The 288,358-nt window shown below is 42.3% G+C and overlaps 12 protein-coding genes and 1 non-coding gene across 22 annotated transcripts; 4 read left to right on the forward strand and 9 right to left on the reverse strand.

The window, feature by feature from the left end:
• Positions 1–15,664: 15,664 nt before the first annotated feature.
• On the reverse strand, positions 15,665–18,265 carry irf2bp2a (interferon regulatory factor 2 binding protein 2a). The gene is made up of 2 exons (XM_041049757.1): positions 17,121–18,265; positions 15,665–16,786 (listed from the first exon to the last, which is right to left on the reverse strand). The coding sequence occupies exons 1-2, from the start codon at positions 17,953–17,955 to the stop codon at positions 16,068–16,070; spliced, it is 1,554 nt and encodes a 517-aa protein (XP_040905691.1). The 5' UTR covers positions 17,956–18,265; the 3' UTR covers positions 15,665–16,067.
• Positions 18,266–43,111: 24,846 nt separating this feature from the next.
• Positions 43,112–45,058, reverse strand: tomm20a (translocase of outer mitochondrial membrane 20). The gene is made up of 5 exons (XM_041049184.1): positions 44,858–45,058; positions 44,482–44,528; positions 44,307–44,388; positions 44,054–44,196; positions 43,112–43,750 (listed from the first exon to the last, which is right to left on the reverse strand). The coding sequence occupies exons 1-5, from the start codon at positions 44,979–44,981 to the stop codon at positions 43,706–43,708; spliced, it is 441 nt and encodes a 146-aa protein (XP_040905118.1). The 5' UTR covers positions 44,982–45,058; the 3' UTR covers positions 43,112–43,705.
• Positions 43,864–43,998, reverse strand: LOC121190157. The gene has a single exon (XR_005894952.1). It is a non-coding gene; the product is annotated as a small nucleolar RNA SNORA14 (small nucleolar RNA).
• Positions 45,059–45,423: 365 nt separating the features above from the next.
• Positions 45,424–83,078, reverse strand: arid4b (AT-rich interaction domain 4B). 3 transcript variants are annotated; one of them, XM_041049182.1, is made up of 24 exons: positions 82,907–83,078; positions 80,503–80,551; positions 71,702–71,812; positions 68,087–68,152; positions 67,607–67,697; positions 66,242–66,321; positions 65,834–65,925; positions 63,205–63,346; positions 61,870–61,949; positions 58,540–58,616; positions 57,306–57,454; positions 57,122–57,194; positions 56,371–56,465; positions 56,153–56,250; positions 55,687–55,885; positions 55,353–55,555; positions 52,182–52,364; positions 51,054–51,138; positions 50,829–50,964; positions 49,390–50,619; positions 49,132–49,242; positions 48,700–48,924; positions 48,246–48,392; positions 45,424–47,822 (listed from the first exon to the last, which is right to left on the reverse strand). In XM_041049182.1, exons 2-24 carry the CDS (start codon positions 80,506–80,508, stop codon positions 47,665–47,667), a joined length of 3,837 nt encoding a protein of 1,278 aa, XP_040905116.1. In that variant the 5' UTR covers positions 80,509–80,551; positions 82,907–83,078; the 3' UTR covers positions 45,424–47,664. The 3 variants fall into 3 exon arrangements, with proteins under 3 accessions (XP_040905116.1, XP_040905115.1, XP_040905117.1); XM_041049181.1 differs by having other exon boundaries at positions 50,757–50,964; XM_041049183.1 differs by lacking the exon at positions 52,182–52,364 and having other exon boundaries at positions 45,425–47,822; positions 50,757–50,964.
• A 493-nt stretch (positions 83,079–83,571) lies between these two features.
• Positions 83,572–98,347, forward strand: ggps1 (geranylgeranyl diphosphate synthase 1). The gene is made up of 4 exons (XM_041050654.1): positions 83,572–83,858; positions 85,906–85,998; positions 87,156–87,226; positions 95,413–98,347. The coding sequence occupies exons 2-4, from the start codon at positions 85,926–85,928 to the stop codon at positions 96,214–96,216; spliced, it is 948 nt and encodes a 315-aa protein (XP_040906588.1). The 5' UTR covers positions 83,572–83,858; positions 85,906–85,925; the 3' UTR covers positions 96,217–98,347.
• A 4,556-nt stretch (positions 98,348–102,903) lies between these two features.
• Positions 102,904–111,458, reverse strand: b3galnt2 (beta-1,3-N-acetylgalactosaminyltransferase 2). The gene is made up of 12 exons (XM_041050036.1): positions 111,220–111,458; positions 110,337–110,463; positions 109,860–109,960; positions 107,615–107,814; positions 107,246–107,341; positions 106,643–106,753; positions 106,435–106,513; positions 105,658–105,841; positions 105,187–105,312; positions 104,852–105,011; positions 104,702–104,758; positions 102,904–103,924 (listed from the first exon to the last, which is right to left on the reverse strand). The coding sequence occupies exons 1-12, from the start codon at positions 111,326–111,328 to the stop codon at positions 103,787–103,789; spliced, it is 1,488 nt and encodes a 495-aa protein (XP_040905970.1). The 5' UTR covers positions 111,329–111,458; the 3' UTR covers positions 102,904–103,786.
• Positions 111,459–116,094: 4,636 nt separating this feature from the next.
• LOC121189652 (guanine nucleotide-binding protein G(I)/G(S)/G(O) subunit gamma-4) lies at positions 116,095–126,939 on the reverse strand. Its single transcript, XM_041049998.1, has 3 exons — positions 126,826–126,939; positions 125,340–125,445; positions 116,095–116,394 (listed from the first exon to the last, which is right to left on the reverse strand). Exons 1-3 carry the CDS (start codon positions 126,885–126,887, stop codon positions 116,266–116,268), a joined length of 297 nt encoding a protein of 98 aa, XP_040905932.1. The 5' UTR covers positions 126,888–126,939; the 3' UTR covers positions 116,095–116,265.
• A 757-nt stretch (positions 126,940–127,696) lies between these two features.
• Positions 127,697–187,168, reverse strand: lyst (lysosomal trafficking regulator). Of its 8 annotated transcripts, none has more exons than XM_041049510.1 (54): positions 186,369–186,432; positions 186,000–186,280; positions 176,923–177,014; positions 172,312–172,510; positions 169,092–169,182; positions 166,043–168,149; positions 161,909–162,857; positions 161,641–161,802; positions 158,906–159,062; positions 156,782–156,996; positions 156,613–156,679; positions 155,997–156,106; positions 154,830–155,199; positions 154,586–154,739; positions 154,297–154,470; positions 154,042–154,202; positions 152,992–153,182; positions 152,158–152,403; positions 151,223–151,396; positions 150,220–150,369; positions 149,273–149,410; positions 148,990–149,188; positions 148,770–148,898; positions 143,285–143,909; positions 142,278–142,458; positions 141,694–141,863; positions 141,339–141,569; positions 140,986–141,152; positions 139,823–139,975; positions 138,964–139,155; positions 138,625–138,836; positions 138,316–138,525; positions 137,747–137,923; positions 137,488–137,564; positions 137,177–137,365; positions 136,044–136,189; positions 135,866–135,962; positions 135,614–135,675; positions 135,350–135,405; positions 135,088–135,240; positions 134,208–134,452; positions 134,003–134,069; positions 133,762–133,918; positions 133,047–133,187; positions 132,694–132,911; positions 132,360–132,590; positions 132,046–132,235; positions 131,809–131,945; positions 131,560–131,658; positions 130,938–131,077; positions 130,696–130,793; positions 130,412–130,568; positions 130,251–130,322; positions 127,697–130,158 (listed from the first exon to the last, which is right to left on the reverse strand). In XM_041049510.1, the coding sequence occupies exons 2-54, from the start codon at positions 186,078–186,080 to the stop codon at positions 130,020–130,022; spliced, it is 11,505 nt and encodes a 3,834-aa protein (XP_040905444.1). In that variant the 5' UTR covers positions 186,081–186,280; positions 186,369–186,432; the 3' UTR covers positions 127,697–130,019. The 8 variants fall into 8 exon arrangements, with proteins under 8 accessions (XP_040905444.1, XP_040905443.1, XP_040905437.1 ...); XM_041049509.1 differs by having other exon boundaries at positions 161,617–161,802; XM_041049503.1 differs by lacking the exon at positions 186,369–186,432 and adding an exon at positions 187,108–187,168 and having other exon boundaries at positions 154,586–155,199; positions 161,617–161,802.
• Positions 187,169–188,349: 1,181 nt separating this feature from the next.
• On the reverse strand, positions 188,350–202,184 carry nid1a (nidogen 1a). The gene is made up of 20 exons (XM_041050154.1): positions 201,871–202,184; positions 200,045–200,347; positions 199,741–199,967; positions 199,357–199,661; positions 199,064–199,204; positions 198,113–198,364; positions 197,609–197,809; positions 197,235–197,468; positions 196,893–197,030; positions 196,220–196,348; positions 195,694–195,837; positions 193,934–194,053; positions 193,242–193,463; positions 192,941–193,113; positions 192,019–192,145; positions 191,722–191,893; positions 191,068–191,225; positions 190,855–190,978; positions 189,998–190,110; positions 188,350–189,330 (listed from the first exon to the last, which is right to left on the reverse strand). The coding sequence occupies exons 1-20, from the start codon at positions 202,072–202,074 to the stop codon at positions 189,200–189,202; spliced, it is 3,618 nt and encodes a 1,205-aa protein (XP_040906088.1). The 5' UTR covers positions 202,075–202,184; the 3' UTR covers positions 188,350–189,199.
• Positions 202,185–206,390: 4,206 nt separating this feature from the next.
• On the forward strand, positions 206,391–211,145 carry gpr137ba (G protein-coupled receptor 137Ba). Its single transcript, XM_041050702.1, has 7 exons — positions 206,391–207,103; positions 208,760–208,809; positions 208,968–209,190; positions 209,595–209,741; positions 209,868–209,996; positions 210,341–210,462; positions 210,585–211,145. The coding sequence occupies exons 1-7, from the start codon at positions 206,723–206,725 to the stop codon at positions 210,697–210,699; spliced, it is 1,167 nt and encodes a 388-aa protein (XP_040906636.1). The 5' UTR covers positions 206,391–206,722; the 3' UTR covers positions 210,700–211,145.
• A 420-nt stretch (positions 211,146–211,565) lies between these two features.
• egln1a (egl-9 family hypoxia-inducible factor 1a) lies at positions 211,566–233,455 on the reverse strand. The gene is made up of 5 exons (XM_041049484.1): positions 232,453–233,455; positions 218,752–218,871; positions 213,340–213,476; positions 213,185–213,252; positions 211,566–213,083 (listed from the first exon to the last, which is right to left on the reverse strand). The coding sequence occupies exons 1-5, from the start codon at positions 233,155–233,157 to the stop codon at positions 213,028–213,030; spliced, it is 1,086 nt and encodes a 361-aa protein (XP_040905418.1). The 5' UTR covers positions 233,158–233,455; the 3' UTR covers positions 211,566–213,027.
• A 1,773-nt stretch (positions 233,456–235,228) lies between these two features.
• On the forward strand, positions 235,229–242,407 carry tsnax (translin-associated factor X). The gene is made up of 6 exons (XM_041049485.1): positions 235,229–235,543; positions 236,474–236,563; positions 236,675–236,789; positions 237,080–237,210; positions 240,925–241,034; positions 241,774–242,407. The coding sequence occupies exons 1-6, from the start codon at positions 235,528–235,530 to the stop codon at positions 242,149–242,151; spliced, it is 840 nt and encodes a 279-aa protein (XP_040905419.1). The 5' UTR covers positions 235,229–235,527; the 3' UTR covers positions 242,152–242,407.
• Positions 242,408–244,538: 2,131 nt separating this feature from the next.
• Positions 244,539–285,449, forward strand: disc1 (DISC1 scaffold protein). Its single transcript, XM_041050257.1, has 14 exons — positions 244,539–245,128; positions 249,154–250,091; positions 251,823–251,892; positions 253,463–253,619; positions 254,575–254,671; positions 255,031–255,263; positions 258,667–258,721; positions 260,397–260,499; positions 260,675–260,863; positions 267,651–267,711; positions 274,583–274,829; positions 277,254–277,298; positions 282,202–282,325; positions 284,358–285,449. The coding sequence occupies exons 1-14, from the start codon at positions 245,047–245,049 to the stop codon at positions 284,552–284,554; spliced, it is 2,598 nt and encodes an 865-aa protein (XP_040906191.1). The 5' UTR covers positions 244,539–245,046; the 3' UTR covers positions 284,555–285,449.
• Positions 285,450–288,358: the final 2,909 nt, after the last annotated feature.

The raw sequence follows: 288,358 nt of genomic DNA on the forward strand, positions 1-288,358 counted from the left end.
AGGACACCCAGAACTCATCGCACACACACACACATTCACCGAGAAAAAGTCTTTATGAACTGTGGCAAAAAAAAGTACACATTTTGCGACAGGAGCCTTAGAGTCCGTCAATGTAATATTTGCTGTTATCTATGGGCAGCCGGCACTAAATGGGGCATTCAGTGACTCTTCAAAGACCCCGTTTCTGCAGGGCAACTCAGGCTGCATTGTTACTGTTTTAATTAGAACTGCTTCTTGCCTGCTCCCTGAGATCCACCCAGCCTCAACATCAAAGCGCTGCTCTGAATAATGATGTACCCCTCCATGCCTCAGGTACAGCCTGAATCTCACAGACCCCCCCCCCCCCACCTCCTTCTCCTCACCTCCCTCCAACCCTCCCTCCACACCTCTTTGTACCTCTCTGCTTCCCAATTTACTGCTGCTTCTCTGTGTGCTGACATAACACAATTTCGTCGTGTTCAGGGCAGCAAGATGGGGGTAAGCTTTCTGTGTTTATACTCGATGTGGCTGCACTAGCACGGTGGTCACAACAGTCTCAAAAGGACAAGTTCTTTACATTTTGTTCTGTATATATATCCTGTAGTTTATTATCACTGCTACTGACATTTAAACGCAATGTCAACATGTGCCTTTTTTTATTCTTTTCTCCAATTTCAACTAAATATTATTAGCAGTACCTACAAAATCAATGACAGAGATTAGAAAAGACATACTTTTGCATATATAGTCTATTATGATTATTCAATTGATGACTCCCAATATTTAGAATATTCATGATCCTACACTTTAATGAGAGAAAACCCATAATATTTCGGTAAGTGTCAGAAATTCATAGGTGTAGGAGTATACTGCAAACTATTCAAGAATAAATATAGAATGATATAATTCCCAATTCTTGGTTGGAGGAATCTAACAAAAATAAAATAAGACATCCATGTCAGCTTTATGTGTAGCTCAAGGTATCAAACCCTCAGTAATAGCACAACTGGATTTTATCCTGATGACCACTGCTGCTCTTTTATGTTCTTCAATTTTGACCTTGATCTCCTCTACCAAGACATCAGATCAAATTAATGCTGCATAGCTCAAGATTAGCATTACAAGGGACCATCCCACTTGTGGGTATCAGGCTGCTTGTGCTGACATTTTCAGGCTCTCTTGACACCTATTAATATGAAAGTTATAATTTCTTACCTGTGTACAATTTGTTAACAGCACACAAGGTTAAATATAGCAAATCAACACAGATGACAAGAGAACAAAGCTACATAATAAGGGTGAACAGGCCTCATAAAAGGTTTCAACTGAACTGACTTGAGTTATGCTTTGGGAATTCATCAGAACATACTGGACTGATGACGTTAACTCTATCTTTCACACATCACCTTGTATAATCCGACCTCTGCTGCATCTCGACTTTCGCTGCCATTCCACTGTGCTGACTCACAGCTGCATTCCTCATACGCTCCTTCTGTAAACAGACACAAGAATGAGGCAACACAAACGAACTCTCATGAAATATAAAGGTTATGCAATCTCTTGAATCATGGTGTACTCAGCTGATTATGCGCTAGACGTGGCGCCCATTACAACAAATCACATTTTAATGAATCCAAAGCTTAGTATGAATCTAGGAAACAATGCACAATTATGTAATTCTTAACCCCCCTTGCACTGCGTTGTATTGTATTCAAAGCAGGTCATGGACCATCCTCCAGTCAGAAGGCAACTCATTGTGAGAGCTAATTTAAAAATCTGATTTACATAAAACTGGAAGGGTTACTTAAAATGACCCAGCCTACTTCACTAAATGTGACTTTTCAAAGTCATGCAATGCTTCAGCTGACGTGACTCGACTTTGCCAGACACAGACTGAAGATATATTTTAGCACATGTCAGATACACCTGCCACTGTCATCCATAAAGGTCTGGCTCTTTGGCTGCCATTCCTGGTCATCAGCTTTTGTGTCAAATAGAATTTTTTTTTATTTTAACCAAACCCCATTACAGTATTTCTACTTATTTCCTTTTTACTTGGAAGACTGTAGGTTCATATTTAACAAACTCGAGTGAGTATTGATCTTCTCATCTAACTCTCTGCAATAAGCAAATATATTTTTTTCCAAAATGTCTTACTATTCCCTTAACAGAAGGAATGTCAGTTTTATTCCCAGAACGAGATGTTACAACCATTTTTTCTCAGTGTCGTGGATTAAAACTGACTAGCATGGTAATAAGGTCAACTAAAAAAAAAACATCTTCTCAAGTATAAATCACATTAACAAGCACTGAAGAAGCAGGTGAATAGAATTTTTTTTCCCAGTGTTCATATTCCACCTCTTCTTTTGTTACAGCAAGCTTAGCAGTGTAATCCCTCTTTGATCACTCTGCATTTGAATTTTTAATCTCAGGTATAGGCGGTGTGCAACCTCACTTATTAGGATAATAACTACAGAGGCACAGCCAAATTAACGCCTGGCCCCCGCCATCACCATCAGGCAGTAAAGCGCCCTTTTTGTTTGTTGTTCGGATAAAGGCCTGTCACCTTGTTACAAGGCCAAGATTAATTGCAGCAGTTGAGGTGATCCAGAGTGTTGCTTGGTTGTGTATTGATGAGGTCGGCTTTGGCCCGTTTAGCCTCCCGGGCCTTATGGGAGTAGAACATTCAGATCAGCCCAAGGCCAAAGCCTGATGCATCTATCATGAGGATTACATCTTCTCTTCCATCGTCAAAGGTCGGCTGCATTAGGAGTTCTCAGTTTGCTGTGTGAAAGAGCCGTTGCAGTCTTGCAGGCATGCTGTGATTTAAAGAGTTAACTGTAAAAGGCCAAAGTTCTTTCTTGCATTATAATCTGTTTGATGTCTCTCAGCTTCTCCTCTGCCTCAGATAATGATGGCACTCAGACAATATAGCACAGATCATAGAGTTTTGTGCAGCTCCACCAAGCAGAGAGTCACACAGCTTCCCACCGGGGAAAAAAGACCAGATTCACACAATGAAAACACAGTGAACTCACTGATCTATTTTTGTGATATTAGATGAATACACGCATGTTTGTGTTTGTGGGCCGCGATAAAGCTATTTGAAAATCATCAACCCAGAGGTCACAGAGAGGATGAACCATGACGATGACATCACAGCCCAGAGCGCAACAACAAACGTCGTCTTGTTTTGGCTAAAACAAAGGATGTTTGTTTGCAGCCCTTTTTTCTCTTTCAAGACTCGTCCTGTGAGTTGAAAATGTGACGACACAGTACACTGACCTTTGTTTCTCTGGTAACAGACTCTCTCTGTGTCGGTCTGCAGAGGACTGGAAGGTGTGTGTGTGTGTGGGGGGGGGGGGGGGGGGGGGGCGGGGGGTGAGACTGAGAGTGGCCCTTTGGTGTTGAGTGCTGATCACATGAGCGGCTAAAATAACAAAGCAGTCTGATTCAGGCCTTTGTCTACATACAGTCACATGATTCAGATCGAACTGAATCAAGATTAACACATAATATAATAAGAAATGCTGTAACCAAAGCTTTGTCATCTGATTGAAGGAGAAAATTTGCCTTTATCCTCCAGTGCTGAAATCACAATGCAATAATGCGCTTAATGCACACACATACCCACACATGTGGGTCTTATTGCGCTCAAACAGTCGCATATACATGGACAGACATCGATTAAGGAGGCTCTATAAAAACAGAGAAATGTATTGTCTCTCAAAGTCACTATATATTATATGTTCAAAACACTTATTAATACAGAAATTAAAACTGATAAATGCATCCGATACTGGCCATGGAAATTATGTCAAGTGACAGGTAGAAATGTGCATCATCACTTTCATTTTCTGTCCAGCACAGCTGCCTCTTTAATGATATCACGGAGAACAACATCAGTGAGTTAGCAGAGATATCCATCCTTCTAAGGTTATCGTCAAACTCCTTCGAGGATAACATGACAATGAAGACTTCTCAAGTCTTCTGCCTTTTCACTGTTATGAGGGGAACAAGATGCAAATTGCTAATGTTAGACCAAGCATGAAAATGTGAGCAAAAATGATTTATGGAGCAACCTGTGAGTATCCCTCTTAATTAATATAGTGTCATATTGTACATGGATGAGGCTTTTCTGATGAAGTGTGGAACGAGAAGACGCCGGGAATCCTGGACAATTTTCAGCAAGTGGCAACCAAATAAATCAAGTAGTTTTCGAGGTGTGAGCCATGGGGGATGTGTAATTAAGTAAATGACATGGCATCTTTCTCTCACACACTAAGCCAAACAGGCTGTAATATTACCACAACATGTGAGGTGAATGGAAATGGGAGCGTAATGTCTGTGCAAAGATCCATGGTAACATTTACAGCCAGCAGAGAGTGTTAATGGTGGTATGATGTTTGACATTAACATTTCAGGCATGTAGCAGCTGCTTCTAACAGATGCAGAGTAGGTTAGACAGAGCAGAATGAGTTAGAAAGTCATGTATCACCAACGTTACAAGTCAATGTGACAGACTGTCACAGCGATGGGACTGTCTGCACAATAGCCTGCGAGAAATTTGTGTGTTCCTCAGATATTCGTACATCATCGGTCAGTGAGAGATGTAAGGAAAAAAACAAGATTGATTTTTATTGACAACAAGTTGAGGAACCAGTTGGTAGTGTTTGTTAAAAACCAACAGGTCAGGTTTTAGTTTAGAGTAAGAGATAAAACTAATAAGAGAAAAGTGGACCAATCAAGTACATGCTGTATAATTTTACAAAGAATGTCAATACTACCAACATTAATGATACTAAGTGGAAAAAAGCTGCTAAACTGCTAATTAAGCTTCATATTGTCTATTTATATTTCCAGTATTAGCACTGGAAATACAGTTATTTTTATACTGTTGTTTTGTATATTTTGGTAGTTACAGTTTATATTGTTATTTTCATGTCTCTGAATGACTCAGCATACAGTGATACTAAAGCTCTTCTGAATCTCTTAAATCTTGAATAATTATAATATCAGTTGTATTTATTCAAATACTAGTATAAAGTCACAGTAATATTGATAGCAGTGCTTGTGAACTATTACAAGGTTGTATAAGATTCTGCTGCTCCTCCATCTTGACATAAAAGTTCAGTTTTCAAAGTTCAAACTCCATCTGCTGATGATGACTATTTCCTAAATGGATTACCAATTGACTCTGAGGTTAATCACTTTTCTTTTCAGTGTCAAGAATCTGTTTCGAAACTCGAGATAAAGAGTAGGCAGGATCAAACAATGAGTAAAACCTATCCTCCGAGCATGACAGGCCATCAGCAACCCTTCCAGTCAAGTGCAAAAGACAGCCAAAAATACCAACAATCATCAGAGACAGAGAGCACGTCCAGTCTTTGTGCTCATGTCTGTGCCCATCTCTCAGCCTGGTGCTGTCAGCAATTCCACAGCCCCTCAGGATTCCCACAGCGCCATGTGGCAATGAGGGTCACATTGCATTCTGGGAGAGACTCTCGGCTAAGATCCCCTCTGGGCACGGCCCCACCCCCCCAACAGTCATGCCCGGTCTCCTCCAAAAATTCCTTGGCCCCCAGGGCACCTCACAACCCAAAATAACAGGACACATCAGCACTTTCATCTGCATCCCCAAGCAAGCTCAAACACTGCAGCAGCTGTTAGACCACTCACAGGCACAGATAGAGTTCTAAAAAGTACTAAGGTGCTATAGTTGGCACACCCCCTTTCCCCTCCAGTGATACGAGCACAGACGGAGCCAGACCTGGATAAGAGCGCAAGGCTAGGTGTGGCTGACAGTTATCCTTTAGCTGTCCTTCTGCTGCACTGTAGTACTGTATGTGCGGATTAGGCTACCATCAAATTATCTGATTGTAAATGAATAAGTGGCATGTAAGGGTTAGGGTTAGGGTTTTGTTCAAACACATACACGTGTTTACACGTGTATGTGTATGTGGAAGGTTACATTTATTTTGTATTCATTCATTTATTGGTAAATCATGGCCTATTAATAAAAAGCAGATAGAGCCGAGAACAAGTCGAGAGATAAAGAGCAAGCAATTTGTTGTTTAGATCACTTTAGACAGCTTGTGTTGCAAAGCAATTGCTTTACACATAGTACAACACAGGCAGTTCAAGAGAGACAGATTGTATCATAACACGAAGCTAACAGTGAAATACATATTTTGAACTTTATCGCTGTTAAATGAGAAAAAGTATTATTGATAGAGAGGGTAGCTGCGATCAAGGTCATATCTTGAGACAGACTTATTAGGTTGCTGTGTCACTTTGTGGCTCAACAGACTAAAACACATGACTTATGTTGCAAGTAGTGACTTTGCAACAGAGCTGCCACGCTGCCTGATGTATCTGAGGTCATTCTTTCACAATGCCTGACGGAGGAGTATAGACCTGCCAGTAATAACTCACAGCCAAGCTGTTTGCTGCAGGGTACAATCACCAGCCTGATAACAAGTGCAGTGAGGACACAGATATTCACACCCTGCAAAGTCCATGAAGGACATATTTTGATGATAAAAAAGGCTTGTGCTTGAATAAGAAAATATATATTCTGTCTTCTGAATTTTATTTTTAAAACAATGTAACTTCTGTTTGCTCCAAGAGGCCACTTTTTTGGAGTATTTTCAAAACTCCTACGTGGCTGAAAATCCAGCACCTGTAAGTGTGGATTCATCCAAATTAAGGGCTGAAACCTTTCAGGTCATCACTGCAAAGACTCAAAATCAGTTGCCTGATAGTAAGACTTTCAGGCTTCAATGAACTCAACTGGCTATGTTCATAGGTGGGAACCTGGTGAGGGATCATGACCATGTCGTTGCTCTACCAGCGACTTCTACTGGTTAGCTATGCCCCTGTGCAAAGTACAGGGCGGGGCGGTGATTACCATGAGCACAGTTTGTATCATGCCCCCCCTGATGACACTCTTGGCTGGACAGGAGAGGAATACAATTTTATAGAGCATTTTAAATTCAAAGGAAAAGGGAAAAAAAAAGTGTAATGATAAGAGTGTAATGATAAGGCTGTGTTGCTGTGTGTGCTCTCTCTGTTTCCCTGGCAACGCACATATTGACATGCTGCAGTGCTGCTGCTGGAAGTTGGCAGGCAGCCAGGAAGTACCCTGCCTGCACACAATCTCACATTCTGTCTTTTGCCAGCATTATCACTCCAGCTTCGCCCAATTCCCATCTCATTTTTTCCTTCTCCATCTTGGTTGGTTTCTTAGACCAGCTGAACGCCAATCTGAAGACTAATGACTTGGGTGGATTGTGTAGTGTGTGTGTGTGTGTGTGTGTCAGGGGTGTTGGGCAGAGAGAGGGAAAGAAAGACAGTGCGACGGGGAAGGAGAGCGAGTAAGAGCCCGAGAAAAACATGGAGGAGGGAGGGGCGAAGTCTGTGCCATGCAGTGCTTGCATGTTAAGATGAATAGAGGGAAAGGCGAGCCTTGTGTTATGTTACAAGAACATAGTAGTGGCTGGGGGGTTGGGCTCTACATCAACAGATGGATAAACCCGGGAGAAGAATGCGTGCCAAGCGCCAAATGTATCAGCGGCTTGCTGGGGCATGAAAATGTCAGGTGTCAGCGACGAGCCACGCGGTCGCTGCTATTTATACAATCCACCATGTGCTGGATGTACACATAAGGCCTTGTGAACGAGGATGACGGGGGGGGTTAAGGCTAAGAGTATTGCCAGGCAGTGGAGGAGGAGAGCAGGATAGATGAGCGGGTGACTCACCTCTTTATCAGCCATGGATACAGACAGCCCGAGAGGAGCCTCCATGGCCCTATGTGTTCAGACAGGTTGGGCAGGGAAATGTCAACACCAGGGAGGGCTGTGCATGGCTAACAACCTCATGGACGGATAAGGGCTAGCATTATCTCATCTGCAGAGCAACACTCACGCACTGCTGGTAAGGCTGTACTTAGACCCGGGGCAAGTGTTGACTGATCATGTTAGAAACATAGCAACACATACCAGTTAGTACGTGCCTTTTCAAGTGCCGGCTTTGTTTTGCCGCCGCTGTCTTCGCATGAGGGTATAAATGACACATGCAGCTCGGAAAGGAAATTTGCAAAAGCTCCATGCTGACTGAGAGCAATTTAGTGGGTTCTTACTCTCCAATTAGTGACTGGCTGGTGAGCAAGTAACCCCATCAAAACACATCAGTTGGCATTTTGTTACACAGCCTTTTCCAAAGCCCTCAGGGTCTGTGTCAACTGCGTCCTTGTCCAGACAAAGCCTTCTAAACCCGGGATTTCATTTCCACATTGTGCCCCGGTGTCCCCTTCATTGTTGACTTTTCCACTATGTGCAAGACCAGGGCATTTGTACCAGTCTGTTAGGCCCACGTCAAAAGAAAAAGTATCCGCTGTTGACGGCTAGGCCATTCTTGTTATTCATGTCATGCCTGGTGGTTTAGTAGGGCAGGGTGCAGAATTTTCCAGAAGCAGCTGTGTGCTAGTGAAGCTGACAGTGCGCCAGCCCGAAAGGGTTTCTATCTCTCTCCTTTCTCTCTCCAAAACCCTCCCGCCCCTCCCTTCCCCTCCATCGGCATGCTTGGCCTGGTGCCCGGACTTACTCAAACTCACACTCAACCAGAAATATCCGCCCCCCCCCTCCTCCCCTGAACATATCCCTCTGGCTGAACAGAGAAGCTTCCATCACTCCGGATGACACTGGATCATTTTTCTCCCCCTGCACATTCCAGCCAAAGAGAAGGACAAGGGAGGGGAGCGGCTGCTGTTTCTGCTCTGTGATTATATCATTACAGAGCAGCAGACATGTATACAGTATATCAAGCACAACCTGTCATTAGCATACTTTATTTGATGATGGCTAAATACAAGTGTGCTTTTGTTGGATCCAACCAACTGGATCGCCTTTGTGCCAGTACCGCAGAATTAAATCCGGGAATGCTCTCTCCAAGCACTCCAAATGTGCGATCAACCTTGAGCTATAAAAATCCTTCTCTTATTTACTGTACCATTATCCACCCACCCCCGACCCCCCAACACCTGTTGTGACATGCTCTGCCTCAGTTATCAGATACTCTGAAAGCTCTGCTAGAGGTCTAAATAAACCTGTCCGAGCAAAACAATTGTGTAATGCACTCGAAGTCACCGGTTCCAATAATAGCACACACCTGTCAAACACAGTCCCTGCTTGTTCTCTCTATTGACCTGACCTCCTTTCACTCCTTAACTCCAACTCAAATGTTCCATTGCTGGAAGACGACGTAAACACTTCTCGAGAAAATTATTTCCAAAAATCGCAGACACAAAGAGAGGGAGGAACAAGAGGTGGAGGTAAAAGCTGGAGAATAGAACATTTTGACTGGCAAGGGAGAGTGAACAAAGGCGATAAAAGCTTTATTCTGCCTCTGTAGAGATTGTGCAGTGGCTGCCACTATAAAGCCTTGATTGACAACAACATTAGCACTCAGAGGAGAAATAGCTCCCACACACAGTTATGTAACACACAAAGAAACTGCAGCGAGTTTGTGGATGGGTATTAGTGTGTGTGTGTGTGTGTGTGTGTGTGTGTGTGTGGCATGTACGCACGACATATTCCCAGATAAAAACAAAAGTGACAGAATATCTAAGTGTTGTTCTTATCTTCTGACAACTGTATGCCTTCAAGGAGATGAAAGGCTATGCATAACACAATGAGGATCTCGATGGAATCCTGGATTCATGCAGAATATAAAAGTTGTCTCAGGCATTTTTTTTGTGGCGCTTTGTTGTTTGGCAACGTGATGGTGAAAGTTTAATTGTGCGGTTGCGGTGGAGGCAGCTGATTTCGTTGCATGCAGACACTGAGCGCTGTGTCCCAGCTTGAACTGACGATAATTGTCCGTGGCTGAGGCCCGACGGAGGAGCGAGCGGAGAACAGACAGGGACAGGAGGAAATGAGCATCCCATAATACATCACCACAGATTTGCTGACACACCCCAGAAACCGAGCCATTCATCAGCCCACCAGCCCGTCCCCTCATCAGGCCCTTTGCAGCAAAGCAAAGACAGTTGGCATTCAGATGGTCAGCTAAAACATTTTTACTGCATCATATCACTGTGTGGCTGGTTTGTCTCCTTTTTATCTTAACATGAGTCTCTGTACCAGCCCATTATTTTAAACGATCTGCTTAACTCCTGTATCGTGACGTCAGGCACATTCTGTATTTTTCGACGCAGGCTTTGTGTCATTATTCAGCTTAAAAGGCTGCGCCCAGATGGCCCTCACGAACCATCACATCCATTTGAATCCAGGCTCTCAGCTGACTAAACAAGCACCTCGGGGGTGCAGAGGGACAGACAGTCACCTGCTACCCTTCCATGCCTTTACACACATACACTACACACACCACAATCAACACAAAGCTGGCAGCTCAGCCAAAAGCTCATTCACCAGCCATACAAAGGAAGATTACATCTCTGAGCAACACTCCAGCAGACAGTCGATCACTAAGACTGTATCAGTGTTTTTCAAAAGGTCTGTCTCACTGTCTTTTCAGAATACGCACTGCATGCTGATGAACTGTAGTTCATTTGTAATTTGCCAAAGCGCTGAAAGTCTACAGCAGAGCAGCTGGCTGAGGATCCTTCCAGAGCAAAGCAGTGCTAGCTGCTCGCGTGTTTACTTTTAGCACAGCTCATACTGACAGCTAGATCTAACTTTAGCTCGTGTCAGAGGTGGCAACAAGCATCTTACTACTGTGACTGGCATGCCCCTCCCAGAGGCCAAAAATATATGTCTGGAAGGAGTTCAGACAGAGAAAAGGGGAAGTCGTGACTATTATTTAACACTATTGTTGGATCTCTATGTATTTGTACAATGGAATAAATTTAGAGGCCCTCATAGGCTACATTCTACAGCCATATTCTGTATCTGAAAGTCCTCAATCGCAGCAGATAATACTCCTCTCTCTCTCACCTCCTATTTTTCATTTAGTCTAGTAGCAGCACGCCATCTTATCAGCTGATCCTGAGCCAGAAGCTAGGAGTAGTTGCTCAGCAGAAAAAGGAGGGATTGTGCTGGGCTCGGCTATAATATGAAAAAAAAAAAAAAAAAAAAGCCCAAATGCTCTTGGATCAGTCCCATGCTTTGTCCTCATCTCTCACATTGCCTCTTTCCCTCGTTCATTTTTCATCCCCTCTCCTTTCATCTTTTTGTCCTGCGCCCCCTCTCCTTCCTCTGCATTCTGCTTGCTCTCTCCTTCCTCCTCCTCCCTTCTATCTCTCTCTCTTTTTCTCTCTCTCTGCTCCACTTATAAGATTTGGCAGCACTCCAAGATCTGAGAAAAACATTGGAGGCATAGCCTCGTTTTGATGTCTGGAAAGAGAGGGAGGCTGAGAGTGAGAGAGAGCGAGAGAGTCCTCATTTCCATTTCACAGACTTGATTCACAGCAACACCACAGCAGAGAGGAAGAACACAGGAATATCGAGAGATTGAGCGTAACCGCCAGTCAGAGAGAAAAGGAAGGATGGAAAGACAAGGCAGACAAATCTTCGATCGCAAGAAAAAATGGAAAATTAGGTTTACAAATTGAGAGGGTCACACTTATAAAGACATTCCGAGCCAAACAAAGTAATGGAAAAAATGTCTCTAAAATATCCTAAATATTGATTGTGTTACTGTGACCTTTTAAGGACAGTGATCTGTGCTGTTTCTGTTCAGTGGTCTAAATAGAAAATAGCTAAAGTGCAATACAAAAACGATTCGAACTCATTGAACTCCAGCAGAGAAAACACGAAACAGTTCACAGGCCTTTTGCAGTAATTGGGTCTCATACCAGTCTGAGAGAAAGCAAATTTGGCACGCAGCATTGTAATCATCTTAACTTTGCAGGCCTTCATGGTAAACAGGCCAGACCAGTCAGATGTAAACCCCCCTCTCTGGACCGAGCCAAGAATCAGAAGGGAAATTTTACACATCCTGCGGATTCAGCTGTGCTCCTCCTAATTGCTGGTTGGAGCTCCAGCTTCTCCCCCAGTGCTGAGAAGAGAAACCGTCATTACTAGTCTCACAGGAGCCCGAGCCCAACTCCAAAGGGAAACTTTGATTGATGAAAAGAAAAAGAGGCAGATCCGAGCGTGTCCTCGATACAACATTTGCTGTGACCTTGTTTTCCCTGACAGGTCTAAAATTAACCAAGCGGATCAGTTATACTGGGAGCGGAGAAATGTGGACCAGATTCTCCTTTTGGCGCGTCCCTGTCTCCGCTTGCTTTCAGGGGATTACAGCAGCACGAGCATGCCTTTTGATTTATTGTGCTAAACATAGATTCATTAGTGAAACAGCTGGCTACACTGAGTGCTTCACTGTCTCCCACACAGGCCTTCCCTCCCTCCACCCACCCACTGGACCATATTCAACATTTTAATGTAAAATAAATGCCTAAGGATTAGAATTCGGAGCTCTTCGGTTTGGATGTTGTCGGTGAAATGCTCTTGCTATGTCAAAATTAATGTCTACAAATGCGATTATCATTTGTAGAAAGTAATTTTGGAGCACCATATTTCTTCACACTATCAATATTAAGGTAGCGCAACTGAACCAGAAACATCAAACCCATGTTTACTGAGCAGGCACGTGCCAGTTAAAAAAAAAAAAAAAAAAAATGCACCTCATGTTCCAAAGACAACAAAGATGAACTTTGACCAACACAGTTATGGCTTTACTATCACATCAACATCTTTGTGTAACACTGGATACCAGCCTACAGTTGAGTTAACCATTACGGGGGAGAGACAGGGAGAGAACACACTTTCTTCTTCACCTATCTGTTAATGCCTTTCACTTAGCTTGATTAACAGGATTGTGTCAAGTAAATCAATCAAACAGTCAATGAGGGATTTTATGACCATTGATTGGGCAATGTGTTGCAGCAGCCTGATAAAGAATGTCTGGGCTGGAGAGATATTTCACAGCTGGAGCATCAAATACTTGGATTTAATCCTGCTACCTACATGAGAGTAAGATCAACTGTACTGTAGCCTTAGACAAAAACTATGATCATAAAGCATCGGAAGGGGGAGGAACCTAAATTAATCTTTGCCCAAGGTGATATCAGTTTCACCTGGACTTCACCTGGCTGAGCCTCAGACGACATGTCTTACAAGGTTTCCTATAAAACAGTTCCAGGGTAAGAGCACATCAAAGTCAAACTTCTGTCTCATAAGCAGGAGCTTAATCATTAAAAATCCCTGAAGGTTCTCATAAGTAAACAAAATGAAAGCCTGTGAGTCATTAACCGCAAATGGCTCTTGCATGGTTACACTGAAAACAGAGGAGATGTTTCACTCAAGTTGTAGTATAAACAAAAAATATATAATCAGAAAAATTAAAACTGAACTTTATGCCATCAACTCTTTCTGACCTTGTCTACACACGATGGTTGTTTACTGAAATCTCTCAGAGATATTCCCTCCTGCATATGAATCGACAAGGCTGCACCGGAGCATCTGCTGTGCACCGATTTCACTGGTAGCTATGCAACACCAGAGCATTGTGTTATGACAGAGCCACTTCCAGGGACACATTATCACTGTATTAAATAAGGTGCAGGCTATTTTAGTCGGCACTGAACAAACAGATATTGGCTGTGCTGCGATAAATCTTGATGAGTGGAGAGAGAGAGAGAGAGAGAGACAGAGAGAGAGAGAGAGAGAAATGTTCTTTTGTGTCTAAGTGCATCATACTTTGTGCCAGGTTACGAAAACCTGGCTCTCAGCTCTGATATTCTCAGATGTGGCAATTTCAATTTGGTTCCCAGTACACCGTCAGAAGGAACAAGTAGGTCAAAGTGCCGACTAATAAAAAAAAAATAAAAAAAATCTCTGAGAACAGTATGTAATATGAAATATGGAGTGGGTGTGTTGCAGATGAGCACAGTAAAGTGTTAACCTTTATCAAACTGGACCGCGTTTCTGGTTTTAAAGTCCAACTGATAAGATAACTTTCCACTGAACGGAAAACGACTATAAACAAACAGCTGTCCTTAAAATGCGCACTCATGAAAAACAGGTTTCTGACGGTCAAAAGCTGACGAGTCTCAGATCCCTTTGGAAAAGCTCTTATTTGCTCTCAGTGTTTTGTTGAGAGTCAATTTTGTCCATGACTCACTTTTAGTCATCTCAGTAATTGGGGGGACAATAATTATCCATGCCTTTCTGAGTTGGCTCAGTGGGGTGCAAAGGCTATGTTTTCATTCAACATTATGAATCAATCAGCTAATCAGGACACCACACAGCTTATTAGAAAACGGGTAATCCCTGTCAAGACTTTGAGGTGCCTGCAAAAATACATTAGAAACACGTCTGTCAGTGCAGTGAGGTCAATAAATCCCAAGGTGATGAACAGATTCATAGGCACCAAGTGAACTGCTAAAGAAACCACGTAGGAGCTGCATGTGGGGCCTTTTAGTTACAAACAAAAAAAAACCCTGCTTTTGGATGGCGAGCTCTTGCTGCATTTTGGGGGCTGCACTGACAGCTTGATAAAAAATATGGGCAGGAAGCAGATTGTGCCTCAAATAATTACGCAACTGCCGACTACACCAAGTCCCCCTCTTCACGAGATATTATCCTCCACTTGGTGCAGTGTCAGCTACAGGGGAGTGAGAGTTCTTTGTCTGAGAGGAGCAAAAACAGTCTCTTTTGCTTCTTCTCTCAGACACAGTAACTGCAATTTGTCACATAACGACCCCATGAGCCGCTCATCGCTCGTGGGGATGAGTCTGGCTGCCTGCTGGCCATTACGGAGACAGAATTGCTGTTTTTATGGCTGTGCTGCCATGAATCTGCAACAATTACATTTGCATCTGAAGAGACACAGACCGAGGTTTGGTATTTAAGGCAGCAACAGTGTTATTGTTTACTCTGAAGGAGCACACACATCATGCTGAGGCAGAAATCTGGTCTTAGCATGTGGAAGAATGTTGCAGGATCAGCGATAGTGTGGCACAAATGTAACACACAAACACACAAAGTAAAGGGGTGTTGCTGCAGTGCTTATGCACCTAAATCATGCTTAGAGGTAGTTTGTAATGCTGACTTTATTCATAAATTGTGATTTGTCAACTGCTTAGCGAATCAAAAGTACGATTATTAGAAAATAACAGGTTTGCCTAAAATCAAAACCTGCACACCTTGATAACGCCGTAACACAATTTGCATACAAGCTTGAAAATATGTGGCGCCAGCACGAACACTAAGATTGTTATTCAGAGTGGTTAATTTCAGCAAAAGTCCTAATTTGTGGTTACACAACATGGTTACACCATGGTATCATGTTGACAATCGTGCACTTTCTCAGATTACTGACTCAACAGATTCCAGCTGACTGAACATGACTTGGCACCTATTTCTGTTACGCTGCAATCAGTTACAGTGATGCACAAACTGGAGCAAATTTGGAACAATGTGTTTGTTTTTTTTCTCCAACCATGCCTTTTCCATGAATCACGAAAAAGGCTTGTGTGCAGAAAAAAGCCGCCGTCCTGCAGCCTGAAACAGTAGCCTACTTATGTTGTGCAGAGCGTAAATCAAGTCTCCTGAGCCGTCACAACAAGCCTGCGTATCAGAGCACAGAGCCCTATCTCATCATCTGTCCACAGTCCTCGTGTAACTTAATCACTCAAATGAAGCAAGCTCAGACAATATGTTCATACAAGATCAGAAATTGTATTTGGCAATTTTTAAACAAGTGCATACAAGTACAGCTAAAAGCATTTCAGTTTTGCCAAGTGCTCGTAGAGTAGCATTAGTCACATTCTACGTTAAACAGGAACTGCCACCAGACCTAGAAGTACATCAAGAGTTTTGTTAAACATCAACAAAGAGGAACGTAGTCCATTATAATGAGTACATACCTTTATCTTCAAAAATATAGAAACACAATGTATTCAAAAATCAAAAATTATACAACCATGTTTACGAAGTATACTCTTCCCTTGGGTCCAATATGTACAAGTCCGTTAGTTTGTTTGAATGGTATGTATGTGATATTTATATATTTATACTCATATTTTTGCTTCCCCTCCCCAAAGAAGTGTTCAAACAAAATCAAGGGTCCCTCTCCTTTTTTACTTTGACATCTCCTGCAAGGATGGTGGCGATTTCTCCTTGCATGAAAGCCCACGGTACGTTCGAGCCAACCAGGGGACATTTCTCTCCACTTGGACAGTACACTTCACCCGTGGCACCTTGCTGCTTTATGCTTTCTCTCGAGCACGGGAAGCAGAACTTGTGAGAGGGCACAGACGGGCACTGAACAAAGTGTGTGTCCTCCAAACGCTCGTGGCACAGCGTGCAGCACAGGGGTATGCTGCCTGGTACCGAGGAGTCCGGAATGCTTTGGGGGTGCACTTGGTCCATGCCTGGCACGTGGGGGGTACCTGCACCAGATGCATCTCTCTGCGCCAGCCTCCTCTGATTCATGGAGGACGGCGACAGGGGACTGCTGCTGTTCCTCCGGGTGGTGGAGTGGACTTGGTTGGCGTCCTTGGGGGAGCTGTTCCCACCTGCATTGTCTGCCGCCATGATGAGCGCCGCCATGGGGGACTGGCCATTCTGGGCCGCCTCAGGTGGGGTGGTGCGGGAGTGGGGGGATATTGTGGAGGGGGGAGAGGCGAAGCTTGGCGGGGGAACTGGAGGCATTTTCAGTCCGTCAGTAGGTGGTGGTAACCACTGCTGTCCTTCTCCATTGAGCTTGGCAGCTGTCGCCTCTCCCTCTGGTTCAGGCGACGGTTTTCTCTTCATGTTCCGGGGGTGCTTTCCTCTGTCTGGAGGTGGGAAAGGGTTAAACAAAACAGTTGAGTTGCACAGCTCAGACAAGGATCAGCAATTACACTGGAAGAGAGACGTGCATTTTTGCTGCTCCCTGCTGCACCACAGGCTACAAAACAATGACAGCAAACAGCACAACATATAAGCTTACAAAAAAAAAAAAAAAAAAAAAAACACACTTATGCAACCTGAATTTTGCAGACATGATACCATGTGTACCATTTGTCCATTATTAACCCATTCCTGAGATTGAATGGGTTAATACAGATGATCTAAAAAAAAGAAAACTGCACAAAATCCTCGTGAATTTAAACACTGCTGGTTGCTTACCAGACTTGGAAGCCGTGGCGCTGGCCTCATAGCTCATAACCCTTTGTTGCATGGCCGCATGGTCTTTCTTGAACCTGTTGTCGAAAGTGTGCAGAGCCATCAGATCCCTCACCGTTTTGCCCTTGCCCATCCAGTCAGGGTCTGCCCTGTTTTTGTGGCTCTCAGAGATCTCCGGCGTAAGACTGTCCGGTCTGTGTTTCTCCTTCACCTCTCTGTCGTGCTCGGTGCTGGAGACCGAGGCGGGTCTCTTGCCCAGGTCGGCGGGACTACCGGCCGCCAGTGCGGAGGGAAGCCCCATCTGGCCCGGTCTGCCGTTGACGGCGTGCACCGGGGTCATGTTCCCGTTAACCAAAGGCACTAGATTCGGGGGGACCGTGCTATTCCTGCGCGGGTTCGGGCTCTGGCGGTTCAGCTCCGGCGGCTCGTCGGGCTTAGGAAATCCATTGGGGACGGGAATGCCGTTCGCCTGTCTGCCCGACTGATACTCAGGACCCAGCCTGGGCGGGCGGTCGGAGGAGAGCGGGTAGCGGTCCAGTGGCTGCGGCGGCCGGGAGCCGGGGTCTCCGGCCGCAGCGTGGTTGATCGCCTGGATCTCCTTCCCGGAAAGCTGCGACTTCCCCGGCCCGGGAGACCTGCCCTCCTGAAACCCGTGAGCCCTCTTGAGCTGCCGGGCCGTCTCGATGACAAACTCAATGCGGTCTGCTCCTTCGTAGTTGACACATCCCCTGCAGACGGGCTCGGTAAAATCCCAGATCATGGCCCACGGCATGCGGGGCAAGTCGCACAAATAACACGACTGCCTCCTGGAAGAGGCAGCGACCGCCGCGGACGACATAGCGCTCGTCGTCGACCCCCCGAAAAAAGAAACCCGAAATGTGTCTCTTCCTGCTCCCGCTTTCCTCCGGGCTCCCCCTTTAAAAAGCGAATAAAGAGCACAAGTTCCGTTCCGTCGAGAGAGATGGTGGGGAAAAAAAAAATAATAACAATAAAAAAAAAAAATTGGTTAAACTCGTCCTCTCCCGACTTTTAGAGCAACAACGTTGAAGTTTTAGAGGGAGAAGTTCATGTCAGTGTGTACTTTACTACGGCGCTCCTCTATCTATCTCCACTGACTCTCTACTACTGGCTCAATGTGGAGCAGTGACGTCACCACGGAGGAGCTCTAAACGCCTGCTTCCACTTCAGTTTCTATTGACTTGATTTCTTCGACAGACACCCCCCCCCCCCCCACACCCACCTCACCCCCCCACCTCCACCACCTTACACCACCACCACCACCACCCCCGAGTTTACTGCAGCCTCTGTCACTCACTGCTTTTATTTATTTTTGTTTTATTTATTTATTTTATTTATTTATTTTTTGTATTTTAATTTAATGACTTGAACCTCTGCCAAAACTGCACCCAGTTCAGCCTTACGACCGCCTCCGCCTTCGAAGGGAATAACCCACGGCTCTCGCTTGATTAACATCATCATCATCAAAAAAAAAAAAAAAAAAAAAAAACATCCTGTCGTTAACCAGCCTGTCTGCGACTAGTAAGAGATTTTTTTTAATTTAAATAAGTAGATAAATAAATGTGTGTGTGGCTGTAGGTTGGCGAAAGACCGACAGAAAAAAAAACAACAACCGAGAGACTCTCCAGCTCCTCCAGTTGACTGCTGCTTTGTCCTAAATTCAGAGCGTTATCCGGTTGAGGCTGAAAAACGCTCGCTGCAGCTTGTTTTTGTCAATGCACAGCGCCGCGACGCCATGAGCTGCTACTACTACTGCTGCTGTGCAATGAATGAGGTGGGTCGACCCTAGGAAAAACAACAAGGCTACTGTAATCCAATGGCAATGTGTAGGAATAGAATCTCAAAAATGTTGTGCAGCACTATTAGAAGACATTTGTTGTTGTTGCTGTTGTTGCTGTTGTTGTTATAGCACAAAATCACAGGGAATATTTTTGGATTAACAGAGAGATTTTACTGCCCACATTTTTTCTCTGCTGCTCTTTTTTTTTTTGTATGTGTGTGTGAGCTTTTACCAGCATGAAGTCAATGTGTAGGCTACTGACCAGGGATTTTTTATCACCGCTTAGATAATGTTTTCCCTGCAGTATTAATCTAAAAAAGAAAGAAAAAGGCACCTCCATTAGCCAGTAACCAGGAAGCTCTGTCATGAGGTGGGGATTTCCAGCCAGTGTGTTGTAAACTTGAATGGATCGGGGTCACAGCATGAATATAGCTCTGCCCACATTTTATTCTTGTGTGCTGAGCAGTCAGTCATCCAAATCTGCCACCACTAAATGAAATTACACTGGAATGAATCAGCCGCTCAGACTCAGACTTTTTTTTTTGTCTTGTGAGTAAGTTAACAATCAAACAGCACAAAGAATGAAAGAAGTTTTAGTCTGAGAGGTGTACTAAGATTAATGACTGCACTATCATGATGTGTGTTTTACATAATGGAAAAAAAAAATTACTAGAAACAGGTCATATACCAAAAACCCAGCCAAAATCCCCTGAGGTAAAAGTGTAGGTTTGAACTGGAGGAGTGTCCCACTAGTTCAGATTCCTCCCTCTCATCTGGTCTCATTCCAACTCATTGCAGCTTAGCCTCAGGCTTTGGGTGAGGCAATGCGTCTGAAACCTGCAGACACAAAGCAGGATATGTTTGTGCAAGTCCATGTGACGTTGGAAAGAGGAAGCAAGATGTTTAGTCACGTACCCTCATCCGCCTCACCCATCTAAGGGACATCAGGCCACTTGGCTCCCTGCCTGCAGCCATGATCACGCACTGTGGCATGAGGCTTTTCTTTAAAGGGTTTCTATAAACAAAATGAAGCAGTTGTGTTGCTCATCTGTTGCCACCAAGCGCATATAATTGTAGCGCAGTTGTCATATGATTTTACACGATTGTTGTTGTGAAACTCCTGACATATTCTGAGCACAAACAAACAATGCTAGACAATAAAGTTCCCTGAACATTTGCAGACGTCACAAGGTTTTAGTGCCCTCAGTGTTACTCTGACTGTAAACTACTGTATTTCCCATCACCGCTTTCTCTCAATCTCAGTCCTTGTTGGGTGAACAACACTAGGAAGTGTTGTTAGGCTTTATGACACAGTTAGGAAATGACTGTTGTGAGGGGCAAAATAAAGACTTTCCTTAAGATTGGTGGGAAACAGTTGCCTAATGCTTTGATCCTTCGGTTTCCACTCAGTCGATGTTTGTGCAAGCAAATAGCTACACACTATTATGCAAGACGGAGGCATGCTGTGATTCAATTAAATCCTAAATGACCTGATTCTATAATAAGAAGATCCATTGATTACAAATAGAAAAAAACAAAACAAAGCCACAGTAGCTTCAAAGCAAAGGCAGAGGTGTTCTGAACAGAGGCGACAAAGGTCTGAGAGGAAGCCAGACATGCACAGATGGCTCTGACTGGCAATATGAACCATGTATACAGTAAAATCACTACCGTGTGACCCGGCTGGTGGCCATCTCATTTGAGCCTTGCCACTAAACCAAATGGAGTAGCTGTATAATGCTGCTCTGAACTTTTTTTTTTTTTTTTTTTTTTTTTTTTGAGCAGTAAATTGAGACATGAAGTAGCTAAATAAAGAGTGAGAGGAAGGTGACGGCCAGGGGAATACCCAGCATGTGACAGCATCACAGGCCTGATCAGATGACGTTATTTTAGTTCTATCGCTTTCTGAACCTGTTAAATTTTATAGTGGCCATCTTTTATTGATGGGAGTGAACCATTACGAATTCTCTCTGATGTTTTGTGCCTAAGCGGAGTACACCGCTGGATGTTTTCTGTGTTTCTCCCCACCAACAATCACGTTATATAACCCTTTTAGAACAACTGCTGAGGCGCGCACTGAACTAAACTGTAACATGTTGCACCGACATAAAAGGAGGCTGTAACAGGACAGTGTGAGGACATATAACTGAAGTTAAGCATCTGCTGTACTGACCTACTTTGGAGCTTAATAGCTGAACAGAGTGGCAGAGGAGAGTGATTGTAAAGAATAATGTGCATGCCTTACAGACTTCCTGTATATGTAACAAGGAGAGGTAACCATGGAGATTATCACGGTACCCCCAACTACCATAAATATCCTGTTTGTGGTGCTATTAATAGCTACAGCTTTGCACTGCAAGGATTAGAGGACAGAAGAAATTTGGGGAGCTCTGAAAGATAATGTCGAAGCATCCATCTGTCATATTTGCTGGCTTCCTCTTTCTTTTTTTTTTCTTTTTTTCAAAATGAAACATTAGCCTCGATGTGATCTATTGATTTTCTGAATGGATTAATTCTGTTCTGTGGATGCATGTGTAGAGCGGGGAAACTGCGTGCAGCGTATGCTTGAAAACTCAAATGAAAACAGAAATTAGCATCGCGAGGAGTCAACTTTGATGTAGGTATAAAATGGTGGAATTCAAATAAAATGGAGGGTCGACGGCGAAAAAAGGGAAAAATGTGCTGGGCGGCTGGAATCTGGGGGCTGGAGGCTGCAGAGGTGATGTCATTGGGCCAGAGCAAGAGGCGAGTGAAAAACAAGTCTCTCTCTTTATTCTGATCCTCTTTGCAGTCCCAGCGGGGGGGTGGGGTAGGATGGGGTGCGGGGGGGTGAAGGGGGGGGGGTTGGCAGTCGGCCAAGGCAAGGGCTGCTGGGAAATGGCAAAGGATGCCAAGCAGGCCCCACCGCCAACATTAGAAGCTCACATCTTTGTTCTCAGAAACCTGGTGTGCTGCCAAAGGCCTCATTTCGGCTCCATGGCATGATTACACTGGATGTAGGCCAACTACTGAGAGCTTGCTCGTTCTCCCTCCCTCCCTCCCTCTCTCTCTTTATGTTCCCTCCCTTGGCTCTCTCTCTCTCTCTCTTTTTCCACTGCCTTCAAAAGCTTTCTGCCAAACATGCAGCAGTTGCCATGGCTGCAGAGAATGGAACATAAAAAAGTGAGTAATGAGTCAGGCTTGGACCCAGATGTGCCACATGTGTATCCATTTAGAAAAAAAACAAGATGGTAACATATCCCCTTAATCTGCCGGGCTTGTCAGGGGGACAGACGACTTAAGTAAATAGCAGAGGGCTGGGAGGGGAAAGTGGAGGAAAAAATCCCCGCAGAAAAATGTAAATGAATGCAATTGTTTTCACATCCATTTTTAAACAGAAGGTTGTTTCAGTGGCTTACAGCACAGGTTTATTTTGGCAAGCAGGAAGAGAAAGACCTGAACTTTGCCACTGTAATGCCGTGCTTAAGTGAGCTTGCATGCACTGTGAACTGCTGACATAATTTCCTATCCAGTGGAAACCCCCGTGTGTATATATATATGTGTGTGTGTGTGTATAGACGCAACCAGACGTTGATGTAAACAACCTTTCATTGGCCTTTTTCTTGTAGCAGCCCTACAGTGGTTTGAACTAACTGAAGGAGACTGCAGGTTTAGCATTTGTGTATTTGATGCTCATTAGAGTGAGTAACATGACCTGCACATATAAATGGCGTCTTAATTTATTGCCCATAAAAGGCCATTTCATGCCTGACTCATAGTTGTTGTGTTTAGCATGCTGAACTGAACTGTGCAGTCATTCCAGCTTTGTGACCGACTCAGATAAAATTTTCTAAATGTCATTCTGCTTCATTCTCTCTCTCACACATATTTTTAATTCCCAGAAGGACGGCACCATCCACAGCCACTCCTACAGCAGCACTGCACTTGTTTCTTCTTACACCTTGACTAATCCTCATGCAAAGTCCTAAGGGACTTGGCACATCATAAGGCTCTTCATAGTATACATTCATAGTGTGAATGTATACTATGAAGAGCATAGTGTATGTATATGTATGTACAGTAAGTATTTGAAAGTGTATGTTTTACACATGCTTATATTTGGACACAGCATTTTTTCCAGCATCTCTATTCGACAAAGCTTTCTTTTTTTTTTTTCTAGTTGAACCGAAAAGAATGAGGAGTATTTCATGTGTTATGTAACCTCTTCCTCTGAGCCAAAATAAAAACCTTCCCAAAGTAGGCTTATTTATTACCGGAGCTCCTGTTTATTTTTGAGCTGCCTCGCTAGAAAATGGACTCTGACATCTCCGGCACAGCAGCTAACGCAGCATTCAGGCTCGGTTTGCAGGTGCAGAGCACGTTGTATATTCAAGTGCGGGCATCATTTTCACATTTCCGCTGTCCTTTCCTGTCATTAGCTCGAGAGTGATTTGTATTTTCTCCTTTGCATAAATGAATGCTTTCAGCCAAACAGTTGCATAAAAGCCTGGTAAATAATACACACAAATATGTGTGAACATGCATATTTATTACGCCTTTATCTAGAAGATATTTAAGGGTTACTGCTGGAAGGAGATCAAAGCTACTCCTTTTCTAGTAACATTTGCCTTGAAAGCAAAAGGATGTACAGAGAGATTTCTGTGATGTATAGAATACAAAATAATATGACTGTGAGGAGAAGAAAAACCAAGAATGGCAAACACTGACCTAATTGGAAAACCTAATTTTGGGGGAAAAAAAACGTTCTTAGATAGCATGTGGCTTATTCAGATCAGGAAAGTACGGATGATCACGGATAAAAGCAACCGTAATGCATCATGTACAGATGTTGCGGTTACATTTGGAAAGTGATATTTCTGCTGTTTTCCCGCAATTAAGCTCAGAAACATTTACTTGGAAACATCCCCTTTTTTGGTAGTGGTCATAAATCAGCCGAGGTTTCCGTCACAGATTCCACAGATGCTTCACTGCCCTCTCTTTGATTGTCTGGTTTATGGAGGATGTTTCATCGTTCACTGCGAGCGTCTGTGCCAGAGATGTCCTTCCTCCCCTTTCCATAAAAGTGCAAGTTGTCACAATGGTGTGGCATTCATTATGCGCCTGTGGTTTTGCCCACCTGGACCACGAGCAGCTGGGGTGCACGGGTTGTCACATTCAGCCTTCTGCCGAGGTGAAAGATGGGAAGGCAGGAGATGAGTGCTGTCCTCCTGTCTGTGCGATGAAGTCCCCTTAACCACTGTGTCTGCACATCTGGGCACATGATGCCTCACCTCCCTCATCCACTTCAAAGCCTCCTCTCAGAAAACAGCTTGATGTGAAGAGCTGAAATAGAAAATAGAGCTGGAGTCACAAGTACAACTTTGGGTATGTGAATTCAGGGACAGTTGAGAGAAGTCAATAAAGGATAATCAGTTTTTTACAACTCATGTCTTATTTTCATAGCTTTGGACATTCAGCTAGCCTGGGGATTCGTTTAACTTTGGTAATTGGGGCTTTAACTTTATTATAAACTCCTTTTTGAACATTAAAAAAAGAGAGATTAAATCTGTAACAAACCATTCAAATTCAAAATTCTCAGTGTATAATTTAAGCACAGCCAGCTGTGTCCTGTAAGTCCAACACTTCTGATGTATACTGTCCATCACAACTCTTACATTTCCTGTTGCTCTATAAGGAATTGAAGGCTATTGTTGTCTATGCTAAAGCAAAATGGGGAAAACTAGCGAGTCACGCTGAATGTGTACACAAGACAACAAACCATCTGAGGACTAATGTAACCATAGATGGAAAAACTAAGTATATTTGCAGTCTTTGTCAAACACAGTTACCTACTTTAAAGGTAATGTTAGCTTGACACTGGAATGAGCCGAGACACCACAAATAAAGAGAACAACATTAAATCTACAACTTAGTTTATGAGTGAGCTGCGTTTGAATTAGTTCAAACAAGTTGTTCCTTAGTTTAACTTCGTTCAAACTAGACAAAGTGATAGCTTTTGTGAGTAAAATGTTATTATTAGCTTATAGGAATGAGGGCCAGAGCTACAGACAAATACCCAAGTTAACATAAACTGGTATATTCCATTGATTGAAAAGTATCCCAGTGTTTCTATGCATTAAAGAGCTTATGTTGTTTAGACAAATGAAAGTGATGACAGCCTTTATTTAGGAATTTAAGATCACATTGCCTCACGCCGGTTTTGCAACAAAGCAAATGATAGATGTTGTCATACATACAGTCATTATGCCTAACAGACACATAGCGGGTAGTTTAGTCATAGCCACCACAACAAGCTCTGCTGAAGTGGTACGGTAATACTGTGGGAAGTACATGAGATGAATAGGCGAGGTTTGACGCAACAGTAAGGTCCCAAAGGGATACAAAAGGACTGAGCGGAGGGAGCGCTGTGGGAAAGTTCAGCGCCCTTGAAGAAGCCTGATAAGCCCGAGGTGATATGAACCCGTGTGTTTGTATTGTGCAAATTTGTAACGACTATGAGCACGCCACTGATAGAAAGCCGTCTTACAGCATGTGTTTGCAGAAAACTTGTCTGGCCAAAGGGCACGTTGAGGTGGGTGTGGTGAACGATATCTGTGTGATTTCAGTTTGTGATGATAACGTAACAGGGTGTTTATTGGGGCTGTTTTACTAAAGTCAACATACAGGTCTGGGCAGAGGCTGTTTCCAAGTTGTTTTAACATATGAAAGGTTGTGATTACTCCTCCCCCTCCCTCTGCTAGGTGATGGGACACACATTGTTCAGCAGGCACACAGATGTGTAACTTGACCTTGCTCTGTGCTCATTTGAATGTGCTTTCTCTCAACAAAGAGGGATAAAGTTCACCTATATACCGTGTTGCCACACAAAGGGAAGGAGGAGCCAGATGGCCTTGAAGCGGAAATGGTTTCACTCTGACTGACAAATCAGGCTACACCCTGGGTTGCCCTGAACACATTGCCTTCCCCTGTTTCCACACTTTTATTTTCATATGTACATTATCTACATTGCTCATCAAGAAACATCTTTGCAGAGAGCTCATTTGTGTCCTCTTTCCCGCCCTGTGTGGCATGCCCTGCATTCTCTGTTTCTCCCCCAACATGATAAAATCGCTCTGATCAAAAATGCTGTTGCCTAACAACAGGATGAGCAAAGTTCACCTCCCATGTAACTGCAAGGAAAAAAAAAAAAAAAAGAAGAAAGCTCTCCAGCTCTCACATGATCTTTGCCAAGTTAACCATTTACAGCAGAGAGGAAGAGCAGGGAGGGAGGCTCATTCTGGGTAAACAGGGGGCTGTGTTTGCTGTTTAAAGTAGTTAACCCAGCTATTCACCACTTCACCTTTCTGCTCATTAACACACAACACGCAGGAACATGAAACTCGTCAGACGACAAGTCATCCTACACCAACACACAAAGCTCCTGCCACGAAACAATGCGTGCGGGCAGTCGGAGCTGTGCTCCCATTATGAAACTGCTCTGTCACAAGACAAGCGCCTCACAGGAATGCTGTTGTGACACATGCGAGCTGTTGACACAAGGGTTAAACATTGAACCACTCACTCACACACACACACATACACATACAAACACACACACTTCAGCTGCCAAAAGGGCGGGAGCTTTAGCCGCTCCAACACCGGTTGGTCACCAGTTTGTATTTATCTTTCCACTTTGTCTGGCTGTGTCCTCCACGGCCTCCCAACAGTCGTCAGGTTTATCAAAGGAGAAGTGCTCTGTTTAACTGCAGCCAGGTGCAGTACAGTGTAATGATTCACACAGCAGACACAATACTCCGCAGCAGATTGCCTCGCATGTTTGGAGCTTTGCAGAGGTCACTGGGTGCGTGTGTGTGTGTTGGATGTCATGTGGTGCTGATCTCTGGCTCGGTGCTGGTGCAGAGGGTTCAGCAGGAGTTCAGCACAGATTCATTATTCATGCATTTCTGTGTTCCAAATAATGGTATAGGGGAGCCTCTTTTCTCTGAAAAGGTCCAAGCGCTTCCATTTTCTTCCACTATTATCATTCTGTTTTCACTCTGTTGTATTTTTATCTTTTCTAGCTGTGGAGTAACATAATTTGAGGAGGTTTATTCGTTTAATGCGCTCTGTGGGCTGGATTTTAAAAAAGAGTTATGTGTTTGTTTCTTGGATTCAGGCATTGCCATGTGCGATAAGAACAGGAAACGTATCTGTGTAATTCTTTACAGAAGGGTGTCCTCAGTTTAATGTGTGTTGGCAACGCTTTGAAAAATCCCTGCTTAACAATTCTAGGAAAGCCAAGCCACCTGGAAATCTCATGACTTCCAGAATCTAATTCCAGGCCGAGCTATCAGACTGTCTGACTAGCAGCTTTCATTGAGGGGTGTAAACACTGAATGTCAGGCATGTTTGCCAGAGCCAGTGTTGAATCAGGCATTAGTACTCATGTAATGCCTGCAGTGAACTCAAATGCCCCAGCAAAGCCCTGATTATATTTTCTCCCTGTCTAACAGATTTATGGTGCTCTGTGAACTCAGAGAGAGCTGGCACTGGCTGGACACATGAACAGGCCTGTGCACACTCCGCATAGTCTATTCTTGTTGTTTTGAAATGCAGTCTCCACTATACTCCAGCCGTATAATAAGTGAGCTAAGGCTGGCAGTTTTGATAACCTGCAATTGTAATCTGAAATGCGCACAGAGCAAAACAAGGCAACAGAAAAACAGAGCAAAGGTATGACACCTCCAAGGGAGAATCCAGAACAAAATCCCCTCTCATGTCGCAGCACGCTGTGTTGGCGGACCGTGACCTCATCCAAAGTTTACACGCCGCCGCCTCATGCTGCTTTGTTATCTTCAAAACTTGCAAACCAGCACATTCCAGCCCTCAGCGGCAACAAAAAAGTGTCAGCATGCAGAGCCTGCTGCACTGCGAGAAACATGCAAAGCAAATAAATGAATACTTCATACAAGTGAGAGGCGGCACTCTTCTGGAAGTTAAAAACACACAGCCACATACGCACACTTTCATGAGCAGAAGGGGAGAGATGTATATAGGTCAGTTGTGGGCTCTGATTGGAGCTTTGCATGTCTGCTTACTCAGCAGCCTGCACCAAACTTAGCTCGTTTTCAGTCTTTTTTTAAACGGACCACAGGGTAGTAAATAGCTACGAGGAGGATCACAGCCTTCACAGCTGATTGGCTTGATGCTCGCCTGACATAAACAGGAAGCCAGCCGTGCAAGTCAGAGAGGGGAGCGAACAAAGACGGAAGGACCAGAGACAAGCAGAATGTGGTGGCAAGACAAAGAGAGAATGTGTAAAAGCCTGAGGGATTTAGGTTTGAGAGGGAAAAAAAAAAAAAGGTCTCTCTGTTTGTAGCATGCCATGTGACTCATGGAGGCATTCAGCTTGTGATTCAGTTCCCTGCATTGTCAGCAGGCCGTGTGCAACGATAATGGTGATGATGTGTAAACTTTGGTGTGTCCAGCGGGGGCAGGAGGCCACAAAATTATGCCAATCAGAAACTATAATCACATTATAATATTCATTCTGTACCTGCAGTGGTTTTATATTTTCACACAAACATAAACATAAACTAGATTTCCTTTTAAAAAAAATCTTTATTTTTGTATCGAGTTTAACTGTTTTAGTGCGAATGAGATCATGGGGCATCTTGAAATATTAGCCTGCTGCTGTGAGTTTAGAAACCAAGCTCCTGCATTCATTTACACCTTTCAGCTGAATCAGTCGCAGAGGATGACTGCACCTCTAATTATACACTTCTGTTTCAAGCGTAATATGTGAGACTTCAGTTAAAGCGATTTAAATTAAGTCCCTGTTTTTATTTTTATCACCTTGCACAACTTACGTAGTTGTGAAGCATACGGTGAATAGGATGACTTCACTTCCTGTAATTCACCATTTTGTGTAAATACTATGCAAGTTCCCTTTTTGCATCTGCTTCTCTATTTGTGTATTTTTTTGCTCATGTCAATAAGATATGAAATATTTAAGAGACTCTCAATCAGCTGTTAGTTTATAGCCACTACTACCAAGAATTTATAAAACGATGACGACAGATTACATTCTTTCATCTCTGCTGATAACTGACCGTGGTGAGGCCTCTGCCCACTCTGCGTGTGAGGCACCGAGTTGTTGCATGCTTCTGAGAAGGCCATGACAGGGCAAAAGTACAGAGTGGAAATAATGAGTGACATATCAGCCCTGCTGCCCAAAGAGCTTTTAGAACAACACCCCTCCTCCCTTCCTCCCTTCCTCCCCCTGTCAACCTACTGTCCCCCATGCCTGGCTTTGAAGGTCAGATGAGAAACAAGAGAGAGCACCGCCACCGCCACCGCCACCTCCGACGGACTGGTTCAAACAGGCCCTGGGAGGAAGGGTGTGTGGGGCGTGGCCCACTGAGCATGCCCAGTGAGGAGGAATGCTGTGTGATGGCAACACAGTGGGCTCTCCCATCTGCTGATGCAGTGTGCACTTCTCGCCCCGGGCCCTTTTCCATCCAGTCTAGTGAGCAGCCAGATCAATTTACTGTGGAATGAACACAAAGTCAGCGGCTGACGCACACACACACACACACACACACACACAGTCACACATTTCTTCATGTACAGCAGCGGCGCAGAGCCCTGCACTGCAGCAGGCAGCCGCACAGACAAGCACGCATAGGAATTTACTCATGCATGCAGAAAAATAGTAAGACAGGGGTTGAATCAAAGGGCTGATATATTATTCAGGGAAACTCCCCTCTCTAGTCCAGCTGAAGTTTACAACTCCCCATCTTCTAACCTCGCTGCACGCAACACTTAAAAACACAAGCGCTGATATTCTGGTTGCTCCCCTCCATCCGAATTCCTGTAACATAGTGCTGACTCTGTCTGAGGTGCTTTCGCTTATCGTGAAGGCATTTTTAGGATGAAGGGCGCTGACTGACATTTTCATTGTTGAACCGCGTGACAGTTCGTCACCCTCGTTTCACTAAAAAGCCAAAACCTGAAACATCATTTCTGGGGGAAATGAGATCATCCGTCTCCAAACAGACACACGTACACATGCTAAGTGAGACCACATGTGCGTGTTTTCCCTCTTATGAATAATTGAGGAGCCCTGCCTTGTGTAGTTGGGCAGGAGCTGACTAGGCACCCAGGGTGGCACACTTAACTACTGTGACAAAACGGTGTAGCGTGAAAAGTGACATTTAAGGCACACTGATGCTGAGGCGTGTTGTCAGGCTGCTTAATCGTCTGCGTGCGACAATGCTGACGGACACACTCACACCACCGGCTCGAGTAAAATTTCCAAAATGCGAGTGAGAGCTCAAAAAATGTTAATTTCCTCGGCTGGATGCAAATCAAGGTGTGACGCAGTTCTATCTGCTCACTCTTACACTATATGAATAATTGAAACATATTGTGGTGGTGGTGGTTGGGTGTGGGGGGGGGGGGGGGTTCTAATGTGTTCTTTTATTTGCAGAGTCACGCCTGTGCTTTCTGATATGCTAATAAGTCTCCCCTTGAGTAATTGAGCTGTGCTTTAGAGAATCAGTCCAGGCCTAATGGCACATTGTCTGGAGGATGATCAAAAAGCAGCTGAGATGAGGATGAGATGTTTTCCAGTGATCCACAGATGACACTGATAATGAGGCACTTGAAGGAGTTTTCAGGCGTGACGGACACTGAGGCCGTTTCAGTCACGAACCCGCCAAGAAAGGCAATCGAATTTCATTTCCAGATTCGTCTCTCAACCCTCAATCAGATGCAGATTTTTTTTTTTTTTTTTTTTTTTTTTTACTGAGCGAGATGTCCTTTGCAGCTTTGTCCTTCATCTCCCTCCCTCTTTGACCCTCAACCTCAAACCATTACAGCCCACTCCAGACTGAGCACGGCAGCCTCTTTGCCACCCCACCCCTCCTCGTCCCTCGCTGCTTCTTGCTTGAGGGTGTCTAAATCAGGAACATCGGACGTACTCGCCACCTACTCATGTGTCTCTCTGCAACGCCCCGTGACCTCGATCCACCCTCTTACATTTGAATCTTCCTGTAATACTTTATAGCAATCCCATGTTCAAACACAACTCGTGACCACATGTACACACAAATAATGCCAACAAAAGACAGACAGCTGCAGTTCAAAGCTTAGCAACAGCTGTGTTCCATTGTCTAACCGGGAGCTGACTGACATTTGAAGCCGGCGATGGCTGCCTTTAAACGCTTCTATTCTTTCTCTTGCCTTCCCTCTTATTTGCTCCCTCCATCCGTCCCTCTTTGTCCTCCACCGCCAAACACTTCTCATTCCTGTGATGTTTTGGGTATCGCTGAGGTCTGCCTGGATACCGCAGTGTCTCAGATTCTCACACAGTAACCGGGGAAGCGCAGAATATGCTCCTTATTTGCCTCCCACAGAAGGCAGACACTCAATCCAACCTCTCCAGCGGAGATATACTTGGCAAGCTGTGTTTTGCATCTCCCCCCCACCACCACCACCACCAACACCACCACCACCTCTCCCTTCCCAGTGTGTGTATGTATGTGTCTTTCAAGCCCTTCATTTCCCAGAAAGGAGCCCAGGATTTATGAGTGCATGAGCTGCCGCGAGCGACATCTCCAGAGAAGGATGAGTGTTTCCTGCAAACAGTTGGGAGGGGAGGGGAAGGAGGCACTGCTCTGTGTGTATGTGTGTGTGTGGGTGGACAGCTCCCATAGAAACACTATCCAGTAACACTTGAAGAGCGTCATCAAGGGGAGGTGTGCTGTGTGTGTTTGGATGGAGGGGGCGTCTTTCTGAGAAAAAGCCCATGGGGCCTGCAGACCTGTGATTGACAGTTACCTCTGCTGATTACTGTCCCTCAGGGACAGACTCTCGACGACAGCTGCTGCTTCAAACTCACCCTGAACTGTTGCTAACTTCAGGTTCACTAAATATGTCCAAACCTGAGTTGTCAGCTTAAGCATAGTATCCAAATCCCTCTTTCCGTCCTTGTTTTTCGAGGAAGACTTGGTTGAAATCTGACACACGAGGACAACACGTTGCCTAAGAGTCCTGCTGAACTGATGCGTATTTGCAAAGAAACCGAGCCCGTCATCATCACTCTCTCTTTATCCTCCACCATCGGGTGTGAATGTGAGGAGTAACAGTGACTTCATGGTGAGTTGTGTAAGAGTGTGGGGCGAGGCTTGAAAACCAAGCCATGTGAGACAAACGAAAGTGCTGATGCGCCGAAAAGAGAGCCTGTGTTCCTGGAGGCATGCAGATACAAAAACCCCCGGCAGAAGTCAGATGTCAGAGAGGACAGACAGGGTCCGGACACACTGGAGCTGTGTGGACAGTGTGTGGTAACGGGCCAGATATGGAGGGGGGCGTTAGGTTTAGAGGGGGGGGGGGGTCTATTCCAGTGGAGAGAGAAAGGTCACAGTGTAAGCTGATAAAGGCAGGAGGCAGAGCTTGGGGCTGCTTCCAGGCCAGCTAGTCAGCTGACGCCTGCAGCTGTGTTTGGAACATCAATATGAGCCTTGTTCAGCCCCCCCCCCCCCCCCCCCCCCTTCCCTCGAAAAATCTCTTTCTCCCTCCCTCTCCTGCTCGCTCGGCATCCCCTCTCACCCCTCCTCCTCCTCCTCCTCTCTCCTCATGCTGTTTCCTTTTTTTTTTTTTTTTTTCCAGCTCTGATTTATGAAAGTAGGGCATGTGCCCATAACTGCTGCATCAAGGCACATGGCTGAGCCTCCAGAGGCACTAAGGCTCTGTTTACATCAGCCCAGACAACTGCACCGCATTGCACAATCGCCACAGGCAAGCTCTGTTATATAAAGCGTGGGGCCACGTTGGCTGCTTTGTTTTTGTTTTTCTGGTTCGCCCTGTCTCCACCTGTAATTCCCGAACTGCACAAATCAGGAAGGACACAGTGTCCTCTGATCTTCTGACATGTCACTTAACGCACCCATTAGCCGAGGACTGAATGTGTCAGTCATGCATCAAGTGTCGAATTTCACATTTCCCAGGCTGATGTGGTGGAAAATTCATCAAGCCTATTTGAAGCAAGCGGCTAGGGAACTGTTCCAGGAGCTTCAATGGCTGTTTTGTTTAGCCGGGTTTGTTGTTTTCAGCTATTTCACTCACTCTTGTGCAGGATTTCGGGGGGCTTTGTGGCAGAGGTTTATTGTTGAGAAGTACTGGAGCATGAGAATATTACAACAAAGAGAGCGACAAATGCTGCGATTTCAGCAGCGAGTGTGAGTCTGAGAGCATGCGTGTTTGTTTGGGAGATGACAATTAGTCCCAAATGAAGCACCGAGGCTCTTCATGATCAGTTTCCATGACAACAAATCAGACTGCTCAGCCAGTGGAAGACAGAAAAATGTGCTCTTAATGAGCACGAACAAAATAATTTGAGCCGGGAGCCTGAGACATTACTGATGTGACAGTAAAACTGCATAATCATGCTGTGAGTACGAGGAAGGAGCAGATTTAAGGCTGGGTCAAGATGATTCATGAGAGTAGATGGATAGTAAGAACACGCCGTCATCCTTTTGTTTTAATCATCTGACACACAGATGGGGTTTCGTGGGTGTAACCTGTCTTTGAAACAATCCTCACGGCGGCTGAAAAACACGGCCAGCTGCTGTTATCACAAACCATTAACCATTCACATGACTTAATGGATTACAGGCCATATTTCCACAGCACACAACCATGAAACTCAGTGAGTGAGTTCAGTGTAACCTTCCCTGTCTGTCTGTGTGTATGCTAAACCAGTGCTGACTCAACAACAGGCTGCAGCTCCATGCCTGAGTCTCCTGGACTGCAAAGGACGAGCGATCGTTTACAGCTAAGGGCTTTGGAGCTGGACTGTTTCCGATATTTCTGCCTGCTTGTGAGTCACTGCAGGCTACGTGCCCTCTGTGCAGTCATGTTAAAAGCAGGGTCAGTGCAGACAGGTGCAATACAACACATATGAAAGGAATCGGATGCTGTTTAGCATGGAGCACATCACTTATGTTGCTGGCATTGCTTAATTTGTCTGCGTGCCTTTTCCAAAGACTAGAGATGCTTTGCGATGCCCCTAAGTATTATTATTCTCTGGCAGGAAGGCACAGAGAGAGATGAAAAACATCTTATTTTTCATTCCAGAGCTCTAACCTAAATAAACAATTTTTTCCCCCTCTTTACTCTCAGAGATGTTTCCCCCCTCATGCTTCCAGTCTTTGTTGCTCGCTGCTGCTGTCTTTGTAGAAGTCCTCATATCCTCCTCGGCGATCCCTCCACCCACTCCCCCCCACCCCCCAACAATGCCCACGCTCCTCTCCTCCACTCTCATAACTCAGCTGTTACTTGGCAACACGGTCCCAGCTGGACCCAGCATCAGCCACGTTACCACGGCAACTGAACGCACACACGCAGACACGGTAAACATGTTGGTTTTTTAGAAGCCAGCGATACGTGCACAGTAAAACCCACATGTGTATTCATCTCCGACTCGGTGCTAAGACATCCATCAAAGCAGGAACGCCTCGATTAATCAACGAGGGGGTGATTGCCAATATAATCTCATGCACCTGCGGCATCTTTGCATGTGTGTGCATGGTAAAGAGAAAAAGCTGATTTGGAATTGTGTACCGTGATGTGATGTGGACTGCTGATTCTTCCACAGTAATTCGTCACTGGAGAATATCCATCTGGCCGCGTTAATCCACCTCTTAACATTTTCTGTTTTCACCTCCTTTATTAATCACATCCTGCCTCACCATACATTTAAAGCCAAGATCCACTCACAGCCTTGAGTGTATGGCTCTGGGAAACGAACCACTTCTCCATGCTCCGGGTAACAGTGCATCTGTCGTCATAGCAACCTGATCCATCATCTGCAGGGGGATCAATTGATTCATTATTGAGTGAGGCGCAGCCCCCTTCTCTGCTTCCAGTTCACGTCTACTTACTCTCCCTTCAAGCATCCATTATTGAAGTCTAAGCCTGCCCACTCACTGGGCTAAAGAACAGGGAGCTGTCAAGTCTCCCTCGTGGAAATATAATTCAGATTCTACATTCTCTCTGAAAAACAGCGTGTTTGTTGACCAGCGTGAAAGGCACCGGGCTGCGGCGTGCAGGCAGGTAGAACATGCAATTTGTACAAGATGTTCTCTTCATTGTCACACTTCTTAACACAATTAAAATCAGCTGGGATCACAATTTTCTGGGATAAATACAGATAGCTAACTTAGAATCACACAGAGGCCAGTCCCACATGTGTTAGGAATTGTAGAAGAGGTGGAGGAATGAGTATTGCAGGGCGTGAAGGTCTGTATTGTGCAGAATTAGCATCAGCTAAAAAAAAAAAAGGGAGGGATAAATGTAATGCGACACACATAGCCTGTTCAAAACACTGTTTTCTGGAGCAGGGCATCTATAGCTGCAGGGGAAGACACGGTTTGATGATATCCCCCCTTATGCCAGTCTGTCCTCCATCGTGTGGCTGCACACCTAAGTAGAGCCTGGAGGCACTGGCATGAGTGGGGAGCTCCAGTTTCTAAGAAGGAAAGCTGAGGGAAGGAAAAAGAGAAGACAAATGTATATTATTGGAAAATCTGTGCTAAATGGATGATGTCAGCTGCGGCACTTTGACATTTTAATGTCATCTCTCAGGGAATTACATCATTAGTCCTCTTTCCTGGCCTGGCTCAATGCTGGGAAACCTCCTAATGGATGTCAACAAGCCGTCCCTCTGGAAGAATGGAGCTGCGGGGGTGGAGAGGGTGCGGATGGTAGTGGTGGTGGTGGAGGGGTTGGTGTATGCTTTCACTGAGCCTTTCACTGACCTAAATGAGAGAGAGAGGCCTCACACTGAGCGTCATCTGGACTAAAAGCCTACAGTGCATTTCTCGCTACAAGATTAACTCAATCTGCGTTACCGTCCCTATCAGACAAAGTGCAATCATCTGCGAGCGCCGCTCTCCACCGGTCCCTTGCTGCCGACCCTAAATGACCTGACGTGTAAAGACCTCGCAGCGGAGTTGTTTGTTAATTATTTCATGCATTTATAATTACAGGAGAACATTAAGTTGGCAGCGGGCGACTCTCCACAATGATTATGCTTCTTTCAATTTGAAAAGCTGTCAGTGTTTCTGCCGCAACTGCCCAGAGATCAGATGCTGCATCCAATAATTGATTCATTAATCATCTACGAGTCCATTAAATTTAAATCAAGTTCAAGAATGCGGGCTTTCTGGGTGAAACTAAATGGTAAAGAACTTATCTGTCAGATTGACTCCCCTACCCTGTGAAATAATTTATGGAGAGAAACACCTCAAAGTAGATAAGGATATCAAAAAAGCCTTTTATATGCTAATGAGAGTAGTACTGCGGTTTGAAAACAAACATAACAAGTCGCTCATATTTTAGGCAGTAATATCAAATCATCACAGGAGCTACAAATAGACTCCAAACAAACATGGAGGGAGATCAAGGCTTTAGTTTAAAATAGGTCAGACAGAGGATATTTGATGTGGCTCAGTTGAATCTCTAAGCAAACTCTGGATCTGTTACTGTGAGCTGGCATGGCAAGATGGTGAAATAAATCAACAAAAATTAGTGCTGAGGACTAAAATGTAAAAAAAAAAGAAAAAAGAAAGGGGGAAAAAACTGTGAAATTGTGAGAACAGTCCGATTGATTTGCGTGTAAGGTGATCAAACAGAAAGAACGGAATAACAACTGGTTTCTTGCTCTCATCTTACATTGAGAGCGAATTGAGCTGCGTCGTGGATCAGCTCAGTCTTGAAGAGGATTTTCTGGCAGGGCTGAAGAATGGGAAAGAGTGGCGTGGCTCGGCAGCTTAAGTTCACCGAACAATTGCAAGGCCGACCGGTATTTCAAATGGATTGGGGGCAGAAGAAAATCATATTTCCAGATGGACAGAGAAAGAGCTTCAGCCGCAGCGTGAGAATCTGATGGTTGCGTATGGCGTGGCTCTATTCTCCGCAACATCCTCTTGAGGACTTTCATTTCAGAGTCAATACCCAACTCGCTGCTATTATCTCACTGACTGTGAGTCTGTAATCTCCCTCCCCAGTTCATTGAGAAAAGCAGATTTAATGTGACAAATCCAGGGCCCCAGATGACAAATAAGTCAGGAATTTGCTGTGATAAGTACCACTCACTTTATGGTTTCGACTGGAAATGGAGAGGGGGTGGGATATCTGTTTCACTCTATTTTCTGCATTCTGCTCTCCCTCATGTTGAGATGTGAATTAACATCAAAGCATGACCCAGAAAGACCCACAACTGGCCAGACTTGTGATCAGATGTTTTTCTTCCCCCGTGACAGCTTTTAACTTTCATGCAGAACATGGCTTTAATGTATCAAGGGGCCCCCCTCGCTTTTCATGCATCCTACAAAAGCAACCAGTGCTGTCTCTCATGTGAAGTTAGGAAGTTACTGTACTGTTTCTAAGCATGCACACACACACACACAGACATCCATATGCAGACTGAAGATGGTTACATAAACAACAAAAAATGTAAAATAGTTCTGCGTGCACAGCCTGTCATAAAAATAGTGTGCATGAATGAATAACATTAAACGAGTGGGGCAGATAAGCTACCCCCTTATGTGCTCGCCTCAGATTCAAATTTAGCTTTGCGTAGGGAATTGATGAGACACAGAGCTCAAAGCCAAAGTCTTCAAAGACCGTGGTTACACAAGATGCAAGGCGTCAAACCCACTTTGTAGTTCTCGGGTGAACGAGTGGGTTGTAGCTGCCGAGCTGCACAGGGTGATACGGCAACAGAGTTCTGCGAGCCAAAGAAAAGAAGATAAAATACAAAAGTTACACCAAGGTTACGTTACGTGTAAAGGAGAGCAAAAGTGATTTTTTTTTTTTTTTAATGATTGTAGTTGTGGGGGTTGGGGTTGCTCTATCATGTTTCAAGGTTGAGGTCCCCTTTATCGTTGCCATAAAACATAGCAGGTGTGGGAGAAAGAAAAGTGCTGGAACACCAAGGGAGAGCGAGAAGGTACCAACACAGAGAGATAAGGACAGAAATAAAGAGCTGATGGTATAATGGTGCAAGCCAACGGTTTCATCACACTTAAATTGAGGTGTGCTGAAAGGAGGGAAGCCTCAAAGGGATACTTTGACATTTTGGGAAATGCGATTATTTGCTGTCTTGATTGATGCCAGTCTCGTGCCTGTCCTCCTAATACAAAGCTACTGCCAGCAAAGCTGCACAAAGACTGCACATAGCTAGCCTGTCCAAAGCTAGCAGAATCCACCTACCAGGACCTGGGGTTAAAGTTGTGGATTTCGATGGGGAAGCAGACTTCAACAAAGCACGGGTCCAAACATAGTCCAGCACAGAACCCCTGCAAACTGTCATTTTCATGCTTCGGTTTTCAAAACAAAACAGTTAACAAACATGTTAAACCTGAGAGCTTAACCTTATGTTCAGAGGAAACACAAGGCGAACTTTAACGAGAGCACAACTGCATACAAAGTCAACGGGAAGACACAATTAGATGCAAATTTGCTGGGGGGCAACACAAACTGACGTGTCCTCAGAGGTTGCAAACTTGAGTGGAAATTATGTGTGTATGAATCAGCTTCATAAACACACTGACATGAAATGAAAAGGGGGGAGATTGGAGGGAAATAACAGAAAGAACTAGAGTTCAGTCAGAGGCTAAGCTGAAGGCAAACTGCCAAAAAGACATGGTTGCTGCGTGCATTGATAGCTAGTTTACAGCTAATGTCTATACACTTGGTACATTGACTGCTTGTTGAGCAAATAAACACAAATGATCAAGTGGTCAAATTTTCTCAAGACATGAGAGTGGTAACAATCTTCCCATCTAACTCTATGAAAATGAGCAAAATGTAGAAACTATTTGTGTAAGAACAATACTTTAGCCCAGATTACAGTGAGACAAGGTCTGGTCCTGTCCTTTAGCCTGAGGACTGGTTTCCACTTGGCTTTGCTCATCCCAAGAAACCGTTCAAATCCGTACTCCAGGCCTGTTGTAAAACAGCATTTCACATTACCACATTAGTATTAATATTGCATTATTAATGGCAATCTGCAGCAGGAAACTACTTGTCTTGGTAAAACTGTGTGAACAAAGCGGAAGTAGAGGATTGCTTCATTCTTGCAGAGGCTCCACATTCCCCAGAGCACCACGGCAGGGTTGTTGTAGCTCATACAGTTCCTCCTCTGCCACCCCCCGTCCCACCCCGCACACCCCCAACACCCCACCAGCCCCCAGTTTCCTGTGCAGCAGCATGGCCGCTCAACCCTTCCCCGCTCCAAGCTCGGTCAAGCTCCAGCTCCTTCTACCCCGCCGCTCCAAATACATTATTTACACTCTCCTCCCCTCCCCTCAGCTCAGCTCAAAAGAATCAGGGCAGAGGGAAATAACACCACTGTATAACACCCCACCTCAAGCCCCTCCACCCTCCCCCCGCACTGACACACACATTGCACACACAAGATGAACCCCCCCCCCCCTCCACCGCCACTACCACCACCCCACCTGCTCACTCTTTTCTCACTCTGCGGGATGAAAATACAGTGCAGGGCTGGGCTGCGACAATGGGAAACTCTGTGAGGCCCCAGCCTTCCCATTAATCCCCTCTGACATGCCTCCTGAGGGCAGGGATTTGCTACAAGTCAATGCAGGAGACCTACAGTATGCAAAACAAGCCTGTCTGACTCTCTCATGATTTTCAAAGCCACTGCACTGCACTGAGACAGGAAGGCAGATCAGAGAGAGAGAGAGAGAGAGAGAGAGGGGGAAAAAATAACTGTGCATGCAGTCTGCTTAGTTAACCCTTTCTTCGCCCTCCTGTTCACTTCCCTCTTCTAGTTTCACTCCTAGCCTAGACTGCACAGATAATGTTGATGACAGATGACAGGATGAGAACTGTTGCTGAGTGATATATTTTATCTCCCATGCAGCTCTGCTGCTATTATCCCCCCCACCCCCTCCAAAATATGAAAACCACCCAACGTAAACAGGAATTCACAGATCATGTGACGCACTTACTTCTCTCAGGCAGAGTAGTACTATTGAATTTCACCCTAATCAGGGATCTAGTGATGGGGAGATAGGTGGAGACTGGAGGCAGGGTGGGTGGGTGGGTGGGGGGGCAGGATGACAGAGTGAGGCAGTGTCAGGGTGGTTTGCGGGTGGGGGAGGTTTTGTCCACACCCTGCAGCTCAAACACACAGGGAATGTAAACAACAGGGCTGTGTAGCCTAGCAACAGGCTAGGCTACACATGAGGGAGGGAAGAAACCTGCATGGAGGAAGGGCAGCAATACAAGTTCAATTACCACAGAGAGAGCAGCAGAGAAATGGAAAAACAGACGACAGTAAGGCATTGCCCCACAGAGCATGAGAGAAATCCGCCAGGATGTGTAGCCTGCTTTAGATTCACGTGATTGGCTTCAGTGCTGCCTCCCCTCCCGCTTCACCGCCGCCCCTTCTCTCTTTTTTTTTTTCCACCCATCCTCAGACCCTTTGAGATGGAAAAATGGGTCATCTGTGTGGAAGTTAATACTCTGAGCACGTACAGTGCTGCATTATTTTTAGGACGTGCTTTGGAAATTTTTCTTCTTTCCCTCACTGGTGAATGACACAGAGAAGGCGCAGGGTAATTAATACACTGTGTTGCTGCTGTGCACACAAGTGGCAGTGAAGGGGAGAGCAGCAGTCTTTATTAAAGCTGCTGGCACAGCCTGGACATGTCTCATATTTCTCCCCAGCCTGCCCCCTCCATGACAACGTACAGTAGGCTGCAGACTCTGGTACCACAGCCATGACATCAGCAACAGGGCACAGACAGTGTGACTCTGAGCATCATCAGGCGGCGGGAAAACATGTTCTAAAAACACAGACGCCAGAGGACTCGCGGCCTCTGTCGACGCCTCCATCTGACAGTCAGTGATCAGACAGCAAATGCCTCCCTGTGAGGTAACTGCTCAGAGGTAACACTCAGAGGATCTCAAATGCAGACCGGTGCAGCAGAGAGCCTGCTGCTTTGCAGGGCTATGTGAAGCTACCATAGCAACCACATACAACAGAGTTATTTCTGGCCGCCTTAAACTCCCGAACACAGCTGCTCGTACATAACCAGACACCTCCACCGGTCAGATACAATCTGTGTGTGTATGGCACTCCGTTTACAGCTTTGACATTCACAACTCCCAAAACTGGAATAACACAGACGGCAATTAATGCTGTGGATCATTTGTTGACAAGGTTTCCAGTAATGAGTTGTGAGGCTCGACTGATAATAATATTCCCAATACAACATTTGACATATGATCAGAATCTGTGTAAACAAACTGCAATGGCAGTCAGACTGGTTTGGTCCTAACTGGTTAGAGCCCCCACTACATCCTTATCCTCAGATTTTAATGTTGCCTTCAATTTCCTCCACCTGTAATGAGTGAACAGGGTGGATCTGTCATCACGAGCACATTAGAAAAAAAGGATTACAAACTGTTAAAAAAAAAAAAAAAAAAAAAAAACCACATGGTCTCTGTGCTGCAGGCATAGCCATTGTTATTGCTGTCAACTGGAGCTGTTATGCTCTCAGCTCTCCCCATTCAGTTGTCCTTCAGTGGAAGACCATACAAGTCTGCAGAGGGGGGTGGGCACTGCTGCCTGGAGCAACAGTGCCCCCTACTGCACAAGAGGAAGGAGTTTCTTTATTTCCCCTCTTTCTTCCCCTGCCCGCTTCATCAGATATGAAGAGCTGACTCATAATCCATTCATACAGACTCAAATAAAACAGGAATGCACTTAAATGACTGACGTTGAGTCGAGAGATACAGAACAAGCACTTAATTGACATTTACATTAACGTTCAACTGAGCTTTGAGAGACAGAGAACAGGCTCTTTCTTAGATTAAAAACAAAAGATTTGCTGTGTCATGCTAATATCAAATATGTCACGGCCCTATGTCAAAGTCTGTTTCACTTTCTTTACTTTATGATGGCAGAGCAGGCGGCACTGATCTGGTATCCTTCACTGACCCCTCAGCTGTCTCCAGTCTGCAGGGGACGGAGTGCGTGTCCAGCAGCTGCGTGTTTATTTACAGGAGAAGCAGGCCAGTGGTACGCTCTGTGGAGGGGTCTGAACCTGTTCCTACCCCCAGTGCCAGCAGCAGACCACAGCTCCAGCCTGACCTCCAACACAGTCTGTTATTTTTCTCCTCTGCTTCCCCAAAGGAGAGATTAACAACGAGCCACTTCTTCTGCACGCACACGCACAAACACACACACACACACACACACACACACTTGGGGCCAGACATCTCTGCAGACCTCTTGACAGGCTTCTCCTTTTCCACCAAATGGCAAAATAGCAGGAGTGCTGAAGAAAAGACTTCACAGTGAACGCATGAGTTCATGGAAAATGGAACACTGTCTACCATTTAGTCTTCACTCAACATTTCTGGGCCGCTGTTCAATTTTAATTTTTCATTCCTAATGTAGAAAAACTATTTTTCCCCTGCTCTCGCTTCCTGGCAACCTCAGGGCCCGGGCAGCTCTGGCCAGAGCCCTTAGAAAAACAGCTGCAGACAGGGATAAAAATAATTACAGCTCTATTTGTCTTCCAAGAGACACACTTTCAACCAGACCTACTCCCTTCCCCTACGAGCTGCTCCACTTTCACTCTCCTGCAAACACAATAAAGCCATTCACAATAAAGACACTGTGGCTCAACGCACACACACATGCTTATATGTTCCAACTCCCTGGTTGAAAACAGAAATACCATACTCTCAGCTCAGGCAATTCAACCTTGCCCTGGCCAGGTCTGTATTTTATTAACCAGTGGCAAGGATTCATTAACATGTTGAAGGTCAAGACTCAAGGTTTTTTTTTTCTCCAACTTATTTAACATACATTTACAGGTTCTAGCACTAAAGTCTAATGAGATTGGTTTACACTCACTTCCTCCATGTTCTTTAACATCTTTCTAGTGTACACCCTTTTTTTCCTATGGCATTATTTAAAAACAAAAAAGTCTTGAGCATTATTTATCCTTGAATTACACACAGAACACTTTCCATTCAGCAAAATGACTCTCCAGCTCCCCAAGCAGATAAAAACTGCCTACACTCCATATTTCAAAACTGTAAATGCTTCAGTTTTTCCTGTGCATTGCTACTGCCATCTACTGGCCAATGGAAACTCAGAACCTCGAAGGGTGTTTTCATGTTTTATTGTAGAATTTTTAAAACACAAAAATATGTCCAGATATGAAAGACTGGGATATAAAAATAACATTTAACCGCCACTGCAAGAAGAATTTCCGAAAATCTAATATGATAGTATTCCACTGGAGAGGGTTCGGTTTAGTGTAGACACCTTTACACACATTTCACATGTAAGTCAACAGTGCAGCAACATGTAACAAATCATCTGCATATCTTGATTTTTATTTTGTACATACCATCATCACGCCCCACCCACAACCCTCCCCCACCCACCCACCCACCCCCCCCCCAAAGACAACATACAATGATTTTTAAATAGAAGGCAAGAAAACATGAAACCCGGTGGGAAACAAGAAAGATGGAATGTGTTTAGCATTTCCCAGAAACGTAACCTTGGCAAAGTTCTTTAACCACAGAGTGCTACGACAGAGGGGGATTGCCGACATCTGATGTCCAAAGATCAAACTCTGTGATAATCAGGCTCACAACTCGCACATAACCACAGTCACACACACCAAACAGTGCACAAATATCAGTGTCTGAAATCCCTTTACGGAACAGTAAAAGCATTCACTCACATTCATTCTACGTCATCTTCTGTTAAAGACTGAGAGCTGATGATCCGCTGAAAAACAGGAAAAAAAACTAAGACATTTTGCCAAAAAAAAGCAAATGGCAACAATTACAGAAGAGCAAAACTTCACAAGTCACTTTCTCAAATGACACAGGAAATTATATTTCTGTCTTAGAGGTGAAATAACCAAGAGCTACTGACACATGACTCTCAGCTTTGGATAATTCTAAGATTGATCTTGCACCCTTTCTTGTCCCAGAGACCACAAATGGCAACTGGGGGGTTTACTAAGGATGCTCCGCCACCAAACCATCACAGTGTAATGTTAGCTGGAGATGCAGGATATACCCTCACCTGGCTGATGCTGGGCAGTTTGGTGAGAAGCATTTGGAAGACTGGAGGCGGCAGCGTCTGCTGGAGCACCTGGAGCAGCTGCTGAGGCTGACCGCACACTGCAATCGCATTGGTCAGGTGGTCCACACCTTTCTCAAATTCACCTTGGTTAAAAAATTAAAAAAAAAAAAACGAGAAAAAACTTTAAACTTTAAACGAGAAATGTGGTTTGGGAATCATTAGAAGAACTTCAAGTTGGTCACGTGGGTCTAACCTTGTGATAGGAGCTCCTCGCCAAGTTGAATTTCCTCCAGGAAGAATTTCTGAACAGCTTCTGCATCCTTCAAGTCAGGCAGCTTCAAAGTCAACAGACAGCGTGACACATGCACATTTAGGCCTCAGCGAGAAACAAAAATCAGCTGAAATGAACGGTTTACCATTGGACATACCTTTGCCAGTCCAGACGTTGCACTCGAAGCCGTTTGCTTTCGTCTACCTGTGTGGAGAGAAAAAGGCGATTTTAAATGAGTTGGTATGTTTAGTTTGCTGTTGAGCAACACGACGAACACATGGTTAAAAGTTGAGCTGTTAGCTAAAGCATGCTACATCCACGACTTAGTTATCCTGCGACATAGCTTAAGGAAATTAAGTTACAGTACATATTAATACGCTGTGAATACTTAAAAATAATTATTCAATATAGTTTTCTGATGCAGGGTCCTTGATCTATGTTTGCCACATGGATGAAGCTAACTTGCTCCCGCTGCTGTGACTGGACTACGGAGCTAACACTTCCCCATGCTTCCTCCAGCTCAAGACACTTACGTTCACGTAGCTTTTCCTTGAAGCGAGGGTCACTCCGCCGCTTTCTGTCAAAGTAAACACAGTAAGCGATAAAAAGGACTCCGCACACCCCGGCAACAACCGCGCTCGTCCTACCGCTCATCATATCTGAATACTATTCATGGAGCACAGCACGCAGCAGAGCAGCTAGCTGACTAGCAGCTAGCACGCTGCTAAGGAACTACGTAAGTCATGACGCAGAACGTAATGTGGACGTTAAAAGCTCGAGTAACCATTGACAGCCATGTATGCTGAGAGAGCAGAGTCAACAGGATTTACAGAGCCCCAGTTGTACAATTTTGCCCCAGGGCAACTTATTCAGGGCATGCTTTAAGTTAAAAAAAAAAAAAAAAAAACAAAAAAAACTTCAAGCTCTGAATTTGAAAATGTACAGTACAAAAGTATCACCACCAAAATGCACTTACAGTTTAAAAAGAGAAAGTTATCCTGCTGAATGCTTTTGTCTGCATTTGTCAAATAAATGTAGTGGAGTCAAAGTACAATATTTTCCTGCTGTAAAAAGGTGTTTTAAAAAATCCCGGTGAAATGGAGTAGAAATATTTAAGTAAAGTACAAATACCTCAAAATTATACTCAAACATGCAAAAGTTACTTTCCCCCACTGATGGCAGCAGACACACTAAGTACTTCACAAACTATGGCATTTATTTCAAACAGAGGCTTCTGCTTTGCTTACATTTTTACAATAAATTACACAATGACCATCATCAGATGAGCCTAATAAATACTATTGAGCATTTTTCAATAAGCTCCATTACTTTCTCTTTATCTATTGATCCAGACCATTTTCCATATACAGGTTCATAGAGCTTTAGCTTCAGGCCATGTACAGTCCAGAAAATAGTTCAGCCGCATCCAAAACCACCATTCTCCTTTTCTAAGCACAAGCTACAGAAAAACAAAACAGAATATGAACTAAAGCAAAACATGAAATAAAAAAAAAAGAGGAAGAGAGAAAAAAAAAAGACTATTGAAACTGATGAAAGAGGCAGAACAGAACAACATAAACAAACTCATAAATCTGTTCCTACAAGAGAAAAGAACAAGGACAAAGGGGGAGAACAAACATGCTGTAACCCTCAGTATTTACACTCAAACTACAGTTAAAACCGTAAAACTGTCTGTACAGAAAAGTACATGTTATTAACAGTGCAAGATATTAAATAGCTTGACTCAAAACACTTCTCAATATACAAATGTATAACAAAAGCATACAATTACATACAAGTGCCAAACAAAACGCAACTTCAGGTTATCATACAGTAGGGGGTCTATACAAAGGAAACACTGGAGATGTCTTCAGAAATGTATACACATACGTCACTTTATGATATAAATGCACATTTACAATATCTTTACCTTTAATCTGGTCATAGTACAGGAAACAGAACCTAACATTTTTGGTAGGGGTGAGTATGAGAAGAAGCTGGCATGTCATTACTGATCATGAGTAAGATTAGAAAGAGATGCGTCACTTTACTAAGCAAAAATATGCTTAATTCAATAACTTCATGTTGCGAGAAACACAGCAAATGTGGAATTCAGCCTCGTTTGCGTGTTCTGCAGTACTGAAAACGTGCTGTAAATACCTCCTATGGCGGCCTTCAGGTTTACTTGATCCAGTTGCAGGTGTGCACCATCAAATCTTCTGTGAAGACGACGGGGACTGAAGGGGAGGGATTATATGGGTGATGAGAACATAATAAAATAAAGCAGATGGGCTTTTAAAAACGCTGATGAACTGAAGTCATGTAACCAACTCCATCATTGCACATTTTACACTGCCAGACTCAATAGTTGTACCCAAGCTGTATGAGTATTCAGTAGTAGATTACAGGTGATCCAGTATAGGAGTTCTGCTTTTACAATTCTTTAATGTTACCATAAGCTGATAAAAACCATCATTATCTGTCAGACTCAGCCCTTCACTGCCTGCTCACTCGCACAGTATTCTTCAGTCTTTTGTAAGGGACATATTATTCCAGCTTGACCCTCTGATTTGAGAGGAGGATCAGGGGAAAAAAAAGTGCTGTCCTTTCTCAAAGTGCCCCACGGAACAGAACAAAAAGGCACTACAGTATCATTCCATATTCATCCACTGAGGCTGTCAGTGGACCTATGATGGTCTGAAAGCCTCTCTATCTACACCTACTCAATGGACACGTGTACAGGACCACGAGCCTGTGCATGAGAGGAGCCTCGTCAGCCGCTTGAGGTTTAACCACACGAAGGCCTTTTTAATGAGGGTGGACAGAGAAAACGTGACAAAGTTACAGTTCGTACACCCTTAATGCCAATGTGGCAGTGTTTCTCTGAATTCCCCATAATAATAACATGGCAAGCACGGGCCGGACCATGCTGAGCTATGAGGACAGAGCACAGAGGGCTCTTCACTGGAAATCATCCCTTACCAGTACAACTTTATCAAATGGAAACAATTATTGCTTGCAAAAACAATTCTTATAAATGTTCAATTAATGAGAGCGCAAAAGACAATTTTGTATATTTTTTTTGACAAATTTCATCCCCCTACACAATCTTCATAAAAGTGCACTTAAGTGCCATTAGCTTGCCAAGGAAACAGTTGTCAATAGAAAATAGTGCTTGTTTCTTGTGGTTTTTTTTTTTTTTGTCTCTGGTCTGGTTTTTGTGCCCCAGTAGTTACAGTATGTAGGTTGAGTTGTCCTTCCTGTTGGAAGGGAATGGGGGCCGTGACCCCAGGGTGCTGGTTAAGTGCTTGGTGCGGTGGCTCCTTGCTGGTTCGTCCTGTCACCTGCACTCCACTGATACCCCAGAGTTCTGAGAAGAGGAGGATGAGGATGACACCGGAGGGTCAGCCAGTGTCAGCATGACTGCCGCAGTCAGTGAGCTGGAGGACGGTGAGGAGGAGGAGGAGGAGGACGATGAAGAGGAAGCAGCCACCGTGTCTGTGGAACAGAAACCAGGTTTTGGTTATAGTCAGTTTTGAGGCATGTAGATGGAGACGACATACGTCAGGAGTGGGAAGTATAATATTAGCCTTGTTAAAACGCAAGTGATTCTGAAGACATTATATCATCATTATATCAACAACCATAAATCTTAAAACTCTCAGAAAAAAAGATGCTCCTTGTAACTTGAACTTGCCTGAGAATCATCACATTTTAAAATTTTCTTCAGTATCATAGTAATCCACTGACAGTTGTCTGTACAGCCATGGTCACAATGCAAACGGGAACTGCTAATAGCTAAGTCAGCATAAGCTGAACAGTGCCAATTCAATTATTACATCATGGATTTAAGAAAAACTGTTGCAGCCCATCTCCGGTAATCCTGGTCAGCAATGCTGAAATAACAAAGAGCTGACTCACTTTCCCGTTCCTTCTTCTTCATGCGTTTTCGTCGTCTGTCAATAGAGGCCACCTCAGACTTGAGGGAGAGGTAGTGGTTCCTGATGTCCTGCAGCTTCTCCTGAAGAAACGAAATCCTCTCCAGACTGCTCATCTTCTCCAGGTCAGCTAAGTGGAAAGCATAATGTTTTGTTTTTTGTTGTTTTAGGAGTTTAGGGTCAACAGGGCACAGATACAGATACACACTGTTGACAGAAAAAAATAAAATTCGACTTCGGTGAACAGAATGAAAAGAAAAAGCTTAATTAAAGGAGCAGTTCACCCAAATCACAAGTAGAAAAAAAGCTGAGTTAGGCTTAAAATCTTTTTTAAATAGACTGAAAAGAAGACGCTGCTTTTGACTATTTCAATGGCTCCTGGTATGTCTGGTATCTTCTGAGGGGAATTCTAGATTATTTGGCCACATGACACTTACACATCTGGAAGCTCCACTTGTACACACGTGGCGATCTTCCGTGGTTGTCTCGGTGCTGGCCGTGGTCGGCGTCACTCTGCTTGTGGTACTTATGGCTCGAGGGGGGAGACCGTCCGTGACACTTGGGTGAAGTGGCAGCCTTCACGTCTGATGAGTTGCTCTTAGAGGCAGTGGATTTGGCAGTGCCCTCAACAACAGACTGGTCCTCACTGTCACTGCTGTTGGCTGGAGGAGAGTAGACAACAGAGGTGGGGGAAAAAAAAAAATAAAAATCAGACAATGATCGGGCAAAATCTCATTTCCTTTTCACCTGTAAATCTGTAATACAATGTCAGGAAAGGGACAAATACGAAACAGAAATTCTACAGCTGATAAAAGTACTGCTGGCATTGGAAATGGGAAGTCGGAAATTCTATCTATAGCTCTCTTTACCTGTTTTCCTATTCTTTTTGGGAGGCACACCTAGGCTCTTGCGGTTTGGCTTGTGTTTCTTTGTGGCTCCACCTGTCTGTGATTCTTTCTGCCGCTTCTGACTCACAGACGCTACAAAGAAAGAGAGAGAAACTGGTGAGGGAACAGGCAGACTGTGAAATGAGATGTCACTGTGTCTTTGCTGTTCCATCCTGAAGAAAAAGAGTGAATTCTGTCATTGAAAAATACGTGACATAGTACATTTGCTATTATTTGTACCTTTGGACTTCTGCTCGTTCTCCTGTTGGCTGCTGCTGCTCAGCTCTAAGCTGCAGGTGCTGCTGCTGTTGCAGGAGAGGCTGACGTCAAACACCTTTGAGGGGGAACCTGCCCCTTCGTCTTGAGGGAGGTCTTGCAGCTCCCCGCCCAGACTCTCCACTTCCACCGTGCTGCTGTCCGTCTCACTGCGCCCGCCTGCCACCTCTTCCTGTATGGGTACCGGGGGAAGAGCGTCAGAAACCGGCTCTGAAGGCAAGGCAGGGGGTGTGGACGGTGGCGGGGAGGAAGGCTGCGCTTGACCAGAGTCTTCCACAGCACTGCCTCCTCCTGAGGGGGACTCGGGCGTTGTTGGCGGTGTGTTGAGCACAGAGTTACTGCCACTGCTTGGAAACTCCTGTAGTTTGTCATTCTCCATCTGCTCCTCTGAGGCTTCGTCCTCAGGTCCAGCGTCCTGCTCGACGCTCAGCTCCTCCGGGCAGGGCACAGGTGGGGGAGGAGAATTGGCTGCTTCTGTGTCTGAGTCAGAGAACAACTCTTTGAGAGTCTTCTTCGGCCACTGGGCCTGGATGCTGGACCACACGTCCTTTTGTCCTTTGGAGCGGACAGCAGGCCTTTCCTCTGCATTCCCAGATGTTTTGGCCCTCTTTTCAGGAATCTCCCAGAACCCAGCTTGTCTGCCAGTTTTGCTCTTCTCCTTCATCCCGTTGTACTTCTTAGAAGGGGAAGCTTTGTTTTTTGGGCGGCCCCGCGGATTTCCCTCAGCCTGGGACTCGGCCAGCGCTGCGCCCTCATCATCTGAACTGCTGTTAGACGAGGCCCCCCTCTCCTCCCCGGGACCGGCCCCCCTCTCCTCCAGCTTCCTGGGAGAGCCTCCAGGTAACCAGTCAGCACTCCTGGTGTTCCTTGTCTTAGCTTTGGATTGGCCTTTCGGGGTCTTCTCTGCCGCACTGTCAGATTTCCTCTTCCTGGTGCTCGCCTCTCCCTCTAACTCAGGTTGACTTCTGCGCTTCCCAGCATCTGCGCTCTCTGCACTGACTAAATCCTGGTTCTTTGCTGAGACTGGAGAAGGTTTGGATCCTTCAGGTGGCGTCCCACTCTCCCAGCGCTCTGATGTTTGCGCCGGCTCTGGCGGGGCCTTTCTGAGGCTGCCTTTGCAACCAGGACGATCCTCTTCATTTTGCTCTCCCTCCTCCTCCTCATGCTCACTTTCATCTGTGGACATCTCAGAGGCTGAGGCAAACAAGACAGGACGTCTGTTAGTCTCAGCAGGATATCAACACAAATAAATAAACCACTTCAGAGTCAAACAGTCCTAATCTGCTTTAAGTAAGTGTGCATGAGGACTACAGGCTAATGAGTGGTGCTACCTTGCAGGCCATTGAGGATAGAGGTAATTTCTATAGACTTGACTGGAGACTGCTGAGTCCCTTTGTCCTCACCCTCGTCCATCTTGGAAAAGACATCCTGACTCAGGCCACATTTGGAGCGTGGGACGCGGTTAGCGTTGGATGAAGGGCCGAGGACTTCTCTGTCACTGAGCCTCTCCAGCCGGTCTCGCTCCCTCTCAGCTTTGTTCTGTCAGAATTTAACACGGTCAGTGATTCGCTTCACGACATGGAACCAAAGTTTAAGCTGAAAAGTCACAACTCTCACAAACTCCGTACCTTTATTTTTTTGCGGTGCTTTATTTTTGGTACATTCTTATTGGCGGGCCGCACGATCTTGTCTGCTTTGATCCATTCATCATATCTAAAATCAAGTACAAAGACAAGAGACAATTTCATCATTCAGATCTTTGAAAGGAGCTTTAAAAAAAAAAAAAAAAAAAAAAAAAAAAATCTCTCACACCACCCACCACACAGACACCTCTACTGTCTGACCCCAACATGTTGCTGTGACACAATAAGCCTCAACAGCAAAGGAAGAAATCCCATGGTGTTATGTGGAAAAAGACAAACCCTTACGATGAAGAAAGAAACAATATTAACACCGACCACCACACAAATCATATTCAACAAAGTTCCAACAGTACCAAGGGTGCTACTTGTGTCGTATGAGGAAAATGAAAAGTTTCACGACATCACACACGACAGACACGATGCAGAGAACATCCCACTGTCTTTTATAGAGTGCTAGAGGACCACACAACAACATTGAGACAATGAAATGCTGATTGCACTAGTTAACCTCTGTGTCATGGTACCCTAACACTCTACTTAACACTGCATTAACCCTGACCCACTGGGGAGGGGGGAGAGGGTTGAGAGGTAGAGGTGAGTGTAGCAGCACTTTGGTTGGCCTTTCAGAAAATTCAGAGAAGGGTAGCTCACGTTATGACACCATACTGTAGGATCTACAAATTGTTGAACCAGAACCAAACTGGTTGGCTATGTCCAGAGTTAAATAGGTAAAAGCTCAGCCTGTCTGCAGATTCATTTGAGAGACAGACAGCTGGGGGACAGACAGACAGGGGATTCAGTCAAAACTGAGTGAGGGAAGCTGAGGAGTGATCCACATCGACCCAAAACTCAATTCTGTTTCTGCCACTAGATGGCCCAGTGTTCTCCATAATCAGAGTACTGACCATGGGACTGGATTAGATGAAGCAGAATTGTGAGGAAGGGATGTGTTACTGCTGCGGGGATACCCATGTAGGGGTGATCCCGTGAGCTGAATTGAAGGTTAAGAAATGTCTTTTTCTTTTCTTTTTTTTTTTGTTGTTGTTGTTTTTCTTTTTTTCTCTTTAGGGTGAATATAGGCGTTAGGTGATTTCTCCCCAGGTCCTGTCTTACCTGACGTTCCAGCCACAGTAGTGCACCAGGTAGAGCACCTCTCCCCCCTCCACGTCTGCCTCTTTCACAGTGGCCTCGTACGTCTTCAGATTGCGGCCTCGCCCATACCTCACCTGCACCTTCATCCCCGGGGGGTAACACTCAAACTCCTCCCCCTCCTCCCCCTCCTGACTGCTGTCATCCCTGCAAGAAAAACAGTTCAGCACTTCCTGGCCCTAGGCTGCCCCATTGAACACCACAGAACCCCACCCACAGCCACCCACCCGACTCACTGCCTGCTGCTTGAAAGCCTGTTTTTCTAATTAATTTTGCTCCACCCTTGCCTGCCATGTCCCATTACAACACTAGGCCCTTATCTATAAAGAAGCATAAACTTTCCATTTTTGTCCTAGTCCAGAGTAACCTACAGCAAACTGCAGGATAAACAACTGAATCATTTACAGTAAGCCAGTCAAAGAACAGTACATGGAGTGATTCAGCAAATAAAACATCATTCTTTCATGGCAAAAATCAGTCATCTTGCATGGGAAATAACACTACTGTTAGACTATCTAACCCTATGTCCACACAACAACATACTCGGGATTCTCATTCACACACACACACACGCTGTAAGAAACAAAGCAGCCACAAGGAGGAGCTAGTGGGAAACAGTCAGGAGATGTCGAAGCTGGAGGGTGTACGGGCGGTGCAGGAGAGCCAGTAAGTGGTTTAGGCGCAGGGGCCACAGGGGCAGGTTAGCACGGCAAAGCACAACTTGGCAGGCAGGGGCGGCAACTTAAAGCGAGACCACAGCGCTGATAGGAAGCACGGCTGCGAGATCCAATTTGGTCTGCTGCCCGCGAAGAACAGCCACGACCACAGTGCTCCACACAATCCCTCTCATACCTAACTGCTCAGAGCAACGTGCTCTCTGCTGACAGCTCATTTTCAACGGGCCACAGTGAAGAAGACGCACTTGTTCGTGCGGCAGTCCGAGCGTGACTACTGAACAAACTGTGACCAACCTACGAACTGGGGACACACTGGACTTTAAATGGCAACTGATGTTGAAAACACACTGCACATGATCCGTTTCATAGACCATTTCCACCCCTCAGTGATAATATGGTCATGAAACACAAGTAAGCACAGATAGGTCATAACACACACACACACACACACACATACACAGATACAGCAAATTTAGAACTGCAACAACTAGTCAATCGACAGATCATAATCTGCTGGGGTTTTATTTTTTTCTCCAAATTTATTAATTATTTTCAATCAAAACATTTGTTGGTTCCAGGTTCTCGAACGTGCCAAAATGCTGACCTTACATAAATATTATATTTTGGAAGTTTGTACCGTTGGTTGGACATAACATGAGATTTGATGAAATCACCTTAGGCTCTCAGGTGTTTTATAGACCTAATTATTATTCGATTAATCAAAAAATAACCAGCAGATTAATCAATAATGAAAGTAATCATTAGTTGCAGCCCTAAAGGAATTATCCTAAAGCATCGCTTCATCACATCAAGATTTCTAAATTCCTCAAAACCTGAGCAATGAAACTTTAATCCGTTCATATCACTGCGAGTCTTTTCATCAGAGCTTCGTCAGGAGGAAAAGGTAAAAGGTAAATAGCACTCAGGCAGTAACTTAACAATTACTGTAGAACAAGAGTTTCACTTCATATAATTAATTACCATCATTAATACAAACTGAAACATAATTTTCTCATTAAGCTCACTGTAAACCAGCTCCCATTGGCTGCACACAGTGTCTGCTGCTGGAATGAATGCCAATGCGGCTGTAAAACACCAGGCAGGTTTGGTATCACCGTGATAAGCCTGCAGGTCGTCTGTCGTGTGAGTCCGTAAACCCTCACAGCACCACGCCAACTGTGAGGACCGCTGATCCTGTAAGAGCCAAAGGATCAGGGAACCTCCAGGACTGTGAGGAAGTCCACGTTTGATGGCGATCATACTGTCCTGTGCCCACAGCCATGGCTGACAGAAACTACACAAAGAGGGGAAACTTAAAGCAAGAGCGTATGATCAGGACATCATAAAGTTGGGAGAACTTTACGATCCTTCAATTGGACACAAAAAAAAAACAAAAAAACAAAGCAGTAAACTAAGTATGTGGACTGTTAACGTTTTCTCGCCGTGTTTTCTAGCTGGTCCCCAGTTGCCCAAACAACCTTAATACCAGTATCAAACTGGACAGCGAACAAACACAGGTCTAAACTAGATGCACAACAGTGACCTAGATGAAGACAATCTGTTACCAAGCCATTCAACTACCAAGAAGAAACATTTATCAACACTAAAAGTTCCTTCTTCCTCTAAAGGTTACTGCTCTCTGAAGCGCTGTCTTGCATCTAATGTGCTAATGCATCAGTGACAACACTCACACACATGGAACATTTAATAAAGCTGAACATCAAAAAGCCAAAAAATGACAGAGAGAGAGAGAGAAAGAGAGAGGGAGAGGACAGGAAGAGAGGGACCAGAGATAAGAATTTAGGAAAGGGGAGAAACCAAGGAGAGCACAGCCATGTTGTGTGCACTGAGTGGGCTGAGGCTGGTCACAGTCAAACAATCCCAGCCAGAGAGAGAGAGAAGGAGAGACAGAGAGAGAGAGAGAGAGAGAGAAAGAGAGAGACAGAGAGAGAGCACAGCATGACATGCCAGGTGAAAGGTAGCAGTCAGGCTTTGGTGCTCTGAGATGTCTCTGCCAGCTGATGCCGACTAAGCCACAAGAAATAATAATAGCACAGAGGGCAGTGGGTAAGAGCTTAGTTAGAAGAGAGAGAGAGAGAGGAGAGCTTTCCTCTCTCTGGTTAGCAGGTAGAGGTGGATTGTGGGTATACTGCGTATTAGTATCATTAAGGTCAGAAGGGTCACTGCTTCCCATCTGCTAATGGTCTTTTAGGTTTTTACTGCCACCAAGGAAAGTGAATGCCTCATGTCTCTTTGTCTGGAGAAACTTTAAAAATTTTTTAAATAATGAAGGTCAGACTGGATATTATCAACACAGTGTCACCATGCAGGAGCCCCGCACGGGGCCCTGCAAGGAGCTTGTGTTTGTGCCATGAGGATTTATTTTTTTATTTTTTTATTTATTTTTTTACTTTTTAAAATCACCCTGGTGGAGGGACCATCCTTTCAGACCACCTACCCAGAGTTGTCCTTGCTCTCCTGCTCCTCGTCACCCTCCTGTTTCATGTTCTCGGCTCCGAGGTGAGCCGTCGATGAGCCCTCATCTGCGTCTCCCTTGTTGGGAGCGTCCTCTTCGTCGTCGTCGTCGTTTGTGCTGTCCTTTCCGTCAGTTTTTGATGGTTCGGACTCCGTTTTGTTTCGGGTCACATCCGGTTTCTCCTCCTAAGGGAGAGGGAAGCTTTTAATATAAGCACATGTATGGCTTTTCTGCAGTGATTAAGTGAAAGGTTTGAAGAATATAACAAAGGAAAAAAAAAAACTTTTTTAATCGAACAGTATTAAGGAGAATGCACCTTGCAGACTACAGGCTGTGCGCTGCAGGGTTCTCCATCCACCTGGGCTTTCTGTTCTTCTGAGCTGGTGGGTGTGGGAGCCGCTCCTCCTGCCTCCCCCTCAGACTTCACCTCCCCCTTGGGACCCTGCTTCAAGGGGAGGTCCATCCTGAAGGTGATGGCGGTGGAAGTGCAGTATTCCTCAAATCCATACAAGTACCTGCATGATAACACATTCCTCATCAACATCCTCACGTGTAGTTTTACTTCTCTCAAACATGTACACATTCCAAACACAGCTGCACGGCTAAAAGTAAATCTGGCAAAGATATAAACTCAATTTATTTTTTAAGAGTTGGCTTAAAAAAAAAAAAAAAAAAAAAAAAAAAAAAGAAACACTTAAAATGATCTCAGTGAAAAATTACAAAAACAAAAGCTGCATCTGCCCAGCTGAGGTAAAGGCTGTGGAGGCAGCGCCTGTACGTACTTGCGGTAAGCACATTTGACATTGTAGCCAGCGGCTGAGTTAAGCACAGGGATTCCCAGGTCCTGATAGACTTGCTTCCAAACAGAGCCGCTTTCAATCTGCTCAAAAGTGGACACAGAACGAGACAGTTCCACCGTCAGTCAACATTAAACAAGACGACCAAGTGCGACCAAGTTCAAAGGACAACAAGAGGAATTTGCTGTCCAAGTGGCACTCACGTTATCAAAGCCTCCCAGTTTGTGCACCAGCCTGTAGAGCTTGAACAGGTTCAGGTTCCTGTAGCCCAGAACAGGCCGTTTGTTGATGGGAGTTCCTGGGGATGGTAAACACAAAGATACAATTAAACGGAGTAAGGTGGAGTAGTATGTGAATGGAAAAACAATTTTTTAAACTAGCAGCTAAAGGTATCAAATAAATTTAGCAGAAAAAACACCCAACACTCTGAATTGTAGTGGAATAAACGTATGAAATAGCTTGAAAAGGAAACACTCAAGTCAAGCAAAGGTACCTCAGATTTGTACTGAAGTACAGTATTTGTACTTTCCATCATTGCTCTTCTGAACATTTATGACCATTAATGACCACAGCATGTGAGAGAGCAGCCACACATATAGATACTTCTCGTGGTAAAAAGACAATCCAAGTTATGAAACTGCACATGAACCATATCAGACTAAGTAAACTAGAAAATTAAATGTTTAGAAAAAGCCTTAAAGGCGGTAGAGCCCAGTGAGGTATGGGTACAGACATAAAAGGCAGAAAATATAGAAATTGTGTTATTTATCTTTTATTTTGTTGCTTTTTTTTACTTTTTTTTTAACTCTCCTGTAATCTAATCTCAGAGAGAGGGTGAAGAATTTGTCACAAACTGCATTTAATTTTAAAGCTTGCACCTAAAGCAAATAACTGCATCACAAAGATTTGTTTAAGAGAAGCGAAATGTTTCTGTAAACATCTCTTTGGACTCACCCCTGTCCTCCATGAACTTGTAGAGCTGCTGGAGAAAGTTCTCCCTCTCCTCTGGGAACGGCTCCACTTCCTCCTGCAGACAGGAAACAAGAGAAGTTGAGAATCTCTTTTTTCTTTTCTTTCTTTTTTTTGTTTTTTTTTACTCTGAGGTTGTAGGGATAAGAGCGTGCGCAGAAGCCACTACCTCCTCCTCTTCGCCGCTGGCGTCTTCCTCCTGCTCCTCCTCTTCATCCTCATCATCGTCCTCACTGCTGGAACTCTCCTCTTTCACTTCCGTCTTCCAGGTGCTGGGCACGACCTGCTGCTGCTGGAACTCAAAGGACGCGTCCAGCGCTGTCGAACGCACACAGAAAACGCATTACGACGTATTAACCGCACCTGCTAAGCGCTGCCAATCATTCGCTGCTGCTGTTATCTGGCAAAACTGAGATTGTAAAACTCAAGCTTTTTCAGAGAGAGAACAATCTTCAGGTTAAATAAACAAGAGATAAGATATGAACAGATGTTTGAATCAGATTGCTCTTGGGAAGTATAAACAACGTGATATTTCAAGTGAAAAAAAAATGTAAAAAAAATCATGAATCAACAGAACAGAAGGATATTCTAATATGTAAGGATTTTCCTTCTTTGATTTAAATCTCACAACATCTGCCACTGGGTGTTTGGAGGGTGTGCATGTATATATGTGTGACTGCATATGTGCATGTGTTATCCCAGTAGTGAACTGATCAAACAGTGAATTACTCCACACTGAATGAAACCAGAGCATCCTCAGGCAAAAACTGACTGTCAGGGCTGGTTCACAAAAACAAAAATGTTAATACAACTGTTCAAATAAACAACAGACCTCTATACAAAAATACGACAGTACGAAAAGACATTTCGACACAAACGTGAAGAAAAACAGCCATGGAAGAAAGCAGCATGAAAATCTGTCACGAGTCTTTGCACTGACGCAGAGCAGCAGAAGCATTGAGCCACAATGTCACAGGTGGCTTTAAGAAGCATCTAACCACCTTGGCAGATGCTGGTTTTACGCTTTTGTAATGCGGAAAATATCACAGTTGTGAGTCAACCACCTGTGAATACCAAGACTGGGATAATGCAAAGCTGTTTCCTAACTGTAATTATGAGAGAGTAAGAGCTCTGCAGCAGAAAAATGGGGGCACTATATAAAAAGCCTGGTGAGGACTTCAAATAAAAATAGACTCGACAGTGACAGGCGCTCTCCACCGCTACATTCCCCAGAACAAAAACAAAACTTCTCTTTCTTCAGTCTGCCTCACTGCAACCCACTCTGTGAACATTTTCTGCCAAGTGTGTCGACACACAGACCAGCCCACAGATGTCGGGGACTAGGTGCACGCTATGCACCAGTTGTGTAAGATTTACCTCTCAAAGCTTTACTTTAAACTCACCTGGTTTGAGCCCCGCGTCGGCTTTCGGAGGACAATCGCTGTTCATCTCGCGGACGTCCTTTCGCAGCACCATGTAACTGCAAAACACAGCAGCTCTGATTAAAATGTGCACCGAAGTGATAGCGTGGGCAGCTCTGAATGTTACTACACCAAGGTTCAGCTCTGTGGTGTGACTTCAAGTAAAAGTAGTAAGCCAGCCAAAGTTTACACTGAAGTTTGTTTTTCATGAAACAAAAGTAGGTCAATAATCTCTTTGATAGCGGCGAAGAGTAACCAGTCTAAAATCCTGTTAATGAAAACACTGGTAGAGAGAGAAGTGTCCCCAAAGTTTCTTATCTCACAGCAAATCACCAACAACAGCCTCACAAGTCACGGCTGTATTCAGAGCCTATTTTCTTACAGCATCTCTACGGCAGCTGGGCAAAGTGCTGGTGATTTGGCAGATAGATGGATCAGTGGAGCTTGTAAGCTGAAAGCAGTCAGAGGCTTGGCTCGTGTGCCAGAGAGACGATTTGCTGTGGTATCTGTACACAGCTGAGCTGATCCAATGACTAGACTTGTCATGGAGTGAATTCGAAAAAAACAACACTTTGTTTTGTAATTAGAGTGGCATGGGTTCACCAATGCAACTAAGACAACACTAAGAGTGTTCGGCTACGCAAGCAACTCTGGGAGGTTGTTAGGCACAGCTGCATTTTGAGCTGAATGCTAATAAATGTATGTTAAATGTAGCTGATGGGAATGTCATTAGTTTCCTCAAAGTATTGGACAAAAGTAAAATTTTGACCCGAGGGTGGTGAAAAACGGAAAAACCATCCGATATTTCAGTTTGGACCAAAGTGATGGACCAACTGGCTTTGCCATCCCTAAAGCCATGCCATGTCACTATCAGGGCAAAGAGTTATTATTTTCTGTCATTCAACTAATCAATGAATCGAGTAATTGTTTCAGCTCTAAATGTGACACTGCATCCGGTTTGCAGCCTAGTTTTGTTCAACTGATTCTGAAAGTCTGAGTTACGAACCTACGGACAATGATGAAGCTCTCTCTCTCTCTCTGTATGTCAACAGCACAGACGAGGTGGCGAGCCGGCCAAAAAAGAAAAAATAGCAACTTCTGTTTCCATTGTTTCCGTGGTAACCAGATCTGACTAAATAGGAATAACCACTTCCTGACAACTCCCGTCTCCCCTCTGGTTGTGACCTCGCTTTCCCTAAAAAATGTTTTGCAAAGCCATTGTTTTTGAAAGGCACGCTGAACGGTCATCACTAACAATACCAAACTCTCCAGAGGAAAGTGAACACACTGACCCCGGCGCTGTGTTCAGGGAGAGGTCACGTGGCTTATGGATGTGACCCCACTTAAAAAAAAAAACAAATCACACAGGGAGCAGCAAGTTAGAAAAACTCGTAGATAATAGACAAGAAGAGGCTGACATAAATGATAAAAAGTACAATAACAAACAATGACAAGTGGAGTGTGTGTGTGTGTTTTAAAAGAATAGAAAAGCACTTGAAAACAGTGCATGTACAAAAAGAACTAAAGGAAATGGTGCCACATGGCAGAAACAGTACAACTGCTGGTGTTGATGCATGTGAAAAACTGCTATCATACTGAAAGATCTCTGCACTGCTTATATGTGGTAAACTCTGTTTTAAAAAAAAAAGCTTTTCTCTGTCTTAGTAAAACTATAATCTTGTGTCTGCAGGGACCACTTGCAAAACCTGTGATAGATCAAACTGCGGCATAACACAAAGAGACATGCCTGATAGATCAGACTGATGCATCACGTCACACATGAGTAACAGCGACGGTTTACCTTTTTCATCTTTGATATTCCATCCACATTAAAGCAAAGGGATTGGAGCAAAACAAACCTGAAAATCTCATTAACAATTATATAGATTTTCCGACATCTTGCGTTATTATTTCTTGCTCCCACCCTTGGATACACTATGCTGATTTCAATGACTGAAATCAAATTGCTACAGAACAGAAAGGAAGACTGCTACTGTGCGGTTTAATTTGCAACAACAACCATCAGAGGCCAGGCACCGGGCTCAAAGAGGAAATACTTCACAAGTCTATGACTTCCAGTTCTTCTCTGATATATCATTCCTTATCTTATCCCTCACATCAGCTCTACCCTTCACCTGACTATTAGCCAAAATACAAGTGATAAGACTTCCTGTGCTACGCGTATGTCTTCAGCTACAGATTAAGGGTCATGCTGATGAGTTACGGGGGATATCTACAAAGGAACGCAGGCCCAAGACTGTTCTGTCATCAGAGGAATTCAAACAGACAGTAAGGTAGTCTTTGGAGCGGCGAGCAAACACCAGATTAATCTGAGTGTGGGCTACAGCGCGTTTCTACCCACATACAGAGAGACCGCAGTAACAACCGACCAGCTGAGTGCAGACTCCTGATAGGACTTATTCCTCTCTTTGCCACAGACAAAGCAATCTGGCAGTGTGGCTCCACGCCGTGGGCAGGCTGCGGGGAAGCTGCACTACCTTATCTCACCTGTAGCTTACAGCCTTAGGACAAATAAAACAACAGAACAACAGAACTCAAAAACAAACAAAAAAATCTTCTAAAGCTACAAATAATGTATCATGGAATCACAGTAAATCATTTTTTAAACATGTACAACTAATTAAGTTAGACAAGATGATGACAACATCTGTCTGTAAATCTCCACACTGTCGTTCCCATGAGACTTCAAACTATGTTAATATAGATTTACGACACTGGAAGTATAAATACACAAAAAGGCAAGAAAAAGCAAAAACAATATGCACTGAAATTTTCTGACATCTGCAAACATAATACTGTGCAACTATATTTTACAATAGAGTGCACACAAGCATTTTCTTGTGTGCATGTGCCTCTTCTAGCAAAGGTTCACTGCACATATATCCCATTAAAAAACAATTCTTCAAAGAATTCTGACGGGGATGTTTTACACCGGTGCTAAATGATTCGTTGATTAATAGAGGTACAGAAAATTAATCAGAAACGACTTAGATAATTTATCAAGTGAAAATGCCAATCATCTGCTCCTCAAAGCTTCTCAAAGGGCTGCTTGTTTTTCCCCTAATGTGAATTGAATTCCCATTAGTGTTTTTTGGCCAACAATCACAAATCAGTAAGCAGCAACTTTGTGCTACGCTAACTTCTGTTGGACTTTTTTATTGATTAAATAATGAGCTGAAAACATCATTTATGAGTTAATGTGATAATGAAAATGACAAATAATTGACTGATAATCATTAGTGCTTCACACATGGTGAACGTGTGGCTTTCAGCACATTAATAACGACTCACAATTTTCCATCCTTGAAAGAGCGGACGAAGATGTTGTCCTTCTTCATCGTCACGTCTTCGTGGCAGTCCGGAGAGATGACCTTGTTGCACAGAAACAAGAGACAGTTAATAGGTCAGATGAGCTGGTACTGTGTGTGTGTGTATGTGTGTGTGTGTGTGTGTGTGTGTGTGTATAATGACTAAAGTAGTTTCAGTAAAAGGCCACGTTGATAGATTACAAAATGTGCTGTCTACGAAACAAAGACTAACAGGCAGGAGAGATGAAGAGCGATGTGTGAGGAGGGGGCATGCCCACACGCAGCATGTGCTGCTGCTGTTTACTGGAATTGAGGAGCACAACACCGAGACTTGTTCCGTGCCGGGGTCTAACCCAGACGAGGCTGTGCTGCTGTTATGGAGATCCGATTTCCAGCAGGACTCTGCCTGCTTGCTCCCACTCTCTCTGTATATACAGCGCGCACACGCTCGCAGGGTGGATGCTTTTACTTGACCACTATGATTCACATTAGCTCTGTGATATAATTTCCCTTTTGGACGCATATGCTGTTGCTGCAAAAGTGCAAATGAAGCTCACACGAGTAGATCTGTTTCTTCTGACTCTTATTTAACTTGGTCATTTAAGAGCACACTGCGTGCTACAGATGCATGAGACATCTACCAGTACTTACTCCACCCCTCTGCCATACGGTCACAGTGTAAACAATGACAGGCTACTGTGTAATGTACTTCTCTGGGCTGTCACAAGGAGGCAGCATGGAGCCCAGTCAACAGCCAGCCAAGAACAACAAACCCTGGAGGTGGGGCCCTGCTGACTACACTGTTAAAGGGACAGCTTTCCACACCCTCTCCCATTCTCCCAGTTATACTTGTAACACTTACATAAACAAACAACGCCTGTCACCATTTTATCGTGCGCAAACGGTGGCTGAGACTTAAGGTTGGGTGGAGAGAAATGGATTGGGAAAGACTGACAACATCAGACCAATGTTTGTGCTGCATTGTTGCACACATCAGGGAAAACAAGTCATATCTTTTTTTTTTTTTTTCCACCAAGCTCTGAAATTCTTCAAACTACAGAAGTCAGGGAGCCGCTGAAGGAAGTTTGTTTATTTACAGAAATCAGCTATTGTAACTGCAACAACGTGCACATTTCCAGCTTTTCATGGTGGGTGAAATGCAATACCATAATCCTGCGGAGTGCTGAGGTTATATAAGCAGGAGTTAAGATGAAATGGCACAATGCTGTGAGTGTGCTAGACGACCAGCGGCAGTGGTCTCTGTTTCTTCACAGTGATGGAGCAGAGAGCAGTGAATGAAGGGAGACTATGAGCTCACCAGAGCAGGATACCACGTGGTCTTCTTTTTGTCCCCGGTGGCGACCCCCTCCACACAGACCACTTTGCCGAACAGATCCTCATTCTGCCGCTGATCGCTCTCCTCTTCTTCACTGGAAGATGAAGACAACTCTTCTTCTTGACTGTGGGACAAAAGGACAGTTTATTCAAAGGACTGCATTTTAGAAAGGTACCGTGAGAGTGCAGATGCTCATAAAGACAAACTTTTAAATTCTTCACATCTGGTAAATTCAGGTCAATTTATAAACCGCTTAGTCCAAGGCATTATTACCATGTGAAACATTAGTTGCAGCTTCTCTGTTGTATGGATTAGCTGCGTTTCTTTCTCTGAAGAGATTTAAAATGTATTATTTTCAGGTTTTGGTCTGTGGGTCACAAAACTGCGATGGTCATTTTTCACTATTTTACGACTTTTTGTAAATGATTACTCAGTTATTTGAGACAGTAATCATTAGTTGCAGCCCAAGAAAAGATATTTAGAACTTCCTCTTTTTCAAAATAATGTATGAAACTGGTTGACTTGATTCATGGTGGTTGGATGCACAGAAAGCTGTGCCAGTCTCCAGCTGCAGTTAGTTATAAACTACCGCATGTCATCAAAATCTGTTCCCCAGCAACGGGGACTGGTTGGTGTCGCAAAACATAATCAGATTTAATGCTGAAAGTGTTGACATTCGACTGAGAAAAGTGCTGCCAACTTTTACACAGGAGTGTAACTTTAAAGATCAAAACCACTCTGGTCGCTCATAGAGCTGCAAAAGATTTCAGCATTTCATATTAAATCCACATTATATATATATATATATATATATATATATATATATATATATATATATATAGGCAAGTTAGGAAAATAAAACCCTGTGTATGGGTCTTTCTTGATACAGACAGGCAGAGGATTTCTGCTAACCAGTCATCTTTTCTTTTAACTGCAGCCCAGCTAGAAAACATCAGAAAGTCTCAAGACTAACAATCCATGTCACAACAAAAACATCCGCAACCTTTCTTAGTCTTATCATCATGTGGCACAACGAGACATGAGGTCCACTCTACTGATGAGCTCACTCATTAGGATCAGTGTATTGACAAGCCGGCTCACTCTCTGCTGTCTGACAGGCATCCTGATGCACAGGCACAGCCCTGACTGCGGCCAGCAGACAGGCAGCCAGTGATCCTGCAAGCAGCACCAGCAGGCGAACAGATCCTCCGTCCTCTTTTTATGCCTCACTAGGCCTGCTCTGAGAACGGCTCTATGTGCATATACACAAACACACGCACGCACGCACCACACACTGTCTGGCACAACTCAAGAGCAGTAAATCAGCCAGGCTGCTACAACTACTACAACAACAACAACAACAACGAAGCTGTGAATCAAAGTCATAAACAAAGCAGTCTAGCAACTCAATGAAGAAGAGACTATAATTTATTTAGGAAATAGTTTGCTCCACATATAACGACCATCGTAGCTGGGAATGTTTAACAGTCACCCTTACTTTTAAGACAGTGCAGATATTTTGAGTAATTGGCTTATTCACTTCCTAGGCACAAGTTAAGATGAAAAGATTGATGTATGTATGCTAAATATGAAGCTACAGCCAGCAGCTGGTTAGCATGAGGAATGGAAACCATGGGAAACAGTTCACCTGAGTCTATCCAAAGGTAACATATATATCCACCTGCCAGCACCTCCGAAGCTCAGTAATTAGCATGTTATATGTCATTTCTTAAACAGGCTTTCTTGGTGTCTCTGCCGGTTGCCTGGCAACCTCACGGTTAAACAAAGAAGATTTATTTGCAGGCTACCTGTTTCTGAGAGAGCAAATGAGCATGATCTCCAAAATGTTGAACTTTTCCTTTAAACAGAAAATTAATTTTTAACTCTTAAGACAAGCAATGCACCTGTTTTTATCTCAATCTGTGCTGGATTGTCAGGTCTCGTTATTCAACAGTTAAGACTGTTAGTGTTACAGGAAGACAACTGGTCCAAGGTGCTAATGTGCAGCAGGGACCACTCCAAGTCAATATTCCATCAATGTTTAGAGTAATATTGACTTTTCTCTGAGTGCCATTAGCAATGGGTGTCAGAGAATGAGATTATGTAGCAGAGTGTCCTCCTTATAACAGAGTGGAGCCACAATTATATCCAGTGCCAAAAAAACCCTGAGCAGTTCTTATTCCCAGATGAAAACTCTGCCATCTACCAGGAGCAGGCACATCTGAGCATTAAACACCCACTGGAACATTTGAGTCGAGGGGGGGAGATAAAATTCAGCAAGACCACGCCATACTCTCACACACACACACACACACACACACACACACACACACACACACACACACACACACAGGAGCTCGGCAGGGTTAAGACACTGGAGGAGGTGAGTAGGCTATTCTCTCCCAGGCCTCAGGCGCTGTGTATGAGGGGATGGAAATGAGAGGAAATCTTTGGGTTTAACTGCTGTCAGCACACTTAGAAATGTTACTGATGACTGTTATTGACCGGCAGGAAAAAAAAAAAATCCCTCCCCACCAGCATCGCAGACCTTTGACATATTAAGTTTGATGAGAGCCCCGCAGGAAGTGCAGAGGTAGAGCGCCATACTCACATCGGGTTCGATCGTCGGCCTCGGTTGCCCTTCTTGCCGATGACAGGTGTGCCAAAGTGCTCGGGGTTGGTGAGAGGGAGTCTGTCAAGTGTCTGCAGGGGAGACAAACAACACCAAAGAGCCTTAGTGCCACCTTGTCAGATACTAAATTGGAAGACAAAAGATTTATCCAGTACACCTTGAAGAAATTTTCTTCATGGGATTTCGTCAGTTACAAACAGAGGGATTTACCCGGCACTTTGTTGTGATATCAGTTTACATTTCACATATCTCACAGCCGAATTTCCAAATGCCAGTATGGGACTGTTTTAATTTTAGCTAGAGATGTGAGAATGCTGGTGACTAAATAAAAACTTTAAAACTATAGCCTTGTATCCCTAGAATGCTGCGGGACAGCACAATACTTGCCTCGCTCTCTGCAAAGTGACGCGCTCCTTTCAGGCAGAGAGAGGAACGCCTCAGGGTCTTCTCATCGCCATCGTCAAACACTGCAGAGATGAGAGACAAACTATTAGGCTGCTGTATGTAGGCCAGGAGTCCACCAACACACACACACATTTGTGGTTACAAAATGTCTGCTTGCTTTATGATACGTTAAAAACAAATTATGCTCGTCTTTTAAGGCTTAGATAGATCCTCCAGCAGGCAGTGACAGAGTCGCTTTCAGCTCACGCCTCTATTAGAGCTTCAAGGACCCTCTGCCAGACAAAGATGGGAATAAACAGTAAAATAAAAGACAAGGGGAAGTGTCTGACGCATTAACTGATATTAAATCTCCACAGACCTTCACAATGAGAGCCCATATCAAATAACACTAAAATTTAATAATAATAATAATAATAGACATCATGTTAAAGAACCTTTCTCTCATTTCCACCATCCAAGAAACTTCCACCATCACCTCTCATTCCACATCTGACCATATTTCTCCCAAAGACAAACCCAGATGTGTGAACCTTTAAATTTCATTACTCACTGCTCAAATGTACTTGGCAACAACAATGAGGGGGGAAACACTTGAGGTAGCGTCAGCACTGACTTATGTTTTTTTTTTGTTTTCCCACTGATGAATGCAAAGATGAGAGTGTTCAAGACAGGGAAAACCCCCATGGGCTCTCTTAAGCAAGGGACAGCTGCTGAGAGACTGCAGATCTGTGCAGCAGCCTCTACACTGTATGCTTTGGATTATCCAACACTGTAACTGTGCACGCTTGACAGACTTGCAGTCACAAATTGCCACGAGACCAGAGCAACAGTTTTAATACACAATTACTACATTTTTCGAGTAAAGGTTTACAAACTCTGCTGGTTCCAGTTTCTCACACAGGAGAATTCAGAATGTTTTCAGACCCCTTCATTCTTTTTTTCACGTTTTATTAGTGTCATTTAAAATATTTTCCCCCTTCATCAATCGACACTCAAAGAAATTTCTGCAAAAGGAAAAACTGAAATATCACAGTAGTATTTTGACCTTTTGCTAAGAAACTTGAAATTTAACTTGGGTCCCATTTCTCTTGATCATCAGAGTCTACCTGTGGTAAGTTCTGTTGAGGGGACATGATTTGGAAAGGCACACACCTGTCTATATAAAGGTCTCACAGCTGACAATGCATGTCAGAGCAAAAACCAAGGCTTAGGCTAAGGAAAGCACAAACACTGAAAACCCTTCGGAATTTTCATTGTACACAAACATGTTTTTATAAGCTAGCTGTAGGGAGAGAACGAGTCTTTGCGAGAGGAGGAAAAAAAGCAGGCAGTCTGTTATTGACTTACCAACAGTATATATACTAGCATCAGTCAGCTTGTTGATTGTGGCTTCCTGGTAAACTCCATCCTGGTTCTTCACCTCCACAACAGCACCCACCTGTTGGACGGATTCACTGCTGTTATTTGGCATGTCAGTGTGCTAATTATTATCATAGTCTAATGATGTTTTTTCGAGTAATGAGATGCCCGTGTTGCTGCTACAGGAATCCTAAATGGCTGAAATTAAATTGCAGAGCGAATGCTTTATTGAGCGACGCTCTTGTGCTTTTTCTGCATTCGCTCTGGAAGAGAAGGGGGTGATTAGTTTGATACCAAAGGCAGCCGAACTAAAAAAAAAAAAAAGACATAATTTGAAGTTTAGACAAAAGGGATTCAATTAGAAATAACAATATAATTAAGGTTAATTAAAGGTAATACATGCGTTATGATCATGTTCCCTCTGCCTGTGCCACAACATCAATCTCCTCCGTTTTTTTCCTGCCTTACCTTTAGAGGACCTTTGATGTTTTCATCATGAACCTCAGCTGTGGACAGATCTGGTTTAAAGGTCACCTGCGGAATGGGGGGAGGCAACAGGGGAGGAGAATCAGTAACGAGAATAAACAAACAATTCCCCATAGGCCTGACTGGGCGACATCAATCTTCCACTTCACAGAGGAAGCACATCCCTACGAACACTGCTGGACTTCATAACTGTGACACACTGATTACAATGATGGACTCTTTCAGCAAGACAAGGTTTGTTATAGGTTACAAGTGTGAGATAACATGCCAGTAAAGAGTTCTTGGTGTCATTAGGCAGCAGCATGTGTGTGTGGCTCATATTTGACATTGTTGAGTGAGTGAACATCGACTGGCAACTGTGCCGCGGCGGCTAGCGTCAACTGTGGTGGATTTCTGTTGCGAATGTCAGGGGCGACACTAACTGACCACCCCCCCCCCCCCCCCCCCCCCCCTCTGAGCATCTGCAGCCTCCCCTAAGTGAGCCATGGTAGATCTTAATCTGATCACGCTGTGGTAATCTTGCATCTGCATGGCGACCTGGCAGCGCACACACACACGCACACGCGCACACGCACACACACACACACCATTTACTGTCGCAGATTTTCCAAGAAGCATGTGTGAAAAGTGTCGAAGCAGCCAGGAGCAGAGAAGCTGTTTAGTATTACAAATGCCCCTCCCGACTTCATACATCAAAATGCTCATGTGCTTCTTTTTCTGTTTCCTGAGGGAAATTAAAGTAATTTTTGAGAGCAGGTGCTAGTAAAATAGTAACATAATTATAATGGAGAACTGGCTTCACTTTTATTGACTGTGATTTAGTTTAGAATCAGCCGCCATTCAAGGGGGTAGAAGAAGATGTGAGGCAACCCATCTCAGAAAACAAGCCTGCAGGTAACGAAGTCAGACAATGCTCTCTGGAGTCGGATTCAAATGTAACAGCAGCAGAAACAGGTATCAAAGTCTCGCCGTGAAGGCAGGATCAAGACAGTGAATGAAAGGAATACATACTGTAAGATGTTGCTGAATTGTCAGGTCATAAAATAAGAGGGGAATAGGGAGGAATAAGAAGCATCCTGAGGCTGTATTTCATCAGTTATGGAGATAATGACATTCCTGCCCGGTGGAATAAAAGGAATCCTTTTCCTCACATGGACGAGCAGGAGGCTCTGCTCTCCACAGACAGGAGGAGGGTGACTCCAGCTGTCCAAAGACCCAGTTAGAGAGCGTCAATAACCTCTGACAACCTCCTAACTGTGAGCTCTGTTCTTGCAGAGGTCTGCAACTGCACACACAAACCGAATCACAGCTTAGACTTAACAACAAATATTGGAATAAGATTATGAAAACATATTTCTGATAAAACAGAGCTTTAGTCTGGGAGATTTATGTGATGTGAAGTGATTTACCATCAGGAGCTCACAGTCCCATTATATTGCAAGATTCCTTCTTACTAAAAGCCTAAAAATATCACTGAATTGCAGGATGTTTTCACTGTACTAAATTTAAAATGGTTAGTGAGTGTTTTTACAACTTGAAAATGCAAAACAGTTATGTTTGTGCTTATTTTATACAGGAATGCAAAGTGAACTTTGATCTTGATTTATTCAAGCAAATTTGACAGTAGCGGTTTACTCTGTGTCCTTTGGCCATAAACAGCAAAAGGACATGATCCCTGGCTAACAGCAAGTGCCGACTGTATTTGTGACAGCTCAGATGAAAATAAACAGCAACTCCAGTTGTTTGACTTATTTTCCTCCAGACCCCGTCTCTCTTTTCCGCTCCTGTCTCTTCACATAATACACATAAGACACTCTGTCTCGTTTAAAATTCAAAACTCTTAAAATTCATTTGCTTTAAAGCAAACAGGAGTAAGGCTATCACTTTTTAGTTAACATTTCAAACTAAGAAATAGGAATATTTATAAAGAGGAATATTTGATTTGTAATGATCTGACTAAATTCAAAATTTCACATTATGCGTGATGGAGGAAAACCGCAAGTTGAGCTCGACGGATTATAATGTATGTATTTACATGTGGAAGCATTTTGGATTCGACACCACAGATGGAAAACCTGTGGATAAAGGTGCAGCTGTTTTCTGCCTTTCGGAAAAGACAGCAACTAATGTGAAGTCACCTGGTTAAGCAGCAGAGGCACATCCAATGAACATTTACACTGGATCTGCTTAACGAATGCTTTCAGCTTAGCTTTAAGCAGAGAGAGGTCTGCTTTTGAAAATAAATCTATTTTACTTTTTTTTCATTTTAGACATTATTTTATTTGCAGTCTGCAGGGAAAGCTATAAAGTAAAACTACTCCACGAGCACGCAGCACGTCGAGCCTGTCATGCAGCACTCACTTTTTGACACATGGCTTGTTACTGTGCCGCGGGAGTAGCCCTGACTGATCGGATGTGTGCCGAACCTTTCACAGTAAAGCGATACTGACATGGCGCTAATTGACTTTTTAGTATAGATCATCATCATAAATAACAATGTCACACAGATCCTTTCACTGAGTCTTAAAATCAGTAAAAAGACACCAGCTGCCATATGCTGCAACCACCGACTTTGTTAAACAAGCAGACAGAGATTAATGAACCAAAGAGCTAAAGAGGAATTCATTACAGTGGAATATTCAGATTCACAACAACCACTGAATAATTGCCATGTTTCAACGTTTGTGTAACAGAGCTCACATTCACATTACAGCGACTCAAAATAAACCCCACACTCAGCCAATTAGTATGGTAATTAATTTATGAGCTGAGACTGTCCTATTAGCTTCGTTTTAGCCCATAATGCTTCAACTAAGAACATCACATGGTTTACTTTGTCATGTTGTTTGTCCGTGAGACAAAAAGCCACATCATTTGATGATTTCAGCTGGTGTGCCAGAATGGCAGAACATCGCTGCTCTTTTGTCTCTACAGGGGGAACTATAGTGCACTGACACAGTGAAAAAGCCCGCATCCGATCTTTGTTCCTCCCACACACTCTAGCAGAACGAGAGACAAGCGATCTGTCTCTATTGTATTATCCAGATGCTCCAGCCCCACTGGGAAATGAGATACTGTACTACGTGCATCATGCAATGCCTTCATCAGCAAGGCATAAAACCAATGGGGAAACAAACGTGGAAGTGGTGGGCGGGAAGGACGCCTGAGGACGCGATGGGTACCTGGTGGGCTAGGCCAGACCCTGCATCTGTCACAGCTGCCCCCCCCACCCCCCCCGATCAGTGTTTCAACTGTATGAGCAGTACTAACAATCCAAACCAGGTGGTAGTGCTCCAGCATGTGAGCAGCTGGCAATATCAGAGACAAGAAAATAATTAAAAAGCAAATTCTCAGAATAAGTCTAATATGAACACCCTCTAATCATCCCAACATCCCTTTCTCTAGAGGAATGTTTTGGACAGTGTCTTTTAAATGTGGCCATCTCTTATCTAACCACTCTGGATGTAGAATAAAGCCGAGCTGTGTGATAAGAGAAAGACAAGAGCCCCTAGCCCTGCTGCACTCCACTTCACACATAACACAGACAGACAATACATTTTTAATTTTGGATCATGAGCACTTTGAAATGTGACTTACCTTGGCCTTGACTAGCCTCTTGGCAGTCTTAATCTTAGCCTCACAGAAAGCCCCTCGGTACTTGGCACTCACATCCGTCCCTACTGTCAAGTAGGGGGGCTCCTCCAGAGTCTGAGTAAGTAAAAAAAAACAAAACAAAACACAAACCAGTGAGTTCAAAACCTTTTTTATATATATCTACAGCTTACTGACACAAGTTGTATTCTCACAGTTAAGGCAGGTGGACACACATACAAGCTTCGCACAGTCTAGGCCAGCTACGCAAAACCCACCCGGCTCAGTGATTCATCCATGGAAAACACATACCATCTGCTCTGGGTATTGGAAAACAAGCCTCTGAGGGAGCAAACAAAAAGGCCACTTCACTACTGCTTTGATGACTACAAAGAAGAAGCTATCCGAAACACATAGCACCATCTTGTGTCATCATTGATGTTTATCAACCCCCCCCCTCCCAACTCAAGAACAGATTTGCGGATGGTAGGGTACACAGAGAAAACAGACTTTCAGTGTGTGGATGAGGGCAATCACAGTGTGTGTGGTTCATGTAGAGTGGAGATGAATTTACTGAGGGTTTTTTTCTCTAAGGCTTGAGGAAAAGCCAAACCTATCAGTGGCATATTTAGACATTTTTCCAGAATAAGTGGGCCACACTTCCTGCTGTTAGGACACATCAAGACCAGTTGCAATAAGTCATATGTGCACTCGGCCAACACTTCTGACAGCAGGTTTAAACTAAAGTGTTACTTGAGGAAAATATCAGGTTCTCCTCTGTGCTAAACTAAAAATGTGTAATATTTTTTTAGAAATGCACTGAACAAGAAAACACATTTTCTGTCACTTTCTGAATGAATGAGTGAATGAATGAATGAAGTGTACTAATGCCCAGTGTGGTGAACAAGCTCCATAACAATTTTGCATCAGCTTATCTACAAAATTCTCCACAGAATGATGGCTCTAACTTTCAGATGTTTGTAACTCATAAGATTCAGGAAGATGTGTCAACAGTAAAATGTTTTTTTTTTATTCACAGACATAAATCTTAGGGGCTGTGTCTGTGTTCACAACAGCTGTTCATTGTTCCCACGAGGAGGGCAAAGAGTCTACAGGTCGCCATCCCAACTAAAAACTACAGCAGCGTTCAAACCAGTGAGGAGGAACTAATCACTGACACCAGCTGCTGTAGGCCTCTGTGGCACATACTTGTGCCATGACCAAACCACTTTAAGGTCTAAAAAGTTTACACCCGTGCACATGAATCCTTTGACATGTCTGTGGGTCAACATTTTTTGTTTGCCCAAAGCAATCCGCTCCTATAGCTGGTTTTATCAACTTCATAAATCCTTATCGAAGTCAGATCCTTTATTTATTGCAGCCAAGAGGATAGACCTGCTGACTTTGTGTAAACTCCTGAATATGTTCTTTATGTTTTATTGCACGTGAGCAAACCCTTGAGTGGCATGAAAAAAAAACAAACAAAAAAAACAATGTGAGTTTTAAAGAGGTGTTCCACTTTGATGGAGTGCATCAGAAGAAGTGAACACAGTAGCTTTGGGGGAGGGGAACAAAAACCTTTTTTCCGTCTAGTTCAGCAACATTTTGCAGGTGCAACACGCCTCTTAACAGTGACTGAATACTGTATTTGAACTTAAAGATGAAGCATTAAGGACATTCAATTCACAGCACATGTACAGGCAAAATGTTGCCCTTCTTTATAAATCAGTAATAGTTGATATAGCAATATTATTAAAAATACAATGTCCAATTTTCCAAATGAACATAAGGGTTTCATATCCCTCATTAATCCTATCTGACAGACAAATAAAGCATGTTGCAATTCTGGGCCACACACTCAAACCACAAAACCAAGAAGATCTCATAATACTTAGTTATGAGACATACAACAGAGGTCAAGATTATCTGGATAGGCAGACAACAACCACTACTACATTAATTGACAATTAATAATTGTCTGCCAAATTATGATGCAGGACAACCAGAGTTTGGCTGGCATGGCACTGGGATCCTCTGACTATCAAAAAGTAGAAGCAGATACAGTGCTGTGTATTAAAATTTGTATGGTTGCTTGAAAACAAAGAACAATTAGGATGCTGATTAGGTTAAAGTAAACTTATAGGAACCACTGTTCGCTGTATATCTAAGATGCAAATGTGATGTTCCTTTTATCAAAATGTCCCTGCAGAGTAAAATTGTTCTAAATCAAACACTAATCGATCGAAAACCAAACTGGCTGCAAATACAAAAAAAAAAAAAAAAAAAAAAAAGCACAGACGCGTTTGTTAACAGGTTGACAATTTACATCCTGGGTGTTAAAAAGGCTGTGAGCTTGTCACAGTCAGACCAGGACAGGGCGCCTCATCTCCAGTGTCTCCGGGATTCTGACAGATGGGATTCAGGGGCAGAGTCCAGCGCACTTTCAGCCTCCCTACCTCTCAGATAAACACCTCATTAGTCTTTAGTGCAGTCTGGCCTCAGCACCAGCTGCCCTCGCCAACACCAGGTTTACATGACGCAGCAGCCATTTCCACTGGCTGACCAACTCTCTTGTCAGTCATGGCTGCAAAACAAAGCTGGACTGCCACTGTGTACACCACTGCTCCATCTCCCCTTTCATACTAATACTTGTCTCCCTTTGCTTCCCCTGCTCTAAGCCTATTCATTTCTTCTACTTAAAGGAAAAGTCATGTTAGTGAGTCAGAGAGGGCAGCTTGGGTTATCTTGACAGCTGCCAAACCTCGCCAACTTAACAAGCCAGGGGTGATAACGCACTACTGAGGCCAGATTTACATTTGTCATGCTCACATGCCAACATAAATAGAGGACGGTTTGTTGTTTCTGCTGATAATGCCACGCCTCCCTGCATTCAGCTGAAACTATGAAAGAAAATTCCATTCCTTGGATTGGATTCCCATTTAGCCTACAGCTGCCGGGGGAAAAAAAAAACACTGGCTTCTTCTTTTTTATTTTCATTGCTTCTGCTGGCGCTGAATGACAGACAATGTTTCCCCTGTTCACAAAAATTAACCGATCGAGATGACTAAGCTCAATTCTGCAGAATTCCTGCACTTTTGGGAAGTCTAACTTCCCCTCGCCAGCTCACAACAACGCTACGCACCTAACAAGAGCTGCTCTCACCTAAGATTCTGTCATACAAAAAGAGCAGAGCGGTATACATCAGAAGCCTCAAGCACCACTTCAGCTACTGCACGCAGAAGTCAACCAAATGGTAACAGCAGAAGTACAATCAAGACCAGCTCTCTGGCTATTCACCTAGTGCCAGTGATGTGGAAAATACTCTCCAGGCACACGTGCTTGATTAAACACATACAAATGTGACTTGGCATGGGGTGACAAAACGCACCTGGGGCTGGCACGGAAAGAAACAAACCTAAACTGTTCGAAAAACTGTCGCTTAGGCTTGAATTAAATACATCGCATCTGAGAGAATTAAAAAAAAAGGTACACATGGTAATTAAAGGGATGATCTACTTGGATATCAGTCTGACATGCACAGCTATCACATTAGATAGCACTTAAATTTATTCACGCTATAAAAGCTTTCTTTTCTCTCCACAAAGGAACCAACTAAAACAAATGCCGGAGCTGATGGCGCACCAGGATTGTTGGCCATAAAGTACTTCTGTTTTGGCTGTTGAATCACACAGACAATTTAAACAGTACCAGCACCTCATTGATTACTAGTGATCCGAAGCCTACTCAGTATTTAAACATTTCGAGTCAGAAAAACAAAGCACACAATGCCGCTACATTCAGTCAGAGGTTTGAAATCATTCCAGCTGTACCAAAACAAAATATACTGGAGTGACACTGGCAACAGCAGAATGAGATCCGTTTCTGTTCAATAAAGACTCTCAGGTCATGAAAAATTTAACAGCTAACTCCACAGAGCGCTGGTTGAAAATAAGCCGTTGCTTATAGTGCATTTCTTCGACAGGCGGAGTGACTATAGCATTTTTATTCCACAGCTCAGTAAAAAGACATTCCCTGGCAGCTATCAAAAGGTTAAAGCTGCAGAAAAAAAAAAAATACTGATGGCACAGCTGCGGCGTGCGACATGTACACCGTGGACTGTAATTCACTGTGGTGTATGGCCTCATTTTGTGTCTGTCATCAGGGAGGGACTGAAGGAGTCCCGGGTCATTTACTCAACAAACCACAGGTTGTTTCTGGGTGGCTGTCCCATGGAAACATGCAGACACCCATTGCTAATGTATTAAGATACACTTGCACCAGTCTCTGCAAAATATTTCTTCTGCCTCACACTTGCTACCATTACAACCAATGTGACTGTCACATTCAATAATGTGTTTCCGGTGCAACCAGCCCGCAGCAGATTCACAAGTCACAAGCTCACCCTTGCTGAACTCTATCCTACCAATTTGCATGGTCATCCACTATTAACAACGTTGTCATGATGAGTCTTTGGAGGAGTCATTGATTCTAGCTGCACGTTGTTCACCATCACAGACTGTTGTCACTGCATGTGATTGCTCAGATTGTTATTTCCTCATTATCTTCGTCAGACATGTCAAGGTGTACGTTGGGCGTAGCTATGCAGGGAGTTAGATGATTTCATCAAACTCTGTGTGCTAATAAAATCCATGATGTGGTAAGCTGTCTCACCCTGACAGGAACAACAATAATAATAAGAAGGGTCGGGGAGATGTCAGTCAAGCACATTTAGTACACACCCACACTGACACGAGAAAAGGTTTCATATAGCATCACTAGTGAAAACCCCCATGTGGGTGGACTATGAGTGTGTGAACTTTAAGATCTTACATACAAAATTCATGATCATTTTATATAATATGAAGCATTATTATCGATTAAGCTACAGCATAGTAAATAGTTAGAATTTACCTAAACCAGCTATAGCATGTATGTAAAATGCTGCTTATATTTTAATGTCAGTAATGACAAATCAATAAAGCATGAAAATATTACACTGACAGGGTTGACTATGCATAATGAGTACTTTTACTTTAAGAACATTTTTCTGGTAGCGCTTACATATTCTGAATACAAGACTTTTACTTGTAACAGCATTTTTTTTACTGTAGCATTGCTATTTTAAAGCATCTGACTACTTCTGCCCCTACTGCTAATAACTAATAATTAGCATAACTCAGAGCTGATGCAGAGATGATGTAAAAGCAGACAGCCAACAATGAAATTATAGGCAAAGCTCACTACTATCTACACCTTGCTGTTCAGATCAGCCGCAGTTTGTCTTATTTTCACACCAACATTTCACCTCACTCTCTCTGCGTTCTTAATATTAAAGAAAATCTGAATTTATTGTTTTACTGTTGCCATGCCCCAGTCTGGCAATCCAGTCCGTGCACCTCTTAAAGCTAAAATGACACACACGCTGTTGTTAGGATGGATGCGTCGCTACTGCATGTTGGTATGTTTGAAGTTACACAACAACGCAAGACTGTGTTATGAGCATAAAATGGTTTATATTCAGGGGTTGTACCAGGTTAGGGTGGTGGAAACTAGATGACATAACAGATAAATACCCCTCAAAAAAATCAATTAAGTGTACTAGATTTCCAATGTATAAATCATTTTTTCATTGTGAGAATTACAGTGTATTGATGCCTGTATAAGCACACAAAAGTGCACCTTTAAAAACGCACTAGGAAGCATTACTGAAATATTATAAACAATAGTTTTTGACCCTTTATATTGTGCTATAATGAATAGGCTTGTAGGCCGAACAAAGGAACATGCAAGAGGCATGCAGGAAAGAATTAAGCTCCCTCCCAGCCTAGCTCACATGTACAATAATCCTGCTGTGAATCACCTCTTTGTCCAAAACAGAGTCACCACAATTCCAGTGACTGGTGCTTCAGCAGGAGTTGCCTTGGCAATGCCATGGCAGCTTTAAACTAGGAAAAAAATTAACAGTCTTAACACCTTTTGTTTTTGCAATTATTCCCCAAAATTTAGGGCAGTCAAACAACCCCACTCCTCCTGCAGTATCAGCAGCCTCTCAGAACAGAACTTTGAAAAATTGTACTAAAATTGTGCGTTTGGATTTTGGATGATAATAACAACAACAAAGATGTTTACAGTTTTAAAGAAATTTCACAGTTCTATGGGTGAAGTTTGGGGCAACTTTGGATAGACAGCTGGTTAAGGAGAACTCCAGCAATGTATTATGTATTATTGCACTTCCATAAAGCCAGGGGAATTCATCAAACACATATTATAGACAGAATGGTCAAAATTGAAACAGCAGAGGCTGCTATATTTTGAAAGCAACCCCACAGCACCACTCAGTAGACCTGCCATGCTTCCTAAATGCTTGCAAACCTCACAGCTGCAGTTTGTAACTTACACTTTATGGTTTAAATCGTAGGTCTCATGCCAGACAGGCTGGGTAGCACTTCATCAGTAAAATATGGGGACTTCCCCTTTATTTTGTCTTCAATACTATATAGTCACATTTATAGTAAGCTAACATTCTGGTTGTTGTTGTGCAAGGTCATGTTTTGGTCATTTACTGAGGGTACGACTGTGTTGTCACACAATTTCATGCATGTAGACTGCCCCATTGTGTTACTAATGAATGGATGGAGTGGGTGAATGTCATGGACATCACAGGACTGTGCTTGAATCTGCAATGGCAGAATATTTAGTATGAGCTTAGACTGCTAGTCTTAAGGCTTGAGACGGTTTTATTAAATCTTGTCTCAGAAACCACGGTCATGGACAAAGTGTGATAGCTGAGTGGATCAGATTACTTCTGGACTCTTTATTCCAGCATAGGCATTTACATGATATTTTCAGATTAAGTTATTAGATGGATCAGGCTAAAGAATTCAAATATTTATCCAACACATTAGCCCACTTTCATGATGTCTAATGTTTAAAGAGTTTTATTCAGCACACAGTGTTAACACTGTGTGCAGTAGATGAAGAAAGGTTGTGGACCTAAAGCCAAAGAGACATGAAATGCTAAGTGAACATAATGAAATGCTGTCCTAGTTAGAGAACAATTTACAGTTTGGACATTGAGCAGATGCTCCTATACAGAGCAGTAAAAAGAGTGAGCACTCCTCAAGCATCAATAGAGCCAGACGACTCAGAGCCGGATGAAAACAACAAATGCTACAACATTAAACCACAAATGTCAGGGTGAATGCTTCACTCCTGTCAGCGGTTATGTGGATAAACAAATGTAAGCATAATAATCATCTAATGTAAGGTTACTTCTATCCAGCTGGAGAGAATAATAACTGCGAAATGTTCTTGGGCACTAACGGCAACTGTTTAATGAATTTTCACATATTAAGCTTTACTCAAGTAGACACTTGCAGGAAATTAAGCAGCAAAGCTAGCCTAAAGTGTGAGTTAGGAGGTGTCTGCTAACCCCCGTGTCTACATCTTCTCTGCCTGAGTGCTCTGTTAATTGAAATGTATTTCTAGTCATGGCAATCAGAATTCCACTGCCTTCCTGTGAAACAAACAGGTCATTATATAACCGCAAATCATCCTGCAGTTCAAGTCAGCATTACTAGTACAAGGGATAGGACAAGTATGAACACAGACAGCAAAAATGGCTCTGACGCAGAGGAAAAAGTTTTGTATCAGATATGTCATCTTACTCAGTATTGACCAAATTTATAAAGCTGTATTCACATTACATGATGTGCTGAAATTTGCTTTTGCACCATTTAATTGGATACTTTGGTAGAATGCTAACATGTCTATTAGTGGGTGGTGGTATAGTTTGATTAACCACAATAAGCATAACACCATTAGAGGCAAAGTGACACACTACAAATCATTACCAGAGCAGCTTTTAATTTGCCCAACACCAACTCTCCCATCACAAAGCGTATCAAAGTGCTCACATCTTCTCCTCACTTTATTCTCTTTCCCACGATCCTGTTAAACTATATGTGATGGGTGCCAAATAAAAATGTGACTAAAAATACACACTCCTGTCCAGGTTTCTGTGTGTCATACCACTTAATTTTAAAGTGAAACATCTTTGCAAAGTTATAACTCTACATATCTCTTACATGGCAGCAAATGACAAATTAAAACACAACAGCCTGCAGGCATAACAGTCGCAACTGCGATCCACTGAAACTATAAGCAAAGATTAAATACCTTACATCACAGCCTTTTCCCCAGACAGTGACAGATGTGACTTTTTTTTCCAAATTGAATAGGGTTGAAGGAAACAATCACAGAACCTTTGAATATTTTGTGAATTTTACAGTTCATTTATTCTATTATTCATATATCATTATGCACCATACTTTTAGCATGTGTTAAGATTCATAAGATGAGATCAAATGAACTTCACATATAGCACAGCTTGTACAGGCCCTCTCTCAGCATATAATTCAATAACACAGCACAAAAAGCATAACATTGAAATTACAGTTCCCAAATTGTGTTTGCAAATACAGCTGAAGCCACTGGAAACTCAATATCATGCTTATCAAATGAATGTATTAATCTGGCCTATGTCCAAGACCTTCATCTCCTTGTGTTTGAACAAGGCCAAAATTGACATTTAGTACAAGTTCACACAAGCTGTATTCATGAGAACAAGAGGATGAATCCATGCATATAAAGTACTGATATTACATTCAACACTTTATGTTTGATTTGGCCGGTTAAAGCATGTTTACACAGGAGTTAAATGAAAATGCAGAAGTAGTAGACCTAGGTGATTGAGTTTCCCCGTGGAAGCACTTAAAAGCATTCTCAAGAAAAATTAATGAACATACCTTCATCTCTCAATGAGTCCTCTAGGTGACCAGTGTAACGAATCTGGGGCTGAAAACAAGAGGTCGGAGAAGCTGTTAGGCATCACAGATACAGTGCCAACTTCAGTCTGCCACAACAAGACACGGTTATGTTATGATGACATCACTTCTTCTGCTACACTGCTGGGTGCCGTGAAAAAAAAAGCTGGGCGGTAGATGCACACTTTACATTGCTTGGGGTAAAAAAAGAAAAAGAAAACACATCCTCCGCACATGAAATCTCCTCTCGGGGATTACCGTTGCACCGAAGCTGTAATTGATTTGAGGAAAAAAAAAAAGTTATATATAAATAACCCTAACTATGTGTGCCAGAGCTTTCGAGCCACATTCCCGACGATATCTATGTTGCAAAGTAAACCGTGGCAGGCTGATCACTCTCATTCGCAGCGCCTTTAAAGCCGTTTATGTAATGCCCAGTGCACTGTAGTCAGTCAGTCAGTGAGCAGTCAGACTTGGCTTGTGGCTACGAAGGGCGAGCGAACACTAAGTAACTAGTCGCTGGCCCCGAGAGACGACGTCCTCTCTGGGGCTACACACAAAATGCACGGATAATGTAGCAGTTTAGGATGGAGTGATGGTTAGTGTAAAGAAAGAAAAAATAAAAAATAAACGAAAAGAAAGCCGCACGTCGCTGGGCTCTTTGAGCAGGGCAGCGTGGTGTGCCTGCTGTCTGCACTGCACTGACTATACCAACACCACAGCAGAGGATGACGCCATTTCTGTAGCTGACAGTCGGCTAAAACAGGAGAACACTTCAGCGCACAAACAGTGGAAATTGCGGGAACGGTGGTCGCAATTCACCTGCCCCAGTCTGAGCCATTTCTCTATCGGAAACGAATCTCTTGTTTCGTTTTTTTTTCCTCTTTCTTTTTTTTTTTTTTTTTTTGTTACAAGAGAAAACTGCTCCGAGACCGTTCGTTTTCGTTTTCGCTTCTCTCCCCCCTTGTCTCAGTGCGCTGCTCTCTGCGGAGAGTACACTCGACAGCAAAAAATAGAGCGATAATAACACTGCTTATGGGCAGACAACACAGCTACCAAACCAGACCTTTAGAGAAATGGCATATTAAAGCCGTGCCGTGCTAACAGCGTTAAGTTGAACGGGAGCGAGTATCGGCCGTGCAGCCCCGCTGAAAGTCACTTTCTTTTCTTCACAAAATGTTCTCTTCATCGACTGGTCTGGCGTTTCGCTGACTGTTCACTGAGTAACGTTGAGTGAGGTTGCTCCTGACAAAGAAACAAGTCGACGGAACGGTTCGCAACAAGGTCAAGCTAAGAGGAAGACTTGCAACGCGGCGACATCGCGTTTATATCTACAACATTTTTTTAATTGTTATAAGAGAAGCCAAGGTCGCAGCCCTCATTTGTGGCTCATGGTCGCGGCGAATGATCGCGGAGGATACAATGTCATCCGCCCCAGACAATTTGCTAGACCAGCCGCTGCAAGTGAGTGACTGACCACCACCAACAATAACGCACACAAACAGCCCAAGCCTCGGCCGTCTTTCCTCCTCCTCCTCCTCCTCCCCCGGTCCCAAAACCTGGTTCCGCGGTTAACTAAAACATCGAGCCCATTTAAACCTCCTCAGTAATGATTCCTGCCCAGTCAGTTTTTTTTTTTTTTCAGCGATGATGTTGCCTGCCTACGGAAATGTGCAAAAATACTGGTCACGCACGCACAACACTGAGAATAACATAAGTCCTCTTAAGCACAGGGGAAAAATAGTCTACCTCGCATCTGGTTATAATGCCACAACTGATCAAACGGGTGAGTTCCTTGACACAAGGTAGCCCATCTGCTTCAGCCTACACCGGACAAGTCAATCGTGAGACGCTAACGACACTGGTGGCACAAAAGAAAAGCCTGACAACGCAATTTACCTGTGAAACTACACCGTTTAGTCTCTGGTCGACAAATCACATCCCGCAGCGATGTCAAGCTTATGCAGGTCGCCAGTGGTTTTGTGGAATATCACTTTTGAAGCCTATTAGGGAACACCATGACAGGCGCTGCTCGACGACAACCTCTCCGAGGATTCCTCCGCTCAACAACACAACACCCCCGGTGCTCGTCCAGCAGGCTTGCAACTATTCAATCCCGGAGTAGCATAACCTTTCACTGTGCTCATCAGCTTAATTTGGCTGGCTACAGCATAACTTTGTTATCGAGCTGACCAAGTTTTCTCTCGACCATCAGCTTTTTGCTGCCCAGTCGCCTAATTCATTCATTTCCTTAAATCCCCCTGAACACATCAGAGCTTTAGTTAACAAGTTAGCTAACGTCAAGGTTGGCTTGGTAGCAGCAGGGAAGCAAGCTAGTAAAAATGTTCAAAATAGCGATGGCTTTGCCGAACAAAAGCAAGCTTACCTATGCTGTCAAGTTGAGAAACACTTCTGCTTTTCGACGAAAGTGTATTAGTAATCCATAGGAACATTTATGTGAGAAATCTGACAGGTTTTAACGTCGTCCGCTGGCTCCCGGTTGATGTTGGATGCGGATGGGTAAAAGTCGTTTTCGCAGAGTGCTGCTGTTTGTCTTGTTGAGTAGCTCCTCTAGCCTAGCTCTTTCTGTGATCCTTTCCCCGCCTCCTGAGAATGATTGACGGTCACATTAAGCCCGCCCCTCCCAAAGCTTTGCTCGCCCATTGGATAACATCGTAAAGGGAAACGCCTTAACAGCACACTATTGGCTGATCTGGGAGAAAAATATCGATGGTAAAGTGTACGAAGTAATCCTACTGGGTGGTTGTCACAATATAGACAGAAAAAATGCTGAAAAACTACAACCGCTAGCATTAGAACACTTGGGTCTGTTCGATATGTTTTACAGACTGGCCCGCTGACACGGAGCCGTGTCTTTTCCATTTCCGAACAGGTCGTAAGAGTACACCGGGCACTGTAGAAATATAACTGCAGCACACACTGTCCTAGGCACCCATGTTACGTTCTCCACTTACTCTGCGCCTGCTCTGTAAAGAAGCCGAAGCATATATATATGTACCTCATCAAAACTAGCTTGCGTTGTAAAGTCTGTACAGTGCGCAGCGGAAGCGATGGTAGCTTAGCATAGCATCCACAGCGAGTTCGCCAGTAACACAAGGACCTAAAAATGATCTGAAAGTGTGGATCTGTCAGTATTATAGTGTGCCTTGGTCGACCAGCGTTGAATTGAAAGTTTTTATTTTGAAAAAGAAAGAAAGACATGCTTAATGGTGGTATAACGGCGCGTTTATGTTAGCCTGCTAACGCTAACGAAATTGCAGTCTGGCTAACAGGAATATAGGACCGGCAAGTCAGCAGACCGACACATCGCAGCAAAGGTAGGTGGAGTTAAGGAGGAAATTTGCTGGATGTCACAGAAGCATTTTAGTTTTAGAACTTTGCTATACATGTGTAATACATTATATATAATTTAAACTTCATTAGTATTGTCTTAAGTTTCACTTAAAGGGATGCGCATAGTCAATATGACTGCAAAACATGCTGCAAAACTTTTCTTCAAAAACTTGTCATTCCTGTTTTTTTAAACTCAACAGTATGGAATAGGTACGATTGAACTGAGAAATGAGGGCTCGTGTTTTCAAGTGAAATGGCAATGACTGACATGGCAAATTATCTAGATTTTGATCATTCTAGTGAGTGACATGTTAATAACAAGATGAAGATAAAAATGTGTATTTATTATATGTTTGTTTTCCACTTTCCAGTATGGTGACGCTATAGTGCACACTGAATAACCAGTGTATTAAGTCTATTGCAGGGCCAAGTACATTTGTACTTATTATGCTATTAACTCTCTACATACAGCTATTACCCAACAAAGGATCAGGTCTTTCTTAATATAATTTTGGATTCTCTCTGTACTGTAACTGGGTGGAAATTGACTGCAACGTTGTGTTATTAAATAGAAAATGTTGTGGCAGTCTGATAACTTAAAAATGATAAATATCTGTGCATTAGCATTTGATCACAAGCAGAGCTGCAATAAATGGTTATCTTTTCTGTTTTTATTGCTGCATCACTTGTCACCAGTTTCTTTGATTCACCAGTAACATGATTGTTCAACTTATGTAGATTAGTGTGTCATTATATACAAGGAGATTTCACGACTTTGCACATGTATCAGTCACCCATTTCATTACAACATGAAATTGTATTTGAACATGTATTTCATCATACTTGTCAAAGCCTTTAATTTTCTTCTTTGTTTTAGATGAGTTAGAACACTTTTAATGTTAAGCTTTACAACCAGCACATTAGTTTTGTATCTTTCATTGCTTTTCTTCTTTCTCAATTATGTGATTATTTAAAGGAATTGCAATAGATGGGTAAAAGTAACACTTGCAAATGATACCCACACCGTTTTTGTGGACTATGCTGGTAAGTGCGTAGCAGCATTTTTGCAGTTATATGACATCAGTTATACTAAGCTGGGCTCTGAGTCTGTCATTGTTCTTGTCATGTTCACAAACTCCTTTCTGCTGTTTGTTCTATTACGATTCTGTCTCCTTAACGCTGGTTCTCCAATCTGTCTGTTAAGGGCCAGCTTTAAGTTTGGTCATGCAAAATAACAGATGCAAGTAACTTAACGCAAATACACCACATGCACCACTAATTATAATTACACACTTCTTTACTACTTCTGTTTTCTCTTGTGTGTATTAACATTCAGAGCACAATAATATCACCATTATTCAACACGCCAGCTCTCAATCAGCAACAGGCTAGAGGGATGACTGACTCTTGTCGCTTCAAACTGTTGCTACACCAGTGCAGAAAATCACCTGTAATGTGGGCTCATACTTTTGTAAAGTAACTGTTGATGATGATGATGATGTTGAAGATGTAAAGTGTACATTGTTTTGTGTTTTTTTTTTAACATATGCACTTGTATTGCTCTGCATTGTCAGTTTGTGCATTTAATAGTTTTTCACTTTTCTTACATTTCCCACAATCTAAACTAAATGCAAAACAGATCACGTGACGTCATGTAGCATTGTATTTTGGTATGAAACAATTTTTCCTTCATTAGCTTCAAATGGGTAAAACTGAAAATACCATTCGTCTCTTTCACTTTCCATGAACCAGTGAGTTGCCACATGTGAATTAATAAATGAAATAATCAAAAATAAACTGCTTTTTAAAACAACCAAAAGAGCATTTTTCAAACATATCTTCAAAGCAAATTGCCTCCCAGATCTAAATTTTATTTTGACCCTGTTATAAAAGGCTTATGAGACTGCAAAACAAAGCATACACCAACAAACATTTGATTGCAGTACACTCAAGGGCGCTCGTTTATCTCACAAAAAATGACAGTCTTCTTTGGTTTTACTTACTTTTTGTGTCCTTTGTCCTCCAACATAGATTTGTGTAAATTTGAAGCAATGGACGGTGACTCAGAAGCAGCCTCTGAGCGAATTCTGCTGGAGCCATACAAGTACTTGTTGCAGCTGCCAGGTGAGTCTTTTTCACTGTCAGCGACTGCATGGTGCTGAAAGAGGTGGTGAGACGTGCAGACGTGCAGCTGAAAGGTCATCAAAAGCCATTTATGCTGCCGAGGAGTCCTAGAGCTCACTTCCTGTCAGTCACACCGGATCATGGCATTGGCATAATACCTAAAATGATGAAAGGCTGTAGTGTACACACAGCAGACATTATCACAGGAAATATGAACTTGAATTTAAAGAGCAGTAAATGAATCCATTGTAACATATTTTGTTTTTAACCAAACCACATTTTGTTTAATATAGTGCATTTGAAATGTAGTAGAGACAACTGACTAATGTAGTACTTAGTATTTTGGCAGCAGCATATGGTCTCACAAGGTTAAAGATATTATGCTGTCAAGGCCTAAATTATGTGGTTTTCATTTAAACATTTCACTATAAAAACTGTATGAACATGATTACATCCAAATGGGAATAAAACTGAACTGTGAGAAATTAATATCTTTACCGACCACTAATTTCCTGCTGGTTAGGAGACCATCTTTGTTCATTTTTTTTTCCTCAGTTCTGATTGGTCATTTTTGTCATTGGGGAAGTGACAGACCTAACATCACAGTTTAATTTGGACAAACGTAAGAAAAGACATTGTCGTCTCCCCATTTTGGCTCATAAGATGTGATCATTTTGACATCGTGCAACACTTAAAACAAATTCCTGTGACTTTTTTGTCATACTTAGATCAGCTTTTGATAAGAGGAGTTCAGATATTGTAAATCTGTGTGAGGCTGATGTTTAGACTGTAAAGCTGTTTCTTGCAGAACTTTCTATGTCTACATCAGTGAGAGTGAGATCATTATTATGCATACCTAAAGATATATCGACTGAAACTATGACAGCTTGATGCAAGTTCTAAAAAAATGCAGATTTCCTTAAAAGGTTTCGTTCCGTTGGAATATGTAGCTACCACACACCAGCTGTGTTTATATAGTCAACAAACTGATTTCTTAAATATCAATGATGTAAGGACGTAAAGGAAAACCACTAAAATAAGCAGTAAAACCAAATTTTTTAACACAGAATGAGCTTCACTGTGGCGATGATCTTTTTTGTATGCACGTCTGTCGTTATTAAAACGATTGAAGTTTTGTTTTTCTGCTCTCTTCTCAGGAAAGCAGGTGAGGACAAAACTGGCTCAAGCATTTAACCACTGGCTCAATGTTCCAGAGGACAAACTGCAGGTGAGAAATCGGCCATTTCAAGCCTCTTAACATTCAGAATCATCAGATGTTTATTGTTGCAGACGGGTCCAGGAAGGTGAAATGATGCTGTGCTCATCCCGAACAGGCAATTTATTTTGTAATGCAACCAGGGTGTTTTGCCAACCAAGTTGTTCCTAACTGAATGTAAATGCGAAGCTTGGGTGTATAGCTTAGAGCATCCGTGATTTATCGCAGGGGGCTGTTAATGCTGCCGAGGATCAAGTGGAATGAAATGGAAAAAGGTGGAGCAACACTTTCAAAAACAATTTTCATTTTCTATATTTGTTTGATCCAGTGGTTAAAAATGCAGCTTTCGCTTACTGCTGATTTCATGAAGTGCTGTAGTTGGATGCCTTTTGTTTGCCTGTGTAGATGGAGCAGAGTTGGGTGATGACTGATTCATTGTGGGTTTGTCACTATTAGCAAAGCCATTTACATTACATGTAGTCAGTAGATGAGCTGTTTTAAGAGACGATTGCGAGGTTTGACTGCTTAAAGGCACAGTCCATTAGCCTGTTTCCAGACCTCTGAATCACCGCCCACATCACACATTTTGTAGAGCGATTCTAAAAAAGGTCTGGTGCTACTCTGGTGAATGGCTGATAAGCCAGTTTGGGGAACAAGTGAGCCCATCAGAGGTTCTGTGGGTTAGGACTTGCTAGGACTTAACGATACCAAGCTGTGTCAGATCAGGGCACCTTGTGTTGCATTCATGTTTCTTCTGGGTTTTACCAGAACATTTTTATGACGCAGTCCCCCATCCCCAGAACAGCACGGGGGAGTTCCTCTTAAAACTGAACAAAGAAAAATGATTTCCATGTAAATGCAGCCCTAGAATGAATTAAATATCCGAACATGTCTGTAGGTAATATTGTCAAAAAAAGTCACTGATTGGGCCATTAAGCTATTTTGCTTCCTAAATCATTAGTATTATCATCATTCAAACTCTCACATTGATGAAGTCCTGCCCACTGTGGATATATTTGTAACACTTGTACTGTTTGTTCTCTATTCTCCAGTTTGAAAAGGCCCCTTTTGACAAGGTAGCTATTATATCTACCGTTTCATTTCCATGTCTACTCAAGACTCAGGGCTTTCGAGTTGCTCAGTGGTGGCACATTAATAATGACTTTATTCAATAATATCAATAAGAGCACTTCTGAAAAATATCTTAAAAAGAAAGTAAAACATGCTGGAGGAAAGTAGAACATTACTGGCTACAATACAAACAAAATGAAGTACTATACAACAGAGCCATAATACAGTCATATCATCTAACAAGATGGACCTGCCCACTGAGACTGTTTTCACCATTTATGTAAAGATGAATAACATTTTGATGTAAAATAGGACCTTAGCCACATCACAGGGTTTCCACACTCCACTTCCGCTTATAGGGAGTTGCAGATTGCTTAACAGTGATGTCATAATGGTTTGTAGACTGTTCATAACGTCCATATCTAACAGAATGACTTTTGTTTTGCGTCCCTGGCGACAGGTGCAGAAATTTGTTTAAAGATTAAAGAGAATAGTTTGTTTAGATAAAAGCTTTACTGCCAATCGTGTGTGGCTTTATTTACTGAATTTACTCATCTTCATTCTTACCAGTTTCTGTTTTCCGGTTATGGTGCACACATTCTGGACATGTATTTGTCTTAATGAGTTTGTGTGCATGCTGGTCACGTGACACCTAAATCCACCCCTCCTACTACTGGTCAGACAACTTGCTGAATAAGATTAACTTCTCTTCCTTTGAATATTCACCCATGCCAAGTGATTTTCTTCTGTCTTCCCTTTTCCTCTTAATATTCCTTGACAACGCAGAAGGTGCTCAACTAGAACTGATTCCTAGTCAGTTGTGAGAAGTGTAGTCAATATAAAATAGAATTGTAAAATAGAAAGATTTTCTGCATTTTCCTGGGTGCACACTCCTTTTTCACTGAGCAACCTCTGTTGTCCCATCTTGCCACGAACACCTTCACAAAAGAGCTGTCCATGATCAACTTAGCCAGCTACGTTGGCAAAACACAAATAAAAAATAAAAAAATCCCAAAACTTCAAAATCATTTTCATTCACACTGGGAGGACGCTTAAAAACATTTTTTGTTTTCTTAAATTTTAAGTCCATTTCTCCTTACTTCACCGTGAGCATTCCAAAACGGTGCACAAAAGCTATGAGACAGATTTCCCTGCTAAAGCAGTAGCAGAAATGTCCCTGAAATCAAAGGATCAGTTAGCAACACAGCAGTCAGTTTTTACCAGGCCCAACTCAAGAGTGAGGCTGCAACGATAGCATCTTATCACGTCGGCCACGTTCTCGCTGAAGACAAGAAATCGTTTTAAGGACGACAAAGTTGTTAAAGATGCATTTGGCGAGTCTTCGATGACTATGAGAATAAAATGGATATCGTAGCTGCTACTAAGGACGTGCAATTTTCCCAGAATACTGTAACACTGGCAATATGAGGGAATGGCAGAGGATGTCGAGGAGCAACCGAAGAACGACACTGACGCATTTGAGCGTTTTCTCGACTGATATGGTGGATGTGGCACAGTTATGTGTTTTCATCAGAATGGTTTTTGGCAACAGGAGTGCAAAAGAAGAGCTACGCACTCACTGGAGGCGAAGATATTTCCCACACTCTCATGGAGTTTGTTAACAAGATCCAGTTGCCCCACTTTCAGCTCGTCTCCATCACAACTGATGGTGCTGCAGCGATGGTAACCCACACTAGTGGGCTCATTGCATTGGGCAAACAAAGTGAATCTTTCCCGGACTCCCTTAATTATCACTGTATAATTCGCCGGCAAACATTGTGCGGGAACATTTTAGATTGAAGATTGTGTGTTCTGTTCGGGCCAGGAGTTTACAGAGAAGGTTATTCTGTGCTCGCTTGGAGGAAACAGGCAGAACACACAGACTTGCTGCTACACACACAGATGTGAGATGGATAAGCCCAGCCACGTTTTTGGCGGGCTTCACTGACTTGTTGCCTGAAATGAAAAAGATTTTCTGAAGCTTTCAAAACATGCAGGATATGCGCAGCTAGAGAATTAGCAGTGGATTTTGCATTTAGTGTTCCCGACCTGCTCAGTGAGTTTAATTCAGAGCTGCAGGGTAAGGACAAATACATAATCAACGTTATCAGTTCTGTGAACAAATGTAAAAGCAAACTACAGCCGCTGTCAAGTCGGCTCCAAAGCTGTGAGCGGCAGAACTTTGCTCACATGCAGACAGAACCTCAACGTCAGCTTGACAGTGCACGTTATGAGGACCAAGTTCAGAGCATCCCTCAGAATCCCAGAAAAGCTTTACTGACTTCACATCCATGGAGCCTGTCGCCAGCTATCTGTGTTTTCCATTTGGTGCAAGTATTGATGTGGATTGCATTGCCTCCAAAGTAGTATCACTGTTCCACCTGGTTGGCTCTGCAGTGTGAGAATGAGATTCTCACACTGCAAAATGACATTGAGATCAAATCCTGGAACCTGCTGCTGGAACAAAAGCTTCCCAAGCTCGGAAGATGCTCCTTGAACTTGACAGCACTTTTTGGATCAACCTACAGTAGTCAGAGAACAATCCACAACTAGAATGGCACTCAGTAGAGTGCATACCTCTGCCAAGGCCAAATATTGTCAAAAATATGCCCTATCTGGCAATGTTAAGGAAAGTGGGTTTTTAAAAAAATCCTGGATCTGCTCCTTTAAACAGATCCACACCAAATTTTAATGAGTTCTCCCCTGGCCCGTGGCCCATCCCTAAACCAAGTTTGATGCAAATTGGTTCAATACTTTTTGCATAATTCTGCTAACCAATAAACAAACAAAAAACAACCAACAGACACAGGTGAAAACACAACTTCCTTGGCGAAGGTAATAACAGATGACCACCTTGTGGCCTGCCTAAGGCTGGCAACCAGCTCCTGTTGCCCTGAGTATGAGAAACTAGCTGCCTTCTCCCAGTGCCGGCTGTCTCAGGTCTCTCAGGTTGAAAAATACATTTACTTCCACTTTTCCAAAAAGAATCTAGTTTACTTTTCTGTTTGCTGTGTGTAAATTAAATATGTAGGTAGGCTGTCAGTAATGGCTACAGCTATCCTATTCGGGTTGGTAGATCTTGGCCGACTGGCAACTTTAAAAGTAGGTTTTGGTTCAGAAAAGGTTTGAGCACCCCTGTTCTACATCATCTGAAAGGACAAAAATCAATTTGGATAGACTCTGGCATAAATCCCATCAGTGCACAGAAATCTGCTCGTTTAAAACATGGTCTCTGTCATACTAAGTTTCTAATGAGAGAGAGTGGGATTGAGGGAGCTACAGCAAGATTTTCCCTGTGAGGTGAGGTGTCATTAAATTATATTCACTTAACTTTTTAACTCGCCACATGTGAGCTGCTGTCGAGCCAATTGCTGACAAATGGGTAGCCATAATTACATTTGTCCTTGGAGTTGGATGGACTTTATTTTTTAAGTAGGATTTCTATCTTTAAAGAAAGTCTGAAAATCAGTTTTGCTTCATGCATTTTACATGAAAATTGGCAGGTCATGGAAGTTAATTGTTTAACGATACAGTAAATGCCAGACGGGGCAGTAAATGGTTGTGAGAAGCAAATACTTGGAAGCATTTAGGGATTGTTTGTTGGGTATTGAAGATATTCTGCACCCACATTAATCTCCAGTGTGGGACTCCTGCTTTTTCAGCTTCTTGTGCTCCTGATCACCTCCCTGAACTAAGGATTAGCGTGATTCATGTCACAGATTCCTGGGCAAACATGCGCGTCCACTCATCCATTATCTTGTTGTAATATATTCCTGGATGCTGCCTGACTATATTGTGACAGACATATTGAAACGGATAGCCGGCTGATTGGCATTCCTACTTTTCCTCAGTCTTATTAATTTCAAATTAGCCGTTTAGGATTTATTGGTTTTATTGAGCGGGACCCTCGCCACGTCCCCGCAGGGAGAACAGGCCACTGACCTTATTATACTGATAGCATTAGCATTGGCTAATGCTATATATTGGCTGAATACTGGCTGCTTGTCCAGTGATGAAGATATGGAGACTAATCTGTGTTTTTTTTAATGCAGGTAACTTTAACAGCGCAGCATGCTAAGCACTGAGAGTGCTAGATCTCATTAGGTTTGCTGTTCAACAGGTCTCCCTTCGGCCTGAATGTTAAACCCTGCCCTAATAGAGGAATCATAATTCTGCAGGCAAAACTCAAAGGTCACACTGTTGTCTCCTTTGGTCATTCTATCTTCCACTGTGCAATAAAAGTGAGTTTTAATCTACCCCCCCCCCCCCCGCCCGTGGCTCCCTCCACCTCCCCCACCCCCTTCTCTGTGTAGCAGCTCTGTAAACTCGTGCTGAACCCATCATACAGACTGAGAGCACTCCTCTCATCATCATTAGCACACTGCTGCCAAGAAGTCGCCGCCATGGAAACAACCGTGCCTTCAGATAGATGGAGGCTGTGACAGTGGCACACTGTCTCATTCATTTGGCAGTGCATGTTTTGTCAAACCCCGTATGTGCTTCTGCGCAGCACAGGTTGTGGAGGTTTGGGAAATTCCCTCACTTTGCGGCAGTTGTCTTGCAACCTTTCACTGACTGGCTTCCTCTTGTTCTCTCTGACACTGTTGAAAGGTTAGCTTTTATATACTGTCTTGTGTCTCACTTTGACAACGTGTCATTCATGAGACGAGAGAGTCTGCTGCCTCGGGCTTTGAGCTTCTTGTAGGTTTTAATGCGATGCAGAGTGAAACTATAATGTAGCTGCCTCTGTGAGGAAGTAACTAGGATCTAGGTGGTTAATTAGCGTATTAAATACGATGTGTAGCAACTCAGAAATAATGGACAGTGTAATCATTAAGTTATCCCTTTCAAACACGTCAAATACCTGCACACAACCTGTAATGTGGTACAGGATTATCACCACACGGAGCAGATAAGAAGTTGTGACAACAGTGGACTGTATTGCAGTAAAGGCCGAATCAGACTAGACTGTACATTCATATTTTCGAGGAAGATTGTTTAACTGCAGTACTTAGTCTGACAGATCCTGACACACGTTATCTTGTGATCAGTATAGTTAGTCGATGACGGCCTAAACAACAGCCACACTCATTAAATATATGAGCTTTGCTGTATGAAATACCTCCACTGCTTTTTTCCCTAAATGTTTTTTTTTTTATTATGACAGTGAAAGTGGTGTTTGTGTAAAGTAAGCTGGCCCACTTCCACTACAAAACACTGCAGGAAAACCCTGTATTGTCGATTAGTTAATTAGATAGGAGCTCCATTATCCAGATTGTGGGCGATTGTCTATGATTTAACTGCACAACATCAAAAATAATACAAGACCATTAATGAGGACAACCAGCAGGGATACAACATCAACAAACTGCATGATTTAAAGAAACATACAAACTGTAAATCCCAGATTAAGATTACACTGTGTCTTCTTGAGCATTTCACAAAAATTGGAACGACATCTGCCATATTTTGTTCTATTTTCACACTAAAACCACTGCACTACATGAATGAGACAACCATTTTGAATGACACAACCCAGTAGATGTGGTGTGTGATCACGAGGGGATGACTATGTTAAACCCTTGGCCAGATTTCAACAGTCCTGCTGTCTGACTCAGGTTTACTTGCGGTGGTTAGCACCAACTGTGCGGGCTCGCTAACTGAGACAGGTTTACGTGTGCACGTAACTGACCTGTCTGTTTCAGAGTTATGTCCCCTCGATATATCGGACTCAGTGCACTCGTTTGTTGTGAAGGAGTCTCTGCATTCTTAATGGTTCACTGATTGGAGCTTCAGCAAACACAGTGAGTTTCTGTGTCAGTAACCACTGGTGACAATCAATGAAGTCTTGCGGAGCAGTGAAGGCACTCGGCACTTAAACAGCAGCATTATACAGCAACAGGCTGACTAATTAGATTCCTGAGAGAGCGCAGACACTCAAAGTCCAAAACTTTAAAATTGCTGGTGCTTGTGTTTGGGTGTGATAGCTGCTGTTGTTATCTGAGGCCACTGCTGATGTGAGTTTTAAATCTGTTCTTGATTGTGCCCTTGTTCCTTTATCCTGCCACGGAATTCAAATTCACAAAGACCAGTGTTCTGCTCGCGATGAACATTTGAATCCTCAAGTGGGTCTGTGTAATATTCCACTCTCTCATTCATGTATGCATCCATTGTAGCTTTACCACCAGCCCCCCTCCCACCCCCTCTCTCGTGAGTGGCTCACTGAGGTTGCAGGGTGAGCGAGAGTCGGGACCCTGCCGAGGGAAAGGTTGTGTTTGGCGGATAAACTGCTCCACCGGCCCAGCCTTGGCCATCTGCCTGACCCACTGAGCCTCTCTTTGTGCTCCCCAGCCCCATACAAACAGCTTTCATTACCAGGCCACACCACTTGTCTTTTAAATCAGCGGAGCACTCCAAGCAGGCTGCGCTGCCAGCTCAGGACAGCAGACACCTGATGGCAACCCTGGCTGTTTCGCGTCAAACATAGACCTGAAACAAAGCCATTTTTGGTTATCAGTTTAAGGACGGCTTACTATGGCTGTGTGCTCCACTGAGAGATGACTACTCCAAGTTAAAGCAAGCAAAGTATCTATATAACTCATAGCCGTTGACTCACGACAGCTATGCATGCATGTTAATACAGAGCCATTGTCAATACTCTCGTTGTGGTGGCTCTGAGGTTAAGTCCTCAGCCCTCGACTTTCTCTCCGTAGAGGGGGTGAAAGTGCGCTAAGCCCTGCAGTGTCACCTCTAATTGCTTAACCAACACTTTCTCTAAGCACATCAAGCCACAGTCGCTCCCTCTTGGGCACGACGCCTGAATTTTTGACGGGATTGCAGTGAGTATTCATTCTCTCTGACTGCCGGGGTTGTTTCAACAACAACTGTTTAGCCTGCTGATGAAGACTCAGTGGTGGAACAGTGCAGGCAAGAGTGTAGACATGGCACCCTCTGCTGTATACAAGGTGTAATGCATAATTTACACAGAGCTCCTGAAAACCTGTTACTGTCTCTGGTACAATTTCAAGCGTAGGAAAAGCATGTTTATGCTTTAAAAAACATGTTGGCATTTGTAACAATACCTGGAAAGTCAGAGCACATTAATAACTATAACCCTATATACGCAGGTGATCATCGAGGTGACTGAAATGCTACACAACGCCAGTTTGCTCATAGATGACATTGAGGACAACTCCAAGCTGCGGCGAGGCTTCCCTGTGGCCCACAGCATCTATGGCATTCCCTCCGTTATCAACTCAGCCAACTACGTGTACTTCTTGGGGTTGGAGAAGGTGCTGACCCTGGAGCACCCTGAGGCTGTCCAAGTGTTTACCCGGCAGCTTCTGGAGCTGCACCGCGGCCAGGGCCTGGACATTCACTGGAGGGACACCTACACCTGTCCCACCGAGCAGGAGTACCGCAACATGGTGCTGCAGAAAACCGGAGGGCTCTTTGGCCTGGCTGTGGGCCTGATGCAGCTCTTCTCAGATTGGAAACAGGACCTGAAACCCCTTCTGGACACGCTGGGTCTCTTCTTTCAGATCCGGGACGACTACGCCAACCTGAGCTCCCGCGAGTACAGCGAGAACAAAAGCTTCTGTGAGGACCTGACTGAGGGGAAGTTTTCTTTCCCCACCATTCATGCCATATGGTCGCGTCCCGAGAGCACCCAGGTGCAGAACATTCTGAGGCAGCGCACGGAGAACATGGACATCAAACGATACTGCGTGGACTACCTGGAGAAGGTAGGCTCATTTGCCTACACCCGTCAGACTCTGCGGGACCTGGAGGCAGAGGCCTACCGTCTCATCGGGGACTTTGGGGGAAACCCTCAGCTGGAGAGCCTGGTCAAACACCTCAGCCAAATGCATCACGAGGCTGAAGCCACAGCAGAGTCCAGCGCTGAGCCACACTCCAGCCAAAACCACTGACCTCATCCACCTTTGACCGCTGCATTACTCACATCCTAACCCCCGCACACTCCACTAACACACTCGCTTCTCTAATAACACCGACGTAGACATACACATTCCTGAAAAACACAACACACGCACGCATACACTGCCATGTTACACTCACAAACCATTTTTATGAGTCACAGTTAATCATTAAACTTGAACACTTGAATTCACCTCTGACTGCATCCAGCAGCTGTGATGCAGCAAAGCAGCCCCAAATGTTGCCTTTATCTTTCGTGTGCATCCTTCAAGTGTTGCTTAACAAAGTACACATCACTGATGTTTGTATCGGAGTGTATCTGTGCAGTCAGTGGAAGAAATGAATGAAAACAGAAAAGGACTTCTTATGGCTTTGGGTTTGCTTTTCTGAAAATGGAAAAATAACAAGATGGCAAAAATAGCTTAAAAGCCTTCCTTTTGATGTGATACAGTGCATATAAATGTATTTTTTCTTTTCCTTTTTTTTTTTTTTTTTTTTTTTTTTTTATCTTTTGCCACCAAATTGGAAATTGTTTATCTCGGGCCGAGCGAATGCTGGATGTTATTTCTGAAGTCCCTGTTTAAAATAAGATGTGAATGTCTCGAGCGCATGATGTGTGATTTGGGGATCCTTAGTCATTAAGCCGCCGGAGTGCCAATCCTGTAGAGGAGACCTCTGCTACTCACTTGTCTACTTGTTATGTAATATGCTCACGCTGTTTATGCTCAGCTGTGTACGAATACTGTGTTGACACTTTTGTTTACTGCAGACTGTTTTCCATCTGGTTCAGATTCAGCCCCGCTCTTCACAACTCTAATATTGTATTTGGCTGATTCAGTTACGACATTTGAAGGTAGACACTGAGCTGCGGTTATTAACTAATTTGCATTCATTGAATAAAAAACATTTAAGAATAACCTGCGGGCCTCGTCTGGCTTTGAAAACAAAATTCCACATGAGTCTGTGGCATCGCGGCTGGTTCGGTCACCACTGTTGTGACATGATCATGTTTAACGTGATGGGGAATAGAGGGACTCTACTCTGGGGACGAGCAGCACCATCTACTGAGCACATGGGTGTAACTGAAAATCAAGATGTGACTGAAAAACAAGTTGTTTGCATGTGCGTCTTTCTGCCTTTAACTGTAGCTGTGGACTTCTTCCTGCACTGGACCTGATGTCCTATCGAGGATCATGCTCCAAAACATTTACCCCGCACACCTAACACACATGGCCCCACCCTTACAAAACACTAAGCCATCGTTATTCATGGTATATTTAATCATAAGCTTTCTCCTGCTGCACCAGATCCATGTGTGATACTTTTCGCAGCTGCATGCTGAACAGCACAGGCGGCGAGGCGAGGCGAGGCGGCTGATGCAAGTTATTACAGAATTGCCTGCCATGTGTTTTGTTTTGAGGAACCTTGACTGAATACTCACAGAGTGCTTACTGTGGACGTGGTTGGTATTTAGCTGAGAGTTTGCTCTGATTTCACCAGTCGTCTAAATCCTGTATTATCTGCCGTTTCTGCCAATCCTGTGGTGAGTTTTTCCCTCAGCTGCTGAAAAGAAGCGCAGCCCTGTGGACAGAGGCTATCTGTCCCAGACAGCTCTGTTGACTCACCGAAGCTCTTGCACTTGGCAGCTGCAATTCTATTAATTGTGAGTGTTTTGGCTTCTCTGAGAAATACATCTATTCATCAAAATGTCAAAATCTTCAAAAAAAAAAAGGGTCCCTTTACTAATTTTCCTTCCAAGCATCCACAAATGCAGGAAAAATGTGATGCAAATGTGTTTCTGATTTGATAAACAGCAGAGACGTATGAAGTGGCTTTTGCAGAGCTGACTTAAGTCCATCACAATAATCAAAGCCTCTCACGGTTCTCATTTCTTCTCTCCCACTCTCTAGGTTGACTAGATTGATTTTCTCCACCCACAGTGTCTGAGTTCTGTTTGAGAGCAAAACAGAATAGCTTTTGTGTGAAGAACGACATGGCTCACTCACTGTCTCCCTCATCCTCTGCAAGCTCTGGATTATTTATCACCGGGCTGCGCTTTACACATTTGTGTTTCCTGGTAGCACTCCAATGGGTGTTTCATAAATCATCTTGTGGCGACAACAAAATTTGGAAAACGTCATTGCTGAGAATGGTAATAAATGCAAAGTTTTCTGAGACTGCTGGGTTTTTTTTTTTTTTCTTCTTTTTTTTTTCAGGTGCATCTTTGCTTGACAGATGTTCAGTTTTACACATTTACACCTCAGAGATGCTAGAACAAACGCAGTCCCTTCACTGTAGGGCTGCTGAGCTGCTCCACTGGAGCAACTGGCAGGACATTTTATTCCTCTACAAGAGCCTCTGAAGAAAACCACTAACAAAACTCCTGAATGGTTTCAATGTGACTTTTAAACTGGACTTGAATCATGTTCCATGAAAGATGGTTTAAAGGGCAGAATCATTCACTTGTTCCCAGCTACATTTAAGGATACGGCTGGTTATATTCTATACTTCTGTCACTGTCAACAAATCCCATGAAATGACCAAAGCCAACGGTGTGTTAGTCCCTCTCTGCCTGTATGAACAAGCGTCATTCATTCCTGCTGATTACATTTTTTAAATAAATAGGCCCCAAATATATCCTTTAATTTTTTTAAAGAAGTTGGGGACTATTGTTGGGGACTATTGTTGGGGACTATTGTTGGGGACTATTGTTGGGGACTATTTCCAGACGCCGATTCACAAGTGACTATCAGTGAAAGTAGGGCGGCGTATGCCGGAAAACTCTTGTCAGCAGGATCAATTCATTGTTAATTTGGGTCTTTTCATGGAATTTGTTGAACATCAAAATGTAGAGCATCAACAGAATCATCCCTTAATGTCACTTGATGCATAAAAAGCTTCCTTCACATTACAATATTCATGCCAGTGTGGTTATCATATTCATGTCACTGTTCCCAGAACAACACGTGTTCTCATGCATAATTCTGCCAGCACTCAGTTATTTGTAAAAACCTCACTGCGCCCTCATGTCCCATTGGGCATAAAGAGGAAGAACAAAGTACTCACTTGTTTCTACCTGCAATAATCGTAGCTTACATGAAACAGCTTCTTTGAGTTTAGAAATCACTGTATACTGATTAAAGGGACACTCCAGCAATTTTAAACATAAAGTTCTGTTTATTCATCATGGGAGGTACTACACCGCCTGAGAAAATAACCCTGATTAACCCTGATTCAGCTGAATTATGGGAAATGTAGGATCCAGTGTTGTTGGAGGTCTCGTTTCCTGCTGTATCAATTCTTTTTTCTTTTCTTTTTTTTTATCTGTCTCTTGCTCAAGTCTTCCAGCCTTGAACAAGCGCAATGCTACTAAACTGCCGGAGAGCCCCTTGAATGCTAAACCGAGAGCAACTGGATTCACGTCACTGACATCATGACCTTTTCCTCCATATATGGTGTTGCATCAGGTTGCATCAAACGACTGAGTGGTTTCCAAGAATCTCATCATCAGACAGATGAGCCAATTCATGATCCTCTTAAGACAGAATAATTGTCAGTAATGGTTCGGTAACGACTGAGCTAATTATCTCTCACAAATACTGTCGTAGTAAATCTGCCATGTTGCTGCAGCGCGGGTCAAGTGGACTTGAAACTCCGTGATTCACTCAGTATTTCCATCACTTTGTCAAAGACATTGCGTAATTATGTATACTGTCTTAATTGCCGACCTTCTGCTGGATGTATCATCTAACCCATACACAATGTCACATATTTCACAGCTGTGTTCTGCAAATGTTTGCCCAAAAAAAAAAAAAAAAGTGACAGCCCTAACCTCACCAGCCTGAGACAGTATAGCTGCTTGGAAAATGAGAGAGAGAGAAATCTGAGGGTGCGATTTCAAATTGGGAAGGAAAATGTTGCCCCATTAGGGCATAGTTGTATATCTAATAATATCCCCTCATTCCTGTGAATCAGAATCAGACAGAAATACTGGTTTTGGATGCCGGGTGTCATGAATAAATGATTTCCTCCTCGTTTTAGCGCACACAGAGGAGGAGGAGGAGGAGGAGGAGGTGGAGGAGGAGGAGGTGGAGGGGGTGCTGGGGAAGAGGAGGCTGATTGACAGCAATGTGTAATGCTCTGCAAGGAGAGTCTAAGAATCTGGAGCTGTCTGAATGAGTATGCAGATGCACACCACTCAGCAGACTGTAAGCTCCTCTTTCTAAGATCTGGGAGAGCTGTGCCTGATCTGAATCACGGCATCTTCACTCTGACACCACACAGGTAGGTTTTAATTTCCATATCCAATATCTATAATGTGCTGTGTTTCCACAGTGCTCTAAAACAAAATGCAAAGGTACAACACATGCCCTCACTAGTGGCATTTAATCTGTAAATTGGCAGGGAAGTTACTTCTACGGCTGCAAAGTGGCACACGGAATCAACAAAAAAATAAAAAATAAAAAATCAGTATATCTACATTTCTGTGTGAAAGTAAACATTTGAAATAGTTAAAAGTAATGAATAAATAGCTGGAATAGTTCGCTAAAGTAATGTATCAACCACAAAAAACAAAACTAACGAAAGTTAGAGACAAATAGTTGAAATGCTTTGCTAAAAGAAACGGATGAATGGTTGGAACATCCAGTTTTCCACCACTCCAAGTCGTAGTAGCATGAAAGCAAAGCGACATCAACAATAACAACTTCCTTTTTATATGTAAAAACAATGCACACAATAATAGTGTAAAACAAAACCCAGTTTCTAATCAGTTCATTAGAACTTATTTGGAGCATGGCGAGCAGTGCTGATGGAGGGCCACGTCTGATTGGGCTGTGGGGGTACGTCAGACAAAGGCTCCAAACACTCAAGTAAAATGAAGTGTCTGCCAGAGCCAGACATGAAGAGAATAAGACTCAAATTTGTAATGTCAACACAGTCTTGCATTCAATCTTGCAGCGCGTGAAGAAGATGAGTTTTGGGGAGAGGTGAGACTCAAGATGAAAAGGATTTTATAAATACAATTAACTCAAGCGCCCAACTCCCTCTATTTTCTCAGAGCAGTGCTTGTCACAGGCTAAACGGATGATTGCACTTTCATGGCAAAATATTAATAGAGTGAAAATAAGTCAGTGGTTCGGGGAATTGTACTCTTGTCGTCGCTTAGCAAAGATTACGCACACGCTTCAGGGCAGAGACGATTCAAAACGTGTGGGCTCTGTTTAAGTCAAACCTATGGATGAATCAGGCTCTCTGGGTCAGTAATGAGCTGAGATGTATTTTCACTCTGTCCTGTTTTGCTGTCAGTATTCTTCCAGTTCTGCTTCTTTAGTCTTCAAGCATCTAGTTTTGGGAGCGACTCCATGTTCACAAATATTGATCTCTCAGAGAACAAAGGAATTCTTGAGTAGTGTTCCCCTTTGACACATTATTTCACACCATCTAACTCTTACTTATGCCAATACATGAGCCACCTTTTTTCATCCAACTATGAAGCATAAAACAATACAAACATAATATGCAACTGCAAATTGTAAGTAAACATGGTGCGATTTGTCTCGAGTTGTGATGACGGAGGTGGATTCAGCTGATTGATTTGATTTAATCGGCTGGTTACGTGTGAGAGAACAGGGCATGAATAAAGGAAGCGGATTTAGAGCATATCTCTGAAAAAAAAAAAAGTGCCAATACTTTAAACATTTGAAATCAGTGAATGACAATATCCCCACAGCGTTAATCAAAGTTAAGACAAATCCAATAACTTCATCTTCTAAAGAAGCAGCAGAGCAGAAATGAGAAGTAGAGTACTTTTCTTTTTTTTTTTAATCTGTCATTTCCACGCCTTTCTCAGTTCACAATGAAGGGCTTTGAGCCAAGTCAGTGAGAAAGGCTGATGGGGTGAAAAGCACCGTCTCTTATCTATGTAGGCGAGTGGAACAGTTGCGGATATGACTTTGTTATTGTGCAGCTCACTGAAAGAGAGCAGGCAAAAGGATAAGATGGGGAGGAAGAGGAATGAGTGCTCTAATGTCAGGTTAATTGCAGGAATAGATTTCTTGGCAGGTGGGACAGGCCTAAATAAAATAAAACAACTTGGATTATCCTCCATTAGTAGAATATGTACATAATTTACAAAAATATGCAGCGAAAGCAATCTAATTCTTGTGGCTCAGCAATCAATCACAAGGTTATACTTCAATAAACAAACAAATTGCTGCAGCAACTAAAAGCATATGCTCAAAAAATCTAACCGCATTTGCTGCCTGTCAACATTTTTCAAGTGTCTGTGGGTGCAAGCTGATGACTGGCTGTGTTCAGTTCTATTGATTAACATGAAGCCACTGATCAATTCGGGGCTAAAGCGCTCCACAGGTTTCCCTGTTCATCATTCCGGCGGTGTCCGACCCGCTGTCTCGGAAAAAACAATCACGGCTAGAGATCAAAGTGATTTCATATTCCTTTTTAAGTCGAGAAAACGGACTTCTGTAACAGCATGAGCAAAGTCTGTTTGCTGACTGCGTGCCTCTGGCGAAGACTGAGCAGCACTAACGGATAAAACGGAGCTTTGGACCCGATGTGCATCCAGCACGAAATCAGCAGCAATTTTTTTCCATGAGCATCGTCCTCAAAACAAACAAACAAACAACCATTAAATCATCAGTCTCTCTTAAGTGATCTTTATTACCTGTGAGGAGGGTTTCGTAAAACCAGTGTTAAACTAGTGAGTCTATTTCACAGTCACTCTGACTGTTTTTCGTCAAGTTCCAAAAATCTGTGTTGCAAATACACCGACTGAAATCTGTGTTAACATACGTACAGTATGACGCCTAACACGCACAGTAAGGCCACATCACTATTTGCACAATGACAGTTACAGTACAAACTGTGTGTGTTTGTGAGAAAGCTCGTCATAAATCTACAAATAGTGAGGAGGATGAAAAGCTTAAGACAATAATTTACAAAATATAGCAATGTAAAGCAGTCACCTGTAAAATACCATCAAATATCCCTTTGAAACCAAAAGGTTTGAGTCTGTCATATATCAGAGTATCAGTAATTATAATATTACAAAGTACTCAAGTCATACAGCAGTAATTCTGCACACAGTGACCATCACATGGTCCACGTCCACCAACGTCAGTTACCACATTACTAAAACATCTTTAAACCCGAAATCTTTTCCCACATTTTTTGTTTTTTGTTCCACTGATGACATTTTCAAATTTAATATCTGATTTTATTATACAAATACTGACAGTTTGCTACAGCTAAATGTGTTTTTAATGTGTTCTGAAGCTGCAAATGGTTTATTATGTTGGTAGAGTATTCTGTTAATATTAAGAACCTGCCATGGACTCTCCGAGTTTTTATCATTTCTCGACAGAAAATCACACGTTTCCAAAAACCTAAGTTTATATCATTTAATAATATAATATCGATAAAACTCTGAAACGGCTCAGTTTGGGGTTTTCAGGAAACCACAGAAACTGAAGTGACAGCCAGTGTTGAGTGCATTTTTTTACCCACAGTGCCACGTGGTGAGTGTGGTTGTACGCCAGATTTTTAGTGGCTCCAGGGACAACCGCAGGGGTCTCCGCAGGCCCTCTTCCTGTCCCAGAGAATGTGCAGCTCCTCGGCTGTGTGCTGGGGGGACGACAGCATGTCCAGGTAGCACTCTTTCTCACACAGCCAGCCGGGGTCCTGGCAACAGCAAAGGTGGAGGGGATGAGAGGAGGTGGGGGGGCAGAGCAGTGGCTGCGTTAACATGCACAGACTGATCTGGGTATTAGTCATACACTGGTTCAGGCCTTACTCAGGTTAAATTGTTAACATGCACCTTTGATACGCTGTGACTGAACTACATGTTGCCGAGATTAAACCGGTGAACAAAACGATCCTGTTGAAGTGTGACAGCGTTTCCACAGCCTCCGCAAGCAAATTTCAGATTTTAGAGGTTTTTATTTGTCACATGTTCAAACAGTGTTGTGCAGTGAGACGTGATAAGGATGGTGAGGCTGTGCTAGAAGGCCAGTGAACTATACAATTTTGTACAAAGTATAAAAAGCACAGTGGTTATCAGTTCACAGAATGAAACAGTGAATTTCCACGAAGAGGAAAATGATAGTAATCTCAATTTTCAGTCCTGCTTGTGCCATGTTTTTCTTAGAAATCAGCGTGTACACGTTTGAGAGTGAGAGGAAAAAGACATTTATCATTTCAGCGCACACTGTTATTTTATATTGTATGTTTTCATTTCTGGTGTGCATGAGTGCATTGCTGAATTTTACCTAATGAGTCTCAGCGAGCTTGATATGATCTGCTGTCCTTTGGCTGTCCTATTAATCTGGACTTCACTGTTCCCTGATAAGTTGTCTTGTATAAATATATCTGATTGTTGTCAAAAAAAAACAAATCATTTGTGATTATCCTGCTTCACTGGAGCTCTGGATGTCACTCAAGCAATGTTCCCTCTTTTACCTGATATTTCTGTGGTCCAACAGCTGCCATCCATATCCCCATGCTCACATCTTCTCCCTGTAACAAGACATCCAGGACAGGTTGCTCACATTATATTCACGATTATCTGCTCGTTATTTCCCCGCAGCCGCTCGGTGCTCGGTACTCCACCTGGTAGGCCTTCAGCTTCTCCGCATTACTGGCGAGCCACTGGACCAGGTCACGAGAGACCACGTAGCCTGAGCCGCAGGCAAACGCCGGGTAGGCCGGACTAGCGTACTCCAGCTCCTGCCACTTCCCAATGCGATCCACTGCCCAGCTCTGCCTGAAACTAGGTCAGGACAGCAGATATATTATTGTCACATCATGTCTCCCTTTCACCTGACACTTCATCATTGTGACCACGCTGAGTATTCCTGTTTCTTTCAAGTTCCAAACACAAGTGGACGAAAAATTACAAGCAAAATATACATTGTCAACAGGACGGGACATCATATTGTACTTACTTCCCCCACCAGAAATTGCTGCGCTTGAGACCCTTGTGGTCAATCTTCATTAATACTGAGTCCACGTCGATGTAACAATCATCATCCGTCTTCAGCAGCAGATTAAAGTCAGCGTTTCCCACAGACCTGTCAGAGAGGGAATTTGCAACCTTAATTAAAGCCCACCTGATATATATTTTTTTTTGCAATATCCCAGAGTGGATTTACTTTCAAATACCACTGAGAGTGAAGGGCAAGAAGGTGCTGCAACTAAATAAAACACTTGCCAAAGCAAAGATTAAGACCACTCTGTATATTTTGCTACCTGATGACTCACAACAGTACTTTTTCCCTGACAGAGTGATTGCAGTCGTGATTCTAACGACGAGACATTTTGAGGCGACGACACGCTTTCATTTCAGGTTTGCTGATTTCCTCAGAGGGCCCAGGCAATTTGGAAACAGAGAATTGAGTCATTAGCACTTGGCATACCATTTATAGAACTGAAGCAGTTTGGAAGGCACGTTCCTGTAGGTGTCTACCACGTCTACGAACACCATGTCGCCGTGCTGCAGGCTCTCCCGCTGCAAAGCGGCGTCCTCCTGCCTCAGCCTGGAGGCATGTTGCTCCATCCTGGCTGGGCGGCCCCGCAGGAGCCCCGACAGACCGTCTCCATCTGACACACAGGTGGCAGGGGGTAGGAGCAGGGACGTACATGACAGGGGTAAAGACAAAGAAAATGCAGAAGAACGGAATAAATTTGGGGAAAATGGGGAAAGTCATGATGGGTTCACAATGAGGTGTTAAAAAAAAGTCACATTAACTTTTTATTCCCCCAAAGTCTTAATAAATTAAGGCACTTTTTAGGGATAATAACTTAAATTACTGGCTGGCAAAGCAGTATGATAAAACTCTAACCGTTTACAGAATGAATCATTAGTTCCGTTTTCGGGGATATTGAGTGGTGAATTTAATTTTCTTTTCACCAAAATGGCTACAAACCCTTTCTCAGATAAGCTAAAATGCAAACAGGAGGTAAAATCAATAACGTAACACAACAGGGTAGAGAGGGGAAAAAAACATGTTATTTGATATGTATGCAGGAGACCTGAGGCAAAGAAAAGGAGCTTATCTCATAACCTGCCAGAGTGAACAATGTTTTTTCGGAATTTTTACATAGGGACTCCTTTACAACAGCTGGCTCATAGAGCGATTTGGATCGAACTGTTTTTATAAAATGCTCAGAATTAATTACGTGGCTGGACCAACCGTAGATAGTAAATGTGAACCCTCCAGCCAAACCGGGAAATCCAAGAGCACTTCTATGAGGCAATATGCCCTCTGCGATCTGCAATTCCAAGAAAAGAGCAAAAGAAAGTTTTTTTTTTCACTGGGTTACTTGAACTTTTCTTCACTTCAAAACTTGAGAGAATTTTTTTATACATTTATTTTGACACCACGTGTGATGAACACGTACAGAGGAGATCTTGAGGACACCTCCTCCATCGTTGAGCTGCACAGAGGAGGAGTTGACTGTTGTCAACCCAGAAGAGTCCAGACTCTCCCAAACCAGCGTCCCCTCAAAGCCCTGGATGAAAAACAGACACCTCAATCATTGCACATGCAGTGTGGTCTTATTCTGTCCAACATCGGTGACATTACATTTAGGGCTGCAGCTACCACTGAGGACACTCAGTCATGTCCTCTGTATTGTTCTGGGGTTGGTTTTAGCAACTTTGTTGTGGTTTAGATTCTATTTGAAATCATGTTTAGTACTTTATTTCTGTTGGGAAATAATTAATTTCTTGGAAAGAACTATGCATAATAACCTGGCACTAAAGCAAATATTAATTCTCAGACCGTTCTTTTCTTAACCTGTGTTCGGTTTATGATTTTCAGAGGAATTTACTTCAGAGGAACTGCTCCATTTTAATACAGCTTGCAGGAAATAGACTCCAGCAGCTAACTATGACAAATCCAAATAATTACAACATGTTAGAGACTTTCTTGTCTTTGGAGGGGTGGCTCATGACCTCAGTATCTCTACAGTCCTGGCAGGGATCTAAGTGGAAAAACTGACCTTAGGCAAGATGAACTGCTCCACTGGTTTGTACCACACCCCGTTCACCATGGTCCCTGTGCTGATGGCACTGAAGCGAGCAGTAACCACAGCCTCCTGCAAAAAGTTTTTTGTTTACACATAAAGAATTCACAAAGAAATGCTACTTGTTTGTTTTAGTGTTTTTACCTCGGTACCTTCATCTACACTGTATCCAACACTACAAACTGTTTTCTCAGTGGCAATAATCCAACCGGAGTTTCAGTTTGTGTCTATAACTGAAGCTGTAAACAGCAGCAGTACCAGCTGCCCTCAAGCTGTGTATCTACCAGGCTCCACAGAAAAACAGCATACAGGATACATTATGCTCAGAGGTCGAGGCTCTGTTACCTCCTGGTCCAGCTGGAGAAGCTTCACCGTTACGTTGCTCTGAAGCTCGGGCCGGTTCCCGCTGGGAAACACCCCCAGTCTGGTGATCACCACCGGGTGGAGGACCTTGAAATCCAGGGCGACGGCCGGCACGTCGGACGGGGAGAGCACCGAGGGGTCAGACACTGTCACGATCTCTATCTCTGCATCCTGCCCTGTCACTGAGACAGACGGAGGGCAGGCCGTTACTGCACAAGCACAGGTGAAATTAATTACCATCCCAACATGCTGACCGTCGCTTTCCAGTGATGAAGACCGGGTGATCCGGGGGAGGGAGAGAGCGTTCAGAGAAGAAGGCAGACTCTGGGAAAGCTGCACCATCAGCACTTTGAGGAGATGGTTCTTGAGACTGCTGTCTTCAAAGCGAGCTTCTGCTCGTGAGTGTGGTTTCTTAATTACAAAAGAGCAGTTTATTACCCAGGAGATCAATGAAAAGATCAAGGCCGTTAAAGGGAAGCAGGCTCTTTACTTTATATACGTTCTACACAAGTTCGGCTGCCTGCTCCAAAATAAAAGACAATTAGGGGCAAGGAATCACAGACAAAGAGAGAGAAGCCGTTTATCAAACCAAGTGTTTCTCACACTGACAGAGTGGAATTGAGCTGCAGGATTTTACCAGTGTGTGAGGATCTATTTAATCTCCCTATGCTAACTAAATATAAATGCTTAGTTTGTGCAAACCTGTCAGAACAACAACAACAACAACAGTGCTTCTCTCAGCACTGGCCAGCATGAGATTGATTGTTTATTCAGAGAAAAAATGAATAAAACTTGGCATAAATCTTAAATTATTAGCAGCAAATTTACTGTTACTTAGTATTTGTTGGGGACTTTTTTCAATGTTAAGCAACAGCGAATGTTGTATAGTATTCCATATTGTTTGTTTCATTTTATCTGTTTATTTTCTCAATTAACTGGGTCAATAAAATGTCAGAAATACAGAAAAACGCCGATCACATCTTCCCAGATTCCAAGATGATCTCCTGAAATTGCCTTTTTTTTTTTTTTTTACAACAGTTCAAAACCCAAATATATTCAATTTACCACGATACAAGACTAAAAATAAAACAGTAAATATTCACATTTGAGAAGCTGGGACCAGTGGATTTTTAGTATTTTTGCCACAAAAACAAAAACTTACACCATTAATTGTTTATCCAAATGTCAGCACTAGTCACATGTCAGCAAACTGATCAATCAAACACTGTGAGAAAAAAAAAAGTCTTTATATCAGCCCTGAAGGCTCAGTGTCTTTGAATGTCATTAAAAATTTCACCGTTTCTCACTACAGAGCACCAGCATCTTGTGCTGGGAGCACTAAAAGTCTGAGAGGCTAATTAGCCTTCACGTTATTGTAGAGTCTCCCAAGAAAAATCCCTGTGATGGAAGCAGCAAAAAAAACAAAAAAACAAACATATTTCAGCAACAATTAATTGACCCGAATCCTGAGTCGTGTACCCAACTGTGTTTAAAAGCAGCCTTTGTCTCTTTCTCTTCCAATCACACCGAGCATCTCGCACCAAAGCTGCACCCGCCCGCCTCCGAGTCTGAAGCAAATCACATCATCAACACTTACAACCATTAACACGCTGGAGAGCAGAGAATGGGCCGGAAAAATAAAACATCACCATGACCCTTAAAGGCCGTCGTCTATTCTGATGAGCGGTAATTATGTTTTCATGAAGGCAGCAAACACTGAACCGACCGGGAAAAGTAGTGAAACGGCTGAATTGGACTGGCTCTGTGAAGGTGAGAGACATAACAATTTACTGCAGACGCTCAATCTGACAGTGAGTCTGGTCAATTATTTCATATAACGTGTGTCAGTGCTTCATAAACTGTGGCTTTACTTTTCAAGCGTTAGTACACGGTTCTAGCTACGGCTGCAGCAGCTGCGTTGACTGGGAGACATCTCTGCTTTCGGCCTTGGGTATGAAAAGAAAAAAAAACAGTGTCCTTGAGCCGCAGGTGAACATGAATAAAGGTGTTTTACTTCTTTTCTGAAGATGCATTCTTTTAAATCTTTCAATTCATCTCCTGCTATTCTGCCTCAGTTCCACTATTAACAACTGCACATGCAAGCGCCAACAGATTGCACACAGAACATCTCTCCATACTGCAGCTGCAGATGTCCGCTCATTAGTGTGTGAGGCTGATTTTTTTTCCTTTTTTTGTGTGTGGGGTTTTTTTTTTTTTTTTTTGGTACCTGGCTCAGTGAAGTTCAGGATGGAGCAGGAGTACGGATCCTCTCTGTCCTCCTCTGGAATGGGACACCCATGTTTGCCCACGATAAACTTCACCCCCACTCTGAAAATAAGCACAAACACTACTGCGTCGCATTCATCTTTTTTTTTTGCGCAATATTAGGCAACAAGATTTCTAAAGCTTGTCCATCTATCCACCCTCCGTTGCCATGGTTACCGAGGGTTGCTTAAAGGCCATCACACCTTATCTGTGCTTAGATCGCTGAATGAGAAGGAAATGGACAAAAAGGAAGAATGAAAGAGAGAACAGTATTGGCCGCTAGTCAGGTAAAGATAAAAGGGTTGATGGGGCAGTCAGTTATTTGCTGCCAGCTGCAGGCTTTGTTTCCACTATATGAATCTGAGAAAAGAAAAAAAAGGAAAGAAAGAAAAAAGAAATGAAAAACAAGTGGTGAAGTTGGAAGATCCAGCCTACAGACCTGTGCTGGAAGTGGGGGTGATCTCTGAGGTAGCCAAGCCAGGTCTCCCTTATCGCTTGTCGCAGCTCATGATGGTGTCTCGCCGACAGCACTCCCACCAAAACTTCATAGAAGGGTGACGCTTCATCTGGATCAAAAACAGGAGCTGTGCTATTTGAGAGAATACCTCGAACAACAGGATGCCACAGCAGTAAACAGTGATGAGGCATTGAATGTAAGCATGGGGTAAAATATGACCTGCAGTTAGTGACAATGATAAGGCAACAACCAGACATGAAAGAAAGAAAGAAAGAAAGAAAAAATAAAGATCACTCTGAATCATGCTTGATATCTGCTTCCTATTCCTGATGCTGCAGCAGTTTCTTCTGATATTTAGTTTACACTGACTTACTGTGGTACATCCTATTATTCACCTCATGGAAATGAATATGATCAAAAAAAAAAACCAAAAAAAACAAAAAGCGGGTTCACCCTGCAGTATCGCTCTGATAATAAGTGATAACCCATTTGAAGGCAGCACAGTAGTTGCACTATAACAAGACAGAGATGCTCAGCTCGCTCCAGTCTCTCTGTTTCCAGACGTTAGACTATCCCAGCAACGCCCAACACTACTGAACTGTTAGTCACATTATTTCCTACTACAACACACACTCACTCAACACACACGCGTGAAGACACATACACACATACACACACACACACTCTAGCGCGAACACAGAGTGAAACGAACAAGCTTTAACTACCTGTTCCTACAGAAACTACCAACCACAGCACACACACCGGGGCGGTGGGAGCAAAGTTAGCCCGCCGCTCGGCTGTGGAAAAGTTGCGAGGCTTTGTGGAGGTGAATCCCGGGGATTAGGCTTTAAAAAACAATAAGTACCCGAGTGTGTGTTGTTGTCCAGCGGGGTGGAGGAGGGTCGTTGTGCCAACCACAAGTGCACCAGGACGGCAACAGCACAGGGCAGCAGAGTGAGCGCTAGCCTCCGCATGGACGGAGCCCTTCATTCAGCCGGAGCAGCCTTCAGCTTTAGCGGCGCGGAGCCTCTTCCTGAGCCGCACGGCGCTGCACGGTGTGAGCCGCTCCGTGTGTGCGCTTCATTTCAGCTCCGCAGCTCTCCGCCGGGCTCTCACCACTGCTTCATGTCTGCCTCCGCTGCTCGGAGAGCTGGGCCAATGGGAGACGAGTATGCCCTGTCGCTGTGCACTCTGGGAGATGGAGTTCAACGCTCTCTAGCCAAAGTGGCCATGCAAAAACCATGGCAAAAACATACTTCTTCTTCTTCTTCTTCTTCTTCTTCTTCTTCTTATTATTATTATTATTATTATTATAGTTCAATTAGAATTACTTAAATAAGATACAGAAAACTAAATGATTTAATACGACTCAACATTTTTTTTCCACTACACTAAGTTAAATTATATTATTGGATCATTATTACTGATGCATTAATCTATTCTAATTTTACCTCTTGCTATTTTAGCTTCGTACAGCCTATAAAAAAAGATTAATGTGAGCACCACAGTAGGTGTAGACACATTTAACGTGCCTCCATTAAAAATAAAGCAGCCCCATGCAGTTTCAATCTCCACCCGAACCACATTAAAGTAAACAGAATGGGATAGTGAGCAGAATGAATAGTTTATTACTCATTCTTATAAGTGAATTGAAACACTAAAACACTGATAAAAGCTATAAAAAGTATCGCTGAAGTGGGCCTTCCAGTGTTTATCACATAAAGAAGTTTCATTCAGGTTTGCTTTGCTTCAAACCACACTGCAAATTTCTAATGAAGTGAGAAAAACCATTTAAGCAGAGTAGAAAACTTGTGAATCATATTATGGCTCTAAAACACAGGTGACACGCAATAGCTTTATGATTAGTGCATATTGAACCGGTTACTCTGTGCTGCACATAAATCATTTAAATAGAATCTATTGTGCATGAAGAGGGATGTTTGACGAGGATTTCCTCCGACTCTGAGAACACCACTGTTCCTCCAGCAGAGGAAGAGAGGGCTACTCCAAAAAGAGCGCCTGCTGCCATGCTTGTAAACATTTCATTTGTATTGATTTTAATGGAGTTCCACTGTTGCATAAATGTTATTTCAGAGACCTTACCACCCCTTCCTGGGACAAATAATAATGTAATGGAAAACACTGGCATGCGACACACTGTATGCCATGTGTTATGAGTAGAAATCATTGAAAAGCTGCTGCAAACAACCCGCTGACACTGTAGATAAATAATCTCATCAGAAATTATTACTTTTCTTGTACATTTTGCGTACACTTTGGGGGCTCACTGCTCAATTTGGAAAATTGCTCCAGCAAAGATTCCTGGTATTAGATAACCTACCGCCCTAGGGATAATTACTTTTCTGTGCATTATATAATTCTTTGTGGAGTCGTATTCATAGATACACTCATTACAATGATTTAGTTCTCTCCCTGCAACACATTACTCATTTGAAAGGAAATGGCTATTCATAGCATGCGCAGGGTTTCTTTAAACGCAACCTAACATCCTGCTCTGCTGCGGATAGCCAACCCTCGTCTATCCTGGGATCCTATTTACGTGCTCGACTCTAATTAAACTTTTTATTTACATGTTGAAGTCTATTTATCTATTTACTTTATTTACTTTTTATTTAGTGTTTGTAATTCTTTTCAGTTTCTCTTTCACTCAGCAGTGTTCAAAACACCCACTGCACTTTTCTCCAGATCTATATAGATTTCTTTTTATCCAGTCAGGTCCCAGCTGAGAACCAAGTGCATACCAAATAATACTGAGACCTACTTCTTGAAATTTCTTATTTTAGTTTTTGGTACATAAAACTCATATTTCTCTGTATAATTTCTTCTAAGGAAAGAGGGTGCTGCCTGTTTTACTAATTCTAAAGCTCTCTGGCGTAAATTTGTGATTTTGGGCCATAGATGAAATGTACATAAAAAATAAACATCCTTAGATCTTATTAAGAGTTAAACACTCAAGAACTCATCTAATGCAGCTAATCTGCTGCATCAGGACTCTAAGGGTGTGGACTGATCCGATTTTATTGACAAGTTTGTGACGTTTTCCTAACGGAACCCCGCCCACTTCAAACCAGTCAGAAGAAAAACAAAAAAATAAAATAAAATAAACTGAGAAATATCTACTGTGAAAAATCAGGATGTTCATGTTGGACCCACTCCTTCATAGTAAGAAGCTCATTGATAAAACAGGTTCTCAGCACCTTTAACTTGAATTTAATATAGATAAATAATCTACATCACTAAGGCTTAAAAAATCCTCTGCTTCTCTTTAATTACATCCTGCTCCTTTGGGATTGGTTCAGAGAAATCAGTAAAAGGTGCCTGACTCGCCTCATCAGGTCATTCATCAGGTGTCCATGTTATTTTATACAATCTGTACAGTTACAGCAGGATTTGGAAAAAGTTTTTAAAAAATAAATAACCATTATCAACCAAACTTGGCAGAAAGTGGTAATTTCAGTCTATTCCCAGGTGAGGCTGTAAATGTATGCATGGGTGGACACACGAAATAGCGACAACAGATAATCTGAATGTTGATGTCAGAGGCTGATACCCTGAATTATTATTAGGGACATTATTCATGCGACCTTTTTTTTTCTAGCTATACAGTAGAATGGACAAACTGGCAGAGGCTGAATTGAAACATAATCCTTAAAAAAAAAAAAAAAAAAAAAAAAAAATGCCAGGACGCATGAACAGTGCATCCAGATGGCCTTCAGCTCAGCCACAGGAGGTCTCCACTACACACCAGAATATCATGTTCCTCTGTGAGACCCACGACGATTTGCCGCGGCTTTTCATGTTATCAGTGTGATCACACAGACTGTATCTCAAACCGTCAGTCAGACACATGAGGCAGAAATAGTGAAGACACGGCACATCTGGGTTGCCCTTTTCCTTTAATTCATTTGATCCATCAAAGGATTTACAAAGCCTGCTATTTAAATGCTATTTTTTTTCCAAAACAATAATACCATTCATGAATACAGCTGCACATTGTCGACATATCCGGACTCCAATGAGATTATAATGTGCAGAGTAGCACCCAGAAAGTCAATGAAGAGGCAATATTTCATTTCATAATAGTTCTCTCTGTTATAGATAGAAATAAATCCATGCAATATTCATCTCTAGCCGTTATATTATCTTGTTTCAGATTTGGCACCATCCTTTAGATGAGGTCAGTGAGAGTGCCCTGAGGTCAGTCTCAGGTTTTCAGATAGGTAATAATAGCAATAGTTATCCTGAAAACAATTTGAGTCCAATAGTTTGTGTTGGTGACAGTCCAGTGTCAGAGATTGATTCCTAATGAAATGGCTATTCAAGTACCAAGAGGAAATTTCTTAGAATTTTACAGAAACGATGATGCAAAAAGCCTGAACCACCGAAGGGATCATATTATGTAAACCGACCCTTACCATTATTTTTAAAAAATACTCAGATAGTATCAATAATTGCATGATTTATAAATGTTTTTTTTTCCTAAGTATCATACAAGCTTAGTAGCACTACACGTCATGTAGCTGTCAGTGCTATGCAACAAATATTCAATAATACTACTGATAATAACAATATTAATAACGATCATAACAATTCATCGTAAAAATTAGCAAATGCTATTCAACTACCATGTAAAGGAAATGTTTCGACAGTGTGCTTTTTCTTCCAAAACAAACAGAAACGGAAAAAGGCTGTGGGACCACAGTGTGAAGATCACACTGCTCTCACAGAAATTGGCACTGTAACATACTGTACACTCTAAAAGACCGACAGTCCCTCAGAAACAGAGCGGGCCGTCAAAAAGGAGCAGAGAAACATGCAGGCCTCTGGTTTGGCATTAATGTCAAAGGCCGTGCCATTCACTCTAGGACAGGCAAAAAGAATCAGGCTCAGGAAACATGCCCAGCAAACAAATGAGACCGTTACGGAAATAAGAGGAAACGGTATCCTGCAACTTGTAAAAATATTCCAGTCAGGGACCTGCAGGATTAAGTGATAGAGTCTCTGATCTGAAGTGGATGAAGTATATGAAGAGTAAATCAAACAGAGCTGTAAAGGTAGAATGCATTAGAGTGGGCCTGGGAAGGAGGTGGCAGATTCATAAATAATTTTTGACTTAAGGGTTGTTTGCACAGTGATAACCCTGAAAAACTCATCTCACTGCTGAAACATTAGCTCTGCACCTTTCAATAAACAGAGAGTCTATTTATTTATTTGCAGCAGAACTGATGTGCAGCCACCTGCTTCTTATTACGAGCGCGAACCGAAATAATTTACTGTTCGAGATAAGGTTTCTGTTTCTGCGCTCTAATCTGAATCCGGCCGTACTGCAGCACTGAAACGAGCGGGTTAATTGTTGGCGACTCTGGAGGCAAATTGAAACAGAAATCACTAGTGCGGGAAGTGTCAAATATCAGTGGTACTTTCAGTAAGTGTTGCTACAAATAGTCAAACCTGTGCACTGAAAGCAATGAAAAACTAACTCAAATTGTGTTCAAGATAAATACAAAGATTAATGTTTTTTTTTTTAAATTCAGATAAAGGGAAAGGGAATAAATGGGCAAATTTCTGTTTCCTGAGGCATGTTAAGATCTAGCACAATAAAAGAAAAAAGGAAAAAAAAAACATCTCTCATCTCATTAAGCACTGAGCAAGGCTGTTCTCTAATAACAAAGCAATAACAAACCTATTTAACAAGACATGATACGCTCACTGGGTTGCCAGTTTGGTAGCTGACTCCCCCAAAACCTTCAGCCACCAGGACAGAACTGACCAACAACAGAGTGTCCACCTGGCAAAACTCAACGCCTATGGCCAGTAGCTTCAGGTGTGGTGAAGACAGAGAAGCCAGGCAACGCCATGCCTGCACCTGTACAGCTCTACCGGCAGGTCATCAGAGGATGGTGCAGAAGAACTTCTTCTCCCGGAAAGGGTTCTCGGAGGCGGGGACGGGCACAATGAGGGGGTCCTCGCGTATGTGCGCGTCGCAGTACGCCATCAGGTCTGCGGCTGCTTTGGATACCTGAAATGTCAGGACACAGGAAAAGGGAGAGGCATGTGTGATCAGATGTTTCTATCACTATTGCAAAAGAACAAAAACTTGGAAATAGAATCACAGAGATGTTTCCTTTGCCTGAATCCCTCTCTTTATCTGAAACTTATTTTTAAATTATGTTTGGGTTGTTTTTGGAGCTATCAAAGTTGAAACCAGTCGCCTTCTTTTCCAGTACACCCTGCTTTATATGCAAGCTTTTAGACCTATCTTGCCTTCATCAGGTGGTGTCTGAGTTTGTTTCCAGTTTTCTTATAAATAGTTCTTCAGTTCTATGACTTAAAAGTTCAAATATAGCTGGGAACTTTTGTTGCATCTCTCTTGCGTCATTTCCTTACTGTCACTATCTAATAAAGGCAAAAATGCCCCCAAAAGAATAATTCCACAATGACATTAAGTATCTGTGTCAAAAACAGACATTTAAAGGAGTCTACAATTTGAATTTCCAAGAAGGACAAGTAAAGACTAGACTAAAAAACATTTTTTTTAAGTTCACTGGATTACATTAAATTTGAATATGCTGTGTTTTGAAAATGTTGGTTGAAAGATGGTAGAGTTTGTTGTTTTGTCTTGCACAAGACTAAAGAGTCCACAGCCATGCTCGCAGCTCTGTGTGCAGTGGTGCTTTGAGCATAATGCTAATTTGATACCATGTGCTGTGTTAGTACTGGGCAAATTAAAATTTTGACAGGGAATCACCAGTGTTATCAGGATTCATCCTTTGGGGACCAAGAATGTCTGTACAAAATGTCATGGGAATCCGTCCGATAGTTGGCGAGATATTTCAGTCTGGACCGACGTGGCGGAAGGACCAATTTTGCCATGTCGCTAGCATGGCCCAAGATAATCAGTCCTTACAGTTATTTGTTGTGAAAAGCATTTTGAAAACAAATATATTTCTCACACATTTCTTTATCCTTTGGGAGTAAATTTATAAAAGGTTGATGGTAACATTTGTTTTCTTGATGCTAATTACTATGATGACGTGCGATGATTGCCTATATAATGAAACTGGAGACTACATCAGACATGACCCTGATGATGGTAGGACAGCCAAAAACATTTGGCAGGGTGAATGAAGCATGGTGTACTGGAGAAGAGTTGTGTGACGTGTTTTAATTCTGATAGACTTGCACTGAGGCTCATGATGTTCTGTGATTTGCTGCGTGTTCGCTCTGGCAGAAAATGTTTTTGGAGCTAAACGTGATCCAGATGAGACCTGTCCAAAATCTGGATGAACGCTGCACGGCTCCTTTTTCTTTGAAACCTCATATTGCCTGTGTTTCCGATTTGTCAGCAGCCTGTGGCGACTGCACTGTTGCCTGTAACCTCAGCCTCAGGCAAGAGGAAAAGACAACTCATCAGGATGACTGACAGGTGTTAAGGTGGGACCTTGACCGGCTGAGGGGAAGGGAGGATGGGACTAACAGCACACTTCCTGCCCCAAGGCGAAAAGTTACATATTGCAATTTTCAAAGTTACAAAGTCAAACAGTGACTATAAATTTTACAGTACAGTCAGACTGTATGTGAATGCAGGTTTCCACTCGGGAGCTGAGTGGGAGGTAACGGGAGGGGAGGCTGCAAATGGAGAGCAGAGGAGCAGCTGCATCAGAGGGACGGCGGGGGCTCAGGGATCTATGTGGAGGACAGAGCCATCTGATCTCCTGCCTGCCACTTCACCTCACCCACTGCTGCTCTCACAGGAGAATACAACGCACAAGCTCCATCATGCTACTTATCATTTTTGGTCTTAAACAGGGATTACTACAGTATTATCGTCACAGCATAAAATAATCCTGTCTGAAGGGCGGTGGATCGATATCAGGGGTTGTAATTCCTGGATTTTAAAGGAACAACATGGCTGGTTTTATTCTATATTTTTTGTGATTTTTCTAGACAAATCCCATTGAAAAAAACAAAAAACAACAATGAATTATTCAGTCTCTCAGCCTTTCTGACTTCCCCACCCTCTGGCACTCAGCCACAGCCCCATTCGTTCCTACTGAGGACGTAAATCTGTTAAAACCACTCACAAATACACATTCAGTTTCAAAAAAGGCCTAGAAATGTCCTTAAAACAGCTGAGGACTGTGGTCTTTAAGAAATTCTACTCAAACAAGAGTAAACAGTGCATTGGTTGGGGGACTATTTTCAGTCATGGATTTAGATGCATTTGCTGGCACAGTAGAATAAGCTTGATCAGACTTTAGCTTCGCAGGCAACACTTTTCTAACATGGGATTAGTTGACAATAAGAAAAATATCAAATGTCACCAGCTTTATCCCTTAACCTTGTTAGCTAACTGTCCATGTCAAAATACACAACTGTTTGACAATAAATATCAGAAAATGTATTTGGATTTCTTTTATATCCCTTCATGTGTTTTTCATTCTATCTTTGCCTCAGTTGCCCAACCCAGGGTTTGGCACCCCCCTAAGAAGCCCCAAGGCAAATATGAAGGGTTACAAGAAGATTATAGGAATAAAAACAAGTAAACATATATTTCTGTAACTCAAATGATATTTCTAATATGTGCTTTATTCTTGTGAGATACTGGATACTACCCCAGCTTCAGAGCATCTAGAAATCTTCACATGAATCAGTTTTATAGGAAACAATGATGGTCGAACCGTTCAGACTTTATGTCCACACTAAGGCCATTACATTCGATGAGGGGTCATTGCTTCATTTTAAGGGGACACACAGAGCAAAACATTTGGAAACCACTGAGCTACCTCATGCTGAAACAACACCAAGAGTATACAGCAGTGGCGTGCCATCAGGACCAGCAAGAGAAGCAGTGCTTGACCAGTTAAAGCAAAAAATAGACATCAATCAGATACTGAAGTGGAAGCAATTTCTCTCCGTACCCCTTAGAACAACGTTCTGTCCCATAAGGGATCTGATCGTTTGCATTCATCTCGCCCTCTTGTGGCCGCAGTAGGTTATTGTCTCTGGAAGCTAGGTTGACTATCAGCTGTCGAATCTATCATTTCTGTCATTTTCGTGGGCGTGGCTGTGTCCCATTGATGAAGGCTGAGGCTGGTCAAGCAAAGGGGGGAACAACATGCTTTAGAAATTTGTGCATTGTAGATAATCCTGAGATTTTTGACGGGTGACCAACTATAGCTAACTACAAGTGTGTCAAACTGTCCTTAACTCAGCTTCCATCGTTCGGAGATCAGTTATGATACAGCACGCGTTATTATACACATAAACAGATGAGAGTGGAAACTGTCCTTGCACATTAGAGAATTACTTAAACAGTCTTTTCTTCTTAAAATGTTCAGAGGTAGCAGCAAATCACACTGTGATTTATCATCTCAGATCAGCATTAGTTTTCTTCCTGAGTCAACATGTGCAACAGCACGGAGTTAGGGTGAGTTGTGGAATATTTACAGTTAACCATAATACCCCAGTCTTAACTCTGTTCTGCTTTTTAGTTTTCAGATCAATATCTTTTCCTTTCTGTTAGTCAAGGAAGTTTGAGACAGGATATTTAGGCAGGAAAATACAGGATACTGCAGTGTCACTGGAGTGAGTCACTGTCGGTTAATAGTAAATATTTTTAAAGATTACCGTAGAAGTGATTTTTCTATTTTTCGTCTATTCTGAACATTTGATGGGTTTACTGTCGGTTCAAAGGAACAATCCTAACACTTGATCAGCCAAGACGGAGAGCAGAAAGGTGAAGATGTCCAGACAGAGCAATAAGATCCAGGAGAAAGACTTTCAGCACAGGAAGGACAGACAGGACAAAATCGTGGGACAGGACAGGCCCTGAATCTAAGAGAGATTTGCTATTTGGGGAGTTCTTTGGTTCTGCTTGCCTCTCTATAAAGGTCAATGCACGCCACTGGTGTACAGTCATGCTAGCAGCTCTGGGAAGCTGTACTTAGGCACAGCAGTAGTTTGAGCTAAATGCTAATGTCAGAATGCTAACATGCTGATGTGCAGCAGGTTATTATGTTTGCCATGTTCACCATCTTAGTTTAGCATTTTAGCAAAACACTTGTTAATTTGCAATAAAGTTGCTTTACACTTTTGTATAACCCCATCCAAACACAATATCCTCTTTAAACTAAAACACATAAGTGTCTCTCCTGTTTCACAGACAGTGCTAATAAGAGAATATCAACATCCAGCTGTGCAACACATTAAGTTCCCAAACCCCCAAAAAAAGAAAAAATAAGTTGAATGACAAAGCTGTATTATCACACATGGTTCCCTCTCTGCATGATTCTGTTGGCTCTCTGCTCTAACTACACCTTCTCCCAGCTAATACATCTTTATTATTTACGTCAGCTTCACACTACTTGTGCTGTGACTCTGTTTATGTTTTATTTCAGTTCCTCTCATTAATAAAATCTGATAGGTCTCTGAGTACTTGTACTGAGTACGAGTCACGATGATATTTCAGAAAATAGAGGTGACATTTTCTCTGCTAAATTTGACAAAAAGAAATCTCAGCATTGTAACTACTTTTAATGGCTGATTATTTTAGCTGCATATTTATTTCAAATGCTTTTCAGACTGCCCAATTCAATCACTAATCTTGGTCTCCACGCCTGCACAAAGTGGAAACATTAACAAAGCCATCTCTTGCAATGCAAGTAAACAACTTATTCTCATAATCAACATAAATGCAATAATTATTATTATCATGCAAGTGGAGCCGGGAGTTTCTGCAGAAAGCGGGAGCCCCACAGGACAAAAAGTGGTACTGCACAGTGTGTGTCATTAGGCCCAGACTGACTGTAATTACACTGCAGCCCCATGATGGAAGGAGAGTCCTTCTAATTAGCACAGATCACATTCCTTTGGCTGATTGAGCAATTAATGAAAATGTGGTGATCCCTCAATCAGCAGCACAGAGACTGCTCTTGTCACTGATACACTCTCTCCCTCGTCAGATCCCTTAATTAAATTTAAGGGATCGCCAGACGTGGCCAACTATCTGTTTTCTCCTCTTTCTCTGCAATTTTCTCTGCTTTCATTTGCAGCCACGTTCTACTTCAGTGACTGTTTTTTTTGTGGGGGGCAGTTAATAAAGAATTACTTGGATCTCCACATCTGATGTGTCAAGTGGTTATAAAGCACAAACAGCTGCTAGCCCATCAGTCATCCAACAACCGCAGAGAAACTAATACAGATGTTAAATCATGCCACTATGAAAACATTTTTTTTTTTTTTTAGGGAAACACGCCAACTCCTCCGTCTTTCGGTGCTAAAAGGTTTTCACGTCAGAGCAAAAATGCAGCCCTCTGCAGCCAAATGAGACAGCAGAAGTCAATTATCCAGAGCGCTTAAATTTTTTGTGGGGCTGAGTGAAAGCCTTTCAGATAAAGATCAACTGTGACATTTAAGATTCATTTACATTCAAGTCCAACGCATCTTCCTCCATAAAATGCTAAGGTGACAGTAAAACTGACAAGTCAAATCTATTCCGACATTATGATCTAAACACTTCTCAGCTCATTTTAGATAACAACATCATTTCACACTCTTTACCATTTACCTTTCACCTTCAGCGGAACTATAAATGAGTTAGTTTACCTTGTACTCTATTCTGGGTGTGACAGCAGGTTATTATGCATGTTCTCATTTTATTCTCATTTATTCTAGCAATTAACAGTATACAACTTTAAGTGCAATTCAACCACAGCCTTGTTATGCTTGATGCTGGTGCCGTCGTTCTTGCTTAGTGACTCATACCGAGACATTCTTGGATATATATATTTTTTTTCCTTTTGTCAGTCATGATAACTACTGCCACTAAATTTAACTAAATCTTTAGTCCGCTCAAACTAAAGATGGAAAACTCCTCATTACTGGTTCACAAAACTATTTTTTTTTCAGTTGTGTCGCTGTCCTTTTTGGACCATCATGTGAATCAACTTGAGAACTATAAATGTGCAACAACTGACCACAAAGCAGAGAGACAGCTTACCCAAAAAGAAGGCAGGGACGGATGTCAGTTCAGTATGAAAAGTGGACAGTCTGACAGGACTGGTGTCTACGTGCCCAAATTCCTTAATGCTTTAAACTCCCATCGTTTTGACCTGTGTGCATTCACACATCATGCATTAACCTTGCAGTCAAACTCAACTCATAGAATCAAGTGTATGAGTGTTAATACTAATGACAAGAGCATGATGTTAGTGCTAGACTTGAGTCAAACACTTGAGAGGAGACTCAAGGCACTAACTGTTGTGCTTCAGTGTCTTAAGTCAGTTTGAGATCAACTACATCTTTTCCTCTCTGTTTAAACAGCTGAAGTTTCAGGCTCTGTTTAAAAACTCTTTGTGGGTTGAATCTATAATAATGTATTCAGATTAGCAGTAACATCATTTCTATTTCACTTGAACATTTCTGTATGGACTTAAAGTAAATATGGTATTTTGTAAAAAGGATTTTGAAAAGATGATGCTTTGTACATCTACAGTGATCTATGTTTTTATTTTGATGGATGTGCTCTGCAGCTCACACGTCTGCAACTCGCTGTGTGTGAATTCTCAAAGTTAGAAAAGGTTTGAACTCTGAACAAATTGTTTGATCCATTTTGGGCCTTCTGGGGTCCCATAGATTGCAATTTTGACGATAAGAGAGGAATAAAAGAAAATACAAAGAAAAGCACTTGTACAGACCGGAGGTAGGTTATGCAGGTTATCAGTTTTGTCTGTGCACGGTAAGTGGGGAAAAAAATGACTTTTTCAGAGACAAGATTATTGATGTGAAAGCCAAGTCGTCTCCTCCAAAAATATATATAAAAATGTCTGAGTCAAAATAACTGAAAAATAAAAAAGTCAACTTGTAGGTTAAATCAGGGGTCTTCTAGAAACATCTCCTAAACCCTAATTTGAAGTTGTGGGGCTAATCACTTTTTTTTTTTTTTTTTTGTTTTTTTCAAGAAGAGGAGGTTTTCTTGTAAGCAGCCTTTGTTGTGCTTAGTAGGGATGATGGTGTATGGCAGGCTTCCAGGCCCCGGCTATAATGCTGAGTGAACAGCCTCGGGGCTGTGGGGCAATCATTCCCTGAGCACATGAGGAGCATACTGAATGAGATGATGACACGGCCCTTTAAGTTGCAAAAAAAGTCGTTGATGAAAACTGTTGTGTAGAGCAGAAGTCATATCATAATCTCTCTTTACAGTAACAGTATTATGGCACTTTAAAGTATGGTGACTGACCTCAACCATAAAGACTATATAGGACTCAAGAGTCAATATTTAACCAGGTGTTGTTTGATGAGGACAGATGCTCTTTATGAGGCCTGTATTGCTTCACAATAAAAGTCTGGTGGAGCTGCAGGAGGTTAAGGGTATGAGGGATACAACAGAGAGCGATGGCACGTTTAAAGGTCTGGATTTTTTTTTTTCACTGAGTGTTGGAATTTGAACCAGCAACCTTAAGCTCAGAAGCCAGCTGCACAAATCAAACACGAGGTGATGAGGAGAAATCCTGTAAATGAAAGCGCTAATAAAGGACACGCTCTATGAGCATCCTCAGAAAAGATTCAAAACTCAAACTGACTGAAAACTATTGTCAGAGGTGGTCACCGATCACCATAACCCATCATGCCTCAGGGTTTATCCCTTGCAGTGACTACTTTGGAGGTACTTGAGTCTCCCTGGTGTGGCCTGCACTGTGCCGCCATGGTGAATTTGGGTTTCATGTCAGGAGACGCTGCACTAAACCACACTGAGAAACATTTGATTTGTTGGCATCCTGAAGGCGGCTGTTGGCATAAATTATGGGAACTCATTATGGTCGATTTTGTGAGTTTATGTCTGTGAAAAAAAAAGTTGTATAAAGCCTTTTGTGGCTCCAGAGGGAGCTGCATGAAATCCGATAAAAGGCGTCAAGTGATGTCACTCGGAGGACGAAGAAGGAAGAAGGAAGAAGGACGAATGAATTAAAAATGACAGTATCTGTAGCTCTGCTGCATTAGTTCTGATACCTTTTTTTAAACTGTCCATCGTGAGTGACAATGTTAAAGAACAGAAATGTTAAATCAGCTGAGAGCTGGTTTCAACGAACATGAAGGACAAATACAAGATGATGGTGACTGTTTAATGCTACTGTCCCAGTCCATCCTACACATGGGTTAAAGCATTCATAATGCACTGAGATAACAAATAATGTATTATTGTGGACAAGGTAGACAACCATTTAAGTTAAGGCATAGAATGGTGTTTGGACATTTTGAAAAATGCTCTTATTCACTCTCCTGTTGTGAGTTAGATGAGAAAATTGTCTGTATCATAAATATGTATCTGGTGCCGGGAGCATGTTAGCTTAGCTTAGCTTAGCTTAGCTTAGCTTCAAGACTGGAACCTGGGGGAAACAGTTAGCCTGGCTCAGTCCAAACAGGAAACAAAATTCACCTTCAAACACCTCAGAGGATCAACAATCAATCAACATGGTTATATTTGGTTTGCTTAATTCGTATAAAAACCAAGTGTGAGATCCGTTTTTTGGATATAAAATAAATAAATTAAATTAAATTGGAAGTTAGACACACATATGTTCTACCCTGTAGATTTCACTGTATATATTTATGCAGACCCATTTTATGGATAAGCTCATATAAATATTGATGTAAACATATAACTGTTTAAAACATTTAAGATTCGTGTTTAGCTGTTATGGCAGTGATACAGTGGCTCAATCAATCATCTGAAGAGTTAAAAGATGTACACATATTGTTGTAAACCCTCCATCAAGGTTTGTAGATGCATCAAGCAGAGATACAGTTTTTGAGAGATGAGTTTTTGACAGTATTGTTTGTAACTGACTTTTTAGAATAACAGACACTTCAACCAGGTGATCTGGAAATTCACACCTTGCAGATTTGCATGTACAAATATTGTCTCAAACACACAGGTAAAAAAAAAAAAAAACAGTCCTGTACCTTTATCCTATCCATGCAGGCCTCCATCTTCAGCTGCTCCACAGCTTTCCTGGCTTGGGAGATGCTGGCCGTGCTGTTGTTGGCGATACCGTCCTTCATGGTGCTCCTGTGACGCCAGACAGAGGCACAAAGGAGGGGGACACATAGAGTCAATGAACATCACATTAAATCCAGAAAGCAGCAGCCCCCCCGGGCGATATCTCTGCCCCCCCTTGGAGCAGCCATTCTCTGCCACAACCTTTTTTTTCTTTTCTTTTTTTTTTTTTTAATTCAAAGGACCCATTTTGTCTGGGGGAATGTGTTTTACAGCAGCTAAGCTCCATTTTATCTGAAGAAAAAGCTTTGAGGGCAGCAGCTGGACAGCAGTTTGTTATGTTTCAGTCAGTGTTCATGCATGATTAGTTTCCCTTTTTTTCTTTAAATCATTCTTTACAGTTACAGACTGGGGGAGAAGATACAAAGCATTCAAACACACATGCTGCATGCTTCACCACAGGGCTCCTGTGCTCTGCTCAAAGACACTTCAGCAGACAGCTGGGGTGTTTGTGTGGCCTCGTTTCCTCTGAATCATCAACTCTTGGACTTTTCCAAGGGAATCAAACCAACAACTTTCCTTCCTCTGCCCCAGCACCTACAGCCCGGAGCAGATCTGCCCACTCTTCACCTTCATCTTCTCAACTTTCTCCACAATGTGCATCAATGCAACGGCATAGTATTTGAGCTTTTCTGTAGATCTATCTGCTCTCATTTCAGGCCCCTTGACCCCCTCACTCGTGAAATGTCCCAGTTTGGCAGCCAGGGCAGAGAGCCATGACACCTGAACCACAGATGTGTGTGTGGGTTTTGTTTTTTGTTTTTTGTTTTTTAAATAAGAAGCATCTCATTGAGGTGAGGTGCTGCTGAATCTGTTCACACTCACTGAGGATTTTTTTGCACCTCTGTTTATTTCATTTACATCGCATCAAGTCGAATTGAACAGCATTTAAACGGACATTATAAAGCAGATGTTTTGTAAAGGGGGGGATGCAGACGGTGAATTTATCCTCCAATCCCACCCTTCGTGCTTCTAAAGCCAATTTATAGCCTTTAATCACACCCTCGTAGGGAAGCTATCAGGCCTTTTCCATTTAGGTTTCCCTTCGATCCGTGCATCCTAAGGCTCACACGGCTGTTATCTGGGGCTTTGACGGGCTCTACGCTGTTTTATCCAAATGTAACGACGCTAATTGTTGATGCAGATCAAGTCAAACATGGGCGACTCTTATTTCTAAAGGGGATTAAATTTGTGGACACACACAGTGCGAGCTGCGGCCCTGGCCAGAGCAGAAAACAGCACACCACACACACACACACACATCGTAACAAATATATAAATAACAAATGATTCTGCATGAAGGAATAACGTGAAAAAAAAACACATCTCCTGATGCTTCGCTGCATTGCTCGGCTACGAGCTGATTAATGTAGGCTACAGCCGCCGACCTACCTGAAATGTGCCAATGGATTTCCAATTTGGAGAATTCCGGGTTGACTCCACCCAACACACATACACACGCGCGCGCGCACTCACACACTCACACACACACTCAAAAAAAAAAAAAGGAAACAACAGAGGATCTGTCAAATATCAAATGATAAGAGGAGGAAATCCCAGCCTCGTTTCGATCTGGACTGAGCCCGAGGAGGTAAAAATCCTGGCGTTTGGATTTCGCCTCAGCGGTTCGCTCAGCTGTGAGTCGTGCGTATTCCGTGTAGGAAGATGAGATCCAAAGCGGCGAGGTCTTGGTGAGCACCACGGCTGGACTTGGAGAGATGTTACGCATGCAGCAGGGGGGGAAACCTCTGTATGACGATCAGATACAGGCTGTGGGGCAGGGAGCACTCGATCAGCGGACCAGGAGCTGCAGCAAGCAACAAGCCGGGACGCGTGTGTCTACTGTACAAACTGACCCTAAACGCACCGAGACCGCCTGTTAGTCAAATTGGTATCTGGTGTTTTTTTTTTTTTTTAATTTGCTTTATTGCTGCAGAAGGCACCAGAGATCTGCAGGCTTCCCCATTTCATTTTTACATCAGCTTTGACATCACCGCCCCCCCCCCCCTCCCCATCACCCACCCCCCACCCCCACCCCATAGTAACCGAGGGGCCTCATCCACAACAATACTGCTCTTTGGATCCAGATCAAAAACCCCGATTCGATCTGATTCATAATCAATATTTATTTTTTAAATTATATATCTGATTTCATGCAGTAATTTGTGCAGTCACCTTGGTTTCCTATTGCTTTCGATGACCCTGAACGCACCTCTGTCCCCCAATGTAAGAAATGGACACAAAAGACAAAATGTAGTAATATTTCATCAAATATTTATATATATTTATAATATACTCATCACTTGGTTTGTCCATACATACACACACGCACATATATACAAAAACAAAAAGGAACATAAAACATGACCTTTCAGAACCACAGTCCAAGGTGCCAAACTGCAAATCCAGCCCAAAGATGTCACTTCAATGACACAATTTAAGCAACCAAAGACAATGATCTTAAATTATGCATAGCTTTAAGTTATCAACTGAAAAATATTTCCTTCTCTGTCAGAAAGCACAAATAAACAGTGTTCATTATCATGTTTTCCTCTCAAATTTGTACCATTCTCAAAAAAAAAGAAAGAAAGAAAGAAAGAAAGAAAAGAAGACATATTCATACAATTTCACATCTGAATGTTAGGGGGGAAATAAAAGAGAAAAAAGGTTGTGGTTCTCATAGACAAACACTTTTATAAATTTCCAGGAGGAAATGTATGTACACATGCAAGCATGAAACACAGTAAACAAACGCAGTAACATCATGTCTTGTACAGGCCTGACGCTGCACACAGCAAGAGTCCAGGTGGGCTGAGGAGGAAGGGGGGGGAGGGGGGGGGGGGGGAAGTCACAATAACAACACAAAAGGAATGACGTCATGATATAATAAGAAATATTCCCTTTCTTGTAAACAACTCAAACACAGAAAGTGTGAAATGTAAGACATCATTTCATCACAGAAGGCTCGCTGCAGTCACCACAAAAGGCAAAACAGCTTGTTTCACAGCTGTGTTAGAACAAACTCCTGCTTTCTTCCCATTTGACACGAGTTAAAAAACAAAACAAAAGACCTATTGCATGTTTTTTGTGGGATATTGCTCTCTGGATTTTATTTATTAGTGGAATTAAATCAAAGCTCAGTTCATAGTAAGACCACAGGTCGTTGGCTCTCCTTGAATTAAATGGTAGTGAATAAAAAAGTGCTTTGACTACCATTTGACACGTAGGAACTGACAAACTGAAAGTGCGGTGAGTTGCGTGGGAATGTAAAGAGTAGCTGCATGGATCCACGGGTGGGTTAAGGAGAGAAATGTTTGGTCGACTGGTTTCCAGACTGATCGGTGTAGTGTATAAGATTCTGAAATCAGCTGTAAACCTCATCAGTGCAGGAAATGCAAACTGCTCTAAACTCAGCCTGCTGAACAGGATGCTCTGCTCCACCTACTACAACCTTTTTTTCTTTTGCTTTGCACATCAGTGAGAACGAGGGGGCATCCAGAAGATTCCTGTCTGCTTCTTTTCCAGCTTCAGGCAGCTAATGCTGTTTGTTAATTGCTCTCTCGAAGTCTCAGTAAGCTCAGTCAGTAGTGAAAGGTTTTAGTGCATTTGAGCAGCAGACAGTCAAACACAAGGGAAGGAAAGAAGGAACGATGAGCCTCCATGGTGATTTCTAATAAATAAATGAATATCAGCATTTCTCAATGCAAAAGGACAGGTTCAGCCAAGGCAGGCATTAATAAAGGAGAACCGTGACAGCAAATGTCACACAGTCAAGGTCAGCGTCATCCTAGCATGCAAAAGTAGGACAGAACAGTCAACACAAGGTACGATTCATCCCAACGTCCCCACATCCCTCCACTGTGCTCAGATACGAAGCGATGCGGGGCCATGACACTAGTGTTCAGACTTGAGTGGAGCCGACAGCCCAGCAGAGCGGCGTCTCACTCCCGCAGAGTGGGACGTCTCCCGGTGACAGAAGCGAGGAGGGGCTCCCTCCTTCCCAGCTCCTCCACCGTCAGTGGGACTCGCTCGCCGAGCTCCAACAGCAATCTGTCAGACGACACGCCACGGGAGATCTAAGCACCGACGATGTGGGAGACGGAGGAGGAAGGTGGGGGGGGGGCGCCTTCGCACTTTGGGTCTGGCTTTGGCCAGACGATAGCAGCTTACCAGGAAACAAAAAAAATTAACTTCACACAAGGATCTTTGCACAACAGAAACTCAACAGTGGGAAACAAAAGAATGAAAGACATAACAAACCAAACATACTCTCAGAAATGCATTTTGTGTAAAGTGTCTGTTGCAGCCTCAGCCAAATATTCATCCACCCCCCCACCCCCCAACCCAACATTCAGTATGTTTATAAATATATATTTATATACATATAATACTATTTTTATACTCATTTCTTGATGCTGGGAGCGGCTGTGGTAGAGTTTGCTCAGCTGGGGCTGGCTTTAGTTAAAAGTCAAGGAAGGTTCTGGGAGGTTGAGGCCATGCTGACAAGCCCCCCCCCCCCCCCCCCCCCAAGGAGGAGGAGGAGGAGGAGGAAGAGGAGGAGGGGGAGGGGGGAGCTCCTCTTGCAGTCAGCCTGCAGCATAGCTGCTCAGGAAGGAGTAGAACATGGGCAGCTTCATGCGCTGCTGGTCCCGCCGACACCACGCCATCACCGTACCCTCGCTGTTGGCTGTGTAGAGGTGGTGGCCGTCGCACGAGTACGTCAGGCTGAGGCACAAAGGAGAGGACGCAATCATCAGCATTAAACTGTATATTTACACTGAAGAACATTTACAGTGGGTGGAGAGCTGTCATGATACCTGATAATGGGTTTGCTGGACTTAGGAAAGGTGATTTCTCTCACTGGTTTCAAATCCCACGTGCTCCACAACCTGAGCATGTTCCAGACATAAAAAAAAAATATCAGTGTACTGAGGAGAAAAGAAACATGTTAGCCTTAAAAAAGTGAGTCTCTGCTCACCTGACGACACCGTTCTCCAGCCCGCCAGCGATGACGTTGACCGACACGCCCTCCGGCTGGTTGGAAAAGGCCACAGAGCAGATGATCTCTCTACAGTGGACGTGACCAATCAGGTCGCCGTTTACCGTCCACAGACGCAGGTCACTGCCTCCGCCCACTAGATAGAAAGAAACACGAGTCATGACTCACACTGTGCGACCGAAACACACTGCACTAATCTGGAGATGAGATACAATATACACTGAGATTACAGAGAGAGAGAGAGAGAGAGATGCTGTCCTCACCTGAGTCACACACTGTTGCAATGTCACCTGTGGTCTCGCTGGCAGACACGGCCGTCACCGGGCTTTTGTGGCCTGTGAGGCTCTGCACGTAACAGAGTCTGAAGAAACACAGAACAAAGTCAAATAAGTCCACACAAACTGTATGTTGCCAAAAACACGGATTATTCACACACAAAAAAAAGACGTGACAAAAACTATGATTAAAGCCTTCTGTTGTGTTTTCACATCTCATACACACTGACCTGTTGAGGTCCCAGAGGATACAGGTGCCATCCTTGCTAACACTGATGAGGATGCTGTAGGGTTTGCAGACAAACAGGCTGGTGACTTCCCCCGTGTGTCCGTACAGGTGAACCTGAGATTCCACTTCCATCTCTGATGGCTAAGGAAAGACATTCAAATCCAGACACACATTAGAGAGACCACATCCAGAGGACGTACACATCTGACTACTTGCATGTGACTCATTTTTATCTTGGTTTAACCATTTCCTAAAAAAAAAAACAAAAAAAAACAAAAACCCCTCCATTAATCAACAGGATTTTCTGAACAGCACAAATCAATTGCCACTGAATCGCCCTTCAGGAACAGAGAAACAGGAAATGTAGCTGCCTGGTGGTGGGGACCGATGAAAGTCTGAAAGCCTCTCTGATGACTGAACTCCCAGACCCCTAATCCCACTTGTAGGCTCGGTGTAAATGTGTTTCAAGGGCAACTGCGATGTGACTAATGAAGCCGAGCGTTTGAGCACGGTGAAGCTGTCTAAAGAGGGGGAGGGTGGGGGGTAATGGGAGGTGGGTGGGTTGGATCGGGCGTTGATGTGGAGGCGGAAGGTTAGAGGGGGACGTCGCCATGGAAACCCACCGTGGTGCTGGTGAAGCGGTTGCTGTAGGCGGTGATGACTCCACACTTGCTACCTGTAAATAGCTGGCAGCCATCGGGCACCCAGGCGCAGCTGGTCACCTGGAGGAGAAGGAAACACACGGTTGGACAGGGGGAATGAGAAACCTGAAAGCTCATTGGTTAATCCTAAATTCAGATGTGTGCAATGCAAAAGGAAAACCGGTATTTTCTTTCTCTGACAGGTGCCCTGGATTTTTCTGCACTATTTACCTGGTGAAGCTGTGAACACTGAATAAAGTTGATAGGTGGTTCACTCTGTTTGCTCTTCAGCCTCAATATGTTGTCTGCGTAGCCCCAGCTCAAGATGGCCGACCACTGGATGTCTGTGCTGTGCATGCTCCGAACACCTACAGAGGAGAGAACACAAAATTGATGGAGTCAGCGGGACATTGTGCCGAACATCCTATACATCCGCTCTGACTTGTGGCGGAGTGGTGGGCCTCCTACCCTGCTCTTTGCTGTAAATCATCATGAGGCAGAATTTGCGGGACAGACCGCAGATGGCTCGCGTTGGCAGAGCCAGCAGGGATCCGAACCTCTCCCCGTGCGGCTGGCTGAAGCACACCACTGGGTCCGGAGCAGAGGGCGAGCCCACATATTCACCCCACTTCAGACCTTTGATCCATGGCAGTGGGCTCTGCGGGGGAGGAAGAGGAAATTGGCAGGTGAGCAGCAGATCATTTCATGGATGATGCATTAAGTCATGTCTTCCTCAGTGCACAGCGGGCTGCCAGAATCACTACCGCCGCAGATTAGATTACCGGGCAAACTATTTCCTTGGCCTGTTCTCTGGTTTCTCTGAAGGCCAGCTGAACTAGGAGTCCCATGGCTGCCGGCAGCTCTCCATCCATCGTGAGTTTTGGGCCGGCCCTGCTGATATGAGAGGCGTTGAAGAGCTGCCTGGGTGTCTGTCCGTATGTCTTGATCATCGTCTCCAGGGCCCGTCGCTGCACCGGATCTTCTACAGCAGAAACGTCCATGCCAAAATATGTCTGTGAAAAGAAAAGAAAACCAAAAAAACTGATGTAAGCAATAACAACTCCAACAATATTGTCCCAGTTGTACCAAGCAAATGTGATATTAGCAGCTTCTTACAGCTGGGTGGAAGACGTTGATGGCCTGGACGGCGGCTTTGCCTTTCTGCTTGAGCCCGAACACCAGGTCAATCCACTGGCACAGCGTCTGGGAGACCTGATCGGACTCTAGCGCCTGTCGGTGGATCAGGATGAACAGACGCGGATCGTTGCGAGCCCAGGGTGGCAAATTCACGTGATTCACCCTCTCGCCGTTCTGACGCACCCCAAAATCAAAACCTGTGCAGGCAAAAAAAAAAGAAAAATGAAAAAAGTTACATATTAAATTTATGAGAAGCTGTGAAAAATGTAGGCAGGATAAAAAATGTAGTTATAAAGGTTAAAGGTATAAAAGAAAGTGGAAAAAATAATTACCCTCTCTGTTGACCAGGAATTCTGGGAGGTAGAAAAACTCTGGGATGAGCTCTTTCACATCAGTCATGGACTCGTAGGAGGACAGCCGCCATGTGGTGTTCATGGAGTGAAACGTCCGGTCCGGGATATCAAAGCTCTGGTCTGATTAAGGCCAAAGACAATCTAATTACAGATTCAGCTCACTGATTGAAAAGATCCCCTTTCATGACCTTAGACACCACGCTTGCTGAATACATTTAGCATCACACAAAAAGACGCCTCGGTGGATCAGAGGAGAGAGACGAATGAATGAAAAAACGATCAACGCCAACGGAAGAAACAGGAAAGAGAAAGGGAAGGACGAGGAGCTGATCAGAGACAAAGTGTGGAGATGAAGTAACCTTTCATGGCTAACACATGTGACGCAACACAGTTACGACAGCACGCTGCTCGGTTCCAGCGTCTCAGTAATAAAAGCCTCAGCATCAACTAGGATGGAGCTGTCAATGGAACACAGACAGGTGGCACTGCTAAAAGCTTTTTGGAACTGTATGATAATTATCTGCTGTTAAAGAGCCACAGGCTGTCAGTCAGTTAACATGTTAACAGTTAACAGCGCTTGTTGAAACTAGAAATACTGTGAAACATAACGCAGCTGGAGACTCCGGCTGTTTTGTGTTGTGTTTTTTTTTTTTTCTTTTCCTTGACTTTTAGCAAACACGAATGTGTGACTCACCCTGGTATGCAAGGAACATCTTGGTGAACGGGGGCATTCGGACCAGGAAGTGGAGCACAGTGCCGCTGTTGGAGTAGTGGGAGCCATAGTGGTAAGGCTGGACAGGAGGCATGGGGTCGTCCTCACGAATGCCCTTCTTGTACTCCTCCTCCAGGTACTGCACAACAAGCACGCGTCAACGTGTTGAACATATGCACGTGCTAAAAGTAACGCACGCGAGAAAGTAAAGCGAGGCCTTTACCTTGTAATTATTCACGTAACGATCCTCTTTTTCTTTTGACTGGACTGCGATGGGCTTGCTCAAATTCCTGCACAATGACAAAAACAGAAGACAGATGTGGTATCCAATGCATCAGTGACAGGAGATTAATCCCTATGACACTCCTAAAATGTGGCATTTTATAACCTTTCAAAACACAGTAACAGAGCCACCGTCCAGCACCGACCTGTAGATGTTCGGGTCCTGCAGGTCGAGCGTCTCACTGGTGTAATCTCGCAGAATGAAGGGGAACACGGGGTACTGCATGAGGTCGTTGAAGGAGCGGCCCGCGTGCTTGTTGAGATGCGTGAGGTACTCAAAGTTCGAGATCTGACCCGAGCCCCACAGCTGTGTGAGCGCCGTGATGTTTCCGTGCTCCAGCAGGTTGGGCAGATCGGAGGTCAGGATGTTGTGGTAGACGTCGTCACGGAACTAAGGCAAAAACACAGAGAACCGTGAGATTGTTTCCAACACCGGTGTCAGGGCTGGAGTGAAACATGGAAAAAGTACCAACTCCTGCCATATTTCAGTATTTAAAGTAGTGTAAAATTATAATAGTTTTTTTTTTTAACAGAATATGTTAGCACTGTTTCTTATTATCTTATTATCGTGATTGATTCCTGGCAGAGAATTTTACTGAGCTTGACGGGCATCAAGGACAGGACAACAAAAAGGCAATTCAACGATTAACTCTCACAGCAAATGTCCCCCCCCCCAAAGCTGCATGACTTTGTCTATTCATACATCTCTTTTTCTTTGAGCATCAGTGGGCTCTTTCATCTTGTCATTTTTTTTTTATCACAGTCCATCCTGTGTGGTTACATTTTAATATTCAAATGAAACATGGATTGAATTTTTCTCTTGTGATCTGCTGGGCTGTCTAGTGATGGATGATAAGCCCAGTCAGTTCTTTACGATAATGAAATGAAAAGTTCAAGTAAATACGCCAGGAGATCTACTGTACGAGCAACGTCAGCGTTCATTTCAGCATTTTCTGTCTTTAATACCCGACCTTCCACTGTCTACCTGGCTTCCTTCACTTCTTACCTTATGTGACTTTGGCTCACCTTGGTGGTGTCAAAGGCTAACAGCAGGGTCCTGCCATTGGTGAGGAAAATCTCCACAGCGTTGTCTCTTAGCTGCCACCAACGCTTGTGCACTTCCTTGATCTCCTCGTACGTCCAGGAGAAAGAGGGTGCCTCGGTCTCCCCATGAAGGCTCTGTCCAAACACATAAACACATCCGGTACTGAGTTGCCAGGCAGACTCGCATAACGCAGTGCCGCCCCTCTGGCAGAGAATAAGCCGGGACAGTAATGTCAGGCTTTACCTGGTTGTCGTGAGCATCAGCAGCATTGTCCTCCACAAAGTACATCCCAGACTTTCCTGTGAGACAGCGCAGAGCGAGTGAGATTTGGTGTACTAAGAGCAAGACAAACAAAAGCTTCCCCCACTGAATAACTAACAAACACTTGTGTGTGAGGGCACAGCAATATTCTCTAGTGCCTCAGAGGGAGCACATTATTCTTTGTGCCTTGTGACTGGCTGAGTATATTATGCATGGAGCAGCTGTGAGCAACGGTCAGTGACTTACCCAGAAGTAACTCCCCTGCTGTCTCGCGGGAGGGGGCGACGCTGATGCACTGTCTGGTGAACCTAAGGACAAAAAGACATTTCTCATACAAGAAATACACCATCTGAATAAAGCACAGACATGTCTCCATGAAGCACAAGTCGATTAAACATTTATGTGCCTTCTTCAGATCGTCCTGGCTTCCTCAGATAGATATGATGTTTACTAAAGGCTTACAGGAGGGCAGAGAGACAGAGGGGAAGAAAGCTATACCTGATGGGCTCGCTGGTGGCTTTGTCTTTGACAGTGGAGGAGAAGGAGGAGTGAGTCTTATCCTCAAACAGGAAGGAGAGCGGAGGCTTCACTGTGTCTAAATGAGACATGAAGGTCAGATTAAAGGTCGCAAACACACTAATACTGGAGAGAATTTTGCCAAGAGGGGTGTATCCACCTTCAGGCTTGCGTCTGTCTTTGAGCAGGTATTTGTTGGGGATGGTGAGGTAGCATCTCTGTAGCCGCCGTCGCTCTCGGTTTGGCCCTTCCGTGGGGTCCAGCTGCCAGGACGTCGGGTAGGACGTCTGGTCGTACCACACCGCTCTGAAACGGATCATTACAGCTGCCTCAAACACTCTGTCTGCTTATATCAATATAGAAGAAACTGCAGCAGCTACAAGTGATAAGTCATGGCCTCAATAATGTTTTAGGAAACAGAGGGTTTAACAGTCTGTGAAGTTTATATTCTACAATTTCACATCAATTTCAGATGGTGAGTTTTTTAAAAGCCAGTAAAGATTTTTTTTTGGTCAAAATCCATAAGTTCATCACCACATTTTTTAGCATTTGTTTCTGAAACAGTATTTAGCTGACTGTGTAGGAAGACAAAATTATTTTAACACTTAACTTTTCATACAGAATGTGGAAAAGGAAAAAAAAAGAGAATAAACACGGCTCTACGAATGGCAGTGTCTGTCAGTCTCCCAATTTAGTCCAGACAAAAATATCTCAACAGCTACTGGATGGATTGACATGAAATCTGTTCAGACATCCGTGTCCTCACCAGAATCACTTATAATAACTTTGGTGATCCTTTAACTGTTTATCTGTTATACACCAGCAGGTCAAAGTGTTGGTGCGCATTAGCAAATGCTAACACACTAAACTAAGATGGTGAACATGCTAAATATTCTACCTGATAAATTTCAATTTAGTATTTAGCTGCAGCTGTAAGCTGTGTGTCAGTGCAGCCTGACAGAGCTGCTGTCGTGGCAGTAGCAGCTGTAGTTTTTGCTCTGGCTGCAGCCCTGCCTCAAATTGTACTTTCTTCTACAGTATTCTGGGGCTCTGCCTGTCTGAGAGAATCTTTTATTTCATTCCAATTTATTTATTTATTTATTATCAGCTCGGCTGCAGTTTATTCAAAGAAAGTGCAGCCACACTGTTTCACATTAGAATGTCATTTTCTCCAGAGAGAAAATTACCAGAAAATAAGCAGGAGAAAAATAATCATCATTACACTAACGATTTAATTATTGCACTTTCTGATATTGCGAAAAGCCCATGTGAGAAATAAGTTTCCATGCCCACCGGTCATGCGTGAGTTGTTGCACCAGCTCCTGCCAGTGGCGGCTGGCGCTGAGGTCAGTCTTATAGAGTCCCCTGATGTGCTGGATGACTTTCTTTCTCTCCATGCCTTGGCGCAGAGACACATTCTGAGTGATATCAGCTGCAATCTTGGAAATGTCCTTGGACTTTCCATCAAGCCTCTGGATAAGACTGCAGAGGAATAAGAAAGAATGAAATGAATAGAAGAGGCGGAACAAAGACACGATTCTTACCACTGTTTTCTTGTACTGAACATCAATTTCACATCAGAAAAAAAAAAAGCCCAGACTCACTTCCTCTGTGTGCTGGCCATTTTCTTTTCCCACGCTGCTTTGCTTGTTTTCTCTTCAGTTTCATACTTGATTTTTTCCTGTAGGAATGAAGATACAAGTAAAAACGTTCTAAGCATGTGTTTTTCTGGCTCAGAAGAAAAGCGGACAGGTTGTGCTTAGCAATTATGGATCCACCTTCACAAGAGTTGGTATTTCACATGTTTCATACTTAGAAGTTGTTTTCCTTTCCTTTAACAAAGGCTGTCTTTGTAGAACTTACCTCCTTAATGGCCCTGAGCAAGTCTTGTTTGTGTGGAGCGTTGGGTGGGATGCAACGATGGCCACAGAGCTTGAGCGAGGTCATGAATACACCCACGGCGTTCTGCTCATCTTTGGTGAGGCTCTCCTTGTGATCGTGCAGCATCTCGTACAGGTACAGCGACAACTTTGGTCCATGCTGAGTGAAAGAGAGGGGGAGAGTAAAAGAAAGCACAGATTAAAATTTCATTTTCATTTTCTATTTTTTTTCAAGCAACGTTGGACAGGAATCAAGCCTTATACGACGAGCCGACCTTCAGTAAACCCTGAGAGGAGGATGTAGAGTGAAAGAATGACAAGGCAAGGGGGCTGATGAAGAGCATGAAAACATCTGTCAGAGTTATTTTGGAACCAAAGCCTGAAAACTTGTCTGTAGGAGTGAAAATGACAAACAAAGCTAGTATACTGCACAGTCGCTCACACTTTCCCATGAAACAAACCCTAAAAAATACTTGGATCTACACAAGGCAGGTAAAAATGACCAGAATTATATACTTTTGGGGTATAATACTTGGCATTTCATTCGTTCACCTCTAGAACCGGGCTGAGGCACTCCTTGAGGATATCCAAATGTGTGGGATCAAACACAAACTCCAGCGCCTCCTTCCTGTCTGACAGGGGAAGCGCGGGGCTGAGCGTGTGCACCAGCAGGCGGCCGATTTGGACTCGAAAAGTGTCCCGACACGACCACAGAATCCTTCGCCACTGCTGATGTGGGGCTCCTCCCCGACCCGTGCTGCCCTGTGATATCAGAACCATCAACATATGGTCTCACAACATGGTCATCAAATCAAAGCTCTGTACAGCTGAAAAACGCTTTGCAGTGACTTTTTGCCCTACCAGGCTAATTTTGATCCCGTCCATCATGAGTTTGAGGATGTCTTTCTGAAAGCTCTTCTTGCTGGCAGGTGGCAGGGTGAAGGGAGTAGGAGAGTGTGGGACAGAGGTGGAGCCGCTCTCTTCCTGTGGTTGATCACCTGGATCTGGAGTGAAAAGCTGTTGGTCTGGAGAGTCGGGGATATTCAGCAGGTCAAATAAGTCCTGACTCACATCTGAAATGAGAGATTCAAACAGAGAAGGATTAAACAGCAAGTTCGGTTTATGATCACGTAAGGTGAAGAAGTAAAAGGGAGAGTATTAGAATGAATAAGTGGGAGAAGAACTTTTTTTTTTTTTCACCATGGTAAATGAGTCTGTTGACAGCTAGGACCACAAGCCTCTGCAGCCGTTGGACAAACTCAGTCTCGCTTGCACGAATGGGGTTTTCCTGGCTCATCCTCCTCTGCATCATCTGGTTGAGCTCATCGCTGGCTACGGAGCGCATCCGCATCAGGAGAGAGTCGGTCTGGGCCAGAGAGAACCGGCGACGGCCTACAAGCACAATACTGGTATGAGCTCAGTTGTGAGAACGCAAACTGGGCACCCATGATGGTACACCATTTGTAAGTAAAAGTTCAGGGTGAAGTTATGCAAACGTCTCATATATCATTGAACACAAAGACGATTATAAAGATTCACTAATCAAAACACCATCTGTGCTGAAATGCTTAACACTGATTTAGTTAAGCATTCAAACATGCACACACACAAAGGCACCAGTAGCACACCAGGGTACTGGGCAAATTAATCCCCAAGGTGAGTTGGGTGGGGGAGAAGCGGTGAGTTCACTGCAAAAGTGGGAAACATGCCCCAAAACAGGGAGGATGTTCTCCGCTGTGGACCGCAGTCCCAGCTACCTGCATCACAGTGGAGCATGTAGGATGGAGCTCCTGAGGGGGAGGGGAGGGGGGAGTCCTGGGACAGGAAGCTGAAGGGAGGGGACAGGGGGATCTGGCCATAGGAGCAGTAGTGCTGTCTGGGGATGCGGGGGATAATGGAGTCTTTCATGGCAATGGAACCTTCAGATCGGGATGAGGAGAGGATCAATAAACGGACAGGTGAGGGCGGAGCATCGAAACGCTTGGAAACACATGGCGGTCAATTCTACCTCCACACTGCAGACCAGATTTCTGCTGCTGGATCAGTTTGAAACACTCACCTGCGATGCTCTTGCGCTTCTGATAGATGGCATGATGGGGGGAGCTGGGTGCATTAACAGAGCTGCTCAGCTTCTGAGGTTCCTGATTGGCTGTCGTCTTTATAAACTCTATGGCTGACTGAAGGACGCGGAACTGCAAAGCCACTGCCATCTCTGGGAAAAAAAATGCAAGGCAATGAACATTGTCATGTTAGATGTTAACCGGATGCTCTTCCTGTGTCAGCGACAATAAGCTTCTGTACAAATATCTTTTTTCTTTGGTTGAACGTGCGAGGGATATAAGTGAACATAAGTCAAGTCACATACAATGATTTCCTCATACTCTTCTCTTTATAGCTTCAACTCTCTCTGCATTAACAGCCGCAATAATATTTTCTCATTTTTCGAGTTCTCTAATAAAACTACTCAAACTGCTAAATATATTATGTTTTCAGCTGCTGATTTTAAATCCTTCCTTTTACACCATGGAAACATTCTTTCATTCAATTAAACTCGTCCACATACAGAGCACAAAGAGCAGCTATATAGAAATTTGGTATTGTAGCTTATGCTTATGATCAAATCTTATGAACATGCACCCTCTGATGAACAGTTCTTATTCATCGGGTTGACACAAGAAACTTATGACAAGTTTGTGGTGTTAAGAGGATTTGCTGAATCCAACTTGGGGAAAAGAAGAGAAAGAAACAGGGATACACAAATGTTCTCACATTCTCACACTACAATAACACAATAACAATAACACAGTAGAGTATAATTATTAAAATGCAACCAGAAATAAAGGGTGGCATGTACAGAGCCATAATGCTTTTGTAATGTTTTTGTGATCATAGAATGATAATGTCAGATCACAAAAAAAAAATTGTAAAGAAATAAGCACTAATGGGGAAGAGATGGGAGAGGTATTTTTCAGAGAGCAAATTTAGGGACAAATGAGAGAAAACCATTTAGTGGGAAGATGGAGATGTGAGATAGTTCTCAAATTATATATTTTTTTTCTCAAATGAGTTTCCACTCTGCAGTTGTAGATAATGAAGTGACGGCCCAGTTTCTTTCTGCAGCAGAGCCTGACAGCTTGATATCACCCAGAACTGTGGAGCAACGACGATGACAACACTGATGTATTTTGCATCTGTATTGAATTTCAGAAATCAAGTCCTCACCCTGTGTGCGACGCATCTTGCTGGTCTGCATGAAACCCAACAAGGTAATGAGGTCTTCGATGATGCGGAAGTACTGGGACCCTGAAGAGCTGCAAGAGTGGATAGTCACAGCTACTAACAGCTGCTGGATGTCACACACCAGGAGCTTGTAGTCATTCAGAGGAATACTGCAGAGGGAGAACAAGAAAAACAAGAAAATACGAAGCACAGGAAGTGAGTCTACCACTCATACATGCCAGATCAATGAACAGCGAGAGGATTAATGATTTAATTCATGGCTCAAAGATTCAAGACAAAACCCATGAACGCATGGTGGTGTTTGAATGAATCATCCTTTGTTCTGGCAGCCGTACCCGTTCTCCATGCCATTGAGGGTGGAGAGGGTGTTAAAGAGCACGTAGAGCAGCCCGTGGTCTAGCAGGATGTCTGCCAGCTTGGGGCAGGCGTTGAGGAGCTGCAGCAGCATACACAGGATGTTGTGCACCAAGGAGTTTTCATACAGGGAGTTCTCAATAAGACCCAACACTGGGATAATACAGCGTTTTCTGAAGGGTGAGATATTTTCCATTTCCTCCAGGTCCAGACTGGAAAGCAATACAGAGAAGAAAAATAATGGTAGAACGTGCAGAAATATGTGTACATCAAACACATTTATTCATATAGTAGACAATCCTCTGCATAATGTAAGTGTATCGTTCCTGTACTCACTCTTCCTCTAGGCCCACCGGCCGTCCAAACAGCATCTGTAGGAAGCATTCAAGGAGCCCCTGGCTGCCCTGGTGGATGTACAGCTGGTTGGCCAGCAATGAGAAGCCATGGTTCTTCAGGAATTTCTCCTTCTGCTCCTTAAGGGCTCGGCTGAAATAGGCATCCAACAGCTGAGAGAGAGAGAGAGAGAGAGGGGAGAGAATAATATGAGATTAGAACATTAGTAAAGTTTTAACACTAAGCAAAGAAGAGGTAGCTAGGATCTTCATCCACCTTCTCTTGCTACCACTCCCTGGCACTGTTCATCAAAATCTGACAACCAGCACCTAAAGCTCACTAATTCTTCATAATTCTTTCTGGCTGTTCTGCCTTTTCAGGTTTATGGTCATTTGACTTGAAGCTCTTGGGTACAGCGTTTCTTCTGACATTAATCTTGTGTGACAGTTTCACTCGCTGTGAGCAATTTGAGAGAAAAATGTTTGCTAAAAACAAAAAAATGAGCCAAAACATCCCACACTGGGTAACACCATAGATCAGCCTGCTCTACAGTATATGAGACTCATGAAAGTGGATACTGAACCAACCTTCATGACACCCTGCTGGATGAGAGGTGACGAGTGGTTGACCAGGGCAATGAGGGCCTCTGGCTGGATGAGTTTGTCCATCACCTCCTCAAGCATGAGATCAGGCAGCAGCAGCAAGACGCCCTTCAGAAGATCATAGAGTCCACAGCAGATCAGCACCAGGCAGTCCTCAGTACCGGACCTGAGAAACATACAGCTTAGACTTTAGTCCTGAATTACTGTGCAAGAATAATTTGCCAAATTTCCTTGATCCGTGCTTTAAAAAGTATGTTAAGAAAATACATAGAGTTTATTCTACTATAACCTGAGGTTTTCTGACATTAGTGTCACTCACTTGTGTATAAAATAAGAATACAAAACAAACACCTGCCATGAATTTAAATTAAAGCAATTATTTGTTTCCTTGAAAATTTTCTGGATGACTTGAAATTCATCAGCGAATCCAGGCACATCTCTCAGTGTCTGACAGCTCACTTTGTGTCTAATAAAAACAATAAGGTGACTTTGGTGAAAACAGGATTACAACAAACAAATCTCTTTTTTAATTTCCAGTCAGCTTAACCCAGCAGCTGGCAGGTAGAAATAAAGTGAAACTGTCGCTAAAGCGCAAATCGTTTTCAAAGTTAAGGAGGATGAAGATTATGCAAATCCATAAACAGGAACCTCTTTATCAAAGAAAACCTGTAGTCAAGGTATTTCTGTATTTTGGAATAATGTAAAACAACAAAACCCACACGGACAAACAATTAGATAAAGTATTACAAAAAAGACTGTTAGTGCTCACTGTCAATCATTTATGGCCTGGCTAAGGTTTGGTATGGGTATTATTATATATATTAATTATATATATAAATAATATAAATATATTAATGATATCACTAGTGATGATATCAAGTGTCCAGTTAAAACTTCCTGAGAGTATTTTCTTGATACACAGTATTATCATCTACCACACATTCAAACAAGCCTGCCATGCTTGTTGTACCAACGGTATCATGGCAGCGTACCTGTCATTGGACTCAGTCTTGCTGTGGGCCCTTTCATAGCCAGGTGAGTAAGTGTAGCTCTCCCAGTCTTCAGGCATGGAGCCTCGGTCAGCCGCACTGGGCCAGCGGCCAATTGCCAATGAGCCATTTTGAGCTGGGAAGGCCAGGCCCAGACTGGCCAGGTTGCTGTGGCTCCTCTGGAAGGACTGGATCCCTCTCAGACTGTCAGGGCGGCGCGGTGCCTCGTCACTGGCCCAGTCAAACCTGTCCTCAGACTCTGCCACTCCGACACTTCCCTCTGCCAGGCTGTCCACCTCTGCCGCCTCATCCCGCTCTTCCTCCACGCTGATGGAAGGAGTGCGCTGGGTTCCTCCCTCACCTATGTCCTTAGAGTCACAGATTGTCTTGGCTGATTCACAGCTGCTTAGGAGCTGCTCGTCACCTCCGCCCTTCTTGAGAGTTTCTGTGCTGCCCTGGGCCTGCTGTGTGGCAAGGCAGGCCGCGTCGCCTTCGCTTGCCTCGTTTGAGCTTCCGTGTCTGACCCGAGGCGTCAGCAGTGGGGAGGAGTATGGAGATGGCGCCAGACTGGGTGGGCGTAGCGACTGATCGTCACCTCCATGTTCAGGGGAAGGAGCAGGAAGATGGCCTGAAAAACACAATAAAATTATTCAATATTTATAAATTTTTCAACTTAACTGATGGCTGCAAAGAGCCTATTTGTATGCAGGCCATTGTTTAATACTTGCAGTGCAAATAATAATATTGATAAACCTGTGGCTGTGATGAATAGTATGATGTGGCAGAGCAGAAGCATGGCTGTTCACTGACCAAACTGTAAATTTAACTACAGTGAGTCAGAGAAACAGGTATCTCATGTAAACAGGGTTAGCGCAGAAAATGTCAAGTGTTTTTATATTTTTGAATTTCATCTCATTGATTTGTTGTAAGTTACCACAACGAAATCTATTTAATTTATACAGTTCGTTCCCAAGGTTATCAAATGTTTTCCAAGAAATAAAAAATGAATTCACAAAGCAAGGTTAAAGAAATGGCAACATCAAAGTACTTCAAAAATCCAAGCTGTATGTGTTACACCTCCTACTACTTAGAACTTGTCTGATAGTCTTGAGAAATTATTTGAAGAAATGACTAAAATAAAGTAAAACTTTGCAAAGTCTTGCAACCGACGTTTCAACTGTTAAACAACCGCAGAGCTGAAAATGACAGTGACGTGCAGGAGGGGCTACGGGGAAGCCGAGGAGCAAAATGAAAAGAGATCACACGCTTGTTGTGAATTGAATAGAGAAGCTACTGCACAGTGGCTGTGATAATCCTATGGACCAAATCAGAGTTTTATTTGATTTATTTTTTCTTGTGAGTACTGTTCAGCACTCAGGGAGCGGCTGTATTAGGACAGTCATGCACTATTCAGTTTGTTCTTGTTGGTTATTGGATTTGTTTTGTTATAGGAACAAAAATACGGCTAGCAAGGCAAGTGATTACTCAAAGGCACTTATAAATCGCCAAGGCAATGTTTAATAACATATGTATGATGGCAGACATGGACCTGGAGCATAATATGACAAAACCTGTTTTTTTTTTCTAATTATTTTTCATAAAGTTCAGGAATGTCCAGGAGGCTAATTAAGGAAAATACTGTCATACCAGAAAAACAGGCAGGCAGATGTTTTCATACAGGAAACCTACTGTAGAGTGTTGAGGCAGAGAAATTTAAAACAGGTTGTAAGGGCCATATCTTTCATAGCTCCTTTTCAAGTCAATGTACTGATGTACTCATTCTAATAGGAACACAAGTTTTGTTCTCTTAAAACAAACTAAAGATGCATTGGGGAGGAGTGTGTGCACTGAAGCCATAATAGAGGGATTGTCTGTGGTATATATGTAATATTTATGCCCAGATGGGGAGTCCACATTTCTTTCATGAGGTTAATATGATTCTAGGAATTGTAGGAAACACAGAGGGTCAAAATATTCCAGCAGGTAACTTGTACAGTGAGAAGCTCTGCACACGCTGAGAAGAGATGTGGGGCTAACAGGCATATGAAGGCTGACCAGTCCAACTGAGAGGGAACATACCCTTTTTCTCACACTGTCAAAAATAATACTCCAGGATACGTTTCTTTTTAATAGCTACTCCGCTGATAGATACAATAGCTATCTGAATTATAAAAGTAATATCTTTCACACTATCACAGAGCATGCACCAGCAGAACTGCTTATTTAGATACAGAGAGGACAGACAGGTGGAGAATGAATACCACATTAATGCTAGATTACTCCTTTAGAAAAACACTGGAATAGGATGAGAAAACATCTTTTGAAATTAATATTGTTAGCACCGAGGAAATCACAAGAGTCTGGGAAGCTTCAAAAGCATATATAAGAGGGAAATTTATAGCACAGGCTGCTGAAAAGAACAAAGAGAATCTAAGTAGGATTAAAGAAGGCGAAAAGGAAATTAAGGATAAGGAACTGAAGCTGTCCAGTGAATTTTCTGATACAGGAGCTCTACAAGCTCTGATTTCAGTTACACAAGATATATAATTAAAAGGCAGAACATGGACTGTATAGACAAACAAATTACTATGAATGGGAGAAAAAACAAATAGAGAAATTATTGGCCAGATAACTGAGACAAGTCTCTTTCCAGTATGATACCAATTAATTAATGGTACAGAACAACAGACAAATCTTTTTCAACCAAACACACAAATAAGGTATTTCAGCATTACTACGAAAAGTCAGACACATGGTCAGTATCTACTAACACGACACAAGAAGAGATGGAACAGTTTCTTTCAAACATAAATGTACCCAGGCTGCAGAGTGGACTGGAATTGGCTGTAACAGAGACTGAAATAAGGAAGGCATTTTCCTCACTGAAAAATGTGAAATGACCTGGCTATGATGGACTCCCACAGAGAACTATAAACAGTTTATACATATCCTTGCCCCAGTTTTGCAAAAGGTTTACTTAGCCATGCATCTGTAGTGGTTATTACCGAGCACCATTCACCACAACCAAAAACACTAGATCCTCAACTAACAATGTGTTCGATAGCTGTTATAGTTAATGTGCATGACTCAGAGTAAAAAGGCTCCAATAACCACTATCTCCCTTAATGCAGAAAAATCCTGTAATGAGGCTTTGATAATGGCAATTCTTGTTCTCCATCTTCTCTCACTTTGGCTTTAACTAATTTTATTAAAAATGGGTACAAAGTTATATAAAGATCCAAAAGGCTGCAGTTTTAACTTTTTAACTTTTAACTGAGACACCAGGGGTCTTCATTAAATCCATTGCCGTTCATAATTGTTTTTTTTTTTTTTTTTTAGAGATACTGGCAGTTGCTGTTCGGGCCCACCCAATTACTTTATGCAGGCGATGTTCTAGCAGTGATATCGGAGCCCTTGGCGTTCACACCACATCTGATGGACACCATCCAGTCGTTTTCAAAACCATCAGGTTGTACTATTAATTAATTTAAATCCGAAGCAATGCCCCATTCCATCTAAATTTGGTTTCACGTTTATGGCCTGAAATATAAAAATGATTGTGGCTTCCCGGTTTAACTACATTACTATGATGCTCCTAATCAAAACACCATCTATTATTTTTATGCAAATTGATGATATAATAAAACATTTTCTGCGGAAAGGGAAATGACCAAGGATTAAATTGAGTAAGTTATGTGACCATAAACAGAAATTAGGCTTGGGGCTTCCACGACGATAGATTGCCTCATTTATCTTTTGAAATGGCCAAAAAAGCAAAATACTGAGATGTGGCAGAGGAGAAAGCACACTGGATGGACACTGAACATAATGTGTGTTCACCATTCAATCTTATTGAAGTACTATCTCAGACCAGCAACAATATTATAAGCTCAGTTCTTTTACACTCGAGATGTTTAGACCAGAATTCATAAAATGTTCAAACTTCCCTAAGGTACAACCGCACAATCCGCATCAGAATAAATACTGCCTAATGGAAGCAGTAGCATTACCATGGTCTAAGCACTACTTTCGAATTATTTGTGGACAGCGTGTTCCTGTCATACAATAATGTAGTAGACTGATTTAACTTGGCAGGAAAAGGACATTTCTGGAAGCACTTAACAGATAAGAAGTTGTATTATGTCTAAGCCTTATAATGTGGCCGATAACACAATTATGAACTATCTGGAACTACCACAGGAAAACCACAAAGCCTCACAGTTTTACAGAACAGCTAACTCCCTCTTTGAGTAATGATTCTCTTAATGTGAAAATGATACAGCAGAGGGACCCTGAAGAAGAAAGTGAATGTGATAAATGGTCTAAAATTGTGGCCGGATGTGGCAAATACATGAAAGAAGTGAGGGAAAAGCTCACACAACGTAAAATACTCTATGGATACCACCACAGACCACTGAGACTACACATTACATGAGAATTCAGTTCAGGTCAGACCACTTTGAATCCAGGTATAAGAAATTTTACGAAATTGGTTTGGTTCATAAACCCCTTTAAGTCCAAACATATCCAAGTCTGTATTGTGGGTTATTTCTGTGGGTACAATAACAGCCTGTTGAGGTATTTTAAGACACTGGGAGAAAACAGGCACTTTTGAACTGAAAGAACAGTTTAGTGCAATGGCAGAAACAGAATCTGCTGAGAAGAATTAGTGGCGATCAGAACAAGGGGATGTCTCCATGGGACTGGTTCTGTGCTTACATTAAAATGGAAGGTAGGTCAGTCTCCTTTATGAATATGTGATCCTGTAGCAAGACCCAAGATATACATGTTTATATGCATGTTTTCTCTCTGTTATTTTGCTTTCTCCTTTTCCTTCTCAATTTATTTATTATTTGATTACTTCGTTCTAGATTTATGTACTGGAGTCTGTCTCCATAATATAAAAAAAAGTGCCATGTCTTCCTGTGTCCTGAAAACAACAATATATGTTTGACCAAGCCTTTAAAAACTAATAAAAATTAAGAAAACCAAGGCTATGATGACAAAAGAGGCTTTTAACTGTAAAACTGAGTAGAACAATAAAAGCTTAGATAAAAAAGGAAAAAAGGCACAGTTAGAAAGATACATAGGATGCATAAAAAAGAAGGGTTCTGTAAGAACTACTGTTATGAGCAGCAGTTAGATTAAATCTTCTTTTTTAAGTGAGATGGGAGAGTTTCGCACACACACATAATGACCTAATGCTCGTGCATCAGCTTTTTCCCAGAAGTAATGGTGTTTACATTAGGTACTTAAAATAAAACTCTGGTGACTGTAATTTATCACAGAGAGAAAATGGGGCTGACGCAGCGCTAAACATGTTAAACTAATTTTCCTTGTCGGAGGCACATGCACTCATAAAAGCACTGCTGATCTTTCCATTTATGATATCATTCTCAGCAACAAAGTGATGGTTTGTATTTAATCATCTTCACCGTTTTGGAGGGAGTGCTTTAAGGTCAGTGTAATATAGTGGGAGCAGCTGTACCTTCGTGGGGAGCTTCAGTGAAGACAGTTGGGGAGAGTGACACCACAGAGCTGCTGGCAGACTTTCCTCCACTGTTGGAGTGTCTCAGGTACATAATGGACTGCACCTTCTCCTGGTACAGCTTCCCGTCTGACAAACAGAGACATCAAAAGAACTCAGTGCGTTGAATTAATGGCGCTTTGATATGGAGGTGCTGCTTTCAACTGCACTGCTTCCTCACCTATGTGTAATGAGAAGTAGAAGCTAGATGGAGTGTGGCAGACGTAGGTGTTGGTAGGTGGGTGAACAGCCAGGAGGAAGTTGTAGATCAATTTGAGCAGGTCCATGTCCGGAGGTGATCCGAGCACCTCCTGGATGATTTTGACGAACGACAAGCAGACTTCCTGTGGGATGACAGTCAGATGCTCGTCCCGATGCTCCTTAAGACAAACAGCGATGCTGTTAGCAGTGGTCTCGAAAAAGAGGGAAGGTATCGTGACAGCGGCTTTGTGACAGTGACCTACCTGTAACACCTGGCAGGTGAGCAGGAAGCGATGCACTACTTCAGCTTTGAGGAACTGACGGATGTTGAAGACCTGATGAGGGTGGTGCACCCTGATGAGGATCTCTAAGGCAGCAAGCAGTGTTTCCCACACTCCACACTGACAGAAACAACACAAACAGTGAATGACATCAGAAACAGACATGGTTCTTCATTATCTAATGGTGGAGTTGAGCACACTCTCACTCCTCATTAAAGTAAAACAGTGCTGCACAGAATGCAAAGCTTGTAAGACTCATTATTTTTGCTACTTTGGCTTTTTCAGTGTTTATTTTTTTAGTATTAAAATTTGGGTGGCATGAAAAACACCATTTGTGTTGCTAATACTTTTAGTTTAATTATTTATTGTTTACCTAGCCAGAGTGCATAGTAAGCAGTCCATTAGTGCGTCCTCCCCAAACCTTTGAGTTTCATAGGACTTAAAAACTGAGTGAAAATTAGTTTAAACCAATTTACAGCTTTTGAATTCTGGGTATTTTTTTGGAAGAAACACGGTAAAAACTGAAATCGATGAGCCTGCAACTGAGAGTAGCTCTGAGGTGTATGAATTTATTACTAGCTCATCATTAGATGATGATGTTTTGAGTTTTCTGTCCTTCATTAGGAATTAGCAAACCTTGGGAGAAACAAGAGAAGTGTGAAATCAGTAATAACATTTGCAGGTTTACAGTAGGGGATAAAACTAGCTGAAACTGCAGTAGAAGCATTTTCTTTTCTTACTTTTGTGTGTTACTGTATTTTCATGTCTCATTAGAAAACTACAAATTACCAGATCTTAAACAAACTACATTTGAGATTTAACCATTCAGTTTGTATTTGGTTTTATGGCTTTGTTATTTAACACTGTATTTGTGGTCTTCATTTTAGTTTACAATAATCACTCATGTACTGAGTGATGTTTGTGTTTACCTCGGCCTTGGCCCAGATTTTCCAGTCCAACAGGACATCTGAGAGGAGCCTGATATCCTGCACCACGGCGTTGGACTCGGTGTCCAAACGAAATTGTCCGTCATCCCCCAGGACGAGGATGGGTCCACTGCAACACCCATCCAGCAGAGTCTACAGAGACACAATATGCCCACCACATCAGAAATACAGCCACATCTACAGTGTTTCTATAAAAACTTCCAGAGTGCTGTTCATTCTAATCAGCCACATACCGAAACATATTGATAACCACTATCTCTCCAGAAACAACCTTACAGTGCAGAACACAAGACAGGAGAAAAATCAATAAATACTCCATGAAATTTTTTGGAGTGCTTATCACTCCGTCAAAACCAATGCCATTTACTCCCAGAGCGGCCCCGTGTGTATTGATCAAAGTCTATCATTTGTGACCAGCTTCACTGCAGTGGTCATAAATCTTGCAGTCCTTTGGGTCTCTGCTATTCTGGCGTAAGGCAGAAGCTCTCAGTCTTATGCACAGTTAGTTACATTATTTATTGTCTGACAAGTGAATTCAGTTATAGTCCAATAAAAGGTTAATTTTCCTGAAGTACAAGTGAGAAACAAAAATCCAACAACTGTAACACAGCACGTTCCTTTTCATATAGGAAAGATTAAGAGTGTTTGATACACTAATCAGTGCAGTTCTGTGCGATACAATCCAGTATGTGGAAGCCTAAAGTGACAAAGGCAATCAGAGATGCTGTGTGACTCCGCAGGAGTTCAGTGTTTCATCAAGTCAGACAGAATCCATTTCAGCACACTGCCATCACACAGCTCAATTACAGACACAGCCAGAGGGTCAAGTAACAGCAGGGTCACCGACACCGGCTCAGAGAGGCACCGGAGTGTCGCTCTGGATCAGATTCACGGTGAAAACAAGTTCTGGTGAATATGTTTTCCTGCACAGATCAGCAGAGTTTGTAGGAACAGAAGACAGCAAAGAGTTCAAGGTGTGACTCACTTTCAGCATATGATATCCCACGATGCTCTTGGACTTTATGAGGACCTGGTGGATCATAGAGTAACCATGGTAACAGTCCATTTCATGAATGCGGTGTTGGTTAAACTTGGACAGAGACAGCAGCACTCGCAGGGCCAGAGCCTGGGTCTTCTCACAGTCACTCAGCTCCACCGTCTGGATACCGCAGAGCCCGAGATGAGGGATGAAAAGAAAAACGGGGGAAAAAAAAAAAAAAAAAAAAAACTGAGCCAAATGTGTAAATGTTAACAATGTAGGTCTGCAGATGCATTTCTGCATTGCTTCTCATATGATTTCACACAGTTCCTGCTACAGTAATTGGGTTCTCACTAAAGCACAATGAGCCTATTACCAAACTCTGTCTTTAAAAGTGATACTGAATTGCGGTTTCAACTGAAAACTGCAACAACGCTAATACCACTTTCCTCATCCTGCACTGGTAGAAAGTGGCATGATTATTTAGGACACATTTTTCAGAACAGGATGAGAAGTGTAGCTTATAACAGAGTTCAAACACAAACAAGAGGTAGTTCATTCAAAATACTTTAAGATATAATACTGTGTTGTAATTTTCTTTTGTGCTAAAAATAAATGTTCCTGCAGAGCTGTTTTTTTTGTAGCAATATATATATATATATATCCATACAAAGCCCTGTAAAAGCTTCTTTTCTATGACATTTGACAAATAAATTATTATTTTCATGTTAGTCCTGTGAGGTGACTTATGTGTAAAACTGGGTTTGTACTTTGTGCTCCTGAATTTACTGTTGAACACTGTTGAATGAAACTGTCACCTCTCCTGTCTGGATTACATCTGTCTAAATTTCACAGCATTCCAAAAACTCCGTAAATATCACAATAATTGGGAATCCTGACCTTTGACTCTACAGCTTTATTAAAGGTATGGATCATCCCACCTGTGCAAAGAGGAAAACAAAATTTCCTGTTCCTCCGATCTTGTGGAGGACGCTCTGCAGGCCTTGGGTTTCAGTGGGGAGCAAAGCCCTGAGAGCGTTGGGCTCCAGGGAAACACTCTGCACCTCTTTGGAGCTGAAGGGCCGCTGGGTTACCACTGTCTTGGCCTGACCCTTCAGTCTGATTACGGGCTCATAAATAGTGTAGACCCTGGGGCTGCTGGGGGCATAAACTACGGCCAAACTCTCCTGTGCAAAAACACAATGCAGGCAATTAATTGTCATCTTGCAACTTAAGTAACTTAAATAATTACAAATTTTAGGTATATAGTAGATATGTTCTTAAATAAGTGCCCCACTAGCCTCTAGCATGGATTAACACCTGGGCTAGACTTGGTTAGAATATATGAGGAGCTAAAAAGACCTGAAGGGGAAATCATTCAGAAATCATTTTTTATCAGCAGAGCTATTATCAACAAATCCATTAGCATTTAATGGGAGAAAAACTATTTTCAGTCTCACTGAAATAGCAGCAGCTTAACTGTAATAGCTTTTTCCATTGGGGAAAAATTACTTCCTACCATGCTGTATCATTAATGACAACTAATTGGAACAGCACATTACTCATACACCGTGAAATGAAACAATAAATGAGACATAGGAGGGATTTGCTATGCTTACAGCGCACTTGAATCACAAAGTACAATTACAGGGTTTAGCAGCAGTGCCAATCTGCATTTCAACAGAAACTGGCAAACAGATGAAATAACACTGACAGTAAAACATTTCTTTTTCTATTTTCTATTTTGTAAGTGCATGTTTTGTGTTGTGACCTACCACCAAAGCTGTTGTGTCCACGTCCTTGTTCTTCATAAGAATCTCTCGCACATGCTCACACTTCAGCCCTTCCTGAGCGACAAACTTGGAAAATGTCCCACTGGGCTTGCCATATTTGCAGGGCATGATGGAGGTGAGGTCAGGCCCGCTGGCGTACAGGTAGAAGGCCTCCTCAGATCCTATTCTAGACCCTGAAATGAGCAGACAACATACAGTCAGAGTAACAAACATTACAAAAGCCTGAAAATATTAATATGATTTACATATTCTTTTATATTTAAGGTTTTTTTTCCCATTTTCCAGACACCTAGGGGATTCGTCTCTTTGTTAAGGCATCTCTTGGCATTTTAGTTATATCATTTTTTTGGAAGCCAGAAAAGTGAATTATGAGAAATTCGAAAAAAGACTCTGAATCAGGTATATGAGTGAATTTTTTATATTATTGCATCAATAACCCATAAAGTAATAACATATGATGTGATGTAAAGTGAGACCCTTGAGGCACCGCGGTGCACCTTGATGTTTTATTTCGTGTTTTCATGAATCTCAGGGTTCTTCTTTTCCAAGAAGGAACTGCGACCTACGAAGAATTCCACTGACAGCGGAGAGGCTAAAGCTTGCGTAAAGACATCAGTTGAGTTCACAGGTTGGGACTGCCTAGATGCAAGCCATTCACAGCCAATTAGAGGCAACAAGAGAAGTATTCAGTAAGCTTCCAGAGAGAATGCTGAGAATCTAGTGCATGCCACTCATCACACCAGCCGTAGCCTTTCACAGCCACCAGACTGGATACACTTTTGAAATATAGCTGCACCAAAAGCCATTTATGTCCAGTGTGCACAGTTTACAAGGGAGAAGGTGGTAATCTATGTACCACCAGGGAGCAGCACATCGGACAGATAAATTATATAAATGATAAAAAAAACAGATAGCACATATCAGTGTGTAGCCTAAGACGATGAGTGCCTGACTGGAATTAAGTGTCTAAGAGTTTATGGACGCATGATTCCAGTTCCAGATAAACAAGACAGGAGTTAACAGGAGTCCTACCATTGAAGAGAAGCACAGTGCCCATGCTCCAGCGTCCACCCTGCTTCAACGGCTCCTCACAGGACGGCGTACAGTGGCCCAACATGCAGAAGGTTTTGTTGCTGTCAGATGATAAACTTGACTTTCTGGGTAGGGTATAGTCCAAAGAAACCTCACAATTCCTAAAGAAGACACAAGTTGAAATTAATGTTCACTAATTTACCAGATTTAAAAACAAACTTTCCTTTTCTTCCTGTTACTATTACAGTTTCTCACCTGATGCCACACACCCAAACAACCACACGGCCATGGATGTTCTTCTTGCCCTCTGGCTGCTGGGTGTAAGTGAGGCCGAGGTGCTGCCACTGGCCCGGCCTGAGCAGTCCCTCATCAGAGTCTGCCTGCGCCAGCAGCCCTGCTTTTATCTCGTCGTTTGGGTCTATACAAATTCTGAGGGAACAGCACAGTACAATACCTCTAAGTTTAATAAAACTATGAATACTTATGAAGTAGTAACCCATTTATCACTCACATCTTTGTGGCTGTAGTCTACAACAGTTCTCACCTGAATGTGAGAGAGCCTGTAGAGAAGTCTGCCCACACTTGAAGCATCAGTGCCTTGGAGCCCATGGACAGAATATGAATGAGGCCTTCTTCTACTAATCTTGTCCCAGCTTGAGAGGAGCCGTGGTGCAACTCAACTGCAGGATTACTCTCCTCTGGAAAACAATGTGAGGAGAATCTCAGACCCAGTTCATGTTTATGGACATCAGGCATAAAAGGGTCTCGGTGAGGGATCTGTTTCTCACCCTTGTCGTTGTCTCCGTCCTTCTCTTCCTGCTCTGCCACCCGCAGCCACATGGAGGCGCTGAAGCCACTGGCCATGTGGGGCCAGCAGTTCTGCCCTACTAGGGGCAAGTGGAGAGGAGCGATGTGCCAGGGAGAGGAACGGAGGTGGCTTGGTCGGTACTCTGTATCCCCCTCTCTGCGTCCAGGGGACAGTTTGCCCTTCCAGAGCAAACCCACACTTTTACCCCCAGCAGCACCGTTCTGTCTGGAGCCAGGGGAAACCCCTCCTGGCGTTGAAGCCCCAAGGATTATTGGAAAGGTCAGGAAGTGGAGAGGTTCCATATTCACGTTGGCTTCAACAACTTGTAGGATGCCGTTCAGTAAAATCTCCTGGCAGATGAAAAAAGTAAATGGCCAGTGAGAAGAACAGTTTCTTATTTTAAATTTGATAAAGAAAACAATAGACGAATAGATGTGTGCTGACTTTGCATATCTATACTTTTTTTCATTACTTTTTAAAAAATTCCTTAATTAAGTAAACTGAAGAAAAGTCATATCTACACATTACTGAGCAGTTTTATTGCTGTAACTGTGTGATTCATCTAAAATAGCGCAGCATTAAACCTGCAATAACCCTGTGAGTCTTGAAAGAGAAGCATAAAACTAGCCATAGAAAATACAGGGGAATGCAGAAAAACAGAAAAACCTGGGTAGCAGTACAAAAAGAACAACACAATCAAATGTGCCCACTGCAATTACTAATGTGTCTCATTTTCATAACTGGAAAAACAAAGGTCACATGTCATTACATGAACATGGTTAAAAATAAACTACTCTTTTCCCGTTTGGAAACCTAAAGAGACAGGTTACTGATGATGTCTGCTGCCAGATTCATATTAAACACAGACCTGGGTTAATAAGTTTAGGAATCATATTTGTTCCATACACCCTGGTGTTACAGTAACTGTATACAGAATAAAGTGGACCCAGGGAAGCGTTATGTGTTTTAAATAGTTTTAAAGAACCAAGAAGTGAGAAGTGAGTGTGTCAGGAAGGATGTCTAACAAGTAAGTTCCTCCTGAGAGCCTGAGTGTGCACAGACACTGTGCACATAAGCTATCAGAGTCAACACCCTGAGCGTAAGCTAACAGTGCACTGTTGAGTAACTGATAGGGTTTGTTATTTACAGTAGGTGGGGTCTTCTCCAGGAAGAGGCGAATCAATAGAGCCAGTTCCTCCGCTGTGATTCGCTGGCTCACCATGGCAACCAGCAGCTCCACTAGCACAGTCTGGCAATCTGAATATAAACCGATGAAGAGCATATTACATAAACAGTTTTCATTCACTTGGGCTTGCACCAGAACACCACAGACAAAAACCCAAAACATCATCAGCACCTGCTTTCGGTGAAAAATATCTCTGGTAAAGAAAAACAAAAGGGCCACAGACAAGCACGTTGCATACAAGATGAGATCTAAAATATAGCATGATATAAAGTCTGAGAATTACATACAAATTGTTAAAAGAATTATTAATATCAGCCATACAGGGTACAACCAATATTTCTTTTGCTTGAATTTTGCAAATGATAATGTCTTACAATGCCAAATGAGATCAACTTAAATTTTGAATGTTTGAACCCTGAGGACCCTGTTGAAATGTCACCGGCAAGGAAAAAAAAAAACAACATCTAAGGAAAACAGCAAACTGAGTGTACCCAGTTTTTTTTCCCTTAGATGTCACACATGAACAACATCCTACAGCATCAGAAAGGCCAAAAATAAACCAGGAGGAACAACAAACCTGTAAAGGAGGGGTCTGTTTGGCTGAGGATGTTGTGAAAGCCAGACAGTATGGTTTTGACTCCTCCCTGTGAAGACCAGAACAAGGGGTTAGTCATATTCCTCAAAGCACAGCACAAAGAAAAGTAAGGCAGATAAAAGAAGTAGAAAAAAGAAGTGATCAGTCTGACCTGGTCATAGAGCAAGGCAGCATTGCGGTGGTTGGCGTGTACTGCATCCAGCAAGCTGTGAAACACATGACTAAGAACCTCCAGGTCTGGAGAGCCGGTGGCGAGAAGCTGCAGCTCCATTGTGCAGATCTCTGGGAACAGCAACACGCCACGCCCGGGCCCATCCACCACCACCGCAGCAAACTCGCGTAGCACGGAGGACTCCACCTTCACTCCTACAAGAAAAATCAAAGACACCAGGACAAGATCAGAGACACAACAACAGACTTGATCATGGACGCGGAGAGATGCTAAATGTCACGCTGAATGGCGCGCCACACATGCTAACAGAATCACACACTGCCAGGCTGTGTTGCTTAAACAGCTTCATGGTCCACAGGCATTCCCTACTTCAGATCCAGCCTCCCATCTTGGAGGCAGCTCATAAAAATGAATTAGCCTCAGTCCTGTGTTCAGCCTCAGAGCAGCATGGGAGTTCCCTCATGATTTACAGGAGAGCGGCCCAGCAGGCTCTCATATGGCTTCTGGGACCTCCTTTTTATTAATGAAGCTCACTCTCTCTCCCCGTGCACAACTGCACAGTTTGCCTCCATCTCATACACTGACAGATCCAAATACAAACTGCTTTCAGCAAATACAGACTACAGGTCATATACCAACTGTCATTTCTATGTAGAACATTTAGAAGCTTGTGTCTTGTCTGAGGTTGAGTTTAATTGCAGTAAACCACTGGTTTATATTTCATGTCATTTTTGCTGTTTTTTAAATCATTTCAATTAAGTCAAGTCACTTTTACTTACAGCGGGGACCACTCTCAGACTTTTGGACCCCGCTGCATTTAGCACATTTAAACAGAAGTTAACCCACAGTGATTTACAATGGCAGCAATACAATTACACATGAATAAAGGAATACATAGTGTGAAGAGATCAAACTAAATGCAACAGAAATTAGAGATTAACCTCATCTTATATATAAGTGAATATAAGAAGCTGTAAAAGTGTAAACAAAGTTAAGAGCTTAGGAAATGCAGATGCTCCAATATGAGTATAAGATGTAATGTGAGTTCTGTCATGAGTGGGACTGGGAGGAGACAACAGTCCTACTGAACCAGGATGTTTAATGGTAAGGAGGGATAAGCTGTCTGATTTGAGAAAAAAAGCCAGAGAAAGTGTGACTGCCGGGAAACTGATACTGCACTGGCTGAAGTTTATTTATTTATTTATTTGTCTAGCATTAGGTCAGCGTTAAAGATTCACAGTTTTCCAGGACGTTTCCAGGAAACTGAAGTCTCCATTTGATGGGCAGTTTAAGTCACAAGATCCAACTCATGAGGCCACAGAGTGTAACTGCCTGCAGTTGTAAACCGTAAAACAATGACTCTATTCTGAGGGGATGAAAAAGTAAAAACGGTATAATCAGGCCACGTTCTTAACCTGTGAGACCAGAGCGGGGAGGCAGGGCTGTCACAAGAGGCTGTTGTGAGGGGAGAAAAAAAAAAAGCATACAGGCTTGTTTTTGCCATGTCATATGTACGCAGTAAAAAAAAAAAAAGCAACTTGTCGTTGTCAAATACGCCCCACAGCCCACCAAAGGAGGATGTGGTTTGTTACATGACACTAACTGACCAGCTCTTAGCCAGCAAATTGCTGAAAAACTATGCTGCTATATACTGTAAAATCTTTCAGTGAACGCAATAATGCAAACATGTTGAATTATCAGTTCAATAGTGGGAGAAGCAAGGTTTCCCAAGGCTAAAAATCGACTTGTTCAGAGGTTGAGACCAATACATGACCTCTCAATCCATCAAGATCAGTCCGTTGACATTTATCACCAACAAAAACAAATGGTAGAGGAGATGGACTACGTGAAGTAAAAGTGATTTACAGTCTTCTTAAAATAGCCCTATGGAAGTAAAAAAGGTGAAAAATGAATCTGCAGTGGATCTTAAAAGTAAAGCAAACAGTGCGAATAATGATGAACCTACCTAAGCTACTATCATTTGAAGTGGTGAGGTGGGAGCAGTTGCTGTGGAGCCTTGAGGAGGAGTAAACGGGAGTAGTAGTAGTAGTAGTGTGTGTGTGTGTGCATGTGTGTGTGGTGTCGCAATAAGCATGGACCTACCCTCTTCCTGCTTGGCCATGTCCTCGGGGTTGCTTTCGCTGTCAGCGTCGTAGCCCTCCTCCTCCCCTGGGGGCTTGACGCCGCAGCTCTGCACCTCGTCCACCTCCTCAGATAGATCGCCTGCTGGGGCCGCCCCCTCTGCCAACACCTGGAGCTTCTGAGAGAAAGAGAGTGAGAGAGAAAGAAGGAGACAAAGAGAGAGAAAGAGAGGAGGGGAGGCAAGAGGAAAAGGTCATGAATTCCAGCGCAAATACAACCAAACTAAGATCATCACCTCGTCAGCTGTCAAGCAGTTGGTAAGATAAGAATCATTTCACAAGATCTTACCCAATCCTAAAAAAAACAAAAAAACAAAAAAAAAACAACAACTCCTCAGTCAAGAATGTAATGCTAAAACAAACTAAGCATAACAAGCAGCGGTGTTACCGCTACTACAGCGAATAAATTGCCAACAAAATGTTTTCAAGTGATGTGGAAAAGAAAAGAAAATACAAGATTTTGGTCATAAGACAAATATCAGCTGACTTGTGAGGCACTCACACAGCCCAGTTCCTTGACGTAAACACTCAGTCATCATATGTGCACGTAGGCAAATACACACACACACACACACCACGCACCACGCACCACACACACACACACACACACACACACACACACACACACACACACACACACACACACACACACACCACGCACCACACACACACACACACACACACACTCTCTCAAGTAAACAGTCGAACTCTAAACCCTTTACTGGCTTACTGTAATACACACATCTATTCCATTCAACGTAATACAACGCTGTGAAATTCAACTGCAGGTGAAGTGAACATTTCAGAGAATAGTTCTTCAGTAGACAAACTTGGCAGTGGAAGACTAATCTTGGAGCTTCATAGCACATACTTGCAATGGTTAAGTGAACATCACACTCTGCTGGGCTCACTGAGAAAGAACTAAGCTCTTAGGAAATAGGTAAATCTATTATATAAAAAGCTAAATCCTCCTGTGTTTGAACAGGCTTAGTCAGACAGGCATTTTAAGACGTGTGGAAAACACGTCTAAGGCTGTGAGATAGGAGGCACCAACTGCCAGGCAGTTAGTCATTTTAGTGAGGACAGCCATTGTATTTCTTCTTCTGTATTCATCTCACTTCCCAGAACAAATAAAAGCAGTTACATATCTGGTCCTAACCATATATGGTCTTGAGCGTCTTTTATGAATGTAGCCTACAGCGACAGTGCAACCATTGAGGAGGCAGTAGTTTCTGTGACTGGAGGATTTTTTGTTCTCACCCGCCTTTTCATTGTTGTGAGAAACTGACATGTGTGCATATTACAACTGATTTTATTTTTTTTATGTGTGATTTTGAAAAAGTTACACTAGCGTGAAAATGTTTAAAAACAAAGTATATATACCGTAACAGTCCAGTATATAAGTATATATAACCCCAATGATCTCTTTGGATTTCAAAAGGAGGCCATGCTTTCATCCGCTGCATGCTCTAAACAAGGGCCATCATTATTTTCGTCTGTTGTTTTGTTGTACATCAGGGAGATAACAGCTGCTTAGCAACATAGTCAGAGCGGCCACACACGGCAGCCCTGAAGCTTGACGATGCTTTGCTGGAAAATGGTTTTCCTTTCATTGTATGCTTGCCTCCTAAATAAACACCACTGCTCCTTATATTTTGCCACAGTGATCAGCTTCTAGTCAAAGAAGTTGCAGGTAACACAGTGTGGTAACTGAACACAGTCTGCTTCGTTTTACTCTGAAAAAAAAAATCAACTGTAAGTAGTCTTTCAAATTACCTTTATCAAGCAAAGATTTATTATTCATCTGATGCATTAACCCTTGTACTAGTCAGTCATCCTGACCATAATTGTATCACATATGCTTGTTTAAAAATGGTGCAGTTTGTCTCAACTGTCTCCTCCCACCTCTGCCTGACAGCTTCAGAGGCATATTCCCATTTGCCAACTTGCCGAAATTAGTGATGGGAATTTAATTAAAAATAAAAACGAGCACAAGAGACAGAGAGACTGAGCAAGCAAGAAAGCAAAATGAAACAGAAACTTACTTATGTGGTCCTTACTTCATTGCAACAGGTAGCTATATGTTTAGTATTTTTTTGGGCATTGAATACCCCTATCATTCAGCTGACAGGAGAGACGTGAAATGATGGGAAGGAGAGGAGGGAATGGTATGCAACAAAATTCTCTGGTGGGCTGCAAACTGGGGATGTATCAGTTCATGATCAGTACCTTAAAACCTACCAGTCCACCACTGTGCTCCTAATTTGTTATTTTCAAATAACAGCAGATGATAACAGCAAAGCAACATTTAAACTGTAGGCAAGAACAGTGTTCTGTATATTGGTACTCTATGTTATGTGGGAAGCTGACAGTATAGGGGGAGAAGCTGTTGTTGTAATTGTGTGAAACTTTGCACATTAAGGTGTAAACATTTAAACTTTTCATTAGAAATTTGCTTAATTTTATCAGGTCTGCTGCTATGCTACTGAGCAGAACAGATGATTAGTAGCGAGACATTTTGCCAGGATCTTTACACTGTGATGAACACTGATGGCATCTAGCTGCAGAGGAATCAAGTGTCTGATACCTGACTGGCTATAACCTGAACTTGCCTCCTGACATATGAGCAGCTCGAACAACTTGAGAATATAAAAAGGTGCATGTAACACTCACAGGTTCTCCCAAGGCAGGACTCACCCTGTCTGGCTTCTCCTCAGGGGGATCAGGACAAGAAGTCACCTCAGCCAAGGCCACTCTCAGGAGAGAGTCAAACAGAGGTACAGCAAGGTCAGAGTTCACAACCCCTGAGCGAGAGAGCTGGTCTCTCACCTCAAACAGGGTTTCTTCCACTGACTGGAGCTATAGATAAGAGGAGACGCAGCAGTTTAACTGAGTGTAGAGGTGTTTATTTTTGTGGTTGATGTGGTTAGGGATTATCTGATCAGTGTGATATGAAGTGACATACCTGATAAGAAAGTTCAGGCTCTATCCTCTGTAGGGCTGAGTTAGCACTGTGTAGACAAATAGCCAGCAGGGCCTCAAGCAGACGAATGCTTTGAAGTTGCCACTCTTCCTCCAGCTTCTTTGCAGGATCTTTGGTCTTTCCCTCAGCTGGACCAGCACCGAGGGTGTCGGCTGAATCATGAGTCGTTTCCTCCAGTCCCAATGAAGGGGCTGGCACTGTGGACTCAGGGCTGCTTTTGCCCTTACCATCCCTCTTCTTCTTTGTTTTTCCATCCTTAGTCTTACAAGAGAGCTTCTGAATTACCATGGCCATGAGGCGCAAGCAGACATCCAGGCCTCCTAGCCTGAAGAACTGCCTCTGAAACAAAGGGCTGGCCATGTAGATCCACCGACACACTGACCAGACATCTGCAGCACGTCGTACCTGCTCTTTGGAGGGCAGGGCCACACTATCTGGGGACAGGTAAGGCAGCCGCCCGCCAAGAGGTTCACTAGCTGTACTGTCATAACCTGACGTGTCCTCAGAGTCATTGGCTGAGTCGCGGTCAGAATCAGCCTCTTTGCTCACGCAGAGGAAGGCCACACACAGGAAGAGATTGATAACATGGAGGTGGGTCTCTGCTCGGCTGCGCCCTGGACCGCGGCCCTGCCCGCTCCGGCTCTTATGACGAGGATATGCCTCCTTTAGGCCTTCATAGAACTTGCTGAGGCTCTGCGGGCCTTCTCCAGCCCCTCTGGACCCCAGTTCCTCAGCCAGGCCCAAGACGGCTTCTCTTTCTTCAGCATCAGCACTCTCCAGCTCCCGCAGCACCCCGTAGGCCTGCTGGTGACCAATGCCAATGATCAGAGTCTCAAACACCTTCAGAGCCAAAGAGCGAGTCTGGTCCAGATAGACAAGCTCTGTCACCTGATTGAGTCCATTACAACTGATGAAGAGGTCTCTTATCACCCTGCAACATAATAAAAAATATTACAAACTCTGCAAAGTAAAACAGAACACAAACACAAAACACCACACACACACACACAGTATAAATATAGGCAGTTAGCAACACCCATCATTCATTTTTCACGTTTCATTGCACTATGCCTTTCATTTACTTAAAATTTAGCCCCTAGCTATGCATGTTCCTCTTATCAGCCAAGGAAAGGATAGACAAAAAAAGCAGATATGAACTCCACACATTTACACTCTCCTAGATCTCCCACCAATCAAAATAAATGGCAACACTCAGTCTAATCTAACAAACTCTACAAGTAGTTAATCAGAGGAAGAGCCACTCCCTTCACACTGCGTCCATCATTTATTTCACTTCCTCCCATCAAGTTGCAGATATAATTCCCTCCAGGAAACAATAACACCTCTAAGTAAATTAGTCAGCTTCTATTAACATGATAAATTAACCGTGAAGGAGACGACACAATAACGTTGCCCATGTTCCTGCTTTAAACATGGCATTTGCTTTGTTATCCAATGCACTTGTGGTTGTGTGTTTATTTCCCTGAGCTACATCAAAGACAACATTTCTGTCACACAGTGTCACAGTTAACTGAATGTGAATCATGCGTTTAGTTAGCAAAACAAAGCTGATATTTTACCCTATTAAATTTGTTTACTACTGGTATACACACACTTTTGAGGCAGCGATAAATAATAAATGATGCTGTTTCAAAGCAGGGCAAGTTATTTTAAAAGAATAATGCGTCACCTCTGAGTGAAGGTTAAATCAACATTTGGCAAGACAAAACAACACTCCCAAGAGACGTGCTGACATTATACATGACTAAAATAAAAAAACACTTTAATCTCAAAACGGGACTGTCTACGCAGTATGATAAGGACCTGAAACAGATGTTCATTCCAGGCTTTGAGCTCAGTGCATGAAATAGATAAATTTAATAGATTATTAACTTGCTGATTTTTTTTCTCTAATTCAAACCCTTTCTCCAGCCTTCCTCTAAATTAATGTAGAGTTGATTGATTTTGCTTTTTCAGAACATTTCCTCTTTTCATTAGTGGTGTGCAAGTCCATCATTACTATCCATTAGCCTGCATATTTAATGCTCTCATCTGAAAATATGGAGTTCTGTTATGCAGAAAGCTGCAGGCGGGCAAGATGTCAGATGATGTACAGCTTTGAAAAGATTACCTCTCTCTTAGGTTGTCTTATATTTTTTTTTTAGTTGGCATGCTTTTGAATCAACATGTAATCATGTTAATGAATTTCATACATTTCTTACATTTGTGAAACCACTAAACACTCAACACTTCAGCAACCAAACAGCGATTGATTGGCAATTTTTTGCTTCCCCTGAAACTACAAAAATCCACTTTGATTATGTTATGTGCTGTTTAGAGAAATTCTGAAGCTTGGAGAAGGCTGAGACAGTGGATAAAAGTCAGGAGTATTTCACTTTTCAACCAAAACAATACTTTTATTTTGGGTCAACAAATTTTGTATCTATATTTTAGGAAAAAAAACAAAAAGAAAAGAAAAAATATTAATAAAATAACAAAACAAAAAATCCTCCACCTGCTGGGCCATACATAAATGGCCCAGCAGGTGGAGCTGTATAGTCTAACCTAATGAGATTGATCATATGCAAGAAAGTGCACCATTCTGTCATGAGTCCAGTAATGACTCCATCCTCCTAAACTTGATTATTTGGACCTTGCCATGCAATGAAAATTGCAATTTGGCTGCCACTGCCATGGGCTGTAGTAAAAAAAACAAACAAAACATTGTACATATTTAAACTGCCACTGTTCATTTTTATTATTAGTTACCTCGCGTGTTGCGACCTGAGGTTTCAATAAAGATGTTAAACAATTAAAAGCTACACAAAGTGGAACTATTAGAGCTGTTCTGAACAACAACAACGGTTAGAAAACATCACACTTCTATAGCTACTAAACAGCTAAATTTAACAGCCAATACTCTTCTGTGCCCTCACATAGTGGCAGGTATTTTATTTAATGTGCTTTGAGTATAGATGAAAACCTGCACCTGCTGCCGAAGTATTGGCGCACTCACACTTTCACTGGTATGCTACTACAGAATATATTGTCTGTTTATCATTAATAAACAAATAAGTAAATGAACAAAAAGGGTATTCAAATGTGAATCGCTGGTACAACCAATTTGTCATCCTCTCCAAAAGTGAGATTAAACTGAATACAGGAATGGCATGATGACGCCTTTTACATAAACATAAGAACCTAAAACTGTTTCCAAAAATGTCTTTTGAAAAAGCTCAGGTGAAAAACATCACAGCTGTAAAGACTCTGAATGACAGTCAAACCTGCAGAGAGCAGAAAAGCACACTCTGAATTTTAATAAGGAAACCTATCAGCCCATTGCTGACACAACATCTCAAAGCATCCATCCATCCATTTTCTATACACACTGATCCAGTTTAGGGTCGCGAGAGGATATAACTTATCCCAGCATGCACTGCGCAGGAGCTGGGATACAATATAAACAGCCCACTGGGGTTAACATACGGACAGACAAACACATTCACACCTATGAGATATTCAGTATTCACATAATCATTTTGTTAAATGCATCTAGACAAACACTACAAGCACCTGCTGTTGCCAGTCAATAATCCTCCATCTCTCCCTCAGTCCACAAAGTAGTGATAAATTATTGATTAGCATCAATTAGCAATGACCTGGAGAGAGAGATCTAATGACAAACAATGTCCAAGTGGATTAGGTTTCTGACTTTAAGCTGGCTGATTATATTTGCTTTATGTGATAGGATAAAAGGAGCACAGTCCATTTCTTGGGAGAGAAATCTGCTAAAGCATTTTTCAAATCAAACATCTGGAACGAGAGATCACTCTAAACGCAGATTATTGATGCTTCTGCATATTTACTTAACCAAAGAACTTTGATGATTTTTGCATCAAAGTTCAGTTTGCAGCAACACATCTTTCTGCCTGAAAATGTAAAGTCTAAAACACATATTAGGCATGATCCTAAAATGCAGTGCAATGCTACAGGGCAAACACCAGAGTGACTAAATCAAGCACTGAAAAAAAGGCAGATGGTCGAGGAAAATTAGGACAGAATAAAAACATATGAATGAAACATAAAAACATATTAAATGGATGTGAAGCAGCTCACCTTGACTTGAGGAGGGCAGGTAAAGTTTGCAGATATATGAGCAGCACCTCCACAGGCAGGCACTGCGTGTGATAGCTGCAGACCTGAGAACAAACAGCGGAAACCCCCAGCTGTTGGGCATGGTGAGCCAGCTCTACCCCTCTCTGCAGCACAGGGTTGAAGATGTGTGTGTAGAGCTGCCACTGCACTATAGCATTGCCCCGCAGGGTCAGGTGGCACACATGGCCAGCTATCTGCTGGCTCAGCTGCCAGTCCTCACCAAACACTAGCTCTTGGTAGGCCTCTAGAGCATCCCACTTCCACAACATGTCCTCTGCACCCCCTCCACTTGGCAGAATGCCCTGGGAGCGGTAGCACAGACTGGTAGAAATGGCTGAAGGCTCCCCATGCTGCAGTGTTTCCTCCAGGCCTGGCAGCTGGCTGCTGTCCAGAGTGCAGATGTTACAGGAGGCCAGTTTGGCTTTCTCTGAGGGCTGTCCGCCACCAAGCTGGTCTAGGATCAGTCTACCCAGGACACTGAGCACATGAGACTGGTAGCTACGCAGACCAGGAGCTTGGAAGGCATGCAGCAGGGGTCCCACGACTGAGCGGGGGTCCATACAACAGCAGATTCCAACTGCCTGCACCCCAGCAAGTACCTGCAGAACAGCTGGTCCACTGGGGGAGAGACGCTGCAAGAGACGCAGACATTGGTGAGCACAGGCAGCCAGGCAGCAGCAACGCTCAGGGTAACGCACCACATCACCCTCCATCCCTTCCTTTCCATCTCCGTCCTCTTCAAAGGGGTTGCGTCTAGCTGCCTGCTTGAAAGCAGAGACGGGCAAACCTGACAGGTCCCTGTGGTGATGCAGGAAGTGTGAATATTCACAGCGACGATGACGCCGTCGGGCACACACGGACTGATGAAGCTGCTCTGACTTTGCCTTCTTGACAGCGCTGATGATCTTGAAGACCCCTGCAATGAGACCTCGTAGCCTCTCTGAAGCCTCACCTCCTACTTCAGAATCCCTCGCCCTGCCAAGCCCCTCCAGCCGCAGCACTGTGGCCTCAAACAGCTCCAGGCCGCGGTGCTGGACAAATTCATGGATGAGCTCCAGTGCCTGGCTAAAGAAAAAGGGATTGGGTGTGGAAGCCTGCAGGCAACCCAGGAGTACTTGCAACACTCCCTCTAGAAGCTCTGGCAGCAGTAGCGCCCTGTGGCGATAGCGGGAGAATGAAAAGTCATCCTGGACCTCCTGCAGGGTTTTCTTGGGCCGAGGAGCAAAAGGGTCAGTCTGTCTGTCCAAGCAGCTCCGGATTTTCAGGGTGGCTCGCAGCAGGTCTGTCAGGCTGCGTCTCAGGCTGTCTGGAAGGGTTTCACTCTGACTCACGTCCACTGACATCAGGTGCAAGATGGTGCGTAGTAGCATCCTCTGGACCAGGGCGATGGGCTCTTCGGTCCAGCCTCCAGCAAGCTCCTCTGCCCCTGTTCCACCTCCACCCCCTCCCCCTGGCCCACAGCAGTCTCCAAACTCAGTTAAGATCTCAGTGAGAGTCGGTACAACACTGACCGCCAGGCCAGGGTTGTGGTTGATGCTCATGTCAAACTTACACACCTTCTCCAGTAGGGAAAGCAACACATGGCAGAGATCAAAGGGTGAGTTTTCCATGCGGTTGAATATTGATATTGCAGCTGGGTCTGTCAGGGTTTCAGTGTCTGCTGTCTGGGACCCAGGGGATCGCGGATGTGGGTATGGGGAGCTCATGATTTCTGTGGTGGTGCTGGCGGTGGATGTTAACTGTGAGGCCTCTGAACGATGATGCTGACAGCTTACCCTGATGGTGGAACCATGTGATCTTCGACTCCTTGCACCACCTGGACCGGGGACAGCTTTTTCTTCAGAGTTTGCTTCTGAATCTGAGGTAGAAACCTGGGACTTGCGAGCATCCTTCACAGAGTATCTCTGCACTGTTCTGCGCGACCTCCGTGACTTCCAGGTACCGCTGCTGACACGGGACCTCTTCGCAGAGTTCTGGTCATCTGTTGCAGCCTTCTGTCCTGCTCTGAGAGGGACGGCCTTCACCTCCCGGCTAAGGAATACTTCCAGTAGGGACGGCAGGGTGAAATCTGTCCAACCACAGAAACATGTCATATTAACATACATATTAACAAAAAGTACCAACTGTGTTTCTATACATACATACAAACCTAAATTATACAGTATAAAGTTATAAAGTAATATTATGTCCATGCCTCTTAATGTCACATTTTGGGATTTCAGACTTATTTTTACAATTATTTTAACACTACCACGAAAATCATGGATTTTGTATTTAAAAAATTCAATTTTTTTTTTAGAGTATAAGATGAGGAACATAAAGCTCAGCTGCATGTCAGCAGTCATGTCTTGTTTGTTAAACATCTTCAGCGAGGAAGAATTAATAAAAGTAAAAATGTCTAGGGTCCATGTTAGAGAAGATCAGCAGTCCTGTACTAAATACCGGTGTCATCCTGAGGTCACAGGCATCTGCAGCTGCACGTCTTCTCCTCTTCTGTAGACTATGTTTGTAACACTTAGATTTATCATACGGGAGACACTGGCTAAAATGATTAAAACCGATTCATCCATCTCAAAATGAGTACAGTGCAGCTCAGTAAAGTACTAAATTAAAAATAAATATGAGGAATTTGATGAGCACACCACAGACACCATTTACAGTCAAAAGCAATGTTGCACATTCACACACTGTCTTCAAATAAAACCACCAAAGAAAATGCAGAAAAATTGCTGGTAATTGACAGTAATAACTGGAAAAGAATTATGTAAAAGACGGAAAATGAAACAAATATATAAACAAACAGTCTGCATTTCAGTTCGTCTGTACAAACGATTTTGCACATCACAAAATATACAGCTAATTTTATACTCCAAAAATATTTGTAAATTGAAATCATTAGTTACCAACCAGGAATAAGAAGTAGTCCCATGTCATTATAGCAGGATGTATGTGCTGTTAACAAGAACATCAACATGAACAGGTAACAGAATAAGTATTTGTGGGCACTGACCTGGGGCTTTTTCCTCCTGCACAGGGATCTTCCAGACCAGCGGCAGTAGAGACAGCAGCAAAGTGAGCAGCTCCTCTCGACAGGTCAGCTCCTGAGAGGGCAAAAAAAAAAAACAGCGAGGTTACTAGAAAGCCTCCCTGCCCCTCTCCCTTTGGTCACATGCTGATGTCACATCAAGACACTCCCACTGAGACAGTGCATACCTAAAAAAAAAAAAAAAACAGTCACTTTGGGGTTTCACCACGTCCTACAAAGAGAAATCACACACTTTAAGATTTTATTTGTACCTGAATTTAATCATTTTCCAAAATTCTTTTCAGCCCACAAACTAGAAATGTATTTATTTGTGTTAATTTAGTTAACTCGTTAGTTAGTCTTCTGCACAATGTCTCAGAGAGCAATGTAGCACCTACATGACAATCTTACTTCTGAGACCTAGGGGATCTCATGTCTATCCAGAGCATTCCTCACAGCAGAGAGAGAACCAACTCCTTCATGTGTTAATTAAAAACAATCAACCTACTCCTTCATGTGTGAATTAAAAAGTGATCAGCTTGCTGGCCGTGGTTTAATCACTTTCACTCCACGATCATTTAGATGTCCAAACTATTATAATTAGCTACTTCTTGTTTTTCTAATTATTTAATTATAAGCAATCATTTAATTATAAGTAATTAACAGCTCCATTAAACAGTGAACGGTCAATGTATCAAACTGATACAATGAAGAGAAAGAGAAAAGAGGGAAAATGGGATGGTAATGGGTCTGTCACTTTTGCTGTTTACATACAGCCAATAGCTGCTGGAAATGATGACATTAATTTGCGAATGACTAATTAAATAACTCACTATTCAAGCAGCCTTTTCACTAAATACTTTCATGAATACCTCTAATGATTTATTCTTTTTGGATACCCTAACAACATCTGACTACAAGTTATACAGCTGTTTAGCTAGGCGTAGCTAAGTATGATGATGAACGCGTACATGACAGTACCCTGACATTTAACACTTTGCCTCTTGGAAAAAATAACAAATAACGAATTAAAAATCTCAAAAGATATCCCTGTCATTTCTCAAGAGCTTCATGCCTGCAAGAATCCTGGTTATGTGTGAAATATTTGAACACATGTGATGCCATTACATAAAGAAAACTTTAGTGAGTTAGAGCTGAGTCATCTAAACAGTGTCAGAAGTAGTAGACAGACACCGGGTTGCACACAGTGGGAGTATTTAACAGCACAATAGAACAAAACCAGCACAAAATAAATGTTCAATTAAATTCAGGACGTGAAACCATGCTTTGCAAATGACAAGTTCATCTGCAACGCAAATAATCAGATGTTTATAAGTGCCCCAACCTGACTGTGACTACAGGCTTGACTCCATCTAGGCCAGAGCTGACGCACACAGCTGGAGAATGCACATGAATGCATTGAATTTCTATACTGAAAGTACTGAAAGTATAGAAACTATAACAAGTGTGTGAAATCAGCTAATGTTATGATGCCACAGGGACGCTGATGCACACAGTCACATTCATAATAATATTTCATTCCATAATGCATTTGTTGGGGCATTATGTGCTAATGCCTCTTTAAAAAACACTGTTGGGTGTGAAGAAGAAACCATGGCTGATGGAGTTCTTGTCCAAATGCTGCTCTTACGTTCTCAGTCCACCTTGGTGGCCTTGACACACTGTAGCACCCCCCAGTTTTGTGGGTATTTAGTTTGTTTATTCACTGATGTTGCACTTTCTCTCAAGCTCATTTCACATGATTAGCATCAAAGCCCTTAACACCTCATAAAACCATTACACAGTTTTATGTAGCTTGACTCCTGACTCAGCAGAAGGGACATGTCTGACGCAGGGAACCGATGAGGAGAGGAAGCCAAAGCCTAATGCTCAAAAGTCATATTGTTTTCAGCTTTACACTGATTTAACACTGACCTTTTCTGTGCAGCGCTCAAGTTGTCATGTGAAAGCTCCATAATTCAGTCTGGATAAGAGCATCTCTGAACTTGTTACATCACCCAAAAACACGCACAGATCAGATCAATACATACAGTAAATACACTGACTGTGCTGCAGCCTGGGCTCTGTCTGTGAAGTCTGCAGACCAGCACATCAGCCTGATGGCAGAGGAAACACTGGGTTCTGACAGAGAGACCTTTGCCCTTCACTGTACAATATTTGCCTTGTAGTAGACAAATTTTGTGTAATATTTATGCATAAATTTTGTGTTATATATACAAAGAATATGCATTGACTGCTCTAAATGCATGTGCATATCAGCATCAACATCTTGTGTGCAGCAGCAGCAGCAGCAAACTTTCTTCAATCAATCAGACAATCAAACAACGCGTGGGCACTGCAGAGCTCATTTCCTCCTAGATATACCCATCCTGCTAATTGTAGTAACACCAGCCACAGATGTAGAGAGGGAGCCTAATTGGCCACTAAACAAATACATAGACAACACTGGCCATGTGGTCGTATAATAGTTGGGTGAAATGCTTACCGGTGTCTGGAAATTAAAGCAGGCATTCAGTTTCTCATGTTTGACCTCGAGTGGAAGTGTATATACAGTGTGTTCTCCTGAATGCCATCTTGTTTGTACATGAAACTATATGGCATCTTATCACTGCATAGCCTATATTTCCCTGAGTTTTATTGCCCTGTGGTTATTAAATACCCTTTTAATCTTACGAGCTGATGTCTGCTCCGATGTTTGCATAATCTTTGTTGCTTTTATGATGCACATTCATTATAATGTATCTCTCTTACACACTCTGTCAGCAGTTTCCTTTTGATGAGCAGAGATTAGTAGCAGCAGAGGTCACACAGGCTTATGTGCAGACATTTGAATCTGTCATACTGATATTGAAAAGCTGCATGAAAAAAGTTTAATATATTAATTAAAAAATGCAGCAGCCTGCAGCTACTGTACTAACATTTGTCATTTCAAGTCTGCAGGATTTCAGTTCTCTATGAGAGCAGCACGTTGGGTTACCTCTTCCTTGTGCAATAGTAGTGGCAACAGGGACTTTCATACCAAACAACTGAAATCACAGTTGTAGCTGCCTTCTCTGTAGAGATATGCTCGTTTGTTGCTGAAATGTTGTATTAATGAAAAACCCACATACTTTCCAACCTCCATTGCTGATCCCACAATTTAAATGCACGTATTGTGTGATTTGGCTGCTTAGCTTTTCCTTACCTGGTCAATGATTGAGTCCAGGGTGCTGAGCAACAGGAAGCCCCGTCCCCTGACCAGGTACTCCCCCAGTGCCACCATGTGACTCTCCTCCTCATCCTCCTCCCGTGCCTCCGCTCTCTGGGCCACCGCACTGCATAGTTGATGTACATCAGTCAGGAACTCCCTCGCCAGTGTGTTACTGGCACCACTCATGTCTGAGCTGCAACAGAGGACATAAAACATTACACACCTGTGATACGGTCACATTTTCCACACATCTGTACGCACACTCAAAATACTTTGCGGGATCATGAATATGTCCCCATCATAAGAGGAAAATCAAACCAACAGGCTGTCATCTCTGGATAGCTGTATGATTTCTGAGTTTATACTGCAATTGAAAAAGAAAAGTTGTGAAATCATCCAAACCGCTCCTTTAAAAACATCAGGCCAAACAACACACTTTGTTTCTACCCATCTCTGTTTGTTTCTTTCATCTCACTACAGGAAGAAAAACAGCCAAAGCCAGTTCGATCAAAAAGCCTAAGCTGACAACGCTGTGACATCTGGACAATCCGGTTATGTCAGCAACGTCCATCTCAATGAGCAAAGCCAGCTCATGGTATAATCATGCATGTTACGGTCAAACCTTAAAAGCTAGACTTATGTAGGTTGAAGGTAAGTAAAAAAAAAAAGACTTATTCTATGAATAGAGCGCCTCCAAGCTAGCATGCTTATGACTGCCACAACCACATGTTCCTCTCAGAGCCACTGACAATAAGCTGCAGCTCTAAACAGAAGACACACATCTCTCTCCAGTCACCATTTAAGACACACACATCCTCTACAGCACAATCACAGTTGACAAGCTCAACATGTATTTGTCAACATGAACTGAAGACATGCCCTAAGGACTGAACTTTGACTTACTCCATCAGACAGTGAACAAATAATTTAGTTTTCACTTTTATATGTTTACATTTCTGCATTTCTGCTCCAGTCCAAACCAGCTTTCAATATAATGATAATGTAAGTAGACCAGTAGAAATTACTGAGATAATAACACAGACGCCAACACTTTCAGACACTCGCCTTTTTAACATATGTTAATTATCGTCTTACCAAATGTTACTGGGACAAACAGTTTCCTACCAGTCATCTTGCGTTTGCTCCAAGCCTGACTGCAGCTCTAGTGGCTGTATCTGCATACCTCCTCACACGACTGCTGACTGAATTTTCTGTTCAGCAGCACAAATTCCATTAAATTGGAATTTCAAATGGAAGCTTTCCAGATTCACAGCAGATCAGCATATCACATGAAAGCATGTGATGTCACATGGTGAGGGGACTGGCTTTGGGAACACTGACGAGCCCCCAAGGCCCTGGACAAGACCGCCATAATCAACCATCACTCACAGTAAGTGTCTTTGTATTCTCCACTATAACAGCCATTTTGGCTTTTTTTTTTTTTCTTTTTTTAAAGAGCCAAAGAGTCTGCTAGCAACAATTCGTATGGCCATGAATTGCAAACCCACAGTGATTTATTTGTATTTTTTTTATTAATCCTAATTCTATTCCTGTCTCTTATCAACACTGAAAGGTTTCCAAAAAATACTAAATCTGTCAACACTAATTCGAACAAAATTATGCACAAATCATGTTATTTTGGCATTTGATGTTTTACTTTATTAATTGCAGGTCTAATCTCCTAATTGAGACCACAGGGTTTCCCAAAAATAACTGGCTAAACACGTTATGCTAAATGCTTTCCACTCTTTTAAAGAGATCAATTTCCAGGACATTTTCACTACAGTAAGAACTGAATTCTGCCTGTATCAAACTTAACCTGTATTAAGCGACTCCTTAAAAGTTAAACTGAACGGTCATCTGCAACAACTACTCTGTTATAAAATATTTAGAGACCTGACAGTTAAAATTCATGCTCACCATGACAATTCAGCTTTAATCTGGGTGAAACAGGTCTGCCAGCTGAATGGAGTTTATTTAGGTCACAGGTCACTGTCAAACAGGCCAGACACACCGCTAAAAGGCTTTGACATGCTATCAGGGAGTCTGAGCACATGCCCACTCAAACTAGCACAAGCTCACAATTGCTTTTTATCTCTCTAACGCTGTACACACAGTATTTTGGTGGACTGTATTGTAATGAGGGTGATAAGGATACTGCAGGAGCACAGCATGCACTTAAAACTACAGAAATACTGAGCAGAAAGGAAATTCAACTGTCCATACTTTACATCAGTGTGCTCCAATTTCAGGTTTAACTTATTCACATTTAGTAATTACTGTGATTTAACCAAACTGCATCTTCATATTTTATTAAAGACAGAAATGTACAGTATTATCTAAATATGTCATGAAATTTGTTACTTACAGTTGGGGCTGCATTGCCACCAAATTCAGAAAAGGCCAAGAGAGATTAACATAATTCAAAAAGAATACACCACACATTTGCAACACACATTTTTTTGTTAAATATTAACAGCATTGCTTTAACTAATTTCTTCACCAGCTTTTGCCACCACCCTCACAGTTGTGTTACCATAACCACAAGACAGTGATTAGAGACTTAGTAAACAGAGATACTGATTTCCATGATGTCCTCCCCTTGCAAACAGGCATCTCTCTCCAGTAGCACTCACATTTTGTGTTTCCCTTCTGGCCAATCATTGTGATGTTCTTCCCTTCAACTGAGTTACTCCGTATAAGTTATTCATTCAATAGCGGCTTTACTCAGCTCAGGTCCTTCTGGTGTGTGTGTGTGTGTGTGTGTTTCATTCGAGATTAAAGGACAGAAAGTGACGAAAGGTTAACATTTAGATATCATCTGGGTTAGCATCTGTCCAGCCCATGTAAGAGTGCAACATGCAGCGCTGGATACTGGACACACAGGAGGTAAACATGGTTTATCCACATGATTTATTGCATCAGTGCAGTATACTATGTTTGTTTCTACTGCAAACAATAAAGCATCAAGGGTGTGCACACACAAGATGTATATTTTGGAGTGACTGCATTCATTATGGAGCATTTACTCCTTTTGTTTAAAAGTGTCACTCAGGACTCCAATGAGTTATGATGGACATTCATAAATGACAACTTAACACATCATTTACATCAATACAACCATCATTTATCATCAATAAATCAAAATGATTTTTTGTTGTGGGCTCTGATTGATGCCACAAGAAGCTCTATGATTAATACAAGTGCAATTCATATTAATAAGAGGCAAGTGCCAGGCAAACCTGTGTTCATGTTGTGCTAACATTACAACACTCACAGCTTCTTCAACGTAAAGGTAACCCTACACTGACTAACTTACACACTGGCGATTTACAACAAGATCGGGTCGTCGAGGCCCCCGCCTTCGATCACTGCCCGATTCGCAATACACCTGCCCCCTAGGGCTCCTCCTGCAGGTGGTGGGTCCACGGGAGGACAGCCCCACGTCACTCTTTCAGGCTCTGCCCAACCGGGCCCCGTAGGGAGAGGCCCGGCCGCCAGGTGCTCACATGTGTGCCCCAACCCCAGGGGTCTCTGCTTAGACTGCTGCCCCCGCGACCCAGCCCCGGATAGGCAGTTGAAGATGAATGAATGAATGAATGAGTGATTTAAAACAAACTAATTACAAATACGTTGGCAAATCTGCAATCTCAAAAATAAAAATCATGTGGGTAGCTGAACTATAGGGGAGTTTATGGCAGTACAGTGACATGAAGACTTTGTGAAAAATGCACTGTAGATCAATTTCAACAACATCTGTTAGCAAAGTGCTTAATTATTGCAGATAAAAGCTTCAAGGATTAAAATATGGAAAAATCCAATGGTTGATCTCACAAATCAAAACATTAAACTGCCTTAAGCTTGTCTTTAAACAAGGACATTATTTCAGGCATTTTAACCAAAACCCCATTTAAATGAATCACTTTTCAGCTGAGGGAACACATGGCTCACGAATGCTAATGCACTCACTTAATTCTAGGTAGCGTGTGTGTATGTGACTTATTTACACTGAACAGAATACAAACAAGAGGTACTTGAGGTGCCTAATGTCCCACAATTTCCCTCATCAATATGTAAATCTATGCAGCAAGGTACGCCAAAAGCTAATGCACCATGATTACATAATGCCTGCACCCTCTACTATAGTGATGGGACATAAAATGATGGAAATAAATCTGTCACTTCTGCAGTTACTTTTCTTTGGTTAAGACAAGGAAACAAAAACTAAAGCAACTGCATGTTCATGTTCATGTTCATATTCATCCACTCAGGCTTATGTCACCAGTGTTTATCCTGATCAAGGTTTAAAACTCGACCAATGTTGTGTGATTGTGTATCATTTACAGTAACACAAATTTGAATTTGTAGGATTATTCACTGTACTCTTTGCCTACTACTACTCCTTTTATGTTCAGTTTTGTCATTGATGTGTTGATACTATGTGTATGTGATACGATGTGTTAACACTAAGTACTTTTCAAGGCTGCAACTTGTGATGCTGCTGTATGAGAGTTCATTATATGCATCAAAGTTTTACCCACGCTACGTGAGGCAAAACCTCAATTTATGGTACATTTAAGAAGTTAAAATATTGATGAGACTTACCAGAATTTCAGTGCATCTTTGGTACTGTGGTTGGGGTGATGCTGCACATAGTGGAAGAGACAGAGAAAATTCTCCAGACTCTGAAGGCTGACCTGATAAGACACAGAGAGAGACAGATAAGACACGAGAGCAGCAACATGAATCAAACCCAGATTATTACTCACACTGACATGAGGAAGAACTGAAATGAATATGAACTGCACAAAAACATTATCCTTTCACTTGATAACCCATTGTGACATGACTGTCAATGACATTACGTTTTGTAATTGTTACGGTACAGTAGATTAGAAAGTGATGCGAGAGCAGCTAATGTCATTATTTGGAACTATTGTTCCAATATTGATTTATGAGATCAGATGTAGCGCTGCAAGTCTGTATGTTTTATGTCTCCTCTCTAAGCTTTCTGTACAAAAACACCCATTTATACTTGGATACATATCAAAAATCACAATAAAAAGAATTAAATTCCTAGAACCACAAGTCATATTTTAAAGATTAGATTTCATCTCAGAGCAAACCCCTGAAATTCATGTTCAAAAGTAAAGCCTTGTTACTTTAAAGAATAGTCTGGTGGACAGCACAACATTGTAAAATTTAAAATCACGATCGGCAATAAAGGAATGGTACTGGAGAGTCTCTGAATCTGAGGGAACAAAGACCCTATAAAGATGAAATCAGCTTTGTCACAGTGCTGCGGTCAGAGTCTGACCACAGAGCGGGAATCTCTCACCACGAGAGCTGGCAAGGCAATAGGGACTTTCTTAACAGCGAGACAAGCCACCTGACTGCTTTTAACTGCATTACTGGTTTCAGGGTAGTGTGCTAATACCTTCCCAGCGGACGTGTCATCCTCTAAGCCAGCGTCCTGCTGGCCCTTATACCACACAAGAGCTAGCTTTACGCCTCTGCTAATCTGACACCACTGACTGGATTCATTCAGGCAACACTGATCCCTGACTGATGTGGCTGCGCTGAGTGTCTGGGTCACAAAGCCAAAGAACAAATACCACACAGTGCCAATCACATTACATACAGTCTGACCTCTGATGGCATTCACCAGTTACTGATGGGGAAAAAACAATAAACACATAAAGTTCACTGAAATTAGAAGGTGATACATTATTTTTATTTTAAAGGGATGCATACAACAATGTAGTCTGTGGGTTCACCATACATCTGCAAATACACAGATCTTTGAAATGAAGGCAGTTTGATTTAGTGTCTTTATCTGAATTACAACAAAGTATCTCAAGGTTAAGATGATCTCAGTCCACTGACCAATAATAGAACTAAGATTATCTTAGCCTTAAGGTGGTCTTTTGGAAATTAGGCCCTGAGATGCCATGAAAAAGTGATCTAAACTCACCATATTGGTCAAAATAAATTGACGTTTAGCCTGTAAATGTCTACTCAACTGCTACTGACACCATTAAAACATAGTCTTTTCCATTTTGTGGCTTATGCACTCACTAACAGTTTGTCCACAAAAGGCTTCCTATGGGGTTTTTGACCAGTAGCACCGATACAGAGCAATGCTTTTACAGCTCACATGCATGAGCACAGAGGCAACGTGATATACACTTTAGGCGACTATTTCATGCTGTCCTACTGATTGACAATTGTTGGCAGTAGCGCCAAAATAAGCATTGCAAAGGCTGTCAAGAGGAAGATTGATGGCAAGAAAACACTAACATAATGCAGGATTTTAAATATTCAAAACATGTGCTTTATGTTAAGTGTTTTATGAGACAGGAAGCACAATCGACATAGATCTCAAGGATACACATAATGCAATTTGGTGAGTAACACTGCCCAGAAACATAACCTTTGTTTGTTGACGAAAAACTCAGACTGCCTTCAATTCCTATTGCTTTGAAGGAAATATGCCTCGGCTAACACTGGCACCCAATTTAATTTATTTAATAAGTGAGATGACAGCGTACCAGTATTAGTTTGTGCCCTTGGATTCCCCACAAAAGCAAAAAACCAGTAGAATAATTTCGTAGAAATTTGAATGAAGTGATACCTTTGTACAACCAAGTCATGCCACAGTGACACCCCAGCAAATCCTTTAGTTGCATGGACAGACACTTCTACATAGACTTTTCTATGGAATCTATAAGCATAACATACTTGAGAACATAAAGTGACGAAAACAGAAAGTGAGCAATGTAAAACAGCCACACAAACAGAGTAATATGGTGTCATTGACTTTTACAATGTGCTTTCTATGTCTAGTTTCCGTGCAATAAAACAGGAAAACAGCTAAGCATATCTGTGAAACTGATTGTCTCACTTTCCATGTCTAAAACACAAGATCGGTTATTCAGGTGCCTGGGGTCCCGTCACACTTCGGCTTTTGCTGCTAACTGTCATGGTGAGGATAGGGGCCCGGCTCATGGTGAGTCAACTTCCTTCCTGTGTAACAACTGTCTAAGCAAGTTTTGTTCTTATGGTTCTTGTTACCACTATGAATGGCTTTAAAACAAATGTAACTAGCAATTGTGCAATATTAATATCATGGGACTAATGGGATGCACACATTTATGTCCTAAAAGGTCCAGGTGATGAAGATGCAGAGTTGGACCACACTCACCAGGGTCAAGAAGGGGCAGAGAGGGTGACACTTCAACAGCTGAGGCAACAACCCACCCAAGCAGAGAGGGGATGGAAGGGAGGGAGTCACTGCATACCAGAGGGCTGGATAACATCACACACAGGAGACGGGAAAAGGAAGAAAAAGAAATGAATGGCTCATGAGAGAGACAAGAGAGGACAGGGGTAAAACATGAAAGCTGACAATAACATAAAGGTGAAAGAAATAAATGCAGCAACAGTTGAGAGCAAAGATAAACAGAGGAAGTGAGCGTCAGGAAATCAAAGCCTCAAGGCTGCCAAAACTGTTATTAGTTTAATAAATAAGCCCTGGAGCTGTGCACTCAGTCTATTAAAATAATCTATGAAAATGAGTGTCTGAAATGACTTGGGTTTGTCCTTGTGTTATCAGTGTACCTGTTGTGGCCGTATTCCTCATATGGGAATGGGAAACTGAGTGGTTCACGATAACACTGATTTCCCAGCAACCGGGTTGTTTTTTCCTCTGAGGCTCTAATCCAATATTACAATGCACTCGGCACAAACCAGCCAGGGTGATTTGATAATGGAGAGACTGCCAATACTAATTAATACAGCTTAGGAAGGGAATCAACAGTTCACAAAGCTCAGACAACACATTTCTGTAAACAAAAAGAAAGCTTTGACCTCTCCCCTGCAGTGATGAACTGCTTTATTTACTCATTTGTCATGTAGACGGACAGAGGCAATCTGGGTGGTTGAGACATAAGGCTATGGATTTCACTTAGGCTTATATGTCAAGAGATATTTTTTCTTGCTTTTTTATTTTTTTATATTTTTATTTGTTGTCAGAATAATTTACTTAACCAGTGGGGAATTAACTCACTTCATGAATACAAATTTAAGCTGGAAGATAAGGGAGACAGAAACAACATAGATTTTTTTAAGAACCGGTCACAAAAACTCTTGATTTTAATAATATTTAACGAATACTTTATATTGTTTTTCTTTCCTTTTCCAGGAAGTTCAGAGGTCAAGTTCAACTACAGAAGAGCATAACTGACAATGACACTTGTTAAACACTCTCTTTTGCTTGTTTAACTAACGCTCGTTGTTAATGTTTTATCTTTTTCTTTTTTCAGAGGTTGGCTTCACATGAGAAGAATACACCCTTGAATACTGAAAGCCAGAGTTTCCCCTAATTGCTCAGACACACAGGCTGTGACCTGTGTCTTTCTCCAACATGGCAATCATGGGAGGCCTAGTCATGGGAGTCTGATGGCTGAGTCACCCATGCTGGTACAGACTTCCCTCTCAAGCTCTCTTTGGATAATTGGATAGACTACAATTTGGCAGGGGCAGTGAAAGCGATGTGATCCTGTCCTCGTGAGAGAGAGGACGTGGGGCGTTGGTTATGCAATGTTTTTTTCCGGTTTGAGATCCCCACTGATCTAATTTGATATTTCGGTGATGAGCATCATGAGGAGCCCCTAACGTTCCGCATTTCCTCACCAACTGCAAGTGAGAGAGAAGAGCTGCTTCACACAACACCATAAATAACTTTTTTTTTCCATTAACACACACACTAAAATGTCAAGAGGCTACCATCAAAAAGCATGTTTGTGTTTTTGTTATAACCAGTGACCTTTATCTAAGCATAGCGACTGTGCAGGAAATGAAAATGTGTTGCTCTCTGCTTCATTGTTTTCATTGCAGGGAGTTAGAGTGTGAGCCGGTGTTGGTCAAAATTACAATCAAAAAAGCCTGCTCTGGCCTTTCTCTTCCCTAGTGACCTGAGAGACTTTTTGAGGGAGAGATCAGACTTAATAACACACCACTGGGTGGAAAAAGCCGAGGCAGAGCAAGTGTTGGAGTCTATCTCAGTCCAGAACTAGAGAAATGAATTATTCATCCATTCAGCCAATCGTTTGGAACAGCCCTGAAGACCCTAGCCAGTAGACGTTAGGCTGAAACTAAGAGCGGAACAATAAATGCAGATGTGAAATATGTCCTGTGGTCAACCAGCAGGACTAAGAAAGCCACTTCACTGAAGACATGTTGGTAAACAATGTGAGAACATACTAGAAATGAGGAAAGTGAAACTGCTCAAAACTACAATGATCAACAACCTTTAAACCCATCAAAGTAATATGATGATCACAAGACATGATGATCAGAGCCTGACTGCACACACATGTTTGGACTGTGGCATTTTATTTTTCACTGGAAGCGCAATAATCAATAACAGTGTTGGAGTGTTAATTAAATTACTGTTGGAAAAATAAACAGATTCATCGCACTCATGTGACTCCAGATATGATTTAAATCAGTAGCCTGAATATATATATTTACATATATGTTTTCAGCACTGAAACCTGCATACAGTATGTTAATGGTGAATGGGATTTGACATAGTAGCTGAACTGTGACTGGTCTGAGTTAACAAATTATGAAAGAGGAGCTTTTACGCAAACCTCCAGCTTGACTTGAGGTTAGGCATTACTAACCATGAAAACGTCTGGTCCAAAGGGGGTGAGTTTGGAAATGACTTGGCAGAAAAAGTCCCACAATTTTTCAAAAAGTACTGTTATCCATCTACCAAGGCAGGTAATGCACTGTACTGGATGTCTGTTAATGTTTGAGTGAGAAACACTGCAGCCTTAGGCCTTACATATTGGCACAATTTATATATTAGAAAAATCATCCAATAAATAACTAATTAACTAGAATCAAAGTGTAGGCATTTTAATAAAGGCTGGATATGGGTTAGTTGATGTCATCCAGCCTCAAAATGAAAAGGAAATAATATCAAGAATATTTTTTCCATGAACATTATAGGAGAGACCAATTTAAGTGCCAATTACTTTTCCCCACTTTACAGTGCTCTCAGTTCCTCAGATGTAGAGTATGATCTGTGCACATTATCAGTAATTGCTTTAGGTAGTTAGAGCAGTTATACATATTACAGCTGACCTGAATGGTGGACAAACTGCACAGGACATTGTCTAAGATAATGCATTCATGGAAATGTGCACAGTGCAGCTTTTACCAAAAATATTCCACAGATGAAGAAGTGTGCAACTCACATTGTTCAGTCGTGACAAGTGAAAAAATAAACTTTAGGGATGCAGGTGAACCAGAACTGCTATCTTTACTTCCTCCTTAGTATTCACGGCATTTTGCCTTATACCTTGCTCGACAAGTTTAATCTTCTTTAAACAAGGATTCAGGGCTTTAACACAGACGGAATGTAAAGCACGGTGCTAAGCTTAGAAAGCTAATGACAAGTAATGTGGTTGGAATTTGTTACCAGGTTTGTCCAATTTCAGACAATGACTGTATTTAACTATGTTATTTGAGATTACAGCCTGTCGTGATTATAAACTGTCTGACATGACTGATGTACGAGTAGCTACAGAATGATACTTACGAGATGAGTCAGATCACCTGCAGGAAAACTATTCGTCATCCATTTTTATGCAAAAATCTAAATCCAACTGGACTTAACATTAGTCCAAGCTTACAACTGTCTGCATTAAAAATGTGACATAAGGTGAAGCAAAACCAGCAAAGATCAATTAGTTGGAGCCCCAGAGTATCAAATGACAAAAAAAGTGAAGTCCTCAGAACACCCTACTTTGGTGTTTTGAAACATCCTGTTAGCTCATAATGAAACTAAACAATTCACAAGAAACTAAATCTGGCCTCTTGCTCGGCTCCGGGCCAGGTATCCATTCAACTCAATTGACTCCACTCATCAAGATTCAAAGATACTATGCAGAATGGAAAGTGTCCCTTCAGATACAAGTGTGCCCAGGGCAAAGTTCCTTTGTGGCAGTACACACTAATGCGGTAGTTTTTGTGCCACATAAAGGAAGTAATTCTTAAGAATGGGGAGAAAGGCTCAATGCCATTAATCCTATAATACTGAAGCTACAATACCAATACGCTACCTTAAAGTAAATGGTACACTAGATATATGAAAAGTAATTTGGATTATAGTGGACTCCATATAGTAAATGTGTATCAAATGTAAAGGAAGATGCACCTCGACAGTTTTGAGACTGTAGTTTCTTTTGCCCCAAAAACTACTACTACTACTACAGACAGTAAAGAAAAAAAAGTAATCTCTTTGTGGTATTTCTGCTTTCTCAGGAAAGTATCTACTGAGAATAATAATAACAACAGGAAATACAAAAGAGGAACACTAAAAGTTAAACATCAGGTCAACCTTAAATCCCAACCACTGAACCATTAAAGCATCCCAGCTCTGTTACTGTCCTTGATCAATATGCTGTGGGTAAGTGATTGAAATACCAGCGAGACATCTATCCTGACAGAATAGCAGATGAAAAGCAGAAAGATGAGAGACAAGAATGCACAGTGAAAAAAAATGAGGGAGGCAGAGAAAAAGGGAGAGGCTGCAGCACCAGTATTTTCACACTTTTTTTTCACGGTACCTTATTGATTACTGCTGGAGAAGGTGTCTTTTTGCCCTACACATTTCACTGTAAAGTGTGATCACAGAATTGGATACCGAACAGCTTGGCAGAGCCTTGCTGTCTGATGGGTCTAAAACAGAGGCCTCTCAGTCCTTGGACAGTTTCCATGATCACTTTGTCGTACTGTACCTGTATTCTGACTGCAGCAACTAGAAGATGCCACTTTAGGTGAGGTGGTATAAATGTACAGCATAAAACTGCACACTGATGGGATTGACAGAATAAGATGGAGAAATATATCAGGTCATGTGCAAGTAGAGCAAAAGTATCCATGTGAGTGGTGCAGCCTGTCACTGTGTGTCCCCATCAGATTCAATCAGGAGGGAAAGCTACAGTATCAGCTAACTGGAGAGTACAGATGTGCTCACTAACCCATCTTTCTGCATCTCATACACACACACAACATTTTGATGACTGCAAAGGTGACAAGCGGAGCCAACACAGTCGTCCCAGCGGAGCCGTCACAACAAAAAGTGACATAAAAAGTTACCATTAATAGAAAGGCAGAGCCTGCTTGCTGCAGTCCAAGCGTTGTTATTGCCATAGCAACTGAGAACAAACCAGCACCCTTTCTACAGCTGATATCCTAATGCACACCGATATGAATAACAAAGCAATGAAGAATAATACACAACCATGGACATGATAGCTACTAAGGAAGGAAGCCTTTATTTTCCAAGAAAGAAACAAACCCTACAGGCTTTCTCAGCACTCACTAGTTTTAAAAATGACAGCAGGTCTGCCTTTAAAGGACGACTCACACATGATACATCAAAAATAATGGACTACCACAATGGCTAAATCAGCTCATCCTTGTGTGCGAGCAGGGCAGATCACTCTTAGGCCTGCAGTCTGATCCTAATCCAAGTCTCGTGATCTGGTTGCCGTTAGTGCCGGGGGGGGGGTTGAAAAGAGCTGCAGTCGCCTGAGAGAGATTTCAGAATCACCGCCACTCAGTCCTGTGATATGCTGACACAATAACGTAAGTGCTCTTGCGCAACACTTACAATGTGGTTTACACCTGCCTCCACCTCTGTGCACTGACTCACTGCGGCCACTGCTCATGCTTATGCTGTGTATCAGTTAAATTACTGGCTCCAAAAATGGCGTCTAGGGACCTACTAGGATCTTAAGCAACGTGGGGAATCATTTTTACTGCTCCTTTCTACCACAATGACACAACATGTACTGAATGACTCTCCATCCTGTGGTTACCCAGTCTTACAATTATATATCATTTTGTATAAAATAAGTCATGTCTGAAGACAAAGTCTCCATTTCTAAGGAGAATAGCCTATAAAAACAGGCCTCTGTAGTTTCCTGCATGCCTCCCTGCATATGTTTCATTTGATTTTTTGGAAGATGCACATATGTTAACATGTTTGTTACTGTTTACCTCTCGCAGCTGCAGAGCATTTCTGCAACAGGCTATTCTAGATCTAACTTAATGTGGAACAGCTAAGGCAAAAACAGAACAGTAATTTAGGCAGAATGAATGACAAGGAGCGGACTAAAAGAATGTATCTGAACAATGTTTGCTATTGTTGGATGATATGACCATAATGACCATTTTCTTTAGCGTGGAATCGAGCAAATCTCACACCAACAGCAGCACTCTGCAACTGCTGAGATGCAGCAAGGACTAAACATTTGGATAAGGCCATGACATTTTAACATTTTAAACATTATTTCATAGTGAGCCATAATAAATGTCATATCAAATATAATTTATATTTTCTAAGGCCTTATAAATTAAATACTGTATATGGCCAGTTTTGCAACTGAAGCAAGATGAAAGCAAATATTTTTCCTCCATCAGAACAAACAAGACAACTGCGTTCAACTGTGCTTTCCAAATAACATTTCAGGAATCTTCAGGCGTTTTCCACGACCACTGCTTTGTAGTCCTGGAAATTAAAAGTAAGCTGAAAAAGACCCCTGAGCTGAGCCTGTATCACCCCGGCTCCTGCTTTCTGAGTGTCTGCCAGCAGCGCCTACCTGCAGATCCGCTCCTTGTAGTCTACAGTCCATGTACTTTTCCCACGCATATGACAGATCAGTCTGCTGTAGACTGGCCATGTCGTCCACACCTCCAGGTACAACACCGGTCAGGGCGTTGGGGAAGTCAGGAATGACAAAATTCTCCTTTTGGTTTGCCTAGTCCTCCAGGTGACTGAAAGTGCCCCGGACAGCACCGAACGAAGCCCCAAATGTTCTCCTGAGTCTTTCATAGCAGATTCATGCTTCACTGCGCTGCTTCGCCACTTTTAAATTAGGCTCTGCAAAAAAAATACAGTGTCAAGGGTTAGCAAACAGAATTAGCTGGCAAAGCTACTGTCGCTTTAGTCCGCGCATGGAGATACTGACAGTTTAACGTGACGCATGTGAACCTGACTTGAACCTAAACTTCGGCCAGACGAGCTTGACACACTGTAGCACTACCAAAACAAAACGGACTCGGGCAACACACTCGGTTAGCTAGCTAGTATCTGACAAAACCTGCGTCAATACCTCAGGCAGGTTGAAGCAACTCATTTCCGTAACTGGATTTTGTTTTGAAAATAAAAGCACCTAACTTGTTACCGTAGATAACTAAGGTAAAGGCTAAAACCTCACTTGAAACCTCAACACATTTTAATTCGATGGTTACAATATTCTTACAATGAAGTAAGAAATGAACTACTCAAAAACATTGCTACTAATACTTTATTTTGAAAGTTCTGCTCGATCGTTGTCTTTATTTTAGCTAGCTTGACAGCGAGAGACATAAGCAAGAAGGCTCGATAATTTTAACCAAAATATTTTCATAAATGCCATAATAGCCTCTGAGCCGCCATATCCAATGAATTCTACAACCCACTCCAAATAACAAAATACAATATTGCGGAATTTTGGTTCTTTTCCTAACAATCACAATGTTAGCTTTATGCTGACTGTAGCATCGCATCGCACTGTGTATGGCAGCTGTCAAAACTGTGCAGCAGAGAGAAACGAACACATCGTTAACGGTGTTTACCAAGCTAAGCAGGCGGTCCGGCTACAGGCAAATCTCCCTGAAAGTAATAATATCAAGTTCCGAGTGGGAAGAATCAATTTCCATACATACCTTCGTTTCCAATAAATTAAAGCCAGCTAATGCTAGCATTCGTCCAGTAGACTAGAGTGTGTGATTTCGCCCTCAGTAATGACTGCAAGGCAACGAAACTACCGCCTCTTTCCTTGCCTGCTAACGTCAGTACCGCCTAGAACGTCAGCGGCTGAGTGACCACAAGATCTAACTACAAATGTCGCGTAGGTAAAATTGAATTTTCAGTTCTCTGGTGAATCCGACACGGCAGAACATGCTGAAACACGATAATAAAAGATACCCGTGAATCTCACTTGTAAAAGAATTTCCTCCAAATGGCTAATTCATCTGTTTTGGTGATAGCCAAGGCAAAACATTCCTCGCAGACAAGTTTGAGGGTCAGGATGCCATGATATCTAATGAGCTCTCACAGCCGTTGACATGCTCACAGACTCCCGTTTTGCTTCCCATTGGATAACACACATCTAATTCCCCAATCAATCAAAGCTTTACGTTCAGGGAATGGTGACGCGTTTGGTAAATCTCAGTAAAACCACGCGTAGACAAAGATGAGGTATAATAAATAAACTGGGCCATGGGTAGCCCAGTTTATCGGTGTCCAGGTGTTGTTTGTATAGATGGGACAACAATTTTTACATCTATCTGAATCAGTAAATTCAGTTAGTGTGGTCTTATTTTGTGTATGTGTAGCTTGCTAACTATTGAAAAGCTAAACTTTGAGTCTAAATTGTTAAAATGTTAAGAGTATATACCTTTTAGTTTCTTTTTAGCAACCCTCATATGAATATTGTGGTTTCAATAAGGTTACATTTCTCATCGTTTATGTATATTTCAAGTTTACAAAAAGCTCCTTAATGCACCACTGACGTAGACAGGTGTCTCCCTTTCCGCGGCATTATACAGAGACAGACTGAGAGTGCCGGCGGCAGCATTTTGATTCACTTAAAGCAGAAAAGTCAACTAAAGTCATTTAACCAAACGTGTTTCTCTCAGCACCTGAGGGCAGATTGTGTATTACAGTACCAGCTGTTAAGAGCATATTATTAGGGGAAAAAATATTGGGGTCCAGCAACCATAAATGTGACCTTACAAATACTTAGATATTCTACATATTTACATATACATCTGCCTTAGACTTGTCATTTATTCATCCATAGCAGGTACCATCCCCTTAATCAGTTAATATATATTTGTAATACACTCTGCCGAACACAAGATGTCGCTGTTATTACACTGAAGCAAAGGCGCAGCAGCCCAACATGTTAGAAAAATGTTTATTCTTTTGTTGCCCAGCATGTAAACTCCTTCCACCAGCTTGTACAAACATTTTTAGTCCTATTCCACATTAATACTTCCATGAGATAACCTATGGGATAATCCAAACATGCCATAACACAGCTGACATTAGATGATGTCACGTATTGCTGTCATGAATTTCACATTAAATTATATATGGGTAACAAATTGGAGGAAAAAACCAACATAAAGTGTCTTAGAAAGGTGTTGGGCCATCACCTAACATCTGAGCAGCTTCAGTGCTCCTTAGCATCGGCTCTGTAAGTCTGTGGAACTCTACTGGAGGGATCCTCCAAAAGATTTACCCTCATTTGGTGTTTTGATAATGGTGGTGGAGAGTGCTGTCGGTCCAAAATCTCCCATAGGTGTTCAACTGGGTTGAGATCTGGTGACAGTGAAAGCCACAGCATATGATTCACACCATTTTTATACCCATGAAACCATTCAGTGACCCCTCGTGTCCTGTGGGCGTGGGCACTGTCTTCCTGTTTCTCCATTCATTCTTCAGGTTCTTCCTCTAATTTGTCACCCGTCTGTATGTATCTCTTGAGCTTTATTCTCAGTTTATGTGCACTCAGGAAAGAAACCAATATAATAGTGTTTATATTTACAATTCTGAAATGCAAATGTGATTTTATAAAGGCAATGGGAAATGTAAAAAAATGTAGATAAGCATAACACTGAGCAATAAAAGGCACAGTAAGTTCACCTCTGGTTTTCAGTGGCATTTTCAGCAGCTATAGTTTAGTAATGCTGATTGGCTCCTAATTTGCGGTCAAACATCCAAACAGCGTCATCTGTCAGCCAACTCGTTTTAGTACCCGCTGTCTCTCTCCACACAGCCCACACTCCCTGCGTTGTCGGGACACTTGCAGGAGCGGCCGTTCGGTGTTGCTAAACAGAGGTGAGTGCAGCCCCCGTTGTTCACAGCACAGTAGTTTTGTCCTGGAGGAAGGAGAAAATGAACAAGCTCTTATCAATGCAGGATATCCTAGGGTATTTGTATAAATCATGCGCCACCACGGCAAAGAACAGCAGGAAAAAGCCTCTTCACTGTTTGTTAAACAGACACATGCATTCTTAAAAAAAGACACACACAGAGCAAACTCCAGATGTTGGAGGCCCCTCTCCCTTGGCTCCACATTCCCTGGCTTTATGCACGCAGCCTTATCGAGAAGGGAGGATGAGGCCTGGTGCTGCAGTAACATCAGTCAGCCCTTCACTGAATGATGATTAGCTGCAGAATTCCTCCTGTTGCATTCAGGTCGGGGAGTGAACCTGCGATTTTTCTGCCTTGCAAACTGCTCTCAAAATGTTTCATAGAGGGCACAAGAGGTCACAAGACCTCCTAGGTCCTGAAGAATGAAGGGAATGGATAATACGCCTTATTCAAAGGTAGCCCCCAAATGAACAAGAGTCAAGCTATTACTAAGAATGGCTCTGTACTGCGGCTGCTCATCGGTGTTAGATGTAAATCAAAGATGACTACAGGCATGAAAACATGTTTTTTTCGACACACCCATGGAAAGAAAAATGTAAAAACTTTGAAAGCACACGAGGTCTTAAAGGTGAATATGTGGTCCTGTTGCAGCGCGATAACTTGGCTTAATACCTGAAGGGCACTGGGCATAGGCTGCGGTGATCCCATATAACTTGGTCCGTTTCTGGGGCTGGAACACGTCTGACTCCCTGCCAGCATAGCGATCTACTGCAACCACAGCATCCCTGTTGTAAACACAATCGGCACAAGAGTTTAGAAATCCGGGACTATCCCAGCTTGAGAAATGCCAGCATCCTGCCTCCTTGTGTTTTGTATAAAGTCTGTCAAGAATGAGTAAAGGTTAGGGGAGGCTTCTTAGCCATAAATGACTTAGTTTGTTGTAAACTGTTGAAGTGTGTGCCTCCCCCACCACAACCACCTCTCAGCCTTCCCCAGCAAGGCTACAGGCCTGGTGAGCTCACAGGGAGGCCCTGGGTAGGTCACTCACAGACGCTGAGGCTGAGAAATTGCAAGCAGCTGTCACTTTTTAAGATGCCTCCTCACCCCACGTACACACACACACACACACACACACAGAAATAGATACCCCAACCCCCACCATTTTGTAGTGGCTAACATAAGGAATCATGGGAAGAAAGCTCCATGGTTTCAGGGTGGGAGTGTCTGAGTCTGGGAGAACATCAAGGGCCCATGCTTGAAGTGTGGGGAGCTTTTTGACCTCTGACCCACCCTCTCCTTTCTCTACCTTGACAGATCTGGAGTCTTAAGTTGCACAGCGGACCATGGATTAGTCCTTGATGCTACAGTACCTTTGGTTCTCATTTATAAACACCAAATTCCAGTGAGTAATAATTTAAATATATCCAGGTTGTACAGAATAACACAAAACGTCTGACTGAATCCTTGCTGCAACATTTGTTTGTATCAACCTTTTTAAATATGGTTTATGATAATACTATAAGTCAAACCTCTGCCAGTCAGTGTAGTAGATGTTCTTCCCGAAAGAAGTAATTCCAAAAGGGTACTGAATCCCCTCCAAAACCTTTCTGCGGTCACCTCGGCCAGGGTGCATGCACTCCATTTTGTGTGTGCCTGGAGGCGATAAATTACATTTAATGCTGATCCCAAGGCAGACATCATTTCACAGATGAGCTATCTGTCCGAAATGTACAGTACAATACCTGCATCTGCCCAACAAAGCAGAGAGCTCTGAGAGTCATAGGTCAAGCCGTTTGGCAGGCCGAGATCGTCTTTAACCAGCACTCTTCTGTTGGATCCATCCATGTAAGACGTCTCGATCTTAGGAGCCTCGCGGTTCCAGTCGGACCAGTATAGATTACTGTTGTAAGAGCAGGTGTGGAATTAATTCACTATCAAACTGAGCAACAAACAATGACAGGCCAGGAATTTAAATATACATTTTAGATACATTTTTACACAGTATACAATGATAGCTTAGCATGGCATAAAGGCCGGAAACAGGGAAGAAGTTAGCCAGGGTCTCTCCAAAGGTTACAAAATCCACCTAACAGTGCCTCTACAGCTCGCTAATTAACATCTTATATCTTATCAGCTTAAAGCAAAATTTCAACCTTTTGAGAAGTATGCCTATTCACTTCGTGCTAAGCAAATTTTGCATAATTTCTTGTACAGATTAAACAAACAGCATAAAGTGTGTTGGATTTTATTCAGATGTCCCACTTAATCAGAACTAAAAAGGGATGAATTTACAATTCTGATTTGCTTATAACAGTACTTAAAGAAAAATACTTATAGATTTATATCCTGTTATATATTAAAGAAGCAAATTAATAAAGTGTAAAAGTTTTACAAACCCATTGGTAGGGTCGGTGACAATAGCACGGGGATTGACGAGATCAGAGTTTATGATGACACGACGCTGAGACCCGTCCAGAGAGGCAACCTCAATGTGATCCTTCACAGAGTCTGTCCAGAACATAGTTCGCCCCAAGTGGTCAATGGCGATACCTTCTGGGCTATCCAAACCTGTTGAGAGGTTACATTTTTTTAATCAGTTTCTTTGTTTTGTGTAAACAGTCTCCCGTTTCATTAATGGCTGAAAATGAAAGAGAACCCGTAGAGTGAAGGATAACAGTGAACAGTAATACTACCTGAACTAATGACGGCAATGGGCTCTCCCCCCTGGATGTTGGCTTTGCTGATTGAGGGTGATGTGATTTCTGTCCAGTAGACCATTTTCTCCACACAGTCATAGGCCACTCCAATGATTACCTTCTCCTGTGGAGGGGTCAACAACCAATCTTTGAAGTGCACTTTGTTCAAACAAGAGTGGTTGGAGATAAAAACATGGAGCAGATGTGTTTTTTTGACATTAACGTCTAGACATAAATCCAAACAAACAGAGCCACATACTCAGCATGAGCAACTCAGCCAGACTTCAGGCCAGCTGGTTAGGAAGTCAGCGTAACAAGAAATGCAGATTGTCGTTCCAAAGATGTCGGACTGATGTTAGCAATTAGTGTGAATGTCACCATGTGCCTCCAATAAAGTGCAAGCCTTGAATGCATGAAGCAGATGGGGAAGTCGCAGAGCTAGAATGCAAGTATTAGTACCAGCAAGGGGATAGACTGTTGAGTAAGAGGCTGAGCTGATGTTGTACACAGACATACTGCTACTTTTTTGATTGTTTACTCTGCTATAATCTAGATGAGCACACATACCAAAAAAAACCTGACTTGACAGTGTGCCTGAGATGGACTTAGAATTGCTGTTTTCTTAAACTTACACAACCTTATAAGCATTTGTCTGTCATGGACAGACATGAATCCAGTGAAATGTCATAACACACACTTTAACCTAAGAGCTTTTCATAAACAGAAAAGTCTATTAAAATCTCAACAAAAATGTTTGTATTAAGCGGAAATAAGGAAAGTTGACATGTAAAACAATGTCACTTTAAAATTCCTGGCAGGCGGTTCAAACCACAAAAATCCACTACTACTACTACTACTACTACTACTACCACTTTTAGAGCCTCCTCTCTAAAAGACGGGTCTATTAAGAGAGACTTACAGGGAGATGGAGGACAGGCTTTGCATCATCCTTTTTCATGTCATAACCTTCCAGGAGGACATGTTCTATCCTGCCGCTCTGGGCAAACAACAGGTGTGTTCCTGGAGGCAGGGGGTGGACATCGGGCCGAGGGGTGGGTCCGATAGGTTGTGGCCCACCATCATGGTCAATACCTACCAGAGACAAACCACAAAAAAAATCAGGGGTCTCTTGGAGAGGAAACCCGCCACCTTCTTCAAAATGTATCTGATTTTTGTTCGTTTGCCATCTGTCGTGCTAAACTAATGTGTGATTTACTCACACATTGGTCTGCTGCCAGGTCCAGAGCGAGTCCCAGGAATTTCTTGTCCGTTTCGGTCCACACACCAGCAGTGTCCTGTGCTGCCATGACACTGCATTGGTTCATAGGCACCATTCTCGTCACATGTGGGGATGTACTGTCCAATGGGAGGCCGGGGGCCCCGTGGACTAGACTCATCCAGGAGACTGTCTCTGTGAATCTCACATTGTGTTTTTGTCCTCTCTGAGGAGAAAAATGAAAAATAAGCTCCAAACTGATCACAATACCCTGAGACAATGGCACAAAACTATTCATAAGCTCATTTATATTTCCTTTTCTCTTCTGCTTTAAATTCAGCCACACAAAAACTCCTACATCCCATATAAGGTATGCTAAATTCCTTCTGCTATCCAGAAGAAAATGAAAAACAGGTTCCAGCTGGCACCAATATACTCTGGCGAGGAGCTCATTTCCAAGTGGAATAAACAATGCTGTGAATGCAAATGATCCATTTTCCATTTATTTACTGAGTGTTGAACTATATCAAAGAAAGCTTTTAACCAAAATGTCTGAACTGCCACAACAGATATCCAAAGTAAACTTGTAGCAGCAAAGACTATTTAAAATTTTTTAGAATCTAAAACAAAGATGAACTGTTTAAGTAGCGTGTTGGATTTGCTTGTCAGAAAGTGATGACATTCCTAAAGACTCACCTGGAGAGCAGTAGAAACCGTCGCCATAGTACCCTGGCCTGCACTGGCAGGTGAATGATCCCTGGGTGTTATAACACACAGCGTCCTGATGGCACCTGCCTAACTGGCACTCATCTACGTCTTCAGGGAGGATAAAAAAGAGTGAGTGAGGACAGAGGAGAATCAGACATCATGGGCTAAAATATTTTCTGCATGTCGCTTCCTTTTATAGCCAGAGGTCTACAGTATGATCTGGGTCCTCGAAAGTGCAGAACTTCCAGCACAAGCATGGAAAGAATGGGAAACTATGAATGAGTGCTAAGGAGAACCAGCCAAAAATGTTTTTAAAAAAACTACACACCGACTCAGGACTTCCACGTAACAAATGCCCATCTGCTTTTCGTGTTTCACTGTCCAACCACTGCAGATGTATTATGCAACCAATCACAAGTCCCCCACTGCTGAACAGATGGTTTAACAATTACAGCCTTAAATTCCATGTGAGGGATTTGAAATCTGGACTACTTGTGTTAAAGGACTATTCTGTTCATTTTTCAACTTTGTATGCAGCCATTGGTATCAGAAGACCTTTGGCCATTTCACGGATGTGAGATTTTAACAGAGGATTCTCTGACACCAGAGATTTGAGGATGAATTTCCAACATTTTCATTGCCTGAAGCTACAAAAATCACATCATTTTCACAACGTCCTTGTAAGCTTATGTTCCCTCCTTCCTCTACAACGAGTCTCTGACCACATGAATGCTAAGCTTTTTGGCTGCCAACTCTCGAATCTTAGATTCTACAGTCCCTTTGCACACCACCAAGTATAAAGCCTGGAGTGTGCCACAGGAACAATTATAGGTCATGCAATGTTTAATTATAACCCATTACACATTCTGAGTAATTAAAAATGTTTACATTTGCATTTAAATAATTAGTTAATACACTCAAAGATCATTACATCAAATAAATCATAATTAAGTTTTATTATTCTGTTTAATCATGCAGTCAATCCATTTACAAAAGTGTCTGCCTATTTTATTCCTTCTCCCTCTTAATTTAAAGATGGCTCTCTTTAATTTAAAGATGAATACGCAGAGCACCACCTGAAAATAAAATGGCTTTCAACACACAAAGCAGCCGCAGGGTCTCTGATTGGCCAGCTGTTGTGTGCTGGCAACAGTCTGGCCAATCACAGCTGCTGCTTTGTGGGTTGGATGTCATGTCATTTTTAGGCACACTGCTTGCATGTCGGTAATTATATGAGCTATCTTCAAATTAAAGCCTTCACAAAATGGGAACCGTAAATGTTACAGAAAAAGACCAAATGAACTGTCAGAATGAATATGTTAAACAATGATAATAACACAATAAAACATTTAAATTGCTTTTAAATGTTATTTTGTGATTCTGTTTTAAAATTCAATCATTAAATAAATCATAGGGAGTAGAATTAATAAAATGGATCAAAAGATCTGTTTCTAATAGCTTTTCTAAACTGATTGACTGGAAGGTAGTAGTTATGTCTTAAAATGTGCAAGCAATTAATTACTAATAGATTAAAAAAAACACTGATATTGTCCTTTAAATCTAATGCTACAGTAGTAAACACTAAAGCTATGTACTAAATGAATTAATTATAATATACTGTGAGCACTGTGTTTTAAATAGATGCACAACTATTAATGATAAATATTCTGTATCCTTGAAATGAGGCCCAGTTTCTGTAACCTACAAACATTTTTCAGCACAAGCATGTATTTAGTGTCTCTGTGTACCTTGGCAGTTTCTACCGTCTCCTATGAACCCTGGCAGGCAGGAGCAGATGTAGGCCGACCCTCCGGTGTAGGTGCACTGAGCACGCTGAGGAATGTCACAGGTATGGGTGCCTTCTTCGCAGGCGTCAACAGGTCGGTTAACCTCTGAGGAGAAGTAGAAAAGTGAGAAAGTGGAGATCAGGCTAACCTTGCAACTTTCTGTGACTCTTTCAAGATTCAGGACTGTCCTGATGTGGTGTGAAGGTTGGAGTATGACAGTCATACATGCAATGGGGTCCTAAAACCTAATTACACTTTCTACTAGATAATCTATGAAATGATAATGTCACTGCACCACAGTTGGTTAAAAGTTGTACGTGTGTACTCATGATTAGTAAGTATACATGTGGTTTGTCTTGCTCACCCTGTTCTTCGTAATAGTTTAATGCATTTTATTACAGTTTACGTCTGAACCTGTGTATCCCAAACACCAGGTGAGATTTCTGAAATATGTAATTGTACTTGGCACCACACAAACACCACTTACCAATGCAGGTCTGCCCATCACTGCTGAACTGATATCCATCTTCACATTCACAGCGGAAGGTCCCGGGCTGATTGTTGCAGATAGCATGGAAGCCACAGATCTGAGGCTGCTCTCTGCACTCATCAATGTCTGATAAAGAGAGGAGCCAGTTATGACATGCTAATAACTGCCACATTAGAGTTAGTTAGAGTTTCGAGCTCTGAAGTCTGGATTTGTCAAATCAGTGTTCTTCATTATCAGATTCTGGGAGATCAGAGGCGTGGACTTAATTAGATTTCTTAATTACAAATGTTTCAAGATAGCATCTGTCTGAAATGCTTCCTTCCATTTTCAACTGTATGTGCCTCGGAGCTTCCTGTTTGGTCTTCAATGTAAAAGACCCTTGGTGGTATAGCGTGTAGGCTGGGAATAAGGCTCCACGCTGGATATGTTAACCTGGTCTGGGAGTAGGGGGTCACTTTGTTTACCATGTGGGACTAATTGGCAAGATTGTGCAGTTCCCCAGGAAGGAAGGCTTTAGAAAGTCTGGGGTAATTAAACGATGGCTCTTAACAGATGTGGAAACAGTATGATTTACTTGAAAGCAGAAAATACATTGGTGGAGAGAATCAAGGGGCTACTATAATCTCTTTATTGCACAAACAAAGCAAACAAAAGTCTTTTTTTTTCTCACCGTAACATATGCGGCCATCACCACTGAAGCCAGCAGCACACTGGCAGGTGAACTGGTTTCCCTGTCCAGGTCGGCAAACAGCGTTGGTGTCACAGCCGTGTCTTCCAGTGAAACATGGATTCTCTTCTGGCTCCCCTCCTGAGAATTGAAAATGTAGGACAGTGTTGTTACTATACCATTAACTTGTATCTAGTATTCCATGGGAAAGGCTTATTCTCTATTCAATAACAGCCCTAACATTTAGCAAAACCGTCTCTTGGTCAGGATGTTATATGTTGTACACCAGGAAGGAAGTGAGCTCAGACCAAAACAGGAAGACAAGAATAATCTACATGACCTCACCATTGATATCCCCGATCTTGTTGCTCATGGCAAACCGGATGAGTTCATTATTAGCGTCGTACATGGCAAAGACCTGGTCAACGCTGAGCATCTGGGTAGGTTTCATGTTTCTTGAAGACTCGTCGTGCTGGCAGCTCTGGAAGGTGATGGTCTGACGACACTGATATGTTTTGGTGTCAGTGGAGCCATCTGGTAAAGTCACTGCGTAGTCCCGAGTGGAGGATGAGGTGATCACTGGAAGTTATGATAGACAGGTAAGAAACAAGTGGATGATTTCTCAGTCTTCACATTATAAGGGTTCAGTTACGATTACAAAAGTTGAAAAGGCATTTCCAACAAAAACAAACTAATTCTGTGTTTAAACTGTATCTTACAGTTGTTGCTGTACTGGTAGATCTCAGAGTAAGGGCTGATCTGTACAGTGGATCCAAGAGGCACCTCAGGGATCTGGCCTTCCAGGGTAGTTCTCACCACCAGGTGGTCGTGCTCATCAATGCCTTTGAATTCTTGCTTGATGGTCAGCTTCTCATTCCCTTGCAAAAAGGTCACTTCAGCCTGCCGTGTGAACTCCCCACCTTCAGAGGACAGAGAGGAGGTTAACTTTAAGGCCCTGGCCCTGGATGAACTTTGGCTCGCCGCCTTCTGACTGTGCTGAGGTAATGTGAGGGGAATTTAGCTGGACACAGTGAATAAAACTGCAGCTGTAAGACAAACTCTGCTCGTAGCAGCACTGACATTTGTTGACAGAGATAAGCCTCCTGAATCTTCAACAATGTTTTTTTTTCTAACCAAGTGAAAGATGAGAAAATCACATGAAAAGTTGGGTGATGTCATATCATTAAATATTTTTAGTATAGTGGCAGAACGTTTCCCCTCACCAATAATACTGAAGCCATTCTTGAAGCCAGGCTGCTCCAGAGCAAAGGCCCATCCAATCAGACTACCAAGGGCTGCCAGGGGCTGCAGTGAGGGCCCAATAGTGTGCGGGATGTCACTGATGGCGACATAGGATCGGCCATCATTTACCACAACGTATGAGTGGAGATCGTTGCTGGTGAACTCCACTGGAGAAGGAGAGTTGCCCACATACAGTCTTCCATGCACTTTACCATTCATCCTCTGTGGCTTTCCTGCAGAAACAAACCATCCACGTTAGTCCCAGAGCAGAGCAACCTAACCTCATGGCTGTACCCAGGGACTTGCTGACATTAATTTCAGGAGTTGTGTTAGGACACTCGTGGAACAAGAAGTGAGTCAGCGAAACTGTAAGACAGATGCTAAAAAACTTCCACATCTATCTACATCAGCTAATTTTGTGTTTTAATGTGTTTTCAAACTGAAAACACATTTGCAGTTTGAAAACACGTTTAACACATCATTAACATACTAGTTAGTGATATTAAAACATTTAATATAGATAAATATAACAATTCACCAAATGCATTACCTACAATATACAGTTTTACAGAATTGTTATGAGTGTACTGATATTAGTTTTTTTTAAAAAAGGAAAAAGAAGGAGCTAGCTAACAAGAAAAGCTCAACTTAAAACTGTGGCATGTCTGTAATGTTTTTGCTATATTAGTTATTTTTTTAGCTTTCAATTAGCAAGTGATACCAACCACTTTCATTGGTTAAGATAAGCTGCAATTTTACAAAATATGAATAAAAAGTTATTGGTAAATTGGCAAATCTAGAATAGAGATAACGGTTGGTAGAGATGGATAACGGATGGTACAGAGCTCAGAGATTAATGCAGCCTAACACAATGTCTTAGTCTTTTAGGTCTACTGTTATAAATGTAGCAATCACTTAAAGCAGAAGCATACCCTCTGCCACACACTGTATCCCATTCCCATAGAAGCCGGGCCTGCAGTGGCAGCAGTATCCACCAGAGTAGTCTTTGCAGTCAGCAAACTGGGAGCATTTATTCCTGTTGTTTGCACATGTCCCAAGGTTGTATGAGAACACTGAAAACATGGAAAAGCACGGTAAGAATATAGCAGGAACAGGTGATTGATTAAATAACTGTTATCTTTCAGCACTGATAATACAAGTATTTTTTAAATTGTGTGTCAAAATATACAGAACAACAAATAAAGTCTTTCTGCAGTAGACTCACCATCCACATTTATATCTGTGTCGTCCACCACAACCACTTCTGGGTTCTCAGGCTGATGTGGCTGGTACTGAACAGGGTGGACTGCAATTTGCCCCCCTTCGGGGTTATAAGGAGGGTACTCTATTTGCTGTCCATCAGTATACACAGGCCTCCTTGCATCAGTGGCCTCATCATAGCCGACAGGGGCCTGGTGTGGTGTGGCCTCAGTGGGCAGGTCAGTGACCTCACCTGGAGCCACGTTGGTAAAATAGGGAGAAGTTCCAATCTCATACACCCATACCCCCCGCAGGCCAGAGTTGGTCTCCCTAAAAGAGTTTAGTTTGTGGGTTGAAAACACTTTTACAGTCACTGTTCATGAAACATTATCCATGCTGTTACACTTACTCTGCTAAAGCCCGGACGGATGCCTCATCGTTAGTGGTGGTGCGGTAGTATGGTCCCTGGCGGGAAATCAGGAAACCCTGGACCCACCCCTTGCTGAAGCCAGCATGCATGACCACACTACTGTCTTCTGCAGGAGTGGAGGAAAACTGTATCCCATCTCTTGTATACTGGACAATAGCATATGAGGCTGTCTCCAAGGATGCAATAACCAGCTGGAAGGTGTTTCTCTGTGTAATAAAATATTAGAGAGCACATAAATGACCAGTTTCTCCTCAGATCACTTGAATAACTGTGTGATGCTCACCTTCTTGTCGATGCCATCACCCCTGCTTTGAGGTTCGTGGCTGGTGACATCGACCCAGGTGATCACCACAGCATGGGTGGGATTGACTTCATCGTCCTCTGGGAAGGCTCTGTTGATGTGCTCGGCTGCCCGACGTAGAACATCAGGACTAGAGTCTTGACGGAAGAAAACTTTCCCCACACCATCACTCGTGTCCAGGTCTCCTTGCAGAGCCGCTATCATGCCAAACCTTGGGGGCATTTTGCCAAGATATGTCGACTCGCTTGTGGGCTCTGCTGTGGCAACAAAACCATTGGTGTTGATCTGAAATAAAAAGCTCATGTTGGTGGTGGGTATAACAAGAAATGGGCGATTGTGACACTGTATGACTTTCTTTATGACACAACTAGAACTGTTTCACAGCAAAGGCAAACTCAATCCAGCCTGACCCACTTTGATCTTTATTTCAGACTCATTAGAGTAATGATCCGAGTCAGCTGCTATGTCCCACAAAAGCGCTAATGAACAAACAAGATGCCATTTAACACAGATTATACACACTTAAGGTTTAATATGAACACATGCGAGGCTTGTAAAAAAGAAAAGCTGGGTTCATGTCAAAAACACACACACACACACACACACTCTGCACTTCCCAAACAGGGGAAAGCATTATTCCTGGCCCAGGCCACATGGTTTCCTGTGCTTGCCCCTGACGAGCAGCCCCACAGAGCCCAAAGATTGCACACTGATGGTCATTACAGAAACTTCCTGCCAAAACTGGGAAAATGATCAGTAACTCTGATTTCAGTGACATAGCACAGAAAGATACACAGATGTACCAGGGTTCAGTGGAATATGAATCACACTCAGAAGGAGACAATTAACCCCCCTAATGATCAGAGAACATGTTTTTCCTATAACCATGTCTGGTATGAAAAGCATTACTGTTCCCCTAACAGGGCGCAGACAGTTCAGGGCAGGCTGTCTCATGAATAAAAACAAAAATCTTTAGGGCATCTTGACTACAGTAGAGAAATATGTTTGTGGTGGCTGATGCAGGAATAACGTGGAGATAATCAGCAGTTCCTGAAGGGAAATACCTTTTGCATATAACGACTCTCTGATAGCATGTTACCCACATGCTGCACAATTAAAACAGAGATGCAGCAATTTTCTTTGAAAGGGAGAATCATGGGGAATAAAGGGCTGTTTGTCTGTCCAACACAATGGTGCAGCTTTCAGCTAAATGTTGTCATTTACATGCAAGCGACAAATAATAAACACATGAAGTCTTTAAGAATTCACCAGGTTGCAGACTAACCTCCAAAGTCACCTGTTTGCATAGTTTACATACTGTGTTTTATTTAGACGTTGGAGGATGGGAACTTTTTAAACGTACATATTTGGTTCAAATGAGCATCTCTTAGTGAGCACACTGTTATATGGCAGGGACTCATCGGTACATGTCTTGGATAGGATTGCAAAATAAGATTCCTTCAGCACTTTGCTCTTTGTGTCAACAGTAAAACGATAACCTTAGGGGAACCTGTAACGGACACATACATTCAACAAGATAGAGCAGCCTCTCAGATAAGTAAATCAATATTTAAAAATATTCCACAGCGACAGAAAAAGTCATACTCTGCCCCGCTTACATTTTGCAACTTCCAGGAATTGTTTAAATTTGAGACTACTGACCCCCTTTTCACGTAGAACTGCCCAGGCGTTCTGGGGTATGCGCAATTGCGCAAGATCGATGTACTGTCCACTCTGACCGCCAAATCCCACGCGTTTGTGGTAAATACTGATATTATGACCGTGTGTCAAGCAGTGGGTTAACTTACAAAGATGCTGTCGAAAGTGCCATCATAAAATAAAACTGGTTTCTGCAGTTCAAGTCGGTGCGTCTGGTCATTCCCCGGCTCCAGCAAACTGTCTCTTGCGCTTGGACCGTAAGGGAAAAGCTCTCCCCGCGTTATGGTCTGCACCGAGGCCACAAACCCCAGAAAACTCGCACAGACGAGCCATCCTCGCTCCTGCCAACCCATTGTTCGTGTTTCAGAGACAGTCGGAGCAGTCCTGTGGTCTTGTCCAAGCCAGGTTAGAGGCGAGTGACGCACAGACTCCAACGAGGAAAGTTCTGTCTCTGAGAGTTTGACGCTGGGCGGAGCGGAGGGAAACTACTGAGAACTGCTTTCATACAACCACCAATGAGAGGTAGCATATACTTTTCTTTTCATGTTGTCCCTGAAAACAAATGTCTGAAGTGATGTGGTTTTTACTGTAGGCTTTAATGGTAACGGTCAGCTTGGCACGTTTGACTAGACATCTGCAGAGATGGAGTTTGGCCCACTTTGCCAAACAAAAACATTGCATGGCAGGAGTTATGAGTGCTAGCTGAGGACAGGAGTGGCCTCTGAGAAGCATAGAAGTCAGTATTTCACATAATATCCTTTTATTTAAAGTTCATTGCTCCAATGTTGCCAATACAGTAGAAAGCAGCCATCTCTGTATGATAGGGTATTATAACTCAGGGGCCACTGAGTGGGAGGTCTGAGGATCTTCAGAGGGACAACACTGTAGTTGATTGGATACAGGCCAAGGGGGCAACAGAGCATGGACATCACAGCATGGACCAGTTACCGGCAACAGAGCCCCACGGACGGTTTGATTGAAACATTATGTAAAGGACAATATCAGCACTGTACCATACACTAATCATTTGAGGCATGCCGCTGTGGCTATCAGACTCCACTCCAGCTGGGATAATGAGGGGCATACTGGTAATATGGTTCAGCTTGGAGCTGTTTCTGCCCTGCTAACGGATGGTCAGTCATCCGTCCCCCATTTTGGTTCAGTTATCTGAGCAACTGTTGGCCACATTGCCGTGACATTTTAATATGGGTATTCAGGGTCCCCGTTACACCTAATGATTTTCGGTGACCTCTGACCTGTTATGTGTAATGCTACCATCAGCCTAAAATGTCTTTTTGACCAACACTTTGGTCCATAATAGTGTATGTTGAAAGTGGAAATAAGGCCTCCAAATAACAGCCAAGATTTCCACTACGTTTGGTACAGTCAAACTTAATCCCCAGACAATGATTCACAGTGTTTTTGGTGACCCCCTGACCTTTTCCCATGTCCACCACTAAGCCATGGTTTCACTCCACCACAGATATCAAAACTGAAAGTACAAGTTATATATTACAGATCCTATACCCACATTACAGTACTCCCTATGGATATTAAACTGATCCTTATCTGAGAATTTGGTGTAACACATGAAGCAAAAAAAATATGTTTATTTCTTTTACTGATTTTTTTTCTTAATTTTCCCTTTTCCTTTTAAAATACTGGATTTTTCCACTTTCTTTAAAAGCTTCAAATGAAATAATCTAAGAAGGAAAATCAAAACCATTCTGGTCGAACTGCTCAGATAAAACTGAGGCCGTAACTTGGGATGAAGGGTCATAAGTAGACATTGATTTGTTTTAAAGGGGTCATAAAGCAAATAGGTTGGAAGCCACTGCCCTTTTCTACTGTGGACACTCAAAGAGCGACCCTCTTGCACCACCCTCAGGCCAAAACTTCTTCTTTTTTTTTTTTACATGGGATGTAGCAGGCAGACTGCTGTGAAATTTACAGAGTACATTTATGCTAAATAAATCCTTGTGATTGCAGCGATTCTATGGCCTTTTCTTTGGCATCACCCTCCAGGCAAACTTTCCATTTTTAGCCCCTCACCCACTTTATCTGTTGTGATAAAACAGAGAGCATGAACAGCCACAGTACATTATTGTTTTCTATCTGTTTCAAACGTATTAGAACAGTGTGGATCGTTCGACTGTGTCTCAGCTAAACTCAACATTTCTCAATCTGCTGTCGGCTCATTGTAGACTTTGAACCATACTAGCAGTAAATTTTGAATAGCACAATTATGTTTACACTGAGGCTGAAGGATAGAGATTTATACTCTACAACTACGGTTCTAAAATCAGATAACCACCACTTCAGGTACTATCTCCTTAATAGGCTGAATTCAGGAGCCGTCTTGAGAAAATATACATAACTTATTTTTTGAAAGGAGAATAATTTAAAAAAATATTCTGATTATATTATATATATTATTCTGCTATACTGATTTTAAACTTTTAAACTGATAACATGGTACTGGTACACGGTGCATGGTCGAGAGGCCATCCATTTGTGAATTTAGGAACTTGCATCAACATCCCTCCTAGCTTTACCATCCATATATATTCAGTATATAAACAGCTGAAAGGTGCCACCTTCTGGTCATTTTGTGAAGTTTGCATTTGTGAGTATACTCTCCATTGAATTCAAAGGTTTTCAGAGATTAATATGAATTGATATTCATACATATTTTTTCAAGAATGTCAAAAAAGGACTAATTTGTGTAATTTTATCAGAAGAGAAAACATTCATCATCACGACTGCAGGACTTGTCAGCAGGCCTGAAACTAAATGACTTCACCCAACAACATTACATGTCTTTGTATGTGCACACTCTTCTATAATGCTGTTGATGTTCACTGCACTTAAAAGGTGATGCATACTGGGGCCTTGTCGGGTTCTAGGTGGCTGATGGGATGTCTACAGTGATGTCATTAGCTGTGACTTGTTGGTGTTCATCTGAGGCTATTTTCTCCGACTGTGTTGCCTGGGAACTGGCAGAGTGTGATTTGATGTGTGTGTGTGGCAGGAAGCTGGAGCCTGATCATCAGACTGAAGTGCTATTTCATCACAACTGTTTTTATTCCTCTATTCACTGACTCATTCACTGTTGATGTGGGAGATTTAAAGGGCCAGGGCCAGCTGTATGGATGTAGAAACTGAGGTCTCACAGCCAAGATGGAAGTACTGTAGCTGACAGCTTCCTGGTTGGTGTGGGGCCTGGGTGGCAGTGTCCCTGTGTGAGAAAAGATTAATGTATCACATTGGTCAGAGGTGAGCTCGGGTGACCTCCATCCTTGGCCTTACTCATGTTCACATGCCCCAATCCCAGATTTCTCTTTTGGTTTCTTAACCAAATTCTGCCTCTCTGATCAGACCTGAGATACTCGTGGTTGGAATTAAAGGGGAACTCCAGTGATTCTACACACGAAAATCAGTTAACTTGTCACAAGAAGTACTGTTGAGTCTATGAAAACAGCCATGTAATGTCCTCCGTGATCCTGGAGGAGCTTTTGTTAAATTTGAGAAAATCACCCTGAAATGTCATCAGAATCATTTCGGCTCGGCCATAATTGTTAATGGAACCATGCATCACAACCTGGGGCTGTGACAGACGTAGGCGTTTCCCAGGCAGAGAGGGTCTGATGAAAGACTGATTTGCACTATGAAAACTGTAGTTTTTGGAGCTTCACTCACAATAGCAACTAAAACTCAGGACATGTTGACCTCTGCTACATCAGGTTAACCCTTTTAAAATCAGTCTATGGATCAACACTGTAACTGTTGTCCCTCTGAAGATCAGGTTCACCACAGGTTTTTGGCATTTTGTCAAAAATGTTTTTTTTTTTTTTTCAAGAATGTTTAATAGTGAGGGTAAATTAATGTGAAATTCAATCAGAACAAAAAAACATAATGACTACAGGACTTGCCAACAACGCTTGTATGTACAAAACCAAAGGTTTTTACAACACAGTAGATATTTCTAGTTGTAATACAGTATTTAAGTTCATTTCATGTTGACATGGTTTATCCTCATAAATGGATTTTCTATTTTTCAACATGTAAGTAAGGGAACAAGGGCTGACGGGTGGAGGGCTGGGGCTGAATAGGGGCCCATTTTTGCTCCTGGGGAGCCCTGCAGCAAACACCATCACCTGCAAGTCCCCCAACTTTATTTAAATGCAATACAAAATGGGTGAAGTTCTCCTTTTAGCACTTTAGACCCTTTAACCATGACTTATGATTCAACATAAACTGTGGCTATGTTATATAGGTACAAATTAGCCTGGACAGCAAAACTCAAGGTATATTTTGAATTGCTTGCACTATTTTTTTTCTTATTTTTGGCTTGTTGCTCTTTTTGTGAAAATAAATAAATGCCTCCACACAGTAGAGTATGTGTATAGATTCCCAGTGTTGAATGTGGATGATTCATTTTTTAAAAATGTGATATGTTTATGCACTTTAGTAAAATGAAAGTAAACATACCTCACAGCTCTGAGCGGCTCTCTTGGGATCCGCGCGGCGCTGGGAAGCCCCATCACAGGGTTAAAGGTACAGTAGCGTGCGTCAGCTGATGCGTAGCGAGGGGGCGGGGCGGGGGCGGGAGGCTGGTCCTCTCTCTGAGCTCCAGGCTGCAGCCTTCAGCAGCTTCCTGCCCGCTTCTGCCCCCTGTCAAACCGCTCGTTCTCATCACTGATCATGTGCTTCGCTCTCTCTGGCTGTCTCTGGCTCTGCAGCAGGAAGTTCGTCTTGTTTTCTCCCCTCCTGCTTTTCTCCTCTCCGTCTTCCTGATAGCCACATTCCCAGCCTGTGTTTTCTCCGCGGCTCTCACCTCACCCGTGCAGGGCGTGAGAGCCGAGAGGCTGGATCTGTGAGAGCCAGAGACCGGCGGCGAACACCGGCAGAATCCCACCCCCCCCCTCACCACCACCATCACACTCCCTACGCTTCACTCCGCTCCGGTCCCTTCTGCTCCACGGCCCGCGAGAGCAGGTCATGGAGGCCCCGGTGGAGGAGAAGGAGTCGTCGCCGATGGATAAGTCTCTGCCTCTGCCCACTCTGAGCCCGGCCGTGCCTCCATACGTTACTCTGGGCCTGACGGTGGTCTACACCGTCTTCTACTCCCTCCTCTTCATCTTCATCTACGTCCAGCTCTGGCTGGTCCTGCGTTACCGACACAAGCGCTTCAGCTACCAGACCGTGTTCCTGTTCCTGTGCCTGCTGTGGTCGGCCCTGCGCACCGTGCTCTTCTCCTTCTACTTCAAGAACTTTGTCACAGCCAACACTCTGGGGCCCTTTCCCTTCTGGCTGCTCTACTGCTTTCCCGTCTGCCTGCAGTTCTTCACACTCAGTCTCATGAACCTTTACTTTGCACAGGTGAGTTAGCAGGCTCGGCTGCTGTTCATGCAGTCACAGGTTCTCCTGTAGTGTCAGCACAGTGTCACGTAGCTGTACCTGTCTCTTGGTAATATGAGGACAGTATTATGTATTATGATTATTGAGTCTGCAGAGATTCAGATTTGATTTAAATCCCCCTCCACCAAAAGAAATGTTACTTCACCCGGATGTTTGACCTTCACTGTGCAGAATAATGTGTAATAATGTGTGTTTGACACTGAAAGGCTGTTTTACATTCATCTGAATGAACGTTTCCTTGTGCTGAGGTATAAGACCTGTTCCTGCAAACATGATTTTATGACATCTCATGTAATTTTGAGGCCAATTTTGTCTGGACACATCAAACCGACTGACAAACTTCTGAATTATCAGTCCAAGTAGAATATTTTTATGTGATAGAACTTGTCTGGAGGAGATTTTGCCCTAATGTGAACCAGGGGCTGAAACCTTTAGGCAGTGTGCAGCCACTGGACTAAATAGAAAATGGTTGCCATTAGTAGTAAAATGTAACTGGACAGTACAGATTGTTCAGAGACAAAGCAAATTAAATTATAGCTTTAAAACAGCTTCTGTGTTGCTTTACTGTGGAACATATTCAAATGAGAGCCCCACTTGTAGAACCATGAAACCACATATGGTTGAAATTAATATCACAAGGATAGTAGTATCAAAGGATACAGCTGCAACATATAATTATTTACATTGCTGATTCATCTCTGGATAATTACGTTTTTTGTCTATAAAATGTAAATAGTTAAAAAATAGAGAAAAATGTCATTCACAAGTTCCCATAACCTAAGCTGATGACTTCAGAGAGATTCAGTGTGAAATAATACAAAAAACAAAAGCAGAATGTTTTTGGGATTTGTGCGGGTGAAATTACTCCAATGAAATTTTACGTGAACTGACAAATTCTCTATAAATTTGTTTCTAAATATGAGTATTTTTCCGACAGATTCATATCGCAAAATGGAAAAAGTATGAAAATTACATAAAATCATAACGCTGATGTCTAAAGCAATAATTTATGTTACACTCTTGTGCTTCACATAAAAAAGCAAACCTTTAAAATAAAATTTAGTTTGGTTACTTTTTAATCAAAGTTAATTTTATATATTATAGTTAATAGATAATATGGTCATGAAACAACAACGATAACTGATTTATTAGCTGATCTGCTGCATTGAATACATTTGATATAACACTCAGGCACTAATATTAACATCATCTGATAGCAAGGACTCTGGTAAATATTACCTGTTGCTATCAGGGTAATAGACTCTCATTCAGACCCTCTGCAAAGTGTGATGCAGTGAATCACGCCTTCATCTGCTTACATAATCCAAATATCACATAATAGCTTCTCTGGCCTCTACCTAAAGCTTATTTTTAGCATAATCCCCTTGTGCTGATTTGAGTCACAGTTGACAGTGTGGCACAGAGCGTTGCGTGTGGCCCCGTGCTGTGTGACCGTTATGTCTCCCAAGTTCAAAACTCTGCCATTTTCTGCTGTAAGCTTCCTGTTTCAAAAAGATATCTTGTTTTTCTGAAGGGGAAGAAAACAGAAGTGAGAGCAGGGCTGGCGGAATAGCGTGATGCATTTGCATGATGCAGGCTCTGTTTTCTGTCTCACAGGTTGTTTTCAAGGCAAAGTCCAAATATGCGCCAGAGCTTTTAAGATACAGGTAAGACCAGGCATTCATTTTCAATTAAATGATATTTTTCTTTTATTTACATGATCTATCTTGGCTGACTTAATAATAATTTAAAAAAATAAACAGTTAGACTTTGGACTATAACAGTTTTTGATGTGAATAAAATGTGTGTGTTTGATGACCCGCAGGCTGCCGCTGTATCTGCTCTTCCTGTTCATCAGCCTGGTGTTTTTAGTCGTAAATTTAGTGTGCGCCCTGCTGGTGAGGATGTCCTCCGCTGAAACCCACACCATTGTGCTGGTTAGGGTCGCAATCAACGACACACTTTTTGTCCTGTGTGCCGTCTCGCTCTCCCTGTGTCTTTATAAGATCGCCAAGATGTCACTGGCCAACATTTACCTGGAGTCCAAGGTGAGAAACACTCCCCCTGTCCCACTGAGAGAAACATTAAGAAAAAGTGGGAGAAATCAGGATAATCGTAGCTGATTGGCTTTGGTTGTCATTTTGTGACTGGCATCAAAAGGTATAATGTGCTGCATATAGCACCCTTGTGTAAAGATACACCTCTCCCCATAATTTATGCTTTGTACATAGTGATTGTTCCCTAGCAACACGGCGTCACTCTTGTGCATGATTGGGTTTACTGTGGTGCGTTCACAAGCCTAAAATACAGTTCAGTTGACCATGTTATTTCTGTTTTATATGATTTCACAAATGTTTTAAATGGAGTAGGTCACATTTTTTTGTTTCTCAAAAATGGACATGCAGTTAATATACTGTCTATTTTTCTTAATGAATCTCCTTTACATGTACAGGGGACGTCAGTGTGCCAGGTGACAGTTATCGGAGCCACCGTCATCTTCCTGTACTCATCCAGGGCCTGCTACAACCTGGTCGTCCTGGGACTCTCGAACAAGAGTATCAACTCCTTTGACTACGACTGGTACAACGTTTCAGACCAGGTGAGCCACTAAAAAGAGGCCACAGTGCCTTAAAGGATCTGCTTTATTGGTGTTTATCTGCCTTGTGATTATTGCCTTTGGGAAATAAAGAGTCTTTAATGTCCGTGATGTGTTTTTTTCTTCCAGGCAGATTTACAGTCGACTCTAGGCGACGCTGGCTACATCGTCTTTGGAGTGATCTTGTTTGTATGGGAGCTGCTGCCCACTTCTCTCGTAGTTTTCTTCTTCAGAGTTCGGCAGCCTAACCTAGACAGGGTGAGCCAGCAATTACCCTGAGCCAGCGGTTCCCAACCCAGGGGGTCACTTAATCCTCCCGTGGGTCACAAGATAAATCTGACAGTTTTGTCATTTCAACAATTTAAAGTGAAAGTCAGTCTTTGGGGGAACTGCTCACAAGTCACAGATAAATACAGCCTGTGATGTGGGCTTGCTTTAATTTAACGTGGTAATAATTCAGACAGGTTGGGAACCACAGCTCTAAACTGTAAATAAATTATGTGAAATACTTCAGAAAGTTTTGTAATGCAACCAGTTACTGTTATTGCTCATAATGACATCTTATGTTTACTGTCCTGCTCGTGTCCATCTTGTCCTCTCAGAGCGGCACTGGGCTTCCTGGCCATGTCTTCTCCTCTAGGGCTTATTTTTTTGACAACCCACGTCGTTATGACAGCGATGACGATCTAGCGTGGAGCGTCATGCCTCAGAACATCCAGGCCAGGTAAAAAAAAAAAAACTCCACCAAGATCTGTTTTCTAAATCCTGCCATGTGAACTATGAATAGGATAAAAGCTAGAAAGGTCAAATGTCATAATTTAATGGATTTTTTTTTTCATTGTCCAGTCTTGCTGCTGATAGTTTCGAGTGGGGGAGCCAAACCAGCGGCATCAACGCCTACATCGGAGGGGACGACAGTTTCCACCTCCCTCCTCCTCCAGAGGAACTCAGCCATTACTGACCAGAGCTCACCCAGTGACTCCTTTTTTTTTTTTGTTTGTTTTTTAAATCTGTATATTTTTGCACAGTCTCTCTTACTGACCGAGGCACATGGGGTTGAAATTCGCCCTCAACTTCATATATTCAGTTTTCTATTTTGTCTAGAGAAGAAGAACTAACTTTTCTCTTTGCCATTTTATGAAGGTCCACTGATGGGACATTAATTTTTGCACACTCCTTGTACAAAGAATGACCTAATTTTGACTGCTCTTAAACATTTTTCATTGTAGAGTTTATATTGAATACTGCTTAATATATTTCCTGACCTTTGTAATATGTACTGTATTACTATTTTATGTCTATGAACATGTTCTTTTTCATACAGATTGTTTATATAGAGGAGATATTCATTTAATTCATATTAAAAATGTTTAAATGCTGTAAGAAAATGCACTTTTATTTTTAATATTGCACCAACGCTTTAATGATACATTGACAGTGGGTTGTTCATGTTTCAGAAACTTTTGACTACTTTGACCAAGAGCAACTTTTGACTACTGCATAATAAACATACAACCCTGATGGTAACTCACAACCAAATTACCGGTAATTTACAGGAGACCCAGCTGTAAATTGGTTGGTTACTGTTTTCCAACTTGCCTTGTTCCAGATAGATAGGAAACAAGTAGTGGAATATCAAAGCAGTGTTATACTAAATATAATAAAATATAAATAAAATATAGTAAAGCACTTACTTAAGCAGTGATTATAATCGAGGACAGCTGAATCTGTGGTTCAGGGTTGGACATGAAAAGCTCGAACATGCTCCTGAGTGAGGAACCTTTCTGAGAAAAAAAAGAACAACAGGCCTGATGTATATTTCTCACTTCTCCCCATTTTATTGATGAACTGTTTTCAAAGACGGTTGCATTCTGAAAGCTCTAAATACATGATGTGCCATGGAAAGTTACAGCAGTTAATACTTTAAAGTTTAGCAGGTAAGTGGTTGTTCATTTACAAAACAGGAACATCCTCACTGTGTATTTCTGAGACTTAAGTTTGGAGCTTGTCTTGGAAAAGCTTTGTATGGGTAGTAAAATATTATGAGATTGTGGAACTCATGTAACACGACTTCTGATTTGCTTCTGTCACCTGATGCAGAAAGCTAAAATATAAAGACACTGATAAATTAAATCAAAGACCGAAAAACAAATAGCCAACTCTGGTACATGCTCGAGCCCTTTAAATGACTTCAGAAAAATCAGCTTTAAGTTATTTATACAATAATTTACTGGTTGATAATGTCATTTACCATTTGATCTATTAAAATGTTTTAATCACTACTGATTATAGTGCAGCTACAATATTTCTGTCACACAACCTTACTTTCAGTTCTGCTTTAAGGATAATGATCACAGATGTACTGTGGGTAATACTGGTTTGTTGATAGCTGTTCTAAAGCTAAATAGGTTTTTTTTCTCCAAATGTTAAGAAACTCATTTTCACCATATGGAATTTTATTTATCCATAAAGCCACAAAATTTACAGAAATAGTAGGTGCAGTACACAGTAGGTTTCCAGCAGAGGGCGGCATGGAGCTGTACATAGTGCAAACAGGAGGGGAGGCAAGGCAGAGGCAAACGGTGTGCCCTTTACCCACAAGTCCGATCAGTGTATTGATACTGCTAACTTGTCTCTAATCCAGATGGTTCATGTATCAGTGTGACAGGGAGCAGGAGCAGCAAGACGGCAAACGGCACAGTTTCGCTTCTACTGTGCTGCAGGTGAATGAACTCAAACTAAGACCAACGAGGTTCTGTCAGAAAAAGGGTGTTTTTAATTCAGATCATTCCTCATATTATTGCAAACTCGAGCACATTTTGCCATACAGTAGCTTATAACAGCTGATTCCATGTGAAAAGCATAACACGTTAAGAATATGCAGAACACTGTACCTTTAAGGAATTAACTGCAAAAACCTATACGCAAAAAGATGTAGATTCTCTGAGTTTAATTCCTGTTTGAAGTGATGTTCTGAAAATGTCAGCTATAACATAAGCGTTGTCCACCGAAGAGGTGAAATGACAGAAAAAAAAAACAACAACAACACACAATCCCTTTAAGTACAATGTCATGACATTCAAGGTCCGCTGGGTCGTCCAGGTTTGCTTAAAATGAACAGAAATTACTGTCTATTTGTTTGTTTTGTCTCCATGAGCATGGATCTTCCACCCACTCTAGCAAAAGTCTGCTGTTTTGCCTTGTAAAACACACACACACATGCTCTCTATAGGCCACTTTCTTAGGACAGAGCACTTAATGGCTGTTTGTAGGGGATGCAGGGTTCCAACTAGCTGGGATCTGATGGTTTGTCGAGTTCAACCTTTACTCCTTTTTCTCCTGCACCTGCACACAAAGGAAACACAAACACACAAAGAGATAATGCAAAAAAGCAGAGAAGGAAACTGCAGAAACAGAATTATGTCATTTTGTCCATAAAGTCCTACCTGTTAAGTACTTTTCTTTAGCTCTGGCTCGCTCGTCCGCATCAAAATACCACACAGTGATGGCATACCTGCAGAGACAGAATCGAAGCGGTGAGTCACTGCAAAGCAAGACTGGATCATCTGAGCGTGTGCAGTGGACAGACTTGGATGCCGACCTGGTGGTGAAGGCGGGCTGAACCTCGTGAGGGTTCCGTCTGTCTGACCAGAACAGCAGCAGACGGTCAAATCTGGGCTCTATGTCGGCAAACTGGGCCTTTCCTTCTGGGAAGATCCGAAGAAGGCCACCGTGTTCCTGGAAGAGCAGAACAAGAAGAAACAACCCCGTTATGTATACAAATCAGGACAAAGCAATAGCAGGAAGGTAAAGAGAGACTTGAGGAAGTAAACACCAAGTGAAGCCTCCGCAGTGATCATGTTTCTGGATTTGATTCCTATCGTTTTCCTCCACATTAAAAGGTAAACATTCAGGCAGAGGAGATAAAGTACCCCGAAAACTGCACATGCGACTCATATAAAAGACACCCAAATATAACCAATATGTGGGGCTTGTTACATTATCAGCGTAGGACGACAATGTTAAAGGAAAAGGGTTGTCCGACTCCAAGGGCTAGGAGGAAAGCTCAGGATAGGAAGCAGCAGTGGGGGACGGCTTTCCTGTGGAGGGATAGGAAGAATAACCCACAGGAAAACTGCTCCGGCTGGATAAAGGACCTGGAGAGTGAAAAAGCAGATTGCTGCAAGCGTGCCGCTTTAACTCTCACACAGCTGATATGATAGGCCCCTCTCTTCACACGCAAACTAGCAGAGCAAAAAGGTTCACACCCTTTGTCGGAGAAGTAATGCTAATCCCATTTACACTGCTTTGAATGAGGGGGAATGCCGGTGGTGTGACAAAACTAAATAAAGCACAATAGGGTCAAAGAAGACAGGAGAAATGTTTTTTTTTCCCTCCAACACGTAAGCAGCTCAAGGACCGCTGATGTTAACAATTGTTCAACTGCACGTAAAGCCAAGTTGGTGGTAACATTCAGTCGGCAGAAAACTACGCTGTACAGGCTAAAGTGAACCCAGGTTGACTCCCGCCTGCAGGATATGACCCTGTGACCTACATCAAGCTGGACTGGACTGATGCTGAATGACAACACGTACAACCCAAACATGCCATGTACCTGAAAATGAGTGCAGGCATTTGCAGTCACTGAAGGATTTATTAAAGGAGAACATGACTCTGCACTGGATGCACATTAATATAAAACATAAAAAAGATAAAAAATATATCCCATATAAGCAAAATCCACTCCATATATATGCATGGATATGCCAATGTGTTTATTTTCTGACACACTGACATACACATACAGCCCTTAAGATTTTTGAGCAAACTCAAACCTTGTTTTTAATACTGGCCATCATTTTTTCTGTAATAGCTATTCAATCTATTAATTCACTCACTATATTATAGTTTTCATTGATAATGTAGAGTCCACGTTGTCATGTTGGATACAAATTACCTCCCGACACACGAGAGATTCACAGAAAACAAGACGTGTATGTTCTCCACAGATACCGTTTTTAATATCTTTTTGGTATCAGCATCACTCTTCACGCTCCTATAACCGTATGAGAGCTAGATTAAATTTCTGCTAATGCAAACCAAACCTTACCCACTGCTGCTAGTTAAAAGCATTCAACTGCTGAAACACAGGGAGGCTTTTGTAGTGAAGAAGCCACAGGAAATAAATTGTATTTGTCACAGCGGTTAGTGCTGATTGTGATCGATTTTATTTATTTATTTATTTTTGTTGGCACTTCAGTTTTAAATCTTGCAGAAAGTCATGGAACTTGTGTTTCCACAACATGAAATCAGATCGCACTTACAATTATTAGTTTGGTTTTTAAAAGCGTGTTTGTTTGGCTGCACTGTAAACAGATACACCAGTTGCTCCTCTGTATTTCTGACAATGTAGCTGCTCAACGAGTGTTTGCTGTCATATGAAATGACACTTGCCGCTACCGTGGTAACGGGTGCAGCCAAATCAACCAAGAGCAAAATCTTGAGGACTTTAAATGTGATTTCTGAGGGAGGCACAAAAGCCTCCAGAGGCAAAGATTTGTGTTTCTGGGCTTTAAAGAGAAAATGAAGTAATATTATGTAACTTTCGAACAAGTACTCAGAATGTTCTAAAAGTGCTACCACCCACAGGCACAACAGTGGATGGTAAAAAGGTCATGACAAGACCAATATGGAGATTATTTATTTTTCTTATTTCGTTTTCTTCGAGTGGGTGGTGAAAACTATGGATGGAACAAAAAGTTTTTTTTCCATGTACGACACCCTGTCCCCACTTAAACAAATAAAAATCTTGCCAAACCTGATACCCCCATGCCTGCTCAGAGCACTTCGCAAAAGGTAGCCACATGGTTTACCACCACATACGGTACCAGTATGATCATTCACAACAAGGTTTGTTATTGTAAAGTGTGAAAATTTGTAAAGTGTAAAATTTCAATCCTGAATAGCATTTGTTTATTTTGGGCTGGACTTTAGACCCTAAAACGTACCTTGTACAGAATCTGTACTAGTAACAGAAAGCATAGTATTTCCTGTGCCTGATTCATTTCCTTCCACTTTGATTTTTGCCTGTACATTTGTCCTCCCACCAGTACAGCTTGCTTCTTTAATTTTTGTCACATGGGTGCACGAGAACATTCAAATTTGTGACTGGTCATGCATAACAGAAGTACATGATGTGCCAAACTGGGATTTTCAGGAGGCTTGAGGATATCACAAATACTTCAGTATCTCAGACCTCTATGATTATCACACCTTGATACTTTAAAATCATACAATTACATACAGTGAACTATATGTACCTACTGTATAATGTGAACTGAAACATTCAACATTAACTTTGATTTACAGTATAAATAAAGCTAACCTGGCACCTATATGTTGCACTTTCATAATTACTTTAAAAAGAAGTGAAGCAGTTGAAGAGACATGATGTTGAAAATCGGGGGTAAATAACTGGAACAACTGAACCTGAACATTCCAAAGCCATGTCATTCTTCCATGGAACCCTGGTATCCAGGCAACCGCATTCTATAACAGACAGCTTATCACATGCCTAATAAAACAGCCAATCAGAGACCAGATTGTAATTATTCACATGTCCAACCAGGTTCCAGAACATGACACGACTGAATCATTGAAGCCTGTGTGTGAACATAACAAGAGAAATCATTTAACAGCTTTGATGATTAACATAAGAGCAGACCACCTGATGTACACTGTTAAAGTGTCAGCAGGAAAAGATAAAGTATACAGGGAAACAAGCGAAAGCTGTGATTGTGTTGAGCAAGTGACAGATCACACACAGGATAGGTATTATCATGTACAACACTGGGACAAAAGTGGGTGAGAGCTTAGGTTGAATCCCATTAATCAGCATCTGCTGTATATAAAAAAAAAGTGTGATGGGGTAACAACACGTTGATACGAATGTATCAGACACTTATTATACCCTAAACAGGTCCAAGTCAGTTGTGCCCAATTTGCAGAAGCACTGGTCAAAAAAACAAACCTACAGTACATACTGGTTATGTAATATGTCAGGGGAAATGGTCTTGAAAACCATAGCAACTGCATCAACAAAGAGGAGCAGCAGTCACAGGCTGAAACTAGTCAACAAAGGACATAATGGACACGTAGTATATCCTTTTGCAATTGTGATTCAGTTATTTCACAGTTTAGCAAATTAGCTTTTTATGTTATAACAGAGACAGGTCCCCAGTACCTCTTCATTCAGTTTGCCCTATGGCCTGCTTGATGACAGCCAAAAATGGCCATCCTTGTTTAGTAGTGCTCATAGACAGAAGACAGACTCATGCATGGCCTGCATTCTACCACATTCTAGCACCCTGAGGCAAAACAGAGTTTCCTGTAATTATGTAATTTTCATATACAGGTCTGAAGGTCAAGTATGTGAGGAAGTCTGGAAGACAATCTCCCGTCTACTTATGCGTGTTGTCATGTCACCGGCTCCTTGGAGAGGCATGAAAACCATCCTTCTACCTGACATTTTCTGCTTTCTGTTATGAAGTGTGTTACTGTTACTTCCTGGCGTGCAACATCCTGTTTATGTCTCTCAATTAGAGATGAGTTCCTCAACCACTTGTCCAATGACATTAACTGCTAAGCACATTGCAGTGTAGCCTATGTTTTTGTCAATCTGTGCATGTAGTGACAAAGATGTGGCGCCTGGCAGGTGTCATTTGAGGAAAAACAAATTACGATAGTTAACTTGATCTCTCAAATTTATGTAAACTTACTGTGGGCGTAGGAACTGAAGTTACAGGTTGTTGTGGCTACTATGGCCAGTCAGGGAGGAGGACCCAGTGCTTGAGCAGCAGGCTAGCAGCAGTGTTTTAGTATTCGTGTGCCTGCAAATGCTGAATCCCTTCATACTCTGGATGTTGGCTGCTCTCGTTTAACTGCACATGCTCTATATTGTGTAGCCTAAGGTGGACACAGAGCAACATGAACATCCAAAATAAATAATTAAAGCTGTCAGGATATGGACAATGTAATTTAATAAAATGCTTGGGTTTAATGCAGTTTTGTTTTGAATTTGGGTGGAGGTACATAGATATGCTTAGTATTATTCTAGTTAAAGTATAGTTGTGATATCTTGAATAAACAGGAAAATGTTGACAATGTTATATGCCATTATGTTCTATTTATTTGAGTGTACAAATTTGTTTTTCTTCTCATGTCTGATCTGTGACCACAGCTAAGCCTTTATTTAAATGTTTATGTCAGACCTCGGGGCAGGCGGTTGCTTTTGAGCACCGGGTTAATAGGTTCTGCCACACAGGACAACACTGACAGCGACAGTAAAGTTCAGAGTCTTTTCTTTTTTTTATATTTGATGTTTATGAACATTCCTGCAGTAAAACAAATCCACTCTTCCAAGTGCATCAAAAAACTAGAATTATTTGAAATGCTTATTTAATCCATTTAGTAATTTCTCGTAAAATGAGCAAACAAATAAACTTCAACAGTCACATCTCAATCTATCGTCTGTCTGTCTGAAAATCCACTTTCTTGCAGGAAGGGCGATGAATGTGTCAAAAGGCAGCATGGGGGCGCTCTTCTCGCTAATTGGGTGTGGCTGGATTAGCAGGATCTCTGCATTTAAATGGGATTATAAACGGGGAGAGTGGCCGGACAGCACGTACTGACACGTAACCTCTGCTACTGACTCCGCACGGGTGTGGAGTGAGGAATAAAGCAGGATGGAGGGTGACGACCCTGCCATGGAGACAGTGACTTGACTGACTTGTCATATGCTTGTGATAGGAAAGCATACTGGAATATGAAGACCAAATACATGTCCTTTTTGCATATTATTTTGTTCTGATGGTTATTTCAGCACTAATTATAAATCAGTTGAATCACTGTTTTTGACAAAAAGCAACTTAGAAACAACTTGAAAAAGTTCAAATTGTAAAATCCATCATCTGTCATTGATGAACATTATTTCCTCTACACATCACTCACATACCTTGGCATTCCAATCTCTATTAAGGTAATATATGCATGTGACACACCGTCCATCGCCGTTGGGGTTATCCACATGGCGCACGTATCCTGTCCCGTTTCCAGGGTAACATGCCACCATTGCCTGAAGACAGGAAGATGAAAAGCATGATTAGTAAGCACAGATATGTGATATGTGGTGACGGAAGCACAAACGTATGCTTACAATTTCTAGATCTCATTTGTGTCACTGAACAGCAGCAGTGCTGTTTGAACATGAAGGAGAGACAGTCAAGGCTGCATTAAAACTGTGCGTGTCAATGCAAATGCAAGTGCCAGCGTGGATCCAGTCAGTCAGTCAGTGCCTTTGTTGGCCCTTGAAGAGGATACAGTAGACTTGGCACAGCCACTTTGTATTGTCCTTACCTCACCTGCACCAAGACTGACACAAGCACAGGCTGCTTACAACCCAGCTGCCTCATTATAAACTTTAAACTAGCGAGAAAATAAACCGGAGATATCGTGCTGCACGTCAACTTCCCCTTGCCTTTTCCTGCTCTATTAAGACTTGCATGATCTGCTTGGGTGTTGGCAGTGAACCCCTATGAGCTCTTGTAAACTTCTTGGTGTAAACAGCGAGCGAATGCACTCATACAACACTGACAGTCCCTCAGGAATAAGACGCACACAAGTGGTGACTCGCACACTGCTGGGAGGACTGTGACAGAAACCCTTGTCCTTTCTTCAGAAATGAGACTTCCATGGAAAAACATGATGTAAATTTTGAAGAAGAAAAAAAATCATCCATCCATTTCCATGGTCTTAAAACACTGAGTTCTTACACTGCCTACGATATGCATGTAGTATAACAGATTTCAAACCAGAAGCACTGGAAATTACAACCAACACTTGTGACACCGTGCCACTGCGTGTGTTTTCTGACTTGAAAGAGGAGCTGAGGTGAGCAGCGAACGTGCACAAACACAGAGGGCAGACTGAGCCCTCATGCATCATGTCTAAGCAGTGATACGACAAACAAAAGGCAAGTTCCTCCACATTCTTTCATGCAGTTGGATCAACATAAAACCATAGCAACATTATTATAAACATTCACAGCAGACTAAACTCCTTCACTTGGTTTTGTGCCAAGCAAAATAATGTCACTTTTAATGTGTGAAATGTGAAAAATGATCCTTTGTGCAGAGAAAAGATAGAGGATGCGATATTTCAAAATAACTGCATTTCAAGGGTCTGAAAAGAATCACTGAACTAAGACTATGCAAGTGTTTCCACGCACATACATTTGAAAAGGTTAGTTTTACTGTCCCATACTGCAACTGTATTGCAAATCTTAACGTGCAGTCTGGCAACCCTCAGTGCCGGGTGGGGGGGGTTGGAATCATCCACATCACACATGCGTCTGAATTTTATTTTCCTGCGCATCTGACCGTAGTTGCTTGCGTCAGTCCACATTGTGCTCACATCTTCTGAGTGATGCAGGCTACCACTGGAATGCACAGTATCAGGGCCTTCAAAGCTGAAAAACAACAAAACTCCAACATAACGATGAGGGGGGTGGGGAGTCTTCCTCCGGCTGCACAAACTGACAAACTACTTTATCGATTTAAGAAAAAAAAAAAAGAAGAAGGTGGGTCTCAGAAGAATGTTGGCTGCTGGGAATCATCAAGGCGGGTGAGGGGCTCGCAAAGCGACAAAGGACTTCCTGTTAGCAAGGTGCAATACAGTAAGCTTTTGTGTGTGTGTGTGTGTGTGTGTGTGTCTGAGTGTGCTTGTGTGTGTAAAAAGAGAGGGAGAGAAAAAGAGGGAGAGGGGCACAGACAGAGAAAGCAGAGGGGTGGGGCTGGAGCAGAGAAGAGTGAACTGCTGTAAACTTTGACTCCTGGCCTCCCTCCAGAGGGAGCAGTATTTTAATGGTCATGCTACGTGCAGAGCGTGAGGAAGGTTGGCTGATCCTCGGCTATGTCACCCCTCCCACCCTTGACTGCTCGGCTCACGCTGCAAGGCTGGAGATGGGTAAACAGTCATCTCACTGCTAGGAAAAGTGTGTTTGTGTGGATTCAGATGTGTGAGGGTGGGGTGTGTGTGTGTCTGTGTGGGGGCTCACTGAAGGTGTGAGAGCCTTGGTAATAGACAAAAACACAGACATAGCAGTTTTGCCTTTCACCTCGTTCAACTGGACAGCTGTAGAAACTCTATAAGGCGCCAACTCCTGCAGGAAAGGTCAGTTGTAACACTGTGAGGATGCCAGGTAGAGGTGTGCTAAAATGTAGAAGTTGTTAACAGAAGTGAAAATGTATATGCCATTTGTCTTGCTAGCACAGAACAGAAAGTATTCAATCAGAGTAACGGAGTGTGGATTTCAGGAATAATAAAGAGAGTGTGTACACCAATTGTCCACAGAAAATACATGAAGCTGGAGAGCAGATCAGCTAATGTCTGCAAACGGCAACCTTGAATGACATGCTGTTTAACTCCTGTTTGCCTTTCATGTGATCTGGTCATGAGGACACAGTAAGCTGAAGCACAGCAGAAGAGACACAGCGTTTGATCAAACCCTCAGCTGGGGAACCACAGGCCACTTGAAGCTAAAACCTTGATGAAAAATGCAGCAGCGACAGCAATGGACAGCGTGAAAGAACGGGAGTTTGTATTGGCAAAATGTTGACGGAAAAAAAAACCCCAAAACAAAAACCCTGACTCTCCACAATAAAACATGTATTACCACTTTGTAAGATCACGGATGTTAATGCCCAAAACTCCCTTTCTTTTCTTTTCTGATCTAAACATGGTATTGTGATACAGTCCTGACAGAGCTAAGTATTTTAATATAACTTGGTTTAAATGCCAGTTAAACTACTCGTATCAAAAAAATCCTATTATAACATTCACACTGCAGGAAGATTTTCTTCCTTGCTATCCTCACCTCTGACCTTTATCCCTATTTGAGCTTCCTTTCCTCTCAGTCACTTATTTTTCCGCGTTCTTAGATGGCCCTCATTAGGAGGTTGACCTCGCTCGCTGTGCCGTTTGTTTACATTCCACAGGCACGGCGTCAGAGGCTGACTGGCATTTACAGACAGAAAATGAACCAGAGAGAGAAGCAGAGGTCATCAAAGTAGCTTGCAGAGGCCTTCATTAAGGCCAAACGAAAGGCCTTAACCTCATGCCACAGACACACATTGACTGAGCAGGAACATAATCAACATTATAAAACACCAACTTTCTGCACCCACAAGCAAAATGCTGCTTCAATAATCCAAAACTATGTAAAAATCTCAAACCACTTTTCCACTAAAACAGACTTGTTTTTATGTTTACTTTCACAGAAACAAGTCTGATGTAACTTCCAGTTAACAAGCTGTGTTTTCCCTGCACTTTCAACAAGTTGGGAGATGTGTTTGTTTCTCAGTTGACTTTACCCAGGTGAGACACAGCCCATCTGTTCCAACTCAGGAAATTTTAAAAATATTCCTCAGCTTTAATCTCCAGTTTAATCTTCAAGTTTGGCTGTAAAAGAGAAACATTAAAGAACCATTTCAGTGTCATTATTATAGCTACTTTATGAAAGAATATTTATTTTTGTCATGAGACAACGCCACTGCTCACAGAGAGGTTACAAAAACATTCATTACAGTGTGCCAAAGTCAGGGTAATATTCTTGAACATAATTAGTTATTTTCCCCCAATATACAATAAAAAAAACCCCCAAAAAAACATTTAACTAAATCCCTTTTTAACTGAGGAGGAGACTATAGACGGAGGATCCCTCTGTGTGGGGGGAGACTAATCTGTTCTACACAAGTTGTGTGCTACTGTTTATTTTCAATTTGTCTAAGACATCTGCAAATCAAACCTCAAATAAATCAAGCTTCCACTGGATGGGATGAGACCAGCACAGGCAGAACTAACATTATTTATGTGAGGCTAGACCCACCGATTTACTGTAAACCAACACACACGCCTTTGCTCTTCTAAATTATGCATTAATTAATGGTTAAGTTCAAGGATATGACTGTTCAGGTGTTTCCACAGCAATATAAATGCAAACCAAAACCTTCAACTTAACAAAAGTTACTTAGGAGATAATTAAATTACTATAGAAATATTACAGTGATTTCTCCATACACCCAACAGTAAGTGCAAACAGGTGCCAAAGTTCAGACTCACACATGCAATGGCTTTGCCAGTAAAGGACTTTATCTTAATTAACCTGTCGTGTTAGAATAACAAAAAACTAGTGAGTAACATAAAGGAGACACAGTGAGCACCTTGTGTACTAGAACAAAACACCTTCTGTTAAAATGGGAAAAGCTTGAATTGACGCTTACTTCAGTGCTGTCAGTGGAAGAAGCAGAAGAAAAAACACTGCCCAGCAGGGGTGCACTGTAACTCCAGGCCATAGCATGGAATAATGATGCTTTTAACAGAATCTGTGTTTTTTATGGCAAGTAAGGCTGTCGGCTAAGAATTTCCATCCCTTGCCCAAAATGCAAATCTCTACAATGTGTTTATAGGTTGATGTTGAACAAAAATGTGTGTGTGAATGATTCTGTGGAGCCTAAACAGAATCTCAGTGTTTCTGCTAAATAGGGACATGTTGTGGTACGCCTGAAGTTTCGTCACGGCCACCACAGTATCATAAAAAATGAAAATTCATTATGAAATCAAATGGATTTATAAAGCTGTGCCAAGGAGCGTACAAATGAAGAGGCAGCCCTGTTGCTGCTCATGCGGGTGAGGAGGAATTTGACCAGACAGGGAGACCTATTGGAGAGTAAACCTGAGAATTTTTTCCTCTGTAATTCACTCATTAACAGTATGAGATAATAATTTGAAATACAGTATTGTGTTTACGGTTTTGGTTTCTATTCATTTTATTTTCCTTATTTACCATTTGTTTTATCTTTAATAACATCTTTATTTTGTACAGGATGTCTCTGTTAAAATCATTGTGGTACTTTCTTATTAATATTTGAATTATTTTTTGAATGATTACATTATCTTAGTTCTGTAGAAAATGTTCTGTTCAAGTACAGAAAAAAAATTAATAAATGAATAACGAGATGTATCGACTGTGTAATTGAAGTCAGAGAATCCACTTCGTGTTCAGCTCAGATTTCTAAAATGTCCAAAGCAGACAAAATCAAGAAAAGTGGATATTTAAAAGCAGACAGCCTCCATAATGTCGGAAAGTCACGGCTGAAAAGCACAGAGAAATCTCTCTGTACTGTATTCAATCTGGCACTCTGAGACCTCCATCACTCACAGCTTTTAACCTGAGTGTGTTCCACAGTGTCTCACAATAACAATGCGCGCACACACACACGCTGATGGTGCTGGAGCTGCTGTGCACGGCTCTTGTCTGTTCATCAGGAGCAGCTTGGGGTTATGCGTCTTCCTCAAGGACACTGCAAAATGCAGACGGGACCAGGGGGAGCTTAAGGATAAAACCACCAACCTTGCGGATGGCTCTCTCCACCACCTGAGCCCCTGACACCCACGGGCTCCAGCCACACCACGTAGATGCTACAAATGCACAAATTCAGATTTTCTGTGTGACTAAAATCTCAGCTTCAGCTGCAGTAAAGGGTAAACAGATACATTTAAATAACCCCCTGAGGAGATGTCTTGTCATCAAAGTTTTTGTTTGCAAAAGTTATGTTTGCATTCTTTGTTTCCTAACCAAAACTCACTGTATAAATCACTGAGAACTTAAAAAATGTTGGATAAATGTCCTTACCATTAAAACTTGTGCACATAAAACTGAACAAAACAATAAGTAACATAGCACAGCTGTCAGCATGTTACCGCAGCCGTAGATCAGTGGAGCAGCAGAAAACTGTTTTTCCACCACCCACTTTAAACCTCAGCTCCCAGCGTATGATACTGCATATAATACCTTATTAAATAACACTGTACATATGGTCCACTGCAAATATTTTAGTTGCCTGATACTTAGTGACAAATAAATAACAATAAATACAGCTCTGACTGTGTTTTCTGTCAATCTCATCTGTTGCTGTTGCTTCTAACCTAGCTAGCCCTCCTACAGCAGCATGTTGGCTGCTGTCCTCCTCCTCCTCCTCCTCCTCCTCCTCCTCCTCCTCTCCTACATCTCTCTCATTAGCTACAACTATCCCTTCCTGACCCTCTCTGGCTGCTTCAGCTGCCACAGCAGCACTCAATGAAGCCTGGAAATATTCAAAATAAATTAACTGGATAGTGAATCACACTGGTTGGACTGTTGAGCTTTCCCACAAGTGCCCTTTTGAGTCTTTGAAAATATATTTTTAATATTCATCTGAATGGATGGAGCAAGTATTCAGAATAGAAAATTGCTGGCGGTCAGCGTTGATACTGTGGTGGGCTGTGACAAATAAATCAATGAATGGGAAACACTGCCAAGATCACAACGTGCCATCTTCAAATTACTTGTTTTATTTATTTGAAAAGTCTGGAAAACTTTTGACTTTTTCTTTTTTTGATAAATAAATCAACCAACAAATAACCGGTTATCAAAATTGTTGATTTATTTCCGTTTATTAACTGATTGATTAATTGAACGATTGTTTCAACAGTACTACATATCTGACAGGGCATTTCCTCCAATTGTTCATCACTGCTGATTTTGGGGGTTTGAAAGAGAGGATCTGCTCAAAGGAGACGTAACTTCAGAGAACTTCTACTCTGCTGATCACTTTGAAGGACGCACTGATCACTACGATGCTATCGGTTATGGGTCATGAATTGGGGTGGAGCAATAAGGAAAAGCTGCGAGGGGTCTGCTCACTTCACAGAAGAGATGCTTATCCAAACATGAGTACAAACAGTTGAGATGAAGACCTTGTAGCTCAGGGGAGTGTGGGAACCAAGACAGTTTGGGGCCCAGCCCAGTATAGCTCAGTGTTTTATCTGTCAGACAGTGGTGCTGCCTCCAGAGGAAATCCCTGTTTAAAGTAATGACCTAGTTTACTCTTTTCTTCTTTACTGTAGGCTGTGAACAATAGGGGGACGTATACAGCGGTGGCGCTACCCTTCACCCTCAACATGTTGCAGCGGAAATGCAAGAACTGTTTCTGGTATCATTACGCAAATACTCTGAAGGAGATTGTGTAAAGTTGTCGGCCTTGAGGATTTCAGCACGTTCTGCTGTTAACGCATGCACAGGCTGAACTCTGAGAACTGCTTTAAGTTTCATCTGGAACAAACTTGATGCTGAGATCCACTCACACAAACAGGCCTACTGGTTCTACTAACTGAAGTCATAAAATCACACACAGTAACCAGTCAGAATCAGAGAGCGCCAGTTCATCTTTAAAGCTGTCCCACGATCAGTTAGGTTGCCGTGATATCCTCAGATGACAAAAGCTAAGAGCAGATATTTACAGTGCCGTGTCTGTTTTGGAGCGGTGACTTCTTAGCGACTGCTCAGCCTGACTGAGTTGCTACGTCGGTGCCTGTGTGAGAGCCAAGTGAGCTCATTCTGTAATTGGATCAGTCACTGATACTTTCTCGCTGCCAGTGGTAAAAGATTGAGCACAGCAAGAAATATTAGATGAAAAGCTGAATATATAAAGGCCGCTTTGAGTCAAAGTTTAAAAAAGTTGGATAAGAAAGAAAAAAAAGGGTAGAAACAAAGAGTCAAAGCTCTTTATCAGCAATCAGCTCATAGCTCCGTTCTCCTTCTGTAGAGAGGCAGGAGGGACTATGGCACAAGAACGATAAAGTGGCTAATTATAACAAATGACTTAACTGGAATCTTTGAAAAACACATTTTTTCACAATAAAAAATTATCCTAATCACTTTATAAATTTGGTTTTAACGGGTACAATTAGTTAGATGCCATGCTCTGCTCGCCATAAATCCTCCGTCCGTCGGCTCTACAGCTGCGGTCAACAGTCAAAAACAGAAGACCTCTTTCTCAAGGCTCCACTTGGACTGTGGCCAGGTGCTGCTTAGACAGTCACAGCATATCAAGGTGAGATAACCAAGAACAAACTTGGATTCATTGCAAATTCTATAAAATGCTTCACGTTTGCAAGTGAGCACCTGTTCAAAATATATGAAGCATATTACAACCATACGACACGTTAGCATCTAACTACCAGCCTTCATTTATCTGTCCGGTATCTCACACATAGAAAGCTGGATAATAATAACAATGGTGTGTATTATGGACATCATTGGAAACCTGCGGAGGAGACGGCTGGCGGCAGGACAGCTCACACTTGACTGCGGGTGGTGTGTGAGCCCTGTGTGTGCTCTGACTAACTACAAAACTATTGCATTTATTGTTTACTTTCTGATGGTAAAACAATAAGCAGGAAAAAGGTGGCATGCAAGGTGCTGCGTCGGGCATGCTGGTACTGTAGGAGGAAGGAACGAAGCAGCTCGTGCAGCCTATAGCATAATGTACAGCTGGCTCCACCGCTCAGAGGACCACCACCACATGACTTCCTCTAGTCTGCTTACTATATAGAGCTTTAAGATTTAGGTCAACGGTCAACTTCCTTAAGAAAGCACACATGTCTGCAGACGCTCTGTGATATTACAACTGACGCAACAAATAACTCAACAGTCAACAGTATAAAAACTCAGTTGCTCATTATCGACCATCACACTGGCACAGGGGGGTGGATTTATCTTGTTTAGGTTTAACTGCTTCTTAGCTGAAACTGAGAGGCTTGGCTTTAGTTGAACGACAGGACAATATACTTTTATACATATACACAATGTACATTTGTGAACAACAGAAATTTTGCGATACTGGTTCGAAGGTCATTGTGAGCGATGCTGCAAAACAGTGCAGGACTGTTTTATGGCAATAATGAATTTACAGTATTTTTTCATCAGTGTGATAAAGCAGCTTGATGTGTAAGTTATTTAAAACTACATCAAGCAAAGACATTTGTATTTTATCTCACAAACAGTTTTTGGGTGGAATTTTACTTTTTATCAATATATCTTTGTGTTGAAATATAAATTTACAAATATTTTAATCACATCATCCATCCCTCTGATGTATTTGTGGATGTAACAAATAATTATTTTCATTACTGATTTATCTGTTGACAATTTCTCAATGAATCCATTAATCATTTGGGCAACTGAATGTCAGAAAGTACTGACACCGCACAGTGACATCTTTAAATCATCTTGTTTAATCTGATCAACAGTCCATAACCCAGAGATACTGAATTCACTCTCAAATAAATCCTCACAACTGAGAAGCTAGAACAAGGTGTGTTTGGCATTTTTACACTGAAAGCAGCAACTAATCACTCAGTTGTTAGTGTAGTTGCGGATTAAGTTTTTGTTGACTGACAACTACATTAATCAACTAATCGTTTCAGCGCTGGGTGTGTTCCTTTACCTGAAACTAAATGCAAAATGAGTTGGTTGAGACATGTCTCTGCTAACAACTCATGTTATGAATCTTCAGAAACCATCTTCTATTTGCGACTGTCTTTTTTTTTTAATTATTATTTTTAATCTCTGAGGAGATCTAGCAACATGACACACAATAAATGTGTACCATTACGTTTACTGTGGAGGAATTTATCCTTCCATGAGTGTCCTTTTGTTTTTCACCCTAGAGAGTTGTGCTTGAGACAGTCACGCTGCTGTCAACTAAATGTGTGCAGTGTTGTCTTATCAGACTGAGCATACTGAAAACTGTGTGGACTGCATTATATTGTTTTGAGTCCAGTTCCTGTAGGACCAGGCTTTATTTAATCTAAATCCAGTGTTTAAATTCTATACTGATCTACAAAACAACATTATAGACACAGTTATCATATTTCATGTACAACAACTGCATAAATGCTAGTTTTCTACACTAGCAGTAAGAATGCAATGCAGCTTTCACTTAGTAAGCCACTGTGCTAACATGCTGAGGCATACTATCACTCAGACAGGAACAGTGGGTTAGAGACAGGTCAATCATGTTGCTGCTACAAGCTTCTTTACATGTCCTCTGATAATGCTATAATGGCATCAGAGAGCATTCAACATGCTGGAGCTGCAGAGAAACAAACATGTCCTGCTGCCTGCGACTTCCCACAATGTTATCAAGTCAAAAGGGGAAATGGAAACAATGACATTAAATAACTATTTGGGCAAAATCTTTTTCCTCTATCTTTCCCAACGCGAACTGTGCTTACATTGTGTTGTATCCCTTTGAGCCAGTGATACTGGCGGCCTTCCATATGTGCAAGTCATGCTGATTTTCGCTGGTCACAGTCCAGGCGTGTGTTTGCCAAGGCAACTAGGGCAGTAGGTGAGGAAGTCAAGCTCCTAACAGTGTTTGATTCAGTGGCCAGATACGTGGATCAACATCACAACCTGAAATAATGTGCTTTCCAAAAAAAAGTTTCAGGTTTACTAAAAACCAGTCAGACAAAAAAAAAACACTGGACAGGAGCAGCCTAAAATAACAGCATACAGCAAACAGAGCTCTGTGCCAGCACACAAAACCAAGTACCTGAAGCAAGCAAAGGCCACAGGCTTTAATCCAGTGTGTGCTCTTTCATTGCTAGATCCTTTAAATGTCAAGCACTGTGATAGCAGTACATGATAAGGCACACTGACAAATATAAAACAGTGACTACCTTCAGTGGGGTTATCCTTAGTGTTCAGGAGTATCATTTTTTTTATGTGCTAATCCTAATCCTCTATCCAGACCACATCAGGTGAAAAACCGTGGCTATCTTAAAAAACTGCATGTCCCATAATTTTTTAAACGCCTTTACAGACCTAATGAAACAAAAGTGACAAAGCAAATAAAACTACTGTAAAAACAAAAACTGTAGAGAGACAGATCAGAAAATAAAATAACTAATTTGTGAGGCAATAAGTTAAGACAGGCACTTCACATATAATGCATCAGGTTACTAACATCAACAGTGCTGCAATAAAATTTAACTTCAAGACAGTTATAATGTTCACTTATTGTTTGGACTATTCCAGAGAGGTGTCGATTCAACTTTGTGATCGTTTTGGAGGCTGCAGTTTGTAGTGCTGCTTAACTGTGCTATGTTATACTGAGAGATGTTAGTAATATTTATGCCTGCCCTTACTGATTTATACTGGCTGGACAAAACATTGCAACAAAACCCTCTCCCCAACTACAGCCACAAAAATTATCAAAAAGTCTCTAAAGCAGTCTCGACAAAAACTGATCACTTCAGCCTTCAGGAAGGTAGGATTTACTGTAGGGCTTTAATATTACACTGCATTCCTTTCATCTTGGCATTCCTAATAAACTGGTTTGCCTGGAAAAGGCACTGAGCCTGACATCTATTCACTGAAACAGTGACAATCTACTTCAGAGCATTTCCCCCAGGAGAGGAGGAAGAGGGGGGAGGCTGAGAGCAGCTCATCTCCTCTGTGGTCGGTCTCATGCCACAAGGTCACGGCGACCAGATCTGGTTAAAAGAATAGTCCTAGGTCACACGCAACCCAACAACCGAGCCAGAGCAAGGTTGACATTGCTTTGGGCTGACGCAGACTTTTTTTTTTTTTTTTTTTAAATTGTGCACAGTGGTTACAAAAAGGTAACCATTAGAAATGACCAACAAGGTAATCGGACAACTTTTCACAGTACATTTGCTGCTGATAGTCTGTGAAGAACCGGCCTGAAAACAGTGCTAATTTAAAGAGACTTTCTTAGAAAACACACCCCAGTAAAACAGAAGCTGCCCACAGTTTCCTCTACCCACACCACCAACCTTGAAACATTTAGGTCTTCCTCTCGACATAGGAATGCTCTGTCTAACCAACTGTGTCTGTTTGAGATACTGAACTGAATTCATGCTTGCTGCTTAGCTCTTTTAGCCTGTCACCTCTCTACGACGAGGCCAGGAGTCACAGTCAGATACAGAACAGCGTCCCTGTAGATGATTCAGCAGGAAAGCTGGACTTCATGCTGCCTGACCTGGTCACACTTATCCCACTGTTCGCCATATGGTTCCCACTCCTTCACACACGGTTCCCACTCCTTCACACACGTCCTATTATTTACCATAAAAATGATGAACACATAAACGTCTAATGTAATACGCACAATTTTTATCAGCGTGGACAGGATGTCCTCCTTGTTCCTGTTAGCGCATTTAATAGCAGCACGTATATGTTAGAGCTGAATGTTATGGAGAACATCTGCAGTGTGTTATACAGTCTCACTGAGTCATCTGCTTGTGCATGCTGCAAGTATACCCTCAGTTGAAAGTTTATTAGGGACACCTGTAGTAGCTAAAGCTAATGCAGTGTAATCCAACAGCCCCGATGAGCTGAAACAATAAGATGATAAATGAGTTTGTCAATGGATAAAACTAATTTGCAAAAGTTCTGATAATTGAATAATGATTTAACTCATTTTTCAAGTGAAAAAGCTGAAGTCTACCCAGCTGCAGTGTCTCAACGGTGGGGATTTGCTGCTTTTCCTGTCTTTTGTGATCTTTGCATTTTGTGCTGTTTAGACAAAACAATCTGAAGATGACAAAGGAATTTTTCACTATTTTCTTATATTGTATAGAACATATGTAAGAAAATCATGGGCCGTTGCAGCCCAACAGGACAGCAATAAACTGTCCCTCCACGAAACTTAGAATGTTCCGATTTTGTTGAATACGTTTCAGACGTGCTGATTCATTTAGGGTTGTTTTAGAGGTTGTACTTTGTGTTGCTGGTTAAGTGCATTGCATTATACTGAGAGGAGCTTATAATGAATTGCCCTTCCCATTTTATTTTAAAGTGAAACTACAGCCTCTAAAATTACCAAACAACTGAATGAACACTGTTCTGAACAGCTGTTTGGTAACAAAATTATAGTTATAACCTGCATGATGGTACGATTTATTGTGCAACTGTTGTATTAGACTGTATTGGTTGTATCTGTAACAGTTTCAGATACTAAACTGCAACAGGAAATAAGCATTTCGTAGCACTCTGTTCTGAGCTGTGCAGAAAATCATGTAAAAAAAATATAGATATCAGTTTATTTTGTTTTAATCAAGCAATGAGTTATACATTACAGTAGTTGATTAAAGATTAAACACTTATGCAGGAAAAGCAGCAAAAGCCACAAATCAACACATCTTGGCTGCATAGTTTATAACAGGAACACCTTTGCTGTGAAACAATCGCAGAGACACTTAATCACAGCTATTAATCATTAGTTGTTCAGATGTTTGAAGTAGTGCACTGGCGGGGATGAGGGGGATGGGGTGCTTCCCTCCTGAATTCGTAGCCATTTGTGCTGCGTTTCTTGTGCAAATTAATTTACATTAACTCGTAAAAACCGAGCAAAATGTGTCCAGCCCTGGTGCACGCTGGAAGCAAATGGTATGTGTTGAGGAAATAATCCACCTTTCTGACTCAGGGCATTAGCCACGCTTCAAGCTGGAGTTAGAGAGGACTTACTAGCCTCTTAAACTTAAAGTCGGGTCTAATTAGCAAACACATTAGTCGATATTGAAAGTAACGGTACCTTCATGACACAGTATCTTAAAGTAGTGACCAGTATGATCTCTGCTGAACGACGGTAATGCTACCACACACCTGCAAGACTTACTTTTATTTTTTTTTAATTTGGCATCATGGATCCTGATTGCTGCATTTTTTTTGTGTAAATCACCCAACCATCCACTGGCTTACAGACATGAAAAATACCCTAGATTTCAGACTACCTGCTGCAATACTTACTTTTGTCCTTCCATTTATCGTGTAGTTTCCCAGTTTGCCGCTACAATATCTGATCAGGTCGTCCATGCGACTCATCAGAAAGCGGATCTTCTCACAGCCGGCTTCCCTCCCCTCTATCCACGTGATTTTGTCCCCTCGGATATCTTTAGTGGAGTCGCTTTTTTGACTGACTAACTGTCCGTCTGTGAACCTGCCCGTCTTGTGCAGGGCTTTGACATTCTCTAAAATGCCTAGCCCAGTCTCTGCCCCTAAGAAGTTGTCCACCACACAGATGCCGTGCTTGTTCATACACGGGACTATGTACTCCGTGGCAAGTTTGTGAGGGGATGAGCTAGTCTGTCCGTTAGGTGTGGCGGTGTTGTTTGAACCGTCCTCTCCCGGTTTGTCGCCGTCCCCAGGTGATTCTGTGTTCGCGGTTTGTTTTAAAGGTGCACTGTCCGCCTGCTTGGGGCTTTTATTTTCTCGGGATTTCTCTGGTGCCTTGTCCCCCGACTGCGGATCCTGCTCGGGCTTCTGTTTGGGAAGCTGCGCCTTGTCCGCTTCCTTACAAATGAGCTTGTGTTTCTTCCAGTGCTGTTTCTGGTGCTCCTTGCTACAGTAGAAGGAGCTCCGGCACCTGCCACACTTCAGGAGGTTCTCCATTTTCCCACAAAGTTCACAGTACTGTCTGTCTCGGTCCAAGTCGCTCTGCTGCTTCTTCTCCATGTTTGCAGCTACAACGGGTGCACTGCGCCTTTAATTCCGATCCTTCACACGCGCCCTGCTAACCGACAACTTTGGAAACGATCCACTGCCTGTGCCACGCTACACCGAGCGAAACAGAAAAGTAAGACTCAAAACCTCGCCATTTTGTCACAATTATTCCCTCTTCACATCTTGTATCAGTGAAATAGTACGACAGCGTGTGCCCTGGGCAGAACATTTCGGGCTGGGTCGAGGTCTTCAGGAGGCATTTCTGCTGGCTAGCGGTTAGTCTCGGTGTCGTGCATGGCGCCGCTCAGTGTGTGCTCAGCCTATCTATGGTCCAGCCCACTGTGACGTTTGACCACAAGTACCGCCCCTCCCGCGATGCATTCGCGGACTGTAGGATAGATGAAGTTCACAAATGCGTCGGAACACGTGGAAGTAGTTAATCATTGTCATGTCAGGGCAACAGGGACCATGTCACGTTAATTGTCAGTCAAAAAATAAAATAGTTACATATGTCATCTTCACTGGACCCGTCGGCCCCAGCCATACAACCAGAGTGATTAGTCTCTATTAGTCTGGCTTATAGGAGGCGGAAACAAGTACATTCACTGATAATGGTGAGGTATTTGTATTTCACTGTATTGCCACCTTTACACTAAGCAAAAGACCTGAACACTGGATCCACCGCCACATATAGGATAGCAGAAATAAAATTACTGATTTAGTAAAGCTCGGTTTTACAAAACATAATGTCTTTCCCACATCATCCAGGTTATGTATAGAGCTAGAGGCGAATCTCAAATACTTTACAAAGATGGCTTTGCAAAAAAAGGTCGCAGTCTTATTTACATGTGATCCAGACTGTAGGATATGTAAATTGTGCCAGCTGCTCAAAGACAAATGATGGAGCCTACAGTTTTGGCTCAGAGCATCTCTGCAAGGTCTGGTTAGCATTTTCCTCTTACAGTAGCACAAACTAGCCGTATGTATTATTATTTATAAAACAATACAAATGTGGAAAGCATGACAAGAACAGCTGCGTTGTGTCGTTTTCATTGTGGTTCTAAACCAGAGGAATTGAAAACCCAGAGCGTAAAACACTAGAATGTGGGAGCTTGAAGGGAGCACGTGAAGGCCTCATCGGTCAACGTCAACATCAGAGTGTTTTGCCCCCATTCCTGGCTCGCATATGTGAAATTCCTTTCACACAACAAAAGAATATTTTTAATATTTTTTTTTTGGTACAGGTAAAATAGACCAATTTATTTGTTAGTGATCGATTTATGAAGCTCGTGACTGAGGTTGAGAGTGACTGAGATCGACTATCGGAATGCATGTTTTAACACATTTTGGTTGTTTTTTGTTTGTTTTTATGAATCATAAACTTATGCACACATGAATATATTTGTATACATTGATGGGTCCTATCACTCATGACACCAGTAAGTGAAACGGCATTGTGAATGTCAGGGAGTGTACTGTGCAGAGGCAAGGCGCAAGCTCAAGTTGGCACCAGTCGTGTGGCACGTACACAGTCTGCAGGAGTCCCTGGAGGAGGGGTTACTGGAGAGAAGCGAGTAATCAGATCAAGAAACGTTGGATGAAACATACTTTAATAGCAACAAATGACAGAGGCCAATCTATGGCAGTCTGGAGATGACTGGTTGCTAAGTCTGGGTTTTAAATGGAAACAGAAAGTATTTTGGCTGCACGGGCGTGCCTGTGTCACTCCCTACAGAATAAGTTAAACTCAGCAATGATTTATAATTACCAGATACAGCATCTGCAGCAATCAACCATGCATGACACCGAATGCCTCATGAAAAAAAAATTAACCACAAGCTCAAAAGCATAAATGGTTATATTTCAAGACAAGTTCTGCATCTTAAAGTATAAAATAAAGAGGGGTTTGCCCATAGTTTAAACGGTTTGTATCTGTTTTTGTTTGAATCATCTCAAAAATAAAAATTAGCACATATATGACTTTAGCACCTTTGGGGAAATAGTGTAATAGAAACAAATGCCACATTTCGGTGTGTTACTACATCTCCCAACATGCACGGCGCTTCATTTTCTGCTACGCGTGTAAACAGCGTTTAAGCCCAGCGATGAATGAGGTCCACATGAATGCCTGTTATTAAAAAAAAGCAGGTTTGGTATTAGACTTTAGTCAGTCTGTTTATTAATGCCCAGAGATGGTTACTTTTCTGAGAAAGCGGAGCCGTTTCGTTTTATGACCTAGATAATCCCTGACAGATGTGGAGTTCTCTGCCGTGTTACATATCGGGTTGGCAGCACGGACGTTAGTGGCTAAAACAGTTGAAATATAACTCTGACAGAGCTTAAACAGGTTTATAAAATAGGATAAATTGCAACACTGACGGCATGAATAAGCGAGAAGGTAAGTCCAACTTCTTACTTACCTCCGGCTGAGCTATACATTTGTCATACACGGTGTATTGCTGGTTGCTGTCATCAGCATGGGATAACTCACTAGCTTAGCAACTGACTGGTTAGCTAACAATAAAGATGTTAAAACAATCTGGCTGTTGTGGTTGAACTATAGTGAGAGATGATCGGTATACTGATGTTTAAAGTACCAGTACCACCTGTTTATTACAGCAGTGTTTGCCTTGATCATACTGTAAGGCAAGTTTCATTAATTTGGCAGTAGTACGAGTGGTGGTCCTTTGCCCTGAAACTTTTCCCAGATCCCAAATCTATGTTTTCATGTGGCTTGATTTGTCTGACCAGCAGTCTACGACCCAAATGTGGTCAGTTAGCTATCAGGAAAAAAATAAAACTAAGAAAGCCAGGAGATGTAGTCATTTGAGAACCTGTAACCAGTGAATTTGTTGCATTTTCTTGATTTATAACGGACTAAAACTATCATTAATTTATCTAAATTGTTGCAGTTCAGTTTTTAGTTGATTGAATCATTATTTCAGCTTTAATTCATATCCTGAAAAGGTTTTCCTGTGGTTTAGTATTGTTCTTCCATTAAATGAATGGACTTGCCAGAGACATATTTAAAAAAAAAAAAAAAGAATTACTAAAACAGTCCAACAGAGGCTGAGGTGTCCCATGTTTTAGTCCCTAAAACGAGTTTGGCCCCTCAAATCATACCCCTTTAAATAATATAAACCAGAAGTCCCAATCAAAATAACCCTGACAGCATCATGGTAAACAGGTAAACTGTTCGTCATGTGCAAAATTGGTGGTGTGGCCCTTGACTTTGACAAGGTCAATTTAGAAAAAACGGCAGCAACCGGAGGCATTTATTATTAAATGTAAACTGGAACGTCGTCTGACTTTTTCTGCCTCGTGTCAGGTGAAGGATGTCCGCGGAGAAATGCTGATGCAGTGCAGGACCGTGAAATGAGTGCCAACCCATCCTCACCTGTCATTGCTGCTTTCAAAGGTGACTGCATCCTCAGTGTTTTGATTACATTTTTCACCCACATGGCTGCGGTATTTCAGCAGCGTTTTGATGATATCTGTGTTCAAACTAAATTTTCATTCTGTCTTTAAGTTTTCCAGCAGGAGCTTGACACCAAACACGACAAATATGAGCGTCTTGTTAAGATGTCTCGAGACATTACCATTGAAAGCAAGAGGACCATTTTTCTTCTGCATAGAGTGACCAGGTATGTACTATTGTAGAAAGACATGTTAATCTATGCAGTTTAGTTTGGAGAGGGTAATAGATTTCTTCACTTCATTCAGATTCAGTGAGAGAATGCTGCGCAATTAGATGATTTCCATGTTTGTACAATAGATTTTCTGGAGACAGTTGTTTGTGCTACTGTGAACTGACTGTCTGAAAGCATTGGAATAACACAACATAACGTGTTTTCGAGGTCATTTCTAAGTGGTGTATAACTGGTAGACCTTGCAAATCTAACTTTTGTCCTGTGGGTTTTCTCTGGATTGGAAGCGTACCAGAGGCAGAGGATGTTCTGAGTGAAGCAGATGTAAAACTGGATGGAGTCAGGCAGAAAATTGGTCAGATTGCTGAAGAACTCAGGGGAGAGGACATCCATCAGTTTCACAGAGCCTTCACTCCAGGTGAGTTTTCATACAACTGTTATATTGTTTAGAAAAAAGCAAACAACCCCTAAATAAACTTATGTGGTTGGTACATTGCCTAGTAATATGGCATTATATTGGGGTCTTGCATAGGAGCAAAATTGTTCAAGGCTAGGTTGTAAGAAAAATCATTGTACAAAGATACAGGGCAAACAAAGGGTATCAGCTTGAAATTAGACTGACATTTGAAATCCCTTGTTCATTTTTGGCTCATGAAAAGAGGAATTCAAAGATGTATATTAAAAATTATAGTTGAAATATCAAGTGAAAAGCAGGGAAAATGCAAATACAAACACAGCATTACAAAGTGATGGGATGTTATTATCAGGCTGTTTCCACTGATATGTAAAACAAATATTCATTCTAAAAGATTTTGGTGTAAGTAAAGTTTTTTTTTCCACTGCCTTAAGGTTGAAGTCTCGGTCCTTTATAAACTTGTCAAATTGTAAAAGCTTAATTAGTGTGCGACCTAATTAAGTGCAAACATTCAAATGAATCCTTTGTTATTCTATGTTGAATATCCCACTGAAAATATTCGCATTTAACTTAACATTTAACTTTCTAATATTTAATTGAAACACATGGCAAAGTTCAAGTGCAAAATCCTGTCCTTCAGTTCCCAACAGAGCTCCGGTGGAGGGATAATAGCACAAAGAGGGAATATTGTACTAAACATAAATTAACTCAGGAATATACCCACTTGGTTTGACTACTACTATTCATATTAGCTTTGGTTGAACTTTGAATTGTGTTTTTTGTTTAAAATCAATAATAAATAAATAAATACTGCATTTTGGAGATGCACAATGAGCAAACTGGATTTATTTGTGCATTTGATTTAGTACTGTAGAATAAATATTTAATTAAATGCATTACTATAGCTTTTAAATAGTTAGAATGAACTCTTTAAAACTACCCTTCAGCTAATACCAATGCAGTATGTTTTTACAAACCTGTGACAGATGTATAAGGGTTCTTATTTCTTTAAATATAAAAAAAATCTCTAAATTAAATAAGCTACAGCAAAGGACACAATTTAAAATGTTAATTACACAGGAGCTTTCAGGAGGAGTTCTCTTTGCTGCTATCACCTCAATCTCCATTTTTGTGCTGTGGATTCATTGTAAAGTCACTGATAGTGTGAGAGCATGACCTTGATTCAGGCATGGATATGATAGACACACCCTCTGATAAAGTTGTTTTCCCACTAGCATCAATATCAGTTTTTGTTAGCGTAGCCAAAATGTCTGCAGAGTTTGGAGAAAAACATCACCGGGAGCGAGGGTTAGCTGTTATCTAGCAGCTGGGGAAGTCATTTTTAGATTGTGGTCACTCAGGAATCACTGCTGCATCCTCCGCGACGTGACCAGTGGCAGTTCCCACCAATTACAGCTTTCATTTTTTTTCCATTTTTATCGTCTTTATTAGATTGAGACTGGGCTCACTGCACGGGCTCTCCAGATAATCTTGGATGGACGAGAAGTCTCCAGGCATGTGTAATGGGTCTGCTTTTTTATATAAGGACCATTAAAGATATTGTGGGCCAAATCAGAACGTAATTGCCACTGATAACAGGGCAGTGCGGCGCTTTGATAAGCACTTCAGCTTGACCCAGCTCGCAGCTATGAGACAGTGCAAACACAAGAGTAGCGGTGGGGCTTTTCATAGGGTTCACCTGCAACTCAATGAACCACTCTGTGGTCAAACATTAAACTTAGTTAATCTTTAAATCATCTGGGGACATCCATGTGTCTGACTGAGACACAACATTCAGCTTTTTCAATAAATGAAAATGTGCCGTGTCATTTTGCAAACCTCTAACAATGAGTATTTAAGCAGTATTGAAACTTAGGCCTCAACTTTTCCAACTGCTGTGCCAGTAGAACCTTTGTCTGGTTTTCCCTGACTCATTGTTTAGACATCATTTACAGTAACTTTTTTTTTTTTTTTCTGGGTCTCAGTGACCAAAGGTAACGGTTGCTTCAGAGTAAATAACACGAACAGCTCTTGGCAGAAAACTCAGGAACCGAACTCCTCCGCCTGCTTGCCTCAAAGCTTGTGTAACCTTTTCATGTCATATCCTGTCCGCCTCAGATCGTGTTGTATTCTCTCTAAGGCACTGTCACAGCTGTGGAGCCACTGGAAATGTTAAGATGTTTGTGGCATTTTTTTTGTTGTTGTTGTTGTTGATAAAAGAAACATCTTCAAATAAAAGCTGGGGGCTGGGCACCAAATACATAACTTATACTATATATTACATAACAATAAGATATGGTCCTTCAAATTATCACTGAAATTATTATTTGCAGAAATTATTAGTGAAAGTTTTGAACAAATGTGCTTAGGTGTTATTTAGGTGAGTTTAAACAGTCAAAAACTGAACTCATGTTGCCAGTGGCCTGACAACACTGTCATCAGATGTTCTATTGAGATATTCTAATTGGTGGATGAAGTCTCTAATGGGCGCAATCATCTTATTCCTCTGGCATCATGTTGACTAGCATCGCATGAAGCACTGGGAAAACTCAAAATAAACACAAAAAGTATGCTTATTAGGCCGTTCATTTAACGCAAACACAGTGAGTTATAGGCAGATCATCCAATTTATTTAACTGTTTAAGAGCATTTACACATATTTGTACATTGTTCCTTCAAGTATGTAAATGACCCGTGAATAATTTAGAGGATGTACTAGTGTGGCCAAGTAAACCATTTTCCAACTTTGAATTTCTTGATTGTTTGTACACAAAACCAAATATTACACACACAGATATTACCGCGCTCTGCTTAGCAACGGTAACAAAACTTGGGAAAACTATCCCGACTTCCAGGTGCGCTTCTGGTGGCTTGATAAACAAGTTTCTTTCTCTGAGCTAAAAATAGCACTGGGATGGGATGCTACGAACGTAAAACACAGGGTCAGCTCACAAACAGTTGGTAAGAATGTAAACACATATCTAGGCAGTGTTGAATTGCTGTTATGGAAATCTTTCAGGTGAAATAACTGAAACTGAATGAGAAAATAGATTTTCAAGACCTTTAATAATTCACGAGGAGGGCATACGGTGAAGGCTAAAGGGTTAAAGGTTAAATAAGTAATATTGGGGGGATAGGAGATCGGAGGGTTGGTACACAAGAGAGGTTTGTTGTTAATGGTCAATAAGGAATCGGTGGCTTTGGGCCACTTAAAAATGTGGTTAGACCAAAAACCTAATAAGAGCAGTGAAAGTTATTCCAAGTGAAGTAGAGACGAAACAGATCCTCCTCCCGGCTCTTGTGTAGCACTCTGTGGTTAGCCTCAGGGAGATAGGAGTCCCTTTGAAGTTCAATTGCCGCTCTAAAAGTAAACTTCAGACACAAAGTCTTCCGTCCTGTGATTATTTGATTGTTGTTGACAGAGGGCCAGAAAACAAATGAAGGGTCATCTCAGCCCACCACAGAAAATGGCCACTGACTCAATCAAAAGACTGCGACAGGAAACAGGTTTTATTTGAATCATTATCTGCATCTGTGATCTATACCGTGCAGATACCACGCCGTGTTTATACACACTCTACGTGCTGTGCTCATTTGATACACAGTTGACCTTCTTTTTAGTCATTTTTAGTAAATCACACGTGCAAATAAATGCAGAAAATAAGAGCAACCACAATCCCTTGCAGTGATCCATTTTCATGTAATTTCATGCTTTAGGGATCCAGGAGTATGTGGAGGCCGTCTCTTTCCTGCACTATATCCGTCATCGCAGCCTCATCAGCCTGGAGGAGATCAACGCCAGACTGGTGTTCATGAGAGCGGAAAAGGTAGATCTTTAAAGAAAACTAATATTTAGATGTTTTTTTTGTGTGTTGTTGCTATTTTTCATTCCTTAAAAAGACAAATTTGTCAAGATTTAGCCTTTTTTCCCTGAGTTTGATGGCTACCATTCTCATGTCTGTACACTAAAATATGAAGCTATAGCCAGGAGGCGCTCATCTTAGCTTAGCATAAAGCCTGGCTTTGTCCAAAGATAACATCTGTAGCTTCATATCCAGACTACAGACATGAGTGTGAATCTTTTCATCTAACTTTCAGCAAGAAAGCAGTTGAGCATATTCCTTCTCAAACAACTTCTTTAGGAATAACAGAGTATTGTTTGTGCACTTTACATTATTTTACATTTACTTTCAAAGCAGTGGGTTATGGCACAAAAAGACAACACTGGGTGGTGCTATGTACGCTGTTTATAAGCATTATGTGTCATTATGTCATTTTATCCACCCTGCCTGTTATATTCAAAGATAATGCCACTGTCACTTGATGCAGACAAAATTGCGAGAACGTCAGTGTTTTTGTAGTGAAAGCACCTCACACTTCACTGATTCGTGGCTCAGGGTTTTTTTTTCTAGAAGCACAGCTGCACAATGTAACAATCACCTCTTGTAAATATTGTTGTCACCATCTGTGTTGTGTGTAAAACCTGCTGGTATAACAGTGTCTGTGGACAGTCAGTCCATTTATCTGTTTTCTTTAATATTCTTTCTCGTCCTGTTTTCATATCAGGGTGCGGCTGAAACCATGCCGCTGGGATCTCAGGTCCTGACCTTCCAGGTGACGCCCTCAGACTACCTGCTGGGTGTCGCCGACCTGACTGGAGAGCTGATGCGGATGTGCATCAGCAGCGTGGGCAATGGCGACATTGACACGCCCTTCCAGCTGAGCCAGTTCCTGCGGCAGATCCACGACGGTTTCTCCTACATCGGCAACACTGGCCCGTACGAGGTGTCCAAGAAGCTGCACACACTGCGGCAGAGCCTGGGCAAAGTGGAGGACGCTTGCTACACCCTTCGTGTCCGCGGCTCAGAGATTCCAAAACACATGTTGGCCGACGTGTTCTCCAGTAGGACCACACTCATCGACCCTGAGGAAGGAGTGGTTTAATCAACCATAGCTTTCAACAACACTGTTTATGTTCTCTGTGGTGTCATTGTCTCCATTAGTTTTGCTCCAGTTTTATTGTTTGTATGTATTTTTAATGGGATTTGACAGATGTTTGAAATGTTCCGTGACATGCCTGTTAATTTTGACTTTATTACAAGAAAAACATTGTTACAATAGACAATGGATTTTTTTTTCTTTGATAAAGATCTGATGACTTCAGTTGTTTTGCATGAATAAAAGTCCTGTGCCAAATATGCCATGATCTCTCAGTCTTTGAGCTGCTTTGATAATGCGTGTTTATTTTTATTTTTCTCCCTCTCTCTGCCCTCCTCTCTCCAGTGCACAGATAATCTAAGGTGGAACCATTGGCTGCTTGCACTCACTGCATACTGTGTGGAGGAGGAACATGTGACCTTTGTACATTGTACGTGCCTATTCTCTGGCAGGCCCACTGGCACACACACCACCAACCTCCTACCTCCTTAATTCTGCCCTCCTTAAACAGTCCTCACCACACTGCAATGGTGTAAATTCAAAATAAGGTTTGGAGCGTGCTGAGGAATATTCCTGGCAGAGAGCTGATATCCTCCTCACCTGATGGTGTCAGTTATTACCATCCAGATGGATGTTTAAGGCAGTGAGAAACAGTCCTCCTGTGCTCATGGATAGCCAAAATCTAATTTCGGTGGAATCTATAATCAGTAACAGCAGCTCTTATTCACATTCGGGGAAACAAGATTTATTCATTTTTAAAAATTTTTTTTGTCTGATTAAACCTCAGACAAAGCGTTACTTTATGAGCCTGATTATTCAAACCACAACAGAACCGCCTCTGTAGGTTTTCCAGTTACTATCCTGGACAGCAGCTGCGGTGGTTTCTGAGCCGCAGGTGCTCATCTGTGAGAATGTCAAAGTGATCTTCATGATGAAATTAATCTGTCTGTGACTAATCCTGCTCTGTGTATAAATGTAAGGTATTAGGTATGTTGCTGGCTCATAGTTCTGTATTTATCCACATGCAGGACTCTATTATTTCATTGCTCTTGGTTTTCCTCTCGTAGATTGTCAGGAAGGATTTCAAAGTTGTTTTACTGTGCCATCTGGTGGGAAATGTTAGTGCTGCAGTGGACAACTTGACTCCTGTCTTCTATGAGTGCCAATGTAGGCTACTGCTATAAAAGCTCAGAGACAGTGTTTTGTATCTGACTTTATTATTATGCACTGCCTTTTGTTTTTCTAGGAGCTGGAGAGTTTGAGAATTGAGAATTGTTTTCTTTCTTCTGTTTGATATGAAAATAAATTAAGCAATCCAGTTAGTGAACATATAAATATGGTGTTATAGGTATATATGATACTTTTTTTTTTTTATCTTGGGTGATATATAAAAAAAAGTGCAAGCATAGTAAAGTACAAGCTTGTCACCAAATGTTTCAAAGTTTTAAAGGTAAATGTGAGTTTTCCTGAAATCCACTGGTGTTGATAATAAAGCATGAGGAAACATGCTGCAGCCCTGCGCTGATGTCCAGTGACAGTCATTTAGCTAATTTATTTGCCAAAGGACATTAAGAGCTTCTAATCTTTATTCCTGCGCAGGTGATCTCACTCTGCCGTACATGCAAGGCAGTGGATTTCATCCCTTCTGCCACACAGCTCTTTTATCCTCCATGGTGTAGGCTGAGTAAGGGCTCCGCTCTGTTGTGTCAGCTGAACTGAGCTTTTCATCACTGAGTCTTGTCCATCAGTCTGCAGCCCAGCCAAGCTGAATGAATAGGGCATTTGGACGGAGGATAAAAAGACTCTGCTCTATGTGAGGCCTCTTCTCATGCATTCCCCCACCGCAAACACAAAGGATCACTTTTGTTTTTAAGTAAGGATGTGTTAAGAGCAGTGCATGCATTTTTGCCCTGCATGTTTATGGTCAAATTGTACATAGTCTGGCAACATATGTCTGTCAACAGTGCAGGGATATATTCTCAATGACTTCATTTAAATGGATATTTTTTTAGTGTTTTGAATTTCAGCCAAACACGAAAGAAATTATCTTTACACCTTTAAAGAGTTTTACCATTTCTACTACAGTAATAGTATTTATTACTATATCCAATTATACATGTGCGTTTGAGCTTTAAATCTTAAAATGCGACTTTCAGACAGACTTTTCAGACTTTTTAAAAATGATTATTTTCATAATTCCCATTTCCTCTCCCAGTAGCAGCGCTGAAATCATAATGGTCCTAAAAAAATAAAAGCGTGCATAGATACAAAAAGCAGCAGTGTTTAATCCGGTGATGTGTCCGCTGCAGCTCTCATAGGCCGCCTGCTGTGGCCGTGAGGCGGTCTGAAGGAGTCTGGAGTCAAATTCCTGAACACGTCGGAGCTGCTCACGTTGCTCCAACACGACGCACGACGACGCAGAGGCGCAGCGAGTAACGGATTACTGATCAACTGATCGATGAGGCACACATTTATCACGGCTCTAACTTCAGCCACTACACCCAAACAATCGGATATTTGTTCCCCCTCCTATTTTTTTTTTTACAGAAGGAAAAATGACATGAAGACATCTTTTCTCTTCAGACCGTCTGTTCCAGTGCAGCTGAACCCACTTGTTTGCCACAGAGGAGAAATCTAAGAATCTGATGTACGAGGATCGATACTTGGTTTCATCAGGAAATGTTTCTTATGGACAAAGGAGCGCGCGTAAAAAGCCGGTTTCGCACGTTATTCCAAAACTGCTGGGGGGAAAAAAATAAAACATAACAGTCTGGATTCACTTTTCCACAGCGGAAATGAGATCAGTCCTACTCCCTGGCTCCACTTCTCCTAAAACATGGTCGATGTAACTCCATGTAGTTTATCTGACAATCTTTGACTTCTGGCTACAAAGAGCGTTTTATGAAAGGAAAGATGTTTGCTGGACTGATGGGGCTGGAATGTCACAACAACCCTCTGCTTCACCGCTGCGAAGTCACGGAAGGTAAAAAGAAAAATAAAACTTTTTCAAATGATCCTCGGCTGTTTGTTCACATCAACCAATGATCTGTAGATCATACGCAGAGGGAACGATGATGGTGATCAGGAAGGCAGTTTTGAATTATTATTAATTATAATAACTGGATAAGGAATAAGGGCTAAGCCACAGATGATGAGAATAAACAGAAGAAAAAATATATACAATAGCAACAGCAGAGGGCCCTTAGATGAGAGAGGGTCTGAGGATGTCTCATCCAAAACAGTCCACATGCTGCTGTGCACTGTGGTGCTTAATATCACTGAATAATCAAGTGAAGGTCTGTGAAGGTTTCCTGTCATACAGGTCACAGAGGTCAAAAGCTCCCTGCGAGTCAGTCTCTTGGATGAGCGATGGGAGGAGATGAATTCCAAGTGACTAAATGTATATTTAGTCCACATTTTCCTGACAATGTAAAGACAAGACTTATTCTCATATGTTTGTCTTGTCTGTCTTGCACAGCTAAGTTGCATATTTCACATACAAACAGTATTTTTCTGTAATAAACTCAGTTCAGATGGGATACCTGTAAGCAGACATATCCTATCCTCTGTAAGAGTTTATTCAGTTCCTTTTTTATTAGTTTGAAATTTTCCAAAAGTCAGGAGGTGTAGCACGTTTCTTTCTTTGTTTTTTTTGTTTTGTTTTTTTTCTTGAACAAACAGGCAGCCATAGTTTGATATCATGTGATATGCTATAGGCACAGCTAGCAGCTGGCTTGACCCCAAAACATGTAGCAGCTGGTCAGAGAGCATGCAACATGTGACAGACCTTTGAGATACAGGTCAGTTTATAAAAGCAATTATCAGCTTTTTGCCGTATGTATATTGTGTGTGGGCCACTTTTCTTTGCTAATATTAGCAACATTTTCAGTAAAGAAAATTAATCCATAATTGAAGTGAACAAAAGTCTAAGTAAAAGTTTTTATTTATTTATTTAGTTTGTTTGTAGGGCACTAGTGAAAATGCAGTTTGAAGTGATTTGAACACTTGTTGGTTGTATGATGTAGCGGTCTACTTTCTCGCTGTTAGTGCAGAACTGCAGCACAAAGAAATTAAATGGTCTGAGTTGGGTTTGTGGGGTGTACTCGTGTTCACAAAGTCAGTTTCTCTCTGCTGTACCTCCACAACACAAACACCATGTTCAGCTGGTTTATGGTCCTCATGTGACCATACAGGAAGTGTGGAGCTGCTTTCTTTAAACAGTCCAGAGCAGAGCAGAGATGCAGTGTAATAGATTATAATTAAGAGTCCTGTCAATTAATATAGGCTAAATTTCAGCTGTGTGGATAGATATATAGAGAGATTCACATCTAGGTCATCATATGTCATATTCATGGTCCAAAGGAAAAAGAAACACTGACTTTCACTTCCTTATTTCTGTGGTTGGTCACAAGTGGTGAAGTGCTTCTCTAGAGACTGCTGACATGCAGATGTGTGTGTGTGTGTGTGTGTGTGTGTGTGTGTGTGTGTGTGTGTGTGTGTGTGTGTGTGTGTGTGTGTGTGCGTGAGGTTGTTCCTCAAACGTTTGTGTTTTTATGAGAGCCTCTGCATTCCTCTGCTTTTTGGTTGAAATGCTCTCAGCGACCAATGGGATGTGGTGTTGAACCTAAGGGCTCAGGGGAGGGCCTCTTTAATCTCCAAAGGTAAATAATCTTGCCTCTTCTGGCTGAGACGCCTAATTTTCTCAGGCTTTGGGCAGCGTTTTCTTTCACGTTAGCAACAAGTTACATTGAGAAAGCGGCTATTGTTTCAATGGGATCGTTTAGTTGTCAGTGTCGAACCACTTTAGGTCTCCTTCTGCTTATTTGTGTTTTCTGCCGTAATTCCTGGCAAACTATTTCTGCACAAAGCTGGACAGGAAGCAGCAAATGACATACCTCTGAAGGGCTTCAGCCATGATGTAGATGCCCCCAAACACATACACACACACACACACACACACACACAATGGGCCCTGAGGCATTTCCTTCCCCTTTACTGAGAAAGGCCGTCTTTGTGTAATCGATGCGTAGAGAGGATACAGTGACACTCTCTATCAACGAGTCCTTCTTTCAGCTCCTGGGCTCTTTGAGTTTCTAGAGTAGCCTCTACATCATATCTTCACCACACCAGATGGTGTACGGCATGTGGTTGTATTTTGTACCTACAGAGAGTGTTAGGTTTCTTAAATTGGTTATGGAACAGCGACCACGTCTGCAAAGAAACACTAATGGAGCTGTATGTAACCCGAGCTTTAGTGCGGTGGTCCCAGTGGATAGAAGGCTTTTACTGAAGACTGTCCTCTGTTCTGCCCACACAGACATACACAGCTTGGGCACAATGGGAACACCCCTATGTTACTCTCACTCCAAATCCTGCCTAACATCCCAACTCTCCCTTAAGTGCTGTCTTTTTGTGTCTTTTCCTCTCCGGTCACATGGGATGGTTTAGGAGTGACATCACTGGAGGTCACGGGGGGTTGAGCCATGGTCTGTGGTTGCTTTGTAGTAGTCATGGTTTGTTTGATGCCCTGTGCTCCTGTCTTTACATACAGATCCAGACACAGAAGGTAAAAAAACTGTGTGGAAATTACACCTATAAATTATTATTAGGAATTAGATAGTAGTGACATGTCTTATGTACAGATGCAATTTTTGTTGAAAAATTGATTGTGTTGTTAGATTGTTTTAAAAAAAAAAAAACATTTAACAGGGTTTTACAATGACAGTAATATGACTGCTCCCACTGTTTTCAGTACAAAAGTGTCAGTGTGTCTCTTTGTGTCTTTAGTGTGTTTGTGTGAGTGGGAAGAGAAAATTGAGAGCCAGTAGTCAAAGAGGGAGCAGTGCAGCTGTACACAAAGAAGCTGTTGATTCCCCACATTTCAGCCTGTCTCCTTTTCTGAATCCTACACATTATATGTATTAATCATGTGGAGTTGTAGCAGGTGCCCAGCTCTGAACACAAACTTTATCATCCTGCACTGCTCTCACACCAAATACTGTTTGCACTCATATTTTTTAATCACTTCTCGTTGTGTGGATTGGCTATGTCTCCATTTCAGCCTCCATTAACAATACTGGGAAACCTTCACCTGAGTTTCTGCCAATAACAATTGAAAGCTCAACCTTTCCCAAACTGAGTTTATAGACACAAAAGATAAGGTTGCCCCCACTATGCTGACAGTGAACCTAAGAGAATGATAGGCTTCATTATACATTGGTTTTATCCATCTTGTATTTAAAGCAGCACTAATCAGTACTTATTTTAAATGACTACATGTACATACATGAAAGGAGTAACTAGTAGTCACATAGAGACCTGTCATCTGTCTCTGCAGTTCTCCATAGTTCATCTCAAGTCTATGAACTGCAGCTTTAAATGTGTCGTACATCCCCTACATAATTAGAAGTTGTTATTGTGCTGTCTGAATAAATTGGGCCAACCTGGATCTTGATAGCTTTGCTAGTGTCACTGCAGCTTTGTTTAGTTAAAGCTCCAACATTAATCAGGCTCATTCATCTTTACTTCCACTCCACCCCTACAAGGCCCTTACGCCCCTAGATTGGCCGAGTCTACAGTAATATGACTGTGTTTTCAAACAGAAACGAATTCAGAGGGAAATATTGTTCATTTAGTCTGCTCTTCCACTGAGAGGCTTGTCTATAATTCAAAATGACTGTGTGGCTTTGGTATTTCCCAACAGCTGGAGCAGAACCCTGGGAAATGTCACACAGCTGCCGAAGTTGTTTTTCATTCACTCAGCAGTGCGATGCTAGCCTTAAGGGCAGAGGGGTGGGACTGTGTGAAATTCATTTTGGTTTGGTTTTATCACACTGATGGTATTAATGATATGGTGTTTTATATTTTTGAGTAATTGGCACATTTGGCATTCCATGATCCTGATGTTGTTCACGATTGCACAGTTACTCCTGCCAGTTTTCAGAGCTCACTCTTTATCTGCCTCATGACCGTGTTGCCCAGCTTAATGGTTAATCTCTGCATCGACAGGTGGCAGAGCATCAGGGACAGCTGGCAGCTCTGGCCGTAAGAGGCTTCACCGAAGACCTGGGTACATGAGAGGAGAGCAGTCCAGACTACAGAGCACTACTCATGGACAGGAGGAGGAGGAGGAGGAGGAAGAGGACGCGAGGACCACTTGCATGAGGAATGGAAAATCTGGACGTCACACTGACATCACTGAGGCAACAAACGCTCAGGGGATGAGTCTAACGCCTGCTGTCAAAGTGTCCTCGATAAATCAGCAGCAGCCCGATAAACTCACATGTAGCTCCAAGAAGAGTAAGAACGTTATCTGCTCTGTTTCCCATCCTCTTCCCCATGTGGACTTCAGTGTCATCAACGGTACATCCAGCCATCAGGATCAATCCTCACTGCCACAGAGTGAACTCAGGGTAAGCCCAAGCCCGGCACTACAGTCCTCACCACAGGAGTCCTTTAACTCCAGCTTCAGTTTCATCCAACAGTCGCTCAACTCCAGCCAGAGGACAGACACAACCACTGCCACACTGGCCCGGCAACCAGAACCACTTAATTGGTCAACTAAAGCACCTAGTTCACCTCAAACAAAACCAGCAACCTTACTGACAGATGTCTTAAAGCATTCAACTCCTGTCCGATCACCACCCTCCTCCGCTCCAAGCAGCCAGGCGGAGAAAGAAGAGCCGTCATTAGGCGGGAGGTTTTGGCGGGAATGTCTGTGGAGTGGCAGGGAGGTTACCTCCGGCCTGCCCGACTGCGATTCCCGATCTCTGGACATAGAGATCACTTCCTCGCTGTCTGTGGACTCAGACACAGCTTCCGCTTCCTCTGTCACCTCTGGCTATGAGAGTGCCACGCCTGCCTCCGATCAAGGCTGGGACAACCTGGTGAAGAAGTACGAAGTCGTGCTGCAAGACTGCCTCCAAAACAACCGCACTCACACCAAGGTGGGTATGATAGACTCCTGATGTGAGAATGAAATGCGGGGTTGTAGTCACAATCATGGTAACTGGGTTTAAATCAATTTCAAGACCAGGTTCAGAATCAACACAGAGACCAAACAGGTTGACAGTTAACTGATTTCAGTTAGCATAAATACAGGAAACAAGGGAAACAGCCTGGCTCTGTCAACCAGCTAACAGGCTAACTCTAAATCTTACAAATTAAATGTTGTTCGTTATGATGAACATTATTATATGTTGTTCATTTAATCTGTACAAGACAGACCGTTTACAGTTTCCTCCTGTTTCCACTCTTTGTGCTAAGCTAACTCTCGAGGTAAAACTAAAAGAGGTATTGCTACTCAGTATTTCACAAAAAAAAAAAAAAAAACTGGAGAAATGTCCCAAAATATTGGTAATTGGTAACACTTTATGAAACAGGCATGATTTACAGTGTAATTTTATTATATAAACCAGGTACCAATGAAATACTTATGGGTTTCAGGTACAGTGGGAGAAAAATAGACTATGGGGAACAAGGAAGTAACAACTGGGCATTTTAGAGGAATTGAGAAAGTTATACTCTCAGTATTTGTGTAACTCCTTGGTACATGTAGGGTACAGCACTAGGAAACAAAGCTGCAGTTTGGGGAAAATGGTGTTGGCATATGTCACAGAGGGGGGCAAGGACTTGGACCCAAACACAAAAACCCCAAAGACAGGCAGAATTAGTGAACCAAAAATCATGCACATGGGAGAAAAACACTAAGGAACAAAACTAAACAAAACTAAATTAAAATAAAATAAAATAAAATAAAATAGTCCTCACTTGAAACAAAAGAAACCGAGGTAAGTCCATGAGGGGGAGAACACAAGACACAGGAACATGAACAAACAAAAGGACTTGACGTGGTGCAGAGTCAAGCATGGACACAGACATGGAAACAGACAAGGACCAAGAAGAACACAGGGAAACGACGAGACTTAAATACACAAGGCAATGGGCAACAGGTGAAACCAATTAGGGCGGGGCAGACAATCACAAATGGAGGGAAACAAGACAAAGACAGGAAGTAGAACAAGATACACAAGGGCAATGAAAATCAAAATAAATCAAAATAAAACAGGAACTATAAACAAAACTTAACAAACTAAAAAAGAGTTCAAAAGTCCACAAAAGAGTTCAAAACATAACAAAAGGGTTCTGAAAACAGCCCCCTTAGGAGCTAGTCATGACAGCATATTGTGTAATGAAAGAGTAAATGGGGAAAATGGGAAAATTGCAGCCTTCACACCTTATTCCTACTGTGTACTTAAAAGAATTAAAATAATATTTACAGCTTTCCTCATTTAACATGAAAGATTAGCTATGTTTGATCCACATACCTACATATATTTACATTGTTACATGACTGCAGTATGTTGTAGTATTACCATATAATTTTATGACGCAGAAATGTTTTATTTTTCTTCTTTTTCTTCTTAAATTGTCTGAGACAGACAAGGTTGAGAAGGTAGAGAAAACCTTAGCAGTAGTTCTGGTAAGTTCTAATGATGAGTTTTTAAACTTCATACCCAGTCCTCAACTTGCTGACCTGGTATCACGAAATGACGGTCATTGCACCCTGCACCCACACCTTTTTTTTTTTTTAGTCTGTGGTGACTGTTTAAAGAACATTGCCCTTTAAACTGTTTGGTAATCTGCCCTGTCTTCTGTCTGTTGTATCTCCCTCTCAGATTGAGTCCATGATGTTGAAGCTGCAGAGACTCCAGCAGAAGGCCATTTTGGATGATGACTATGACGCAGGTGAACTAAGACTTTCCACTGAGCCGTTGGGTTAATAAGTAGGTCGTTTCAGATTTGGATGATGAGATACTGTAGCTGTGGATGGATTGGAGAGAGCTTACCTTGAACTGCAGTAACTTTTTTTTTTTTTTTTGAATAAATGATTTCCCTCTTTTTTATATGTTATACATTATATGTTTGGACAGAGGACAGTACAAAATGAAAATTAACAGTTTGAGTGGACAAAAAGCTGTAGCAGCATAACATATGGTAACTCTGCGGGATTGTAGCCCACATTTAGGTTGAGATTTCATTGACACGTTCAGTCAGAATTTGTGTTAAAGATGAGGGAAGATGTAGGAAGTTACTCCGATGCCTTTATTGGATTTCTTGCTAACTGAATTAGTTTTGGTTCATACTGAAATGTGCAATCAAGCATGTGAGGGCAGAAGGCTGCACAGTAATTAGCGCTGAAGAAACGGTTTGTTGTTCACTAACTCTGACATGTGTACCACGTCAAACTTACTGCAGAGTTTAGTGAGTTTTTTTGCCTGTGTGTGTGTGTTGTGCCTGTTACTAGAAGATCGTACATACAATATCATTATTTTCTTGGTTTGAGGGCAGAGTCACCATGACTTTGGTAGCTGAGTCTGTAATAAGCTAACGGGTTAAACAGAATGTGATCTTGAATCCACTGTGTGTTTGGAGAGTAGGTAAAACTAATCAAATTCCACATTTATTTAAAAGAAAAACCTTGGTGCTCCTCGGGTTTCTTGGACTTTTGATGGGAAAGAACCTGTGACTCCTCAAACCTAACACATGCAATCTGTAATCTTTTTTCATCTATGTCCAGGAGAAACTGCATTCATGTAAGATGCTGTTTGACCTAAATATTTCTTCAAGCTGACCTGTGGAAAGTTTATTTTCAAAAGACGACTGTATTCTGACCCATTTCTTGGCCCTTGTGACAGAAATAAATACCAGCATCTGCTGTCGAGGTCCTGTAGACCTTGAACTATTTAGGGCCAGTGATTATTTGGGTCAGTATGTCCTGTCGGGTTTTCTGTTTGCCTTTTGATATTGTACATCACAGACTCCTCTCTGACATTTTAAACTCCAGCTTTCCATGAAATGTTGTACGCAAGAAATAAGTTGATTAGATTTTCTTGCTGATGACAAGCTGGATGTTTTCCCCTTAGATATTTATTATTTTTAGCTCTAACCATGAAGCCAACAGAAAGAGGGTTGATTCCAAATCTTTCATGTGTGTTCACAGGGTCAAGAAATGAAGGATTCTGTAGACTGACATGATATGAATGACCTCTTGTCTTATCAGTTTGCTCTCTTTAATTACTTCCTAGTTGGGGCTAATTTGGTAATTGAATAAGGAATGATTTGTGTGGAGTCATGTTATTTCAGCGAATGCAGGCAGCATAGATGTTGTGACCGACAGTAATTTGCTCTCTGTACAACACAGCAGTACCTGCATGGAGAAGCTTATGACTTTAAACCTTGTTGCTGTTAACTGAACTTTTTCTGTAATGAATCTTCATGTTAATCAGAGTGTCTGTGTGTGTCTGTGTGTTTTCAGCCGAGCGTTTTGGGAAAAAGCTGGAGGAGCTGTGCAAGGAGCGAGGAGCCCTGCAGCTGGGTTTACCCTCCAGACAGCCCAGCGTGGCTCTGTTCCTTGAGCAGCTCAGACAGGTGGTGCACAGCGCCCTCCAGAGGGCAGACTGCAGTCAGCGCAGGTCAGTCACACAATAGTATGACAACAGTGATTCTGTGATGCATTATTAATATATATATTACTTACAATGGCCACACCCAGAAGAAAGAAACATTATGATGGTATTAACACAGGTTAAGATAAGATTTCAGTGATCCAAGGGGAGAAATTCAAAAGCTGCCCCTCAGTATAGAACATAATTCAGATTACCTGCTGCAGCTGTAAAGTATGGCACCTAATGAACTAATGATTATTTTCCTTATCAAGTAATCTGGAGATGAGTTTCTCAGTTAATTGATTATTTGTTTTGTCAAAAAACATTTAAGCAGAGTGAAAGGTAAAATGAAAAGTGCTTGAATTAAAGATCCCTATTTTGTTTCAGATTTCATTTCATGACAGACTCTAATTGGTACTGGTTTTCTGTGCTCTATTTAGACCGCAGACTTCTTTATTACAATAACATTATGTTGTCATTTAATCACAATCTGTCACAATTACATGGTGATTAACAACAGTACCGTGTTGCTACACAGCTCCACTGGGTTTGCAGTATTGAAGTCGACAGGTTGTTTGGCTCTTGGGGAAATTTGTATTTTCACAGATTTATGTGGTTAAACTGAGTTTATAAGCCTTGTGATCGTGCTCTGTTCTCCATTATATTGTGCAGAGCAGTGACAGAGGGATGTCAAAAATAGCTCTTTTAACAGGAAGGGAATCAGGTGGGGTCCCTCCAGAGGGCATCCTGAACAAATATAACCTAAAGCTCACTCAGTAATGCTCAGTAATCTCAGCAACTCAGTGTTTAAAATGCTAAAAAAAAAACCAGGAAAAACATGCCAACTCAGTTTTATAGACCCCCCTGCCAACGTCTAGCGATAATGGCACATTAAGGACAATGAAATTTGGATGAAAATTTTATAAGTCATGATTAAAAATAAAACCATCAGTGACTGTGTATGTTTGTGGCTGGTTGGCAGGGAAGCTGCAGAGCCTGATGCAGGGGAGCGGTCCGACTCATTGCAGGGTCCACTGCATCGAAGGGACCGTCTGATCCGAGAGAAAAGGATGGTGGAGGTAAATTCAGCTTGCGTCATGTCATGAAAGCCTACAATGTTAAATTCTGGCTCTTTGTGTCACATGTGTGTCTCCAGGCTGTTTGATGTGACCCGCCCCATTACTACATTTTCCTTCCTCACACATGAAAGATGAATGACGTTTCTAAAATAGCTGGAGTTGTCATTAATATTAAATTTAAAATGGCTTAATGGTGAAATACCCAATCTCATTGTTAATGCTTATAACACACAGCTTTTACTGTAAGAACAACGTTATGTTCAACACACACACAGAGGACAGAAGAACAACTAGAACTGATGAGTAAAACCTGAAAGTGAACCGCAGGGTCATAGATGAAAGTATTTACACCTGTGCAGGAGGAGATAGCTGAGTTGCAGCAGAAGCTGGCAGAGCTGAAAGACCGCAGTCTATGCTTGGAGCAGCAGATCCAGCAGGAGGAGCAGCAGGTGGAGGCTGAGGAGCTGGAGGGCTCCGTCCTGAGGAGCTGCACCTTTGCCCAGCTCCGCGATATGAGCCGAACCCTGCAGGACCTTGTCACCTCTGAAAACCGTATGCAGATCTCCGTTTCTCCACCACCCTCCATGCTCAGGTCAGGGTCTCCCACACAAACAAAATTTTCCGGATTATTCTCACATTGTTCTCTTCCAGATTATTCTTTATAGATGCTGAGTATTTGATTGCACCCTTACATAGTAACTAACTGCACATTTATAGGATAAATAGGCTCATTCCAAAGTTTGTCCTTTCAAATGTGTCATAAAAAAGTCCATTAGAATGACTGCATGAGATGAGCAAGCTCCTGGTGATTAGTGAATCAAACCTGCTGTTACCTGGCACAGGACTGGACTGGAAAATTAAACTCGTGCCATTTTCATGTGACCGGTGCATAAAGAGAGTCAAATCCAAATGAGGAAACAAAAGCATTTATTTCACATCTCAGCACATATTAGGGATTTGGCTCTATGTGCTGCTGCTCTGCATAGTCCAGTGTAGCTGAAGAAATGTGAAAATCTATGTGGAAAATCTAAATGTCAAACTGCACTCTGGAGAATTCTGTGAAGAAACATATTCACACTATATACATTTGCATTTTACACCTTTGCATGAAGTTTTTTTTTTTTTCCCCAGTGGGTCACTGCAGTGAAACTGGGATTGTTTGAGCCTGAACGCTGCAGAACACCACAACAAAAAACAACAAAAAAAAAAATATTTGAGTGGGCCATCATGTGCGTTACCCTCACTCACTGGCAATTGAAAACAGGTTTACATAAGTTTAATTCCTACATTTTCCCCGATTCATTCAGCCCCTATCAAGCAGTGAGCAGGTGCAGTATTTACTGCAGTACCACAAGTCACCAGATGGGACTGCTAGAGAGCCATGAGCTGGTGGTGACGTTACAACAGTCATCAGTCCGTGAATGTTTTTCCCTGTATCTTGTCACGTATTTTCTTATCATTAAATTACCTCGTTTGGAAGAGGCTGTGTCAGTGCAGATCTTCTCTTTCACTAAATCACTGCCTCCCAGCTTCATTAATCCTCTGACAAACAAAGTGGCATTTTGAATGAATCTTGCAGCAGGACTGTCTTGTTTAGTGCCAACAAAGTATAACTGAGTCATGTTTCAAATGAAAATGAACATCACAAATAACTGTAAAGAAGACACTTGGCGTTACATCCTGGATGTACAGTATTTTTACATGAAAAAATTGCTTACTTTTAGATGTTTAGGAGGATGCGCATGTAATTTTTGATGACAGCTAGCTCTTGAGCTCTTACTCCAAATGAGGCTGAATGCATTTCATGTCTTCTTAGACAAAAGTGCCTCCCAAATTAATGTAATGCAGTGCACTAATTTTGTACGACTTAACGAAGGACAATTTGTTGATTTTCAGATTCAGAGAGGACGTATCAAGCATCTCCAACTACTTTTTCTTTATCATTATCACATCCCCTTGTGCCCTCAATCCTCTTCCCTCACACCTGCTTGAACCTGCTTTGAATTTTAATGGTTTTTCTCAGATGCAAATGATTACTTTGCATCATATCCTCTGAAGTTAATAGCTTGCGAGGGAGCACTGTGGAAAGCCTCTCTGTCTTGCCACTCGTTAGAAAGACATGTAAATTGTACTTATCGCCTTCTCTGTGGCGTGACCCGCCATCACTGGCATAATTTGATATCTGACATATTCTCACCCCAACTGGAACGCATTTATTCTCGCTGCTGATTGAAATTGCAACCTCAGATTGGATATTCAGCTCCACATCTCCGAGTGGCATGCTTTGGGTCATCATGATGATTGTGTTGCTGTCCCCTTTCTAAATAACACACAGCTTTTTTCTCTCACATCAAGGTGTATTTTCTTGCGCTTCCCGGATTTAAAAATTCACACCATCCAGAGTTGCTGCATCCCTAAAAAGCGCTGTTGCAAAACTGAGGTTCAGGGACAACATTTTACTCTGACTCACCCTGAACATCGGCTTGAATAACATGTAAAGGGCAAACTGATTTTTATGATCTGAGACAACTGGGATTGTCTCAAGGTGACTGCGTTGTGCATAATGGATTTTATGCTCATTTTTCCAATCTAGTAATTGATTTATATCTCTGTCAACAAATAATGTGACCTTAATGGTTTGTCCTGCGTGCAGGTTGACATACTAATACAACATTTACCCTTGGTATCTGAAGCATCATCTAGACGGTTAAATCTAATGGACCCGTCATTGAAAACACACCCATTGATATTTTCTGTTTTAGTTATGCTTGGCAGTATTGTAAGAATAACAGAGCCTTCAATTAACTAAGCACGTTACAGATTAAAGTGAAATGACAGATTTAAGCTGTGACTAAGGAACAAATCATCTCACTACCTTATTATTAGCTTGGCTGCCTTTAGTGAGTTGTCATAATTGCAAAATGGTTTTAAAATATGTTCTTGGAAAGAGTCATATTTCATGTCCTTATACAACATTTTATGTTTGGAAATTAAAAATAATGGGCAGTATTATTATCTTGAAGACATAATAGGCATTTAAACTAGGAGGAGTTACTGGAGAATGAAGAACAGACAGCACTCCTATATACTGGACCTGGTGAATGGTGATTCTTTACAAGGAGACTTTGTCTTATTGAGGGGTCACAAAGTATTTGATGCCATAAATTTTGGATTTGTCACCAAGGATGGTTAGAGCTTTAGACTGTGTGAGTTTCAGCTCATTGTTTAACCGTCCAGCCCAGCTCTCATGGCCTTTTTCTAGGCTGCACCAGGCAGCTGTTTTCAGTGAAAAGGCTCTGAAAACCCACTGTTAGCTGACACACTTAAGGACAAGATCGCAAACAAAGTGGACTTACATTCTCCAGGTGGCCAGAAAGACAGCTCCAAATTAATGATATTGTTGCTCTATATCTGCTGGATGCAAGTAAGCAACTGTTTGCTAATATAATTTTAAAGATGATGAAATGTCAGTCCTGTGTTTGAAACTTGTTTCTTGTTTTAAGGTCTTTTAGCTCATTGCTTTGGTTGTCTGGCCTGCAAATTTGCTGTTTTACCCTCAAATGGCCAAAAAAGAGGATTTTTGCAAGTTTGAGCAAAATGGCAAAAAGTAAAAATGTCAAAATCAAAATCACTGACAAAATGATTAATCAATTAGATGATCAAATGATGAAAATATGTATATATATAATATAATGTAATATAATATATTACCAGCCTTTTTTTGACTTCAGTGTGCAGCGAATTAGATCACACAGTAGACAGTATGTGAACCTCTTATTCTATTTGTGGATGTCTGCAGGCTTTTGCTTAAAGTTTTTGCTGCTTCGGATGCTTCTTGTTTGGAGACATTCTTTAGATACTGTAAGTCACAACAGACTCAGTAATTCTCTTTATAGTAGATAAACTATTCTATGTTTTTGCACCAGAGGAGGCCACCACATGAAAGAAATGACTTTTAGTGCTGCACTGTAACATTCTTATTTTCTGTTTTGCAGGCTCCAGGAGCAGGAGCAGGCATTGAATCTGTCCATCAAGGAAGCCACTGCTAAAGTAAGCCACTCTTCCTCTGACACGATTTAATCCATAGCAGCTCGGCCTCCCCTCAGCATGCCAACAGTAATTGAATGTGTATAAATATCTAATGAGCAGTAAGTCAAAATAGGCAGTATCTGTTGTGTGCCAGTTTCGGTGTGTTAAATATGCATACTAAATGTTAATGTCTGTATTCATGAGCTTATTTCTGTTTGACAAGGCAGTGAACTCTCTACAGTTGTAGGCTAAGAGTCAGAAACAGCAGGAGATGTCATTTTGAATAAATCCTCCCCAAAAACCTTCTGTAAAACAAAGCAGCACTGTAAAAAAGTACAAGAATTTGATTTTTTCTGCACTTCACATAAGTGAAGTTATGAATTCTGTGGGTTTTCTATGCATGTCAGTGGTGTATTCGTGTGTGTGAATGGCTTTGCATGCTTCAGTTTGTATGTGTCTGTCTCTCTGGAGCTCCCACTTGCTCATCAGGGGTTTGCTTTTCCCTCTCACTGATCTCTAGACATAGATGTCTGCAGCTGGAAAAAGCCAGAAGCAGCAGAAATCTGCAGTAGCAGTTTAAGGACAGAGAGAGAGAGAGAGGCACAGCAGGGGACAGGGGGCTCTGTAAAGACCTTTTACTGTCACTATGGCCTTTAGAAACTCGTCATCATATGTAGGCTTTCTACAAAGAGGCACTTGTACCACAACCACGAGTTTGTCCATTGTTGAGTTGAGATGAAAAGTTTTGCCGCTAAATGAAATATCCACTATGTGGAAAATAGCACACCTGCTGTGACTAAATGATTGCTGCCATGAAAGTAACTTTCACTTTCTCTTTCAAAATTGACAAATAGCCAGATGTTTTGAAATTAAATCACCACTGTCAGAATTTCTGCAGTTTGAAAAGCACTCCAGAGCAGCTTCTAGTTCATTTAATGTGTGAAATAAAATTATGCAAGCCTGTTTGAAAAAAAAAAAAAAAAATGTTTTCTATATTTCTGTGGGAAGAAAATTCCCTGGAGATGTTCTGCCTCAGAAATACCAACCTATTTGACAGCCTTTTCAAAGTGTTGCACAAAACTGTGTCAGATTCAGGAAGAAAATGCGTCAGAAAATCCGGCTCCACATCCCTTTGAGCAGTGAAAATAGTTCCTCAAAAGAAGGAAGCACATCATGGGGATTGTATCTGGCTGTAGCTCAAAGTGAATACATTGGAAAGAACAGAGGTTTAAAGGGCAGAGTGAGGGCAGATGGGGGCCAGACAGGCTGCATCTGAAGCCATCAACTCCTCTGTGAATACTGCAGATCTGAGGTGCTGCATCCCCATCAGTCCCCTGACATTCAGGGCCTTTTTCCTCTCTGACATTCTAATGGCATCTTTTATGGAGATTTCACATTTCCCTGTCTGTCCACGTGAAAGGAGATGCACTTTCTTTCTTTCTAAAGGTTATGGACAAGGTAACACATCGGCGTTGATGCTCTGCTGTGTATTCAAAGCGGGGCGAGCGTAGAAGGACGGAAATGAATCTGTAAGGTCTTGTAAGAATGAGTGTCAGGAAGAAAATGAAACGGGAATTGGAAATGAGCTATGCATCCTGTGGGATCCATGTGTCTGCAAAGGTTTTGTTAGTTACCACCCTCCCCCCCCCACCTCCCGGCGCTCTCCTCTACCTCTTCTTCTCCTTATTTTCCCCAGGTGGTCATGAGTCAGAGGCTGGGCAGCAGCCTGAGGAGGAAAGTCAGTGAGACTGAAACGCAGCTTTTGGCACTGCATGAAGCCAAACTGGCGGCCATATCAGGTAAGTCTCCACTCAACCACACCCCAGTACACCCCTGCCTAGATTTCACATCTTTTATTTACCTCATTTACTTGCATTGCCCACCATTAGCCTTGCTTAATTATGCCATTTATGATTGAGGCGCTCATTAATAGGCAGTGTAAGCTTAATGTCCTCCTGTGGCGCACCGGTGCAGGTAATGACTTCAGCAGCGCCAAGGAGCTGAAGGCTGAGATGAAGGCAGTGTACCTGGAGCGGGACCGGCTAGAAGCTCTGGCCAAGAGGTTGCACAGCCTCAGCTCGGGGAGCAGCCAGGAGCTGGCCAGGATGAAGGAGCAGCGGCAGCAGCTCAGGCAGGAGCTGGAGCAGAGGGAGGCCCTGCACGGTGAGTCACTGAGACCGGTCTGCATTAAGATCACATGAACTGTTTTCATCTTAGAGGTGAAACTGGGTTGCTGCGGGCAGTAGAACAGAACTAAAAGCAACAAATCATCTTTCTTACTGTAATAAAGACTTTCTAAGGGCAGCCAATAATTAAAAAATATTAATAAAATATATGCATCATTATCTCAGGGAACAAATCTGTGTTTTTTCACCTGCCAAATGAGACAAGAAAACGTTTGTCGAATTTTTGAAAGGTGCCTCACTTTCTTTGAATACACCTTTCAAATATCAATTCAAATTTGGATCATGAGAGCTCTTTGAAAGACAAGTCCTCTCTTGATGTCGCTTCATGCGGGGACGACATCAATGGACGATGACTTTTCTCCCAAATGAAGAGGTGATCTGCTGTCAGTAGGGACTTGGCATCAAATGATTTACCAGCAGGATTGGCAGCTGTTAAGTGAAGGAGGAGGGGTAGCGGTGGTGGGGTGTGCAGGGGAAATGAGCTTTAGATTGTGTGAAGTAGCCAATTACCTCCGAGCCACTCAGTGGAGACATGATGTATCAGCGCTCACACACACACACACACACTTCAACTAGAGGAGATCTGAATGCTGCTTAAAGAAGAGGGCTTGCTTTTTAGGGTTGAGGCTAGGGAGGGGGTTAGATTGGTTTGTCCTGGTGGTGCTGGCAGAGAGATAAATGGATTTTGATGGCACCACCTGCAGTGCTACTCTCTCTACTCCATCAGTCACAGGGAGATTTCTAAAAAAGGTCACTTCACTCTCTGAGGCACTGAGACGGGCAGCACAGAGAGAGGAAGGGGAATGGTTAAGTGACGGGGGCCAGAGCAGGTTGTGAAGGACTGGAGACTGGAGCTCTGGATCGGGCTCCTGCTGCAACCCCAAGGCGTGCAATCAGCCATCTAACATACGCTGTTCTAAATCTAGATCATTAGGGCCTGTGGCTGCAGCGTCACCATTAGTGTCGAGCCATTGTCTTGTCTTGAATGCACCTTCTGCTGTCACTAGGGGGCACCCTTTCATTGTTGCAATCAGGGTGAGTTGCATGGAGTTTTCATGGGGTATAGGGTGATGCATGGACTTGGTTATTTTGTTCGTGTGAGTTCCATAATTTTCTACGATTGTAGTAGAAACCGGTTCTTTTCTCTTGCAAAACCAATTATGTTTCTCTTCATTCCACACATGTGCATGAAAGTACAGTGCTGAGCACCGCGACTTGCTAAACAACCAGGAACAGAATGAATCACTTCCCTGACAACCACCAAAGACATGTTCAAGTTCGCATCAGTATCTTAAATACACTGAGTGCCTCACACAGAATAATGCAGCTCTCGAGGACACTTAGGCTGGGAAACCAAGTGACATGCAAATGCGCCAGCTAAACAAAGGAACAGGAATCAGGTGGGAAACGCGTCACAAATGTGGGAAGAGACGGCAAGTTAATGATTGGTTGTGTGGCTTTCTCAAATGCTCAAGTGGGCGCACACAATATGGCAGCAGGCGCAATTTCACAATGTGTTGCTGACACCAAGCAAGGGGCTCATTAAACTGTCATCCTTTTTGGTAATAAGGGGCTGGCACACGCTAGCTGGAAACTGATAGCCCACAAACAGCACATTACCATTTCTTTAGCTAGAGGGGATTAGAAATTACTGTCTACTTCAAAGTCAAGATGGCCATCCTTTTGGTTTCTGAGGTAATTCTAGCACATGCATATGACACTAGTGTCATCTTAAAACAAGAAAGCCATGTGCCTGTTCATGAAAAAGTCTGTTATCATGACATGAAACGTAAAACAACACATTATTCATCTGATACCTTGACAAAATCTGAAAAAAAATCTATATACATACAGTTCAACTACTCAGCTTTAGCTTGTTGAGCATCTCCACCCAGTGTACTCAGGGGTGAGGGGCTTTTTGGCCTGGGAGCCATTATGTCCCTAATTGCCATTGGCGTGAGTGCTGATGAATACCAAACCCATTATAGTCAGAGGTCTGATTCCCTGCTGAGAGTATAATTTTGTCCCCAAGAGGGATCTGGAGTAATACGAAATTTACAAATAAATAATTGAAGAGCTGAATAAGATGAGTAAATGACCCCCAGGAGTGAGGACATTGAAATGTGGAGGCACCATCAGTGTGTGTCCCTCTTGATTTATCCAAGTACTCTTTTAATTCTATTGTTAGTATGCAGGAGGTATATTCTGTAGCAGTCAGGTAATTTAGCCATCTGTGATGAAGATAGTAAGTTGTCTGCTCCTCATGTGGGTGGAGGACATTTAATTAGTGTTTTTTTTTTTTTCTTTTTCTGAATTTCCACCATCTACTCTTTCTTCAGACAGCTCCCACTCCAGTGTCACCTCAAGGCAGGTCGATGGAGCCCTTCCAGGTCAAACGCAACTATGCATACCTGTCCAACAACTGAAGTGCACATCAAAATACTGTCACTCTGAGTTATTAAACAAATGCAATTTCCTCTTAATGGAGTGCCAATAGTGAAGGCGAGGACATATATGATTTATTCATGACTCTGCCTCTTTCAGGGTGCTTCTGTTGAGGACATGATGGAATGTGTGACAGCTCTTCTCCTAAAGAGCGTCTGAATGATTGAGAGTGGTGTAGTGGTTAAGTGGACCCAGGAGAATGTTTCCTGGTTTTTGTCTCTGAAGTTTTGGCAGTATTCATTTTTTCCTGTGATTCAGTAGAGGATGTCATTCCATTGTGAATTTGTCAGGAGGATCATAGCATCCATACCCATAAGAATTACTGCAAAAACAAAGAGAAGTTGATTGAGGCACCACTACAATAGCTACCACCACCGCATCAATCAGCTTCCTTTCTTTAAATCCATACTACTCAGAGGAAGGCTGAGTTTCACAGTGTTGTAGGTCCACTGCAAACAAAGTAAAGCTGTTTGTTTGTAGCCATGCTAGGGATGGCAGTGTTGGTCTGTCAGTTCTCTACTTTGGTGCCCACTGTGATGTATCAATGACCGCTGGATGGATTACCAACTGATTTTTCATTTAGTGCCATCACTTTGTAGTCCAATACTTTAGTCTGTGACTAAATACCTGCAAAACTAAGGACATTTCCATCACCCTCAGCTGTACTTTGTGTTTAGTGCTAATTAGCAAATGTTGGCATGCTAACACGCTAAACTAAGACGGTGTAGAGAAAGTGTTTTCGAGCTTTTATTGCCACACATTTTGGGAGGGTTCCTCTTCTTTGGGCCTCTTACAAAATGTTGTTTTGCAGCCCACGGCAAACTAAGTTTGGAGTCTCTTCTAAACAAACTCTGTTTACGGAGTTTGACTTGAGTTATAATGACAGTGAGGATATCTAACATTTCAGTTCGAGCAATTCAGCACCCAGAACTAAAATATATATATCCACCCAAGCACAGATTTTGTACACACAGCCAATTTTTTGTCAAATGACTCCTTTTGTTGTGCATTCGTGCATAGCCCCACAATATGTTACGCCGTGCCAGCTGCAGTCTGTGTACTGCTATGCTTTGTGGTCCCACAGCCTTAAAGCATCATGGGTTATTGAGTGTCTGTCTGAGATATCAGCCTGTCCCTCTTCCTCCATTAGCTATGCTGCTGGGCTGCTGTTAAGTTCAGATACATTCATACAATGTGAGCTTCTGCATATGCTGACAGTGTTTGTGTTACCTGCAGTGCTATTGCACTCAAACAGACCGAGCCGAGCTTAAACACATTAATCACAGTCGGTGCCTTCAACTCAATTACAAAGACACACAATTTCTCTTCTGCCTTATTATGCGCAGACTTTTATAACACGCATATTGGCGGTGCCGCGTTAGCACGGAGCCGCCTCTAATTTGTTTGACAACACGAAGGTCTCACAGATGTTGGGTGCTTTTATTGTTACAAGGCAGTGAAGAAATTACTGCATTATTCACTTTCAATTAGAGAGCAGTTTAAATGCTTATAATGCAGCAGAAAATCCAAACACCTTGCCGTCGTTAACTTCTGCAGGCTCATTAAACCCTATAACTTTATCATCACGAACTGTGCATCACTGTAAGATATGTCTGCTCCATTTGCTCGGTCTGTCTACATCACTGATTATAATCATTAGATTTGTCATTTTTTATCAACTTTAGATCTATTTAGCTGCAGTAATTATTTTTTCATTAGGCTAATGAATGAGCATTTTGACCTATATGAAGCAAATGGCCTCTTTGCAACATCCAGTAACACATTTTCATCATCTTTCAATAGTGTCTCAGTTCTGTTTGTATTATGAATGTGTGGCCTCTTCGATTTTGGCCAGGGTTCCTTGGCAGCAATCAGTGATGTTTAGCGCCTGCTGAGATCACTGGTGTGAAGGGAGGCTAAGCTCATGAATTTCCCAATGCGGGCTCTCTGAATGCCTTTGTGAAGTTCCTTCAACACCAAAATATACTGCTGCATGTATCAGGGACTAACAGAGTGGCTCTCTTCTTTATACGTTTTTTAGTGCCAATTTTATTCGCATGGCCTGCCAATGACAGCAGCTTCCCGCAGACTTACAGGAAGTGGTAATATCACCCAGTGCTCTGGTTCCACTCAGCGCAGGAGGAGGCTCTGCTGCTGGATGTCTTGTCCCATTCTATAAAGAAAAGATTATTTTCATCTGTCACGCCCGAAAAGGCTCACTAGTTTTGCCACCGGTTGGCATGGCGACGACAGGATGGCATACTGACTCTCCACTGCGAATAACAGTATCAGCACAGGAAGAAATATTAAGTTAACACATGTCTGTATCTCCCATTTTCATCTGCCTTTCATGTTGACTGTTTCTATTCCTCAAAATATATTATTTCTATATCTGGCTCTTGCTCTTGTTCGAGCTGTAGCCTACTTTGTCATTTCACATCTGTACATGCTCTGTGCCATCCAAAGTCAGGCTTAATGCCCCCATGTATTATTCAGTGGCTATCTCCTTGCACGCTGCTTAACGGAGCCGGTATGAATGGAAGTTGACAAGGGAGACTCTGTCAGGTAGGATAGGATCTCACATAGCAATTAGAGGGGTGGTAAGTGAGCTGTCTGGTCCACGTACACCAGATCTGCTCACCAGATATGTGATAGCTACTCCGGCGGCCTCCGTCTTTCCCTCTGATTGAACAGATTTGGTCACTTTGAATGAAGACGACTCTTAGGCAAGATCTCTCTTTCTGTGACACACACATGCAACCTCCATAAATAGCCTGACTATCTCCATCTCATTTCTTCAGTAAAGTATGGACGGGAATGTGTGTGTGTAACTCTGTGTGTGTGTGTGTGTGTGTCACAGCCACTCTCTCTCAGACATTTTCCTTTACTTCCTGCTGTGCCATCCCCCAGCCTGTCTCATCCGGGAGCTGATGCTGTCTAATAACCACCATCAAGACAATGATACAAATTATATTTCAAACCTCAGTGTGATTCAGAACACCCAATTAGGTGACTTTCTCTCTGTGTGAACTCTGCTCAATGTGACCAAGCTAAATGGCACTACACAGTTTTGTCTCGTGTCTCCTAAAAATGAAACAATTTCTACACGTAACCCTTCATCATAGAGTTTGTCAATATGATATGTAGTTTTAGACTTTCTTGGGAAATACTGTTATTCTCTTTTATGCTGAGAGTTTGTAAACACGGGGGTGGAGGGGGTGACTTCTTGGAGTAAGTAAGTAACTGTTCCCAGCCAAGAAATAGTCTCACAAAACCGCAGCACAAATTAAGCACACAATATGTATTAAAGGTGCTAATGGGCTAATTAGGCAGATTTTCTTACCTTTGCACAGAGCCTGGCTAACTCTTTCCCTCTGTTTCCAATCTTTATGCTATGCTAAGCTAACAGGCCCATGATGTCAGACTGTCCATTTAACCAACAAGTTAATTTCCCTCCTTCTCAGATTATTTAATTTGAACATTTACAGGCTTCTGGGGATAAAAGTATCCAGTATGTTGCAAGAAAATATAACTATCTTGTGACCTCTTTGGGAGGCACTGACTCCCAATTTGGGAACCACTGCAAGTACTGGATCTGACTGGTTGTTGAATTGCACAAATGTTGGGATGAGCAGATTTATCAGGCCAGCTTTGTGTGTGTGTTTCAGTGAGGAGGAGGAGGGTTGTATCGAATGTTATGTCTTGTGTGGACATATATGTGCGCCGTGCAATTTGACATAAGTGCATCCTATTGTGTTCAAAGATCTGCTGCTGTGGGAGGCATATTCTCATGTTTCATACATGAGCTCATTAATGGTGCTCAGATTGCCCTCCTCTCCATCCTGACTAACGCTCAGCCAGCCTGTGTCTGCCTCCTCAGGCACAGCTCACTGTTGGCAGAAGGGAGCAGGAAGCAACATAAGCTATCCATCCAACTTTATGCCCCACAGAAAATCTGGCGCGATGAAAGGACCTATGCCATGCTAAAATCTCCTTTTATCCTCAGGCCGTCTCCAATTTTATCCCTTCTTGGAGCAGTGGGAATGATCTTTCTTCAATTGTGTGTTTGTCTTAAGAGAGAGCCAGCTGGGCTTTTGTACTGAACTCGACTGTTGCAGTTTCTCCCCATAATGCCTTCGCCAACTGTGATGACTACCTTTCTTAATAGAGCCCATGTACAAGATAGCTAATGACAAGTCAGTTTTAATGGTATTAGAGCTGTGATTTGTTGCTAGGATACTCCATCGTGGCTAATAAAAGTAGTAAATGAAGTGCAAGTAACAGGCTGTTGTTTTCTTTGTGCTTCTCTCTCTGTACAGAAAGCCGACTGAAAGAGAACACTACCAAGTATATTGAGCTATTGGAGGACAGATTGCACAGGTAAGAGTGTTTTGTGCCATCTCTCTCACTCTCTCTTTCTCTCTCTCGAAAGACTCAATTTTTCACAGGAGTAAAATAACAACAAGACATAAACAGAGCAACAGCCTCCAAGGAATTTCCTCTCACCTCTGTTGTCCTCTAACCAGAGCACTGTCTCCCCAATACATCACCTCACCCACCACATCATACACTCACACCTTTTTTCCTATGCTTCTGTGTCCCAGAGCCCCTTTCTCACATTTCACTCCATCTCTCACGCGTGCAATTTGTCTTCCTCTTCCCACCTTCTCACATATTTTCTATACGTTTATTTTTTTATACCTCTACATCAACATAGTTTCCACCTGCCCCATCCCCCCATAACCATTTTAGACAAAACAATATCTCTTTCAGTGTGTTTCATTGTTTCTATCTGCGTCTCAGAGCTCCTAAATCAATCAGGACAGGTCTGTTGTGTTACGGGTGGTCGCTCAACCCGCCTGACAGTTACACAACAGGATTGTGGTGTGCACTGAGTGGCTGACTTTTCGAGCGGAGGGTGTGGAACCCAGTCAACTGTTGACACCATACGCCTGTTTCTGCTTCCTTATGGAGATTAGAGCTGCTTAGCTCATCTCCCCAGCAGACAGACAGCACCGAGCAGCTGCGATCGGCTCTTCTTCTGCACCATTTTGGAACAATTTGTGTTTTACAGATGGATGAATAGGGCCAGTAATGTTTATGTGCACACCATACGAGCTGTGTTTTTCACTCTGTCTTTTAAAGGAAGGTCAGGATTCCTGGGCTTACTGTGAGCCAGGAAAAGCCTAAATTGTCAGAGACGCCATGTGTCTGCTTGACCCTTGTCTCTGTTTGTGGTGTGTGAGAGGGGGTAGATTTCTGTGTTGCATCCTTGGAGAGGCAGGGTCATCTCTTTGGATGGGAGCCAGGAGTCAGTCACATACTGCACGGCTGTTTGTTGTTGAGGGATGCACAGGCTAGGGGTCTACGTGGTCAAGGAGCAACATGGCTGCGATCTCAGTGCCTAGCAGGGAAGCATGCCTCGGGACCTTTTCTGTCAATAGGGCTGATGGCTGCTTTGTGTTTTGTTTGTTTGAATTTTTAGAGAGTATCTGGTCACACCACATATCTAATGTTTAAAGTCTGAAGAAAGACTTGGCAACACTAATTTATTTATTGGAAGAAATATCTGTCAAGGTATTTTACAAAATGGATAAAAACAGTCTATGTATATATACAGTACAAGAAAGCAAAACTACACACCTAGTAGTAGTAGATGACAACACAGAAACTTCAAAATAAAAAAACACGGCCAAAGCGAATATTAAAAAACTGTCAAAACAGTTCAAAGGCCACAAAACGCTCTGACTCACAGCAGTCACATTTTTAAAAAGAACTATCAAAATCAAAGACTTTTAGTTTGCACTACAGAGCCAAAAACACTGAATCCTACAGTTCCCATGATGCTGCTCGGTAGCATTTGGTAGACCCTCCCTGCCTGGTTAATTCCTATGGTTTTCAAGCCTCACACCTCCAGTTTACACCACAGGCTTTCTGTTGAACATCTTCAGACCCCAGTTGAGATAACTCTGAAGAGATCTTCTAATAATTTTCAAATGGTATGGCTCTAGGGAAGTTGGTCGGGTCGGTCAGTGCACCACTTTGGTCTAGACTGAAATATCTCAACCACTATTTAATGGTGTGGCACAATTTTTTTTTACAGACATAGATGGTTCTCAGAGGATGAATCCTACTGACATTAGTGATGACCTGACTGTAGTAGACTCTTATTTTGTTCAGACTTTGGAAAACTCCCTCTAGAGCTACAGAAAAAATGATAGAAGACTGTCATGAATAGAATCGGTTTAGTGCCCCCAAAATTACTATAAAAATAAGTATATAAAACTCTTAAATTGTAAAATCTCCACTCATTGTCCTCTAATGTACTGTATGCCTCTGAGATTATAAATCCAGAAAGCCTCTTTCACTTTCCCAAGGAAATTAATATCAAAGCCTTTTAGTCCCAAACTACCAATACCAGTACAAAAATGATTGTTCATTGAATGCTTGGTCTCTAAAACAGTCTGGCTTCTGGGTGTTTTTTATCTCCCCTTTTAATGGAGCTCTTATGTTCTGTGAGGCTATCTTTTCGTTTCCAATAGATCCTTTACTGCTTCGACCGCCTACTGCATAGATCACATGGATCTAACCACATTATCATTGAAAGAAAAATCACATTAAAGGACACCTTTTAGGTATTGGTTACTCTAAAGTAATTTAGTCTGTTCATCACATTCTATATTAATTGATCGGCTCTCCAGGCGCTCCAGATCAAATCACAAATACAGCTCTGACTTTAGGCGAAGGCCAGTAGCTTCCACTGACAAAAGGGTGAGGGCTCTGAAGGGGACTCAAATGCATGACTCGAATACACAGGAATGAAAGGCAAAGAGCAGGTCTTTAACCAAACAGGGTCAGTACACAGAAAGGCAGTCCAAAATCAGGCAGAGGTATCAAAGTCGTGAGGCAAAGGGAAAAACCATAAGAAGACAAACCAGGTCAAATCACACAGGGAGAAACACAAGGAACTAATGCTGGAACACTTGACTAAACTGTCAGAGAACAAAGGAGAGGACAGGACTTAAATACACTAGGAGGCGGGGAAACAATAAGACACAGGTGCAACACATTAGGGGTGGGGCAGGTAATCACTGAGTAAAACAGGAAACTAAACTGGTATTGAGGAACACACAGACAAACAGGACATGACTCAGGAGCTGGATGTGACATCCACCAGCTCCAGTCTGGCACAGTGACACATATTTGGCTTGACTGAAAGGGAGGTTGTCCCCATATGAGAATATACACATTTATTTACACACACACACACTCAGTTACAGACATGCGCCCATCATTTCTAATGTACATTACTGCTGATGGAGTGCTGTGGTTGCGGGAGGTGAGGAGAGGAGGAGTGGGGGGCGGAGGGGAGGAGAGAGGCAGATTAGTACTGGTGAGATGTCTGGTCTCCGTGGAGATGGATGGTGTTGAAAAAACCAATTATCTCTTCCTTGCTAAAGACTAGAACAGGATGTTAGAGCAGCGCAGATGCTGTAAGTGTGTCACCAGAACAAAAAACATTTTATTCAGATGAGCAGCACCGCACAGTTGTTTAATACATTATGTAGATGTTTCATTAGGAAATACCTCTCGTATTTTTCCTATATTTATGCAATCTTCTGTCGAGATTTGGATGTCATTTGTCATGTTTAATGGATACACTGGTCTAGAAGTCATTAAAATACTCAGACGAGACCTGTTTTCTTAGTAAATATCGAAGACATGCTGAGAGCATCCAAGCTGGAGAACCGAGTGAAAAAAAATCTCTATTATCATATTTAATGTACAAAATCTTGAATGTACATAAAAGAAGTGTGAGGTGCTTGAAGCAGAGGGACACATGGTTGCTCAACTGGCTGCTGTGAAAACCTCCCCAGACATCAAGCCACCCACCTTACAAACGGTTCACTTCATTCACCATCCATCACACCTCATCCAGCAGTCATCACCTTGTATTTCACCATATTATTAGCACCTCTCGTCAGCTGGTGTTATTTGAGATGCTGATGCATGATTAAGATGAGACATTACCGTCTCCCTTTTTCCTTTCTGTTCTGTGTGTTCTCATCGTGTTTATGACCTTTGTGTTTCCTCAACATTGGAGACTGACGTGAGGTGAAAATCGCACAAATTATTATTTCATTCAGGACGCTAATTTCAAAAATACACTCATAGCCTGATCTTTAGATGGCCAAAACTTCCAGCTGTGCCTGAAGATAGGCGCTGTTTTTCACAGTCTGTCTGATATTGTATTCAGGCATGAAAGCTGAAATGCAGCGGAGCATATGACCTGATGCTGGGTTCACAATATTGGCCAGACATTGTGCGTAGACCTGCTTTGTGCCTTTTCACTCGGGAGAGGTCTAACTGAACCTTTTGGTTCCAGCAGGACCAGACTACTGCTCCTTCGTTCAACACTCGTATTTATATTCCTTCCTCTGTGACTGTCTGTGTGCCTTGAGGAGAAAGAGCAGTCCTGTCAGTCAGCAGTCCCACAGGGTGGGGGGGGGTGAGAGACTGTAGAGAGAGTGTGGCTGCCTGTCTCTCCTTCTTATTACTGGGCCATCAGCAGAGCAGCACGCCCACAGCCTGCCACTGTCAGATGGCAGGCCGAGCGGCTGCCACCAATTAACCCCCGGGCGAGGAGTTCATACCGACGGGCACCAGGACCCCACCATCACAGGGATGCTTAGGCGCTGACATGTTTTCTGAATTTTCAGTTCACAGAGCCCTAATGCCAATGCCAGTTATTTGTAATGAATTGTGGTTGTCATTGAAGAGGAGCTTTCAGTGATAGATGAAGCAGGCTTTGACATTTTTAGAGGAATTTATGATTGTACAACACTGAATCCCCACAGAGAATGATTTATGGGCATGTGTGTGCGTAAGTTAACACATATGTGCCCAAACGTGTGTGTGTTTGTGGGGGTGTGTGTGTGTCCCTCTCCACTTCAGAAGAGACAAATAACAATGGCATGGCTCACTGGGTGCGTCCCCACTATAGCAGAATTCAGAAGCAGCGGCGGAGAGTAGCGAATTAGGGAGGGCAGAGTGGCGGGGCCGAGCAATTTTTCTATTGTCTGTGTGCCAAATGAAGGTTAGAGAACGGCTGAGAGGCGTGCGTTGGCAGGGTACAGAGGTTGGCAGCCTTTTCAGGCAGGAGATGGGCTGGAAAACAAGTGGCATTCAATTTTCGGTCGGCCTCGTCGCTGAGAGAGACGAAGGAACAGAGGGAGAGATTAAATAATATTGTCTGGGTGCATTTTGCCTCTGAGTTTGTTTACATATGATGGAGAACGAGCAATTTCTCAAATCTAACTGCGCAGCAGGGAGGCACACTCTAGGTGAAATGACTGAATATATTATAGAGCCTTATATGTAAGTATGTTTGTGTAGTGGTTTTTTTATCATTCCGAACCGCTCAATGTGAGAATTAGTGTTTGTGACAGAGAATCTCTCCCTGGGTTGGAAATCGGCACACACTGAGATGGAGGATATTTCTTTCTTCTTCATCCTTGCCTCCTGTCAGCTTTAGTTTGTTTTCTGCAACTTGGGAAACAAGGTTGTTATTGATGAGTAAAGTAGAAACAGATTTTTTTCCCCCCACACTTTGAAATATTTATGCTCTTTAGTGTGGAACTTTTGCATTTTGTGTGTCTCTTAAACCACATTAAAGGTATAATTTCTCCCAAGATCAATGGATTTGGGTCCTGAAATGTCACCTGTGGACCACAATTATTTGGGAATGATTTGTTACCCAAAGGTCACAGAGAGAAGAAGGGGAATAAATATGAATATTTTAAAGGTCAGAGGTCTCAAATGTGAGTCTGTGGAGGAGTATTTCATTTAAATTAAATGGGAAAACTTTTTTTGAATGCTAGAAAGACCTTCTTATAGTTCAACATCAACACCTTTATCACCATGGTAGACCAGGTATCATAAAATATGGAGGGAGATTAGAGACGATTTACAAATGCGTACATCACAACATGCATAAATATTGATATTTTATTTGCAGTTTTTTTAACCTCACACAAATGTCTAAAAGAGTTTAGGTGTGACTGATTGTTCAGTGTGTGCCCACAGATCACCTGATACACATGGATCAGTTTACATTTGCGTGTATCTATGGATCTCCAGCTCCACAGAGATCCACAGATACATTCTGCGTTTAAAGCGCTGGTGGAAAACAGGGACATTTGGACTTTTGGATTTTAAGGCAGGAAAGCCTTTTTTTTTTTCTAAAAAGACAGAGTAGCTTGTGACCTCTCGATTAGAACACAAACATTTACCAGCTATAGACTCTATACTGTACAGATGAGATTTAAATAAGCTACTGCTTTGTGGTGGACTTGTTCTTCTGCTGGGAACCCAACAGCCAAACAACAGGTGCTGTGTTGTGCTCTGTTTCCCTCCTGTTAGAACTGTGTTTACCTAAACAGTGGGACAATGAACAGAGGACTTCACTGGTCAGTGACCGTTGCCCATTTTCTAAATAATACAATCAGTCAGATGGAGCTGCTTTAATTGTTCTCTTCTGTTTTTGCGCTCAGAACTTGCATCTGAGATGTCACAAGGGTCAGGGCGAGGGGGAGTGAAAAAGTTATTGTAATTCAATGAGTAGATAAACAATAAACAATCTTCTTGTCCTCCCCTGAGCTCCTGCTTGGTGACCCCAGCAGAGATGAACACATCCAGGCGCTCTTCTCTCCCTCTCTGCTGCAGCTCTTTGAAGAAAAGGGCAGCCTGTGAGGAGGACAATCACTCTCATTATATTTTGTCAATGGAATTATAATCTTTGAGTGATTCATTTCTCCCCTGTCACTCTTTTCTCAAGGTTTTATTATAGAGATGTCCTTAATGATGTCCTTTACTGTGCCTGAGAAACTACTGTGCTCAGTTATCAAGCCGGCACAGGCACAGCCATGACATTCATTTTATAACTCAATGTATATTTAGTTTTTTCATAGTATTGTATGTCCTGTTATCAGCGTGTCAGTGTGATCATGGTGTCTACAACTCTTGTCTATATTCTTTTGCCACATACTACCGTACATTTAGCATGTTATAACCTCATGAAAGTATATTCACTGAACATTTGCACAACAGGCTGAAGCATTTTTTTTATGTACCACTGCTATTTACATATATGTCCCTTTATATTTTCTTGTGTCTACATTATGCTGTGTCCAAAATGTGTATAGTAAATGATTGACTGCATCATAACATGCTGGTCTCTTTCTCTCCGTAGTTGTGGCTGTCCAGGCTTGGAGCGGATCTGGGAAGCTGACCTGGAAGCGTGTCACCTGTTTTTGCGAGGCCTCCAGTTGCGGACTCCCAGCTGCAGTGGAGCAGACATCGAAGACCTCCCCACTACCGCGGCTTATCCTCCAGCCCAACCATGCACAAAGGAGGAAGAAGAAGACTGCGCAATGCTGACTGCTTTAGGAGGGCGCTGGTGTCCCGATGCTAACTTACAGAACTCAGAGTTCACTAAGGTAACGCAACAATGTCTTGTTAACAACACACGATGAATTATTTATCTAAATGCCCATGCATGCATTACAGAGTTCATGACAGATTGATGTGTGCAGACAGAGATTTAGAGTATCCTGAATATAAAAGATTGAGGCTTTCCATAGCTGAAATTTTACATATCTTCTTCACATAACCCATCTTTGCAGCCGAAAGGTCAAATGAGAACTGCCTGCTCTCACATTCACTGGCTTTTTCTTTTTCCTTTTTTCACTGTGGTGTGAAAAGTGACCTCAGATAAAGTCTGCCTGCTCTGTCAATCTTACCACTTGACTGGAGAGGACATTCAGCTGTTGTCGGAATATAAAAGTCTGTCGACTGCAGCGAGATGAGCAGCAGTCTATTAGCACGTTAGCTCGAAGGTATTTCTAAACGAGGAAAATGTGGGCGTGAGGGAGGCAACCATTTGGAAACATTTTAGCTTCCTTTAAGAGTTTCGTTTTACAGAGTGCAGATTTAAGAGTCTGTTTCTGCATGATTACATGCGTTCAGCGGGAATGCATGTGTGTGGTGTGTTTGTGTGTGTGTGTGGTGTGTGTGTGTGTGTGTGTGTGTGTTTGCGTGTGTGTGTGCATACTCTGTGTTGGTCTATCCCACAGTGAGTTGAGGTCCACTGCCTCAGGGCTGAGCCCGACTCAATCTCTCCTCTCCTCACACTTTCCTCCGCCCACGTAGTCTGACACACTTGTCTGAGATAGGAACAAAGCCAACAAACCAGCAATAATAAAATAGAAAAATAAAATAGTATATTTTGTTAGTTTGGCTCACATTTTTCCAGCAGTAAATTTTGCATTTCAGTTTACTTATTTCAGTATGGATTGATGATGAAAATGTTTGTCGATGGTCTTTACTGGTGCTGCTGGCAGAATTTCCACTTGCATGTATTCTAATTAGAGGCTGTGGAATTTTAATTGTCATGTTTCATTCTCCCACTTTGCTGCAACCTCTTTAACTTCTCTCACAGTTTTACTCTGTGCATCCATAAATACACACTTTGCATTGATGTCTTCTGTCCCTGCCCTGCCTGACCACATTCTACAAACTGCATGGATCTATTCCCTGCTTTCCCTTTGTGTCTCTCTGCTTTTCTTTCTGCTCCTAAAGCCCGGCCCCTCCTAACATTTCTCCAAGAACTAAAAGGTGAGACAGCCAACCATTTCTCTCCTTTTTTTTTTTTCTGTCTCAGTTCCTTGCACTCTATTTTCTGTGTCCTCTAAGCTAGAAACATTAGAGCTCAGTGTAGTAAAATGTTCTCTGAATTCACTGCAAAAATACATACAATAAGTGTGAGATTTTCATGGAAATCCTTGAATGTTTCAGAACATGAGTGATATGAGTCACAATTTTACTCTGAATTTGTTTGCACAAAAAGAATCTCTGACGTCCATGGGCAGAGAAGTAAAACACATCTGTACTGTAAATACTCCCTGAAACATTTAAGATTTAATGAATGACAAAACATTCAGTTCCCTCAACTAACCAGCTGACATGTTTTTCATATGAACAAGCACCTTCTAATCCCTTATGAACGAGAGGAGGTGAATAACAGCAAATTTTGCGCTTCAGCTCTTTTCCTAAGGGAAAAGATTGTAGAAAAATAGTAAGTGATAATAGTAAATAAGGCATGTTTTACTATATCATCCAGCTTATTTAAAAGTTTCTGCTTTTCTTAATATTCAAGGACCCAAATATAAAGAAATCCTTTAATGTGGACCCTAATTTGGTAGATGTGAGCGTTTTCATCTCAAGGCAACAAGCAATAGAAGTAGAGTGTTTTATCAGCTGGATGCCAGGAAAACCTTTGCAATCTGTACCTGGAAAACTACATGTGACAGATTATATGTTGGTGTGAAATGGGTGTAATTGGAGAGAGAGCGAAGACAATCACGTTTGTGTGACCGGTTTAAAATTGCACCATTTAATGATCCCACATAAGATACAGTCGGAGGAGTTGTAGACGGTCAGCTGCACCTGCATTTACTGGAGAGCAAAGCACCGAAGGCTGTTACACGTCACACAACTTTTAATTAAAAAAAAATAATAATTAAAACTTTTCTGATTGTTATTGGTTGTTACTCTGCCTTCTTATGTACTTACCCTAAAGCCACAAACAATATGTTAGCCTCCAATAGGTGTAGTAATTAACTCCTTCCTCAGTGAAGAATGCACAATTACATACTTTGAATACTGACAAAGGAACATGCAGAGCAGATGAGCCAGTTAATCTATTTTCTCCTTGTCAGTTTTGGTGATGAATAATTACAACCTCTTCTCATTACGATGGTGCTGCACACGTACAGTACACAGCCAACATAATTGCATTTTCAATTATTCATGAGCAGGTTTGTGACTGTGTGGCCTCAACAAATGTTTCCCTTTTGTTGCAGAAATTGGAGGAGTTTTTGTTCTGCATGGAGGATAATCACCCAGAGGTTGGTAACACTGTCAGTGTGTGGCTGAATGTTATCAGTGTAATTAAAGTGTCAGTTTGCACTGACACTGGGCTTACTGGGACACAAGAAGAATCCATTAGTTGACCTTAACTTAAACATGACCCCTGTCACCTTTGTGACTGTCTGATCAATACTGATCTACATGAGAGATCGGGCTTGTTTGTCGCAGACTTTGCACAATGGTTTTTAAGACCTTCATTTGTACAGGGGAGGATTTTGCTGAGTGGGCATTCTCCTTTCAGCGCCTCCCTGCTTTAAATTCATACATTTATACACATTCACACCTGGTAGCCAAACAGTACAAAGACACCTCATACTTGTAAAGGGAGTGTCTTACGCAGGTTTTCAAACCAGAATGTGGTGATGTGAGTCTGATAATGGTGTGTGCACGTGTAATCCTGGGTTTACAGTTGTAATTCCCCGGCATGTGTACCTGATGCTCTAAGAAACTGTAATTTGGTGCCTATAACATGAGTCAGAGCCAGCAAAACAGAGAAGGTTCACTTGATCACAACCATTTCTGTGGCTGTGCATGTGTGTGCAAGAAATGTGCGATGATTGTGTGTGCGCAATGTGTGTGTATGTGGTTTGAAATAGCGTGTGTGCACTATACTGCATCTGTCTTTTCTCTGCTGCGTTTTAACAGTTGTGTATCTCACCAGTTGTTCCCGGTGAAGCGTTGTTTTGTCTCACTGTATACTATGTATATGGCTGAAACGACAATAAAACCTGCTTGACTTGACTTGACATTTATAAACCATTGGCCAGTTTTGTAGTCGCTGCTCCCCACAAATTAAATTTTAAGTTCAAAACTTAAAATTTAAAACTGTGATTTAAAGGGCAGCAGATTGAACGTTTCCAAACCGTGATTGTAGCTTGGCAACTATCAAATTTTGAGCGATAAAGCTGCACCATGAAGATTGTAAAGTGTACATGCAAGAATGGAAAGCTTGACAGCTGAAGCAGCAGTAACTTTGCTTAGCGAACTGCCAGTTTATGCTCATGCAGAAGCTGGATAGGACTGTGACTTGTACATCTACACGTAGTGTGCAATTTAGAGCACACTGAATGATGGAAAAACTAGCTGACATAAAATGGTTCAGTCACTACGATGCATCACTGAGTCAAATGACTCAGTTGATGGCTGTTAAATGGTATTGGTATCTTTATCTTGATGCTGTTGTGATAGCGTTGCGGAGGAGTTGGATTCTCTGCCTTGCAGGGCGTCTGACCTCCTTCTCCTTTCCATAATGACTTTAAGTAAATGATTTCCACTTAGCTGCTGCCAAGCTGCTGCCCTGCTACCACAATGGAGATTGATTGATGTGTGTGCGAGTGTGTGTTTTAGCACTACTCCATTTTCTTCTAATCTCTACTAATTGTTCTTTTATCCTCTCAAGGTCCCTACATTCCCCTTTTCATGCTGACCTGCAGTACCAGACAACAATGGAGACATTATTAAATTGAAATGTTGATGGCTTTTGATTAGATTTGTTAATCAGATAGTTTTGATGATAATGGCATGAAATTCACACCAGCCCTGTTAGAACTGTGTTAACCAGAGATGATAGCTGTGTCACAATTCCCCATACAGTGGCTACTATATACTAAATATTTATATGTTATAAAAGTATATTTTTTTTTTTGCCCTAAGTGTACAGTATGTAAAATCAGCTTTGCCATTTGGTTCCAGTGGGTACATGTGCTGCCTGATGTTAAACCAGCCAGACTTCACAAAGAGAAAGCTCCATGTTTTTCCAAACTGTGGAGATTTGTACATTGTGGGACAGAAGTGCAGACAAACAGCAGAATCTAAACCTGAACCTGTGTCCAAATTCTACTTGACGCTTGAATAGTGACAAAATGAAGTATACTCAAAACTGTCAGTACGCAGCCTGAAAAAAAAAGGTTGATTTTTGAGTGTACTGTTGATAAGACACCATTGTCCCACGATGAAAACCAAAAAAAGCATTAAATAAAAGTAGCACATTATCGGAAAAAAGCATTTTGTTTTCTCCTTGTGAAATGTAATTGTCAGTGACATTTCGCAGTAAGGCGCACACATCGTTCCTGTTAGGATAACACACGTTCATTTCTTGTATGCGTTTACAAAAAAAGACTAGCACAGTAGATACTGTGTACAGTCAGTGCGTAGTATGGAACTGGGACACAGCTACAGCCAGCATCTTACACTGTACATGGTTTTGGAAACTGATAGTATTTCTTAGCGTGGAGTTACTAACGTACTAACAGGGCATCAGTGAAAACAGATACTAGTTAATCATAAGCTAGTTAACTTCCTCTTGAGTTTAAAATGAATTCAGCTACTTTATTGTTTGTAAAAGCAATTATGACCTAATGCTAGTACAGTATTGTTGCTTTGCACTGCCTGCCCAGTGCAAAGCGTCGGGCCTAACAGCACCCATGGGAACATACACAGCTACCTGCTACCTCTCACTCATTATTGCTTGAATAACCGCACCAGTGCATGCATGATTCTTAATATTGAATTCCTAAATAATTTGCTTAACTTCATGCTTCTGTAGTCTGCTTTGTTTACTTTTGGTCTAATAACATCAGCACTAATGTGCATCAGGAGTTAACACGCCAATACATGTATGCCTGGGATTCCATTATGCAAATTGACATGTTGTTGAAATCTCATTTCCCATGTTTCCTTGTTTGTCAAAGGCAGAGGTAGCAGAGATAGTTATTTGTATTGTTTTGATCACCACCAGGAGCAAAAATAACAGCTTTTCAACAGTTGCACTAGTTTTTTTTAAAAAGGTTTGTGTATAAAAGTTGCTAACAAACTGTCAGGGATGTTTCCAAGTGAGCTTTTGTTTTCTGTCTTGTGGTTGTATTGACTTTATAAAAGCTGACTGGAGGCTGTAATGTATAGAATCAATCAGCTACACAAACACGGAGCTCTTATCCGCTAAAGACACTCCTAACCTTGACAAACAAACATCTCAGTGAATCTATAAATTGACTCTCTTTCTTCTTGGTGTGGACAGACGGGTTTCCCATCATCACATAAGATGGCTCCTGGGGACAGACTAGTGTTAGTGATCACTTGTTCATTTAAGTGCCTCACAAGCAAAAACAAAAACGTAATGCTTTCTTGAAATCTTGCTTCCTGTGGGCTGTTCTGCCTGTAAGTCTTACTTAATTCCTTAATTGCATCGGGGATGACTGGTACATATTGTTGCGCCCCAGGCCTGTTGTTGTTGTACATTTTTTTGGGGGTGTTACATCATCCGGAGCAGGAGTGCTATTCCAGGACAGAGACCAGAGACATGACTTTCCAGTGATTGTTCTGACACCTCTGAGCTGCAGGGAGCTGATATTCTCTACCTGCAGCTATGAGTCAGATTAGACTTTCTGTGCGTTGTTTGACAAGAGCTCTGGGTCTGCGTGCACGTGAGTGTGTGTCTGTTTGCCTGAAGTGTGGACTGTGTACCCTGGTGTGTGTGTTTGTGTTCTCTATGCTTGATAAGTGTGAAGAAACTAGGACACGATGTCTGCAAAGGGGCCTGTTCTAATTATGGCCTGCTCTGCTCTCTCAATGCTCTGCCCTACTGCACCCTGCTCCTCCACCAACATGACATCCCCACCATCCTCCAATACACACTCAGCCTGGCAGCGTCCTCAGGTGATCTGCAGATACACCTCTAACTTGATGATGCCCCCCCTCCCCCACCCCCACCCCCACCCTCGTGTGTATTGTTTACATTATGGTTTTGGTATTACTAAACACATTTTTTTTCTTGCAGCCTCATGTTTTGCATGTCCATCTGTTTTCCGCTTCAGACGTGCATCTGGTTGAAACAATGTAAAGGATTTAATGTGAACAGGATGAACTCAGTCTAGAAAAACCCTGAACAGCTTTGTCTTGAGCTCTGACTCATGGTTATAAAAGCACATTTGCCATCACTGTTAAAACTAAAATTAAAGGGAGACCAAAAGAGCCCATGTCAAGAAGTGTTGAGAAAAAAAAATGCTTGTATAACAGCCATTATATTGTCTAAAATAGGCCTCCATACTGTAACTTTAATCAATAATATAACTGATTGTACATATTCAATCAAAATACCATAACATTCACACAGCATTTTCTCTGTAGAAGAGGCTTAATGTGTCGTCAGTCTATCTTCTTTATATGAGAACTGGTTTGGTGGTATATATAATTTAAGACTACACACAGCACAGGTGTTAACTCTGCAGCACTTAAAGTTAATTATAAGCTCAGGTCTGGTTTTCATTATTTTCTTATGAGATAATACAAGACAAGGATTGTACAAGGATTGCGTGGATCTTTGTTATCTGTGTAGTTATGGCAACTAATGAAGCACAAGATGCTGTATCATAATATCATCACCACACTTGTTTCAGAGCCTCTGAGAACAACACAGCCAAGACATAGTTAGTACTGATGCTATAATGCCTTACAGCTACCAGTCATTATGCACTGCTAAGACATTAGCAATGCTCTGAAGCGTGGTCGTAACACAAATGCATTGTAGATTATTATGATGGTTCTTTATTAAAGGGGGACTCCAGTTTACTCATCACAGTGAGCATCATGTCTTCTGTTGCTCTGGAGGAGCTTCATTACAAGCAGCAACATATTATCTTTCCCAAAGATTTTTTTTTTCCAAACTTCCAAACTTCTTAGTAGCCTTGTTATACCAGTATACTAAAAACTGAAAGATATTCTTATTTACCTGGTATGTTGCTTGTTGTTACTGTTAAACAGACTTTTGTGTTTATTCATTTTCAAATACCGTTTCCATATATCTGAACCACTGCAGATTCATTTGTTGGTACTCCCTTTCTTTGTGTGCCCATCATTTCATCCCTTGTTTCCTTTTCCTGCCAGGACGGGTGCAGTGAAGCTGAGGCTGCAGACCTGACAGAGCGCTGCGAGCTGATCAGTGACAGACTAATGATCTTGGAAGATGAATTGCAGACGGCCATACTAAACCGGGATCGGGCCCTCACCCATATCCTTTCACTGCTCTCTAAGTATACATGCATCATATAAACTATCTGTCTGTGTTTTTCTGTCTCTGTCGATCCATCTTAAGGACCTAGTTTCCTCAAGGCCTTCCGACTCTCAAAAGTATACATCCAAACTGCCTTCAGGCTGAGTGATGTTAGCTTTTGGTGACTTTGCCTTTTGAGGAAAAGAAAAAAAAAAACACCTGTCTTATCTGACATTATGGGTCCATTCAGGGAGGGAATTGAAGATAAACTGGGATCAGAGGATTTTTCTTGACAGGCTGGACATGCCAACTGGAAAATGAAATGGTTAAAGTCCAAGTGAGGTTATTAGAGAGCTGTTGATGTGGGCTGCCAGTCACAGTGGGCTGAGATTAAAGTTGGCCGACAGGGGCAGCGCCGCGGCAGATAGAGGAATGTCACTGTAATGGCTCCGCTCACCGTCATATCTTAATGTCCATCCTCCTTCTGACCCTCCCTTCCTCTCCTCGCCCCTCCTCTGTCTGCCCACTTTTACTCGCTGGTGCTGGCTTGGAGGAAATTGCAATATCCATGATAATGACTCAAATGAAACTGTTGAAGCTGATTACAGGTCACAATGCATCATTTTCCGCGCTAATTAGAAAGCTGATTGGAAATAGATTAGTGTGTTTTTCTCGCTCCACTTTCCCCCTCTACACTGTGGGCTTATTAAGACAGATAGAAAAGGTGATTTCAACACAGGGATGAAGAAAAATTTCCTCCTAACCAGCTGGTTATTTATTTATTTACTTATTTATTGTAATTTTTTCCATCACGCCTCATTTCTCCTCTTTGAACACGCACTGCCAGAAATACTTTCCCAATCTGTCCAATATGTTGAAGAGCTTTATTTAGTTTCAGGACCTCTTAAAGCACTATGTTATACTGTACGTCCTTCTCTCTCTGTCTTAGTGTGGCCAGACTGTTTTCACATCTGATTAGAGATTCACTTCCCCCCGCTGCGCTGTCAGGGGTCAGTACAGGCTCCTCCACTGTGTGCGTGATATCAATGCAGCCTGGCAGTCGGAGATAGACACAGATTGGCCCGCTTCTCTCCACCTCTCTGTTTTCATGTCCTCACATGTCATTCATTTTGGCTTTTTGAAGTCAAGGCTCTCTTGCTATGCAAAAGTGCTGTGGACACTTGAGGACACTGAAAATACAGAAAAATATTGTTATTGTGTTGCAGAAATTGAACAGAAACTGAGTTTAGGATGCTGTTGCTGTTGCCATAGTGACGGGAAGATCAAACCTCCCGTCTCTAAGGGTCTTAATTGAGTCCCCGCTCTCAACACAAGGAGGCGGACGGACAACCACGGAGACAAGGGTCGAAAAGAAAACCAAAGATGGATAGACAAAAGGATGTCAATCTCTGTGGACAGTTTTAAAAGTCTTCAACCTAATTCTGAACCTCATTGTTCCATTTGGATCATGTTGCCTTAAAAGTCTTGTCGAGCCCTCTGCACTATTCATGAAACGCTCTTTAACGGCTGGTTAATTATGAATGAGGACAATCTGTGTCCATTCAGACAGTAAAACGAGCCATCAGGTCCCATCTGCCATCAAAGCCATCCCTTTGATTTGCCACTTAAGCTGGACACTCACACGATTAATTTGAGTTTCTAAGCAGGTTAAACAATCCCCCCACTGATGACAGCCTCTATCCCGTTTCATTGATGTTTTATGAATTATTTAGCTGGGCAGTCTGTTTGCTTGGGTCCCCCACACTGCCACCCAGCTCCACAAATGAGATGAGCTCATGAATAGTGAATTGGATGGGGTTAAATTGGGTATGACTTGATGATCTGTCCCAGTAATCCGTTTGGTGGCCAAAATTGGAGATTGATATCTTCATCAGGTTTTGGCCTCCCTTTGCCAGTACCATTACCCACCGAGGGCACACAGGTGTCACATTTGCCCTGATTTTTGTCTGCTGGCATGCTTTTTATTTGCATGTTAATGCTTTTTACTCTTTGTCTGAAGCATCAGATTCTTCCTTAACTCACTCTGCACAGTCTTTAGAAAAAGAAGTTCAGGAAGTAAAAGCCACTTTGCAAAGCATGCTCACGCAGCTCAAAGAGGAAGAAGAAGAGGAAGGGGAAGTGAATGAGTTATTAGATGATGACCTCATGAAAAATAGGACTGAGGATGAAGAGGAGGAAGAGGAAGAAGAAGAGGACCAGTACTTCAGTGACAGCTGGGACATTTGAAATGCCTGTAGTGTTTTATGACCACTCACACAAAGACTGGCTCTCTGAGAGCCTGACCCCGGCTTTGCAGTAGAACTGACCCCATATCCATTTACCATAAAGCCTCACTCAAAGCGCTTTACAACCAGCCTCTGTGGTACTGCTGAAAGTTTCCAGCACAAAGTCTTAGAAAGTCTGTGTAAGATTTTTTCTTCAGATGGAAAAAAAAGGAAAAATATGAAGGATTTGATGCAAAATATAAGACACTTTAAAGCAAATTTTAGAAGTTCCTCAGATCTTGCCAGCCTAAGTTTAAACCAGGTAAAAAGTGCCTTAGGCCACCAAGCCAGAAAAAATATTGTTTTCAAGGTGTTTTTGGATACAGGTTTCCATGTCATGTCCTACTAATGCTGAGCACTTTTATTCTTCAGATTTTACTGTCAAAACTTTACCAGTGTTTGATAATTATTTGGTTAATGGAGAATTTTTCAGTTGTTGTGATTTGTTGTTATTTGCAAACCAGTTGAGACATTATCAGCTGTAAAGAAAGACTGTGTAACTTTTGCTGAACAACATCAACATCGTCACAAGTAAAAGCTAATGAATTATGGTAAATCCTATAACATTGTGTAACAGTACTACATAAAGAAAAAAGCTGTACAGCCAGCGAAGTGATTCAGTGATGTTAGTTACACAGCAACATCTACCTGTTTGCATTTTTTGCCGAGGACCAAGTGGACAATCTAAACATCTTTTACTGGAAACAGTCTTGCACATAAACTAAAACATATGCTCAATTTTTAGGTCAGCCAGCCACTTTTGTGTGTTTTCCGTACAATTGGACTTCAATTACATGTAATTTAGTCCATTAAATAACTCACTTGTGGTGCTACAGAATGTGAGCTAACTTGAACACTTTATTTTTTTGTGTGTGTGGAAATGCAATATTTAGATTTTTTTTTCCTCCCTTAAAGCAGCTTATGCTTGGAGAGATGCTCTGTACTTATATATAAATATATCTGTCACAATTGTGTCTTATGCATGTAGAAAATACTGAAGGATAAAATATCAGTGAGCACATAAAAAAAATAAGTATTTACAACTGCTGTTTGTTTAGATAATTTTATCTGCCACTGGTTGTGTTGTTTTTATTTTACGTCAGCTCAGAATATACTTGTTCATTTCACTGGGTGTCACTTGACTTTTTGCCAGAAACAATTTTGTACTTTCACCCATTAATCGTTTTTTTTTTTATTTTCTGTGCAGCTTGAACTTGCTGTATCATATATTTATTCTTTACAGCATCTCACTAATTACAGCATGTACCATTCAGCCTAATGTTGTGTCCTGCTGTTTTCTTCTTGTATTGAGTTACAACCCCTCTGGTGATTTTCCCTCATATAAAATGTGCGGGCATGCTGCCAGGCAAGTGAGGGCAGTGGTGACATGTAGGAGATATCAATACGGTAATAAAGGTCCTCTAGTGAGGTCTTTAGGGGATACATGGGCTTCTATTGTTATCTCACCTCGGCAGCGGCAGTGTGGCTAATTGGGAGGCAGCTTCACAGAGGACATGGCGGGGGAAATGGGATGGTGTTGCTTTGTCTCCATCTGATTCTGCCCTGTGTTTCTGTAGCAGGGGGCTATTGAGGGATCCGCAGAGGCGTGTCTGCAGTCTCGCGCTCTGGGGTGTAAACACAGCTGAGCTATCAGGGTTTTTCCACAGCAGCACAATGGGCCTTTCTCACATTACTGCCAGGTTGCAAACCACTTGCCAGGCCAGAAGTCTCCACATCGATCAGCTTCAGGCAGGGTACAGACAGAACCTGGCACGCGCACACACCTTTTTGCTAAGCACCCCCACCCCATAATTGAATCTGTGCTTGCACCATACTGTGTCCCACGTGGCAGCTCTGCTCATAAAATGGCCATGGAGAAAAACCCAGATGGTTTTCAGCAGGCAGATATAGCAGGGTGAGATGTTTCCTTATGTAAAATGAAGCACCATGCAGTGTAAGGTCCTTTGTCTCAGCACTTTGGTTGCTAAGATATTGTTCAATCTTGTCATATAGTATTAGAATATATTTCTCTAATGTGTTTTCTTACCATACTTTTTATATACAATCAAGACTTATCAGCTCCTCTTAGTTTCTGTTGCTACTCTGGTCAAGCATCATGTTCCCACACGCCATAAATACAGTTACAGTGGCAGATTTATCACTCCAAATCCGTGGTTACTTTTGAAACAATGAGTTTTTTATTTCAGACAGGAGCAGCTTCTCCTTTCTAGCTGGCAACTGTTGATTTGTTGGCTGAAATTACTACTGTGGCGAGCAGATTTTATCAGCTTTAGCTCGCTAATTAGCTAATTTAAAATTTAAAACATCATTACCAGTTAACTTTTTATGTATACGGCTGATTTAAAGCGAGAACTTCTTAATGTAAGATAAAATAAGGTCATATATAGCATATAAGGTCATATAGTTAGCTGGACATGCTAACGTTTGCAGCTTGCACAGACAAACGCAGTGTTTATACTCTTGTTCTGCACTAAAAAATAAATCAGTAAATATACTGATATAAAGATTGGCAGTGAGGTGAGATAAATTTACTTGAAATGGCATGCAAATGAAAGTGATGTTGTTCCACCCCTTGTTCCACTGGATTTATGAAAACTACTTCTTGACTGGATATGAATGAATGAATGATTTTAAGAGTGGGTCCGCACCAGGGGGATTTGGGTCTGGAATCTGAATTTGTTTATTTGATTCCCTGCTGAGTTGTTATGTTGTCTGACAGGTACATGTACAAACTCTCTGAACCATGGGAGATTCATAGATCGTGTTGCTGCTTTTCCTCTCGCATCGCTTCAACCAGAGTCACAAACACCACTAATGAATGCAAATTAAGTTTTTTTTTTTTTTTTTATAGAGTCATGCCTTTCCCATCCTCAGAGATTTCTGCATCTGCCTCTGAAACTGACACCTTTGTGATGCGTGAGTGACTGCATGTCAGTTCTGGTCATTGAGTCAGTGAAGTTAACGCTCCTGAGAGGTGTTTTTTCATACAGAGAGTGGACACTGAACTAACCACTGTCTGCAGCTGGCCTTTTATTTGACTCATTACGGTGGTTTTAGGAGCTCATTCAAATTCACTCTGCACTTTAATCAGCTGTTGAATAAATTCAACTGAGCAATGAAACAGGGAGGAAATTCCACTGGAATTAATAAGCATTTTAAATCATTTAATTGCAAGACTCCCCAAACCCAAAATCTGCATCTTTCTCTTTCAAACCAGTAAAGGAAGTATGGCACAAATGAGAAACAGGGACAACAGGAAATAGCCTGCCTTACTCGTTTTCCTGTGGTCTGATCCTGACATTGAAAATTGCACTTAATTATAAACACTGTACCAGTGGGAGCTGCAGTCCCCTCAGAAACAGACCTATTTCCATCACTTATGGCTGTATGAGAAATAACAGGATTGGAGGAAATGCACCCAGAGACGCAAAGCACACGTCTATTTTCATCTTCATTTTAATATATCTGATTTACACGTCGGTCCTTTCAGAAATTACACATAATAAACTGAGAGCCCTTCTTCTTCTCCTGAAACAACCGAAATGAAAGGTGTGTGTGTGTGTGTGTGTGCAACATGTGTCTGTGCAAGTGCAGAGAGAGAGACTGATTCTCCAGGAACCCAGTCAGAAATATTACTCATTTACATATTTAAACATTCAGCCTGAACTTGGAATAATTAGCCTTCATGTGATCTATCTGAGCGGTAAGTGCCTGAGGAAAAAATAACAGAAAATCACATTTCCTA

This window comes from Toxotes jaculatrix, chromosome 11 (assembly GCF_017976425.1).
Source record: "Toxotes jaculatrix isolate fToxJac2 chromosome 11, fToxJac2.pri, whole genome shotgun sequence".
Classification (NCBI taxonomy): domain Eukaryota; kingdom Metazoa; phylum Chordata; class Actinopteri; family Toxotidae; genus Toxotes; species Toxotes jaculatrix.

Bases quoted from the DNA above. Each gene is read 5' to 3' on its own strand.
- gpr137ba (XM_041050702.1), top strand. From the start codon at position 206,723: ATGGAGGCCCCGGTGGAGGAGAAGGAGTCGTCGCCGATGGATAAGTCT. The intron at 208,810-208,967 runs GTAAGACCAGGC...GATGACCCGCAG, and splicing joins CCAGAGCTTTTAAGATACAG to GCTGCCGCTGTATCTGCTCT. The intron at 210,463-210,584 runs GTAAAAAAAAAA...TTCATTGTCCAG, and splicing joins CCTCAGAACATCCAGGCCAG to TCTTGCTGCTGATAGTTTCG.
- b3galnt2 (XM_041050036.1), bottom strand. From the start codon at position 111,328: ATGCGGAGGCTAGCGCTCACTCTGCTGCCCTGTGCTGTTGCCGTCCTG. The intron at 107,815-109,859 runs GTACCAAAAAAA...CGTCTGTCTCAG, and splicing joins CCTGAACTTCACTGAGCCAG to TGACAGGGCAGGATGCAGAG. The intron at 104,759-104,851 runs GTGGAGTACCGA...GTCTTGTTACAG, and splicing joins AGAAGCTGAAGGCCTACCAG to GGAGAAGATGTGAGCATGGG.
- nid1a (XM_041050154.1), bottom strand. From the start codon at position 202,074: ATGGGTTGGCAGGAGCGAGGATGGCTCGTCTGTGCGAGTTTTCTGGGG. The intron at 190,979-191,067 runs GTATTGTACTGT...TATCGCCTCCAG, and splicing joins GCTTTGTTGGGCAGATGCAG to GCACACACAAAATGGAGTGC. The intron at 189,331-189,997 runs GTATTAAGCCAA...TCCTTCCTCCAG, and splicing joins CTATGCCCAGTGCCCTTCAG to GACAAAACTACTGTGCTGTG.
- ggps1 (XM_041050654.1), top strand. From the start codon at position 85,926: ATGGACGGTGACTCAGAAGCAGCCTCTGAGCGAATTCTGCTGGAGCCA. The intron at 85,999-87,155 runs GTGAGTCTTTTT...CTCTCTTCTCAG, and splicing joins GTACTTGTTGCAGCTGCCAG to GAAAGCAGGTGAGGACAAAA. The intron at 87,227-95,412 runs GTGAGAAATCGG...CTATATACGCAG, and splicing joins TTCCAGAGGACAAACTGCAG to GTGATCATCGAGGTGACTGA.
- tomm20a (XM_041049184.1), bottom strand. From the start codon at position 44,981: ATGATGAGCGGTAGGACGAGCGCGGTTGTTGCCGGGGTGTGCGGAGTC. The intron at 44,197-44,306 runs GTTAGACCCACG...TTTTTAACCAAG, and splicing joins CGAGGAGCTCCTATCACAAG to GTGAATTTGAGAAAGGTGTG. The intron at 43,751-44,053 runs GTGAGGGTATAT...CCTGTTTTTCAG, and splicing joins AACTGCCCAGCATCAGCCAG to CGGATCATCAGCTCTCAGTC.
- irf2bp2a (XM_041049757.1), bottom strand. From the start codon at position 17,955: ATGTCGTCCGCGGCGGTCGCTGCCTCTTCCAGGAGGCAGTCGTGTTAT. The intron at 16,787-17,120 runs GTAAGCAACCAG...TCCCACCTCCAG, and splicing joins CGCCACGGCTTCCAAGTCTG to ACAGAGGAAAGCACCCCCGG.
- disc1 (XM_041050257.1), top strand. From the start codon at position 245,047: ATGAAAGGAAAGATGTTTGCTGGACTGATGGGGCTGGAATGTCACAAC. The intron at 254,672-255,030 runs GTAAATTCAGCT...ACACCTGTGCAG, and splicing joins GAGAGAAAAGGATGGTGGAG to GAGGAGATAGCTGAGTTGCA. The intron at 277,299-282,201 runs GTTGGTAACACT...TTTTCCTGCCAG, and splicing joins TGGAGGATAATCACCCAGAG to GACGGGTGCAGTGAAGCTGA.
- tsnax (XM_041049485.1), top strand. The intron at 236,790-237,079 runs GTATGTACTATT...CTGGATTGGAAG, and splicing joins CTTCTGCATAGAGTGACCAG to CGTACCAGAGGCAGAGGATG. The intron at 241,035-241,773 runs GTAGATCTTTAA...TTTTCATATCAG, and splicing joins TGTTCATGAGAGCGGAAAAG to GGTGCGGCTGAAACCATGCC.
- lyst (XM_041049503.1), bottom strand. From the start codon at position 186,080: ATGGCCAGTCTACAGCAGACTGATCTGTCATATGCGTGGGAAAAGTAC. The intron at 153,183-154,041 runs GTAGGACTCCTG...TGCTCATTTCAG, and splicing joins CACTGTGCTTCTCTTCAATG to GGTCTAGAATAGGATCTGAG. The intron at 139,156-139,822 runs GTGAGTGTTTCA...TTGTGCTTGTAG, and splicing joins GAAGCGCAAGAGCATCGCAG to GCCGTCGCCGGTTCTCTCTG.
- egln1a (XM_041049484.1), bottom strand. From the start codon at position 233,157: ATGGAGAAGAAGCAGCAGAGCGACTTGGACCGAGACAGACAGTACTGT. The intron at 218,872-232,452 runs GTAAGTATTGCA...TCCTGTCTTCAG, and splicing joins CGATAAATGGAAGGACAAAA to GCAATGGTGGCATGTTACCC. The intron at 213,253-213,339 runs GTCGGCATCCAA...CTGTCTCTGCAG, and splicing joins CAGCCCGCCTTCACCACCAG to GTATGCCATCACTGTGTGGT.
- arid4b (XM_041049181.1), bottom strand. The intron at 57,195-57,305 runs GTAGTGGCTTCT...TCCTGTCTGCAG, and splicing joins CCAGCGGCGAAGAGGAGGAG to GAGGAAGTGGAGCCGTTCCC. The intron at 50,965-51,053 runs GTACGGAGTTTG...AAATTCTGACAG, and splicing joins AGCACCGCAAAAAAATAAAG to AACAAAGCTGAGAGGGAGCG.
- LOC121189652 (XM_041049998.1), bottom strand. From the start codon at position 126,887: ATGTGTGTTGGGTGGAGTCAACCCGGAATTCTCCAAATTGGAAATCCA. The intron at 125,446-126,825 runs GTAGGTCGGCGG...CTGGCGTCACAG, and splicing joins AATCCATTGGCACATTTCAG to GAGCACCATGAAGGACGGTA. The intron at 116,395-125,339 runs GTACAGGACTGT...CTGACATTTCAG, and splicing joins CCTGCATGGATAGGATAAAG to GTATCCAAAGCAGCCGCAGA.